The sequence below is a fragment of the Ursus americanus genome, chromosome 25 (assembly GCF_024610735.1).
Source record: "Ursus americanus isolate L20-20 chromosome 25, mUrsAme1.1.p, whole genome shotgun sequence".
Classification (NCBI taxonomy): Eukaryota; Metazoa; Chordata; class Mammalia; order Carnivora; family Ursidae; genus Ursus; species Ursus americanus.
In genome coordinates, this window is record NC_142151.1 from 21,075,725 (window position 1) to 21,364,082 (window position 288,358).

The 288,358-nt window shown below is 40.7% G+C and overlaps 5 protein-coding genes, 1 long non-coding RNA gene and 1 pseudogene across 8 annotated transcripts in view; 2 read left to right on the forward strand and 5 right to left on the reverse strand.

Annotated features, from left to right (window-relative positions):
- Positions 1–10,714: 10,714 nt before the first annotated feature.
- LOC123801687 (cationic amino acid transporter 3 pseudogene) lies at positions 10,715–31,263 on the reverse strand (annotated as a pseudogene). 2 transcript variants are annotated; one of them, XR_015721638.1, is made up of 3 exons: positions 31,119–31,263; positions 26,248–26,296; positions 10,715–15,859 (listed from the first exon to the last, which is right to left on the reverse strand). The product of XR_015721638.1 is annotated as a cationic amino acid transporter 3 pseudogene, transcript variant X2 (transcript). The 2 variants fall into 2 exon arrangements; XR_015721637.1 differs by lacking the exon at positions 26,248–26,296.
- Positions 31,264–55,115: 23,852 nt separating this feature from the next.
- Positions 55,116–102,315, reverse strand: RECQL (RecQ like helicase). Its single transcript, XM_045811849.2, has 15 exons — positions 102,229–102,315; positions 95,199–95,247; positions 88,299–88,496; positions 87,239–87,418; positions 84,825–84,931; positions 77,965–78,163; positions 69,790–69,956; positions 68,887–68,968; positions 67,783–67,931; positions 67,576–67,693; positions 66,863–67,001; positions 65,203–65,294; positions 56,927–57,146; positions 56,484–56,613; positions 55,116–55,963 (listed from the first exon to the last, which is right to left on the reverse strand). Exons 2-15 carry the CDS (start codon positions 95,212–95,214, stop codon positions 55,820–55,822), a joined length of 1,941 nt encoding a protein of 646 aa, XP_045667805.2. The 5' UTR covers positions 95,215–95,247; positions 102,229–102,315; the 3' UTR covers positions 55,116–55,819.
- A 138-nt stretch (positions 102,316–102,453) lies between these two features.
- On the forward strand, positions 102,454–115,713 carry GOLT1B (golgi transport 1B). Its single transcript, XM_045811871.2, has 5 exons — positions 102,454–102,612; positions 108,358–108,449; positions 110,020–110,198; positions 111,330–111,411; positions 113,281–115,713. Exons 1-5 carry the CDS (start codon positions 102,588–102,590, stop codon positions 113,317–113,319), a joined length of 417 nt encoding a protein of 138 aa, XP_045667827.1. The 5' UTR covers positions 102,454–102,587; the 3' UTR covers positions 113,320–115,713.
- Positions 115,714–121,444: 5,731 nt separating this feature from the next.
- On the forward strand, positions 121,445–129,657 carry SPX (spexin hormone). The gene is made up of 6 exons (XM_045811855.2): positions 121,445–121,450; positions 121,859–121,939; positions 122,124–122,181; positions 122,824–122,886; positions 123,874–123,957; positions 128,343–129,657. The coding sequence occupies exons 1-6, from the start codon at positions 121,445–121,447 to the stop codon at positions 128,399–128,401; spliced, it is 351 nt and encodes a 116-aa protein (XP_045667811.1). The 3' UTR covers positions 128,402–129,657.
- A 4,014-nt stretch (positions 129,658–133,671) lies between these two features.
- Positions 133,672–181,001, reverse strand: GYS2 (glycogen synthase 2). The gene is made up of 16 exons (XM_045811848.2): positions 180,539–181,001; positions 171,344–171,525; positions 167,585–167,776; positions 165,041–165,223; positions 158,873–159,017; positions 156,397–156,514; positions 156,093–156,213; positions 153,416–153,522; positions 152,497–152,556; positions 151,304–151,382; positions 150,410–150,523; positions 141,624–141,750; positions 138,687–138,782; positions 137,709–137,872; positions 136,289–136,369; positions 133,672–134,142 (listed from the first exon to the last, which is right to left on the reverse strand). Exons 1-16 carry the CDS (start codon positions 180,657–180,659, stop codon positions 133,921–133,923), a joined length of 2,112 nt encoding a protein of 703 aa, XP_045667804.1. The 5' UTR covers positions 180,660–181,001; the 3' UTR covers positions 133,672–133,920.
- A 17,288-nt stretch (positions 181,002–198,289) lies between these two features.
- LDHB (lactate dehydrogenase B) lies at positions 198,290–220,103 on the reverse strand. The gene is made up of 8 exons (XM_045811827.2): positions 219,970–220,103; positions 216,946–217,080; positions 209,754–209,871; positions 208,351–208,524; positions 206,565–206,738; positions 202,866–202,983; positions 200,592–200,715; positions 198,290–198,658 (listed from the first exon to the last, which is right to left on the reverse strand). The coding sequence occupies exons 2-8, from the start codon at positions 217,072–217,074 to the stop codon at positions 198,491–198,493; spliced, it is 1,005 nt and encodes a 334-aa protein (XP_045667783.1). The 5' UTR covers positions 217,075–217,080; positions 219,970–220,103; the 3' UTR covers positions 198,290–198,490.
- Positions 220,104–287,814: 67,711 nt separating this feature from the next.
- The window catches only part of LOC123801703 (uncharacterized), a 4,908-nt gene continuing 4,364 nt past the window's right edge, over positions 287,815–288,358 (reverse strand). The window contains exon 3 of the long non-coding RNA XR_006782318.2: positions 287,815–288,358. This exon is cut by the window's right edge and continues 839 nt beyond it. This is a non-coding gene — a long non-coding RNA (uncharacterized LOC123801703).

Here is a 288,358-nt window from a genome sequence, read left to right on the forward strand (position 1 = left end):
CTGTCTCCCTGTCTCTCTGTTCCACTGCCCACTGTCTGTGTCTGATGACTCGTGTCTGGGTCTTTGGGCTCTCCAGGTCCTAGGAGCGGAGTCCAGATGTGTGTCTTATCTTTCTCCTCTGCTGCTCTGGGCATGAAATGCTGGGCCTTTCTCTCCCTGTCCCTGTGTCCATATCTCCCCTTCTCTGCCTCACTCCCCAAGTGTCCCAGGAATCCAGGGCTGGGCTGGCACACAGGGCACAGAGGGGACGTGCCTGGCAGTCCTCTGTGTGGAAGGTGGGTGACTGACAGACAACTGCAGCATTCTGCTCCTCCTAGAACATTCTCCATGACCCTAGATGCAGGACGCCTCCCTGCCTGCCATGCTGGCTGGTCAGGCCCTGAGGCTTGGCCCTGACCTTCCCCAGTCCATCCATTGGGAGCCACTGGAATGGGAGGGCACGCCAGGTCCCCTCAGTGAGGTATCTGTGCATCTAGAGCATTCTGTGAGAGGAGAAAGCCAACTAGAGGTGCTTTGCCAGAGGGGCTGTGGGGGTGAGCAGAACAGAAAGCCGGGGAGCTCTGCCCCTGCATCCCGGCCAGCACCGCCCAGCGGCTCCTTGCAGGCCTCACACAGACACAAATGGGGCCACCGGTCCAGGGAGGAGGTGCAGCAGGTCTTCAAGTACAGGAAGGGGACAGAAAATATGTGTCCCTCTTTCATCCCCTCAGGCACCTGTAACCCTTCCTTGCACACAGGAAGCTCTCCATAAAGTCATTGGCTCCTATGTCACCAGCTCTCCCAAAATAAGCCCCTTATTCAGTACAACTCAATACCTTTCAATATTCCTTCCCACCCCCACCCCCACCCTCACTCCCTCACCTCCAGCCCCTCAGTATCTGCCCCCAGGACTGTGTCCCCTGCCAAGCCTTCCCAGCACCCCAGGGATCATGGGACCCCAGCTCAAATCACACTCATCCCAACCCTCCTCTTCCCTCATTACCTGCTGTCTGTCCCTCCTTCTCTCCCCTCTTGCCCCCCACAATGTAACTTTACCCCCTGGGTGTCTCCCCAAGAACAGGCAGTCACTAATGAGCACTGAGCACTAGAAGGGGAGGCCCAGGGCAGCCTGGTGGGGAGGGGATTCCAGAGCTAGAGATAAGGAGTCCTGTCAGCATCTGTCACATATGCCATCTCCTCCAGCATCTCTGTCTCCTGCCTCCTGCCTCCTGCTTCCTACCAGTCCATCTCCTGCAGAGGCTGACGGCCTGAGCTCAGGTGCGAATTCACGGAAGCCTAGACTCCTAACGCCTAGTCTGCTCCAGACCCATTTTCTCCAGGATGTCACTGCCCCGACGTCTTTCTCTGACAACTCCCGACGACCCTGGAAAGCTGAGGTTGAAGATGGAACCCAAGGAGGAAGAGACATTGCTCTCTCTGCTCAATATCTTGATCTTAGCCGCTTGTCTCCACCGCACATCCCCACAAGCACAACTGAACACCTCAGGCAATGGCAAAGAGGGTGAAATCCCCAGAAGACTTTCCCAGTGTTGAGGAGGTCTTGAGTGCCCCCAGAAACCAGGGGCGATGGGGGGAAAGAGGAGGTTGGAGGAGCACAGAACGCTTCTTGTGATACATACAATTTCCACCAGGGGGCGAGGGACTCCACGCCGAGGACATGAGGAGAAGCTGCTCAGAATTAGCCTGCGGAGGGCCGGAGGCCACAAGAGGGCGGCAGAGAATGGCGCCCACTGCAGAGCCAGCCGTGGGCTTGCTTTACCCTCAGTAGCTGGGTCACCCAGGAGGTGAGCACTGAAGAGAGAGAATGAATGCACTGATTCAGTGGAATGGTGACAGCTGGGGGGGGCACAGGTGCAAACTGGTGAGCTGATGCGCTGAGTGCATGCAGACAGGCGTGCCCCAGCCCACCCCTGCCGTACAGCGCCCCCACGTGAACTCCCTGCCATTCCCCAATCCAGGACGCCTTCCTCATAGAACAAGAGGAGAGAAACTTGCCAGCCTTTCAAACACCTTATTGCACCTTTCATCCCACAGGGGAAACCTGAACACACAACCCCCCTTTTCTCTCCCTCTCCCCCTGTGCCTCCTTGTCCACTCAGGTATTTGCAATTCCCCCCAGCCCCTCTGGGCATAGCCCCTACACCTTCCCCAGAATGGAAGAGGCACCAGACAGAACCTCCTCCCTGCAAAGAATGGGACAAAGGCCAATCACCTTGGAGCCTCTCATGGTGCCCATTCTACTATGAACTCCCAAGGTCAAAGCCATCCTGATGGTATTAAATGCATAATGTGGCATACCAGGCAGCAGGGGACAAAAGTATATGGCAGCCAGATGAGAGGGAGACTGACGGGTCAGTCATTGTCTTGTTTCTCCACAGTCAAGCTCCAGGGGACCAGAGCTCACACAGAACATTGCTCTTTAGTTTAACTTCCTCGGGACCGGACGGGGGGTGGGGGGGCGAGCAGTACGTGAGGCAGGGGAGGAATGGCAGCTCAGAGGGAGGGCACAGGGACACGGCCCCCGCCCTCAGCCCACAGAGCCAGGACTCCTGACCAAGATCTCCAATCAGAGACAGGGGAAATAGAGGGGAAGGGGCAGGGAAGATTCGGGGACTCTCAGCCCATCAGAGGAGGGTACTGGACTGGGGGTGGGGGTGGGGGAGGAGGTATCATCCTGAGCACTTCTGAGGAACTGGGGTGTGGGTGCCAGGAAAGAAAAGGTTTCAAAGGGACTCGGGGTAAGACAAGAATGACTCGAGCTGATGGAGACAAAACCCATCCCCATCGTCCCTCCCCGTGGTACCCACTCCACAGAAGAGAATAACGGGGGCCGTGACTGGAGCTCAGCTTCATTTCCCCAGCACCTGTGAATCCTGAAGCCCAAGCAGAGCGCGTTCTCCAGGGTGTGAGCCACTCTGTCCCATCGCCTGCATCTCCAGGGATCCAGTGGGTCAGGGGAGAGGAGGGTGGAGAAGAAACTGAGGCAGAACTGCCCTCCCTCAGATCCTTCCTCACAGGGTCCTTCCTCAGGCCACCTTCCCATCTGCAGTTCTTCTAGCTATAGGGCATGTCCCGCCATTCCCAGTGCTACAGGAAGGACTGCAGTTAGACCAGAGGAGGGACTTTCCACATTAGCATCTTGGCCATAGCCACACACAGGCTGGAGTAGGGAAGGGGAGGGACCTGAGCTTCTCTGAATAGGCCCAAGGAGCTGAGCATGAGACCAGGGCACCTGGGGGAGGCGGGGCAACCCACTGGGAAAGAGGGGGGGCTTTGAAAAATGTGCACCTGTCAGAAGCTGTGGCATCCAAATACACTGCTGAATTGCTTGGGAAGTTCTTCTCTGGTCAGATGTTAGCTCCCCCTGCTTTAGTTTCAGATTGTTTCCCTTTTAGGGCTCTTTTGGGGAGGGAGAATTGGACTAGTGTTTGAGACTTGAGGACAGAGTTTCAATGCTCTCTCCCCTCTAGACTGTACTTGCTACTTGGCTTCCCCCCAGGTTTCTACTCCCCTGTCATTTAGGAATTCAAAGGCTCCCCAAGGAAGCCTCCAGTGTCAGTGAGGCCTGCTCCCCTCCTAAAGCACAACAAGGGGGGCATCCCCCCTTTCCTCTCCCCTCTCAGCCAGAGGACCCCAGCCCTGCAGTTCTTGGGATGGCCACAGGGTGGCAGCCAGTGCACAGCCAGGCCCAGAGCTAGGCCTGGTGGCTCCCCAGAGCCAGGACCCTCTCCTCCACCCACATTTCCCACCTACCCTCCTCACCAGGCAGGACGCCAACCCAAGGTCTGGGGAAAGGCAGAGCTTGCTGAAAGGACTCAGGCTGTGGGGAGAGGTGGGCTGTGTGAGGAGAGAGTGGAGGAAGAAAGGGAGGGGGAGGAGGAGCCTGGGAGAGGAAACAGGTGTGCAGAGACCCAACAAGAAAGCAGGTGGTCAGGATGTGAAGGTCAAGTTGAGAGATCTCAGTGGACTGCCTGCTGCTCCCCACACCAGGCCCAGCATCCCTAGGGCTCCAGGGCAACTGTCTCCAGTTGGACACCTTTATCTCTGCTATTCCAAAACACAGAAAATGGGGAGGGGCTTAGGCAATTCTCCAGTGCAGTCCTCATCCTCCTGGTGCCTGGAGGGGGTCCTGGGAGGGAGGGGAAACCCCAGCCCTGCCTATGGAGGGCACAGCTCCATGTTGGGGAAGGAGATCAGAGGGGGAGCAGGGACAAGGCACACAGCCAGGAAAGAGAAGACAGAAGAACAAGGACAGACTTGCAGGTAGCTTGGCAGTGGTTTAGAAAGATACAAGTTGAGATTCAAAACCAGGATTATTAATCACGGAAGGCTTCCCAGAGGAGGAGAGTGTGGGGCGATTTTGCAAGGGACTGAGAGGCTAGTCTGCAGGGAGAGGAGGAGAGAAGATGTGTCAGACTGAGGGCAGACTGTGAGGCTAGGAGCGGGGTAGGGGCTGAGTACTGGGCTGGCTGCCCAGGTGGAGCTCAGAGACCGGATCCAGGCAGCCTGTGCAGGGAGGGCAGGAAGGACCCGGAACAGGTGTCAGTGGGCGGGAGGCCCTGGAGCCCAGCTGGGAAGACTGGAAAGGAGTCACTGGAGGAGGAGGAGGGGGACAGTACCCCAGTCTAGCTGAGGTAGTCCTCCCCCTCTCCCCATCCCATAAAGCCAAGAGAATAGGAACACAGTCTAGGGGCCTCCAAATGGGGCACAAGAAGGACTCCTGGACCAGGAGTCAGGGGCTCAGTTTTCCACAGGCAGTCATCAGGGAGCAGGGGACACTGAGTGTTCCCATCCCGAGGGCCTCTGGCTCCTGTCTGTAAAGTAGTTTGTAACTGGAGGTCTCTGAGCTCCCTTCTCTGAATCTGCCCTGCTGATCACCGCCCTCCTGCCCAGGAAAGGTCTAACCATCTGTGATGCACCAGGCTTTACCCACATTCTCTCAGTGTCCCAACACTCTGACCCACTGCCCAATCCAGAAAAAAAACTACTTCCATGCTTGGGGGTGGTAGTGCTGGGTTCCAATTTCACAAACTGAGCCTGGAATTATGGGGCACGAAGCACAAAAAGAAAATTTGAGTTAAACTCAATAAGAACTTCCCACCACAATGGGTCTGAAAGCCTCACTCTGTGTGAAATTCAGTAAGAATGCACACAGGGCCACACCAGAGGTCTCCAGGAGACAAGGACTTGTTCTGCACCTGTCTGGGTGGTACTGACTAGAGACAGAGGTTCCCACTGTGACTCTGGTCATCCCAGCCTCAGCAGGTGACACTGATGTGGTTTTGGAATATAGGTGAGGTTCAGTGGGGTGGAATCCGGAGCCGATAACCAAGAAAGAATTCTTGAGACATTTTTGGTAAAGAATGGTGGTTTATTAAAGCACGGAGACAGGACTGTGGGCAGAAAGAGCTGCTGCCCCGGGTTTTGAGGGGTGGCTGACGATATACTGTGGGTTTGGGGGAGATAAGGAAAAAGGGAGGTTTCAAGAGGAGTTTCATATGTTAAAGAAGATTCACAGGATACCAGAGGCTTTGCCATTGTTGAATTGTTTTTTTCCTCTTAGGTAGGCATTAACTTGGAGATAGCATGGGAAAGGTGAGGGAGGATAGAGGGGATGGAGTGGAAGGAAGGGGGGGCAGGAATCTCACCCTATCTCTGTTGCTCACGTGGCCTTCTCAGCTCCCCTCCAGAGTCAGGCCTCAGTCTGAGTGTGTAGTGGCTCTGAGGGTCCTACCCTCACCTTCCTGGGTTATCCAAGGACCCACAAACACCTTACTTTCCCTGCCACAGCCTTGACTGCCTACATCCTCCCAGGCTCTGACTGCTTCTGAACTGCTGTCTGCTTCCCCTCCTCCCAGTGGGATCCTCCTCCAGTCCTCCTTCCAGACAACTGGTCACCCTGAATTTCTCTGAGTTTCCATCTGACATTGCCTATCCTGGTGCCTCCACCCCCCTCCCCTGCCCACCTCCCACTCTGTCCCCTCCCACCATCCTACAACCATCCATGGATGTACAACTATCCATCCTACCCAGCCTGCCTCCCTCCCCTCCTGGCTCACCTCCCCAGGCAACCCCCACCTCCCAGTGGGTTGCCCCTTCCTGTTACCTCCATCTCTCCACCCAGCTGCATCCTACCACTTTCCTTCATTTCTAGTCATTTCTGCATTTCCTTTCACAGCTCTCCCATCCTTCAGAATCTAGGGAGTAGAGCAGGGCTCAGAGCCCAATGAAAGGAAGGACATTTGCCCCCTTCTCTCTCCTCTTTCCCTCTGCCTGCCATCCCCCCTCTCTTCTTGTAGGCAGACCAGGTCAGGTGTTAAGGGGACCTGAAGAGACATTTCCCCATCAGCAGAGTGATGGGCAGAGGTGAGCAGAGGAAGAGGGTGAACCCAGGAAACCTGTAGGCACTTCAGTCCCACCTGGGGAGGCCCCGCCCACCACAGCACATCCCACAGCTCTGCCCCGCCCCACCTCCAAAGGGACCCTTGGCAGCACTGGGACCTCCCAAGGACCTGATACCTGGTCAACCTAAGGCCACTCCGTCTCAGGAGAGGACAGAGGCAAACGGTGACTGTTCCCCATCAGGTCATCCCGCCACCTTGGCTGCAACTCTGTCTGGAGGGAGACTCCCCTCAGCTCCTAGAGCAGGTTTGCAGGACAGAAAGGACCTTGCACAGCCTCTGCATCTTTTCCTTTCCTTTCTTTTTTTTTTTGAAAAATATTTTATTTTATTTTATTTTGATTATTATGATATGCCGGTCACCATACAGTACATCATTAGCTTTTGATGTAGTGTTTTCTCCCTGAAGATCACTGATGTCAGAGCCCAGCAGAGGGCGCATGGTTTAGCGATGACCTTGTGTGTGTGCAGGACAGGACTCACCCCTCCACGTGGAAGCCAAAGATCCCCCCAGAGTCTCACCTCCTTTTCTGCCTGCTTGCTTTACGTGGTCTCCCCTTCCTCTGCCACACCCTGCTGAACGCCAACACTCCAGGGAAGAGGATCTCCCTCTATGGGTCCCTTTTCATGCTCTCCCTCCCTGTGGAAGACCCAGGATTTCTACTTCAGAAAACAAGCAGCGTTGTCTCCTCCCGGGAAGTTCTTCCTCTCCTCTTGCTTCAGTCTTTTTTGCAGCACGAGCTTTGCTTAAACTTGATACAAATCCGAGCTTCACTACTCACTTCGCACAAACGACTTAACCTCTTTGAGCTTTAGTTTCAACTTTCGTAAAATGAGCACAACAATACTCACCTCATACAGCTTTTGTTTGAAATAGGTGATTATGTGTAGTGCCTGGAACAGAGTAGGGGCATGGTGCTCAGCTAATGGAGCTATTACTGTCACCATCATTTGGGGGCCTTGGAGATGTAAAGAAGTAATACATAAAAGAGATGTTCTTCTCCCTTCGGAGGTTTTTAAATCTCATCAATGAGACCAGATAAATATATGGAAAGTGGAAGGACATGGAAACCTGGAACTCTTATTTGACCCCTAACATGGAACTTATTCTCCTAAATCCAAGCCCTGTTTTAAAATTTTACCACATTTCAGTGCCTTAATAAGTTGTTATTTTTCTTGTCATTCATCCTCCCCATACCTCACCGTTGTACGTACACCACAAGTCCACCTAGCCTTTCATTTCAGGAGTTGACTGGAGAATTCTTGGGATAACAAAGATTTTGAGAGTTCATTGTGTACATTTCCCTGTTTCTGGGCAGGAGCCCATCTAAGGCTTTCCACACCCATGTGAGACAGCCATGCACTCTCCTATCTCCCCTGTCACCCTCTGAATTCAGAAAATTCTTCCTCATTTTCAATCTCCATCTGTTTTCCTTCAATATCAGTCTCTATGTTTCAGCCATTCTTATAGGGGATGAGGTACACAAACCCTCAAAAGCCTAAGAAAATTCTCCAATGCCCACCTGGTAACCTCATTCCACTGACTATCAGTCAAGGTCTCTGGAATTATAGGTCTCCTATAGTTTTTTATTAACTCATTTAAAACATCAGAAGAGCCCTTAAAAAGCATTAATTTGGTCCCTACCAGGGTATAACCACTTATTTATTTATCTGGTCTCTCCTGAAAGCATTTGAAAGATGAAAGTAGCCTAATTTCCAGGACAGATAGTTAAAAACTCCTATTTCATCCCCCAACCTCCATAGCACCTCAATTAGTGTCATCACTTTATCACTCATTTGATTAAGGGACAGAACAGCCCTGAGGCTGGGCATGACTAGTATGACCTTCCCAGTCCCTTTCAGGCCATCATATGAAGGAAGGGTAACAGAATTGGCAACAATCCCCACCCACCCAATGCTTGTCCCAGCGGAGCCCCTAAGGACCAGTCCGACTCAAGGGAGGCCATCACAGGGTTGTTTCCCCACAGTAGGCAGAGTGCTAAACCCTGCCACAGTGACTGGCATGGGAGGCCTGGAGAGAGGAGGGCAGTCAGACCCCACACTTATCCCTCTTCCCCAAATTCCACTTCCCCAGCCTAGGCCCCTCTTGTGCTCCCAATTCCAGAGTTTTCAGACCTTCCATAGTGCTCATCTGAGGCCAGACCTCTGTCCTCCATCAGCTAAAGTCAGGGTTTCTCAAACCTGAAAGACCATACAAATCACTTGGGAGCATGTTAAAAATGTAGATTCTGAGTCAGCACATCTGCATGGGGGCGTGAGATTCTGTATTTCTAAGAAGCTCCCAGGTGACACCCTCATTGCTGGCTTACATGACTGTAGAAGTTGCTACAAATGTCTCCCAGGGAGAGTCTATCTGTCCACATCCTTCTATCTGTCATTCATCCAGATGTCAATGAGAATCATATCTCATCCCTTCCTGAAGCAGAAATCTGGTTCCATGGCACAATACACAATACAAACCTGGCACATAAATTCCCTTCAAATGTGAAAACACATCCTTCCCAAGAGTCTCATTCCTTCATGATTCCTAAAGGTCCATGTGCCTAGAATTATGTCCCATTTCTTTTCCAACTTACCTATCTGTCTTCTATTTCCCAAGTTGCTCCCTAGGCATAAACCTCCAGGAAGTGTCTCTTGGCCAATACCTCTCTCTCTGTTTCTACTGAGACCTTTCCTTCCAGAATAATGATGCCTCAATCTATATCCAGGTCTGATGTTCTCCTATTTCAGGCTGTTTTTCTCCCCATGTGGGTTATCAATTCTCTCTCCCCAAAGAAGCATAGATGCTCTCACAAGGTTTCTGTACCAGTCCCTCAAAGAAGCATCTAAAGGAGTAGGTAAGTATATGGGTAATCGGGCCTCTGGCAGGCTTGCCTGAAGCCACCTACATCCTGTTGGGAACATCAGAAATTCAGCAAGTAGCAAAGTAACTGCCCTCCCTCCCTCCCAGGGCAGGCCCCATACCTAAATACAATAGGAAAACTCTGGCCCTCCTATACCAAAGCATAAAACTGACTGCATCAGGAAGGATGCCTGTTGTGCCCACACTAGAGCCAGTCTCATCTTCAGGGATTCCCTGGAATCAGGTGGAGATGGTTGGGTCTTCTACCAATTTCATTCCTTCCAGCCCCTCCCCACACCCCATGAGAAGAGATGGAGCAGGACTAGTGGAGGTCATGTCAGGCATTGTCATGCCCCAGGGCTGCATTGTCCCTCCGGTTCTTTGAATGAACAACACTGTTCTTACTGTTGGATCTAGAGGAAATGTACAACCTGCTCCTTGTCCTGAGCAAGATTCCATGGGGATGGAACAGACAGGACAGTCACCAGAACTCAGGCATAGCTGCGCAGGGCAAAACTACAAGTGCCTGGTCTGGTTCTAGATGCTGGGTACAGATACAGTTCTGGATGGAGAGAAATGCTGTTTGTCAAGGAAGTCTCCAGAAGGTAGTTTTAAACTGGACGTCCATGTACCCCAAGCAGTGCAAAATATTTATGGACCTCTGTCCAAAGCCAAAGACATACCTTGTCATTATGTGTATTATCATCCATTTGTCATTCTGCCTAACATGACTCAGAGCCAATGACTGCTACACAATTTGTTTCTTATTCTCAGTGGCATAACTTGAATTTAATCTTCTGTTGTGCTGTTTTAATCTGACCAAAAAAGTCAGTACGATTTAAGCTTGAGAAAGAGTCAGGTGTGGAAAAAATACTTTAAATATAGATTTACCATAGATTCTTAATATCTTAATACAACCAGCTACTTTACCATCTGCTGTTTTATCTTATAAGAAAATCTGAAAGGTAGACTGTTTTTTACTGCCAGAGGAATCTCTTTCACAGGATAGAAAGGATCATCATCCATATCTGTGCAAAGAATGTGTATTAACGTTTAGTAGCTCATCCAGAAGTTTAAGGTAGTAATAATAACATAAAGAGTGACACCAACGTCTTCTCTTAGCCCTACTGTAAAAGATCACATGTTTTCTATATGGCATAGAAAAACATATTTGTTTCAAATTGAATGAAAAATAAATCCTGTAGTTTTCCACAAAGAAATAAAATAAAATAAAAAATAAAGGAGTAGCACATGCTAGCTTGAAGGAAAAGAGAATTTTCCATACCAAGGAAATGTGTAGGGCTTCATTCAATTTAAGATGAATTTATTAAATGCTCATTATGTGCCTGGACCCCAGCTGGATGCTCTGAGAGTGAACAGGATACACTCCGTACCCATGATCTATAATCGGGGGGCGGGGGGAGAAAATAAAGATAACTGTGGTATGCTATTTTTCAGTTTCGTATTTATTGAGGTACCATTAACGTATAAAATTGTAAGATGTTTAAGGTGTACATAGTGTTAATTTGATAGACATATGATTGTGAAAGGATTCATTATGATTTGACCACTGTGAAAGGACTAACGATGGTATTTTAATATAAATGTGTCATTAAATGAAGGTGAGCGTACAAAGGGCGACTTTGTTTCTCTCACTTCATCTTTACAAATGAGGAGGCTTCAGCTGGGGCTTTGGTTTTCAAAGTGTGTTCCCTGGACCAGCAGCATCAGCATCACATGGGAACTTGGTAGAAGTACAAGTTCTGGGCCCACCCAGACCTCCTGAATTCCAAACACTGGGGACAGGGGCTCAGGGATCTGTTTTCACAAGCCTCCCAGGTGTCATGGCACCCCCTGAAGTCGGAGCACCACTGAGCAGAGTAGTATTCCTGGCCACTCTCCACGGGGCTCTCTCACTGGGACCTTGATTAATGAAGTGAAGACAACACTCTGAGCATACCAGGCTTAGCTTCTTCCAATTTTTTGTTGGTCTCCTTTTTTTGTCCAGAACAAACCTGCTCACTGGATAAATGCCATCCAACCTGCTCATACAGGAGAAAAACTAATAAAAGCACACTCTGTCCTGTGATGGCAGGTGAGGGATGCTCGGCACTACTTGGGATGAGGAGTAAGTCTGTCTAATGTAGTGATACAGGAGTAGTGAGCCAATTAGGCTGCAGATCTATAGCTAATGATTTAATCATCTGTCTCTATGTCATGATTATTAGTTTGTCCAAACATAGGAAGGGGAAATGGGGTGTTATTTATTGGATATCTACAGCTCCAACAATGGGTTGTAGTGAAGAGTGGACAGGATATAGGTTCAGATCCCTGCAGTAGAGAGACCTAGTTAAGAGAATAACAGGACAGAAGAACCAGAGGAAATCCTAGAAAATTTTAAGGAAATGGAATTTGAGAAATGTTCATTGTGACCCCTCCTTTTACAGATAAATAAGCAGGGCATGGAAGGAACCGAGCAGCTTGCTCAAGGTCCCATTGCTAGTTAGTGGTGGAAATAGGAGGAGAACCCAGGACATGTGGCTCTCAGCTGTGCACTTTCTGAACAGGTGGACCAAAGCTGACAACAGTAAAGGACCTTTAAAGTCCAAGAATGCAGATGTCACTAAGAGAAGTGCCAACCCTAGGGATTTTGGTAGTGGGTTCCAAGCCGAAGTGCTTTGTTCTCAGAGGAAAGCTCTGGCTCCCGTCCACCTGTGCATGCTCTCTTGTCCCATCACACAGCCAAGACTCAAGCTCCGCAGCTTGCTTCATTTTCCTGTGTGCTTTTCCTGGTATTGTTCTCTCTGCCTACAATCGCTCCCTGCTACACACATGTGGAAAGATCCTGTCCTTCCTTGGAGAGAGCCAACTCAAATACCATTCCTCTACAAGTACTCTCTGATTTCACTAATCAACCCTCACCTCTGTGCCAGCCACAAATGATCATTCTCCACTCTGAATTCCCACGACACTTTGTTTGTATGTTACTTATGACAACACTTTGTACTTTTTATTACAGCTATGCTTTAACCTTGTGTTAGAATATCAGCTTCTTAAGGGCAGGGACCTTATTTCATCTGTTTTTGGTCTTTTTCTAGTTTCTTTTATTTTTAATTTTTTTTTTACTGAAGTATAATGAACATGCAGTGTTCTTTTATTACTCTCAGGTGCACAATACAATGATTCAACAATTCCACACTCTTCTCAGCACTCATCAAGATTAGTGTACTTGTAATTCCCTTTATTTAAATCATCTATTCCCCTACCTATCTCCCCTTTGGCAACCACCAGTGTGTTCCCTGTATTTAGGAGTCTGGGGTGTTTTTTTGTTTGTCTCTCTTTTTAATTTTTAATTTTTTTAATTCTTAAAATTTACATAAGTTGAAAACGTATGGCATTTGTTTTACTCAGACAGACATATTTTAATTAGCACTAGACACACCCAGTCCATCCATGTTGTTACAAATGTCAGTATTAGAATAGAATACAAGATTCTATTCTTCTTTATGGCTGAGTAATAGTCCATTGTACATACATACATATATACTACATCTTCTTTATCTATTGATCTACCGTTGGATACTAGGGTTGCTTCCATATCCTGGTTATTATAAATAATGCTGCAATAAACAAAGGGGTGCACATATCTTTTCAAATTCATGAAACTAAAATGCTTTTGCACAGGAAAGGAAACCTTCAACAACAACAAAAAAGGCAACCTACTGAATGGGAGAAGATATTTGCAAATGATATATCAATAAGAGGTTAACACTCAAAATACATAAAAAACTTATACAACTTAACACACAAAAAAATGACCCAGTTAAAAAATGGGCGAGGAGCTGAATGGATATTTTTCCAAACGAGACAGAGATGACCAACAGACACATGAAAAGATACTTAGCATCCCTAATCATCAGGGAAATACAAATTAAAACTGCAATCAGATACCACTTTATACCTGTCACAATGGCTAAAATAAAAAAGACAAGAAAAACAAGTATTGGAGAAGATATGGAGAAAAAGGAACCCTTGTGAACTGTTGGTGGGAATGTCAATTGGTGCACTCACTATGGAAAACACTATGGAGATTCCTCAAAAATTTTAAAACAGAACTACCATATGATCCAGTAATTCAGCTATTTTCTTAGGTAATCTCTGCAGCCAATGTGGGGCTCAAACTCACCAGCCTGAGATCAAGAGCGGTGCTCTACTGACTGAGCCAGCTAGGCACTCCCTTCGTTAGTGGATATTTAACCAAAGAAAAGGAAAACACTATTTCAAGTTTCTTTTAATACTAATTTTGCAAAACCCAGTAAGCAGCTATAGGCACAACTGAAAAGTAGAAAGTAAAACAAAAAAAACCCCAAAAACACAAACAACAAAAAAAAGGGAGATAGAGCAAAGACACACCCTTCACTGTACCAAAAATACAGAGCTCTATTACGGTTCCCCCACCAATATCTCATACGAGCTCTAGATTTCTCTGTGCTCAGGAGTAATCCCATTATTGTGCAAGTGACCAGACTGCATTCAGGTTTGATGATGTCATACCAAATATGCAGTGCCACTGCTGAGTTCAAGGTTTACAGTTTGGGCCCTTAAGTGCGGTTTAGTGACCAGGTTTTGCTGGATCCCATAGCTGAAGTAGAGTGTAAACCCAAGCAGCATCCAGACACCAAATCTCAGCCAGGTGGCAGATGTCATCTGCACCATAAGGCAAATATTCACAAAGATGCTCAGGAGTGGGAGGAGAGGCAGAGCAGGGACCTTAAAGGGAAGGGGAGTGGAGCTCTGTGGCTGTCTCCAGATGACCCCAGTGATCCCAGTGATGAGCACCAGGAGTAGCACGACCACTGTGATCGGACCTGGGTCTCCAGAAAGCAGACCTGGCCAGTGGGCCAGCACCAGGCAGAGGAGAGTCAGCAGCAGAGCAAGCAGTGAGGAGCAAATACAGACAATCCTGCCAGAGAGTGGAGTCGGGGTATGGCTGTCTGGAAAAAATAGTCCCCTTAGGGTCAGCTTCTCTGCTGCAGGTCCCTTCTCCTCCTGCACCTGCGCTTTATTTCCCCCATTCTCCTCCTGCAGCGCTTCTTCATTTTCCTCCTTCCTCCTCTTAGGCTGATACCTGATGATGAGAACACAAAAAGCTACCAGGGAATAAGATATCAGGGTCCCAAATGACCTCAGGTCCAGAAGATCAGTGATTCCAAAGAAGAGTACCATTATTGCTGCAATAGTGACAAAGATCACAATGGCTGCGATACGGCCATATGTGTGAGTACGGATCCTGGTAAGGACAGGGAACAGGAGGCGATCCTCTGCCATCATGGATATCACCAAACGTATGGGGAATGTAAAGCTCCAGTAGGCGTAGACAAAAACATTACAAAACATTACAATAACTACAACATAGTAGGCAGGGACCCAGCCAATATGGAGAAATATCTCAGGCAAGGTGCTCCCGGGTCGAAGCTGGTAGTAAGGCACCATGAGCGTAAGTGCTGCAGAGACACCAAAATACACCAAAAAGCAGATGAGCAGTGAAACCACAATGCCCCTGGGGATGGAACGCTGGGGATTGTGCGATTCTTTGACTCTGGTAACAATAATGCTGAAACCTATAAATGCATAGAAACAGGTAGCTGATCCTCGGAGAATCCCCTGGAAGCCAAAAGGCACAAATCCTCCAGAGCCCAGAGGGCCCAAGCGAGACGTGTCATTGAGCCCAGCCTGTACGTAGTCCTCTTCTGTGAGCTTCCAGTTGTGCAGGTCCCCCTTAATGAAGCCAGAGATGATGACAAAACTGAGAACCAAAAGCTTCACCAATGTGAACACTTCGAAAATTCTGAAGAAGCCATGTCGCCCCACGTATTGAACTTCCATGAAGAAAAACAGAAAGAGGACAAAAAAGTAGTTTACATTGTCTGCAAAGAATTGGGGAACTTGCTCTGAGATGCTCTCATGCATGGTCTCAGAGATCCGGTTTGCAAAGAGGATGTCAAAAGCCAAGGACCAGGCTTGGACCACAATGAATCCATCAGCAACAAAGGAAAGGACAAGGTTCCAGCCAGTGATGAAAGCCCAGAGTTCACCTACAGTGACAAAGCTATAAAGATATGCAGAGCCAGGATGGGGAACCCGGACACTAAACTCTGCATAGCACAGCCCAGCCAGCATTGAAGTTAGGCCGGCCACCAAAACGCAGATCACAATGGATGGTCCTGCTTGATTACTGCCCACCTCATTAGCCAGGAAATACACACCAACACCCACTGTGCGGCCCACACCCAGGGCCACTAAGTCCAGAGTGCGCAGTGTTACGCCAGTTTCAAACTCAAACACTTTCTCCAGCGGATGTCTGCGTATGAGCTTTCGACCAAATCTGCGAAGTGCCTGACGCAGCATTCTAGCTGGAATTGGAGACGATGCTAAGGATCAGGGAGCTGTAGCAAGCCCAGGGAGCCAACAGTGTTGCATCTGGTTCATTGAGGCTGGGTTAAGCCAAGTTGGATTGGGACTGCTGAGGTCCATTTCTCAGGCTTCAGAGCTGCCGCTTCATATTTCTTCTAGTAAATGCTATCCTTCCATAGTGCCTAGGGAGACAAGAAATATTTACTGAACAATGGTGGTCAGCCAACCAACTGAAACTGAAAAGTCACATGTACCTTGTTGCAGCCCAAGTATCACACAAACTGACACCAAAAGACATCATACAAAAATCAATGCTGTTTTCCCCCCAGATGAAGTACCAAATACCTCTCAACATCCTGCTTTTCTTTAATTTTATTTTTCAGAAGACTCTATTCCCAGCATGGAACCAAACACAGGGCCCAAACTCACAACCCTGTGATCAAGACCTGAGCCAATATTAAGAGTCAGACTCTCAACTGACTGAGCCACCCAGGCACCCCAACATTCTCCTTTTCTACACACCACATGACATAATCCCTTGGAGTTCATAAATCATGTAGCTTCATGTACTAATTAGGCAGTGAGACACAACAGGGCATGAATGTGTTGTGCACAAATTCATAGGCAGTATGCGTGCACAGTGATTGAGCGTGAGTAATAACACATTAATTCATGGACTAGAGGGCCTTGCTGCAACTACAGACCCATGTTTTATATATCATAAGAGTTTAAAATACAAATATTGGTCTCTCAGTCTTAAAACTCTTAGCCCCAAAATCTGCTACCCAAGGATAGATGTCACTTTGGCTCCCTTTCTCCTCATTCTGCATCATCCATTTAGCTGTACTGATGGCCAAGATCCTATAGTCCATCCTTCCCTTTACCCATTTAGGCCCACAAAGGCACTGTGAACAGAGAGGAGGAGGAGGAGAAGAAAGGGGCTGGGCCTTTGTAACCACCTGTAAGAAGGAGAGGATAGGCTGTCTGGGAAGGAAACACTGGAGAGATGGGGGCACCAGCTAACCCAGGGTCCATGACTGACAAGGAACAGGAGCCAGGAAGGTGGTTTTGTGAATTCTGAAATCCAATACATCTCACCTAAAACATCCAGGCAAAACTCACTATAATTTTAATGTCCTCAATTATATGAGTGTGATGCATAGGGAGAAAAATAGGTCACCTAGCTCAGTAACTCACAACCAAAACAATTCCTTCCTTTCCTCCTCTCTAGTTTCCAGGAGAGAAGGTGAGCTCACTTCTGCAGACAGTCCCCTCACTGGCCACACTGGGCTCTATACACACCTGCACCATCTGTGATGTCAGCTGTTAGGGACCTGGAGATTCTGCCCTGCTCTGTGAGCTTGTAGTAAAACACACACTTGCAAAGCCACATGAATTTTTCACAAGGAGTTATTTTTAACTCAAATTGTTGTTGACTGTTTTCTTAATGATTGAACCCTGCATGTATTTCCTTCTTCCCTCTCCTCCCCAGCTGCTATTCAAATGGCCCCTCCTCAAGGGGAACAAGGCTTTGGATGAACAATTCACAGCAATGCCCAGAAATGAGTAATGGAGAACACCGAGAACAGAGTCATGCAGCCCCCACTCTGCTCTCGCCTCAGCCTTTGGTTTTCAGAGAATTTTAGGAAATGCTGTCAGGAGTTTTTAAAGACAGAAAATGAAGTCAAAATAGAAAAGTCTTCTCTATAGATGATAAAAATGAACCCTTGGGTTATGGGCCAGACCTTCTGTCTATAAAACGATCCTGATTCCTTATTTGCCACTCACCAGTTCCAATGATATGATTTACCAACAAGCAAACCATATAGATAAGGAGGGTCAATTATTAACTTATGGAATCTTTCTACACTATTTGAAGTGTCCCTGACCCATGACCAGGCTTCCAACCCTGGTTTTATTCCTTATGATTCACCTTGTAATGCTAAGGACTCTAATTAGACACCCTCATCCGAGCTGGTGCTAACACGTGGGGGGAGTCCTAGGCTCACTGCATTAGACCAGGCATCAAGAAATGCAAGGCTCAATACAATAATAATGCTAATAAAAATAAAAATAATAATAATATTTTTGTTACAGATGCCTCATTTGGAATAGGCAGTGTTGGGTACTATATAGAGAAGAACAATGATCATTATTATGTCAGACATCCTGGATGTGAGGCCAGGACCTTCCTTGTGACTACATGAATTTGGGTAGTTTGCTTAATCTCTCTAAGCCTCAGTCTCCTCACCCACTAGGAACCTTAGTTGACCTCCCTCACTGGATCAACATGAGAATTCCATAAGAAGATACAAACTATCACACACTGCTGGGGGCAGTGTCACTGGGGCACATTTTAGTGGAATTAAGAATGCTCACATAATTGGGCACTGTAGCTGTTGAATGGGTGAATGTGTCTAAATATACATTCATGGAGCATGATGTGGAAGAGCATTTGTTAAATACACTAACAAGTGCTTCCAGTGATGAGAGGAAATGCGAATACAGATAAGAAAGAAAGGGGAAAATAAAATGCATTGAAAGGGCACCTGAAAGGAAGCAATGGAGCAAACATGCCATGACTGAGGGAGGGACTAACTCCACTCTGCACTGCAGTTTCAACACAGGAATTGCAGGAGGTAATGTTGTGAGAGCACCTGGTATAGACCCTGATAAATGGCAGGCATTCAGCAGACTTAAACTGAAGGGGAACTGGAATACTGTAATCGTCAGGATATGAAGAATACACAGAAGGAATACCTGATAGAAAGAAGGTGAAGAACAGGGAAGTTGGGGCACCCCTCTTACTAATTCCGTCTGAACCCATTTCCCTTTTCCCAATTCCTCTTTTTTTCCTTCAGCTCCTTAAATTGTCTTTGGAGGTTCCTGTAGTTGGCACTAAGGATGCTTGTACCACCTTTCTCTGGGGAACCCTCCCCAGCCACCCCCAACCCAACAAAGACACAAGAGTGGTTCTTCACATTTGTTGAATCACAGACCCCTTGAGGTTGGTCACCTCAAAAAAAATGTCATGCACTCTTCTGATGTCCATCCATGGACCTTGAGCAGGAATTCCAGAGGAGGACCATCTGAATGGTGGGGTCAGAGACTGGTAATGCTTGATAACTTCTGTTTCCCTCAAATGGGTTATACATGGTGGTCCTTGTGCTCTTCCCACTTTTACTGAAAGTGAGGGAAAGCCAGCCTACAGACAAAGTATGAAGATACCAGAGAAGCAACCCAAGGAACAAAACATCTGGGTATTCAATTATTGTATTATATGACTCCAACAGAAGCAGGCTGAGAAAACAAATGAAAACCAAACTTACAGAAGAGAAAGCACACCCATCTCTCAAGGGCTTTGAGAAAGCACACCCATCTTCTCAAGGGAATCCTGAAAGAGCCCACTACAAATCCAGCTTATGACAACACAGAGAAACGCCATCATCAAACACCATGTGCAGAAATGCACTTTCTCTGTGCAATAACTTTGGTTATTCCAATGGTTTCAATTCCCCAGCTGTCAGAGTCCTGCCCTAATTCTCCCCCTACCCTCAGATACATCACCTTCTTCCTAATTCAGCTCCTCACTTCCTGACTTACCCTTCCTGGGATGAGCCTTTGGCCTGGGTAAGTTACCTGCCCTGCCAGGGATGCCCTCCTCTCTCCTTTCTGTCCCTCTTGACCCTGCAGCCTCCCTCAACCCTATTCTACAACCTTTTCCCACCTTGCATCTAGGAAGGCTTTCCTAAGCCATCCTGACTGATCCATTGTCCAACCTTCCTCCCCTCCCCACTAGAACTTACAGCCTATCCTGACGGTCAATTGAAACTAATTTTCCCTCTGTCACCTGGTGTCCTAAGGTCCTTAGTTCCTAAGTTCCTAAAATTGCTTTATAGTCTAAAAGCTTCTGGAGGGCTTGGCCAGGATATACATGCCTCCTCATTCTGGATTCCACACTCCCATCTACAACCCTTACTACACAGGACAAGGATCTGCTCATGATTGTAGCAAGCAAGCAAAAGAGGCAGATAGGACAAAGAAAATGAACATTTAGATGTATTGATTATGATATTTTGAGATTCCTTGAAGAAGATTTGTTTTGTTTTGTTTTTTTGTTTTTTGGAAAGAAAGAAAGGGCCAAACAGAGGTATAAGCAGACTAGAACATGCACCATCATCTATTTTAAGAGCATCCTGAGGACATTTCATAATGAGGGCCCTGGGTCTTTGAATCTCAATTTAATTAGGAAGCAATATCTCCCAAAAGAGGTGTTTCTCAGGGGATGTCCTTAAAGATATGCAGACAGGCCAGGGAACATGAAGTCAGCTTGTATGAATTCCGTAATGCCCTGTCTTCCCCTTCCTTCCCTCTTCCTCTTTGTGTTTCTGTCAGTCTCTGAGCTCTTTCCAAACTCCAGAACTAAAGTTCCACTCCACATTGCCTGGAAGAACTCCTGTCAAGTCCAACAAAAGACTCCCTAAATTGCAGGCTGTTTTGCTCTCCCAGCCAGCCCCACCCACTGTCTTTAGTCTTGAGGTCATTGTGTTCAGTCTGCTGATTCTAAGAAGAATACTGACCTCACTCTGCACCTCTCCTTTTCAAAAAATTTTTCAAGGCAGTAACATCCACTGATTTCCATGGTAGAGAGTTAATGCTCCTGCCAATCAAGAAGTTGGCCTTGTGGTTCCTCCTGCATAACATCAAAGACAGTTTGGATACCAGTTGCTTTGCTACAAGTTTGATAAAGACTTGAGAAGAAAGCTAATGAGGATGTTAGATCATTGTTTTCAACTTCTCACACTTTCAGAGAAGTGGACTTTAAATGCAACATCTCCAGAGATTATATTATTCCTCTCTATCCAAGCACAGCTCCATCTTGGTCCCAAAGCATATAAACTCCCTCTTCCTCCTTAAAATTACAAGACAATGAAGCTCCAGAGCCAATCAAACCAGTGGCTCCGAAACACTCAAATACAAATTATTTTGGATAGCTGGACTCCCCCAGAGTTTCTGAAGTCCTAACTCAAGGAGCCCTGGACTCTGGTAGGGGGCAGTCAGGAATACAAGAGTAGGGGCGCCTGGGTGGCACAGCGGTTAAGCGTCTGCCTTCAGCTCAGGGCGTGATCCCGGTGTTACGGGATCGAGCCCCACATCAGGCTCCTCTGCTATGAGCCTGCTTCTTCCTCTCCCACTCCCCCTGCTTGTGTTCCCTCTCTCGCTGGCTGTCTCTATCTCTGTCAAATAAATAAATAAAATCTTAAAAAAAAAAGGAATACAAGAGTCGAGGGCTGAGTTCAGGGCAAGAGTTTGAAATAGTAGTAAGTGTGATGCGTGTGTAACCAACACTTCCAGAGTGGAAACAGAATATGTAGGAAAAGGTAAACAGAACAAAGCCACCATGAAAACTGGGGCTGAGTTTCATATACAAGGGTAATAAAAATTGTTAGTAAAATCAAATGCAATATGTAATCTTCCCATTTTCTCTCTCTCTTCAGGCTTTCTCTAGAAGTCTGTGTCCAATCATCGTCTGTCATTTATTAATTCAACAAGTAAACTGTTCCCTATGTATTTAGTACTATGGATAAAGCAAAGAAAAACAAAAACATCCCTCCACTCACGTTGCTTACATTCTTGCAGTAGGAAGCAAAAAATAAACAGATTAGTAATAATTGTGTTGTATTTGCAATCAGTGCTACAGAGAAAAGGAAAGCAAGCAAAGATTAGGTGTTGTTATTTAAGATGGGTGGTCCAAGACAGACTCACCTTCACGCTGCTGTACAATTATCATCACCATCCAAATACAGAACTTGTTCATCTTTCTCAGCTGAAACTCTGTACCCATTAAACAGTAGCTCCCCATTCCTTCGTCCCAGCACCCATGTCAACATCATTCTGCTTCTTGTCCCCATGAATTTGCCTAATCTAGTTAGCTCAATTAAGTGAATCATACAATAGTATCTTTTCGTGACAGGCTTATTTCACTTGGCATAATGTCTTCAAGGTTCATCCCTGTTATAGCAGAGGTCAACCTATCCTTCCTCTTAAAGGCTGAGTAATATTCCATTGTGTGTATATCCCACATCTTTGCTTTCTGTTTATCCACTGATGGGCATGCTGGTTGTTTTGCCTATTTGCTGCTATGAATAATGCTGTTATGAATAAGGGCATAAAAATATCTTTTTGAGTGCCTGCTTTCAATTCCGTGGGATATATACCCAGAAGTGGGATTGCTGCATCACATGAAAATTGTATATGTAGTTTTTTGAGAAATCACCTGTTTTCCCACAGCAACTGCCCCATTTTACATTTCCACCAGCAATGCACAAGCGTCCCATTTTCTCCACCTCCTTGCCAACATTCATTATCCTCTGTTTTTTTTAATAGCACCCATTTTTTAAAGGGTGTGAAGTGGCACTTGGCAGGTTTTGAGGAATCACAAGGAGGCCTGTGGGACCAGGACACAGTGAGTGAGGGAGGGGCAGTAGGGGATGAGGTCAAGAGAGCAGAAAGCAGATCCTTCACAAAGGGTCTGAGAGTCACTGTGAGGACTTTGGCTGTTACTCTGGGTGTAATGGAAACCCTAGAGAAACTGAGGGTTTCACATGTTGTATACTGATATTCAAGTTCTTTGAACTAAGTCTTGGGGTCTAAGGAAAGGCCTCCTCCAAAGTTCGAAAACAACGCATGGAGACAGGTTGCAGAGCACTCAGTAGATGTCCAGTGTTTCTGACAACACACCAAGGGCTGAAAAAACTATGTGCCTCCATCTGCCTCCCTCTCTAGATACCAAAGAAGAGATGCCATACAGCCACCGTTGGGACAGTAACATGACGGATTGCTCTCACTGAAGCTGTTCACTCTCTGGATTATTTCCAGGCAGGGCTCCATCACTTAAACATCAAACAAAAGTCATTTTAGTATCATTCACTATTTTAGGTTATTCAGTATTGTGGATAATAAAGTGCTGACATGGAGATAAAGGACACTTTTTCTGGAACCTGGTGAAATTAAGGACTGCAAAGACAAAGGTAGGTAGACTCTCAGCAAGGGGACAGGAACCATGTGAACCAGACACTCACAATGCAGAATTACATAGATGTATCCAGTCCCAAGCCCCAGATGCCCCAGGAAGGACTGTCAGAAACGTCTGAGACGTGCAGAGCTGGAGAGAAACAGCCCCAAAGGGAAGCCTGAAAACACATTTCTGTGAGTCAAAGAATACCTCTCATAACCTCACTTCCCTTGGGTGACAGGAATGAAAGGTGTTACATCCAAATGAGAAGTCCAAGGAGTTATACAGTTTCTCAACAACAAATAATCTGGAGTGAATGGCTGCCCAACCACCAAGTATAAATGTTAGAAAATATGCACGGGTGTGTGTGTGTGTGTGTGTGTGTGTGTGTGTGTGTGTGTGTGGAGGGGGGTGGCGGAGATGGAGGGTAGAGAAGGAGAGAATCATGGGGCTGTCCCTGCTGGGAAAGGAGGAGAGGCAGAAATCAGTTTTCACTATGCCATTCTTAGGATTCAAAGGGGGCTTAGGGGAAGGAAGGATAGTAAAATGTAGAAACCAAAGTAACTAGTTTCTCTCAGCAAGGCAATGGGCCATGTGCTTCTAGGTTTTCTGTGCTGTGTCCCTTTCCAGCTGAAGATTATTTTATTCAATCTCCACTCTCAACATAGTATGATCTCCACCCACTCTAGGGTAAAGAGACACCACAGCTTGCCTCACATCATAGGCCCCATCTCATCTCACTTTTCTGTGGGCTCTTTATAAAGGTCCTGGGTTACATTTAACCTTCAAACATGTATTATAAAAATAGGACTAGAATGTAAGAGGAGGCTGCTCTTTCTCCTGTCCTCAGGTAGAAAAATAATAGACCTGGGGTGCCTGGGTGGCTCAGCCATTGAGCATCTGCCTTCAGCTCAGGTCATGATCCCAGGGACCTGGGATCCAGCCCCACATCGGGCTCCCTGCTCGGTAGGAAGCCTGCTTCTCCCTCTCCCACTCCCCTTGCTTGTGTTCCCTCTCACTGTCTCATCTGTCAAATAAATAAATAAAATCTTTAAAAAAAAAAAGAAAGAAAAGAAAAATAATAGACCTAAGTAGCAGTGAAAGTCTTATGTCATTCATCATTCATTTATTCAATAATTATTAAGCACCATCTAAATGATGTCCTATTGCTTTACCCTATGTACACAACCAAGAGGGAAAAGATATGTCCCTGGGTATATGGCACTAATTGTCTTTAACAATGTTCTTATATAATATTCCAACCCAAAATGTGTAACCTGAATTTAATGATAAAAAACAATCAGTCTAGGTTATTCCTAGGTATCTTATGATTTATGAACATCTGTACTCTGAAAACCTTAGAACACTTATGAAAGAAATTGAAGAAGACACAAAAAAATGGAAAATCATTCCATGCTCATGGATTGGAAGAACAAACATTGTTAAAATGTCTATATCATCCAAAGCAATTTACTCATTTAATGCAATCCCTATCAAATACCACCAGGATTTGTCACAGAGCTAGAACATACACCCTAAAATTTGTATGGAACCGCAAAAGACCTGAATAGCCAAAGCAGTATTGAAAAAGAAAAGCAAAGCTTGAGGCATCACAATTCTGGACTTCAAGCTATATAACAAAGCCATTGTCACCAAGACAGTGTGGTACTGGCACAAAAACAGACACATAGATCAGGGGAACAGACTAGAAAGCCCAGCAATGGACCCATAACTTTATGGTCAAATAATCAACAAAGCAGGAAAGAATATCCAATGGAAAAAAGACAGTCTCTTCAACAAATGGTGTTGGGAATATTGGACAGCAACATGGAGAAGAATGACATTGGACCACTTTTTTACTCCATACACAAAAATAAGGTCAAAATGGAGGAAAAACCTAAATGTGAGACAGAAAACCATCAAAATCCTACAGAAGAACATAGGCAGTAACCTCTGTGACCTCAGGCACAGCAACTTCTTACAGACACATCTCCAGAGTAAAGGGGAAAAAAGCAAAAATGACTTACTGGGACTCCATCAAGGTAAAAATCTCCTGCATAGCAAAGGAAACAATCAACAAAACTAAAAGACCACCTATGGAATGGGAGAAGGTATTTGCAAAGGACATATCTGATAAAGGGTTAGTATCCAAAATCTATAAAGAACATACCAAACTCAACACCCCCAAAATAAATAATCCAGTCAAGAAATGGGCAGAAGACATAAACAGACTGTTTTCCAAAGGAGACATCCAGATGGCTAACAGACACATGAAAAAATGTTCAGCATCACTCGGCATCAGGGAAATGTAAATCAAACCCACAATGAGATACCACTTCACACCTGTCAGAATGGCTAAAATTAACAACACGAAAAAAACAACAGGTGTTGGTCAGGATGTAGAGAAAAGGGAACCCTCTTACACTGTTGGTGGGAATGCAAACTGGTGTGGCCCCTCTGGAGAACAGCATGGAGGTTCCTCAAAAGTTAAAAATAGAACTACCCTTCAATCCAGCAATTGTACTACTAGGCATTTTACCAAAGGATACAAAAATACTGATTCGAAGGGGAATGTGCACCCTGATGTTTATAACAGCATTATTAACAATAGCCACATTATGGACAGAGTCCAAATGTCCATCAACTGATGAATGAATAAAGATGTGGTGTGTATATATATATATATATATATATATATATATATATATATATATAAGGAATATTACTCCAACATTAAAAAGAATGAAATCTTGCCATTTGCAATGATGTGGATGGAACTACACAGTATTATGCTAAGCGAAATAACTCATCACTGAAAGAAAAATACCATATGATTTCACTCATATGTGGAATTTAACAAAGAAAACAGATGAACATAAGGCAAGGGAAGGAAAAATAAACTAAAGATGAAAAGAGAGAGAGAGCCAAACCATAAGAGACTCTTAATGATAGAGAACAAACTGAGGGCTGCTGGAGGGAGGGGGTGGGGGATGAGCTAAATGAATGATGGGTTAATTTTTTTTTAAGATTTTATTTATTTATTTGAGAGAGAGAGCACAAGTCAGGGGATAGGCAGAGGGAGAGAGAAGCAGGCTCCCCGCTGAGCAGGGAGCCCAATGTGGGGCTTGATCCCAGGACCTTGGGATCATGACCTGAGCCAAAGGCAGACACTTAATTGACTGAGCCACCCAGGCACCCCAAGTGATGGGTTTTAATGAGGGCACTTGTGATGAGCACTGGGTGTTACATGTAAGTGATGAATCACTAAATTCTACACCTGAAGCCAATTTTACCATCTGTGTTAACTAATTAGAATATAAATAAAAACGTGAAATAAAAAAAACGATCAGTCTACAAAACAATTTTCTACAGAAAGTTGACTTTCTATAAAACAACTGAACACTGGGTGTTATATGCAACTACTGAATCATGGAACACTACATCAAAAACTAATGATATACCATATGGTGGCTAACTGAACATAATAATAAAAAAGGGAAGAAGAAAAAAATATATAAATACACAATAAATAATTAATTAAATAAAACAACTGACCTATGCAGCTCAAAACTGTCAATGTCAGGAATGGCAGGCTGAGGAATTGCTGCAAATTAAAGGAGAATGAGGATGACAATGAAATGCAGTGCAGAGCCCTGGAGAGCAACTGGATCAGGGAGAAATATTTTGTTATAAAAAATTTAATAATTAGTAAACTTTGAATATGGACCATACTTCATACACACACACACACACACACACACACACACACACACACACACACACATTGGAGAGAGCAAGCCAATGTGCCAAAATATTAACAATTGCTCAATCTCATTGAAAGATAAAGGGATGTTAAAGCTACTATTCTTGCAACTTTCTGTAGGTTTGATATTTGTCAACCTAAAAAGATAGGAGGAAACCAAGGTCCCAGTAGTAAAGTTCATGGTTTCTCCTTCCCTACATGTCCTTTACAAACAAGCATGCCATCACTTTTGGTTGGAACCAAATCCCACCCAGAATGATCTAGCCCCAAATCAGGAACATTAGATCAGAGGAGTAGGTGGGAAGACAGAACTACCTTGGCTTTGGTGTACAACCAAATTTGTCAGCAAGCAAAAATTCATGGAAGAAACTACAACGTTGGCTCATGTTAGTACAGTTATAAAAACCCTATCCTCTTATTCTTGTTTTGTGTGACTAACACAAACTAATACACCAGGGTCCAAGCCTTGAGCTCTAGAGGCATTGGGGAACATGTACAGAGACAAGAGGGAGATAGAAATGGTATCTGGCAAATAGGGGTACCAGGTATATATGCAAGATTTAGGGCTACATGGACAGAGGGGTGAAAGAGAACCCGAATTTGTTGCACTGCAAGTAATGCACAGATGTGATTTCATTTAACCCCATAACAACCCAATGACATAATTATTGTTATTCCACCTCACAGACTGAGAGGTTAGACAACTTTCCCAAGCTCATATACCCAGTTCAAAGAAGGGCTGGAATTTGACCTTGGTTCTTTGTTACTTCAAAGACCATGTTCTTTCTACAGCAGCACCCTACCTCCACAAAGAGTCAAGAGTCTAGGGTATGGCTAATAAAGGAGTATTTGAGCCAGTTCTTCTCTCTGTGACCAGGTCACCCTCTGCCTATGTTTTCCTCTCCTCCCAAATACATAGTGATGGTCCAGCGCTGGAAGTACTGGGACAGTTAAAACTGAAAGCTCCAGGGCTCCTGGGTGGCTCAGTCGTTAAGCATCTGCCTTTGGCTCAGGGCGTGATCCCGGAGTTCTGGGATCGAGCCCCACATCAGGCTCCTCTGCTGGGAGCTTGCTTCTTCCTCTCCCACTCCCCCTGCTTGTCTCTCTCTCACTGGCTGTCTCTGTGTCAAATAAATAAATAAAATCTTTAAAAAAAAAATGAAAGCTCCATCTAAACCATGTCCTGCTAAAATCCAAAGCTAATCTGGGGCCAAAATGTCTCCAGACCATCCTTTGAAATGCCAAGAAAGATTCCAAAGCAACCCCATACTTATTCCAATAGTTCCAGATACAATTTTACAGCTAATTGTAATTCCTGCCCAAAACTTTAGCCCATTTCCTTTTGCTTGGCTTGTAGTGGAAATATAGGATAATAGATCTCTAGATCCGAAATAGATGACACCGTCCTGTGACTAAACATGGGCATTAGTGCTCCCCATTGTGACCCTTCTCTGTGACCTGCACTGAGCACACACCACCTATGAGCAACACACCATTGTTAATATTTATTGATCACTCAGAGAAATAATCACAGAGACCAATGGACATCAGGCTTCATTATAGACCTCTTTGTCTATTTTTGAATCACCTCACTCTATCTTTTAAGTTGTTAACAAATATGGACTTGACATAAGGAATATTGGGCTTTGTGAACATGCTATTAGTATAGGAAAATCTACAGAGAAGATAAAGGATCTCCTTTCTATCTTAGTTTCAAAACAAAGAAAACCTGAAATACGTCCAGAAACAATGGGGTTAACAAAACAGCCTCTCAGGATGCTATTCCAGGATATTATATTAAAGTTTTGAATAAATCTAAGGAATTCCAAATGAAATCATTGGTTTCAGATATTTGCAGATCACCAATCTAGCTCACAATTCAATCCAGCAGACATGAAGTCACATAGACACTTAGCACCTTGTCCATACTACCTCTACCTAGTAGGTTCCTATGGTTTGCAAGTACTGCATATCTGGGCCAGGCTCCTGCCATACCCTTGGTCCACCCTCCTGGTCCATAAAATTGGTAACTCTAACAACAAGATACTCCCACCTCTCACTCAGATTCACCCAGCAGCCATCAGAGAGTGCTGCCCTTCCTTGAAATAGGATAAAGCCCTAAATCAAATTCTTCCTGACCATGACATTGCCCCACATAACTGCAGTGGGAGTACTCTCTACCAAACTTCTGGAAAATGACACTTTCCTCAAGTCTTTAAAAAGACTCTCTCTCTCTCTCTCTCAACCAGACCTATAGTTTCCCACTGTCTATCAAATCCAAACTTCTAAGATTGCATTTCTAAGTCTTTCTTTTCACTGTTTTTACCACTTTCCTACTATTAACCTTTTCTGTGGCTCCTGCTTGAACAAGACAAATCTTTCCCCACACGTACACATCTTGCTGCCCTCACACAGACTGTACCTCCCTGCCTAAAAACACTCTTTCCTAACGCTATTCAACATGACTCCACTTCCAGAAATGGCTTGGTCACAGCTACAGATATGATTAGATCTCTCCATTATGTTCCACTTGCCCCCTGCTCTCCCCTCATTCATGTCCAGTGGCATAACTCAGGGTCTAGAACACTGCACTGGGGGAATCCCAGTTAGGGAAGAGGGTAGGAGTAGTAGGTGGTGAGGTGGAGCCCAGGAGCAGAGCTTCTGCCTGAGGATGCTTCCAGCTTGCCTTTCCCTCCCCACCTGAAGCCTGAGGTACAAAGAGTTAACTGGCCACAGCCAAGCAAGTACCCCCCAGGCTCTACAGCCCAGTGTGGATGTCAGAGATCTGACAAAAGAACCAAGGTCAAAGTCTCTTTTACTACAACAAAGTGAAAGTACAAAGGAAGTAACCCAAGTCAGCTGAGACAAAGTGCACTATCTGTGGCATTTATGATTTGCTCTCTAGACTGGCAGTTGTGAGTGCTCAGAGCCCATGCCTCCTTCTTCCACGTACCTTCCCAATAGACACCTTCAGTAACACATTCGCACAAGATAGCTTAGGAAAAGCCAACTATCTTTCTGGTTATCTTCTTTCATATCTTTAATGTGTCTTCCGTCCTCCCGTGTAAGGACTCAGCTGTCTCTGTCTCTCCATCCTATCTCACAAGACTTGGCGTGGGTCCTCAAAGAGCCCTAGGCAGCTGCTGCAGACCACCACCACCTCCTTTGGAAAGTTAATTGTTTTGTTTTGTTTTGTCTTATTGCAGAAAAGACACCAGATCATCTGAGTTGTATGAAAATTGTATCATGCCTTAAAGTCCTGAGCTCTTCTCCAAATATAGACCCACATGATTCTCCACCATAACCCACCTGCCTCACCCCAGCTCAGACAATGTAATCTACAACCACCAGCCTCTGCCACCACAATCGAAGGGACACTCTTCCTAGCTTTTTCTCATCCTCACTCTGCTTTGTGATTTCTGCAATAATCAAAGAAAAATGGGACAAGGATATACGAAATGAATATCATCCAAAATTTGTATTTATCAATTTGGAATACACTTGGTGAAGAAATTGACCTTTCCACATGATTTTGCTTTAACTAAGGTGAAAATGAATCTGCCTTCTGGAAGCACATAACATGTATCAATTGATAATGGAGAGAAGTAGCCCAAGAACTGCTAGAAGGCAAGAGAAAGACAACCTAGAAATCAACATTTGCCAAATGTAATCAATAAAACAGGTGTCATGCACGGATAAGTGTTGTCTGTGTTTCTGGTGTTGGGGTGCTGCCCATAGTGTACATGGCAGCGGGGAGGTCGGGACGGGAGGTAGAGAGGGTAGAGAACAGTTTAAGGTTCAAAGGGCCTTCAAAATTAAAGAGTTGCAAATGTGTTTTGTGGTAACAGCAAACTGCCTCTTGGTGACTCAGTGTTTTAATGACCAAAAGGCAGCCACACCCCAGAGGACCTTGGTTATCTTTCCTCCTACAGCCTTACCTAGCCTATAATAAATCCTTACCACAACATTTTTTAAATTAGATAGGAAAGGCAGGGAGATACCTTCAGCAGCTATAAAAATAGATACTTAGGTCCTTGAGCCTGGAGGAAGAAGTCCCTCAAATCCTCTATGGTGATGAAGGACCACCTTATCAAACTGGACCTGCTATTCTGCAAAGTGCACACCGATGTCCTCCCTAAGAAGATACGACACAGAGACCTTCAGAATCTCCAGTGAGAAATGAGGCAAAACATGAAGGAGGCAGCAAAAAATCTTCACTCATTCCAGGAACATGTGTAGGCATACTATGTGCTGGGCTCTGTGGGACAGACAAAGATGAAGAAAGCAAGCTCTGCACCAGCTCAGAACGGAAAAGTCATGGAGGGCAGGTCAAAGAGGTGGGAAGAATGTTGGAGGAGAAGCACCAAGGAATAACCTCCCCTGACTCATATTTTGCTCATCAGAGCCGAGAACTTTTCTGGTCTGGAGGAGAATGTGCAGGCTTCCAAATCCCTCTGACCCCAGCAAACCTACCTATCCTTTCCAAACACACAAGGTACTGGTCTACACTCCCCAATCCAAAGCCTAGCTCTGGTGCCATGAAATACCCTCTGCTCAAATCCCCCAAGGCTTCTATAGCCAGTGGCATCCAAGCCCCGCCTTCTTCCTCTCTGGCTCTGTCTTCATTTTCCTGCCAACTCTATAAACAGGAGAAATCACTTACCCATGGGCTTTTTCTGCCTCAGAGGAGAAACACTTAGGAAGAAGGTGCAAGTGAACCAAGGACGAGGGAAGGAGTTTGGCCAACCAGATTCAGGACTTGGAGTGGAGCTCACAGGGTGCCATCAGGGAGTTGAGGCTCTGGGGAGGCAAAGTCCTCATGGAGGAGGGGCCTCAACAGTCTGAGCATTAACAAGGCTGAGCCTCAGGGAGTTGGGGCCAAAGGGCAGAAGGGGCCTGGGAAGGATGTGAAAGTAGGAAGGAGGTGGTTTAGCCGGAATCCTGGAGGAAGGCTAAAGTGGGCAATCAAAGAGTAGTGGGGCCCTGCATGGGAGAGGAGGTGGACTGAGGACTTAAATGGAGCTTTGCTGGGGAATTTGTTGGCAGCAAGATGTGAATTTAGAAGTAAACAAGCTCTCCAGGGTCCTAGGAGTGTAGGAAGTCCTGGCTGGCAGGAGGAGAGTGTGGGGAGTCCAGTGGAGGCCAGCCTGTGATTTGGAGGTCAGTCCCAGATCCAGCTAAAAAGCCCACTCAGCAGTCCTGTAAACAAGGACAGAATTACCTCCCCCCACCCAGGTGCCTCTCCCAGAATCTCCTACAGCTTCCTCTACAACCACCATCCATCCTGGCCCCTCAGCCACATTTCCAATCATGCCAGGAATAAAACTAAAAGGGAACTGTCTTAAGCTTTACCATAAGGGATTTCCTGAGACAGTCACTGGTGTTCATAGCATGTTCTGACTGTATGTGCCTTGGACATTGTGCTGGAGGAAGTAAAGATCCAGTCCCCGCCTACAGAGCTTCCTGCTCTAGACAATCCTAACGTAGCACTTCCAAGACCCTGAAACGGTGACCAAAGGAAGGGGCCTCCTCCTTCCCAGAATGTGAATCTTCAAACACAGGTAAGACTTCTCAGAGCCGGAGAAGGTGGGACCTACTTAGAGACCCAGGGATGAATGTACAAGTGATGGGCCCACAAACCATGGGTCTCAAGGATAAGGGGCATCGCTGCCTCTACTTGATAACGTGGAGATGCCTCTAAAACCTAAATTAGGTTCCTTAGAGACTGGGGTAGAAGTGGAGGGAGGGGAGAGAAGGGTAACGGCGGGTCCCTACAAGGACAGAGTCTATAGTAACTATACTAAAACAGAGCATTGAACTTGGAGCAGAAAGAATTGAATTGCTCCTGATCTCGGGAAGAGCCTCCACCTAGAGAAAGCTATAAATCACACTGACTCTTCCCTAACACATCTCCAGGAGGCATGGACCTAGAACAATAATTGAAGCACCTCCTGTGTTCCAGGCATTATGCTGGATAGTGGATGAGTGGTCCAGCCAAGAGTGCAGAACCAGAATTCCTAGAGGCAAAGGAGACAGGCAGTATTGGAAGGATGGCTGTCATGACAGAACAGTAGGGGAGGGGCGTCTGGGTGTTTGATCTGTGTCTGTTTCAACAGTCCTAGGCTGTCTTCCCTGCCTCCAGCTCGCATTTCCCCAGATGTGCATCTGCTTGAGGGCAAGAAGGGCAGTTGCAGGGAGAAGGTATGCCTATCCTTGCATCTGGTCCCAAGGGCAATCCCTTTCCCTTTCTCCCTGTGCTATTCACTGCCTGCTGGGCAGATGGTGGGAGGCTGGGGGAAGGCCAGGGCCCCCAGTCACCAGGTAATGAAAAGAACTAGCCTAGGCACTTCTTTCCCTAATCCCCACTGGCCAGCTGCTGTGTGCTGGCAGCCTGGAAGCCCTACAGCATCACATTAGACCTGGCCCAGCCCAGCGGGCCAGGGGTGCTGTCTTGAGCCTGGGCATTACAGGACTCATGCTACAAGCCCCTGCTGAGCCCCGGAAACCCTACCCTGGCAGAGGCCCTGTGCCTCATGTTCCCTTGCACACTACTGCCCACCCTACCTGCCCTGTGGAGTCGGCAGCCTCCTGAACTCCTTCTAGTCACTTCAGGGTCACGCCCAGAACCCCCTGCAAGCTGGGGCTGAGCTCCAAACCCCCCATGTTGCCTCAGGGCTGCTCCCAGAGTCCATTCCAGGTGGGCCAGGGCCCCCAGCCATACCTTAGTCCCATAGCGAGCTCCTCCAGGTGGACCTGCTCCAGGTTCCTGCTGCTGCCGAGGAGTCCGCCGCCACTGCCACCGCTGCTGCCCTTGCTGCTGTGCCCCCAGCCTGGCCACCTCCACAGAGGCTCTGAAGCCCCCACTGCTGCCCCTGGCAGTGTCCTTGCCCTCTGTACAGGCCACATCACATCTCTGCTGCCACCATCCCTGCAGCCAGTGCCACTGCATTTGTAGCCACAACCTGGATGGTGGCTATGGCAGGGGTTGCATCTGCCTGGGAGAAGAAGGCAAAGAGCACGGGGCCCAACACCTGGCACCCTGTGCGTCAAGGAGTTCCAGAGCAGCTACAGACTCTGGAGGCAGAGACCATCCACACAGGAGCCAAGGCTGGCCATGTCCCCCCGGTGCTATGGAGATGCCCACTGTGGTACTCCCAAGACTTCTGAGTGTTCCCAGCTTAGCAGCCATCAGGGGACAAAGAGATGGGGTTGCGGGGGGCAGGGAGGCCGCAGGGGCACAGGGGCTGCAGGTGGCAGATGACAGGTGACAGTGACCCCCTTTGGAAAGCACCTGGAAGAAGCATGCTTGTGAGAGGTGCAGCAAGGCCTTCAGCGGCGTCTCCCATCCAAATGACAGGAGCTGTGGCACTGGGATTAGGAGCCCTACCCGTGCCCAGTGTGCCAGCAGTGCACAAGCACAAGGACCCCGTGAGCTACCACATGTGTGCACAGGACAGGAGGGCTCAGTGCACAAGCCCTACAACTGCTCCCACTGTGGCCAGAGCATGTCCCACAGGATCACCTCATCGGTCATGCTCACCGTGCACTCTACAGACAGCCCTTCACATGTGATGTGTGTGGCAGCTTTTGCTCCGAAGGATCCACTGCAGCACACACAGAACTGCAGGAGGACAGGTGCAGGGTCACATGTGTGGCAAGACGCCAAGCGCGGCTGCTATTTCCCACCACGTGCAGGTGCGCTGCCAGGACGACACGGGGTCTGTGAGCTCTGCAGCAGAGGTACCACTGAGCTCTGTCCCAGGACAGCAGTGGTGACAGTGGCCTGGGAGACCTGACCCCACACACACCTGTCCTCCCGGTTCTGCTGCAGCCCCCTGGACAGTGGGCAGGGATGGCAGAGGACAGGAGCGGCCGCTGCCCTCACCCCCTCTCCTCTCTGCACCCCCTGCCCTGCCCTTCCAGATCTGTGAGCCTTCTCCTTGATGCTCCTTGCTCTCCTCCTTCCTCACGCCTCCTGTTATTATCTGCTGCCCCTCCTGGGGACTTAGTACTTTTGTGTCTTACCAGGAGAAGGGAGGGGGGAAGGAGGGGAATCATAGATTCCTTCGCAAAGTGGGGAAAAGGTACGATTGGAGAAGGGGCAGAGCAGGGAAGACAAGGGCACTACCTTCAGAAGGAGGGGATGTTCAGGTTCGGGCTCTAAACATCATCCTACTTAAGATCCCTCAGGGTAAAACAAGTCCAGGGAGCAGAATAAGGAGCCACTAGTGCCAGAGGCAGGACAAGAGATGGAATTTTAAGGCACTACAATAAATGGGGGAACCAGTCACTGCAGGAGTTTCCTGGGAGTTGGCGGACTGGAGCCACAGCGACCCCGTCCCTTGTCTGCCCCCACTCCACCCTTACCTTTTCCTCTCATCCCACTGCTCCCTGAAAGAAGCTGTGGCCCTGGCCATGTCACCTTGTTCCTGTGTTCCCTGCATGTTCCCACCCTTCATCCTTCCTGTTACATGGATGTATTATAATAAATATAAATTACAAAAAAAAGAAGGAAAAGAACTGGCTCAGAGCTGGGGTGCAGAGGATGCAGAGTTGGGGGCATAAGTCTCTCCTGGAGGAGGGGACCTGTAGGGGGACCCAGCAGGTGGGGCCCATCCAGGTGATGTCACAAGGAATGTCTGTACTTTGATGGGGGAGGAAAGGAGGCAGGGGTGTGAGCCAGAGACAGGGAAGAGGCTGAGAGACACAGAGATAAGAGAAGCAGGGAGAGAGCTGGGAGGGAGGGCAGAGAGGGAGCAGGGGTGGGGGAAGCAGCACAGGAGACAGACAGGAAGACATGTGGGGGACACACTGAAAAGCTCACAGGGTGAGACTCAAACAGATGTGATGGGAAGAGAGACTCTCAGACACTGAGGGAGGGACACAGAGATGGGGACAGCCAGAATGGAGAGCTGAGGGCAGACCCAGTCCTAGGAAATCTCAGACCACAGAATATGTGGGGTGAGAAAGACAGACAGACAGGCCCACAGACAGACAGATGTGCTGACAGAGATGAAGGTGAAGGAGGCCAAGATGGAAGGAAGCAGACAGGGCTGCAGGGAGGAGGGGGAGGCAGCAGACAGAGAGAGAGAAGGAGGCAGGTGTGCAGCAGGAGGGGAGCCAGGCCAGGGAGGGGGCTGCATATGGGCTCCAGGAACCTCTTCCCTCTCACCTGACTCCTGCTGAGCCCAGGCCCCTCTCAGGAGCTGCTGCTGCTGGAAGGGCCCAGAAAGCTGAGAGGGTGAGGCTGCTGCCAGGGCTGCCCCAGGCTCCCTCCCAGTGCCCCCCTGGGGCTCCCAGAGGCCCTGTATGGATAAGGACACTGCCTCCCCTCCCCTCCTCTCCCCCCACAGTGCTGCCATCCAAAGGGGCCTGAGCTCAGCCCTAATTTCTCAGAGGTCATGCAGCCTGGCTCAACCTGTGCAGGGGAGTGGGGGCCAAGGAGAAAGAGAAACTGAGGCAGGCAGGCAAGGGAGGCTGACAAGCTCTGGAGAAGGTGCTGGACACACTGGACAGGGATCCCATGGAGGAGAGGGAGGAGAGGTTAAGGCCTGGGACTGGGTCTGCGTTGAGAGCTGAAGAAGCACCAGGCACAGTATGAGCAAAATAACCTACTAGTGACAGTCCATTAACTTGGGGTCAACAGTGTAGACAGGTTCTGAGCAGTCAGGATCAATGCCTTCAAGCAGCTCCTCACTAAAGGGCCCCCACAAATATACATATGAACCCACACAAGGAGACACTGATGCAGAGAATAGCAACACTGGGATCAGTGTCCATGCTGGAATCGAGGTTTTAAGGGACCCGTGATGAAGCGTCCATCCAAGGGTGTGAAGACCTAAGACTTAGCATGGCAGCTGGGCCCTGCTTTTTCCTCCAGGCTTTCTTGATGTTCTGCAAAGATCAGCTCCCCAAGCTCCTCTCAGGACCAGGGGAGACCCTAAGAACATTAACTCAAGCAATCGAAAGGGGACTAGTTCTCCCTGCCCCCTTCCCTGTAGCCACATTTGAAAGTCCCAGAGGCCAGGTGTCTGCTTACAGTTAGACCAAGAAGTCGCTGTAGCAGCAGGAGGGAGGGTGGAGAGGGAACCTTCCAGAGAAGTCTTGAAGAGAAGACCTGGGAGCAAAACCCACCAGATCCATCCCACTCCCGTGGACACGTAGAAGTGTATAAAGTTCAGACTGTCCAGAGCTTACAGTTACTTAAACCAGGAGCTTTGCATTTCTTCTCAATTTCTAACTTTTACACTCCTCCTCCCCCATGGACACACATCTTTTATGAAATGCACTAAACGTGATACTGGAAGTTAGGAACTGTTTCCACTAGAGAGATGGGCTTCATTTCAGCAAAGAAATTTAGAATACACTTTGGAAAGGATTTCCTTAGAGTTAGGGTAGGTAAATGCTAAAACCAGACACACACACCCTCCTACACCAAACAGGAAAAAGAAAACACTCCCTTGACTGGTATTCCATTTCCTGTGAGATGGGCCTCCAGTTGACATGCCCACATCAGGGAACAAAACATATTCTCTCTGAACAAGAAGAAAGTAATTCCCCTCTAACCCTGAGCTGCAGGATAGAGATGACTGTTTCCCTCCCCCGCTGTCATGGCAAAAATTCTGAGGAAGGATGACACAGCCTGGAGGGAAGAGTCCACATCAGAGAGGCCCAGTTTGTTGTCCTGTCCTGGGCCGCCCTCTCCTGCTGAATCGCCAGCTCTCTGCAGCTCTCACTGTCCATTCCTTAGACTCCCACTGTGATCATCACCCAGGGGGAAGGAAAGCATCCCAAGGGAGGAGAAGACAGGGCCCTGATCATTGGAATGTGGGAAGAGAGCCCCACAAGAACAGAAACCCTAAGTAAAATAAAATATATAAGTTAACAGAGTGTCACCCGATCCTCCAGTGCTGAGGGACTCTGGAAGGAGGATGGGAGCAGAGATGGAGAGCAGCAACCAAGAGCAGGGGGAAGGAAATGCACATTGAGAGGCTGGGGTTGCAAAAGGCTGGGAGACAGGAGGCTGGTGTACTCAGCAGGTCTGCAGAGAAGAAGCTGAGAAGACATCAGAGATGAGGGTGAGGATGGAATAAATGCCTGATGCTCTTAGATTTATCAGTCTTGACACCTGTGCATGGTTCTTCTGCATGAATCTCCTTTTCTCCTCAATAACAGGCTACAGAAGCAGGGGTTAGTGCTGCTATTTTACAGATAATGAAACTAAGGCACAGAGATGGTAAGTAACTCCTCTCAAATCACAGAGCGGGTGAGGGGCAGAGCAGAGAATCACATGACTGCATGTGGCCCCCCTCCTTCAGGCTCTGGCCTGGGAAGCAGCCAGGCTGGGGGCCCAGGTGTGGCAGGGAGAAGGTTCTCCCCAGAGGGCCAAAGCCCTGCCTCCTGGGCCCTTCTCAACATGCCCTGCCCAGGAGAGCTTTGCCAAGTTGAGGCCTCAGCTGGGGAGTGGGGAAGGAATACCTTACCCTCTGAAGATGAGAGGCTGAACCACAGCATCTATGGAAGATCCGTGAGCTTTAAACACAGAATTCCCTCCATGGAAGGGGCGGGTGAAGGGGAGAGCTGGAAGAAAGGTCTCAGAGCCTTCAGGCTTCCCATGACCCCTCCCCCCCATCCCAGCCTCCCTCTCCCTCTTTCTGTCTCCTGACCCCCACAGGCCTCCTCCCCACCTGTCCAGTCCCCGGCAGCTGTCTCCCCCCAGCCATGGCTCCCTAGCCTGTGCGGTCCAGGAGCAGTCGTCCTCACAGCCTAGGAGGACACATCAAGGCCGGGAAGTCAGCCTCGCTCCCAGCGTCCTGCCAACCAGCTCAGGGTCACCTCGGAGTTACAACCCTGGACATTTTACACTGTGACCCCACATCCAGCAGACCCTGTGTCCTCCATCCCTCCACCTCCCTCATACATTCCCCAAGACACACACACACACACACACACACACACACACACACACACACAGGACATGCTCACTCGCACACACATATCTCCAGACAACTGTGCACATACACATCATTGCCCAACACATCTCAAGGCTCCCTCTGGTGGCCTCAATTCTAATTCTAGCAACTTCAGAACTCCCAGCCTGGCTGTGAACATCTGCCTCCCACTGCCCCTCCATGCTGGTCCCCAATCCAGCTGTTTATTCCAGGTCAGCACAGCTGGCTCCTGCCTGGTTTTGGTTTGCTCATCCAGCTTCAGAAGCAACAGAGAGACGTTCTTCTCCTCTTGTCCTCCTCCATCCCTGCCCTGCTGGGTTTCTCCTTCTATACCCCCTCATGACTCCCCTCTTCCAGGCAGCCTCCCTGATGAACTCACTGGCTCTGATTCTGAATCTGCCTGGTCCTTTGCACTTGTGGGTCTGTGCTGGGTGAGTGTCACTGGGTTATTGTGCATATGAGTGGGGAGGGGACTGTCCACTCTCCAGGGCAGGACCCCTTGACCAAGTATTTCAGGCAAATGCCAGGCCTCCCCCTCCAGCGCCAGCTGGGGGTGCTCCTGGGAGCACTGCTACCTGGTTTTAACAAACACACAGAAAAATGACACTGGGGCTGCAGCAGCCACCAGGAATGTCCCCTTCTGTCACAGGCTGCAGTGTCTCCTTCACAATGACCTTTAGAGCCACGTAGGAGAAGGCCCATCCTCCACTGTGTCTGCCCACATCACCAGGTTTTCCACTGGGAATACTGCTTCCCAGCTGGGTCCTCACCTTCTTCTCCGGCCTCGGAGGACACTGGGCAATTCTCAACACTTAGACCCGCCCTAAAGGACACCCCTGTGTCCCTGGTGAGGAGGTTCAGAGCTGCCCTGCAGGCTGGGAAGGGACCCCCACAGAGGAGCCAGCATGAGCAGGCCTCCTGCAGGGGCGGCTGTCAGCGCCACTGGGAAGAAGGTGACAGGCAGGGGGACAGGCTCACTGCACTGAACACAGGAGAGAGGGACAAGGTCACCCTGAGAAGCACTCGTGATCACCTCCCCACCTCACAGTAGGCTTGTGTCAGCCCAGCCCAGCTCTCTGGGGAAACAGGTGCCCTGCTTGCCTCCCCTCTGCTCCTGCTCTGTTTCTCCACAGCCCTGCCTCCCCCAACCCCCTCTCCCTCCTGCCCTGAGCGGTGCCCTCCTCCTCCCTGTCCCTGTCTCTCCTGCAACCCTGCCTCCAGCAGTGTCCTTCTCCACCTCTGTCCCTCTCTGTCCTCTGTCCCTTTCTCTGCTCCCTTTCTCACTCTCAGCTTCTCTCCCTCTGATCTCAGTCTGGGCTCTGCCATTTCTTTCCCAGCTCAGTCTGTCTCTGACTTGCATCTTGTTTCTCACCCCCCCTCACTGCTCAGAGCAGGGGCTGCAGAGGGACAGGGTATGGGGTCAGTTTAACACCAAAGATTCTGGCCTTGTGACTAGAGCTCTGAACTGCTGGGTTCCTGCCACACACACTGCCACACACACACACACACACACACACACACACACACACACACACACAGGAGCCTCCCCTCTCACCAGAGCCCCAGGTCCCGAGAGGACAGCAGAGCCCTTGACTCAGAGTCTGTACTCCCCCCACCCCCACCACCTCTACCTGCCCCTTCTCCTTGCCTCCCCTGCTGCCCCCACCTCCTGCTTTCCCTTCTCTGTCTCCCTCCCTCTCTGTGCGCACTTCTCTGGCTGTCTCCTCACCCTGATCCCGTGTCCATGGATGTCTCTTTGGCTCTGGGTCCTTCTGCTGTCTCTGAGTCCATGTGTCTCTACTATCTCTGGCCTCTGGGTGTCTCTCTGTGTCTGTCTTGGATCCTTTGTTCTGCTCTCTGGAGGCTCCTCTCTGTCCTCTGGCCTGTCTTTGGCTCTGTCTCCATATTTGTCTGTTCCACTGCCTACTGTCTGTCTCTGATGACTCTGTGGGTCTTTTGGACTCTGCAGGTCCTAGGACCGGCTCTGTCTTATCTTTCTCCTCTGCTGCTCTGGGCATGAAATGCTGGGCCTTTCTCTCCCTGTCCCTGTGTCCATATCTCCCCTTCTCTGCCTCATTCCCCAACTGTCCCAGGAATCCAGGGCTGGGCTGACACATGGGGCACAGAGGGGACGTGCCTGGCAGACGTCTGTGTGGAAGGTGGGTGACTGACAGACAAATGCAGCATTCTGCTCCTCCTAGAACATTCTCCATGACCCTAGATGCAGGACGCCTCCCTGCCTGCCATGCTGGCTGGTCAGGCCCTGAGGCTTGGTCTTGACCTTCCCCAGTCCACCCATTGGGAGCCACTGGAAAGGGAGGGCACACCAGGTCCCCTCAGTCAGGTATCTGTGCATCTCGAGCGTTCTGTGAGAGGAGGAGGGAAGAGAAGCAGAAAGCCAACTGGAGGTGCTTTGCCAGAGGGGCTGCGGGGGTGAGCAGAACAGAAAGCCGGGGAGCTCTGCCTCTGCATCCTGGCCAGCACCACCCAGCGGCTCCTTGCAGGCCTCACACAGACACAAATGGGGCCACCGGTCCAGGGAGGAGGTGCAGCAGGACTTCAAGTACAGGAAGGGGACAGAAAATATGTGTCCCTCTTTCATCCCCTCAGGCACCTGGAACCCTTCCTTGCACACAGGAAGCTCTCCATAAAGTCATTGGCCCCTGTGTCACCAGCTCTCCCAAAATAAGCCCCTTAATCAGTGGAATTCAATCCCTTTCAATATTCCTTCCCACCCCCACCCCCACCCACACTCCTTCACCCCCAACCCCTCAGTATCTGTCCCCAGGACCTTGTCCTCAGCAAAGCCTTCCTAGCACCCCAGGGGTCATGGGACCCCAGCTCAAATCACACTCATCCCAACCCTCCTCCTCCTTCAATACCTGCTGTCTCTCCCTCTGCCTCTCCCCTCTCTCCCACCCCAGTGCATCCTGGCCCCCTGGGTGCTCCCCAGAGACAGGCAGTCACTAATGAGCACTGAGCACTAGAAGGGGAGGCCCAGGGCAGCCGGATGGGGGAGGGGATTCCAGAGCTAGAGATAAGGAGTCCTGTGAGCATCTGTCACATATGCCATCTCCTCCAGCATCTCTGTCTCCTGCCTCCTGCCTCCTGCCTCCCAGCGGTCCATCTCCTGCAGAGGCTGACGGCCTGAGCTCAGGTGCAAATTCACAGAAGCCTAGACTCCTAACGCCTAGTCTGCTCCAGACCCATTTTCTCCAGGATGTCACTGACCCTGCCATCTTTTTTGACAATTGCAAATGATCCTGGGAACTGAGGTTGTAGGTGGAACCCAAGGAGGAAGAGAGATTCCTCTCTCTGCTCAATATCTTTATCTCAGCCTTTTGTCTCCACCGCACATCCTCAAAGGCAGAACTAAAACCACAGTCAATGGCAAAGAGGGTGAAATCTCAGGAAGAGTTTGCCAGCCTTAAGGAGGTCCTCAGTGCCCCCCAGAAACCAGGGGAGATGGGGGGTGGAATATGGGCTTGGATGATCAAACATCCCTTCTACTGATATAAGCAATTTCCACCAGGGGGGCAAGGAACTCTGCGCTGAGGACTTGCTGCTTCTCAACAGTAACATTTTAAGGGCTCGGCGGCCACAAGAGGGCGGCAGAGAACGGCGCTCCCTGCAGAGCCAGCCCTGAGCCCTGGGACCTGAGACAGGGCCGGGCTGCTCAGGCTGCGGGGCTGTGTCTCTAACAAACACCAGGGAGTTTCCGTTTTCAGGAAACCCCTCCAGTCGCCCTTCCCACTGGCATCCCTTAGTCCCTTCGGCCCCTAAAATGCCATCCCCAATCCAGCCCCCTTCCTTTTCTGGTCCCCAGCCCTGGGGCTGCTGGCACAGAAGGGCCACCTGGCTTTTCCTTTATGGCTGGACAGCAGGTGACATCCCAGCTCCCAGAGCTGATGCCTCACAGGGGCTCCGCTGAGAACTAGAGCTAGAACTGGAACACACGTGCTCTTGATTCCCACTCCAGGGTCTTCCCATGGGTGCTGACTGCGGCTCCTAAAAGCAAAGCACACTTCATGGTCCCAGTGGGAAGCCAGCTCACAGCCCTAGGTTCACACCCCGATGTCACAGCTCCCCCTCCCCCATGTGACCTATGCTACACACAGAACTGGGCACAGAAGACTGTTCACCACGAGCACAGACATGTGGGCCGCACACACCGTGCTGTGCACACCCCCATCCTCAGCACACACCCTCCTCTGCTCCTGAGTCCCACAGCCCTGCCCCCTCCTCCTACTTCCTGAGCTGCCAGAGGACCTTCTTCTCATCCATCATGTGCTCTTTGCCCTGTGTCTCCAGAGGCTCCTCACAGCTGCAGACTGGGAAGCCCTTTCCCTGCTCTAATCTGCTCCCTCCTACCATAGGCCCTGTTTCCAGTACCCCTGGCACCGCCTGGAGTGACAGGGGAACCAGAGAGAAAACTAGAGGTCTCTGAGCTCTCTTCTCTGAATCTGCCCTGCTGATCACTGTCCTCCTGCCCAGGAAAGGTCTGACCATCTGTGATCCACCAGGCTTCACCCACATCCTCTCAGTGTCCCGACAATCTGACCCACGTCCCTATCCAGAAGAAACTACGCCCATGCTGAGGGGAGGGGATGCTGGTCTCTAATTTCACAAACTCAGCCTGGGTTTATAGGGCACAAAGTGCAACCTGAGATTTTGATTTAGACTCAGTAGGAACTTCCCAGCATAAGGGGTGTGAAAGCCTCAGCTTGTATGAAATTCAGTAAGAATGCACACATGACCTCACCAGAGGCCTCCAGGAGACAAGGACTTGTTCTGCACCTGTCTGGGTGGTACTGACTAGGGACAGAGGTTCTCACTGTGACTCTGGTCACCCAGCCTGAGCAGGGACACACAAGGACTTCTGGGGACTCTGAGGCCCTCAGGCAGAATGGATGGAGTCTAGAGTTAGGAACTGCAGACTGGTTCCATCATTCCCAAATCCTGGGGGTGGCGGCGGGGAGAGAGCAGGCCTGAACCCTCCACTGTCTGGTCACGCTCCCACTGTGCCCCCCCCCTTCATGGCCCTCCCTCATCGGAGAGGGCCTCTGAGCTCTTCCAGTGTAGCCGAGTGCAGGCCTCAGGACCCAGTGTCCACCCAGCCTCAGGCTCCGGACCCTGAGGCCACCTCCCTGTGCCTGGCAGGACAGAGACACCCACTGCTCAGGCTCCCATCCCCCACACCCCCAGCTATAACAGCTTTCCTCTCCTGGCCTCCCCCCTCCCCCACCCCATCCACAGACTGCTGGACATGTGCTCAAATCAGACCAAATACACTTTCAGCTAGAAGGCTTCAGGCACCCCCGGGGATAGCACACACACACACAGATGCTCACACTCATACATATGCACAGACACATACCCTCAAAATACACACATATACACACCCATACATCATATTGTCACATGCATGTAACAAACACATACACACTCATACACTTAGACAGGCCTACACACCCAGACTTACACACTCTCACACACTCATCAAACACACTTGTGCACACATACGCACCACTCTATTCCTTTCTTCTAAGGCTCCAGAGCCCAGTCCTCTAAATCCTAGAGATCTAGAATGTGCAGGGGAAAGCAGGGAAACCCACAGGGAACCTGCTTCCGGTTTCCTGGCCCACACTGCAGCTCCCCTGCTCTACCCCCCTTCCTGCCACCAGAGTCTCTGGGACTGTGGCCCACACCGTGGAAGTGCAGCCCTCAGAGATCACTCAGTCCTTCTCACAACGGGCACTTGTGAGCACCTACCTGCCACCCCCCACCCTCACCCCCACCCCCAGGCCTGCAGCTGAGGCAGACGCATAAAAGAGTAAGACCTTCTGCCCAGTATTGGGGGAAGAGCAAGAGGTCAGGAGACAAGGACCTGCAATATGCACCCCAGCTCCACCTGGGCACTGCGGGGGCACGGCTAACGCCCCGCCCCCTCCAGGATCAGAGCCCTGCCCGCACTCCCACGGGGGGGGGGGGTACAGCCACGGTAGGAAACATGCACACGCCCACAGGCTGTGCACGGACATGGAGGGAGAGGAAGAAACACGCCCAAGGGTCCGGTAGGGAGTCTTCATTCACACCATAGCAACCACTGCTGTCCCCTCCTCCTTGCCCAAGCCCAAGCGCACACGAAGGTGCTCCTCCTCCATGAACTACAACCTCGTGCCTCAGTGGTCCTCCCCAAGACACACACACCCCCTTCCACTGTTAAAGGGTGTATGTGGGCAATGGTTTCCCATCTGGAGTGTGTTCTGTGCATATGACTCTCCACCACGTTTGCCTTGGGAACAGAACTGGGGGAAGGCGAGATCTTGCAGAAGCCCTTTGTAACACCTGTGGCAGCCCGCAGCTGAGGCTATCACGGATTGGCAAGAGGCCAGGCTGAGAGCCTCTATCATGTAGTTTGTGCCCAGGGCCAGACTGAGGGGGGAATTAATGGGCTAGGTGCCCAGGGACTCCACCCTCCAAAATGCCACACAATCTGTGAGTGGAAACAGACAGAAAGAGGGACCCAGATAGATAACAACAAGGATATCCTCTGAGATCAGACTAAGCAAATCTCAGGCCCCATCCTGGCCCCTCCACAGCTGCTCCTTCCCGCACAACTGTGACCCAGGCACAGAAGGAAGTCACCCTATACTGAGAAAAGGGATGCCAACCAGTTATTTCTTTTCAAGTAGGACCAGACCAACTTTAAACAGGAACGAAGGGCTTTGGGGACGCAACTAGAAAAGAGGAAAAGGATGATTTTTCAGTTAAGAGAGGGACTGAGATTTGGGGGGAGTCTCCGCATTTTTATGTGTGCCAATTAACATGCAAATGTTATGCATGATGCAGATGAACACCTGTGGTCTTTGCAATTGCAACCTGCTCCTAAAGATATTTACACACACACACACACACACACACACGTTTGGATCCTCTGCTTCTCCAGCACCTGAATTTCTGAACCACCCTTCATTTTCTCTAAGAGCAAGTTTCGAGCTAAGAAAAATGGCCTGAAGGCTTGATGCCCACAATGGTTGGGGTTCAGAGCCATGGGTCAAGAAAGAATTCCTGAGACGTGAAGGTGCGAAAAGGTGGTTTTATTAAAGCACGGGGACAGGACCCATGGGCAGGAAGAGCTGCACCGGGGTCATGAGGAATGGCCAATTATACACTTTCAAGTTGAGAGGGGGTTAGGGATAGAACAAGCCTAAAAGATATTTTGGAAACAAGGGTTCCAGGACCTTGAGAAGGCTAGCTATTTTTTAGGAAAAGGTCATTCATTACTGTTTAGTAAAAATTCAGCCATGAGACCCTTCAGATGTATATCGGTGGGTCATATGGATGGAGAATGATTGCCAACATATATCTTGGGAGGTAGAGATAAAGGAGTTTCTAAAGGAATTTTTATATGTTAAAAATATAGGATATTGGGGGTCAGACTAAGATTGCCTTCTGCCCTTAGCAAAGTATTAACATCCAGGCAGCTGAGTTCCTAGAGGAATGTCACTCTGCCTGTTTCAAGATTTGTCAATGGACTATTAGTAGTAAGGAAATTTAGTTTTCCTTTTGCCTTTGTTTCCCACATCAGGCTGAGCTCCACAGCACCGGAATGGCTTTCTGAAGACCAGGAAGTACTTCAATCCCTCTATGTCCAGAGGTAGAGGGAAACTCTCCCCCATCCCAATCCCACCCAGACCCACCCTGAACCTGCTCCTCCTGCCGAGGTCCTCATCTCAAGGAGGGACTCCTTCCACCTAGACTGGCACCTAGGGTCAGCCGTGACTCGTCCTTCTCCCCGGGTTATGGATGGGACAAGGACTCTATTGCATGCATTAAGTGTCTGAAGTGATGAGTTTTTTAAAAAGCTCAAAGTTGAACTTTTTTAGGGTCACTCTTCCACAGGCATCCACATGACGTCACGAATCAGAATGCCCTGCCTCCTCTCCCTCAGGCCCCCACAGCCTGCCCAGGCTACCTCCTAAATAACTCTGGAGTCTATCCAGTTTGCTTTATTCTCTGGCAGATGAGAGTGAGTTCTCAACAGTAAAACTGACCTGCCTCCTTCCTGTTCTCCCAGGTTCCAGAGTTAAGCCTCTCCCTTCCCTTTGTACTGGGACGTGCCCATGACAGTTTCCCAGATAGAAGTACTTTGAAAGTGCTAGACAGGTGATAGAACTGGTAAGTACATGAAACCGACTACTTACATTGTGACCACAACAAAGCTCTGGGTATTTTGTGATAGTGTAAACATTTTTAAATTTTTGATAGAATATAAAAATAAAGAAAAACTATGAGAATAACTAATACCCTGTTGAAAAGAAAAGACCACTTCCATCACCAATCAGCCTGTGGCCTGAGGCCCCAGCAACGTTTTGGTTGACTGGGCTCCAATCTGTTCTTCAGCCAGGAGATCTTGGATTACGAGTGGCTCACAACGTTGGTGCTCTGTGAGTTCTGATGGCATGAATGAGAGACCAATAGAGGCATGAACATGGGGCAGATGAGGGTCATTCCCTCCAGAGGCATCTTTCTCAGGACAGCTCTATCAACTTCAGAATGGTACCTCAATTCAGTGTTGATAGACAGTGGCTAACCTTGATCTCCAGCCCCTCTGCAGCGAGGTGAGGCCATATAACTGCTCATCACCGATGGAAGATAAACATCTAGGCTGAGGAAGTTGAGAGTGGTTGTGTCCTCTCCACATGCCTCCCGCCTCGGCTGGCAGGGTGACATCTGTATCACGTGAACCACACATTTGCGATGGCAGATCCACAGCTCGAGCAGGTCTGGATTCCTGAGTTACTGACCACAGATCTCAACGTTGCACTATATGATACATAATCTTTATCGTGTGAAGCCACTGTGATCTGAGGGTTGTCCTTTGTAGCTGTTATATACACCCTAAACAATGCACAAATCAAAGTAATGAGACCACGATTGCAAGCCACAGGGCTGGGGGCACTGTAGAACTCAGTCTGTGATGCGTGGGAGGCAGAGAAGAGCACTGGGAAGTCAGAGAATTTTTATTTGAATCTCATCCTGCTGGGTGATGTTGGGCAAGTTATTTAGCACTTCTCAGCGTGGGTTTCTTCAATGAAAAAATTCGTAGTAATATCACTCACTTCGTAGTAATGGTTGTGACAATCAAGAGTCCAAGAATGGAAAAAGGCTTTGAAACCAGGGGCTACAAATGTCATTGGCTATTATTCTAACAGGTGACACATCATGCTTATTAAAAATCTGTTGAATAAATAAATGCGAATGAAGGAATGTGACTAAATGGATGGGAAGTGCTCAGAGCCACATCTTGCTTCCCACTAATAAAGGAAGGACCAGGGTGATCTGAACACCATAAAATGAGAGTCGGCCCATCAGTCTGTGGGGTGAAGTGAGAGCTGCAGGAGCAGGACATTAGTGAGAACCTGAAACCACCTTTCCCTCAGTCCAAAGAACTGAGAGGACAAAAGAAAATGAATAAGGGGCCCTAAAAGAAATCCGAAAGAATCAGACTTTGCCCTAAAATTATGTTAACATTTTTCCTACTGTTATGGACTGAATGTTTGTGTCTTTCCCAGATGAGTAAGTTGAAGCCCTAAAGCACAATGTGATGAGATTTGGAGATGGGCCTTTTGGGAGGCAATCAGGGTTAGATGAGGTCATGAGGGTGGGGCCCACATGATGGAATTGGTGCCCTTACAAGTAGAGACCAGAGATGTGAGGACATGTGAGGACACACTGAGAAATCAGCTGTCTACAAGCTAGGATGAGAGTCCTTATCAAGAACCAAATCAGCCAGTATCTTAATCTTGGACTTCCTTCCCAGGATCCAGAAATATGAAAAATAAATCCCTGTTGTGTGTGCCACCCAGCCTATGACATTTTGTTACGGCACCCTGAGCGGACTAGGACATCTACTTCCCACAGAGGCCACAGTTTAGGAACACTAGCAACAGCCTACAATATCTGACACACCAGCTGCTTCTGCACGTTTGTAAAGCACCCAGCAGAGCGTCCGCACATGCAGACCCTCAGTAAATACTAGCCATTATGATTTTCTGAGAAAACATCCTGTTATATTGGAAAAGATATGGATTTCAGAGAAGATTGTTCCAAGAGACCTTGAGCGAGTTACTCTTAGAATTTACATTTCTTCACCTATAAAACTGGCCAGCACCTTGCATGGTTATTGCTGTGATTCTGTGTGTGAAGGAGCCCTCTCCACATCACAGGCACTCAGCTACTGGTGAGTCCAGGACCAGCATCCACTCAGCATTTATTACACATCAGGCACTGGGCTAGATGAAGCAAGACCAGAGCCAGGGCCTTTACCAAAGAGAAAAAAGACTTTAAATTTCAGGAAGATAGGATTCATTTTGCAGCAGCTCCTTCCACAGCCTCTAGAGAGACTTTCAAAATCATGCCCACCTTCCCCCAGCCTCAGTCAGTAGTTCACCTGTATTCTGAGAACACCAACAGTTCCAAGATCTCACGACATCACTCAGAAAGTATTCTTCAACCCTTGTAACTGTAGCCTCTACCGGTCCTCACAGTATTATTCCCCTTCTTTAAAAAATCATCAGCAACTACCTGTCTATTCCTGCTGGGAATCTAGTCCACACCTTTTAACCTGACATATTGGTTAGGAAAACATTAACTACTATACAACTTGGAGCCCAAAATTTTAGTGTTATAATAAGCAGAAATGGATTTATTGATCAAGTAAAGTCCAAAATACATGTTCTTGATTAGCAGGCAGTTCTCTGCCAAGTGGTGATTCGGGGAACCAGGTTGCTTCCAACCTGTGGCCCTACCATCCTTAACATTTGGCCTTCAAGGTCAGTGTGCTTATGGTCATATGCATCAAACCACAAAGGAAAGAATAGGAAAGATGTCCCTTGGGAGGCATTGGTCAGCTTTGCCACATTAACAAGCAACCCCCAGATCTCAGTGGCCTACAGCAACAAAAGTTCATTTCTGACTTCCATACATGCAGGCTCTAGGCAGGCTGCAACTCTGCTCCATGGGACTTCTCACTCCAGGACCCAGGCAGAAGGAACAGTTCTCCTGTGGAACATGCACCTTCTGATAGCAGAGAAGAAGAACAAGAAAGTGAAAACTCACACATGGACACATGGCAAAAGTCACATCTGTTCACATCCCATTGGCCAACATACGAACCATGGCCAAGTCCCAAGTCAATGGAATGAGATACAAACACTCTTGCAGAAGATCCTTCGGTCACATGGCAATGGGCAGGAAGGAGAAAGTAAGTAATTTCAAACAATACATCAACCTATTACAACTGCTCCCCTCCATCTAGGGTCCATGATAGACTTTACTAATTAATCCCAGCACCCTTTCCTCAGAATCCTTCTCAACACATTTCAGGAAGTCATTGCCAATACTCTGGGTTTGAAACAAAAAGTTGAAATCGATATGCTGTTCTTATGTGACCTCGCAGGTTCCCATAAACATTACAGATTCCCATCTCTGAATCTCTGCTTCAGCCTGGAAGAAGCTCAGCCTTCCTAGACCTTGTCCTGCCAGCCTATCAAATCCAATCCATCCTTAAAAGATCTGTATTTTATGTCCATTCTTTCAACAAGATTCATTGAACACTGAGCATAGTACCTCACAGACATGGTTGCTGAATGAACCAGTTTCATATCACCTGTGTCTAAGGACACAAATGCTCAGTGAACATTTGTCCCTTGATTAATAGCACTATTCCCTAGAACAATGGGAGTTAGTGTCACATGTAAAATGTGGATAAAAAGATTCTATAAAGGTAAAAAGGCCCCAAGAGTGATACACAAAAGAAAGTCACAACCAATACAAACAAAGACTTTACTGTCAACATGGCATCATTAAAATCATATCTCTCAGTACTTAGTGCCAATGTGAATGGTTTGAACTCTCCCATAAATGACACAGGGTTGCAGATTGGATAAAAAGAAATGACCCATCCATTTGCTGTCTACAAGAGACTCATTTCGAACCCAAAGATGCATTCAGACTGAGAGTAAGGGGATGGAGTACCATCTTTCACGCAAATGGACCTCAAAAGAAAGCTGGGGTAGCAATTCTCATATCAGATAGATTGGATTTTAAACTAGAGACTATAGTTAGAGACGCAGAAGGGCACTATATTATTCTTAAAGGAAGTATTCAACAAGTGGATATGACAATTATAAATATATATGCCCCCAACAGGGGAGCAGCAAGATACACAAGCCAACTCTTAACCAGAATAAAGAGACATATAGATAAAAATACATTAATAGTAGGGGACCTCAACACTCCACTATCAGAAATAGACAGAACACCCTGGCAAAAACTAAGCAAAGAATCAAAGGCTTTGAATGCCATACTTGACGAGTTGGACCTCATAGATATATATAGAACACTACACCCCAGAACCAAAGAATACTCATTCTATTCTAATGCCCATGGAACATTCTCAAGAATAGACCATGTTCTGGGACACAAAACAGGTCTCAACCGATACCAAAAGATTGAAATTATCCCCTGCATATTCTCAGACCACAACGCTCTGAAATTGGAACTCAACCACAAGGAAAAATTTGGAAGAAACTCAAACACTTGGAGACTAAGAACCATCCTGCTCAGGAATGACTCGATAAACCAGGAAATCAAAAATCAAATTAAACAATTTATGGAGACCAATGAGAATGAAAATACAACAGTCCAAAACCTATGGGATACTGCAAAGGCAGTCCTAAGGGGGAAATACATAGCCATCCAAGCCTCACTCAAAAGAATAGAAAAATCTAAAATGCAGTTTTTATATTCTCACCTCAAGAAGCTGGAACAGCAACAGAGGGACAGGCCTAATCCACTCACGAGGAAGCAGCTGACCAAAATTAGAGCTGAAATCAATCAATCAGAAACCAGAAGTACAGTAGAGCAGATCAACAGGACTAGAAGCTGGTTCTTTGAGAGAATCAATAAAATTGACAGACCACTGGCAAGACTTATCCAAAAGAAAAGAGAAAGCACCCAAATTATTAAAATTATGAATGAAAAAGGAGAGGTCACGACAAACACCATTGAAATTGGAAGGATTATTAGAAATTTTTATCAACAGCTATATGCCAATAAACTAAGCAATCTGGAAGAGATGGAATCCTTCCTGGAAACCTATAAACTACCAAGATTGAAACAGGAAGAAATTGATTTCTTAAACAGGCCAATTAATTATGAAGAAATTGAGTCAGTGATAAACAACCTTCCAAATAACAAAACTCCAGGCCCGGACGGTTTTCCTGGGGAATTCTACCAAACATTCAAAGAAGAAATAATACCTGTTCTCCTAAAGCTATTTCAAAAAATAGAAACAGAGGAAAGCTACCAAACTCACTCTATGAGGCCAATATTACCTTGATCCCCAAACCAGGCAAAGACCCCCTCAAAAAGGAGAATTACAGACCGATTTCCCTAATGAATATGGACGCCAATATCCTCAACAAGATCCTTGCTAATCGAATTCAACAGTACATTAAAAGGATTATCCATCATGATCAAGTGGGATTCATACCTGGGATGCAAGAGTGGTTCAATATTCACAAATCAATCAGCGTGATACATCATACCAACAACAAAAGACTCAGGAACCATATGATCCTCTCAACTGATGCCGAAAAAGCATTTGACAAAATACAGCATCCTTTCCTGATTAAAACCCTTCAGAGTGTAGGAATAGAGGGTACATTTCTCAATCTCATAAAAGCCATCTATGAAAAGCCTACTGCAAATATTATTCTCAATGGGGAAAAGCTGGAAGCCTTTCCCTTAAGATCAGGAACTCGACAAGGATGCCCACTCTCGCCACTATTATTCAACATAGTACTAGAAGTCCTTGCAACAGCAATCAGACGACAAAAAGGGATCAAAGGTATTCAAATCGGCAAAGAAGAAGTCAAAATGTCTCTCTTTGCAGATGACATGATACTCTATATGGAAAACCCAAAAGAAGCCACTCCCAAACTATTAGAATTTATAGAGCAATTCAGTAACGTGGCGGGATACAAAATCATTGCTCAGAAATCAGTTGCATTTCTATACACGAACAGTGAGACTGAAGAAAGAGAAATTAGGGAATCCATCCCATTTACAATAGCACCAAAAACCATACGTTACCTTGGAATTAACTTAACCAGAGACGTAAAGGACCTATATTCTAGAAACTATAAATCACTCTTGAAAGACATTGAGGAAGACATAAAAAGATGGAAAGATATTCCATGCTCATGGATCGGAAGAATTAACATAGTTAAAATGTCCATGCTACCCAGAGCAATCTACACTTTCAATGCTATCCCGATCAAAATACCGAGGACATTTTTCAAAGAACTGGAACAAATAGTCCTTAAATTTGTATGGAAACAGAAAAGGCCCCGAATCTCCAAGGAACTGTTGAAAAGGAAAAACAAAGCTGGGGGCATCACAATGCCGGATTTCGAACTGTACTACAAAGCTGTGATCACAAAGACAGCATGGTACTGGCACAAAAACAGACACATAGACCAGTGGAACAGAATAGAGAAGCCAGAAATGGACCCTCGGCTCTTTGGGCAACTAATCTTTGACAAACCAGGAAAAAACATCCTGTGGGAAAAAGACAGTCTCTTCAATAAATGGTGCTGGGAAAATTGGACAGCTACATGCAAAAGAATGAAACTTGACCACTATCTCACACCATACACAAAAATAAACTCCAAATGGATGAAAGACCTCGATGTGAGACAAGAATCCATCAAAATTCTAGAGAAGAACATAGGCAGCAACCTCTACGACATCGGCCAAAGCAACCTTTTTCATGATACATCCCCAAAGGCAAGAGAAACTAAAGATAAAATGAACTTATGGGACTTCATCAAGATTAAAAGCTTCTGCACAGCCAAGGAAACAGTCAGAAAAACTAAGAGGCAGCCCACGGAATGGGAGAAGATATTTGCAAATGACACTACAGATAAAGGACTGGTATCCAAGATCTACAAAGAACTTCTCAAACTCAATACACGAGAAACAAATAAACAAATCAAAAAATGGGCAGAAGATATGAACAGACACTTTTCCAATGAAGACATACAAATGGCTAACAGACACATGAAAAAAATGTTCAAAATCATTAGCCATCAGGGAAATTCAAATCAAAACCACACTAAGATACCACCTTACGCCAGTTAGAATGGCAAAAATAGACAAGGCAAGAAACAACAATTGTTGGAGGGGATGTGGAGAAAGGGGATCCCTCCTACATTGTTGGTGGGAATGCAAGTTGGTACAGCCACTCTGGAAAACAGTGTGGAGGTCCCTTAAAAAGTTAAAAATTGAGCTACCCTATGATCCAGCCATTGCACTACTGGGTGTTTACCCCAAAGATACAGACGTAGTAAAGAGAAGAGCCATATGCACCCCAATGTTCATAGCAGCAATGTCCACAATAGCTAAATCGTGGAAGGAGCCGAGATGCCCTTCAACAGATGACTGGATTAAGAAGTTGTGGTCCATATATACAATGGAATATTACTCAGCTATCAGAAAGAACGAGTTCTCAACATTTGCTGCAACATGGACGGCACTGGAGGAGATAATGCTAAGTGAAATAAGTCAAGCAGAGAAAGACAACTATCATATGATTTCTCTCATCTATGGAACTTAAGAACTAGGATAATCGGTAGGGGAAGAAAGGGATAAAGAAAGGGGGGGTAATCAGAAGGGGGAATAAAACATGAGAGACTATGGACTATGAGAAACAAACTGAGGGCCTCAGAGGGGAGGGGGGTGGGGGAATGGGATAGACCGGTGATGGGTAGTAAGGAGGGCACGTATTGCATGGTGCACTGGGTGTTATACGCAACTAATGAATCATCGAGCCTTACATCAGAAACCGGGGATGTACTGTATGGTGACTAACATAATATAATAAAAAATCATTAAAAAAAAAAAAAAGAATGAACCAGGTGCTTTGTCATGCATATGATTTACTCCTCTTTACGTTACTCCGAGGCAAGTCTTCTCTGCATAATTTACTGGTGAGGAGGAACACACATACATAAGGTTTAAGGAGATTACTTTGCTCGTGAAAGATCTAACTCAGTTCCTTATTAAATCTTTAAGTCACGACTCTAGACTAATGTAGTCCAGGTCCTACATATTTAATTCACTAGATACTTTCACTGATCACAGAGATTGTGTGGCAGGGTCATCTGTACAATAAATGCAGTGTCATTCAGATGTTTTCTTTGTGACCCTCTCCACTGACACTTTTAGCTGTAAAATATTGTGAATAGATCTCTGTGCGGGCCATTCTAGAATAACACAGTGTAAGTGCATATCGTGCTTCCTTTTTGGTACTCACTAGAATAACTTCATCATCTCTGTACAGAGGTTGTATTGCTGCGAAAATACAACGCACAGGGCTTAGGTTCAGATCACGAGTTAATGCTGAGACGTACCAAAGGACGAGAATAAAGTCAAAGTCGTCATGCAGATGGGTGAACGATGGGAGCTGCCTTAATTGGTGAAACTGATTTAGAAGAAACATTTGAAAACTTAATTTTAAATCAGATGGCTCTTTCATCATATGGAGAAGATGGGCTAGATCCAAATATTGATTTAGAAGATTATGTAGTTCTTAAAATGCCTTTTTTAATCCAAATGAAGTTCCAAACACACGAAAGTCACAATAAAGTAAATGCACTGATTTAATGAAGTTAAGAATACAGAAGTGATAATGATTTCAGTGGGAAAGTTTCAAAATATAAATAAAATTGCAAAGATCAAATAATTTACAGTTACATTTACATTAGTGGTCAGTTTTCTGCTGGAAAAAAGTAAGGATTTAAGTTACTCCTGATTTGGCCTTGGAGCAGATTTAGCTAGGCTGTTATCTACTTAGCCAACCACTTGGTCTGGTATGCCAGACTCATTCTTTGATTAGGAAATATCAGAGAGGGTTATGGTTTCAAGTAGCTTATTGTTTTGATTTAGAGATATAGTAATAGCTTTCTTGCTATTATCATTTATATTGATACCTTATTCCTTTTACATTTAGATTCTACAGCTCTTATGAGCTGAAATCACTCCCTTTCTGTGATACGCCTAGGTAAAATATTCCATATGATAACACTGCTATCAAAAAGTATGTCAAGGGATAAAGGATTTAAGATAGATATGTGAATTCATTCTTACATGTTTTACAGTAAAATTATTTTTCTTTCATACTGTAAATTTATATAATTCATGATCTTAAATTTTCAAGTCTTCAATACTTCAGAAGTAAGTTCCATATGTATAAAATACTAATAAAATTGTCTTAAACTTTTAACTACAAAATAATAATGTATACATACATAAACTGTCTTCTTGGAAAATTTAGAAACACTCATGCATCATCAATTTTTCTTTTCTTAGTCCCTGTATTCTTAGATTGCTGAAGCATGTTTGCAGACTTCTGGAAGTTACCTGAATTTTTTTCTTCCCTTTTTTTATCACCTCCTTCAGAATGACAAGTTTGAGATGATTCAATCTACAAATAAAAACAAAGCAAACATTCTGGTCAAAACTCAGCTGTTCCATTTTCTTTTCAGATTACTAATCCCACTGGTCCTTCATATGAGCCCTATCCTGAAGGGATACATCAGAGACACAGTGGTACGTGGCCTGCTTTTGCAGGCTTGAGAGTATGTAGTGTGTGAGAGTCACTGGTTCTCGACCTCTGCTGCACAGGCCGACTTCTCAACCAGTGTTGATCCACAACCAATGTTGTGAGGGCAGGGTGCATTGCAAATTAGACAACACTAAAACGGATTCTTCATGTTCTAAAAGGTTGGAAACTCTAGTCTATGTTAAAAGGTAGACTAGTTTAAATTATTAGTTAATATCTCTACAGAAAGCAAAGGTATGTTTTCTCTCTTCCATGCTCAGATTCTAAGAAGAAAACTGCTTATCTCCTCTTGTGTTCCACTGGGCCCAGGACAGTACCCGTTAACAGCATTCCATAAGGTCTAATGTGTTTCTTCAGTATGTAAAAATTAATAGCCAGGTACCCTGAAACAGCTCTGCGCGGGCTTCTTTACTTGCATGGTAATGACATGTGCCTCGTTGTTCAGAAGATTAGCTTTAGGTCCTATTTTCAAATATGAAATGGTAGCATAAGCTGTAAAACTGTAGTCTTCTCTGTGGAAGATAAAAAGGCCAACAATCAGAAAGGTTTTCAGAAATGATAAAAAACTGAAATTTATAAAAAATTAACCATAAATGCAATAATTTTAATACACTAATTGGGAATGAAACTTGCACAAAACAAATACTTTCTGTAAATTGCATTTTTTTTGACATGCAGTGATCAGTTAAAGTTGTAGTGTATTAGGTAAATTTTATATGGCATTTAAAAGTTGTACATGAAACAACTGGAAAACTGGTTCTGTTGCAGTTTTGAGAAACAATCATAAAGACAACACCAAAGGACAAGAAATGGATTTGCATCTACTTAAGATACTGCTGTAGAAGAAGGTGTGCAATCATCTTCTCCAGGTCTTCACGAGGAAGTTTAGGAGGGGCGACACCTGCCACTCTCAATTTTGCTGCACCCTTTCCCATCCAAGAATCAATGAGTTTCAGTGGTGTGAGCTTTTCATTCAGGTCCTCTGCCTGCTTCAGGATCTTGATTAGATCTCTGCAGTGTGCTGCCACATTCTTTCTTTCACATGCTATAATGAGACAGGCAACTGGGATTTAGAAACTACCGCAAGCACAGGCTAGTCGAAGTGGTTTAAGATGAGTCAGCATCAGCCACCCTAAACTGGTTTTTCTGCATTAGAACTAGGCTGTTCCTTAAGTCTATCACTAAACCAAGAGTCTCTGTAAGCCATTATTGAATTTACAGTAATGTAAAGACAATAAGCTGGTTACCAGAAGGCCTCTAGGTGTGCTCTAGGAACCAGAGTGTCTTCCAGACATGACTGAGAGAGATTTATAAGAGAATCAGTCTGTTTTTCATATTTACCTGATCTGTGCTCATTAAACAACATTATGAAAACTATGGCTTCCTCCGTACTCTGATTTAGAGACAGTAATGTCCTGGTCAGATTCCTAATTATTGATTCTAGCACCCTGATTATATACATCAGACTCCTGTTAATGCGGCAGTATAATGCAGTATAATAAACTCATACAAGTTTCTCTAGCTGCAAAGTTATATATAGTGACCTTCACCCAAGACATCAAAATTGGGAGAGAACTGGTTAGTCCAACTCTTCAGGCACAACACACAGGATGAAAAAAGTGAAAATACAGCACCAAAACACTGCTAAATTAGTGTCTGAGTGGTTAGCCATTATCTACATCAGAAATGACTGACCATAATCTCTCCTTTGCATTAAATTTCTCTTCCCAATCAGTGACTAGCCTTTTCTTATAATAGCATTACTATTCAGAATTTAAAATTTCCTTCACTTCTTAAAAATTTAACATGCCCATAATATAGCAATGTAAGATTCATACTTCCACACAGCACTTTTCCTTTTATTTACCTTTACTTTAAAACTTGTGAGTTGTTACTTCTGAATCTAGAAAATGCTATTCACAGCTTGCTTAATCCATTTTGGGGCCTAATATTGCCCCCATGTAGTCCTAGCTATATATATTAGCCTATAAAGTTTAAAGAACGATGAACTAGGGACCGTTCTAGTCCAAGATGGTGACACAGGAAGATGCTGAACTCCCCTCCACGGGCACACATCAAATCTACACCTATTTATAGGCACTTCCTCCTGAAGAAGAACTGAGGGCTGACTGACCAGCTTCTGTACAACAAGACAGACCACCTAGAGAACACTGAGAAAGACTGAGATGTGGGAACAAAGGGTGCCCCCCACCCTCGATGCAGCAAACTGCAGTGCAGAGGATTGTAATGAGGTACCAGAAGCAGATTCATCTACGCTGGGCCACAGAAAATAAAACCCATGGCTTAAAAGAACCACCAGAATATAAAGGAAATAGCCCTTGAACCCTGCTAACTATCTCTGAATTGGAGGGTCCAGTGAGTGCCACAATTTATGTTCCCCCACCACCTTGACAGCATAGATGGGAGCGGGTCCAGGCGCCCTAACCAGCCTACCACCTCAGTGAACTCTGAGCCCCCAACCCACACCAGTCGCAGCTGTCCCACCAAGGCAGCCCCATGGTGGTGCACACCAGGACAGCCCTGGTCAGTGCTCACTACAGCTCCAACTCTCTCACCATGCTGAGGCAGGCACAAAGCACCTCAGAACAATCTAGGCCTGCAACCCTTTGGCTTCAGATAGCTTTCTAGGGAACCCCCCATCTGCCCTGCCTGGTCAACCTGGCTTGCACTCACTTCAGGTGTCCTTCCATGGCACCATCTGTGCAAAGAGCACTATGAATGCCCCAGCCTACACCCTTTCAACTACAGCTGACCTGTCAGGTTGTCCCTTGCACAAAGCACCCAAGGACCTCCCCGGCAAGCAACCTGCCACAGCTCTAGCTGCCCCCACCAGGGCACCTTCTGTGCATGCCAGAATACCCCAATTTACACCCACTTTAATTTCAGCCATCCTGCCAGGGTGCCCTATGCATGGAGAACCCCAGTTCCACCCCTGGCTTGCACCCACTTTAGCATCATCTGTCCTGCCAGGGCACCCTCTGCAAAGAGACTCAGGAATGCCCCAGCCCTCACCCACTTAAATTCTACCCATCCCACCAAGGCAACCTCACTACAGGGTCCCCTGCAACCTCCAGCCCACCCCAGCCACAGCTCCAGCCAGTCAACAAAAATCACCAGGCATATACCATCTACATAAACGGGACAACCACACACTAAGACCATTCCTTCAAGTTTGGGATAAGGAGCAGTTCTGCCTAATTCATGGAAATGAACACAAAGTCAAGCAAAATGGGGAGACAAGGGAATATACTCCAAAAAACAAGACAAAATGTCAAAAAAAGAACTTAATGAAATGGAGATAACAATACGCCTAACAAGGAGTTTAATGTTCTTAAAAATGGTTGCTAGACTAAGAATGAAAAAACTCTGAGAACTTCAACAAAGAACTGGAAAATACAAAGAACCAGAGTTGAAGAATAAACAACTGAAATGAAAAATACATTAGAGGGAATCAACAGTTGATTAATGGATGCAGAACAGATCAATGATCTGGAAGATGGGTAAGGATAGCACCCAAGCTGAACAGCAAAAATAATTTTTAAAAATGAGGATAAGTTAAGGGATCTGTTAGACAATATCAAGTGAGCATTCATATTAGAGGGGTCCCAGAAAGAGAAGAGAGAAAGGGGCAGAAAATTTGAAGAAATAGCTGAAAACTTCCCTAAGGAAGGAAATAGACATCCAGATTCAGGAAGCACACAGAGCACCTTAACAAGATGAACTCAAGAAAGTCCACACCACAACACACAATTAAAATGTCCAAGGTTAAAGATAAAATTGTAAAAGCAAGAGAGAAACAAAAAGTTATGTATAAGAAAAACCACATAAGGCTATCAGCTGATTTTTTGGCAGAAACTGCAGGCCAGAAGAATGTGGTATGATACATTCACAGTGCTGAAAGGAAAAAATCCTGCAATCAAGAGTACCTAGCAAGATTATCACTCAGAATTGAAGAAAAGATAGAGTTCACAAACAAAAGGTAAAGGAGTTCATTACCACTAAACTGGCCTTACAAGAAATACTAAAGGGACTTCATTAAGTGGAAAAGAAAAGGCCATAATTAGATGTAAGGAAATTCTCAATAAAAAGATGTAAAACATGGCAACATATACATAAACCATGGAGGGGGTGTGAAAAAGTTTTTAGAATGTGTTCAAACTTAAGTGACCATCACCTAATATACACTGCTTTATACTTAGAATGTTAATATATGAACCTCATGGTAACCACAAAGACAACACCTGTAATAGGTAAAATAAAGGAAAAAAATACAGTATACAGAATATAGTCAATGGTACTGTAACAGTGTTATGTGGTGACAGATGGTAACTACACTTGTGATGGGCACGGTATAACTTACAGAGTTGCTGAATCACTATGTTGTACGTTTGAAACCAATTAACATTGTGTTAACTCAAATAAAAGAAATAAGGAATTTAAAAAATAGGGGCTCTAGGTTGGCTTGTCAGTGGAAGATACAACTCTTGATCTCAGGATTGTGAGTTTGAGCCCCACATTGGGCATAGAGATTACTTTTTAAAAAATTTTAAAAACAAAACAATAAAAAGGCAAACTTTAAAAAAATGGGGGAAAAAGTAACAATAGAAAGCCAAACAACACCACAGAAAGTCATCAATCACAAAGAAAGCAAGAAAAGAGAACTACAAAAACAACCAGAAAACAATCAACAAAATGGCAATAAGGACACAGCTATCAATAATTACTTTGAATGTAAATGGTCTAAATGTTCCATTCAAAAAACAGAGGGTGCTGGAATGAATTAAAATACAAGACTCAGGGCGCCTGGGTGGCTCAGTCGGTTAAGTGCATGCCTTTGAATCAGGTCATGATCCCAGGGTCCTGGGACTGAGTCCCACATCAGGCTCTCTGCTTATTGGGGAGTCTGCTTCTCCCTCTCCCTCTGCTGCTGCTCTCTGTCAAATAAATAAATAAACTCTTAAAAAAAAAAAAAAAAAAAACAAGACTTAGTATATGCTGCCTAAAAGAGACTGACTTCAGACCTAAAGACACATACAAATTAAAAGTGAAGGGATGGAAAAACATATGCAAAATGGAGGCAAAAAGAAAAGCCAAGTAGCAGTACATATATCAGACAAAATAGACTTTAAAACAAGGACTAGGGCAGTCAAAGGGCATTACATAATGATAAAGGCACAAATCCAACAACAAGACATAAAAAGCGTAAATATCTATGCATCCAACACAGGAGCATGTAAATACATAAAGCAAACATAACCAAAGAGAGAAACTGACAGTAATACAATAATACAGAGGAACGTTAACACACCACTTACATCAATGGATAGATCATCCAGGCAGGTGAACAAGGAAACTGTCTTCGAATGACACATGAGACTAGATGGACATAACAGATATATACAGAACATTCTATCCAAAAAGAGCATATTACACATTCTTTTCAAGTGCACACAGAGCATTCTCTGGGACCTATCACATTAGGGGACAAAATTAAAATAAGCCTCAATAAATTTAAGACTATGGAAATCATACCATGCATCTTTTCCAACTGCAACAATATGAAACCAGAAATCAATCACAGGAAAAAAAACTAGGAAACACACAAACATGTGGAGGCTAAACATGCTGCTACATAACTAATGGGTCAACAGATAAGAAATTTTTAAAAATACATGGAGACAAATGAAAATGAAAACACAACTGTCTAAAATCTTTGGGACATATGTTAACTAGCATTTAAATAAAAATTTGAAACAAAAAAGAAATCTTTGGGACACAGCAAAAGCAGCTTTTTTTGTTGGTTTTTGTTTTGTTTTGTTTTTTTAAGATTCTGTTTATTTGAGAGAGCATGCACAAGTGGGTGGGAGGAGAGGGAGAAGCAGACCCCCCTGAGCAGGGAGCCTGACACAGGGCTCAATTCCAGGACCCAGACATCATGACCTGAGCCGAAGGCTGACGCTTAACCAACTGAACCACCAGGCACCCCAAAAACAGTTTCAAGAGGGAAATTTATTACCAATACAAGACTATCTCAAGACAAGAAAAATCTCCAATAAACAATCTAATATACCTAAAGGAACTAGAAAAAGAACAAAACCCAAGGTAAATAGAAGGAAAGAAATAAGATCAAAGCAGAAAGGAAACAGAGACTAAAGAAAAGATAAAGGAAACTAAAAGTTGGTTCTTTGAAATAATAAAGGAAACGATAAACCTTTACCCAGACACTCATCAAGAAAAAACAAGAGGATCCATATAAAATCAGAAATGAAAGCAAAGTAACAATTAACACCCCAGAAATACAAAGGAATGTCAGAGAATATTATGAAAAATCAGATGCTAACAAACTGGACAACCTAGAAGAAATGGATAAATTGCTAGAGACATGATTCTCTGAAACTGAATCGGGAAAAATCAAAGTCTGAACAGACTAAGTACTAGTAACAATATGGAAGTGATAACCAAAAAACTAGCAACAAAGTCCAAGACCAGATGGGTTCACAGATGAATTCTACCAAACATGTATCCCCTCAAAGTATACCAAGAAACAGAAGAAAGCAAGCTTCCAAATACATTCCATGAGGCCATAATTACCCTGATACCAAACCAAAGACAACACACAAAAAGAAAGCTACAGGCCAATATCACCTATGCACATAGATACAAAATTTCTCAACAAAATATTAGCAAACCACATTCAACAACACATTAAAAGGATCATTCACCAGAATGAAGTGGTATTTATTCCCGGAATACATGGATGGTTCAATATTTGCAAATCAATCAATATGATACTCATTTACAAGAGGTAAAATAAAAACCATGTATCATCTGAATAGATGCAGAAAACACATCTGACAAAATTCAGCATCCGTTCATGATAAAAACTCCAAAAAGTAGGTGTAGAGGGAACATATTTCAACATAATAAAGGCCATACATGAAGAATCTAGAGCTCACATTACATTCAATGGTGAAAAACTGAGAGCATTTTCTCCAAGGTCAGCAGCAAGACAAGGATGTCCACTTTTATTCAACATAGTACTGGAAGTCCTAGCCACAGCAAGAAAAAATAAATAAATCCATATTGGTAAGGAAGAAGTTAAAATATCACTATTTGTAGATGACATTATACTATACATGGAAAACCTTAAAGACTCCATGAAATTATTAGAATAAATTAATTCAGTAAAGTTGCAGGATACAAAATTAATACACAGAAATCAGTTACATTTCTATACACTAATAACGAAGTAGCAGAAAGATAAATTAAAAAGACAATTCCATTTACAATTGCACCAAACATAATAAAATGCCCAGGAATAAACTTAACCAAGGAAGCAAGAGAACCTATACTCTGAAAACTATCAAACACTGATGGAAGAAACTGAAGATTACACAAGCAAATGGAAAGATATTCAATGCTCATGGATTGGAAGAATACTGATAAACTGCCTACTACACAAAGCAATCTACAGATTCAGTGTAATCTCTATCAAAATACACCATTTTTCACAGAACTAGAACAAATAATCTTAAAATTTGTATGGGACCACGAAAGACCTCAAAGAGTCAAAGAAATCTTGAGAAAGAACAAATCTAGTTCAAATCACAGATTTTAAGATATACTACAAACCTGTAATAATCAAAACAATATGGTACTGGCACAAAAACAGACACAGATCAATGAAAAAGAATAGCCCAGAAACAAACCCACCCTTATATATCTGGTTAATCTATGACAAAGGATGGAAGAATATAGAGAAAAAGACACTCTCTTCAATACATGGTGTTGGGAAACCTGGACCACTTTCTTCCCATATACAAAAACAAATTCAAAATGGATTAAAGACCTAAATATAAGACCTGTAACCATAAAATTCCAGAAGAGAACACAGGCAGTAATTTCTCTGACATCGACCATAGCAACATTTTTCTGAATATGTCTTCTTGTGCAAGGGAAACAAAAGCAAAAATAAATTACTGGGACCACAGCAAACCAAAAAGCTTTTGCACAGTGAAGAAAACCATCAAGAAAACTAAAAGATAATCTACTGAATGGGAGAAGATATTTGCAAATGACATATCCAATAAAGGGTTAGTATAAGATATATGAAGAACTTACACAACTCAAAACCAAGGGGAAAAAAAACCCATAATCCAATTAAAAATGGGCAGAAGACCTGAATAGTTTTCCCAAATAAGACCTACAAACAGTCAACAGGCAGACACATGAAAAGATGCTCACCATCACTCATCATTAGGGAAATGCAAATCAAAACCACAGTGAGACATCACCTCACACCTGTCAGAATGGCTAGAATCAAAAACACAAGAAACAAGTGTTGGTGAGGATGTGGTGAAAATGGAACCCTTGTACGCTGTTGGCGGCAATGCAAACTGATGCAGCCACTGTGGAAGACAGTATAGAGGTTCCTCAAAAAGTTAAAAACAGAACTACCACATGATCCAGTAATTCCCCTACCAAGTACTTACCCTCAAGAAACAAAAACACTAATTTGAAAAGGTACATGTACCGCTACGTTTATAGCCATGATATGGTAGCATCCCAAGTGTCCACTGATATGCCATTGTGGTATATATATACAATGCAGTATTACTCAGCCATAAAAAAGAATGAGATCTTGTCATTTGCAACAATAAATGGACAGAAGGTATTATGCTAAGTAAAATGAGTCAAAGACAATACCATAGGTTTTCACATATATGTAGAATCTAAGAAAAAAAAGCAAAGGAATAAACGGAAAGCAGAAACTGACCCACAAATATAGAAAACAAACCAATGTTTGCCAGAGGGGAGGGAGGTGGGGAGATGGGTAAAATGGATGAAGGGGAGTGGGAGTACGGGCTTACAGTTATGGAATGATTAAGTCATGGGGTGAAAGGCACAACACAGGGAATATACAGTCAACAGTACTGTAACAGCATTGCACGGTGACAGATGGTAGCTACACTTGCAGTGGGCAGCACAGTGCAGACTTATGGAATCACTGTGCTGTACCCCTGACACTAATGTAATATTATGTGCCAACTCTACTTCAATTAGAAAAACCATGAACTCACCAATGTCTTTACAACAATTATCACACATTTTGTCGCATGCTTCTGAATTCCACACTTCATCAAAATGTTGAGCTATCAATACACGGCGACACCTGCAAACACATTTAGAGATACAAATTACTAAATGACCTGATAAGTTTTAAAAATCCCTATTTCAAAACACAGAATTATACATTATATTAGTTTCCTAATGCTGTCATAACATTACCACAAGCTCAGTGGCTTAAAACAACACAAATTTATTATCTTAAATTTCTATAGAAGTCTGACATGGGTCTCTCTGGCTTAAAATCAAGGTGTCAGCAGGAATGGATTTCTTCTGGAGGCTCTAAGGGAGAATCTGTTTTCTTGTCCTTTCCAGTTTCTAGAGACTGCATGAATTCTTGGCTCATGCCTCCCTTTCCTCCATCTTCAAAGCCAACGACCTTCCCTGCTTCCTTCCACATTTAAGGACCCTTGTGATTATCCTAGACCCATCCAAACAACCCAGGGTTATTATACCCTAGTCTCTGGGGGCTATTCTCCTACCTACCACATAATTTTTTCTGTATGTATTTTTACCACATAATTTTTTCTGTATGTATTTGATAAATACTTCTTTTAGAAGTTGTCTAAGATTCCCTTTGAGATTCAATACTGTGCAAAAATTAAGAGAATTTTCCTGATAGCAAAGCAGTTTCTTGTATTTTAGCAGTTTCTTGCATTTGACTCTAAACCCCAAAATATGCTTCTTGGGAATCTACTGGATATCTAAGGAAATTTTCATTTTCTTATTTAACTAGATTGTTGCACCACCTATAGGAAAGAAATGACATTTTCTGTCACAGTCCAATCACTGGTTATCAGTTCAAAATTTTAGAGTCCTTTTTAGGATGAGCAATAAGAGTATAAAAATGACTAATACTGAAAAGCCATCAGGGAACTATACGGTCTAACTAAAACCACCCCAAATAGATTTATATTTATTTCTTAAGGAGAAACTTAACCCTGCTCTCAACTATTTCATCAGCCCATCAGCTGGTGAGATGGTACCTGTTACCAAGCTCAGCTCTCAAAATGCCTACCATACATACCTTTTCAAAATTAGTAAAGCATGTAGCTGTATTTCGGAGCCAGAGAGAAAAGGCTTGGACTCATTTGTATCAAAACTTTCAATAAAAGGGGGATGGATGAAATAAGATGAAGGGGATTAAGAGGTACAATCTTCCAGTTATAATATAAAGATGACTGGGGGATGTACTATACAGCAGAGGGAATATAGTCCTTAATATTCTAACAGCTCTGCTGGGTGACAGAGGGTCACTAGACTTACTGTGGTGACCATTTTGTAATATATATGAATACTAATTCACTATGTTGTACATGTGAAACTAATAAATATTATATGTCAATTATTCTTTAATTAAAATCAGCATCTCAATATGCTTGTTTTACTTTAAAAAATAACTCCAATAAAAAAGCGTTTTGGAGGATTATCAGGGAGAGAGAGAATCTCTCTTCTTGAATTAAGGCAGATGCTGAGGGTTCATGTACTGACATTTGCTTTTACAGGTTTGTACTTGATATTCTACAGTGTATTTACTTACTGAGCAAGTACTCAAAGTAATTTCATATAGTGCTTATGTTTAAGTGACAAGTTATAAAAAGGTATGTGGCTTACTTGCTTATGTTTTGACAGTATGACACCATCTCATAAAGCTTCTGTTGTCCTACATTTTCCATCACCACCATTGAACTTATTCTGAATATATCTCCAAAGCCATAATACAAAATACAGTCCGCTTTCATGTCATCTCGACCTGTAGTGTGAGAAATCGATTGCATAATTACTTGAAAATTTCAAAATATGCAAAAATAATATGTATAAAATCAGCTGACAATGCTTCACAGTCTACATATATCACATCTAGAAATTTCAGAGAAATGAAAGTTAATTTTTAATACCTGCCTTCAAATTATAAAAAGAAAAAATGACTAAAGAGACTTATCAACAATCAGCTTTATAACTTAAAAAAATATGTGCATAACCTAGTTACTGAAGTTATAAACTTGAAACCACTAATTAAAAATTCAGAAGGCAAAGATGGACATCAAATTATCTTAGCAAACATAGGAAACAATTCATAACACTCCCATACAAGTAAGATAAGCACTTAAGTACATAAGTACAATTAAGCATAAAACTGCAAAAAAAAAAAAAAAAAAAAAAACCAACTAAAAATTAAAATAAAAAAAACTGCAAAAAGGACTTCATTGTTCTAAAATACTAGCTAATAAAGAAGATTAAAAATACAGAATTGTTAAACATCATCTATAGTATAATTTTTAGAAAAGCTTTGTTAAAAGTTACTTCTGGATAGGAGTTGTACATACCTGCACGTCCACTCTCTTGGTAATAATTTTCAATAGATTTACTCATTGAATGATGGATAACAAACCTCACATCTGGTTTATCAATTCCCATACCAAATGCAACTGTGGCCACTACTACCTAAAATGTTTTAACATTTTATGTTAATTAAATCAAGTTAAAATATTTTTAAATGTTAACTAGGCTTCTATTGAAGATATATACTTAACCTGAATTTCATTGGCTGACCATCTTCGATGAACATTGGTTTTATCTTCTGGTTCCATATTGGCATGGTACGCTCCTGCTTGAATTCCCAGTTTCTGTAAACTAACTGTAACTTGTTCAGAGTCTTTCTGAGAAAAGCAATATATAATTCCTGTAGTAAAATATGTTCAATTGTTAGGTATATAGAATTTTTAACACACATTCAAGATACTAAATTGGGAGAAAAAGATTTAGGAAAGATTCCAAGGTCCTGAACACATAATGACTTTCTCACATAATTCAAGATTTGACCAAGCAGCCTGCTCAAAAGCACAAATAAGCCCTGGGCCACCAGTGCTGGTTCCCATTATCTCTTTTTTCTCTCGAGTATGGTATGAAAAGTTTCATGTGCAAGTGACTGGAGATCACTGCATCGAACACAGCTAACAGGTTTCTCTATTTGCAGGGCTAGCCAGAACTTCTCACGTGCTGACTGACACACCCTGCGAAGCTCCAGGAGGGATAAAGAGCTGCGGCCTTTCCCAAACTTGACCCTGGAGATCCTTTCACCCAGGGCACCATTAGTAGCTCCTGAAAATCTGTAGAACAGCTTGGAAATGCTACTTTTACACAAACTCTGTGCTTCAGTAACACCTGTCTATGCATTAATCCTGGAACATGCAGACAAATACTCTCAACTCCATCTACAGTTAACTCATTCAATATGTACTGTTTATTCCTTAATGTGTCCTTTGCTATTAAGGACTGTATATTATATCCCTTTGGAAAATCACACCTTAACCTTCTGTCTTATACACAGCGGATACTTACTAAACATGTGCTCTTGGTAATTAGCATTATGTCATTAGGTCCACTATTTAAAGCAATTAGGTGCAAATAAACAAAAATAAATCAGTTTTATGACTCTTATAATCTGTCCCATGAGCAAATGACACACCCAGTTTCTAAGATCACCAAGCAAATTAATTTTATCCTACCATTTTCAAGTACCTTCTGCCATGCACTAATATTTTTGGTTGTTAATAATTTATCAGTAGATCAGTGTAATATTAATTACTTCTCAAAAGTTCTCGCTCAGTCTTCAAAGTTGGTTTGTTTTTTATTACCTGATTGCCCTTTGTATCTCCCATTAATGAGCTTTACAATATCCTCGATAAAATCTTCGGTGTTGGAGGGCTTCTGCCGAATCTAAGAAAAAGCTAACTTATTACAAAGTAAATTAATGAGCACCATCCATGTAGCTGTTTACTTAAAACTTTCAGGGTGCCATACTTTTATGGGCACAGTGCTTTTTCTCATTCTTACATTTACCTCCCTGACTCTTCTTGATTCTTGGTTTTGAATTTACCAGGGAAGAAGCAGCAAACTTATAAAGATGGAGATCTTTTTATTTTATGGGTTTTTTTTTGTTTGTTTGTTTTATTTGAGTAGGCTCCATGCCCAGTGTGGGCAAACGAGATCACAAACAAGATCAAGACCTAAGCTGAGATCAAGAGTTGGATACTTAACTGACTGAGCCACCCAGGTGCCCCTATTTTCTGATGTTACTTTTATAAAAACATAAACCCTGGCATAAATAACTTCAGTGAAAACTCAGAAAAATATTATCTATTCTTTTAAAAGGATTGGAAAGAAAGGAAAAAAAAACAGCTATTAAGCTATATAATCTAAATGGAGTATCAGCAAATCTTTAATGGCATATTAATATTGTATTATTTTGTAATAACTTCAAGAAATGTCATTAGGGTCCTTGGTATCAATCTACTCCTTCCCTCCATCCCTGCATAAGAATGTGCATCAATTTCACAAGGCGATGTCTTTTATTTAACCCAACAAAGCAACAGAGATACATGAAGAAAGCATTAATTACTGATCTGCTTATAATCACCTCATGATTTTAAAAACTTTTAAACAGAGTTAACTGTTAGTCATGTAAATAAACACAATGAAAAGGTCACCTCTGCTGCAATCCTTTATGAAAATAATAAACTGACATAGAACTTACAAACCTCATAATAAAGATTCGGCCGATTAAAAGAAGCCGTGAAAGTAAAACACTTTTCCACACACAGTATTTTCTGGGCATCCTTCAGAACATGGCTTGTCGCGGTTGCAGTCAGCCCCATTAGCGCTGTGTTAGGGAACTGCCGCTTCAAGATACCAAGTGCCTTGTAATCTGGAAAAGAGAAAACACCAAGTGACCCACTTTCTACCCTTAAGGAGTAAATGACATCTTACCATTACGCAGTTAAGCAATGGTTGCTGGATTGTCTTTCCCCAGCTCCCAATATCTAATCTGCACTTGGCTGCCTGGCCTTTCTGAGTAGACAGACATTAGGCTACTTCTAACGGGTTCTTCAGAAACACTGTTCTGGCCCGCAGGCGAACTCGCTGTTGAAGAGAGGGAATACTCAAACATTTCCAGTAAGCTGTGCACTGCTCTGCACCCTTTGACCAGCGGCTTCAAGAGGCAGTGGGAGTGGCCATAGCGTGTGAATCTCTTACAACTGACAAGAGATAAAAGAGGCCATCAGCCAAACCCCTTCTACCACCACTATCCCCCAAGTGTGGCAAATTCAGACCAGAAAAGTTTTGGTGAAGGCGCTGGTTTTTATAAAACTTATTTCCGGGAAACCATTCTGGGCTCATATTTGCCGTGAACGTTTCCATCACTAGATGAGTTGTCCTTAAGTACCTGAATTACTTGGAGAAAGTGGAAAGAAACTGTGGTTGAAACTGCTAAATGCAAAGCTAGAGGACTACTATGAAAACAGAGAAGGCTGTGGTTGGGGAATTGTGAAGGTTTCAAGGAGGTAACATTTGAGTTGGGTCTTGAAGGACAAGCAGAAGCTCACTAGGAAGGGTAGAAGAAATCACCAGGCGGAAACACAGCACATACACTGCAAAGACGCCAGCATGAAATGACCCAGCACAGTCAGACAACAGCCAGCAGGTCCATTGAACTAACTCACAGACTGTCCAGCTGGGTGCATCTACTGTCAACTCCAGGAAGCTGGGAACCATGTTCCCTGTATGGCTCCAAGTGAAAGCTAGTCCCAAAGAGGACCTTGTGCAAGGTGGAGCAGGCAGAAGTGAACCAGCTGCCATGACTCTCTGAAGATCTCTCCAGGCAGATGGGATGAAGGACAGCTGCCGAGGCAGCCAGCCAGTTCTAGCCGGTCCTAGTTTTTTTCCACTCTTCCCTCAGCTCTTCTTTCCAACTGTAGGCCTTGCCCATCAACGGGCCCCACTAGATGCTTGGCTGCAGACCCACAGTGCTGACAGCTACTCGGAGGAGAGAGCTTACCAGAGACCTCTCATGAGCTTCCCCTTTGTGGCTCCCTCTGGCACCGGCCATGCCAGCTAGATTCCCCTACAAGCTCCAGCTGATCTGCCACACCAGCGCTTCAGGAAACCAGGGATTTCCTCTGATCCTCCATCCTTCACTTCCCCTGCTCCTCACACCATTCTACAGGGTCTGCTTCCTAACATAAATCCCTGATCACCTGCCATTCATAGTAGCTCTGCTTCCCCACCTGCACCTTGACTGATACCGTTACACTGAAGAGCACAGAAAGGCTTAAGTAAGACTGGGAACAACATGGTCCATTGACTCTAAGGAGCTAGAACTTCATCCTATAGGAAATGAGTCACCATGTAATTTTTAAAGCACACAAGGGATATAAACAGACTCATCTTTGGTGGCAGTGCGAGGTAGGGGCTGGAAGAGGCAAAAGACTAAAGAAAGGGAAAGCAGTTCAAAGATGGCAGCAGCAGAACAGAAACCAATAGAAATATGAAACAAAGCATGACACTGCAGACAGAGCAGAACGAAAAGACTGAAGAGAAGCCCAAGAACTAGAACCCCATAGGTTCTGGTGACTACTGGGATATGGGCCCTGGGGGAGACGGAGTGGGGAGCAGGGGGAGGGAAGGTGAGGGAAAGAGTCCAAGATTCATCCATTTGTGCCAAGCATGTCTCCAAGCACTGAAGATTAAGTGGTGAACAAAACTAGGATGCTATGCAAATGGAAGTACAATTCAAGCAAAGAAACCAGACAAAACAGAGTAAATCCATAAGTATGTTATTATCAGAGAGTAAGGAGGACTCATAGTGGTAAGCCCAGTATAGTAGGAATATAAGGAGGGAGGAAGGAAGAATAGAAAATCAGGTAGAGACAAATGGGACAGACCACATATAGCCCTATAGACCCCAGTTAAGAATATGGAATTTATTCTAAGTACAAAGAAGATCTGCCAGGCAGTTTAGGAAGGGAAGTACAGGGTTTGATTTATATATAGAAAAGACCACTCTGGTTGCTGTGTGGAGAATGAACTATAAAAGGGTAAGACTGGAATCACAGACTAGTGAGGGAGCCATCATAGTAGGCCAGTGGAAAGGAGCCCAAGTGGACCTAAGAGACAGCAGTACAGACAAAGAGAAGTGAACAAACTTCAGATTTGATTCAGAGGTAGAGTTGACAGGACTTGGTGATGGACTGGATCTGCAGAGATAGGATAAACCAAGAGTGATGTCCCACTATTACATTATTTGTTCTCAGCTCCAACTCCACCCTTCTACTGCTCTGCGGCTCTGGAGTGGGGAATCTGCACACTCCATTTCCGCTTTGCCAGCTGGCTGTGGAAGGACAGAGTATGAGGCTGGGGGAGGAAGAAGGGTTTTGCTCCTTCCTTTCTGCTTCCTGTGGGCTTGCTTGTGTTCTTAAGAACATCACCCCAGAAGGCTTCTTCATCCCCGCAGCAGCACTGGGACTTCAAAGGAGCAACTGAATACAGCTGGCTGATTTTCCAAGCTCTGGAGAACCCACTTCATCACAGGTCCCTGCCACCTCTGCCTCCACTAAGAGACACCAGCACCAGAGAGCTGTGCCTCCTCAGAGGTCGGAGTTTCAGCTCCACAAAGACCCTACTCTCAAGCTTATTACTTCCAACCTTATCTTCCTGTTCAGGAACAAGACAAGGATGCCCACTTTCACTACTCTTCTTCAACACTGCTCCTAGCCAGAGAAATTAGGCAAGAAAACTAAAAGGCATCCATATTGGAACAGAATAAAGTAGAACTGTTGCTATTTGCAGATGACATGCAATTACACATAGAAAATAAAATTTGCAGAACACAAAATGAATACACGATCAGTTGTGGGGTTTTTTTTTTTTTAAGATTATTTATTTATTTGACAGAGAGAGAGAGAACAAGCAGGGGGAGCAACAGAGGGCGAGGAAGAAGCAGGCTCTCCACTGAGCAGGGAACCTGATGTGGGGCTCAATCCCAGGACCCTGGGACCATGACCTGAGCAGAAGGTAGATGCTTAACCAACTGAGCCCCCCAGGTGCCCTTGTTGTGTTTCTATATACTAATAACAGACTATTAGAAAGAGAAATTAAGAAAATAATTCCATTTACAGTTGCATCAAGAAGAATAAAATGCCAAGGTATAAATGTAACCAAGGAAGTGTAAGACCTATACACTTGAAAACTGTAAGACACTGATAAAAGAAATTGAAAATAACACAAATAAATGGAAAGATATTTGGTCTATGAACTAGAAGATTTAGCACTATTAAAATATCCATATACCCACAGCAATCAACAGATTCAATGCAATCCCTATCAAGAGTCCAATGGCATTTTTCACAGAACTAGAAACAACAAACCTAAAATTTGTATGGAACCACAAAAGGACCCCAATAGCCAAGGCAATCCTAAGAAAGAACAAAGCTGGAGGCATCGAACTTCCTGATTTCAAACCATGTTACTAAGCTATAGTAACCAAAGCGGTATGGTATTAGCATTAAAACACAAACACGGATCAACAAAACAGAATAAAGAACCCAGAAATAAATCCACACATATACGGTCAATTAATTTATGATGAAGGCATCAAGAATATACAATGGAGAAGCAACAGACTCCTCGATAAATGGTATTGGGAAAACTAAGCCACACGCAAAAGAATGAAATTGGAACCTTATACGATATACAAATCAATTCAAAACGGAATAGTCTTGAATATAACACTTGGAACCATAACACTACCAGAAAAAACATAGGGAATGAGCTCCAGACATAGATCTTGGCAACGATTTACTGGATCTGATGACATCAAAAGCAAAGGCAACAAAAGCGAAAATGTATTAAGTGGGACTATATAAAATGCTTTTGTACAGCAAAGGAAACCATCGACATAATGAAAAAGAAACCTATAAACTAGGAGAAAATCTTTGCAACTATATGATAAAAGGTTAACATAAAAACTATACAAAGAACTCATTTGGCTCAATAGCAAAAAAACCCAAAAAATCTGATTGAAAAATAGGCAGAGGATCTGGATAGACATTTTTCTAGAGAAGACATAGAAATAGCCAACAGGTACGAAAAGGTTTTCAGCATCACTAATCATCAGTGAAAACCTCAGTGAAATACCACTTCACACTTGTTAGAATGGCTATCATCAAAAATACAAGAAATAACAAGTGTGGGAGAAAAGAAAACCCTGGTGCACTGTTGGTAGCCATGTAAATTGGTACAGCCACTATGGAAGACAGTACCATGGGCCACCTGGGTGGCTCAGTTGGTGAAGCATTCAATTCATGATTTCGGCTCAGGCCATGATCTCAGAGTCATGAGAATGAGCCCTGCAATGGCTCCGTGCTCAGCAGGGAGTCTGCTTCTCTCTGCCCCACCCTCCCCTAGTGCAAGCGTGCGTACTCTCTAAAATAAACAAATCCTTATAAAAAGAAAAAAAACCAAAACAGTACAAATGTTGCTCAAAAATTTCAAAATAAAACTACCATATGACCCAACAATTCCACTTCTGGGTATTTATCCAAGGAAACAAAACCACTATCTTGAAGAGATATCTACACCTCTCTGTTCACTGGAGCATTATGCATAATAGCCAACCCATGGAAACAATCTAAACAAGCACTGATACATGAATAAAGAAAATATACATAGACGCACAACGCAATACCATCTGGCCTTAAAAAATAAGGAAATTCTGCTACTTACAACATGGATGAACCCTGAGAGCATTATGCTAAATGATAGAAGTCAGAGAAAGACAAATGCTAATATGATGTCACTTATATGTGGAATCTTTGAGAAAAAAAAAAAACAAAAAAACCCCTCAAAGATACAGAGCATACATTGGTAGTTGCCAGAGGTGAGGGATGGTGGTGGGCAAAATGGGTGAAGGGGGTCAAAAGGTACGAACTTTTAGTTATACAACTATCTTATACAACTAAGACTAATACAAGGTTGCATGTCAATTATATCTCAAAACTTTTTAAAAAATGGGTACACATTTCTAATAAACAATTAGGAATATAAATCTACAGCTGAAGAGTAACGGGACTAGACACGGGAACAACCGTGACAGCTAGCAGCTAATTCGCAGAGGCAACACAAGTGATGGTGACACACAAGCAATGGTTCTCATCCTAAGTGATCAGACCACTGAGGCTGGAAATATAGGGCAAAGGTGAGAAACCTGATATTTTCAGTAGCTACAGATAACAACTCTTTGGAGTAGTCTGATTAACATGGTGGGGTCTCTAGTAGAAAGGACAGTATATATACTGCCTAAGGCATTTAAATCAAAATTTAAAAAAATAACTGTGCCCCAAATAATTCTGAAGGTAGAGAACTGTATCTTCAGGCCATGAGTCCACCATGCCTGGGGAAGTGTAAGAAAAGGCGAAAACAGATCAGAATGATAGGGAACACTAACATTTAGGGTGGCAGCAAAGGAAGGAGAAGGAAGGCAGTGAGAATGGAAAAGAACCACATCAAAGCCTCCGTCACAGTAACCAGTAACCACGGGAGGTGCAAGTGGTGAGGAGAGAGGTGAACACAGGAAATGCTCCTTCTGCTCCTCCTTCAACTCCGGCTCCAGAAGTTAAGCTAAGTGGGAAGAGGAATGCAGATGAGCCCCCTGGATTAAGCTGGGGGCGGGGGGGACAGTCACCTGTGAGCAGAGTGGTGGAGGCAGAAGTGACTCAGTGAATTCAGAAAGGAAGAAAAGTCGGGGTGCCTGGGTGGCTCAGTCGTTAAGCGTCTGCCTTCGGCTCAGGGCGTGATCCCAGGGTCCCGGGATCGAGCCCCGCATTGAGCTCCCTGCTCTGCTTCTTCCTCTCCCACTCCCCCTGCTTTTGTTCCCTCTCTCTCTGTCTCTCTCTTGTCAAATAAATAAATAAAATCTTAAAAAAAAAAAAAAGAATGGAAGAAAGGTGAGAAACTGAGATGGTGAGTTTAGAGGATGAGGCGAAAGGAAGAACAGAAATAGGACAACACCATAAAGGGGTGGGAAAGGTCGAAGGCTATTTCAGTTTCTATCTTTGGTTTTAGGAAATCTTGGGTTCAGAGTGGTGCCTGGGGGGCTCAGCTGAGTGTCTGACTCTTGACAGCTCAGGTCATGATCTCAGGTTGTAAGGTGGAGCCCACTGATGTGCTCCAGGCTCAGGGCGGAGTCTGCTTCCCCCTCTCCCTTTGTTCTCCCCCACACACACTCATTTGCTTCCTCGTTCTCTCCCTCTCTCAAGTTAAATAAATAAAATCTTAAAAAAAAAAAAAAGATGGGGTGCCTGGGTGGCTTAGTTGGTTAAGCATCTGCTTTTGGCTCAGGTCATAATCCTGGGGCCCTGGGATCCCGTCCTACATCAGGTTCTCTGCTCAGTGGACAGCCTGCTTCTCCCTCTGCCCCTCCCCCCCCCCACTTGTGTGCTCTCTTGCGCTTATTCTCTCTCAAATAAATAAATAAATAAATCTTTAAAAATTAATTTAAAAAAAAAAGATGCAGGAGTGAAGACTTTGACAGAGTGAGATCTTAAGAAGGCAAGAAAGGATGAAGTGGGAGGAGTCATGGTAACCCTTATAAGAAATGGTCTCTTTTTGGGGCACCTGGGTAGGCTCAGTCGTTAAACATCTGCCTTCAGCTCAGGTCATGATTCCAGGGTCCTGGGATCGTGCCCCACATTGGGCTCCCTGCTCAGCAGGAAGCCTGCTTCTCCCACTTCCACTTCCCCTGCTTGTGTTGCCTCTCTCGCTGTCTCTCTCTGTCAAATAAATAAAATCTTCAAAAAAAAAAAAAATGGTCTCTTTTATCTTAACAAGAAAAAACAAGATTACTAATGTTTGGAAGGAGAAAGAGGAGACCTCAAACCTCCTGGCACCTATTTCCTGGGGACCAGGAGGCGTCCGCTAAGTAGGAGATAGGACCTAAAGGGAAGTTAAAGGCACAAAAAGCTTGCTGGGAGAAATGCTTACAGGAGACGTAGCAGGAACAAGTAAAAGCACAGCGGAGTCTGATGACAGCTGATCTGGGGTGGAAATGAATGCAGCTGTGCAATTTTTTTCCCGCCAACGTTTAGTACTGAAACAGCAGGAATGGGGGAAGCAGAAGCCGGGAGGGGTCCAGCAGCTCAGTCTGGCACAGAGCCTGAGGCCGGTAAAATGCCAGGCAATCCACGAGAAACAGAAGTGGCAATGGCAGAGTCTGGAAGGAGGAGAGAGTGACTGTCAGGTGGCATCTGGAGCAGTGGACAAATACAAGGAGGGATTAAAGGGGACCCCAGGGGGCCATGTGTGTGAAAGCAGGTTCAAAAAGAAATGCGGTTGAAATCATGAGCAGAAATTTAAATTTCTTAAATTTAAGATGGTTTTGCACAGAACAAGTCTGAGTGATGTGCTTATGAGTGATGTGCTTCTGGCTATGACTGCAGGATTAGGTTGGAGGAGTAAAGAATAAGGTTACTAAAATACCCCACAGCACTGTAACCCTGCAGTAGTAGTTGGGTATAGACCTGGAAGTGGATACCGGAGACCCTGACTGATGACTAAAGAAGACAGCTCTGAAGCAGATACGAATTTCTCAATATATGCAAAGGAGAACCTGGTGTCAGTAAACCATTATGACCAAAGGTGGGAGAGAATCATCTTGCTGAGAGACATGCATTTCACGGGATAAATACAATCAGACTAAGTGCTACCCTGGGGGGAGTAAAGAGAGTGAAGACTCTGCCTCTTGCTCCCCTTATATTAAGGCAAGAGAAAACGAGTAATAACTGGCTGAGGAAATCATTTTACCAGGAATTTCCATCATGTAAGTGAGTAAGAAAATAGTCCCTAGCATCGAGGAGTATTTCTAGATGCATCATACATACCGGGTCTGAAATCATGTCCCCAGTGGCTACAGCAGTGAACTTCATCCACAGCAATCCGGGTAAATCTCTTTGCTTCATAGGCTTTCTCTAGTCTCGACATGAACATTTTGCTTTTTGCGATTTTCTCTGGGGTCACATAAATTAGCTTTAGCTTGGAGCTTTTATTTACCATTTCAGCATGAACCCATTTCACATGCTCCTATTGAAAGCAAAAACAGACACAATGATGGAACTAAGCTAGCAGACAGGGATACTAAGCAGTAAATGAAGATGCTGGTTACTCAAAGCAATAGCCTTGGACTGTTTTAGCAGATGTTGAGTTCATTAAAACTGAGACTACGTCCCAGCACTAAACTTCAGGGCAGCTGTAAATAGCATTTTAGATGTTTACTTGTATCCAAATGCTGATAAAAGAATAATCTCATTTGACAAGAAAACAGAATAAAAAATAAAAATGAAAACACTCTGGGGCACCTGGGTGGCTCAGCCGGGTGGATGTCCGACTCTTGATTTCAGCTTGGGTCATAACCTCAGGGTCATGGGATCAAGCTGGTCGGCTCTGCGTTCAGTACCAAGTCTGCTTGTCCCTCTCTGTCTGCTCCTCCCCTCCACTCCCGCGCTCTCTCTCTCTCTCAAATAAATAAATAAAGCCTTAAAAAAAAATCCCTGACTCTCCAGAACTTCTGGCAGAGTAAGTAGAGAAGCAAGGTTAAGAAAAAAAGTTTCAGTCTATGAACCGCTAGTGAATGCAAACAGAAACTGGACTTGACCTATCATTTCTCTTTTTTTCTCTCCAATTTTTCAAACAGCAGTGACGTGGCATGAACCCCTAATTATCTGCAACTTCTTGCTACTTTCTATTACTATTACTCTCTTTTTCAGGGTTAAGGAAGTACAGTAGTAGAAAATAACATTCTCTAAATTCGTTCTGTTGAATGAGACAGCAGTTCGGACATGAGAATTTAAACAAAACAGAAACAGATGGGAAAAACTAAAGGAACCATAGCTACTTGGAGATATGGCTGACACCAGGTCTGGAAGGAAATATGCAAAATGAGCATGAAGTAACTTCTCATTAAAGCAAGCAAGGAGTCAAAAACTAATGAGGTGAAGAAAAAATATTCAGGAGCCAACCTGAAGAGGCGCTCACTGCCCAAAGACAGAACTATTTCACCATAATAAAGAATAATACAGATTAAGATCTATCAAATATGTTAAATGTCCATAAGTTTTTAATGATACTTAAAAAAAAGACCTTATAGACCACCTTTGGAGAATGCTAGGAAAGCAACTCTTTCTAAGAAATGTTAAAGGGAAAGAATTTTTAATCTGCAAAGAGTTAATAAGGAAAAATTCTTTATAGAAAAAGACTAGCTGATATAAGAAAGAGTGACAGAATGAGAAATCACCACTTTGTAACCCCCTAATTAGAGGCGTTATTTAAGGCAGGCAATAATCATCCATGGCTCTAAACCATTAGATGAAAAGGGGACAGAGAACTTCCTTAACAGAACAGGTAGATATCACCAAACCCACTGACCAAGCTTAACACCACACAAAACAACCAGGTTATAATATACCTCCTGAGTCATCCCATGGGAGATATACTCTTGAAAAGGAAAAGAAAAAGGCCAACTACAGTCAAGCTTTTAAAGCTAACTAAAAAGAACAAATTGCACATCACAAGGAGGTAATCAGAAAACCAAAATGTAGTGAACTACAAGACAAAGACTCTGATTTCTTCAACAAATAATTTAAATTTGCATGGGAAACAAATAAGAAATAAGAGGAACCTACAGAAAAATCAACAAAATATAACATAATCCATCAATCTATTCTGGAACATGATTTTTTTAAAAAAGTAAGATTTGATGAGAATATTTTTACTTGATAATGTTAATGAATCAACACTATTTTTTAGGTGTGATGATGTCATTGTAATTACATCTTTCTCATACATACTGAAGGAGTTACAACTGATTAGAAATTCTTGCTTACCATTTTCTAATAGAAAATATAAAACAGGTCAGCTAATGTTTACTGTAAAGTGCCAGATAGTAAATATTAGGTTTTGTGGGCCATACGATATCTATCACAACTACTCTGCCATTATTGTGTGAAACCATGGTAGACAATAAGTAAATGAACAAGCATGGTTGTGTTCCAATAAAACTTTATGGACACTGACATCTAAATTTCATATAATTTTCACACTTCACAAAGTACTCTCATTCTTTTGATTTTTTTAAACATCCAAAAATATAAAAATCGAGGGGCGCCTGGATGGCTCAGTTGGTTGAGTGTCTGATTCTTGAGTTTCAGCTCAAATCGTGATCTCAGGATTGTGGGATCTAGCCCCATGTCAGGTTCCACGCTCAGTGAGGAGTGTGCTCCCCACCTCCCTTTCCCTCTGCTCCTCCACCTACACATGCGTGCTCTCTCTCTCTGAAATAAATAAATAAATCTTTAAACTATATATATATATTTATATACATACCAAGCAGCAAAGACTAGAAAGGAACAAAGAACACCACCAGAACCACCAACGTTATAGATAACACAATGGCACTAAATTCATATCTTTCAATAATCACTCTGAATGTAAATAGGCTAAATGCTCCAATCAAAAGACACATGGTATCAGAATGCATAAAACAACAAGACCCTTCTATACGCTGCCTACAACAGACTCATTTTAGACCTAAGACACCTGCCTATTTAAAGAGAGGGGATGGAGAACCACCTAACATACTAATGGACATCAAAAGAAAGCCAGAGTAGCCATATTTATATCAGACAAACTAGATTTTAAACCAAAGACTGTAACAAGAGATGATGAAAGGCACTAATATCAGAACTTAGGGTTCTATCCCTCAAGAAGATCTAATAATTATAAATATTTATGGCCCCAACTTGGGAGCACCCAAATATATGAATCAACTAATAAAAAACATAAAGAAATTCATTGACAATAATACAATAATAGTAGAGGACATTAACAGGAATGGACAGATCATCTAAGCAGAAAATCAATAAGGAAACAATGGCTTTGAATGACACACTGGACCAGATGAACTTAACAGATATATTCAGAACACTTCATCCTAAAGCAGCAGAATACACATTCTTTCTGAGTGCACGTGGAACATTCTCCAGAACAGACCACATACTGGGTCAAAATCAGCCCTCAACAAGTACAAAAGGACTAAGATCATACCACGCAGATTTTCATATCACAACGCTATGAAATTTGAAGTCAACAACAAGAAAAAATTTGGAAAGACCACAAATACATGGAAGTTAAAGAACATCCTACTAGAGAATGAATTCTTCAATGGGGAAATTTAAGACATAATTAAAAAGTACATTGAAGCAAATGAAAATGAAAACACAACAGAACAGAGCAACGAAATCAAGAGCTAGTTCTTTGAAAGAATTAATAAAATTGATAACCCCCTAGCCAGACTTACCAAAAAGAAAAGAGAAAGGGATGAAAAATAAAATCACAAATGAAAGAGGAGAGATCAAAATCAACACCACAGAAATACAATTATAAGATAATTTATGAAAAATTATAGGCCAACAAACTGGGCAATCTGGAAGAAATGGACAAATTCCTAGAAACATATAAACTACAAAAGCTGAAACAGGAAGAAACAGAAAACTTGAACAGACCCATAACCAGCAACAAAGTCCAAGGCCAGATGGCTTCCCAAGGGAATTCTACCAGACATTTAAAGAAAAGTTAATACCTATTCTTCGCATATTATTCCAAGAACAGAAATGGAAGGAAAACGTCTAAACTCATTCTACAAGGCCAGTATGACCTTGATTCCAAAACCAAAGACCCCACTAAAAAGGAGAATTACAGACCAATATCCCCGAACAAAGGATGCAAAAATTCTCAACAAGATACTAGCATATTGAATCCAACAGTGCATTAAAAGAATTATTCACCATGATCAAGTGAGATTTATTCTTGGGTTGCAGGGGTGGTTCAATATTCACAAATTAATCAATGTGATACACCACATTAATAGAAGAAAGCATAAGAACCATATGATCCTCTTAATAGATGCAGAAAAAGCATCTGACAAAATATAGCATCCACTCTTGATAAAAATCCTCAACGAAGTAGGAATAGATGGAACATAGATCACTATCAGAAAAGGCCATACAAGAAAGACCCACAGCTAATATCATCCTCAATGGGGAAAAGCTGAGAGCTTTCCCCTACAGTCAGGATCAAGATAAGGATATCCACTCTCAGCATTACTATTTAACATAGTAACAGAAGTCCTAGCCTCAGCAATCAGACAAGAAAAAGAAATAAAAGGCATCCAAATCAGCAAGGAAGAAATCAAACTTTCACTGTGTGCAAATGACATGATATTCTATGTAGAAAACCCAAAAGACTCCACAAAAAATTGCTAGAACTAATACATGAATGCAGCAAAGTCACAGGATATAAAAACAAGGTAGAGAAATCCATTCCATTTCCATACACTAATAATGAAACAAGAGAAAAAGAAATCAAGGAACCAATCCCATTTACAATTGCACCAAAAACCAAAAGATACCTAGAAATAAACCTAACCAAAGAGGTAAAGGATCTGTACACTCAAAACTATATAAGACTCATAAAAGAAATTGAAGAGGACATAAAGAAATGGAAAAACATTCCATGTTCATGGATTGAAAGAAAATTGTTAAAATGTCTATACTACCCAAAGCAATCTACATATTTAATGCAATCCTTACCAAAATACCACCAGCATTTTTCCCAGAGCTAGAACAGTCTTGAAATTTGTATGGAACCACAAAAAACCCCGAATAGCTAACCAACCCTGAAAAAGAAAACCAAAGCTGGAGGCATCATGACTCCAGATTTCAAGTGATATTACAAAGCTGTAGGTCAAGACAGTAAGACACTATGTACTGGCACAAAAAAAGACACATAGATCAATGAAATGGAACCAAAAACCCAGAAATGGACCCACAAATCTATGGTCAACTAATCTTCGAAAGAATAGCCAATGGAGAAAAGACAGTCTCTTCAATAAATGGTGTTAGGAAAACTGGACAGCAACACGCAGAAGAATGAAACTGGGCCACTTCCTTACACCATACACAAAAATAAATTCAAAAGGGATGAAAGACCTAAATGTGAGTAGGAAACCATCAAAATCCTAGAGGAGAACACAGGCAGCAACATCTTTGACATCAGTCATAGCAACTTCTTTCTAGACACATCACCACAGGCAAGGGAAACAAAAGGAAAAATGAACTACTGGGACTTCATCACGATAAAAAAGCTTCTGCACAGCAAAGGAAACAATCAAAAAAACTAAAAGGCAGCCTATGGAATGGGAGATGATATCTGCAAATGATATATCTGATAAAGGGTTAGTATCCAAAATTTATAAAGAACTTACCAAGCTCAACACCCAAAAATCTGGTTAAGAAACGGGCAGTAGACATGAACAGACATTTTTTCAAAGACATCCAGAGGGTTAACAGACACACAGAAGGATGCTCAACATCACTCATCATCAGGGAAATACAAATCAAAACGACGATGAGATACCACTTCACACCTGTCAGATGGCTAACATTAACAACATAAGAAACAACAGGTGTTGGTGAGGATGTAGAGAAAAGGGAACCTTCTTGCACTGTTGGTGGGAATGCAAACTGATGCAACCACTCTGGAAAACAGCATGCAGTTCCCTCAAAAAGTTAAAAACAGAATTACCCTGTAATCTAGCAATTGCACTACTAGGTGTTTACCTAGATTCAAAGGGGTACATGCAACTTGATGTTTATAGCAGCATTATCAAGAATACCCAAACTATGGAAAGAGACCAAATGTCCATTGACTGATGAATGGATAAAGAAAATGTGGGGTCTATGTGTGTATACATATATATATGTATAATGGGATATTACTCAGCCATCAAAAAGAATGAAATCTTGCCATTTGCAAGGATGTGGATGGAGCTAGAGTGTCCTATGCTAAGTGAAATAAGTCAGTCAGAGAAAGACAAATATCATATGATTTCACTCATACGTGGAATTTAAGAAACAAAACAGGGGTGACTGGGTGGCTCAGTTGGTTGAGCGTCTGACTCCTGGTTTCCACTCAGGTCATGATCTCTGGGTTGTGGGACTGAGCCCTGCATCGAGCTCTGTGCTCAGCAAGGTGTCTGAGCATTCTTTCTCTCTCTCTCTCTCTCTCTCTCTCTCTGCCCCACCCCCTGCTTGCATTCACTCTCTCTCTAAAACAAATAAACAAATCTTAAAAAAAAAAAAAAAAAAGAAACAACAGATGAACATATGGGGGGAAGGAGAGGGAAACAAACCATAAGAGACTCTTAACCGTAGAGAACTAATTGAGGGTTGACCAACTGAGGGTTGACGGAGGGAGGTGGGTGGGGGATGGGCTAGATGGGTGATGGCTATTAAGGAGAGCATGTTATGATGAGGACTGGGTGTTATATATAAGTGATGAACCACTGAATTCTACTCCTAAAACCAATATTGCACTGGATGTTAACTAACTAGAATTTAAATAAAAATCTAAAAATAAAAAAAAATTATATATATTATATATATATATAAATTATATTTACATATATAATTTATATATGTGTATATATATATTAAACCATTCTTAGCTCACAGACCATATAAAAATAGGCAGTGGGCTAACACTGGCCCATCAATAGTAGTTTGCAACTCCAGATATAGTTATCACTTAATAATTTTATAACCAACTCAGTTGTAATCAAGGCTCCTACTTCAGTGAAGAGTTTAAATTAAAAAAAAAAAAAGAAAGACAGAGAGCCGCAGAAGCATACCTTAGAACTAGAAGCATTTAACATGGTAGCTGAAATTCCTAATTGTTTTAAAACCATCAACTGGTCCTCCATAAGAGAGATCAATGGGCAAATCACAAGGGTAAAACCTAAAAGAGAAAGTATCTACTTTAAATTTTACACCACCCCCAGAATAAGTTTCGACCACTCATCTGAGGGCATCACAACATCAATATACTACCTATTTTTCACCCTCATTAATAAAAGAGATAGATGTAAATAAATGACCATTAGCCAAATAAGCAAATATAAGATTAGACAGAAATCTCTTCCCTTATTCAACACTATAAAAACAAAAATAGGTATCATTCTGAATTTTTACTTATTTTACCAATCAGTATTGGTCATATTAGCAAAGTATTATAAATCTAGTCAAATACTGTCCAGTTATATGAGGAAAAAGTTATTCCAAAGCTTTCCAAAGAAAACACAGCAACCTGTATAATTACAAATGACAGTGACATGAGTATTCTTCTACTTACTGTACCAGATTAATACATGCCGAGAAATCAGTGAACAGTTTACTGACTGAATGAAATGCTGATAGTATATTCCCTTTCTCTGGTTAGTGAAACTGTACACAGCTGTAAGAGTTATTCTACGTTATTAGACTCACTAACTTATGTCTCTGTAGTTTGTTCCTTAAAATAACCTGAGACAGAGAGCAGACCAATTAAAAAATATACTCAGATTCAGACTTTATCAAGGATTTGCCATCCCAATAGTCTCTCCACTGTATTTTCACATTCTCCTTCATCAGTGGTACCTTCTCATTACGTTTAAACACGGGCAAGTTTCTCTCATCTTTAAAACACCCTGGACATCTAATTTAGGGCCCCCTCTCTTTTTCCCTGCATAACAATTCTTTCCAAAGAATGTCCCATTCACAAGTTCTACTTCCTCAACTCATCTTCCCTCTCTCTCCATTCCCACAGAAGTTCTTTCTCCAAATGTACCCTATTTCAGTGAAAAACTTCACCATTTATTACAGCCTAGAATTTAGACATCATTCTAGACTATCCCTTCTTCTACCACCCCCGCCACCCTGCATCCAACAAAAATAAGTCCTACTGAATCTACCTCCCAATAATTATTTCTAGAATTCCTCTATCTTCTAAAGCACAATTCTAACTAGTCTCTTACTTATATAAAACCCTTCAATGGTTTCGCACTAATCTAAGGAAGTTTTTACAGTATCTTTCAAAATTCTTTCCACAAGTCTTGCCTCTCACTGCCTGCCACACTGAAATTCTTCCAGGTTATTGAATATTCCCTCTTATTTTGGGCTCAGAAATACTCTCCCCGCACGAACACTCTTCCTTACTCCATTTCTTCAACTTAAATGGATCTTTATTAATACAAACTAACTTAATTTCCTATTAAAATCTTCATCACAAAACCTTTATTGCAACTGCTTACAATTACCTATATTTTCTAAACTAGGGTCAATAAACTAAAGACTAGCTGCTTATTTGGGTCACTGAAGTTTTAATGGAACACAAGGACATCCATTAGTTTACATGTTGTCTATGGCAGCTTTTGTGCTACAATCGCAGAGCTCAGTGGCTGCCACGGAGACCATATGGACCACACCTATCCCATTTACTGACTGCCTCTCTAAGGGAAAGTCTGCTGACCCCTGCTCTATACCCTTGCTAGTCTCCAAACAGCAGCGTCAGTATCACCTGGGAGCCTGTTAGACATGCAAGATTTTGGGTCCCACACAAACTAGAATCTGCATGTTAATCACATCACCAGCGATTCTTACACACGTTACAGTTTGAGAAAGCACCACTTTACACCATGAACTCCATGAAAACTAGAACTTTGCCCATTTTGCTCATTACTGTTTTCTCCAGTGCTTAACACCACAGCCGACACTCAATAAAGATCTGGGACTAGAATCCAGGTCCATGGATTTCTTTTCTAATATTTTTCTCCTACATGTTTTTAAATTACGTTTTAAGAACAAGATAAAAGAACTAATTCCACTCCAACTCTTTAACATTCCCTCTTTAAACGAACCCTTTAAAATGTCTATTGGGGCGCCTGGGTGGCGCAGTCGTTAAGCGTCCGCCTTCGGCTCAGGGCGTGATCCCGGCGTTCTGGGATCGAGCCCCACATCAGGCTCCTCCGCTATGAGCCTGCTTCTTCCTCTCCCACTCCCCCTGCTTGTGTTCCCTCTCTCGCTGGCTGTGTCTGTCTCTGTTAAATAAATAAATAAAATCTTTAAAAAAATAAAAAATAAAAATAAGATAAAATGTCTATTAACATAAAGATAAAATAAAAATAAAAATGCACTTGATTTTTACAGAGGTATGATTAGAAAGATGATTTAAAGAACTAAAAGAGAAATGGCATTTCTTCAACTTAAATGGATCTTTATTAATACAAACCATCCGAACATAATGCTGGTAACTGGTAGCATAAGCTCTTTCCACCTCCTGTAGGCATAACAAGAAATACGTCCTTTCCAGACATTGTTACATTAATAGTTTCAAGCTGAAGCAGTCTGAACCTCTGCAGTTTAAAGACAGTTTGCAGAACATCTTTAACTTTACCAGACCAGGGAAAATCTAGACAGAGAAAAATAAGTTAAATATATTAGAACCATCTAGGATTATAAATGAGATACAAACATGAATGGCTGCTTTTATACTAGAGAAAAACAGATAAGAATTTATATAAGACTTTTAATACTATTAACAATTTAACTTTTATACTAACAATTTTGAGATTAGTTTAGCTCATGAAGCTAAGCAAAAACACATTTAATGATATATGATAAGAAACAGTACATCAGAAAAAATGAAAACATTTGCCAGTTGAGAAGTAACCCACACAGAGGAGGAAGGTACTTGACAGGTATTCAAAAAAGTCTGAAAGTTGATCAGGGAATTCATAGTATCATAAAAATCTCAAATATCATCAAGTTAGCAATTATGTAGAATTTTTTATGTAAATATCTTGTTTAGAAGTGAATCCCTGGAAAGCAAGGCCCATAAAAGCACTGTAATTTGAGAGTCACAGTATACCATTACAGTACAATAGCCAGTGATAAACACAATGCTTGGCAAGATCTTGAATCAAGAAAGGTGTGTTCACTAGGGCAGGAAAATGAACTAGACTTTGGCAAGAAGTTTGAATCTATCTTTTTTTCTTAATGGTTTAATTTTTTCTAGTTAAAATTTAGAAAATTTAGTTAAAAAATCTTTTTCCAAGCATTGATTGATGCTGCTAGAACCATATTTGGAAAAAATAATGAAGTCTGAATAATAAAGCTTCATTTAAAAAGAACATGGGTAAGAATGGTTTGCCTACTGGTTTCCCATGCCACTTGAAGAGCGGCCAGTTTCCCCTCTAAGCCGCTGGAAAGCACTGATCCAGGAACAATGATTAAACTCCTGTGTAAAGAAACAAGGAGAAACAAAACCAGCAAAGAAAAACAGAGTAAACCTTCTTTATTCCAAGCACCGGGTGAAGAATCCCATTCACTGCTTTCCCCGGCATCAGAAGCCTCTAAATGCTGCTTTATTCGGTTCGTTAGGATATTCTTTTTCTGAATAAGCTCTTGTTGCCTTTCCAGAAGTTCCTGAATTTGAATGTCTACTGCATGTAGCTCATTGGTTACAGAATCCAATTCTTCAGTTAGACCTATAAGGAAGGGGAAAAAAGATACAATCACTAAATAATTAGTTTTAGGTTTCCCTACTGATTTTTCGATATTCCTCCTCATCAAAATTACAGAAGAGGAGGGTGGTTAAGGGCATGTATGTTGGAGTCACACAGACCTGAGTTAAATCTTAGGTCCTCTTCTTAGCTCAGGCTAAGTACTTAACTGAGCCTCAATTTCCCCATCTGGAAAATGAGGATAGGATCTAGCTTTCACAGTACTGTTTTAAAGAATTAAATGAGATAACATATGGAAAGTTCTTAACATAGTACCTAGCACACAGTTATGCATTTAATAAATGATCATTATTACTTTTATTGTGTTGTGGGACAGTGGTCCAACAATCTAAGTCATTTAAGTAAAGTAACCAGACTTTGAAACAAAAGGAAGGCATTTTAAAGTAATCCCCTAACTACTTAGATATTATTTCACAAGAACACTCATATTTGGGTTCATATGGTGGCATGATAAGGAGTCGGTGATTATGAATAATCTGATGTAACAATTAAAAGAGAAATCAAGTGTGCTACTGGAAATGACATTATAATTCTATCATAACTAATGTATAAAGCAGCCTTAATGTATGATTCTAAGCAATCTGAGTATTAAAGCCAAAGTGAGATTACTTTTGACACCACAATAGAAACTAAAAATTTTTTAAAGATGTCCTTGATGCTTTCTAAAACATCAGCCTGCATTAATCCACCTTGAAGGACTGAAATTTTCATAAGATGAAATCTCATGGTTATGATTTAAAATAGGATGTTACGGAGGCTTTGTATTATACCAACTACCAGAATTGCCTTCCCTGCATGATTCTGGGTTAGGACTCGCCACAGGTGAACTCTGCTTCAGACTTGGAAGGTAGAAATGAAACAGCAGCCAGCTTTACATTCAGATGGTTGGCGTAATGTCAGGTGCTGTTGGGGCTCATTCACCTTCTCGGCAAAGGGCAGAAGCCAATTCCTCCATCTCCTGCTGAATCTCTTTGGCACATCAGGTTGGCCCGCAGCTTCTTCAGCTTCCCGGCATCACTGGCCATGATCTTGTACAATTTTCTATGGCAAGTGCACCAGCTCTTCTGCAGGGCGTGAGCATCCTAGAAGTCAGAGCCTTGGAGGCAATGACTCACCAACACGAGGCCAAGTGAGAGACAGATGGGTTCCAGTTTGTCCTCATTGGTTTCAGCTCTTCTTTATCCTCCCACACTCGCTCTCCATCTTCCTGTCCCTACTGCTGGCACTGCTGACTTCAGGACAAGTAATGGACTGCTTAACCACGTCCCGCAATCATGTAGGAACTAATTCCTATAATAAATCCCTTATATCACTCATAATGATTCAGCTTCTCTGAGTGAACTCCAACCAACACCAAATGTTGTTCCAGAGGAAAAGAAACTTAAAAGTAGGTTCTCTATATTGCTTCTATGCCACCTAGAATAGTCTCTGATTTAAAGATTTAAAGCTATTAATGACTCTTGCCTGCAGTGGTAAAAGGGACAGTGGTATTCCATGGCACGCAGTAGACAAAATTATGTAAATTATAATCTAGACACCAGTAATCAAGTATCTAGACAGCGAAAGCCTCTGGGTAACCAAGTGTTTGCTGTCACAGAACATTTTTGTGAGAATAATGGGGTTGATTGGCTGCTCCTAAATATGCTGAAGAACCTGAGAGAAATGCAGGATCTCCATAAAGGGACCTCAAAGTCTCTATGACTGTCCTCAAAGAACCCCTTATCTCCTGTAGATACCGGGCCGAGATTACTGAACACCAACGTTCTGCAGGTGGCTGAATTACAATGCAAATCAAATTCCCAGCCTCGCACAGACTCTTATGTCAAAGTTAGGGGACTGGTTAAAAAGAAGTGAGACTCTGCGATTGGGAAGGTAAAACATCTGTGCAGATTCCAATGAAGGAGGCAGGGGACCTTAACCCACTAAATTCTGTCAAGTCTCTCTTGCCCTTCCTCCTCTTTCTCAGACAGCTTCCCCCATCTGAATGCCTGTGGTGGTCTTGCCTCGAAAAGGATTGCTAAGCCCCCCTAAGAATCTGCCCTGCCACCTCTCAGTGCTTCAAGACCTAGGAAGCCCCAGAGAATGATGTACAAAAATGTGATGCATAAAAAAACATAAAACACACCAAGAGTTGCATTTGTCAATATATATAAGCATTCCTCATTTTATTGTGCTTTGCTTTACTGCGTTTTTTTTTTTTTTAAGATTTTATTTATTTATTTGACAGAGAGACAGCCAGCGAGAGAGGGAACACAGCAGGGGGAGTGGGAGAGGAAGAAGCAGGCTTTCCAGCAGAGCAGGGAACCCGATGCGGGGCTCGATCCCAGGACTTTGGGATCACGCCCTGAGCCGAAGGCAGACACTTAACCACTGAGCCACCCAGGTGCCCCCACTTTACTGCATTTTAAAGATATTGAACTTCTTAAGAAATTGAAAGTTTGCGGCAACCTGTGTTATGCTTGTCTGTGGGTGCCATTTTTCTAACAGTCTTTGTTCACTTCATGTCTCTATGTCACATTTTGGCAATTTTTTTCAATATCTGAAACATTTTCATTATTATTACAACTTTTATGGTAATCTGTGATCGGTACTCTTTATACTACTATTGTAATTGCTTTGGGGAACCACAAACTACACCTATATAGGACAGCAAACAATAAAAGAGGACCACCAACCAGCCATTCCCCAGTCTTTCCCATGGGTCTACCTATTTCCTTAGACACATCTATACAGAAATCAGGCCAGTTAAGCTACCCTACAATGGCCTCTAACTGTTCAAATGAAGGGAAGAGTTGCCTGTCTCTCATTTTAAATAAAAAACAAGAAGTGATTAAGCTTAGTGAGGAAGCCATGTCAAAAGCCAAGACAGGCTGAAAGCTAGGTCTCTTGAGTCAGTTAGCTGAGTTGTGAATCCAAGGGCAAGGTTCTGGAAGGAAATTAAAAATGCTACTCCAGTGAACACATGAAAGGTAAGAAAGCAAAACAGCCTTAATGCTGACATGGAGAGAGGTTTAGTAGTCTGGATAGAAGATCAAACCAGCCACAACATTCCCCTAAGCCAAAGCCTACTCTGGAGCAAGGCCCTAACTCTCTTCAATTCTATGAAGGCTCCAAAAGTTGAGGAAGGTGCAGAAGAAAAGTATGAAGCTAGGAGAGGTATACACTAAAGGAGGGGATTCAGAGGCTTCAGGAGATGGTAATGCTAGAGGAGATTATCAGGCAGACTGACCATCCACTCTCCTGCTGTCCCCCAGGAAGATCCAGAGGACACTCCCTTCACCAAAACTGAGAAATATATTCATGAGGGGGGTCCCTCTGGCATCCCTGAAGAGCTCTTAGAGGCTGTTCTCTGTGGCTGTAAGCTAGGAATGACAGTGGGGGAAGTACTGCCTTTGAACTAGACTAACTGAATCAATGAGAATGACGGATTCCAAGGTATGGTAGTTAATGGCAGCAATTCAGTTCACGACCAAAGAAAAGGTACATATGGTTACCATAATAGGCAAGAGAGCAGAAGTAGCAATCAGAATAGTCTGAACCGCAGAGAACTCAGATTACTTGATTTAAAAATTCCGAATACAAAGCCCTGATTCTAATAAACATAAGCCTGACTTGAATCACTACAAGTCACAGGCTTCAACCAGTTTCCAGAAATGAGTCAATTTATAGATCCAGAGTTCCTTGAATATAGTAGAGTTTGGAGCGCTTTAAGGAAGGACTCTCTTATACAACTAAAAATTTATGTAGTAAATCTTTACACTAGTGTTCTCCAGAGTAACTTATCAGGGTAATTGTGTACTAGGGAAAGGAAAATAACTTCTCAGAAATTATTGGACATTAACCTGAACTGATAGTTCCCGGACGACTAAAATGCCATGGTGATCTACCAGTCAGAACAGGGACTGGATTTATACAAGTCCCGTAACCAGTGCAGTGTTGCTCAGGTCCATCACACAGTGGGCTCAGGAGGTCTGCTAACCCATTCTGTGGTTATTTCCACAGTTCCAGATTGTATTATTAGAGCCAGGAGTGGCTCTCAGCAACTAACTGAATTCACATATTGGTCCCCTGGCCTATAAGTAAGCACTATTATGGAAAAAAAGACCAAGTGGAAGCCAATATAACTGCCCTTACCTACCAAAACAGTGAACAGCGCTGTTTGTCCCACAGACAGGATTCTTTTTTTTTTTTTTTTAGATTTTATTTATTTATTTATTTATTTGAGAGAGAGAGAGAGAGAGAGACAGCCAGCGAGAGAGGGAACACGGGCAGGGGGAGTGGGAGAGGAAGAAGCAGGCTCCCAGCAGAGGAGCCTGATGTGGGGCTCGATCCCAGGACTCTGGGATCACGCCCTGAGCCGAAGGCAGACGTTTAATGACTGAGCCACCCAGGCGCCCCACCACAGACAGGATTCTTGGGCTGAGGAATTGGGGTAGAAATGGGAGTGGCTCCTTTTACTATTACCTCCTAGTGACCCACTAGTGAAATGTTTGCTTCTCATCCCTGAAACTTTGAACTTTGCTGGTTTAGAGGTCTTAGCAAGGAAGGAAAGCTTCTGCCAGGGGAAAAAGCAATGGCTCCATTTAAATGGAAGTGGACTGCCTCTTGACTACTTTGAGTTTCTTACGCCAGTAAATCAACAGGCAAAGAAGAGGGTTACTGTACTGTCTGGGGTGAGTATTTCTCACTATTCAAGAGAAATAGGATTGTTGTGACACTACTGAAGTAAGGAGGAGTAGGTCTGAAATGTAGGGGATCCTCTAGGGTACCTTCTGGTATTCCCATGTCCCGTGATTAAAGTTAATGGAAAACTCAAAAGCCAAATACAAGCAAACTGCTAAGGCAAGTCCATACATTTGTGGTGAGATGAGGTGCCTGCTGAGCGCAAAGGAATAAGGAATGGGAAATTGAAGAAGATAGTTATAAAAAAACATCTAGTGACCACATGACCAGATGAGAAACAGGACTGTAATTACTATAAGCATTTCTTCCGTATTCTTTTGATGTTGGTGGTAGGTATGTATGTATGCATGTACGTAATTTTAGGTCCCTTTTCCTATTCTCCCAATGTCTAAAATAAAATGTTAATAGTAGCTGACTTCGTATCTCAGGATTTAAGTTAGAGGATTACCAAGATGGATGTGATTGAGCAAGAGGAGGAAGGAGCATCATCCAAAGACGAATAACAAGAATACGTGCCCCCTTTGGGGAGGGGATCGGCTATGTTTTGTTGGGCAGCCAAGATTTGGAGGGCAGAAATGAAACAGTGGGCTTATTTTCCAAATTTAAAAACGTTAGTGTAAGGTCAGGCCTGGTGACCTCACTGGCACAGGGCAGCACTGGGCCCACAACTCTGGCTGCTGCTAGATATCCTTGGGGAAAGAGCAGAGCTTGCAGATCCTCCAGACCCTGTTGGTTCTCCTTCAGCTTCTCTACATCCTCAGCCCAGCAGTATGCAACTCCATGGGCAAGTACACCAGCTCTTTGGCAGGTCTCCTGCATCATTCAAATTGGAGACTTTGAGGCAACGAAACTAATACAAGTTCTGTTAAGAAAAGGATTCATCGTCACAGGCTGCAGTTTGTTTTTGTATTCCTGATTAATGGATAGAATTGGGGAATATGTTGTACTCCTGAAACTAATATAACATATTAATTGTACTTCATTAAAAAATAATAAAAACTCTTTGCAGACTAAAAATATTTGTTGAAAAATAATACATCTATATATTACAGTATTCATTTGAGTAGAAGGATCTGGAGTGATTTATATTTTCTACTATGTGATTTCTTAGGTTCCTATAATTCTATCAAAAAAGTATCACGCCTTGGAACCCTTTTGCATTGCTGGTGGGAATGTAAAATGGAACAGTGAGTATGGAAAATAATATGGCAGTTCCTGAAAAATTAAACACAGAAATACCATGTGATTCAGCAATTCTACTTCTAGGTATATACCCAAAAGAACTGAAAACAGAATCAAACATGTTTGTATCCCAATGTTCATAGCAGCATTATTCACAATTGCCAAAAATGAAACCCAGAAGTCCACTCAAACTGATAAACAAAAGGTGATATATAATACATTATAATATTATTCAGCCTTAAAAAGAAAAATGTTACCAATGGATGAGTCTCATAGATATTATGCTAAGGGAAATAAGCCAGACACAAAAGGACAAAGACTGTATGAGTCCACTTACATGAGGTAGTCAAATTAGTCGAGTAGTCAAATTCATACTAACAGATTATGAACAGTGTTATCAGCAATTGATGGAAAGGCAGTAAGAGGGTGTTACTGTATAGTGGGCACAGAATTTCAGTTTGGAATGATGAAAAAGTTCTGGAGATGGATACTGGTGATGGCTGTACAATAATGTGAATTGTTGCCATTGAATTGTATACTTAAAATTAGTTAAAATGGTAAATTGTGGTACGTATGTCTTACCACAATAAAAAAACAACTCACAAAACATCATTTCAATAATTAGAATTTTTAAAACAAATACTTTTATAATTTATGTTTATTTTTATTAAGACTTTCCTGTTAGAGCAGTTTAAGGTTCACAGCAAAATTGAAAGTACAGAGAAAAACAATATTTTTTCAAAGAACATGCAATTAGAAACAAAACAGAATGTACTATAAAATGTAATCATTTCCACTAACCTGAAATGGATGCCATTCTAAAATTGGAGATCCAAACGTTTTTCTAAAACTGAAAGAAAAATCATAGCAATATTTTTTAAACCATACTAAATTGATAATGCCTAACCAACAATTTTTCACTACTAAGCATGAAAAATGTTACAAAATAAATTATATATTGTAGTGACTTTTATTTTTTTATTTTTTTTAATGTAGGCTCCATACCCAGTGTGGAACCCAACACGGGGCTTGAACTCACAATGCTACGATCAAGACTTGAGCTGAGATCGAATCAGATGCTCAATGGACTGAGCTACCCAGGCGCCCCTATTGTAGTGACTTAAAATAAGGACTACATGGTTATTCCCACATTGATTTTTATGGAGAATTCTCTAGATTTCAGAGAAGTGTCCAAAAATCACATAAATAAGTATAACATCAGTAACACTTAAATATCACATACAAAGTGATTGGCAAAAAAAAGCAAAGATTTAAGGCTAAACAGTGTTAGCACTTAATTACTGTATGATCTTAGCAAAGTTAAACAACCTGTTCCTCTTAGCCTCTTTCCTTATCTGTAAAATTGGGATGATAAAACCTACCTTATAAATAACAGATTCAAATCCCCCACATTAGGAAAATCCATCCACATAAATACTCGGATTAATCATTCAACTTTATTGAATACTTGCTTAAAAAATTACCATTTAGGTTCAACCTTAAAAGAGGAACTGGTTTTCTATAGAGGGATTAGATTTCAGGGCAGAACACGAAAAGGTCAGAAGTGGGGGAAACACACAGTACGCAATTAAGAAACTCTATAAATACCTCCGAATGACTAAAATTTAAAAGCACACATGAGCAAGTGGAAGGAGAGGAGGCTTGAGGGCAGGAACTTCTCACTATATAAGCTGCTTTACAACAATATACCTCTGAGCTTCCTTCCATGTTTTGGTTTGAATGCTCCTGGTTTGCAAACTGTCTTTTTGGTGTGTGCACAATAAACTTTTACTGATTACTACTTCAATGATTCATTGGTTTTACTTCTGTTATTTCTACACTTTTGACAATTTATGGTGTAAAAATGGGATCCAAAGAAGACAACCCCTCCCATAGTCCCCCTCAACTCTGAGGCCCCTACGGTGATGGAACCCATACAATCCACTGAGTTCACTGCTTTCTCAATAACCCTAGAGCCTGAAGGTAAGTCTCTCCTATATCTGAGCTCTGTTCTCTCCATTTTGAGCTGATTTTAATTTGTATACCTACATTTTTTTAAAAGATTTTATTTATTTATTTGTCAGAGAGAGAGAAAGAGAGAGCGCAAGCACAAGCAGGGAGAGCAGCAGGCAGAGGGAGAAGCAGGCTCCCCACTGAGCAAGGAGCCCAATGAGGGACTCAATCCCAAGACCCGGGGATCATGACCTGAGCCGCAGGCAGAGGCTTCAGCAACTGAGCCACCCAGATGCCCCTGCATGCCCAAATTTTATTTGTTGAAGCTTCTTGGTAAATCATCCTATTCTGTTCCAAAGGGAAGAGGGCAGGGAAACACATGGTTGGTTCCCTGTGTTTTAGAACAGCTTTTGGAAAACAGGGTCCCTCATAGTTAACTCTTAGGGAATCTAAAGGCAAAGATGGGTTCCACCTGGTCTATGGACCAGGATTTTGTGCCTTTTTGGAAAATGGGTGCACTTGTGGAACTGTAGTGGCCACTGTAGGGCAACTTTAACTTAGAGAAGCAGATCTTGAGCTATGCCTTTAACAAGAGAGGATTTCAAACCTCTCAGTGACAATGGAATGTATCCTTTGATTGATAAGCAGAAGCTTCTAAAAGACAAAATGACGGCAAAAATAGCTTTAAAAGACCCTTACAGGGGCGCCTAGGTGGCTCAGTCGGTTAAGCGTCTGCCCTCGGCTCAGGTCGTGATTCCAGGGTCCTGCGACTGAGTCCCGTATCCAGGTCCCTGCTCAGCAGAGAGCCTGCTTCTCCCTCTCCCTCTGCTGCTCCCCCTGTTTGTGCTCTCTCTCTCTGTCAAATAAATAAAATCTTTAAAAAAACAAAAACTAAAAAATAAAATGAAAGATCCTTACATCACGCAAACAAAAAAAACTTTACTGAAAAAACAACACTTTGCTATACAAGCAGTAACCTCAACTTAGTCCATCTGCCAGAAACACAATTTGGATCCAACTGTTTTTTTATATACAAGTGAGTTTTGCATTATTATGGCTATCAGCTCATGACCAAATTTTTTTAAACAAAAGCTATGAGATCTGTTTGCATCTATCTGTATGTTTATATAAGTCTATGTATGTACATTATAGATGTGTGATATTTTTCTAATTCTAGATGGTATTGCCACAACTAATGTGTAAGGAGCTCTATTTAATTGGCTTAAAGAAAAATAAGCACTTATAAAGTAAGTATTCTTGAAACCCTCAGAAACATAAAAACTAACCCAAATGTTTTTCAAGTTCACATGACCTAACATAACCTTTGAAAAGTAAAACCTAGTTTAAGTTTGTTGGCTTAATAAAAGCAAGCATGTCTTCAAAATCTGTCAACAAGAAAAATAATTTAGGATTATGGTTAGCGGTTTAATGTCAAGTCCAAGCATAATTGTTAAAAACAAATAATTTAAATAAATGTAAATAAAAGTTTGTACCAAGTTAAACTAAATAATGAATATTCATTGAATACTAAATCATTTCCAAATAAGATAATATACTGAATCATTAAAAACTAAACATAAGTTTACCTACTTTGGGCTTTTCTTCTGTACAGTACTGTAGTATTACTAATATTTTATTTAAGGAAACTAACTTTATTTAAACTTATACTGAAATAAAACTATACATTACTACCAAAAATGGGAAAAGGAAAAACCTGTCACTTGCTAGAAGTAAAACATAACCACACCTATAATTGTAATAAACATAAACCAATGATATTTTTGCCTGTTGGAGTTTGGAGCCTGGGGATTGTTCTTTTTGTTAAAATTAATCATTAGCAGGTACAAGAGAATTACTAAAGACATGCAACCTCAACTAATAATTTTTCCCTGAAGCTAATAAGGATTAAAAGAAAGTTAAAAAGGAAATAATTATTGCTATATGATTCAATATACTTTTTATCACGTCTGGGTGCCAACTAAAATTGACCTCAGCAAATCAGTGTTTTGGAAATGCCATTTAAATCCATTTAAGTTTACTCTCTGAATTGGTTCCTGTCATGGTTATCTATCAGTACTACTACACTGACTCAAATCTACCTGAGAACTCAAATGAACCATTAGAATGAATGGTTTTTACTAAGCACCTCCCTGGTACTACTATGCAAGGTTCTTATTTATGTTTGATTTCTACTTCCATTTGCATCACCTGCTACAAGGTAACCTAAATCTAGTTCTTCATCTTCTAGCAAAACTTTCTGAATAAAGTCAAGCTATGGCAACTATCCTTTCATTTATCAGAAATCACTATATTCTATTGGCACCTGCCAACATTTTTACCCTACCCTGGCTTGCTCATACAGCCTTGAAAGAGTCACTCAGGCTTTAGTAGCCTAGGATTCATCAGAACCACACCAACTTTTGGCTTTTTAAGTTTTTACAGAGAGACAAAAGGAACTATGTCCTTTGCCACATTAAAAACTATACTATAAAAAAATGTATGTCTCTAAAAAGTTTTTATAACTGTGTATTTATAAATTTGCCAGTCCACAATTGCTTACTTCTTGGTTTTTACTAGGAACTAAAATGTATAAGAATTCTAACTAATATATGTAATTAAAGCTACTAGAAATAAAAAGGACAAATGAAAACAACAGTACACTAAAAGCAGTTAAAGAAAATAGAACACGTTTTTTGGACAATATATGAAGAATACGGGTTTTGTTGTTGTTTTGGTAAGGGAAAAGGGAAAGTAATTTTGTCCGAAAGTAAAATGATAATTCCAGAATGAGAAAAGGAAAAAGATGAAATAAAAACTGTATGGATATAAAAAATTGTAGAGGGCGCCTGGGTGGCTCAGTCGGTTGAGCGTCTGCCTTTGGCTCAGGTCGTGATCCCAGGGTTCTGGGATCCAGTACCGCATAGGACTAGTGGGGAGTCTGCTTCTCCTCCCTCTGCCCCTCCCTCCTGCTCATGCTCTCTCTTTGTCTCTCAAATAAATAAATAAATAAATAAATAAATAAATAAATAAATAAAATTTTTAAAGAAAATTGTAGAAGGCTTATGGAAAAGGAATTGAGAAAGGAATTTTATGTGTGGTCTTGCTAAGACTCATGGATTTAAGTTTTTGCAAAACTATTCCTACAAAAGTGCTTCATCTCCAAAGAGATTCATGGAAAAGACTCTGACAAGTAGAGGTTTCTGTTAACTTTAAGATCATAACACTGAACTCGGTAAGAATTTCTAAAACTCTAGTGGAAAACTAATTCATAAAGTTATTAACCCAAGATGAAGCAGAACAAGAATTACAGAAAACTCAATGAAGATAATTATAATTTTTTATGACTTCACTTAAAACACTGATGGTTGTTCAGTGTTTTGTTTTCCAGATATAAAGGCTCGTTTTCTCTTCTCTTTTAAGCTATCTATAGCTTACGATTCAGTAAACCTACTTTTGCAATCAACAGTTGAAACATTTATCTTATTCTCCCTACCTGATCCTGCCAGAATTTAGAAACTCTTATTAAATATTCTTATATTATCTTTCTATTCTATATTCTATATATATTTCTATTCTATATATATATTTCATGATAATATATGTATTTATATAAGCTCAATCTGATCTCCTTGTAATAGGACACAATAGGATAAGTTCTTAGCATGGCTGCTTAGCCCAAAGAGCCTTGAAAAGTTCAATCTAAGATTCTTTTTTTTCTTTTTAAGATTCTTTATGAAAAGTTCCAGCAAAGCAGATTTAAAAGAGCCTATATGATCACTATTTTTGCTGCACTTATGTAAATAATCAGGCCAAATTTATTGAAACTAGTCTCAATCTGCAAATAAATTAGTCTAACTGTAGTTATCTTGATAGAAATGGGATGATTATAGAGAAAAACTGTTTCAGTAATACACCTTTGTGGATATCAGATTCTATTGCTGTTAACTGTCCTTAAGGTTTTATTTTCCACTTATAAACTGGACTGGATCCTGAATTCTAGTTTCCTCCAACATTTGGCTAGAACTCTCCAAACCAACATTTTCAATTTCCTCCCACTCTTCTGACTTGGAATCACTATGAAAACCAAACGGCCCTTTTCACAAAGCCATGCAAGCTAAAGCTGGACAACTGGATATAAACTTCAGAGAAACCACCAAAAGAGCTCATGTGAGGACAATCTGCCCGTGCTCAGCAAGATCAGCAGAGATATTCAAACTGCAAACCAGGAAAATCTGTCAGATTGTCACTCTTGCCCTCACTCCATCTAAAGATAATTCGAGCCCAACATCTAGAAATTTTCTCTATTGGCTTCTCTCCAAACTCAAGACACTGAATTTATAATTTTCTTGAATATTAATCTTTTTCTTTTGTTTCCATAGAAATATCTCTCATTAAATTATGTGACTGTCCATACATCTCACACCATATAGAGGCCGAATTTAGACGGAAATTCACCTGCTACTCTGTCTCCTAAAACAAAACATCCTCACCTTCATCCAGGCCTAAGTCATCACGAAGATGTGATTGTTAATACAACATGTTATGCCTATGTAAATACCTTTTAAAAAATTGAAACCCAGTTGATTTATTTAGTTGGTTAAATGTTGGCACCTGGGAATCTCCTCTGGAAATTTTTCAATCCTTGGTTATTGTTCTCCTTAAATCATATTTACCTCTCTAATGTGCTGCATACTCTCAAGGTTTTTAAAGACCTGTCAGCAGCCACTCACAGGCCAAATGGCATCCATGAGGATCAGACAACTGGATGAAATCAACAATAATCACATAAATGATGAAGATGGTGACTACAGGGCTTGAGCCTGATGACTCAACTAATGGCAACAGCAAAAATGTGATTCTTCAGCCTGGGTACATCAACAGAGGAAACTGAAAATAATACTATACTGGTTGATCAGAATAACCAAAAGGGGATAATCGTTAAAATAAAAAGCAAACCAGTCTTGAAAACTCCCTGAGCAGACAAAACCAGTTTAGTCAAACAAAGCTCAACTGAGCTTATTTTGTGAGACTAACTTGACCCAGATAATTTCCTGTTTATGCCTCCAGAAATCATAAGCAAAACAAACTGTTTCCCAAGGTTGATATGAAGTAACCACTAACCAATTCCCTGTCACTTAAGAAAATGTTAATATTCTAATTACTGTGAAGAAAAAATAATCACTGACTTCTTACTACATAAGTCGCTTTGTAAAAATATACCCAAGAGCCTCATTCCCGTTTTGGCTTTAATGCTCCTGGTTCCACTGTTGTCTCTTTGGTGGGTGCACAATAAACTTTTACTTTTAAATTACGACTTCAGTGATTCTTTGATTTTCCTTCTGCTATTTCTGAACTTTTGACAGCACCCACAATAAATATTTCACGGGGTCACAGCCAGTCATTGATACTGGAGTAAACACCTCTGAGGTACCACAGGCTAAATCAGACACACAACCCCCTCTCCCTGCCACCTGCGTTTAGAAAACAATAGCAATTTAATAATACCCTCCACTACGCTTATGCGTCCTCCGACGGTGGATGCCTATATACAGACTTTGGTAACCAAAGCTTCCTGCATGGAAAAGGCTGGAGATAAAAAGAGAGGGGTAGGCAGTCCGACGTGCCCCTAAAGGACCAAGTTCCATCAGAGATGGGCGAGCATTAACGTCCGTTTCTCTCCTGCCAATATATTGGTGAACGGAAGTGATCCGCGATAGACCGGCCTCACCCTCAGGAAGGAAAAGAAAAAATTAGCCCTTTCAAAGCAGATGTACCCCAGAACCTCTCTCCAAGGGGTTAAAGAACCCCTTCACCCCACCCCAGCCCAGCTGCCTCGCTCTCCGACCTCAAAGTGCTGGCCCTCAGGAGCACTACTTACAGTTTTCAGGCGCTCTCCAATGAAAACTTCCCGCCACCAGTCTTTCCTTTTTCTTCAGCTGCGAGCATCCGCCCTTCCGGTTAGGTCTCCTCAACCAATTGCAAGTAACACACTTCTCTAATTGGTGAAGGGGTGTGGCCACTACGTGCGTCATCGAACAAGACTATGGGTTACTGGTTGATATTGGGTGCGGGCTTAGCCAATGGGAAGCGGTCTGAAGCTGGGGTCGGTGTGGCTGCGTGTTTCCGGAAGACGTGGCGGATCTCCCCTGGGCTGTTTCCCGGCTTCTTTTCTCCCGACTTTGCTTCACGCCCTGGGCGCCCCGAGGTGCTGTAGCCGCTGCCCTCACTACTGCAGCGATGATCTCCTTAACAGACACCCAGAGTAAGTACTCTCCCGGAATCCCCGCCTGGATCCTCGCACACCCGTTGCTCGAGCTCGTCTTCGCCTGCCCGCCCGCCCCTCTGTCCGGGTCAATGAATGAAGCTCGGCGTTGGGGGCGGCGGCCTGCGGGACGGAGCTAGGGATGCGGGACCAGAAGAGCTGCCTTGAGGGGGCGGGAGCTGGATTTGCAGTGGCAGACCCGGCTTGGGAGGAGGGTCAGTGGGATCTGGGGAGACGCCCGATCTGGGGAGGGGGAAGTCTTTGCTGAGTGTCTGTCTTGCACCAGGGTCTCACTGCTCTCACTCCCAGTGAGATGGGCGCTTTGTTCCTGCAGATGGCCACAAGAGAAAGTTTGATGCGCGGTGCCCGTGGGGATGTTGGTGCACACGACAAACTTGGGGTCGTCTACAAGTTACTGGCCGGTTGTTCGGGAGGCGGTATTTTAAGTGTCATCTATTACAGGTTTTGGTTGTGTTTTTGTTTTTTTAAAATATGCTTACACTTAAATATCTTGAGTATTTCGCCTTTTGGCACCTCTGGAAACGACCTTCCAAAGATTCCTTGAAATGATTTCACTTTTCTACCACCTAATGTTTCCATAGTAGTAAAAAGCCACCTTGTGTTCAGTTAAACGATTTCTTTCCTTAATGTTGTATATTGTGCTTTGTGACTTGTTTTATTATTTTAGCATCTCTTTCTGCCTACCACAGAGTTCTCCAAGGCCTAGCTTGTGTCTTAAAGTTAACATTGCTGTTTCCTTTTCTTTCATTTTAAACACTACTACTTCTCCACCTTTTTGTCAGCCTTAATCATTTTAGTATTTACTTGTCTGCCCAACCGTGTAGGTCCTATCTTTTAGTGGTCATGATAGTCTTTTTGTGTCACTTTGCTTTATCCGTTATGATCATTTCTTATTCTGCTTAACTTATTTTGATTTTCAAGATTTTAAGAACTAAACTGTCCATTAAAAATAGAATTTCATTTTAAATGCCCTACTTTAAAGTGGAGTCTTAAGGTTTGGGTTGAAGTCATGGTTGACTTGAACTTCAGAGAACTTACAAGGTCTCCTGTATACACCTTCACCCCAGTCAGGCTCTTCTCCTTCCTGTGGTTGGATGTGTCTGCACCTTGGAGCCACCTGCACTGGCCCAGGAAGAGTGCCCGTTTTGTTCTGTTGGCCTGTTCTGATCAGAAGACACATAAAGTCCTTTTTTTTTTTTTTTTTACTGTTATAACAGAAACTAGCAATTGTATAAAGGCACCTTCTTTCATTTTACCAAGTGCTTTCATATAAATCATTACACTGAATTTTTATAAGAGCCCTATAAGGCAGGGAGAAGTATATCTCTTTTATAAATTAAAAGAGGCTCAAAAGAAATTCAGTGTGTGGTCATAAGGAAAGTGACAGAAAGAAGGCTCGATCTCGGGTCTGCTGGCTCAGAAACCTTTGTGTTCACTATATCCTACTAGCATCTAAGAAAACTGGTTATAAACTTTACTTGAGATCTGTCTTAGAATGATGTGGTTCTTTCATAGCAAGAGTAGATACAGCAGTAGATATTTATCATAGAATTATGCATTGATTTTTTTTTTTTGAGAGAGAGATTGTGTAGGATATTTAGAGTTGCTGCCTTTGTGGTGTTGTGGTGTAGTGTTCTGTTCCTCTTGATTGAAACCCAAACTTAAAATTAGGTTGTCTAAGAAAATTAGAATTGTATACCTAAATTGCTAAAATTTATTTCTAATCCTACTAATTAGAGAAAGTGCTTATCTCTATGCAGCTTTTCTAACTGTGAAGTATTATTACTTCTCCTTTCTGAGTCTGATTATTACATAGATTAAAAGTATGAACTATGAGAAACAAACTGAGGACTTCAGAGGTGAGGTGGGTGGGGGAATGGGATAGACCGGTGATGGGTAGTAAGGAGGGCACGTATTGCATGGTGCACTGGGTGTTATACACAACTAATGAATCATCGAGCCTTACATCGGAAACCGGGGATGTACTGTATGGTGACTAACATAATATAATAAAAAATCATTTAAAAAAAAAAAGTATGAACTATAAATCCTCTGCATAGAGATTTTCTTCTATTGAAGACTTCTTATAGGGACAGGTGCCTGATTTACATTCTTCCACAATCTTGAACAAGGAGATTGGGTTAGAATATGGGCAGAACAGGGAGCATTCTCCTTCATTAAATTGATGAAGAAGATGAAATTATATTCTTCGTTGCTCATTTGCCATTTGTTTTTGGTAGGACAGTGGATTGAAATACAAAATTGTTAGTGAACCAAAAGTTCTTTGGATTTCAAATGGTGTGTGTGTGTGTGTGTTGTGTGTGTGTGTGTGTGTGTGTGTGTGTGTGTGTGTGTTTAACTGCAGAAATTGGCCATCATTCAAGTGATTTGCCAAGATTATTCTGGGATTCTGATTCTGGGAGAGGGTGACCAAGCACTGAACAGAATAAAAAGCAATTCATGATTGTTTTAAGGGGTTCTATAATAGCACTGGCCCCACCTGTTCTCTATAAAAACACAAGATTTATTGAGGGGTACAGAGTTGGGTAGTTCCCATGCTCTAGATCTTTACTTCATTATGTCACGTTGCCTGAAATTCTACCATAATGTTCAGTTGAGTTGTTCAACTTGGTTGATATTCAGTTGAATTCTTTATTATGAAATTTTCTATTTTTTAAAATGCATAGTAGGAAAGAGAAAGCTAATATTAAAATTTTCAACAAGATATCAAAATGCTAACAGTGATTGCTATTGGATTAAGCATCTTTCCTTGTAAAATTTCCACAAAAAGTTTTTTTCATTTTAGACAAATTTTATTAAACTGCTTTTATCAGATTGTTCTTTAAAAGAAAAAAAACTCACATATGTATGCAAGAGGAATGCAGGTTTGATAGTTGCATCAGAGAAAGATAAATTTATTTTACTGGGTATGATTCTGGTGGTGAGCAGGCAGCTCTGTTTAGGGCTTTCTTAACCAGAGGGCTTATGAATGCATAGGCACAGGAAAGATGGGCATTCGGGAGATGAGAAAGGGCACAGTGAGGCCAGTGGGAGACTTCTGGCCCATTTAGACCGAGAAATACTTGGCAACATCATCCCAGTGCCAGTTCTGGCAGATATGTTACAGGCAACTGTCTCCTCCTGGGCTTACACTGGATGAAACAGTACAAGTGTTTTGGTGCCCATTTTACATTTGTAAGCTGCGGAGTCCAAAAACTGAGTTTGAATTCTAGCCTGACTCCCCACAACCACCACTCTTCCTGCCCAACAGCCTGTGCGCCCCCCCTCCCACACACACATACATTTGCTGATTCTGTGAGCAAGGATAAGTTACAAATCTCCAAGTCTGAAATATGGGGCTGGTGCTACTTTTCACCTCACAGTTTGTTAAAGGAATTACAACATATTTGTATAAACATTTCAGTGAATGTGAAACCATATCCAGATACCGTCTTTTTTCACTGCAGTCAATTTTTAATACTTCTACTAACACCTACTTAGTTGTTAGATAACAAACTAATCCTATTAAACTTGAGTCACCTAAAGATGCTTCCCCCCAGAAGTTCAGAATGCTCCAGTGCCCCATGAGTTTCATTTAATCAAACATATTTAACCTGGGGGAAAAAAAATCCTGTAGGAAGCAGTATGATATAATAGTTAAGCACAGGTACTAAGTTCAAATGCTTAACCAGAAGTGTGACTCTAGGCAAACAAAGTTGTTTCTTTAAACCTCAATTTCCTCCATCTCTAAAACGATGTAATCACACCTACCTGGGAGTAGTATGGGAAGAACTAAGTTATTTAAGGTATGTAAAGCACCCCATAATGGCAAATTCTCAGTACATAGTAGGTGTGCTTCCATATAATTTCCTTTCTGATGAACAAACATCTCAAAATTTGGGGGACACCTGGGTGGCCCAGTCCCTTAAGCATCCAACTCTTGATTTCGGCTCAGGTCATGATCTCAGGGTCATGAGATCGAGCCCTACATCGGGCTCCCCACTCAGCTCAGAGCCTGCTTCGGATTCTTTGCCTCTCCCTCTGCCTCTGCCCCTCCTCCTACCTACACTGCCTCCCTCCTCCAATAAATAAAATCTTGAAAAAAAGTCTCAAAATTTTTATGTAATCATTAGGATAATTTATGAAAAGGTAGAAATTAGTCCTATTCAAATCACTCACTGCCAGTGACTAAATCCTAACTACTAAACAGTCATACAATGGAATTTTGCTCGTTTTGCCCATATTTTCTTCTAGGAGATTATGTCTGACGGCTAAACAGTTATTTTGGTCAATTTTCTTAACGGATTTAAGCATGAAAGCATTAGCCTCTCATTTTCATAGGATTCTGTGTCTGTGGAATACACTTATCAGTATATTTATATACCAGTACCTGAATTCTTTTAGACTGTCTTTGGGGAAAAAAAGGTAGTTGGAATGAAAGACAGTAGTTGACTGTAAATTGAGGAGGTGGGGGGGTGTAGAAAAATATATGAAAGAAGTTTTCAATTCATCAGAACGTTTTACAAGGCTCAAAAATTTTTTTAAGTAGCTGTGACCTAGACTTTGGCTTTTTGGAGCCAAGGCCAAAAAGTTAAGTAACAGATCAGAAATCATTAATAGTGTATTTAAAATTGGGTTTCCAAAAATATGGTGGTTTCTGCTCTGTTTCATTATTTCATGCAGATAGTATATGTCTGGGTAAAATAAGGATTGGTAAGTATTTCCTGAAAGCAAAACTAAAATGATCAAAGAGGTGACTTAGTGGCTTATGCTTTTAGCATTACCAGAAAAGGACAACTGTAATCTTAGAAAATTAAGAATCCTCAAAGTAAAAAGATAAGACCAAGAGAACATAAAGGTAATGAAATTGTTAGTTTTATGTAAGGATGAACTTAAACTTCAATGCTTACACTTTGTTCACCATGCACTCAGTACCTAGAAGAGATGCTGGCATTTAGGAGTTGATCAACAGTCCTTTGTTTTTGAATGAAAAGAGTAAAACCCCAGCATATTAATATTAAGTAAAACTGTTCTTTGAAACTTTTGGAGAGCTGATACTAAGCCTTATACACTAAGTGTGTGAATGGATTCATGGTTTAGATAAATTATAGAAGATAAATCTGTATCATCAAGAAGTTAAAAGTGGTGCCTGACCTCCTGAAAATTAACTTTTGAAGAGTCAATGATGTGATTCTCCAGATATTGCCCTTGTGAGAAGCAGTGTATCACGGAGTGAAGTATATTGTGCTGACCTATGGTAGTATTTGCACTGGGTTAAGGAATGAATTTAAGAGGTGAAGGAAGTAACTGTAAATATTGTGCGTATAAATAATAGTCCTAGAATATGAAAGGAGATAAATAGTAAAAGAAAACCCATATATTTATGTCTGATGCCAGAAGGGTTCTTGGGAGGCAAAAAATATATAATCAAATATTTAGAATCCTGATTATCTTTCTCTATCATGTGTATGTTTATGAGAAGTGCTATCTCTCATATAAGGGTTAGAGATTTCCATTTAGATTTTAAATTTTGAAGTTATTTGCTGATGTTAGTTTAATCTATTATGGATCTTAACGAATGTCATAAAGTTAACCTGCAATGTTGGGGACCTATTTTCTTATATCAGCCAAAAGAAAAACTGAAAAATTTTCTTACTTAGCTTATCAGGATCTTAATGTAACTTTTATTTTTCTCTATCCTTAACTATATAACTTTTATTGCAGAAATTGGAATGGGATTAACAGGATTTGGAGTGTTTTTCCTGTTCTTTGGAATGATTCTTTTTTTTGACAAAGCACTACTGGCTATTGGAAATGTGAGTTTTTCAACATATATTTTAACTAAATTCATAAGGTAACTTTAATTACAAATGAATTATTGCCTGCTATTAAATTTGGGGGGAGATAATTCATTGTTACTCATGTAAAGATTCCTATTATCTTCTCTGTTTATATCAGAAATAAAACCTGTTTAGGGCGTTTGGGTGGCTCAGTCTATTAAGCACCTGCCTTCTGCTCAGGTCAAGATCTCAGGTTCCTGGGATAGAACGTGCTACTCCCTCTCACTCTGCCTGCTCCTCCCCCTGCTTGTGCTCTCTCTCTGTCATATAAATAAAATCTTTAAAAAAAAAAAAAAAGTCTGTTTAAATAAAAGGTAAACACTTAAAGAGGTTTTTGAATGACTACTCTGTTGAGTGTTTGATATGTAATATACAATAGATTGAATCAAGGCTACCTTTAGATAGGAGTTCAAAATAGATGACTTGGTAGACCCCATGTCTTGTTAAATTTGTTAATATGTTTGACTTAAAACATGTGACTTGAAACATTTGGTTCAGTAGCATAAGATAAACAGATTTTTAAAAACCATTTAAACCTCTTAATACATCTGTATATTAGCAGTCGACTTGCTGAGAAAGGTGCGTGAATTGTTTATTTGGAATGTGTACTTTGTTGTCCATGTGTGAAGGTTGTGCAAGAGTTCTAGAAATAAATCATAACCCTTTAAGAAGATAACAAAGTTACTGAATAATACTAAATATCTTTGAAGTCTGTACAACCATAGGCTTTTAATTGGAAATTAGAAAATATAAAGGTTAACAAAACTATTCAAAATTGGTATTTTAATTAATATAAATAGCATTGCTGTCTGAGAATATGAAGCTTAACCATTAGGCTCAATCAATACTTGTGTGAAAAATCTTTCATTAAAGAGAGTTATGAAGAAAGGCAAGTATTGGAACTAAAACCTGGGGGAAAAGCAAGCTTTTAATAGATGACCATTTCTTGCTCACTATCTGAAAACATACAAAATATATGTATATTTGAGAACATACGGCTTTATTTTTATTTCTGCTGCCACCAGATATTCTGGGATTAGTAAGACTAGAATCCTCTTCCTGGCTTTGTGTGGTTTCTTCTATTGCTTGGCCATGTCAGTATTCCTCCCACCCATAGGAACTCCTGTAGCCCGTGGCGAAGTGTGCACAACCAGGAGTACTTCCGGGTGACATGTTTATGGGCAGCCTTCCTCTTTTGCCCAGTCACTCCTCTGCTTAACTAAAGCCCTCTCCATCTCGCTTACCTGGGAGGACCACTGCATATGCACATGCCCATTAGTAACATCTCATCTTTCGTTGGTTCTCTTTTTCTCCATTTAATCAAGAAAGAAGAGGATGAGAAGCGTGGAATCCAACTCCAGCTTTCGCATGCTTAGCCCACTCCTTGATTCTGCCTTTTGGCATGCATCATAGTTTCCTCCAGCCAGTTGCCCCTACAAAGAGCCAGATGTGCTGCTTTTTATTATATTTAGCTTTGACCTTGCTTTTCAAATTTATACAGTGTGTTTAACTACTTCTTCTATCTCACATTTTCTTTCTCTTCTAGGTTTTATTTGTGGCCGGCTTGGCTTTTGTCATTGGTTTAGAAAGAACATTCAGATTCTTCTTCCAAAAACATAAAATGAAAGCTACAGGATTTTTCCTGGGTGGAGTATTTGTAGTCCTTATTGGTTGGCCTTTGATAGGCATGATCTTTGAAATTTATGGATTCTTTCTCTTGTTCAGGTAAGGCAATTATTTTATTTTACTTTTTCTCTTTCAATATACCAGTATGTCAAATAAGTAATTATTACAAAAACCCAGATATTTGCATCAGCATGAGTACAAAGATCATAATTTTCTCAAATGGATTTTTGTTTGCATTGAATCTTTTATTGAATCTCTTATTAGATAATTCAGTCAACTATAAAAATGTTTATTAAATGTAGGTGACTGCCAGTAGGTTCATTATCTTATACTTTCAACTCAATAAAATTGGTTTTATTGGGATTTTAAGGCACTTCACTATTTTTAGCAACTAAACAGTAATATGTATATACATACAACATTTTAATACATAGAACCATAGATACTGCATAGTTACTGCCACTTGATGACAGTTCTTTTAGTACATACACATATTAGAAAATTTTGTACTGAGGGGCGCCTGGGTGGCACAGCGGTTAAGCGTCTGCCTTCGGCTCAGGGCGTGGTCCCGGCGTTACGGTATCGAGCCCCACATCAGGCTCCTCCGCTATGAGCCTGCTTCTTCCTCTCCCACTCCCCCTGCTTGTGTTCCCTCTCTCACTGGCTGTCTCTATCTCTGTCAAATAAATAAAATCTTTAAAAAAAAAAGAAAAGAAAAAGGAAAAAAAAGAAAATTTTGTACTGAATACGCTATGATAGATTTTGAACAGTCACTATTTTACAAATGCTAGTTACTAAGTGAATAAACAATAGTATTTTCTGTGAGAAAATACCTTTAAATAAGGTTGGTTTAATTATTCAAGAAATGTATATCCTTTGTCTTCTATCTGCCAAACACTGTATTATGCACAGGAGACATAAAACTAAATTAAGTGTCAAATCTGCTGTAGAGAATCTCTCATTTCTGATACGGAAATAGACTGTAAAGATACCAGCAGGATATAGTAGTAATGTGTTACAGGTGTATAAGCAAAACACTATGGGAGTATAATTAAGAATGAGATCAAATCCCGGAGAGGTAAGAAACATTACCACTGAACGTAACATTTGAAATTTGAAGTCTCTAAGACATTCAGAATTTTAACTGGATCCTTTCTTTTTACTTGGTTAGCAATTGATTTTTGTAATAAATCTGTAAGTTCTGAGAATACTTTTTCTCCTTCTTCCTAGGGGTTTCTTTCCTGTGGTCATTGGCTTTATTAGAAGAGTGCCAGTCCTTGGATCTCTCTTGAATTTACCTGGAATTAGATCAGTAAGTTATCATGTATTAAAAATAAAATGTTTAAACCATCTTTGATGCTCTTTACTTCTAGAAATACAAGTAATTGATACTTGATTAATTGATAAGTTTTTTATTATGACATAAATTGTTACATCATGGTTGTAGATCATAGTTATCATGAATACCAGAGAAAATAATCATTGCTAACTGTAAAAAACCTGAAATTTTGTTTCACTATATCCATTTTTAATATTCTTGATTTTTTTTTTTAAATTAACTCTGATTGTTATGCTATGCTACCTTTCTCTTTGAGAGTTCAAGGCACTTTTCAATTAACTTTTATATGATTTCTAATTTTAGAAGCCATTAGGTAAAAAGGACATCATTATTTCTAATAAATATTTTCTTTCTTAGACTGTATCGCCAAATAGCATGCGTTAAGACAATTAAATCAAGCACAATTATACTGGAAGTCAGATGATAAAATTCTGTTCCCACCTCTCTCCACAATTTGAATGATCTCATAAGATCTGTTCTTCCAAGATGGGCCATCAACTTCCTAAAGTTGTTTACAGACGTTTGTAGATGTTTCTAGAGAGATGATCCATAGCACTTATGGGTTTCTCAGAGAGCTAAAGGATGTCTTACCCACTGAAGAATGGGTTTTGCTGTAAGACAAAAATCTCATTTCCAACCTCAAGTCAATTTTACAGTCAGAATTCTAAATATTTGAAGTTCCCCTTAGAGAGGGAATGTTGTGCTTTCTCTCCACCTAAGTTTATCTTAAAATCCTAATGAATCTATGGAACTTTCAAAGCAGTGACGCACCAATCACCTATTTATAATAATATAAAATGTTGGGATGTGGGCTTATAGGAGGTATGTCCAGATTTCATTTACATTAATCTCCAAACTCATACTGTAGTTAATGTTGTTTTTACTTAGAATGGCTTTTGAATTTACCGAAACTTCTAGTTACACAGTTGTAATCATTATTCACGTCCTTAATTTAAGGATTCTTCAGTATTTGCATAAATGGACACCCAATGCTGTAAATTATGTTTCCTATTATTATTACTTCATTGTAATAAATGGTTCAGTAAAAATGTGAATAGTGAAATGAAAGGAAGGGTTAAATGATTGCTAGATTTTGGTAGTGTTATGACCACCTGGGTTACATAACTTTTAATATCTCCACTAATTATTTTGTTTCAATATTTGCATCACCATCTGGAATGCTGAAGAAGGCCCAGTTGCTTTACATTTGGGGTGGAGTAGCCAAAGTAAATAACCACTTACATTAACGTGTGTTAAAATTTATATTCAGTAACTATAAATTTATGCTTGCCTCATTACATCTATTTTTAATGTCATTGCCACTTTCAGTCTGAAGTCCAGAATACACATTTAAAGTATTTTTAGTCAATAGCTGTTGTTAATTATTGAACTTAATGGAGTTAAATCTGTTTGTTCAAAGACTACATAGGCCCTGAAGAGATCCTCAGTAATGGTCAGTTGAAATATCTTATTGGGTTCATTAATGCATGAATGGCTGACATTTCAGCTTTTTATTTTTTTTATTTTTTTGTTAAGCTAGCAGTGTTAACTTCATTTTATCCAATTGTTTTATTCATTGTGTTGCATTTCTCGTGTTGCACCCTTAAAGTCATATGCATAACATGTCATGCAAAAACAACCTTAGCAAAGAAAATTTTTTATACACATTTACGTGTCAGGAGATTGTGGTGAGTAGTACTGAATTAACCATTGTCAGTCACACCTTAAATTTCCACAAATCTTATAAAGCTGGGTTTTTAAATCAACGTTTAAAATATTGATATAATGTGTTTATAATGCCATGGGCTTTCTCTTAATTACCTGTTTTTCTTCTCCTTGCAGTTTGTAGATAAAGTTGGAGAAAGCAACAATATGGTATAACAACAAGTGAATTGAAGACTCATTTAAAATATTGTATTATTTATAAAATCCTTTGAAGAATATTCAGCACAAAATTAAATTACATGAAATAGCTTGTAATGTTCTTTACAGAAGTTTAAAACGTATAGTCTACAAAGTACCAATAGCAGTTAACAAAGAGGCAATGAGAACAGGCTTCTAATCAAGTGATCTAAGAAGTCAGCAAGCAAACTAAAGGAGATGAATCTATGTTACAATACTTATTGAAACTCTTGAAGGCGATTTTTATTGTTTATCCTCAATGTGCGAAACACAGCCATCCTTGGAGAACTGTGGGGCCTGTTTCTTTTCTTCTTATTTTGAAGGCACAGGAGGACCCGTAGGCATTTGCTTTTTAGAAATATCCACTGGAATGGCAAAAGTATTTCCAGTTGCACTGTGTGTCTGAAAGTGATGCATGAGTTAGATTGGATTATGTCATTTAATGTATTAAAACCAAGGAAAACCCAGTTTTGATGTAAGAATCACTTTTTTTTTGTAAACATATGGTTAAAATAAAACATTTGTGGTTCTTCTGATTCTTAATATTTTAAAGCCAGATGAAAATCTGAACTAGATATTCACTGTCAGAATACGCAAGGGTCATTCATTATAACTAAACACTCCAGAACTACTCATACTTCTTGAGAATCTGACTTAATTATCTGTGTCCTTCGTTACATGTAAGCATCTAACAAAAACCATGAAGTAGTCTGTTACATGCCGTGTTTCATTGAGTAGTCTTATTTACGATACCAAGCAATGCAAACCAAATGGATTTTTCCGTCATGGTGTAGTTTTTCTTTCTTTTTTGTTTTATTTTTTTTATTTGAGTAGTGATTTTATCATTTTGCTTTTCATAAATTAAATAACTTGATAACGTTTACTTCAAGATGTAACAAGGTTAAACTTATATATGTCAAGGGCTTTTCATATAAAGCTGAGTTTTCCTTTTTTTTTAGCTTTTTCCTAACATAAAAATCAATATGCATGATGAATGCTTCATAAGATCACTCTTCGTCTTGAGTTCATGGAGAAAATATCAGAATTCACATGCTAAAGGTAGTTTACTGTAATTAAATGGGCTATAGTTTCTTAACATGACACTAAAAAAATGTGTTTTTTTTTTTCTACCATTGATGCTTGACTGGCAGGAAGAAATAGTGGCCATTTCTTCATTAGTGTTTTCCGAGGTGGCATCTTTTCTGGTAGATGTAAGAACACATTTCAACAGCCATAGTACTATTTATTTTACCACTAATGATTGCACTGTTTACCTTTTTTTTAACAGTTGCAGAGCTTTTTAACGCACAAAATCATAACTGAAATTTGTGATTTTTATTTACAAACATGTCTACAAAATATATCACAGCTTATGTTATTTTTAGTTAAATCTTGATGCACAGAGAACTCCATCCTTGCTTGTCTAAAGAAGGAAAGACTTGGTATATAGTTTAATGGTTCGGTATTGTGGATTACTGTCTTTTGGTACTGGCATTTGACTTATGACATAATCTGTGAAACTAGATGATGTTGACAAAAATGAGACTCCTACCTCAATAGTTCATGGAATAATAAGAGACCTAGTGTTGTGTCTAATGTTCTTCAAAAAAGTAATATCCTCATTTGGAGAGTGTCAAATATATACATATTTTGGGGGTCAACTTATACAAGTTACCCTGTAGGACTCTTATACATATTTTTGACTGATCCATATTATTTTCAGTGGCTAGATAATTCTATCTTTTTAGAACAAGAACTGTATCTGTTAATGTAAGGAACATCTGTATTATTTAACTCCTTTGTAGACATGAATTTCTATCAAAATGTTCTTTGCACTGTAACAGATCTCTTTTTCAAAATCTTACTTCAGAAGCGTTATTAGAAGTTGTGTAAAGGATTTGATAATCTCCCAGTCCTTAGTAAGATTGAGAGGCTGGAGCAGTTTTCAGAGTCCACAGTTAATTTCAAATGTGAGTTCGGGACTACTTGGCAGCATTGTATATTTCTTCTCAGAACCACTGATGAGGCTCTATTTTTAAACATATTAGTCTTCTGACAGAAAGCACTGTACATTATATTGTTTCTTCCTTTCCAAAATTAGCCTTCTGTCTTTGTGACAAAAATACTTTGATTATTGCTGTAACGATGGAGGAAAAGTTCTAATACTACATAGCCTTAAGTGTACCTGGCATTGTTCAAATGAATTTTCTGTAACAGAAACATACTTGCAATGTTTTTCTTTTCCCCTTATAAATTGTAATTTCTGGAATACTGCTGCTTTAAAAAGTCTCACAGTCAGATTATATGATCTAACAATTGAATATTGTAAATACACTTGTCTTACCTCTCAATAAAAGGGTACTTTTCTATTAATTGGTGGTTGTCTTAGCTCGGGCTGCTATAACAAGTTCTGTAGGCTGGGCGGCTTAAACAGACACTTATTTCTCACAGTTGTGGATGCTGGGAAGTCCAAAAAGAAGGTGAGGGTAGATTCAATTATTGGTGAGGACCCTCTTTGTGGCTTGCAGACAACTGCCTTCTTGCTGCATCCTCATATGGCAGAGAGAGCTTCAGTCTCTTCGTTTTATAAGGACACCAATCCCATCATGGGGTGGGGGGTGGGGAGTTCATCTTCAATACCTCATCTAAACCTGATTGCGTCCCCAAAGCCCCACCTCCAAATACCCCTCATATTGGTGGTTAGGGTTTCAACATATGAATTTGGGGAAGATACATACTCAGTCCTTAACCGTGGTCAAATGTATCTTTATAATGAAATTCTAAAAATTAGTTTAGCATTGCACAATAGCTCACCTCATTTTTTTAAATTAGCCTTATACGCAGTTTTCTTTTTTTTTTTTTTAAATGGTCATCACATTTTCCATTTCCAAATTGTTTAAATATAATCATAAATAGGGGCGCCTGGGTGGCACAGCGGTTAAGTGTCTGCCTTCGGCTCAGGGCGTGATCCCGGCGTTATGGGATCGAGCCCCACATCAGGCTCCTCCGCTATGAGCCTGCTTCTTCCTCTCCCACTCCCCCTGCTTGTGTTCCCTCTCTCGCTGGCTGTCTCTATCTCTGTCAAATAAATAAATAAAATCTTAAAAAATATATAGATATATAATTGTAAATAGAAATGGAATTCAGGTTAAAAAGTGGGCAGTGAATTTAGAAATAAGAAATACTGGAGAAATGTTTAAATATTTTTTTCTCAAAATGAAAAGAATTGGCTAACGACATAATAAAAAAATTAATAATAATAATAATGAAAAGAATAATACAATAAGTATTTGTGAAAACCGACTTCAGTGTTTTGATTATAAATTTTGGTAAGGCTAAAAATCACTGGCCATGTCTGTCACTTACAGTACCCAATAAGTATTTGTTGAATCCAATACTTGAACTGGAGGTCTTGACTATTTTCTGGTAAACCAGAAGTCTTAAATCTTTTTAACATATATCTTTCTAAGCTTGTCCTCTGTGCTGAAAGGTTCCAACCTCTCCCCTTCTGCTACCTGTACCCCATGTGGGAGGAGGTAGGACACAGTAGTAGAATGCCCCAAATCCAACGACTGGCACAACAACCTCTACTAGCTCTCAAGACCTAATCAGAAGTTCGCCTCTGTCATATCTTTTTTGACCCACTAGCAAAATAGCTGGGTCATCCTTGTCCTCTCATAGAACTTTCCACTTGTTTGTATTATTTGATTACAGAAAAGAGATTCTCAAGGTTCAAAGCCTTAAGTGAAAGGAAGACAGTAGACGCTGACCAATGAGTGGGGAGTTTTATTTTGGAGAGCAGGCCTTCTCTGCCCCTGGATCTGAGTGGTAGCCCTTTGAGGAAGTGACTTCTGTTTGTGAGACAGCTGGCCTATGGGGCAGACGGGCCCTGGCATAGAATGAAGCCAAAGTAGGAGAATGAATAATGACCTCATTCATATTAAACCAAAATCCTCTATTCAGTCATCAAAGAAGTAATTTGGATCTTTTATTATCATAACAGCCATATTTCGAGGTAACTACCCAAGATAGGAGTATTTTCTATGTGAACACAATAATCACTAACCTTGTTAAAATACAATTGAAACAGTGACCATTATTGTATGAGTGGACCTGGGCACCATCCATCAACTGGAAGAATTCAGATTACATCAGTGATACAGGCAAAATGGGCTCCATTGAATATGCCTTTATAAAAAGGTTTATCTTAATTTGTCCAGTGCCCATTGCCTGGTCATAATGTCAGCAGAACAAAATTCAGTGGTTTTATCCGTCAGGGGCTTTTATCAAATAACTTTTCCTAGCCCATCTCTAAGGTTGGGCTTGTATAAGTCCTAAAATGTTGTGATTTAATAAAATCGTATTAGGAGGCAATGCCATTTTAGACAAACGCGTTCTAGCGTGTTGCTTTTGATAAGACTACAATATTGATAATATGTCAAAACCGTTCTCCTCACTTGTGTGTATTATACTGAAAATGGCAGCTTTGACGTAAAGCATCTGCTTGTGAATTCATCAGCTAAACTTTTATAAACAAACCACATCATACTTTTTTCCTTAAAATTGTAAATTCGAAACACGGTTTTATTGGTGATTCATTTTCCTGTCCCTCTTTCTAAAATGTTTTATGTGGTTTTGACATGGAGAGGGAAATAGGCATTTTACTTGTTTGTTAGGTGACCTAGCAATTGGGTTTCACTTACGAGTTCATTTGAAACAAACACATGTATAATGTTATTTCTTTTATTGCCCTTTTTTTTGGAAGTTGCTATAATCCCTTGAAATTAAATCCTAAAACCCTGAAGTCTGGTATTTAAAGAAATATTAAGATTTTATCCAGTTTTGGTGTTAACCTACTAGTCCTTGGTTTTTATTCTTTCCCTTCCTCTAACATTGTGGGGAACACTGCAGTAACGTTTCGGCTCCTTCTTGCTTGACTTATACTTTAAAGGGAGTAAATATTCCACGACTTTCTCCCTACAGACAACTTTCTGTATTCCATTCTCATTTACTAACCAAACCTCATGTCTTCACAGGCTGGCAAGTCTAAATATCAAGAGCCCAAATCCCAAACTCCTTACACAAGTATTTGCAGACAGATATCATCAGCCCCTCAAACTTCAATCCCGAATCAAATTTATCTGTTCTCGTCCCATACTCCTTGCTATTTCTATGGCAAACTATTCCCCCAGCCACACAGACTCCAAAGTTTCATTTTTACCACTTATAGCCTCTAAAGCTTTACTCCTGAAACTGTTCTAGGATCAGGGGAGTAACATCCATCTGCGTCACCTGGGAGTTTATTAGAAATGCAGAATTTCAGTGTCCCAGTTGGTTAAGTGCCTACCTTAGGCTCAGGTCATGATCCCGGGGTCCTGGGAATGAGTCCTCCTGTCAGGCTTCCTGCTCAGTGGGGAGCCTGCTTCTCCCTCTCTTTCTGCCCCTCCCACCCACTCATGCTCTAGCTGTCTCAAATAAATGAAATCTTAAAAACAAAGAAGAAAAGAAATGCAGAACTTCAGATCTCACCCTACCTGTACTAATCGGAATCTGCATCTTTACAAGGCTCTCAGGTGATTCATATACATATTAATCCCTGAGGAGCACTACTCTAACTTTTGGAGGAAAGGAATTATCTTTCTTATCTACGGTACCTTAGCCTATGGTGGGTACTCAGGTCCCTGTTCAGTATCCGCCTATATATGTAACTGTTTCACCTGAATATTGACATACTTTGTATCCTTTTCCTCTTGCCTTCTACACATTCCTTTTTGCAGTTACCTTCTCTTCAGCAGCATCAGTGTCTCCTTCCTCTGGTCATCTCCATCAGCTTATGTGTTCTGCAAATGGTTTGTTAGTTGTCATCAGCAGAAACCAACAGACCTGATTTGAGCAGGACACTGCAGGTGGTGGGACGTCCCCATCCTGGAATCTGACATGAGCACTCCAGGCAGTGTTGCCACGCAAACTCAAGCCTACTACAACCGCTGCTGCACCAGAAAACGTCTCTCCTGATTCCCACTTTCCTCCATCCTAGCTCCAGATTTCCCATCCGAGTGGGTCTGACTGGCGAAGCCTGTGTCACATGCCCACATCCTACCTGATAGGGAGGCTGAGAAAATGAGTGACATTTTCACCTTCTGCAATAGAAGGAAGGCTCTGCCTCCCATCAAGATTCATAATGCTATAATTCATAATTTAGGGAATGTTAGGAATTCCCTAAAAATGAAAGGGTTCAGATATTACCGAAAGGCCAAAAAATAATAACACACTTCCACCACACTCAAGCATCTACTCTTTAAAAAAATTTTTTTTCCTTTCCCCCTTTTAATGAAATGTAGTGAAGCTAACTTAAAAATGCTGTCCATACTTGTCTTTATTTCCTCAGATCCTATTCACTTTCAACCCACTCCAATCTAGCTTATGTGCTCAGAAACCATCATATTTCCAAATCCAGGGCACACTCCCTGGTGTTCATCTACCATGACCTCTCAGCATCGTTGGATATTCTGTCGGCCTCCACGGCCTCCTGGTTTCCGGGAATTTCTCTTTTCTTTCTGATCACTTCGCCTCAGCTTGCTTTGCTGGTCCTCACTCTGCTCATCTCTGCATGTCTGTTTTCACAGCTCTGTCCCTGCTTCTCTTCTTTAACTCCATTCACTCTCTAAGTGTTCTTGTCCAATCCCAACCCTTTTCCCGCCTTAAAATTCTTACAATTCTTAAATTTGACCATTTCTGCCTTTAGAAAAAGATCTGTAGACTGGTGGCCTCTTTGCTGAGCTCTGTAGAGTTTTGCATTTCCAATGCCTACTTCACACTTCAACTTAGATCCTTAACGTACATTTTAATTTTAATATTCAAATTGAATTCCCCTTTCTAAACTGGCTCCTTACAAAGTCTCCAATTTCAGTAAATGGCTTTATCATACCCGGTGTTTAAGCCAGAAACCCAAGACTCATCCTTGATTTGTTTTTCTTATACAATCATATCCTATTTATCCACATGTTCTAAATTGTCTACTTCCAACATGCATCCCAAATTCATTTACAGCTCTCAATTCCCTGCAAGTCCCACCCAAGTCTAAGCCATCATCATCTTTTGCTTATGACCATGTTTCCATATGAACCATTTCTTCCCCTCTGACCTCATTTCAAAGTATTCTCCCTTATCACCCCATGACCACTCAGCTTGGCCTCATTGGTCTCCCTATTCCTCAAACAAGCCAAGCTCTTTGCCATCCCAAGATTAGGTTTTCTTTCTTCTGCCTGTTACACTAATTCTCACTCTGATTCATCTCATGTCTAACTCTACCTGGTCTTTCCAGAACCCCCTCAATTGCTGCCTTCCCTAAAGTAACCCACCACTTATCACATCACCTTGCTTATTTTTATTTTATAAAGCATTTAAAACATTTTAAAATTACCTTATTTACCTTTTGACTAGTTTACAGAGTTTCTCCCCTAACTAGAAGATAAGCTTGATCACAACAGAGACGGTGTCTTTTTAATGAATGGCTGTGTCCCTTGAACTAGAAGGAAATATCTGATACGCAGTAGGCATTCAATAAATGTTTGTAAAATAATTAAATGGATACAGAAGTGAAGGAGTGATGTCGAATTCCACTGAGATTCCCTAACCTTTTTATTTCTACCCAAAGGTGTCATGTTTAGTAATCAGTGAGAGCTTGATAGCTACCCAAGACAAGTTGGCTTACTTTATTCGTTTACTTTTGATTCAGCCTGGGCTTGTTAATCATTTTCTCTATTACTAATAATAAATCCTTTGTGAGACTAGTGGGAAAGGCAATAAATAAATAAATAAATGCTGATATATTCAGAATATCTTCTGGCTGATGTGGTCAGTATCTAAATAAATGATGTCCACTCATCAATCATTTCTTTACTTCCTGCAAATGAATCTCCCTGGAAAAATTGTCAGATCCTCTCAATCTTGAATACTGACAAGAAGTCCCTATGGACTCCCTAACTCTACTGAAGATCAGGAGGGGTTCTTGACACTGAGATTTAAAAGCCCCACTCTCAGAACAAGATTAGAAAACTGACAGGTAAAGTTAGTTATCGCAGGTTCTGAAAAGGAGCTGAACATGAAGGTAAGTAAAAGTTTTATTTACTCGAGACTTTTAAGCTGTTTATAAAAAGCTTTAGAGCTTTTTACCTATTTTTTAATCTATTTTACCTATATCTTCCTTTTTACCTATTTTACCTATTCTTTAATAAGCATTTTATATGCCTTAAAATATCAGAATCATTTGATTTTGTTACAAAAAATCACTCATTTGGGTGAAGTAATGAAAGTAACATATTTCTAAATATTTTTTTAAAAGAGAACTCTCCTGGGTTAACCAGAAGGTAGCCTCAGGAATCCCCCCTCTCCCACATACTGAGTATTATTAAAACAGAGCACATCGAAAATTAAGAAGTTCATAAATTGTCCAGGTCTTACAGAAATAGAAGATCCTATAGGCACAGAAATTACTTTCTTTGGTCTTTTCTTGTAGGGACTCAGAAGGCTGGTGGCAACAACCTTGGCTCTTTTTCTAGTGTTTTCTTTCTTAGGAAATTCCAGCAGTGCGCCACAGGTAATCAAACGCAAAAACTGGGGCTCCTGGATTTTCTTTCTTTTCCTTCCTTTCCCTTCCTTCCTACCTTCCTTCCTTTTGTTTCTTCTCTTTCTTCTCCCTCCCTCCCTCTCTTCCTTTCTTTTTTCTAACATAGGACTGGGCTACAATGTCTTACTGCTTTTCTCTTCTCTCTGGGTTGTAGGGTCTCTTTGAGCGAAGGAACTGGACTCCTCAATCTATGCTGTATCTGAAGGGTGCACGTATGTTCCAAATACTTTGCTCTTCCTACAGCAATAAAGGAGGATCCTTCGGGGTGCATGAATCTATGGGATAGATGTGTGGGGAAAGAATAATATCGAGTGTGTTCCCTTAAATAATCGAGGTCAGCCTGGTCGCCGTCAAAGAAAAGGGGCGGGGGGGGTTGGCAATGGAAGAGAAAGACTCTCAGATTATTAGAACCTTTCCATTCTGAACTGGAGCATTGCTGGCTCTTGCCGTACTGGAAGACTCCAGAGTAGCCCGGGAAACACCGCAAGGACCCTTGAACCGGACCACTGCTCCAAAACCCATTCGCTGCAGCGGGCAGGGCACGGGCAGGGCACGGGCAGGGCGCGGGCAGGGCGCGGGCAGGGTGCAGCAGGTGCAGGCAGCGCGCGAGCAGGACTCCGCAGGCGCGGGGACAGGGCGCGCGGCAGGGCGCGGCTAGGCGCGGGCAGTGCGCGGGCAGGACGCTTGGTCCAGCCGGAGGTTGCACGCCCAGTGCGGGAAAACTGGCAGTCCAGCCCGGACCCCGGCCGCCGCCGCCCCACCCCTCCCGCCTGGGGACTCGCGGAGCGGAGCACAGGTTAACCGCGCTTGCTGAGCACCCGGCGGGCGCTGAGCCCTGCGTCTCTTCTTTGCAGAGGGGCGTCGCTTCATCTCGGACCAGAGCCGGAAGAAGGACCTCTCCGACCGGCCGCCGCCGGGTGAGTGAGCTAGGAAGGGGAGACCGGTGCGGCGACTCACAGCAGGACCCAGCGGGCAGGGCGCGCTCTGCCCCGCGCCCCACGACAGCGGCTCCCCGCCGGGAGGGATGCAGCTCCGGGGCCGCCCTGAGAGAGAGCCAGCCAGGGCCGAGCTTAAGCTGGCAGCCGCGGCTCCTTGCACTACTGGGCGGCTGAAGCTGGCGCTGAGGCTCCCGAAACCGAACGTGATCTCGGCTGTTCGGACCGCCCTCTGGCCGCGCTCTGTGCAGAGGTCCCGGGGGAGTTATCCAGGGACAGGCCAGGCCTGGGGGTTCACCCTCCAGGAGTAAAGGAGGGGGAGCGAGAACGATGCAACTGCCACTGAAATGTACCTCCCGGTTTATGCCAAGACACTTAAACGGTTTCCTCTTAATGTTTCTGTTGTTATTAAAGCAGTGATTTACCTGGAAACTTCAAATGTACGTCCCCATTACATTACTAGAAAGGGCTATAAAGCAGTTTAAAACCAGAAATTGTTGATAGGTAGGGGCCATTAAGAATAGGGCCAGGGACTGTTAAGTGCCTTACGCGTGGCCAAGAATGTAGATTATTTCAAACAGCTTTGGACGAAATGAGAGGGGAAGTAGCCCAGGCTCCCAGCAATATCCATTACATCTGAATGTTCCTGCCCAGACATTCCATTTTAAGCTCTGAAGGGTGAAATTATTCAGGGTTCTTTACCTTAATCCACCCTCCTTTCGTGAAATTCTCTGTAGTACATAGTTTAAATTCTCTTTCATACCTGTAATATACAATATAACCAAAATAAGTAACATCCGCGGGAAGTGTAACATGTTTCAATTCCTAAAAATCAGTCTTCTGTGTAAGGGGGGCGGGACTTTGCTAAGGGATCAAAAATCTATTTCATAAAGGTTTTTCTATTTATAGCATATCAGAATAAGAATATTTAAATGCTAATAGAATCTGTATATACTTTTGTTTCTCCAGAAAGACGCAGCCCAAATCCCCAACTACTAACCCTTCTGGAGGCAGCAGCTCTGCTCTTGGCTTCCTTGCAGAAACCACAAGAAGGTACAAGTATAGTGACCTCTTTCAGCTGCAGGACAGGGAAGCTTTGATTACGTTTGCAATTCTGTGTTGAATACAACAAAGTTGCCTTTATTCAGATCTTTAAGTATAATTAACAGTTGCCCTCAGCTCCAGAAACTCAGATATGTTTATTATGCAAACACTAGTACATTTCTCATTAAAGCAAGTCCCCAGGAACAAAAACATTTCCTTGATGACCCTGGGGAATTTCATATTAATTTCATAATCCAGAGCCTATTGTAACCTTATTTCACTTAGAACCAAATGACTGAACCAAATGAAATTGCTGAAAATGAAATATTTTTATTCACATATATAGCAATAATATATTGTATATTCTAATAGATATAGGCCAGTTCTGATTCTAAGCCTGTGTAATTTTCATTATACAGCTTCTCCTATACAAAGATTAGGTGTACTTTTCAAATACAGACACTCTGTCCATGTAGCATTTGAAACCACAAGTTGAACTGAGGCATCTTGGTAATAGATAAGCCAGTGCTTTGGAGTATATAACAGACATGGTTCAAATCCTGGTTCTGCTTCTTTACTAGCTGGATGACCCTGAGTCTTAGTATCATTATTGGTAAAATGGAATAATGATACCCATGTTCAGGATTGTTATGAGAGCCAATTGAAACCAAGGTACATAATTTTAATTACTATTAACAATAGAAGTCATCAAAGCATAATAAATAGACCTAGAATTTTCCCTCTCAAAAATTGTAATGATGCCATATTGTGACATGATGTAAATGTTTAAATATTTTAAAAATATACAGCAAGTGGTCTGGTGGTCAAAGCACAGGTTGCTGCTGGCCTAATGCTCTGACACTTATGCTAATGGAGAAGACATGTATATCCTCTGTGCCTAGTATTGGATAGGCCATGCAGGGAGAAGAGAGCAAAAGGTACTTTCTGGCTTCAAGCTTATGGTTTTCTTGTGAAAAAGATACTGATGAGAAGCAAATGCAAGAGAGTGGGATTGGGGGGTCCTCTGAATTCAGAGCAAGGCCGGGGCTGCTGTGGGTGGGTAGAGGGAATTATTAATACTTAATTCAGCAAATATGCACTTATGCCTGCTAGGTGCCGGCTGCTGTGGCAGGCAGAAAAGAAAGATTAAAGGGAAGCAGGAATGAGAACGACCTTTGTAGCAAAGAGATAGGGTGAGGGGCACCTGGGTGGCCCAGGCAGTTAAGTGTCTGCCTTGGGCTCAGGTCATGATCTTGGGGTCCTGGGATCGAGCCCTGGGTGGGGCTCCCTGCTGGGGGGGGGGGAGTCTGCTTCTCCCTCTGCCCCTTCCCCAACTCATGTGTGCGCCCACGCACTCTCTTTCTCTCAGATAAATAAATAAAATCTTAAAAAAAAAAGAGAGAGAGGTGAGCAGTCAGTGGAATAGCAGAACGCAGGAGGAGTGGTTATGTCAGAGCTAGGACGATGATTGCCTGCTACTGTTGCTACTACCTGGAGCTAATAGTTGTTGCGGGCTCACTATAATGCAGGGGGCCAGGCGTTGTTCTCAGCGTGTGATATGCAATAATACATTTAACCCTCATAGTGACCCTGGGAGGTAAGCACATTGTTATCCACACTCCAGGCGAGGAAATAGAAGCACAGGAAGACTAAGTAGCTTGCCCGCTATTACATAGCAGCTACCTACTGGAACTGGGATGAAGAATGAAGGTAATTTACTCTTTGCCTGAGAATCAGTAAGATGCCCTCTGGATTGGCAGCAGAGCAATGACATGGTGAAGGAGGATGGGTCTGATCATGGCACAGAGAGTAACAATAGCTACAATATAGGAAGGTCTGCTGTGTGTCAGATATGAATGTGAATCTTTCTAGCTCAGAATACTGAACCTTCGTGAGGTGTATTTACTTTCCTCAGGGCATTCCGTTAGTAAGAAGCGATGTTAGGATTTTAACTCTGGTCCGTGTGACTCTACGGCTCTCTTCATTATGCCATGCCAGCTCTCAAATGCATTGTGTCCAGGGGGGAAGAGGGCAAGAAGGAGAAGCCAAGGAACGTGACAGGGAACCACAGGAGTGAGGAGTGAGGTGCAGTCAGTCAGTGGGAATCGATGGGGAGGCTCTACTCTGACAGACCCTAGAAGGAAGAATAAATAACATGTGGTAGCTATTCACTGAAGGGATAAAGGGGAATCCAGAGTCGGGCACATTCTTGAAGTGGAGTGTGTGAGAGTTTGAAAGGATGAGGAATGAACATTTCCGCAGGTATAGTTGAGATTCAGTTTGAGATGACAGGGATGGTCCAGCGAGTAAAAGTGTGGAAGTCAGTGGCTCTCAACTATCCATCTATGGGCTGGTTCCATCGGGGTTAACTGGAGAGCTTACTCAAAATACGGATTCCTCAGCCTCGGACCCAGAGATTCTGATTCTGTAAAAGTCAAATGAGGCCTCAGAATCTGTATCCTTGAGAAATTCCCCCAAACGATTCTGATGATTGGTCAGACTTGGGAACAACAGGACATTCAGAGCCTGGTAATAAAGGCTGAAATCACGAAAATGGAAATCTCTTCTAGGCCTCAGATATAGCAGGAGAAAGGCAGATAATAAAGGATTTGCCTTAGACAATGCCTAGAGATGAAGGGACAAGGAGGAAAGTCCTATCAGTGAAGGGACATTTCAAAGAGAAAGCAGCAATGTAAGAGGAGAACCAGAAAAGCAGCCTACCCAGACTAAAGCAGCACATGTTGCAGAATGGTTAGTGAGAGAACAGAAATCAATGGGAAGGGAAGATCATGTTGGCTACGAGGGGTGATTGAACAGCAGTTCACAAGGTTTCCGCTCAGCTCCTGCTCAGGGATGCTACTTGCTACTGCCATCCCCTTCTGAAACCTTGTTGAGAGGGAATTTGGGACAAGAAGAAAGCGAGTACTAGCCAGCATGGCTCTCAGAACTCTTGCAATGAGAAGGTGAGAAATAGCTGATAATGGGTAGAGGATGCTACAGCCAAGGTGATCTTTTCTAAATTTGATATTTGGCACACTTACTGATTGTTGAAATCAGTAGGAGGAGAGCAGTGGCGAAGATAGATTGAAAGAGAAGTTTTAGATTTGGTTGCTGGGAAGATGTGTGGAGCCAGAAAAAAAAAAAAAAAGAAAAAAGGAACGGTGAGCTAGAATGGAAAGGGAGGAGCTAATTTTAAAGAGGAGAAGAAGGATTTTCATTAGCAACTTTAGGGAAGGCTCCACAAAACCAATATTGCACTATATGTTAACTAAAATTTAAATTAAAAAAAAAGAAACTTTAGGGAAGAGTGTGTGATTATAGGTCCCAATTTCAAGTCTTTTTTTAGAAAATAAATGTAATTTTTTAATCATCAAAGTTTCCAGAGTAGCTTGTTTCTGACGATGAAATAAGGAAACAGAATCTTACTAGTTTAAATTGATAGAAAAGTTTTGAATTTCCATATGATATATTCATTACTCGCCACCTTTAATATTTTCATTCTAAAGTCCCTAAGTATTATTTGGTAGGCTCTTCTTTTATATAGTGAGTTTTTATTTTAGTGACCAATGTACAAGGATGTCCTTCTTATTGAGTTTTTTTATCCTTTAAAGAGCAGCCCATCACCTGTCATATTCTAATGTGCTAGCAATTCAGGTTAAAATGTAACTCAGACATTCAAATTATATTGTAACTAACTGAAGGAATGTGGTTTTATCTGAGGATAGTCTGTGAGAAAGTTAGGAGAGGCGTTTTCCTCCGGCGACTCCCTTTCCCTACCTATGGTGGGTTTTAGCTCTTGTACCCATTGTTACAGTCCCAGGAATCTGCTATCATCTGACTCCTTAGCCCCTCTGCCCTGGAAGTGATACCTCATGCTCTAAAGTTTTCCAACACCATCCAGCTAACAAGTGTCCCTCCCTTTTGTCTCACTTCCTCCCCAGGCCTAGTCTAGCTCAGCTAATAAGAGAATATGTGCAAAAGTGTTCCCGTGTCATCTTTCCCAAGTAACATGCACTGTTAACAGGAAACATGGAGGCGGTACCTTGATGCAATTGAATGGTTCTAATGGTGGGTAGGTAAAATATGATGAGACACACTTAGAGCAAGACGTGGCCTTTTCAGATTTCTACCAAACATACCACATTATAGCTTCATTCATTCCGGAGAGTCAGATGTGAAATGTGAGTTCCCCTATGTGTCTTGACATGAGGAGGAAGATTTTTAAACCAAATCAATCAAAGCACACTTGTTTGGATTCTCAGTAGCAAAGTGCAGGAGTTAACATACTTTAGAAAACGAAATGTTTATTTCTTGAAGTTCTCTTCATCTTATCTTTTCACCTTTTAAACCACAGAGAAGTGTGTCTATTTTATGTACTTTTTTTTTTCTTACAGTTGGAGAAGAAAACTTTGATCAAACCAGAGTCCTAGAAGACAGTCTACTAAACTGGTGAAAACAGACCAAATTACATTCAAAAACAGTTGCATTCTTGTTGAAAACATGAACCATGTAAATAAAGCCCTTGGACCCTTTTTGCTTCCACTGCAGTATTAGGAACATGCATAACCAATTTTATTCTTTCCAGAAGCAAAGGTAATGTACGGTTCTTAGCTGGGGACAGCATGGCCTTCTTTCATTGCTTCAGGCCCCGTTTAGGTCACCTTGTGTCTTACTCCCATTCATAATTATAATGCTGGAGACTCTTTAGAGTGTGCTTTCTATTTGTTACAAGTATCCATCTTGATCTGGTGAGTCCTAGTTGTTGACTTTTTCATTCCTTTACCCCTTGCATTGTCATGCACTCAGCAGCAAATCTCCCTCTCCTTTTCTGCCCTTTTCCCATCTCCATGAGGGGTGAGGGGAGAAGCATGGCATGATGGGAAAGAGAAGAGTGTGTCCTCTTAGTAGTTCACCTTGGAGACCTAAATTGTTAAGAAAGGAAGAGGGAAGGAGGTGACTGGGAAGCAGCCCTATGATAAGAACACTTCATTGTAGTTGCTGGGGGGGGCGGGGTTGGGGGACTGTGAGGCTGGTAGAAGGTTCCATAGTGGGGAGCTCCCTTTTGTGCTCTTTGGGGATCTCCCTGAATTCAGGGAGTTACTGGGAAATAAGCAATGGAGACACACTCTGCTCCTGTTTACCTTGTACAGAAGGAACAAACCAGTTTTTCAGAGATAACTCATGTTCCACAGCTAAACAGACTCAAACACTGTACTTACTCTAACTGGCTAGAGCTCTAGGCTTTATTTTACATTAAAACGTTACATAAAGGCACTCTGATGACATCATTACACGGCGATATGCCTCATCTGCTCCTTCTCAAAACTTTCAAAACTATCTGAAAAAATACACACACACACACACACACACATCCACAGTGAGCATATTAACCTATTTGTTTGGAATTACAGTATGATCAACATGTTCATTTTTTGGACCTAATTAGTTGAAAGTTATTATTGATAAATGTCATAAGTGGAAAGTATTGTTAATTCTTACTGTCATCAGTATGTAGCCATTATTCAGTAACTAAAGGATATCTTTATGTGAATGTATTTGTATCTGGGAATTACAATTTCACTGTGTTCTGAAGTCAAAACCCTGCTTATAAGATTTGTCTGTATCTTGTAATTGAATAATGAAACTATATTCAAGTAATTGTAACGTTGATCTCTTCCAAAAATAATATGCTAGCATTAAAAAATTATGTGGTATCATAATAGGCACCTGTCATTTATTATGATTTGACTTTAAGTGGATTTTCTAGATAGTGCATATGTCCAGTTTATTGAGATTTTACTTCTCTGACATAGAGGGGTACATACCGGCTATTTAAATATGCGTATTCCAAGACTATTTTAAAACCCCAACACATGAAATAATTCTTCCCACAACTAAATAGAACAATCTCAAGTCTTTCACACTAAAACAAGAGTTTTTAAAAACTTTCCGGGGTGCCTGGGTGGCACAGCGGTTAGGCGTCTGCCTTCGGCTTGTGGGATTGAGCCCCACGTCAGGCTCCTCCGCTCTGAGCCTGCTTCTTCCTCTCCCACTCCCCTGCTTGTGTTCCCTCTCTCACTGGCTGTCTCTATCTCTGTCTAATAAATAAATAAAATCTTTAAATTAATTAATTAATTAATTAATTAATTAATTAATTAAAACTTTCTAAGTGACCAATAACTATTAAAATAATACAGTATCATATTAGAATATTATATTGTATATAATACCAAGTATTATAGCTGCTTGAATTCCTTGAATGCTGTTCTGCCGTCAATCAGATGTGCTGATTAACATAGTAATTGCAGGGCGCCTGGGTGGCTCAGTCAATTAATCACCTGCCTTTGGCTCGGGTCATGATCCCAGGGTCCTGGGATCCAGCCCCACATCAGGCTCCCTGCTCCTCAGGAAGTCTGCTTCTTCCTCTCCCTCTGCCCCTCCCTCCCCCCACTCATTCTCTCTCTCTCTCTTTCAAAAAAAAAAAAAAAAAAAAAAACTTAAACAAAAAAACCATAGTAGTGCATACAGGCCCCTGCACCCAGCTGCTATAACATTCTGTCTCTCTTGGGACATCTTTGTAATTCTCTTTATTTCTATCTTTTTCAAAATTGAAATGAACAAAAGATGTTTACATTGTCTGGCTTGTATTTTAAAACTGGGAAATACCGCCCTCATGACACACCCAGGTAATTGACTATCACTACCTCAGGCGGGACTTGCAACCCCTTTGAGCACAGCTCCTGCTGCTCTTCCCCTCTTTGGGCAGGAATCCTTCCTCCCCTGTGGCTATCTTGGGCTTCCAGCTTGGGCTCTCAATTACTCTTTGTTTCGCTGGGTTTCCCCAGTGGATGCCTCCTCTCCCCTGACAGCACCATTACGATCCCAAGAGAGGAGAGAAAGGCAGAGGCCCTGGCCTGTTAAAATCAGCCTCCAACTGGCATTTCCCCTTTATCTGGTTACAAGAAATAAAAATCTGTATCCTATGAACCTTGAGTTACATTGTTTGCTTCAGCCTCAGGAGAAAAGGAAGTTGGGAATGTAACCTGTTGGTCCCCTCCTACTGCACTATGAATTCCTTTAGTACGAGTTTATTTCTAGTATGATCTGATCCTTATAACCAGCATGTGAAGCTGGCACTTGTATCCCCCACGTGACCTCACAGAAGTGTATCCTCACCCTTTGGACCTCCCCAAGTACCCTCGACCTGTCCCTCTCCTGAGTCTTCCTTGTGCCCCTGGGAAACTATTAGCAGAGCACTTGTAACATTTTATATTCTCATTAGTACATGGAAAACCAGCTCTGTTCACCCTAACTCTTAACAGGGAAGGCAGGGTGGGACAGTGCATAGAAAAAGTCTTCTGTCGGCTGGTCAGGCACACATTGACTATTTTCTATAGTTCCTGTACTCCAACTTATGCATACATACGTTCTTTAAAAACATCGATTTTTTGTACCTCTATTTCTCCCAATGAGACCGTTCATTTGTGCAGCTACTGTGTACAAGGCACTGTGCTAGAAACAGTCATCTACTAACGATCCTATCTGTTGCTCCTCACCCGGCTTTGTCAGCCTTGGGGAAGGACGAACAAAGGACTGGAGCAAGGGGATGGAGTCCAGCGGCAGCAGCTGTCTGAATGCAGGAGCGAGTGCAGGGTAGAAACATGCCACTCAAAGCCAGGTGAATTTCCATCTGCTCTATCGTTTGTACTCGTTTCTAATCAGAGAACTATTCTTTCATTCAAAAAAAGCACTTGGATTTTAAAGTGTTATATTAAGTAGCTATTTTACTGGGGCTCCTGGCTGGCTTAATCAGAGGAGCATGCAGCCCTTGATCCCAGGGTCATGAGTTTGAGCCCCACGTTTGGTATAGAGAATACTTAAATAAATAAATAAATAAATAAATAAATAAATAAATAAATAAATATTTATATTTCTTAAAAAGCCATTTTACTGAGGAAATGTCATGTTTTCCATAACAGTGAACCAACCAGTTACCAACCAAGGGTATCATCTGAATACACACATTGTGCTACTTTACTAGGAATATATTTTCATGCTTATCGTAACATTGAAACCCCTTTCTATCATGAGATCTTTCTGACACTTTAGCAAGTGAGTATTTATATTATAATACAAATCTATCTCATATTTCTGATTTCCTGTGCAGACTTTCCCAAACAGCTCCACAGATGTTTGGGTTAATTGGCATCCACGGGCATTTTTCAAGGATTAGGTTTTAGGTAATTTATTTCCCTTTTTCCTGAACCTCTAAATGAGGTGAGTTTGCAACCATCTTCCACCGTGGCCTGATTTGTGGCTTATATCCACTTTCATCTACGTTTTGTTAACAATGGGACAGGCAGTAGGAGAGATGGATTAAGATTTTCCACTAGTCTGGAACCATGTCACACATGGTCATTGTTACTCTTCCCTTGTTGCATCAACAATCCGGCACTGAGCCGGCTAAAACTTTTTCTTTTTTTAAAGATCTTACTTTGAAGTAATCTCCACACCCAACGTGAGGCTCGAACTCACAACCCCAAGATCAAGAGTCACATGCTCCACCAACTGAGCCAGCCAGACACCCCAGACTAAAAGTTTTTAAAAACCTCAGCAGACCGAGGCCAACTGATATGCCAACCAAGGTATTGGCTGTGATCTAAGTGTAGCAATACTCAAGTTGTGGAAAAAAAACAATCCAAGAGTGAAGGTGTGTTTTTTGTTTTGTTTTTTGCCTGTTTAGATTTCATTACATTTTTTTTTTTAAGATTTTATTTATTTATTTGACAGAGATAGAGACAGCCAGCGAGAGAGGGAACACAAGCAGGGGGAGTGGGAGAGGAAGAAGCAGGCTCATAGCGGAGGAGCCTGATGTGGGGCTCGATCCCATAACGCCGGGATCACGCCCTGAGCCGAAGGCAGACGCTTAACCGCTGTGCCACCCAGGTGCCCCTAAATTTCATTACATTTAAAACATAAATATGTTAAACCACAATCATTCAACAATGTCTCTTAGCACATCATGGGTGTGTTAGAGACACTGTCCTTATTATAATTAGGTAGACTCTATTTTTTTTTTTTGCTAATTTTTTAAAAGACAGCTTCAAATATAATCCTTTATAAGACACTATTTCATAGCAGGTGTTTTATACAGGTTATCTTATTTAAATGTCTAAAGAATCGTAAATAAGACATCAATGAAAGCTTAATACATTGATATTGATATTAAATTAAATAGTCATATGCTATCATTTGGATTTAACAATTTATCATTTATAGAAGATTGATCAAGTTTTCTAAAAAGCTTTCCTTTTAAAGAATAGAAAAATTGTTACAGTCAGATGGTATAGCTCAGATGGTAATATCTTCCCATCACTAAGTTGAGAAGTGACCTTGTAAACACGTGTTAATATGTATCAGGATCTGGATTTAAGATAGCTTTTTTTCTTATGGATTTTGATTGTGTGCAAAGCTAGATAGAAATTCATGGTTCTGATTCATATGAAACATGAACATAATCACTAAAGACAGAATTATGTAAAATATGTACGTAGTGTGCTTTCAGGGCTCAGATCAGGATCCTTTGCAGGGAAAATGGGAGGCTTGTTTGGTAGATATGGTAGCTGTATAACTACTGAGCACAAGATTATGGTGATAATAATTTAAAAATAAACACTAGCTAATGAAAATTCTTATTGCTTAAATTAACATTTTAAAAACATGTCTGGTCTTCCTCCTTTAATGAACATTCTTCCTCGTGCTTAAATTTACTGGGGAAAAGGAGTAGGGGAATATAACTTGGATTTTATTAGAAATTACCAAATTGCCATTCACTTAATCTCCCCTTCGTAGGCAGAGAATAAATCCCATTGTAACACTTAGAAGAAGAAAATGAAAATTGTAGCATTTTCATTTCTTTAATCATTCTTACTCTGTTCTTACTACATTAACTCTGTTCGACAAGTGTAGAATTCAGTTCTTGTATTCACCATGCAGCTTTTTCTTCCCACGAGGAACACGGCCCGGAGAAAATGGCGACTTGATATTTAACCGATCCCTTTCAGCCTCCTCTTCCTCATTGTACCGCTCATCCTCTTCTTCATCTTCCACATCACTGCTTTGAGGACTAGAGACCTGAGACCCTGAAGGGGAAGGTGGAACTGAGGAAGGCCTGGGGTATTTAAATCCTTCTGTCTGCCAAAGACAAAAATAAGTCACAAACATTATAACGACTTCTTGATTTCTCAATGATGTACACACTTTGCATGGGCATTTGATACAAAACGTAGTTGGATATTTTTTGTGGTCTGTTCAGGGGCTATTATTACCTTTGATTCCTTTTGAATCTGGTACCACCAAGCTCAAGAGAGATTCATTAAATAAATAGCTCTCTTTTCTTATGCACTGCAATGTGCCAGGTGCCCTATGTATGTACATATGTGTATATATAATCTTTTTTAATCCTTGTAACAACACCAATAAATGTGTTCTTCCCATTTATAGAAGAAAATTGAGGGTTAGGCCAGATGACTTGCCCAAGGTCATACAGCATGTAAGTGGTAGAGCAAAGATTTGTACCAGGGCTGTGATCGTTCCCTAGCCTTTAATATCAACTGTCATGTTACATTGCTGATACTGTCAGTCCCTATGTCACTTTGCAGATTTACTCAGCAAAATTATAGAACATGGGCATCCTGGACATGCCATGGACAGCCACCACTAGAAAGAATCCTGGAAGCCAGGCCACTTAGTTGACCCTGCAATTCCACCAGTTACTTTTATTTCAGTACATGAGCAAATGTCCCTAGGTTTTAGCCAAAATGCCCTTGTACCTAAGATTCACTGAGATGACTCATTTGATCAATGAGTGTGAAGTATAACTATGGGTCAGTCACCATAATGCCACCGAGGAAACAAAGAAGAAAAACTGATTCTTGCCCTTCAAGAGAGCACACGTTTGACTGGGGAGGACAACTGTATAAAATAGTTACAGCACTTGTCACTCTGCATTTCAACTACTTGTGTTAGTTATTATCATATCATACTTATACAATCACTTCAAGGTTCAAATATCTTGCCCGAAAGCAATAAAGAAAAAGAAAAAGAAAAGGAGCTGATTCATGCACTTAGGACTTGGCTCATAGTAGGAGCTCAATATATATTAATTGAATCAGTTGAATAAATGGATGAATATAGCTGAATTATTATCAAGTTGAGGGACTGCCTCTAAACAAGTCAAGCAATTAATCCTGTTAAAATTCTGAATATGAAAGTTGGAATTTGTATTTTGAAGGGTTTTCAAAACCCTGTCACTTCTGCATGAGCAAATTTTACCTTGGGCTAACTTTGGAGATCTGTTTCTCTTGACACTTGATATAAATGGAGTATACGTTGTGCAGAATTGATTACGGTAAAAGGGACTCCTGACTGGCAAATTACATCTGAACTCAGAGATTTATAAATACTCAATGAGGAGCTACAGCTTTGGGGAATCCCTGAATTGGAGGACTCTCATACTTGCATATATTTCTCGTGGAGGCCACGGAAGCTGATCTGTGGAGGTTGACATGAGATCTTGGCTCCTGTGGGGCATGAAACTACTAAGCTAGGATAGATCTCATACCTACCGATAAGGGTCTCATCTTTTTGCACCTAAACTTTCGCCTGGTGGGCAGAGGGGCAAAGAAGTGTGGCTTTGGACTGCTGTGTAGACTGCTGTAAGAACTAATCCCACTGAAGAGAATTGTCTGATACTGTCCTACTTCCAGCTGTGTTTCCTACCTTATATCCTTCTAAGTGAATGTGATGACAAGTAGCCTATGCTCATCTCATGAATATAAACGGCGAAGACAGCTTCAGAAGAAGACTCCCTGCTGGGCACTGCTGACTGGTACATAAATACTCATCTAGTCCAATTCTTCCCGTGGTTCCTGAATTCACTCTATGTTACTCTTGCCAAGTAGTCACCCAATATTTAAACATTTCCTTGGATAGCGAATTCACCTGCTGTTAAAGGAGGCCAGTTCATTTTTCAATAACTCAAAAGAATGGGTGTCTAACACAGTGGTTTCAAGCACTAAGGCAGGCAGAGTTTTAATGTGGAAGTGCTTCTCCAATGATAAGAATTACCTGGCTGTCGGCTCATCCTCTACATAAGGAATCAAGGGCTTTGACTTGGTCTGATTTGTCAGTTCCTCTATTCCTTGCTTTAAGGCAACATTATGAAAAAGTGTAAAAGTTTCTGTCCTTAACTAATTCTAAATTAAAAGGAGTTGGTAGGACTTACCATACACAAGAAATTTAGCTTTCAAAATACATACACAATACATAAAATACTTACCGTGGGTGGTGATGTAGGCTCCATATGGAATTTATCTGGAAAAGCTCTGCTTAACGTCAGGTACCTGGCGTGTTGATAATACTATGATAGAAAAACCAGCTCATGGTTAAAAAAATTATATATCTCAAGAACCAAGTTATATAAAATCTTTTCCTCCTAGTTAATAAAACATTTTTAAAGTGGCAGAACCTATTCACCCTAAATTTAAGAATCAGGAAAAAAATGATAGTTTATAGTTTTATTATTTTCCAGTTACTAAGTAAAGAGCTACAAAAAGTTGAAGGGAAAAGCCATAGTGGACTTACTGAAAACTCTGAATTGTGTCCTAAAACACTGGCTTCATGCTACAGACAAGCAGTATGACACGGGGAAAAGGTGGTACCTGAGTAATCAGACAAATTGGACCTAAATCCTGCTTGAGACCTTAGATAAGAAACAGAACTTCTGGGGTGCCTGAGTGGCTCAGTCAGTTGGGCGTCTGCCTTTGGCTCAGGTCATGATCGTTGAGTCCCCAGAATCTGCTTCTCCCTCTGCCCCTCCCCCTGCTTGGTTCTCTCTCTCTCTCTCTCTCTCAAATAAATAAATAAAATCTTTTTTAAAAAAGAAACGTAACTTCTAAGGGCCTTATCATTCTGCTTCCATTGTAAAATGCATACAGTACGATGAATCACCCATGGTTGTGATGAGCACTGGTGTTGTGTGGGGAGGCACTCGGCAAATGGCAGCAGCTATCATTTGTCAGGGAGAGTTTACTGGCATCTAAGCAGATACACGATGTGAAGGCAAAGTCAATTTATTTTTTATTAAATCATCCAGTGCTAAGATAGATAGACATCTGGGTATTTACAAACCTATTGCATGATTGAAAGGAGGCATTTCCTGTACTTGTCATTTGAAAACAATATTATTCCCACTCTCACCATACTTAAGGAATATGGTCACATTATTGCTTAGGGTCAAATAAAATAGAAATGTTTCTTTAGATGTTTTCCTCATATTCATGAACCAATACCTGAAATGCGTCAAGTTAAGTATTGACTATAGAATAACGAGCAAGATCCCAGCTAGATCCTGACAGACTTGCTGTTATAAGCTCAAACTAAATATAAAGATTTGGAGTTAGGACTTTGGCAGGTCATATTAAGTAAAAAAGTACATGAAAACAATGCTTGAGATTTTAACAGTTACATTACAGAGTTGACTTCGCAGATGATGACTAGAAACTATATTTTTATAGTCCAGGGGGATTTTCTTTCTTTTTTTTTTTTAAGTAGGCTCCACACCCAGCACAGATCCCAAAGCAGGGCTTGAACTCATGACCCCAAGATCAACAGTCAGATGCCCAACCGACTGAGTCACCCAGGTGCCCCACTCTAGTGGGATTTTTAAAGTAGTTCTCTTGATCCCAAACTTTACTTACTCTGCCCAAGTATCTCCAATCCAGAAGATCGGAGAGCCTCTCAGTTCGGTTTCTCTGAATAATTCTTTGGCGGCGTGACTGTTTGCAAAATCCATAGAGAAACTGAGTCAGCTGATTGCAGGAATCATCTGGAGAACGGAACCGCCTGTCAACAATGTAAATACCTGAGGAGCACAAAAAACAAAGCACGGGTAAACATAGGGCTGACCTTAGAATGTTTCCTCTCCCATTCCTTAGGTTCAATTACAGACTACCACACGCATTAACTACTCCCTGACTCCCCTACTGCCTCTGTTTTTTCTTTTCCTTTCCAAGGCTGTTTTTCTTCTGTGATCTCCTCCTAATGGTTTACAACTGTTGCCAACATACAGGCAACACCGTGGCTCTTGCTAAAAAAAAAATTGGCAGTAGAAGGATGCCCTGGGTCAGTGATTCTCCCCGGAACTGCTCACTAACCACAATCTCTGGGGCGAGACCTGGGGATCCGTGATTTTTAGGCTCCCTAATGTTCCCACTGTGCACCCCTGGCTGAGAACCACAGCTCTAGCCTGAGGAAAGAGAACCGTGACAAGGAGACCATAGAAGGCCAGGAAATTGGCAACGTGTAGGCAGACAATCCATCCCATCTCACTTTTCTTGCTGCTAGGCAACACGGACACAGAGATGGTGGTATGCAAATTCTTCTGTCATCTTAAACAATTTAAGTGAATTTTGCAAACTTGGCACAGACCTGTAAAATAATGGTGCTGACCAATCTATGTACTCTAAGGCCATAGTTACTGTAACATCAATATATTTAATATTAATAGCATTTTTATTTTTTCTATGAACCACATAATTATATCTACTTTTAATTAAACAAGAAGTATAAACATTAGTCATCAGGATAGCTTTAGAGTTAGGCTCCCTAAAGACCCCGTGCTTTGTTTGGTTAGAGGTCACTTCTCCCTGCATCGGGCGGATGATGAAAAACCTCACCGTAAGCAGTAGGATCAGCCACGTGCTCCTGCATGAAACAGCCAAAGCCGGAAAGGTTGGTTGTCACACTGGGGATACCCATCACAGTGCATTCAGCTGCCAGGGGAAATAGACAAAGGCTTGGCTTCAGACCAGCTCCTATACCCTTTTATGCACAGAGCGGGGGGAAAGCCCAAGTCTGCCTAGTAATAGCGATGTTTCTTTTGTATCAGGCACAGTACTAAGATCTTTACAAGTATTAACTCATTTAATCTTTTCAACAACCATTTAATCTTCTCAACAACAATGAAGTGAGACTGTCATTATCTCTATCATATAGATGAAGAAATTGAGGCACAGAGAGGTTAAATAATTTGCCCAATGTCACAAAGCCAGGAAATGGGATAGAGTTGTGATTGAAGCCAAGTGCCCAGCTCCAGGGCTCCTGTTTGGAACTGCTACTCTACACTGCCTCTCATTCCAGCTGGTTTCATTTTTTGCTCCATTCTAAGCTGTGTCTCTAAGTATGTGGTGAGTTTGTGGGTTTGGGACATGAGCAACTCCTCCCATTGTATTAATCTCTCTTGACACAAATCTCTCCACTTCCCCAAGTGTCCATTGTACCCGTACCCTCCCCAGTCTTCTCTCCCCTTCTAGTCAAAACCTGTTTTTCATAAAATAGTGGATATGTTTCTTTTAAGAAGTATTACCCCTCAAGGATGTCTGCATTTTTAACAAGGAATTTATATTTGATTATGGAATTAATCTTGGTTGGCTAGTGGGGATGGGTTAAAAGAAAGATTTCTCCACTAATCAAGAAGTAATGCAGTTTAGACAGTAGCCTTTTCTTCTGCTCTGCAAGTATTGCCTTGTGGTTTATCTCTAGACAGATGTGGTCTCCTAGTTTTTGGAGGAGGTGGTGGAGGAGAAAATGGGACAGGGATTCTTGACCCATACGAGAATCTGATGAAAACCTGGAACTCCTCCCCAGAAAAATTCTTACTCATACATGCATAAAGAATTTTGCCTACAATTCCATGGAAGTTCGCAGAACTTATTTTTATTAAATACTCATTAACAGACAGGTAATGAAATACCAGGTACTCATAACCTCCACAAATGTTCATTGAATGAATTTAATGGAATAAGTACTTATATTCATTGGATTTTCTCAAAACACAGACTTAAATGAATACTTTCCGGAGTGTGTTAAACTTAGTACCAAATAAAAAGTGATTCTAAAAAATTTAGAATTATCTAATATGCTAACACCAAACTTATACCACCAGGGGTCTTGTTATTGCTGTAACTACAGGTTAGGTGAGGAGTAGCCAACTTCCTTCAAAGCAGAGAATGACTCATTCTCAAACTTTTTTTTCCATCCACTTATCTTTTATAATACTTTTGCTGGTCTTTATCTTAAAACACTAGATGTATCTCCTCTATCATTTTGGGTTAAGTGTATCTTTGTCCTATAAAATGACATTTGGTGGAAAGTCTTCTGTAAGTTATAGAACATTCTCTTTACCCAACACAAAGGATTTCCCACATCCTTCAGTCACTCAGGCTTTGGTTTTGTGCTTCTCTATTTTTGAAACTTCCTTGATAATAAATTATGTTACTTACTAGAAATAATGGGAACAAAAGTCAATAATAAAATGTTAAGTTCATCAGTAAAATATTCATTTTATGTATCGTAAAAAATAGATACCCTGTTACAAACAGTTTAAGATAATATGTGGGTATTTCATAAGTAAGAAGACACCATCTTTATAAAAGTGACAACTGATACCCATAACAATTTTTAGAACTACAAAAGAGATAGCTGGAAGAGTTGGATCAATAGCTTTTCTGTGTCATGTTTCAAGTGGAGATAATATTTTATTTATTTTCCCCAGAAGTTTTAATATTTTTACAGCTGCTGGCAAATTATTCTTGGTGGGACCTAGAATGATAGAATAGGACCTTATGTCAAAAGATGTGCGATTTCATGTTGCTCCTTATGTAGAGATCCTACTTATATAGAATTTTCAATTCTATATTGAAATTCTGGAATCAGAATACAAAGATTAGAAAAATTCTTCCTCTTCATAATTCAGCCATGATCTCCCTAACCTTGACTGCTGCCACCCCTTGGTTGGGCAATAACGACATTGAGATCAGAAAGCAAAATTTATTAATTATGCATAAAAAGGTTTTCTGAACCTTTTCTTTTAAAATTATAAATGAAATTATATTTAAATAAAAAGGAAAATCTCAAATTACTAATATGAGATGGAAAAGTCAGTGTTATATTCTTTCCATTGGCATTTATTTAAAGTATTTGTTTCCTTTTTAATTAGGCATCCAAGTCCAAATGCAAATTGATTGCTCTTGATACCAATGACAAACATGATCATAGGGGACAAAAAAGAAAAATAGGTAGTGCATCTGGGAATCTACCATCGGGAAGGAAAAAAAAAAGGCAGATGAAGAGGTGGAAAGTCTGAATGAAATGATGTCAGGGTCACAATACCTATTACCAAATTGACATTTTATCTTGAAAGTACCTCTTTTTTGGGTGACAAGGGTGTGAGGAACACTTTTCATTGTACACCTTCTTATACTGTTTGTTTCTTTAGCTATGTGACCGTGGTACCCATTAAAAATTAAATACACCCATTAATTTTAAAAAAACATTCTGAAATAAGTTTTAGAGAACACTTTTGCTGGACCATTGTTTCTCATCTTAAACCTACTTGCACTCAATTTCTCCTTTATATGAATAGTTGGGACTGGTAGAGTCCCAACTCAATAATATGTAATCTTCATAACACATTCTTATTCTTTGTAATACAGCATATTATTATAATTTAACCTAGTAGAAATTACATATCAGCTTTGAATATTATATCCATGTGCATAAAATAATAGATCAATAAGTTTTGAAACATTCCACAATCTATACATGCCACATACCCGGAGTATAACCCCACGGTTCATAGTATGATGGAAATACTCCAAGATGACAACCTCGGACAAACTCTTCATAATCCATGGGTAATAAGGGGCTGGTGGAGGATAGAAACTCTGGGTGCAAAATCACCTACAAAAGGAAAATTCTAATGAGAAAAAAAAGAAAAGAAGAAATTAAAGCAAAAAATCTCCCATAGTTCGGTATCTTAATGCTATAGAATCCTTGTGTTCTAGATTCAGGGAGAGAGAGAAGACAAAAAAAAAAGAGAAAGAAATAAGCTTGAGTGCTTTTCTCTCTGTCCCCATTCTGTGTAAGTATCTATTCTGTGGACTAACTTTCTCTCAGATTCCAAGGCCTACATTGGAGGAAAGGGAGTTAATATGACCATTTTTGTTCTCATGCTAAGCTACATCCTTCAACCCAGACTATATTGACAATAAAGGTATCTTTTTAAAGATCTTATTTTTTAAGTAATTTCTACACCCAATGTGGGGCTCAAACTCACAACCCTGAGGTCAAGAGTCACATGCTTGAGGCACCTGGGTGGCTCAGTTGGTTAAGGGTCTGCCTTTGGCTCAGGTCATGATCCCAGGGTCCTGGGATTGAGCCCCACATGGGGCTCCCTGCTCAGTAGGGAGCCTGCTTCTCCCTCTGCCTGCTGCTCCCCCTGCTCGTGCGTGCGCACTCTCTCTCTAATAAATAAACAAATCTTAAAAAAAAAAGAGAGAGTCACGTGGTCTACCAACTGAGCCAACCAGGCATTTCAACAATAAAGTTTTCTAATGGCTGACTGCTGTCTTATTTCTCAATTTGCTCCTACCTGGAGCAGGAAAGAGGGCAGCTGTGTAATAGGCTGCCCTCCGCTGTGCCAGACGCAAGTTAGCCTAGGGAAATGGAACTAAGGGACAGAGATGCACTAGGAATCTCATCTAGATTAGATCAGACTAGAAGCCTTTACTTAAGTCACCATCCTCTCTTACCTGGAGGTAATCACCTCCTATCTCCCTGCTTCTATGCTGCAAGGTCTCTATTCAGCACAACTAGAGTGAACATTTAAAAATTCCAAATCCTTCAGTGGCTTCCCATTTCACTCAGAGTAAAAGCCAAAGTATTTACCACGGCCTTTAAGCAATTGTGTTCTGGTAAATGTTTAAGAATGAAAAACCAAAATATGAGTATATATTTGTACATAAGTTTACCGTACATTTTATTGACATAAAGAATGTATAGCATATAATTTCCAAATAACAAAAAATGTATACACAAAAACCTGCACACAGATGTTTGTATCAGCTTTATTCATAATTGATAAAACTTGGGAGCAATCAAAATAACCCTTACTAGGTGAGTAAATAAATAAACTGTCCAGACAACAGAATATTATTCAATGCTAAGAAGAAATGAGCTATCAAGGCATGAAAAGACATGGAAAAAAATTAAATATACATTACTAAATGAAAAAATCCAATCTGAAAGGCCACACACTATATGATTCCAACTATATGATATTCTGGAAAAGGCAGAACTATAGAGACAGAAAAACGATCAGTGCTTGGATGGGGGCAGGGTTGAACAGGCAGAGCACAGAAGTATTTTAGAGCAGTGGAACTATTCTGTATGATTTTGTAATGATGGATATGTACATGTCATTATACATTTATCAAAAGTCACAGAAGGTAAAACGCCAACAGTGTAACTTAATGTGAACTATACATCTTGATGCATAATAATGTGTCAATGTAGGTTCACCAGTAACAAATATAAGATCCTGGTACTATATGTGGACAGTGGGGGAGGCTGTACATGTGTGTGGGCAGGGGTATGTGGGAACTCTCTGTACTTTCTGCTCAACTTTCCTGTGAACTTAAAACTTTTCTAAAGAATGAAGTCTATTAAAATATATGTAGTACTCTCCTTATTATAAACTCTAGATGGTTAAATGCTCCCAAATGCTTTTGTTGACTTTTGCTAAAATCTTGTTTTCAGAACCAACTTATGGTTTCAACTGAGGACTGAATGTAGTTATGACGTGAATGTTGATCCATTCAGAGATATATGGCAGGATTTCATAGGTTCATCAGTGATGTGACATGAGTGACTTCTTTCCTGAGTTGGATGTTAGCCTTTGAATATCAGCAAAATAGTTACTTGTGTTATTGTGCTGTTCACAATTTTGTGTAATGACTCTAGACACAACCCTTTTAAGTTTAATTTGCATTGTTAATATTTCTCCACCATCTTCTTAAGTCTAGACAATCGATACACAATTAATCAAGCCATGATGTATAGTGTTCACCTATTTTCACTCTCTAGATACTCCCGCTACAGTCGGTTTCAAGCTACCAATGTGATGTCCCTGAACTGGAGATGGGAAAGGCAATAACACACCATCACAGAATATTTCCACCACGTGGGTACAACAGCCGTAAATAACTTCAAGTGCATAGATGATCATAAAATGTAGTAAAGGATTAGGGTGTGATGAGTTTTGAGCATTACCTTTCATTTTAATATGATTGATTTATATTTTAAGTTGATATAATTTAGCTTTAAAAATAGTTATTTTTAACTGGCTCACAAAACTTCTGAGAATTTAGCAACTGGCTCTCGTGCGCTGGTATGAGCCGGTACTGGGACTACACTGCCTGTAATGTTATGCAAAGGCAGAGACAAGAGAGAGAATGGCTGTTATTGGAACACTGTGACTAGAACAGCTACTTAACGGGTCACCTGGATGAACGAAGTCTCCAATTTTTCCTATTTATTAAAGTTTTTCTTGAACCATTATTAGGCAATGTGTCAGTCTCTCCCCATAGTTAAGTAGTTGTTAAAAATAAATAAAATCTGATTTAAAAGCATTGGGATTATATATATATATATATATATATATATATATATATATACACACACATATATAATGTGTATACTATATATAATATAGCATTTATATTGTACGCATATATATAATATATATCATATATATACATAACATACAAAATATATGATACATATATATTTATACTGTATACATTATATACATTATATATCTTAATATATAATATATACATATATATTATTTATATTATATATAATATAATAAAAGAATAAGTGTATATTTTTCCAAAGAGATTACTTTGAAGAAAAACCCTAATTCAGATATATAACAATGACAACAGTTGTATGATACTTTATATATTATAATGTTCTCATATAATACTTCATTTAATCCTAATAACATCATAACATTCTCATAACTCTAATTTTAGAAATTAATTATAAACACTATAAATAAATTATATACATTAGTTATAGCTCAGGAGACCCACAAATGGGAGCTAGGTTAAACTTAAGAAATCAAAGGTAAAATATCCATAACTAGTACCTAAAAATGGTAGTTCATTCAACCATAAGATTTACAAATCGCAAAGTAAAAATAGATCAAATATTTTCCTCCATAAAACATGATTTGAGTTCTTATCATGTGTAAAGTACCACACGAGGAAAAGAGACGAAGACACAGATCCTGTGTCCAGACAATCATGAAATCAGCAGCCCAGTGTATTCCTGGCAGATATCAGCAAACAGGATTCAAATCTCATTGTGCCTGCTTTGGCATTTCCAAGCCTGGGAAAATCTGTACTCTCCAAAGCCCATTTTGGAACATGAAAATATCATGGCTCATTTGTTTTGTTTCCAGCCAAACAGAATGACAGCATAACTAAAATACGAAAACAGCTGCTCTGGGCCCTGAACAGCCAAAGACAGAGGCCCAGGGCGGAGGAAAGGATGTTAGAGGTCAGCCCAAGATTACCAGGAGGATTAAATGAGATCCTGTATACAAAAGGCCCCAGCAAAGCACCTGGCTCACAGCAGACCCTGGATCAGTAGGGAAAAAAACAAATAAAAACCAAAACGTTGTCTAACCACATCTATCCCGTGAGGGAATTAAGATCCCGGGGAGCTGATTTACTTTCACAGAGTGCTGGCACCAGGTCAAGACCCGGAGTCTGCACTGTAGCTTTTTCTCACTACACGCACTGCCGAGGCAGAACTGATGATAAATTCAACTTCAGAATAATCTGCAACGTTTCCTGAGTCAAGTGGTCACGTTCATATAAAGAGCTTGTCAATCCACTCTGAGAGTTAAGAACCACTCGATAGAGTTCTGTAAATATGCAGGTGATCAAATGAGTACTCCCATTAGCGCAGGGCCTGAGTCAGTGTTAAGCGTTTAAAGGATACTAGTCATAAATAAAACACCTAATTCTGAGTTGGCCAAAAATTATCTCAGTGCTTGGAGCGTGTCTTGTTATGAAGGGGCTATTCTTTTATGTCTTGTGCCGTGTTTGCTTTATGATAATAACCAATGAAAGTCTCACACTATTCATGAGTTGATCTATATAAACATAATTTGTATGAGACAAACTCCCTTCTCCATTCACTCTACAGAAGACATGTGCTTTTATATCTCTGTGCCTTTTTATCTACTTCTCCCAGCTCTCTGCATGAGGAACTGTTGTCCGCACGATAAACTCCTGCTCGTCAGTCAAGATCTAGCTAACATGTCATCCTTTTATAAAACATTATCAAATTCTCCAGGCAGAGATAAATCCTCCATTTTCTGCTCTCATCAAATCCTGTTACACCTCTCTTCTAAAAGTTACCGAGCACCCGTGCTATGCTACTTACCGGGCTAAGTACGGGTAAAAGCTGACAGTTCTCGTGCACTCACCACGTGCCACCTACTGTGGCATCAATCACTTATTTAAGCCTCACAACAATTCTGTGAGTGTGGGCCTCTTTTACCCATTTTACAGATGAGAAGACTGAGGTAGATTAAGTATATTTGCAAATTGATTAAGTGGCAGAGATTTAAAGGCAAACAAGGGATCTTGATTGACAGCCCCGACTGCCTCCCCTCTGGAGCAACTGCAGCAGCTGCTCTAGCCTGTAGACCTGGCAGAGATGGGTACTAGTGCCCACTCGTTTCTGCACAACCAGGGGCTCTTTAAATGGGCAACTTTTGTTTGGAAAATCCCTACTCCGACTAACAGGAATCCCTATTAAAATTGTTGCATGCAATTGCTCATAGAATAAGGGATCCGTGTGCCTACCAATGTGAAACTGTTTGGTAGGTGAACGAACCACATGAAAGTAAAACATAAAGGGAAGGCTTAGATATAGGGAAATGATGTATGTGGTAATGCTAATATATTTAAAATAAGTCACAGTAAACCACAATACACACACACACACACACACACACAGGCATCTTTTGTATTAAGAAAGGAAGTATTAGAAAATAATTTGGAATCTGTGTTAGCTATAGATTGATTGTACTGTTGGAAACCTTTTTTTTTTTGGTGCACACAGGAGTGCACGTGCTTCTGTGTGTGTGTATGTGTGCATGTGTGTGTGTGTGTGCGTGCGTTTCCTTCCCCTAGCTGACCAGCCAAGTTAGTGGTCTGCTTTTTCCCTGTATGAATCACTACATAGTGCTGCTAGGTGTGTCTATTTTTCATGCACTTGTTAATTTTTATTAATTCTAGTTTTTGTTAATGACCTTTGACTTTCCTTTTTGTGAAAGAAAGAAAAAGAAAGAAAGAAAGAAAGAAAGAAAGAAAGAAAGAAAGAAAGAAAGAAAGAAAGAAAGAAAGAAAGAAAGGTTGAGAGGTGTTTAGAACTGGGCTGCAGTCTGTGGGTCTTCCCTCCTCATCCTTCCTTCCCCCTCTTTCCACCGTGTCTGATTACCCCTCCCTGCCTGCTTCTGCTTTCAATCTCTATCCTTCACAGGCATTTTCAGCCATAAGTGTTTTCACATCTAATCCTGTTTTGGTGTCTGCTTCTCAGAGAATGAAAACTGAGAAAATTTATATGAGACACAATCACTGTCTCAAAGAACTCACAATCTCACTGGAGGAATAGACATAGATATTTTAGAACTCCAAATAACTCAGTGTGATGATTCCTGTATTTTAGTGATATAAAGCATCTTGAGAATGCAGATAAAGTGATTACTCCGTCTGGAGTAGATGAATGTGTGTTAACGACAAACACAAGGAGGAGATGACTTCTAGGTTGGATCTCAAAGGAGCTGTTAGAATGGCTGAGATAAGGGCACTTCAGAAAGAGAGAATAACATCAGCAAAGACACAGAGGGATAAAGTGTTTAACATACTTAGGAAATAGTGTACTTGTCCATTCCTGAGAAATGGCTTCACTGTTAACCATACCTCACATACACACACAGAGATCAGCAGAGCATAGTTTGTTCAGAGCTCCCAATTTCAAGGGACCTTCCTGACCCAGTCTTTCCAAGAACAAAGGAAGCATAAACCACAGTCATGGCTCCATGCCTCCCTTTCCGTCTATATTTATTGTACATATCATGTGCCAGGCACCCGACAGATCCTCAGAGGAAGAGCTGCAGATTTAAATATAAGTGTGACTAAGTTCTGTAAAACACAAAGCTACAGGAAAATAATAGGCTTTCTTTCCATCACTATTTCCTTTCCAAGAGAAAAAAAAGTTGAGAAGGACCAGTCTAAACTACATGAAAATGAGATCAAATTAGTGCTGACGCACCCTGGAGTGAGGTAAGTTCCTGCAGATCCAACAGTGCTGAAAAATGTAAAGGATGGTGCACCTGGGAGATACGTCCCTGCATTTCCAGGGGAAAATTTGTAGCCTGCCTATTACGGGATGTGTGCTGGGGGTAAAAGTTTTGAAAATGCAGAAACACAAATGAGAACATAAAAGTCACCCATAACTCTATGGCACAGGGAAATATACACATATGTGTGTGTCTATGTACGCACTCATGCATGTGTGTGTGTAGGACATGTTTAAAATGGATGGGATAACACCACATGGGACATTGTATCAACAGCTTGTATCATTTAATTCCGTACTATGAGCGGTTGCTATCTACTATCATGGAAATTTCTCCTACCTTGATTTCTGAGATATTTTTCTCTTCTAATTCTTGCTCATTTCTTTCACTGACTTTTCCTCTTCTAATCTCCTCTTAAATCTTGAGGTTTTCTTGGGTCAACACTTTTTCTCAGCTCATTCAGCCTGGTCTTCCAGCATGGCAGGGTCGTCATTCCTTGGTATCCCCTGCTGCCCCTCCACTGATGGCTCCCTTCATGATAGCCCTATATTTTCTAAGTACCCATGAAACATCTCAACTTGAATAGCTCACATGTAACTCAAACTCGTTCTACCACGACCTGAACTCGATTCTTGATGCAATCCTCAAGCCAACTCTGATAAAGCCTTTCCTTAGGTTTTAGAAAGTATTGACTAAATACTGAAGCCAGAGGCTATCATCCTTGCCTTCTCCCTCTTTTTCCCTCCCAATGACCATTGGCTATGAAGTATGATCTTTTCTATATGCAACCACCTCTTCCACTATTCCGTCCTCTTCAGCACTTCCGGCATGGCCTTTGTAAGGGCTCCTTATCATCTCTCTCCTATCCTGTGGCAGGAGGTCCATAACTTGTCTCCTTCCACCACATCCACTCACGCGTATATCAAAGGCTGAATGCAAGAGGAGGAATGAATTTACAAATAGACTATTTTTTTTTCAAGAGATTTTGCAGAGAAGAATAGAAAAGACCAAAACATCTAAAAACATCAAGAGAAGACCAGGTTAAGGCAAAGTTTCTTTGCTTTGTAATGTGAGAAAATTTAAGAAATATTTGTAGACAGCAAGGGAAGGAGCTAGTAAACCTGCAATACAAGGGAGGTTTAACAGGATAAGTTTCCCAAGAATGGCGGAGGGAATGAGGTCCAAGAGCAATGCTCAGAACCCCAAGGAAAAAAAAGTAAGAATAGGTCAAAATCTATATTATAAAGGAGTTTATACATTGAATTCTCAGGTCATCTGCTAAAGGTGAAAGAAAGAAAAAAAGTGGACCCTTTGAAAAGATTGGTAAAAGCTTGTGACCACCTGATCTTGAATACTGTTGAATGGGGTTGAGTAGAGATAAGGAACTGTCTGTTTACATGTTCACCATGGTGTCCCACACCTACCACTGTGCCTGAACATAGTACTCCCCTCAGGACCCATTAGAGAGGCTACGCTCCACCGTGGCAGAAACCTGGTCTTATTCACACAACTCACACCGTGCTTAATCATTTAGAAACTCAAGCGTCAAAAGAATGAATTGGTCTTAGGAAATTCTATAAAAATATCATTAGCCAAATTCTCTGAAACTGGAAGCTTCTCGTATTATCCTCTTAAAGTTGAACTTTATCAGGAAGAATCAAAGACAATTCATTTTCATCTCAGAGATTCACTAATTAAAGCAATTCTTAGAATATGTTTGTATCATTAAAAATTAGGCAATGTCCCTATTCTTACTGATAATATTGTACGATGTTAAGAATGATACTCAAATAGGGGCGCCTGGGTGGCTCAGTTGTTAAGCGTTTGCCTTCGGCTCAGGGCGTGATCCCAGAGTCCTGGGATCCAGCCCAACATCAGGCTCCTCCGCTGGGAGCCTGCTTCTTCCTCTCCCATTCCCCCTGCCTGTGTTCCCTCTTTCACTGGCTGTCTCTCTCTCTGTCAAATAAATAAAATCTTTAAAAAAAAAAAAAAAGAATGATACTTAGTCATTATATTTTAATTACGCAAGACAGGAAACAGAATTAATTTTTTTTAGAAATATCATTTGAAATAGTTCTGAAAGATGTCAAAACAAATATGGGAGGCTTCTAATAAACTCCAAAAAAGTATATTCTATGTCACGTTGAAGTGCCTTACGTAAACAATTAGTTCTACCTTGACTCTGTCCGTGCGGCTGTTGAAAAGTCCGATCCGTCTAATGGTGCTGAGGATGGGATCAGTGGAGTCATCAATCATGTTGTGAGTGGTCACAGGAGGCAGAGACTGTCGCTGAAGTCATAGAGGAAAGAAAATGTCAATTGCGGAAAGAATTAATAAGCGTGACTAATTTCAACAATAGGTCATTGGCAACATGTCATCCAACCTCTATGCCTTCCGTCTTCTGAGATGACACTAATGATGATGACTAACTTTGTGTGGGTTTCAAGGGAGGATAATGGCTTGAAGAACTTCCTTCGGGTATTATGAACATGTGATACTTGTGTTTCTCACCTGCAACCACTACGTGAAAGGCCTAGACTTCTCGACCGCTCTTGGGACTTATTTGGAATGAAGGTGTCCTAAAATTGAGACTCACAATGAGCTCCTCTTCTGGATCCATCTTGCAGGGCTGTCCCCTGATGGTGCCTGACGCCTCACAGTTGTGACAAGATGTCGGTGCATGCCTGTCTTCCATTTTTGCAATAAGTCCACTCAACTGAGAAACATTCACTGTTTCTCGATTATGACTCAAAATGCTATGCTTTTCAAAAATTTTAGGGACGATTTTGTTGTCTTTGGAATATACACAATTTCTCAAATGGACATATTGTTTCCAAAGAAATTTTTTAAGTGGATACAAGATAAGTTCCATCAAAATTTTTTAAAGAGCCCTGAAAAGCACTCAAAAAGAAAATAAGCAAGTTGTCACTTAGGTAGTTGCTTAAGAAAGTCTTTTCTAGCTCTCAGGTTTATACATTTCCCAAACTAGCCCATTCCAATAAATTAAAATATTGATCTAAATTGATTTTAACAATCTTGGGAAGTGTTGGGCACTCTTTTCTTTATTACCTGAGTTGAAAAGATGGCTCTTTTCATAATTGTTATATCATCTCGATCCAAAATTTTGTCCATGTCAGGAATTTCTCCTCTGTGGGGAAAACAATGTTAATAATAAAAATAAATATAACTGGCACTAATTCAATGCCTCCCTTGTGTCAGACAGTGTTCTAAGCACTTTAAAAATAAATATAAAGCAAACATGGTTTCCTGATGATGCTCATAGACAAATTCCTAAAGCATGAAGAAGTTTGATAAAAGAACAATTTTGATAGCATAAAAGAAAGTTGAATTCACTTTTAAAGCATTAATGTTGACCATCAGGAGGACACTTTCATTATATTTTTCCTAGTCTTGGGTACTATGTTCACAAGTGGCCATAACTGTCCATCTATAATTTGGTATTTTTACTGGTAAAAGGAAATGATGTATGCTTGCCACCATCAGCCAGGAGGCAACACAGCTTTCGCTTCATATTCTAACAAAATCCATATATTTTATATATCTATTATTATTTTTATAATACATTTTGATTTGATTTATTTAGATTTTATTTTATACATTTATATATTTCATTTATTTTATTATATTTGTAAATGTTTATTATTCATTAAGTAAATATAGGTTACTTAACATTACTTAATGTTAATAAATATTTTAATTTAATATATAAGCAAATATATGTATTTAATATATAAAGTCAATATATATTTTGACTTAAAAATCTCACGAAATCTCCCTCAGTTTCACTTTGACATTTTAACTCTTAATGACAGTCCCATTGAATTAGAACCTATTTGCTTACGTGAATATGTTCTCATTTGTACAACCTGTTTAAGAATTTTTAAGAATTTAAGAATTTAAGAATTTGTACAACCTGTTTAAGAATTTTTAAAAAATTTTTTCCAAGTATTATAATTATCTTTGATGTCTAGAATAGCAATTGGCTTCTTCTTCATACTTAAAAATTCAGTGAATATTTAATAAATGTGTAGAGAAGTTGATTAATAATGTCCCTAAACAGGATTCATTCATTCATCAGATGAAGGATAAAACAAAACCTGTCCCCATGATATAATACATATTCAAAGATTACTAATTCCTTTATCTTTGAAACAAAAGAAATTCATGATAGTGTATAAGTTGTTAAATTTGAATAGCAAAGCCCTAAAATATTTGAAGTGTTAAGTGCTCCCAGCTCCTACCTTAACAATGCATCATAGAGTTTCTTCCCAAATTTTTCCTTCACAGAATGTGCTATGTCCCTGTATGAATTGAAAGATTTATAATTTAAACAGTGTCACAATTTAAAATCTTTGTTTGCCATGGCCATGCTGATGTTTTGTCAATGTATCCTTCGCAATTACAGATCTCTTTTGTGGAACCTCTTCTGTTTTTCCTAGTTGCCAATTTAGTTCAAGCCTTCCAGAGCTGAGGCAGCAGAACACCCCTAGCGGCCCACAGAACTTAACATTTTTTTGCTTGATGATTTTCAGGCAAGGGTGGAGGGCAGGGTGGAGCAGTGGATGGAAGCATAGATATAACAAGATGGCGAATTCATTGGTGATTGTTGAAGCTGGGCTATGGGCATGGAGGGGGTCATTATACTAACCTCTTTACTTTGGCATTCATTTTTAAATTTTCACAATAAAATTAAAAATAAATTCAACCCATTTTTAAAGATTTCCATGGAGGTTTTATCCTTCCATGGTGACTCATTCCAAAGTTTTTATAGTAACACAGTTTGATAGGCACTACGTAATCTGACATAGTAGCCTATGAGAAGAGAACCTGGTAGCATTTATGCTATAATAATGTTTTTTTAAAAGATTTTTTATTTATTCATTTGAGAGAGAGAAAGCGAGCAGGCACAGAGGGGAGGGCAGAGAGAGAAGGAGAAGCAGACTGCCTGCTGAGCAGGGGACCCAACGTGGAGGACTGATCCCAGAACCCCAGGATCATGACCTGAGCCGAAGGCAGAAGCTTAACTGACTGAGCCACCCAGGTGCCCCTTGTGCTATAATAATCTTAAAGAAAAAACAGTTTAAGGAGATATATCAGAATTGTGCATGTTAAAAAAATCTCTTGACACTTATTGAGAACATTCACAAGACACGAGATTACCATAGCTGTTTCCGCACTGCCTGGCCTTTCAGCGTTTCCACATTGAAATTATTTGTCTTGGCAGGCATGATGAAAAACACCACCACTGTGACGTCACTTTTATGCACCTTATGAAAGATTAGGAAACACAACAAGTCAGCTACGAAAGGTAAAAGAAAACATCAACAGATGAACCTTAAATTTAAAAAATCGTGTTTTAAATTATCTTCAGATAAAAGGAATACTTATTTATGATTCACAGAGAAATTAAACCCACCTTCCTGCAGCTTAACTCAGAAAAATTTAAATCTTGCTTTCAGTTGAGATCTGTTGATTAACAATTTGAAAATTCATACATAAAATATTTTCCTTAAGCAGCTAAAATATATGGCAATTGCTAGTGATATTACAGTGCTTTTCTGGGGTTAAAAAAAGTCACATGATGGTGAGCTAATGTTGCAAGGCCACAATTAGCTCTTTAAAACTTCACATTGGAAAATCAATGGGGATTTAGTTTTGTTTTACTCTATTTTCTTCTAGTTTCTTCACATTGATTTGCATAAATAGATGAATTACACTTTTCTGTTAAATCTCTTGTTAGAATGCTGCATTTTGTTTTTTTAGTCCTAAAGTGTAGGATCAAGCGCGTGCTCTGGTGCGGCAGGCACTGTGCCGGATGCTTTCAATGCTTAATTTAATCCAAGCCCCATAACACCTGTGCACAACAGATATCCCTCTCTTCATTTTACTAACTGAAAGGGTGGCATGGGTGTTTCAATTGTCTGAGCTCCTATAACAGATTATTGGCAAAGCTAAGATTCAAACTTGTGTTTTTTGATCCTATACTCTGTTTTCTTTTCCTCTTCCCTAGAACGTTCAGAAGGAAATGATATATCCAAACCACTGTGAGAATGAAAGCATAAACTCACTTAAAACCGTGACCATATGAACTTTCACATATTCTGGAAATGACTATCTCCTAAGTGTGGGCACCATATACTTTGTGGCCCCCTCAAAGGTCTGACAGTCTATTAAAATAATCTATGGTAGTCAGAGAATAGGAAACTCACTCCAGGAGTAGTCAATGTGCTATGAAAGAATAAATATGCTATATGAAAAAAAATTTTTTTTTTAAATTTCCAAGTATTATAATTATCTTTGATGTCTAGAATAGCAATTGGCTTCTTCTTCATACTTAAAAATTCAGTGAATATTTAATAAATGTGTAGAGAAGTTGATTAATAATGTCCCTAAACAGGATATACGTTTGATATAACTCTGAGTCCATCTATAAAGTTTGTTGAATAGAGACATACCAGGAAATATGGAATAAGATTATTCCAGCCTATTCTAGAATAATCTATGTGGTCTTCAGTCCTATTTTATAGAGTTGGGTTTTTATTGATGTATTATTGCCTTATTAAGTGGTATCAGTAAATCTTTTAGTATACGTGGTGCGATGCCTGCTCTAAGGCAAAAATAAATCTATGTCCAAGGAAAAAAAATTAACTGGAGAACAGTACAAGCTCAGGAAAGTTTAGGTCGTCTTGGTATCTCAGGAAGATTGACATTCTACACTGGTCTCCTAGGCTTACTGTTATTTATCCTATATTTTTACATGATAGGATTAGAGTATAAGCCAATAACTTTAATCACTAGCTATTACGTGGTACCATTTTGTATAGCGGCTTCTATTGGCACAGGTTTTATCGCTGGCTTAATTGGGAACCTATAGTAAGTCCCACCCTCCTGAGCAAGAACTGATTCCACATGGAAGCAGGAACCTCCTTTCCCCTCCTTCTTTCCATGCGGTGGGACATCTCCTGGTTTCATAGTTCAAGACTCTTAATCTCAGGGAGGAGGCACGGCTGGTGAGTAGGGAGAGGAATAGCTTTCATGTGCGTCTTCCCCGTCGTAGAGAGAGCAACTGCTTGGCTGCCAGCTGTATGGTACAGGTTCCTCTGAAGGCCTTCTTTGGTTGGAGGAGCACAGCCATGTGATGAGCTAGCTAGGTCTAATAGAAGGTTCAGTATCAGGAAGCCTATGGGTGCCATATACCAAGCCACATCTTCTATTACAGTCTTTAACGGTTTCATTATTTTTGTTTCATTTTTTAGATTTTATTTATTTATTGGAGAGAGAGAGAGAGAGAGGGAAGGAGAGAGCGTGGTGAGGTGACGTGAGGTAAAGGGCAGAGGGAGAAGCAGACTCCCTGCTGAGCAGGGAGCCTGATGTGGAGCTCCATGCAGGGCTCTGTCCCAGGAGTCCAGGATCATAACCTGAGCCAAAGGCAGAACCTTAACCGACTGAGCCACCCAGGTGTCCTTCAGTTTTTATGGGTTTTAAAAATGGCGAATCTTGTTCTCCATTTGCTTGATTTCCTCATATTTATCTCTCAATTGATCAACTCTTGGGACAGGGAAAGGAATGTTGTGATGTCATCTTAAAACAGAACACCACAGGTTTGTGGCTCTCTTAAAAAAATACCAGGTAACATAGATAGATACACAAGTGAACAAAGTGGTGATCCCAATATGTAAATTGAAAGGCTGGAGCCATTTTTAGAATAAGGTTGTCATTTTAAGTTTTCACAATCATCTATCTGTTGGAAACTTCTAAGAAGCCAGAAAGTTCTTTACTTCCCACAGAAGGAAGTCCTCCTATAAAAGTATTGCATGGTGTTCTACAGCGTTCTTACCCTCAGCAGAAAATTTAGCCTGGATAAGGCTTCTAGGAAGATGTCCGCTCCTTTGTTCGAAAACTCATATCTCCCAGCAATGAAAAGGAACAAAGTCTTTTCAAGATCAAAGTCCAGATGACTAAAACAAAACAAAACAGTTTCAAATGAAATAAGGCAACAGCAACAAAATGTACAAATGAATTCTGTTAAAGTTCAAAGGGGGCTGGGAAAGATAAACATTTACTATAACAATTTTGTTTTCTCTATGCCATAGGTCCCTAAAACACATGTCTTTTTTTTTTTTTAATAAAGAAAAGCATACCCATAGAAATGACCTCGAACAAAATCTTGGATCCTGGCCTTGTACATGGCATGTAGATTTTGAAACTCATGCACCGCTGAAAATTTCTTAACGTTCAAGCCATTTGGAGTAACTACATCTGGAAAATCAAAAACAAAATCATTACAAAAATCTCCTTTTGAGAGAGGGTACCATTGTAGAAAAATAGTGTGTTTAAATATATAAAATTAGATGACCTTTAACATTTCTGGTTTCTATCATAGAACCGAAAATTCATAAGACATCACAATAAATTCTTGAAATAGGAAATTCAGGGTGTGTGCCCAAAATAACATTAACTAGTACAATGAAACATCTAGTTAGAAGCACTAAGAATGATTATTATAGCTTTCATTATTGATGGCTTACTATTGCTCTGAATGCTCTAAAAGCTTTGCAGTGTAATTCATTTAATCCTCGCAAGAAGCAGTGGAATAGGTGTTCTTATCTGCATTTTCAGAGGCGGAAACTGAGGCCCAGAGTTGTTAAGGAAACTGTCCGAGAACACAAGTGTCAGTAAGAGTAGAAGCAATGCAGTTGGCCTCCACATGTTCTGTCTCTATCCATGTTGTGCACGAAACTACCTCCTAGCATCTTATTTGGCCAAGCATGTGGGAAATGTTCTGTCTATTTGGAAAACTGGAAAGGCAGTCCTTTATTTCTAATTCCCAGAAGATTTTACCCAAGCAGGAAGACATTTTTGGTTTTCCAGAAAAATTAGTCTGTGACAAGAAAGATCGAGACTCCTCAGGGTATAAGATGGAAACTACCTAGTAACTTGAATACATGGGTTGCTGCGAAAACAAATGAAATTTTAAAAAAGAAGCTATGTCAAAAAAATTTAACACATGGCAATGGACATTTTTGCAATGGAGATTTGAGCTAAAATTATAAGGATGCCATCATTTTGAAGGATATTTTACAGTTAACAAGCTACCTTTTGAAATGGTTCCACAAAATCCACCCAGACTTCATGGTCAAGTTCTCATAATTTTAATCACCTAGCACCTTGAAATACCTCCTCCAGACATTCAGCTAGTATCCAGAAGGAAGACAACTAGAGACAAGATCACAGGGATTAAAGAAAGAGGATATATTCATTAAGACTATTTGGTAGCAAATAACAGACCCAGTGCTAACACGGGTAAGTAGGTACTTACACTGACTTACCTATACTAATGAAGAGTTTATTCAAGGGATGCTAGAGTGTCTCATGGCAAAGGTTTCGCTGGGCTTCAGGAATTAGTTTAAACGGTTAGTTTAAATCACTATGGAGAATCTAGAGTTCTCTCAATCTGTACCTGTTTTTCATTGTACTTCATTGTAGTTTAGCCTTCTTTTTAAAAAAAATTTTTAGGGGCACCCGGGTGGCTCAGTCTTTGGGTGTCTACCTTCGGCTCAGGTCATGATCCCAGCATTCTGGGATAGAGCCCCGCATGAGGCTCCCCACTCAGTGGGAAGCCTGCTTCACCCTCTCCCATCCCCCTTCTTATGTTCCCTCTCTCGCTGCCTCTCTCTCTGTCAAATAAATAAATAAAACCTTAAAAAAATTTTTTTTTTAAATTTGAGAGAGAGAGTGTGTGTGTGTGAGAGAGAGAGAGTTGGGGAGGGACACAGGGAGAGAGAGAATTTCAAGCAGACTCCCCGCTAAGCAGGGAACCCCACTGGGAGATCTTAAACCTGAGATCATGACCTGAGGTGAAATCAAGAGTAGGCAACTTAAGGACTGAGCCACCCAGACGCCCCTAGTTTAGCCTTCTTTGCATCCCATGCAACATGAAAGAAAAATGGACACTGCCAACAGCTGCAAAGCCGACACACCTATCAGTCAAGAGTGCATCCATACAGACTCATCTGTTTAGACACTCTCCTGTGTAGGGAGCATTCTGATTGGCTGGTTTATGCGGGCTATCTGCCTCTGGACCAATCAGCTGTAGCCAGGTGATACGGTCATGTTTTATGAACGTGCCTCTTGGCATTGCAACCTCTGGATGGGTCTGGGGATAGTCCCCAGGAAAGTTTTCAAGGTCTTGGGAGGGGTAAAACAATATATTTCTACTAACCAGGACCAAAGAGGTAATATCACAAGATGTAGGACTAGGATAGTTTCACACAAATTCCTGGTATTTTCTGAACTTTTGTTTCCTTAAAATAGGAAAGTTAACTTGCTTACACACACCCGGTCACTGTGACAACCCCAGGGCGTAGGCCCATTTCTAGCCTAGCTCGTTTATTCAACAAGCACAGGTTGAACGCTACTGTGTTCTGGGTATAGCTTAGGGTTGGTGTTACCACAGAACTACTGACATTGAGAATTAAAATATATGTAAAGATTTGCGTGGTAATAGTGAATGGAATTTTTCCTCTATTATTTTATGCTTTTTTGTTTCAAACAAAAGTTTTAGACTCTAACGTCATTTAGGACTGGAAGGTAGGTGACAAACTCAGAGATAATTACCAGGCTTCCTCTTCAGCATATGCTCGGCTTCTATTGCTGTTATTTCGGATACTGTGGTGAACACATGAGCACAGTGGACAGAGGCCCGCTCCATGCAGTACCGGTGGTAAATCTGCCTTTCCCCAGCCTCTTTGTCTATGTTAAACTGTGAAAGAAAGAAAGAAAGAAAGAAAGAAAGAAAGAAAGAAAGAAAGAAAGAAAGAAAGAAAGAAAGAAAGAAAGAGGGAAGGAAAGAAGGAAAGAAAGAAAGAAAGAAAGAAAGAAAGAAAGAAAGAAAGAAAGAAAGAAAAAGAAAGAAAGAAAGAAAGAAAGAAAAGGAAAGAACGAGAAAAAGAACAAGAAAAAGAAAAAAGACATATACATTTGACATACATTTGCTCATACAATTGACCTTTGATCAACATGGGGGCTACGGGCACCGACCCTCTGTGTCAGAAATCTGCATTTAACTTGTGACACCCCCAACACTTAACTACTAATAGCCAACTGTTGACCAGAAGCCTTACCAATGACAAAAACAGTTAGATTAACACACATATTGTACGTGCATTATATACTGTATTTTTACAATAAAGTAAGCTAGAGAAAAGAAAATGCTAGTAAGAAAATCATGAAGAGAAAACACATTTACAGGACTATACTGTATTTATCGAAAAAATCCGGGTATAAATGGACCCACGAAGTTCAAACCCATGTTGTTCAAGGATCAACTGTACTGATCCTTCTACACAAGCAAAACAAAATCACATATTATTCATATCGTTTTTCCTCAATGCTGTGTAAAGTCTTACAATCACAAAAAGTGATGATAGCTTTTTACTAAACCTATTACTAAAATGCACAGCTACTCATGCTTTAAAAAGTATTGTTCACTTCATTTCTGCTTCTAAACTGCTATTTGATCCCTTAAGTAAATATTTCTACTTTGCTATAATTACTTAGAATTCTTAATTTTGGGGTATTTTAATTATATTTACCTCCCTTACATCTTATAAATATTGAGCTATTTCCTTTCTCCATTAACAAAGAAACAAAGCTGACATTACGCTCAATACCAAAAATAAGGATAATTATTATCACCCTTAATTCGCTGAAAAGATATCCAACAAAGAGAAGAGACAAATGCTTTTCCAGGGCTGTATAACTCTCACAACTGTATAATTTCAAGGGGGTATACAGTTACTTTCATTGGACAGTGTGTTAGATTACGCAATCACCCATTATTCTGGGTATCTTAACTTAAACACAAAATTTTAAAAACCAACATGCCAAGCACCAAACAATTAAACAGTTGTGGGCTTTTGCCATTTTGCTTAGTTGCTGAACGTTGTCTCACACAGCTGCAGATGAAGCTAGCAGTGTTTAAGAGAGAAAAGTATGTAAAGTTTCTGGCATTACATTAGCAGGGTGCTCTCCATAATAAAGATTATTAGAAGCTCAACACTATGCATTGGGTTCTCTTCTAAGCACAGATCATATTTAATCCTCATAAACCACTGAGGCTTGTATTTTGTCTTCAATTCATGGAGGGGAAAATTGAAGCTTGTAGAGGTTAGCACATCTGCCCAAGATCACATTCTTATTGTCTTAGCAGAGCCCTGAACTGATCCCAAATTATTCTGACGCCAAGCTTGTGCACTCTCCTGCTTTTATATCCTTTAGACTCCAGCTTGACCAACAAGTCAGTCCCAGTAATTACTGTGCTATATAGAAGAAAGCACTGAAAAAGACTCATGGATGATTCTAAAGATTACAACAAAGAAAGTCCTAGAGCATTCTTTCTTGACTGTAAGATTTGTAGTATTTCTCTGAAAATGTTTGAAGCAGAACTCGATATGACATCCTTGGATCAGCTGAAGTTTTCCTCAAAGCTCTATTTGGCTGGTCTCATTTATTCAAGCAAATCTCTCATTCAACCAACATTTGTTGAATGATTTGTTGTTTCTATGGCCTTCAAAGAGCTTATAAATTAGTGAGAAAAGAGGTTAAAGTTAGGCAGAAATGAGTAAGTGCCTGAGGAAGGTGTAGGATCAGAGTGGGACTGATGCACTCTGGCTGAGAATAGGGAAACGTATCTCATACTATGCAAGTGTTCGTATGGTCAGTATCACCTCCAAAGCATAAGATTTTCAAGGGCAAGGACCATGACTTATTAATCTTTGTACTTTCAAACTCATTGGATGAATAAAATGGCATTTGGACTGGGACATGAAAGTTTAATTTGGGGAAAGATTATGTGGATTGAAAAATGGGCTGCCCTAAAGAACACGTATATTAAGTCACAAAGCATCTGATTTCCTGTTGTGACTGTAGCATTGGAATAAGATAATAAGATGATAGACAAGGCTAGGAAGTTAGCCGTTGTCCTGTATACAATGGAAAGCACTGAAAGGGTTTGTTTGAGCATATGGTAAAGACAACCTATGGTTAGGAAAGGTAACTCTGGAAAAAATATGAAATGTTTCCTATGTTACTGAACTTTTATGAAGATTAAATGAGATAACACATTTAGGAAAGTACCTGGCACAGTAACTTTAGTTATCATTACTACTATTGTTGTTGTTGTTTTTGCAGAGTAATAAAATTTCATATATGGGACAGCATTTAACATCTGGACATTTAGAGATAAGAAAAAGGGATTTCTAAAAGGGGAAAATTAAGTGTGCAGATATTTAAGGGGAGGACAGCAGAGGCCTGGAGAACCTGTGAAAGGTCTCCATGAAGACAGGCTTGTGCCTCTTCCTGGTCCCGTGGGGCCCCTTACCTCCCAGGCCTACCGAATGCATGGCCACATCTGTGGTTTACAGCAACCCTAGGTGTTTATACAGGTTTTCCACTTTCCCACATGTATATGATAGTCTGTTAAAATCTCTGTCTGGGGGTTCCTGGGTGGCTCATCGGTTAACCATCTGCCTTCGGCTCAGGTCACGATCCCAGGGTCCTGGGATTGAGCCCCATCCAGCACCCTGCTCAGTGGGGAGTCTGCTTCCTCTTCTCCCTCTGCCCCTTCCCCCCCTGTTTGTGCACATGCTCTCTCTCTCTCAAATGAATAAATAAAATCTTTAAAAAAAAACTATAAAATTTCTGTCCAGTAATTCCAACATCTAGGACATATTTGGCCCTGGTTATTTTGACAATGGATCTTACTTTCTTATATTTTCATGTGTCTCATTACTTTTTGTTGAATTCAGCACAATGTGTATAAAAGAACAACAAAATGAGGCAAAGTATATATTAGTCAGTAAAGCACAATCCAGTGACAGGGAGGATTGCCCTATGACTGAAGGCGATGAGCTCAGGCGAAGTATATATTAGTCAGTAAAGCACAATCCAGTGACAGGGAGGATTGCCCTATGACTGAAGGTGATGAGCTCAAAACTTGGTCAGACAAAAGAGTTAAAATCCATCAAGTGATTGTCTATGTTTTTTTCTACAGTTTTTTATACTGCTGTTCTTACATTTGCATCCAGGAAATCCTGAGGCTATCAAGGAAAGAGAGGCCAAAGCATAGGAAAATCAATGACCTTTTTGTTTTTTTTTTAAGCAGTATTTATGTAGCCGTCATAGTTGAGGGGAAAATCAATCAATGGCTGGACCCATAGAATGAATTTGGAAATATCTTCTGGGAAGGGTGCCTGGGTGGCTCAGTCTGTCAAGGGTCCAACTCGGTTTCAGCTCAGGTCAGGATCTCAGGGTTGTGGGATCGAGCCCTATGTGGAGTCCCAAGTGGAGCCCTGGTCTGAGACCCTCATTGGGCTCCTTGCTCATCAGGGACTCGGCTTCCCCTCTGCCCCTCCCCCTGCTCGCACTCTCGCACACTCTCTCTCTCTCTCAAATAAATAAATAAATAAATAAAATCTTTAAAAAAATATCTTCTTGGAGAGTCTCAGAAGATTTCATACACTGGTTGAAAGTGGTTGAAATGCTATTTTAGTTAACAAATTTAACTAAAAACTTAAACCAACATCAAAGTCCTGTGAATTGACTATTAACAAAACATGTTTTCAGTTGACAATTAGTATCTGAGTAAAATAGTTCTGCTCTTTCTGTTTTTATAAAAGTTGGGTACTTTTATTCTTGTTCCTGTTCTTCCCCCATGTTTATTTGCCCGAGCCAGAGCCTTACCCCACAGTAGCCAGAGTGTTACCCCCACAATACCCCTCCATTAGCAACTGATTCCGGGTCTTGCATCAAAGACTAAATTATGACTCATTTCTAATGTTGAACTTTTAAAAACTTTTCATGCATATAACTTGTTATTACATAACATCCAGATTCTAAACCTGCTGTGAGCATGGGGTGGGGAGGGGATCTGCTGTAGAAAATTATTATGGGGGCCTTTTCTGTGAAAAATGATGATGAGTTTCACTCAAAATCTAGTTCTTAACTATTCGTGATCTACTAGTCACTCTGCTGGGCGGGATATTTTACTAGAAAGACGGGCTGGGGCTGACGAAGCTCACATATTTTAACCAGTGAAGAGCTTTTTAAGCTGGGGAGATACATTTTGAAGAGAAACTGATATAAATACTGACCTTTTATCCAAAGGATAAGATTGTAATATGTAACTATACACTATAATCCTTTGCTACTTAAAAACAACGAATAATATCTGATGAATTTTATTTGTTGTTTTTATTCATTGTTACTATATAATGGTCTTAGGTATTCTGAAGTAAAATATTTGATGTGCCTCCCCAGTATTTTCTCTTTCACAAAAATCAAAGTCTTCTCTTTTCTGGGAAACAAGGTTGCTGAGCCTATCACAGATCACTTGTTTGCCCTTAGTAGTATACCATTATCATATACCGTTAGAAAATTTCTTTGATCTATTTTCTGAATTCCTCGGTAACTTTATTTATTTATTTTTAAATTATTTGCCTAGGTTTTTTTTTTTTAAGATTTATTTATTTATTCGACAGAGATAGAGACAGCCAGCGAGAGAGGGAACACAAGCAGGGGGAGTGGGAGAGGAAGAAGCAGGCTTATAGCGAAAGAGCCTGATGTGGGGCTCGATCCCAGAACGCCAGGATCACGCCCTGAGCGAAGGCAGACGCCCAACCACTGTACCACCCAGGCGCCCCCCTCGGTAACTTTATTTTAAAGGTACATCTTATGTTTACAATTTGACCTTGAGGGTAGGCTGAGCGTTTTAGAGGAAAGCTCTCTTTAGGACCACACACTGCTTTGCAAACGTTTAAGTTTGTCAGATATAACTTTCCTGCACTCAAAGGGTCTTCAGGATAGTAGGACAGCTTTCCACTATCATTATCTAAGTGTGCATGTATTACACACACACACACACACACACACACACACTCACACACATATTCTGTTTCTAGAATCCTAAAGCTTTTTAAACTGGAAAAGTCTTTAGAAATCAACTTTCCAACTTCCTAATTTTCCTGACAGTAAATGGAACCCTAAAATGCTAAGTTGATTTGATTGGCAATCTAGATACCAAACTGTAAAACACTGACTTTCTGGTACTCAAATGCTTTGTTGATACTGCTGACATGATGATATAAAAGATACACTTTTATTAATCTGATTTAACTGTCAGCAAATAAAAGAAAAAGTCAAAACTGAATGACTTTGGATATAGAGTTGGGCAGTCTTCTCAGATAAGGAAACCCAACTGTTTGGTCACCAAGGACCCACATCCCTGTTTTAAATAGCTGACTTACTCAACCCCCACCCCGACTCCACCCACACCTTTCAGAGTTACGGGAGAAATCTGACCGTTTGTTCGCTTGAAGGAGAGAGGAAGCCCCGTAGCACAAGTTGCATGCCTAGAAGCCTCGGTCTGCAGCTGCCACTCAGGGCTGCGTGTGGACCCAGCGTCCTCACAGGGTCTCCTCAGCTTCAAGATACACAGGAGTCCAACCCCCTTGCACCCACTATGCCTCTTTGGATCTTGGATCCTTTGTTCCAAAGTAGACACGCATCCGGCCTGTCACCACTACGCTCTATTGCACTCTGACAAAGTTAAACTGCGGCAACTCTCTGTCACATCAGGGGAGGCTTTGTTAGGAATATTGATTAGTTAAAAGGGCATTTCTGACATCTGGCTGGCAGATGAAATGTAAAGATCAATACGTCTCATCCTTCAGCTTCAAGGATACGAAAAGAAAGGTGGTGAGGGGGGAAGGTGGGAGGACTATTTACCTTATCAAGATGGTTGTAGAAATCGATGTTTGCCGCACAGAGATACCTCCCAAGCAGTGTGGCGTGAGTGGTAAATATGGTAGCGATGGGAAGTTTCCGAGCTCGAGAAAGGATCAGTCCAGTTCCCGCCTGCCATTCATGGAATTGGGCAATGACATGCTTCCCATCTGCATTATCTGTCACCTACGTCAGAAAAGAAGCATTAGAACAGTTGTTGGTAAAGCTTGATCTTGATCACTGCCCGCAGCTTTAAGGAAAGTTATCGTGCCTATAAATTTTAGCAAAATTTAAAGAGTGCTAAGCATGAAGTATGGGGATTTAGCAAGCAGAATTGTTTTATAGGGTTTAGCTGCACGTTCATAAAGCCCAGATATTTTTATGGCATTATACTCCCTTTCAGGAATGGATCAGATTTATTTTTGTATCTACAGAGGGGCCTCATAGAACAAATGCACAGTAGGCACGCCATAAATATTCATCAGATGGATGAATGAATAATAGCAATAATATCCTTGAAGATATCACTGAGCAGCTGAATCAATGGGGACTACCCATTTACAAGCTTCTTTTGAAATAAACAATACATGGCTTCATGTTTTAAGTCAGTCTTATTTGGATCTCCTGTTCTTTGAAGCCAAAAGCACATTAACTAACATATTATTTTAAGAATATGGAACTGGGCAGAAGGAGGTGAATAACTTGCTCAGAAGCAAATCCTAATTTAGTAACACACTGAGGACCCGGGTCTAATCCTGGTCTAGTTCTAAAACTAGTGTTATATGCAAATAATGAATCATGGAACACTACATCAAAAACTAAGGATATACTGTATGGTGACTAACATAACATAATAAAAAATTATTATTAATAAATAAATAAATAAATAAATAAATAAATAAATAAATAAATAAAACTAGGCAGGGCGTCAGTTTCCTTGCCTTAAAGTTACCTTGTTTCACCCCTACAGAAATTTAATATTTATATTCCACTCCCCTTTTGACTGCCTGTTTCCTCAATGGGGGAGTAGAATTGATCATGCAAAACACGTGCATTCAAGGAAACTGAGCATAGGACTGGGAATTCTAGAGTTCACCCAAGAAGGCAGTTCTCACACTTGGAGGACATCAGCAGCACCTAAGGCTGGTCAAGGGCAGACATCCAGGTCCCATCGCCAGGTAATCTGATTCTGGGCTGGGGACAAGAGTTTGCATGTCTTACAAGTGTGCAGGCGATGCTGCTGCTGGTGGTCCATGGAAATACCACTGACTTAGGTTAGGACCTTTGTAGTTCGAAGTACTTGCTCTTCAAAAGATTCCTCATGGTAATTAACAGGTGCACAGATCGGTGGCAGCCAAGAGGTGACTGCAGAAACACGGCTTGCCCCGGCACCTTGGATTGTTAATGTTTCTATTTACCCTTTGAATCAAAGAAAATGTGTGTTTCTGTAATAGCTTTACTTTAGAGAACACTGGGGTTTTCACTTTCTTGCTTCTCTCCTCTCGGGTGTTCCCTTTAACAGAAAGGATGAGAGCGCACGCGCACACACACACACACACACACACACACACACACACGGGCTGGCCTCAGCTCTGAGGGCCCTGGCTCAAGGAGGCATTTTGCAGAGGAAGAGTTGGTTCCACCAACTGATGCTAAAACAAGACTGCTGATTGTCTAGAAGCCAGATCTCGTCAGCACCCTCGCCCTGTTCTAATTCTGTTGCCAACACAAAGCAATGCAACTGCCCCTTCACCTTCCCCTTCACTTCAAGGCAGCTTTTTGTGGCTATTGGAATACGACTTCATCAGTAAGAAAGGCTGGTTAAGGGGATGCGCTGCCGACATACGGTTCTGAGATTTGTCCTTAGACGACACGCCCACGTTGCTAAGGACGCTCTTCCTTCACCGTCTGGTTTTTAAGTTAGGCATAATCATTTTGAGGTAATGCAAGGAATGCAAAGAAATCCTCCTTTGAGAACTTATGAGAGCGCAGGCTTGGCTCGTTTCACAAGGATTGATATCTAATGCTCTTGGGGCCTTTGAGGTTTGGGGGGGTTGGTTTTTTGGAGGGGGGTATTTCACTGCTACAGATCCTTAGCAACTGCTGAGATCACTTCAGCCTTTAGAAAATAATGAAAATACCTAAAAGCCACTGCAGTTGCCCAAGCACTCACGCGTAAACAAAACCCAATACTTCAAGCTATTTTCTACTCTCATAAGTCTAGAATTTAGGTCCATAGTGCATGATGTATACTGTTTTTTGCTTGTATATATGTTACCATCTATGTAGCAGGCAATATAATTGGTGCTTTGATACACATCATTCTATTTAAATCTGACATGAGGTATGTATTAATAATAAGCTGTTCCAAAGGCTAGTATTTAGTTAGAGGAAGGCTGAACATTTTCTCAGATTCTTTTGAAATGTATTAGGACAATCGTGATGGCATCATCTCATTTAGTGTAATCTAAAAATCATGGGATCATGGCTGAGCACAGAGCACAGTTATGCTGCTCCTCTGTTGTAGGACTATACAATAAGCTGTACCTCTTTTAAGAACCAGGCAGTTAAAGATCCGAATATTAGCATGTCGTTGGCTTCTCGGTCATGATAAGGGATGCCGACGCTGCACGCTTCCCAGAGGTCACCCTTCCACCGGTCCAGATTCCGAGCCGAATAGCCTATGTCAAAGAGCACCACGTAAGGACTCCCCTCTATCAGCCATCTTCCAAAGTGCACCTGCCACATAAAGAACACAGAGCTTTGCAGTAATACCAGACAATGCAAGGAAGAAAACGGCATCTGTGCTTAGGGTATATAAACTGTATTTAGATCTCAACAGCACACTATGCAAGCTATAGAGGAAACCAGTGGTAACACAAAGCATCTGATATTTGAGCCTGAACATGGAATGGGTTTGCCTCCATTCATCTAAACCTCCAAGTTCTTATCCTTCATTAAATTTGGTCATAAAAATGAAGTATCTAGATCATGTAATCTCTTTCCTTTTTTTGAAGATTTTTATTTATTTAGTTATTTATTTATTTATTTATTTATTTATTTATTTATTTGAGAGAGAGAGCATGAGAGAGTAAGAGAGAGTGCGCGCAGGCGGGGGCAGGGAGGGGCAGAGGGAGAGGGAGAAGCAGGCTCCTGGCTGAGCAGGGAGCCTGACGCAGGACTCGGTCCCAGGAACCTGGGATCATGACCTGAGCCAAAGGCAGACACTTAGCCTACTGAGCCACCCAGATTCCCCAATCTTTGTCCTTCTGTTTCTCATTCCCTTCCTGTGACCTTGAGCTCACGGTTTTAGGATTTAGTATCATCATCTATGTTTTTATGATAGACTTGTAAGATAAACTGCTTTGTATCTTTAATTTGTAGTTGGATATAATATCTACAGTGTCACTTATTTTACTTTATGCAACAGGACTTACTATAATATTTCACGCTAGAAAAATTTGTTTCTATAAACAAATGTATATGATTTCTCTCATTCCTCCTATCAAAAAAAAAAAAAAAGTGACACGAAGTATTTCCCAACATGGTTGCTGCCAGGTGTCTTAACTAAATATATTGCCCAAGATACTTTATCTCTTTAATCTAGCAACTCAAAGTCTAATCCTGTTACATTCTTCAAATCGAATTCTTTTATTCCTGTTTTATCATGTACAAGTTTTAATGTATTACCTATATCATTTTTTCCCAATTGTAATTATATAATCACCTGTATATCCAAGTTTCAACTTTTTTTTTTGGCTTTTATTTTTCTATAGTAATTTACTCATTCTTTTGTCTTGACTTTTATTTTAGGTGTATTCTCCAAATACATGTATGCAACTCCATAAATCACTTCAAGCCCTTCTTGGAGGTTGGCAAAAGCTAAGAGCCTCTCGTTGGTATCCAGGCCTCTCTAGTAAACCGAACCTGTCCACATTGTTAAGTTATTGGCCCTGTGACTCTACCCAAAGCTGAATTTGGGGAGCTTGGAAGCCCATTTGATCATCATTCTCTTCCACAGGATTCAGAAATACATGGTGATATCTCTCCCATCCAGCCCTTGCTCAACACTGAAAAACCCCCATTATCTGTCAGTTGTTTCCATTGTAATTAGTATGTATCATGGCACTCTTCCCTTTTCAGACTGAGTTTTCCTTTTCAATTGTTTTCTCTTTAGGACATTCATTGATTTATGAATTCATTCAATGAATAGTTACTGTCTGCATAATATATGACATGATACACTGAGCTGAGATCATAGAGAAGTGTTGACACTAGAGAATGTAAGCTGGTGTGTTTTGACTTCCAGTAAGTTCTTGGCTGTGACATGGAAATATCCTTACATCAGAAATCCATTTAGAACCTTGAGACCAGTCAAACCATTATGCTTTTCACCTCCCTCGTCTTTCATGAGAGCTTTAAGGCAAACCCCTTCCCATGTCTCATTCTTTCATCCCAACAGTACAACATGCATCCCTCTCTCACTTTCCTACGTTCTCTATGCTTCACTCACTGTGACAGATTTCCCTGGTGCCCTCTGGGACCTCAAGTTCCCTTCATTTAAATCTTCTGCATCTTAAGCTTTGCATAGACCTTGTAGACACTGCTACTTACATGGACATCTCAATGAAGGCTTCTCATCTTTTCCCCCCCAGAAACTATATTCCTGGGGTCAGTATGAAGGAAGTTTAGATCTTTTAAAATCACACTGAAACTTATTATTTGTGTATAAAGACATCTTTGAAATTCATGTTATCCAAATATACTGCCTTTCCTTGTCCTATTAATCATCTGGCTACTTTTCCACTTTATTCCGGACAACTTCAAACTCTAAGTTTTTATCCTACACACTTAACCTCATAGTTTTCTGACTTTATTGACTTCAAAGAACTTCATGTCCTTGGCATTCCAGCTACACAAGCTCATGGCTACGTTGTTATCCTTGTCAAAACCCGAATTGTTCCTTCTCTGAAATATTCAGCCTGAGCATTCTATTACTTGACTACAACATCTATACCTCCACTTCTCTCACTGTTTCTCCTAGCATATATAGTCCTTTTTTCCCCATCAAGACCTCCAGTTTCTGGAGCCCTCCATTTCTTCCTACATCATTGCCTCTGGCTTTGCTTCCTTTCCTACCACTTCAGACACAACTGTCCATCAATTCAACCGTTAATTCAGTCGGTCACATAATCATACTTAATTATCCTTTATCTTCATAGAAAAATCTTATTTCCACAACTTCTGTACCCTTTTCTTCACCATTCACTCATTCCTCAACCCACTGCAATCTGATTTAACCCTCTTCTCCCTTGAGCCTGTATTTAGCAAGATTACCACGAATGACCTGAATATTGCTAAACCCAACTGACATTGGTTAAATCTTCCATTGACGTAATCCCTCCTTCATACTTGAAACTCTCTCCTTCCTTGTTTTGACCTATTGCTGTTGTGATGGCAACAGATTAAGCCACAAACCTAGTGGCTTAAAACAACACAAATTTATGATCTTTCAGGTTTGGGATTCAGTAATCTGAAATGGGTCTTTGGGGTTAAAATCAACATGTTGGCAGAGTTGCAGTCCATCTGTAGGCTCTAAGGGAATCTGTTTCCTGGTCTTTTCCAGCTTCCAGAGGTTACCTGCATTCCTTGGCTTGTGGCCTCTTCCTCCATCTTCCAAGCTCATCAGGCCAACTTCTGCTTCCATTGGGACATATTCTTTTGATTCTAATGCTACTGCCTCTCTTTTATAAAGACCCCGTGATTACGTCGGGCCCACCCAGATAATCCAGGCTAATCTTCCCACCTCATGATCCAAATCTACAAAATCCTTCTGTTATATAAGCTAGCGTAGTCATAGGTTCTGAGGATTAGGATTTGCACACCCTTGGTTGTACATTACCAGCTGTGTTTGTACTTGTGCAACCTCCGAGGGTTTTCTTAATGTAGATGTTCTAACGTGTTGACATTCCCAAAGATTTGGCTCAAAACATTTGCTCTTAGTCTATAAACTTCTGCTTAACACTGTTATCAATACCCATAGTGTCAACTACAGTTTAAACACAAATGACTTTCCCCAAAACATCTCTATCCTCTATCTTCTGCTGAGCTCCAAACCTATTATCCTATTAGACATTTCCCAATGGTTTTCAGAAGGTGCCTCAAATGTAACCTATTTACAGTCAAATTCATCGTCTTTCTCTTCCCTAAGTACATAGCTTCTTGTGAGTTCATGTAAATGGTGGTCTGTTCTCCCATAACAGGTTCCTAGTCTTGCTGAGTGAAGTGTCAGTCAGTGTTCCTTACCTGGCAACCATGTTTATTCATTGAGTCCATTGCTCTTCTAACAGCATCATTTACAGGTTCACACTGTTCCACCTGAGTCTTCATATTATGCTCAAAATATGGGCCAATCAGAAAATAATTGTCTCCCCATTCATCTGCTGTGGTTTTGGCCTTCGTCTGAATCACAGTATAGATGCCACCAACTGTTAAAAAGAAAAGGTTCCATTTATCATTCAGGTTAGTATTTCCTTGTAAGTGATGAAAGCATGGAAACGAGTTCTCATTTTTAAGGTAGCATTTAGGATTTATCAAGCACGGGGGTTTATTTAACTTTCTGAAAGAAAATTTTTAAAAGACACTAACAAATAGTTACCATTTGGTTCAAAGCATGCATATTTTAAAGCCTTTTCTGGATGCATTTCATGGAGCAGTAGGTTGGCAGCAGCTGAGAAATTCAAGCATTTCAAGGAAATCTGAAGAGATGATGGAGAATAAAGCAGAACTTGGCTTAAAGCTCTATCTACACTGAAGTGTCAAAGTTGGTTCCAACAGCCACTGTCAGGACACACACCCCCAGCAACTGTAGTTACTTTTTACTTCTTTTTTTTTTTTTTAAGATTTTATTTATTTATTCGACAGGATAGAGACAGCCAGCGAGAGAGGGAACACAAGCAGGGGGAGTGGGAGAGGAAGAAGCAGGCTCATAGTGGAAGAGCCTGATGTGGGGCTCGATCCCATAACGCCGGGATCACGCCCTGAGCCGAAGGCAGACGCTTAACCGCTGTGCCACCCAGGCGCCCCTACTTTTTACTTTTTTTCCTACTCTGCTCCAAGAGGAGTCTAGGGTATGTCCAAGTAACAGCCACTGCTGAAATTATGAGTAAGTCTTTCAAGCTTAAGAGCCACTTACCTTGGAATGTACCCAACAAGTTACCTTTTGACAAGAGAAAAGAGGTGATAGATTTTGAGGGGGGATGCGTGGCCCAATCCTCATGTCAAGCCCAATGGCTTACATACAAATTTTCATGTGCTCTTTCATTGTCCCCTCTGGCATTGCTGCCATGACTATTAAAACAGAGCCAAAAAATATGTACACTCTTGGAAAATATGCACATTTTTGAGTCAGCATGTCTACATCTAGAAAATTGTTCGGGGAAATAAGTGCCAAAAGATTGGTGTATTGGGATGTTTATGGAAATATTATAATGGTGAAAAATCGGGAACTCAAATTGAACTAGTTAACTCAACCTGTCTAAGGCTCAATTAGCCCATCTGTTCAGCGGGGATAAAATATTACTTAGCTTGGGGGCAAAGGGCAGGTTGTAGCAGTAGTGTCAAAGGCTAGGGCTCTGGGTGCCTGGTGGCTCAGTCGATTAAGTGTCTGCCTTGGGCTCAGGCCATGATCCAGGGTCCTGGGATCGAGACCCATGTCAGGCTCCCAGGTCAGCGGGGACCCAGCTTCTCCCTCTCCTCCCTGCTCGTGCTCTCTCTCTGTCTGTGTCTCTCTCAAATAAATAAATAAAATCTTAAAAAAAAAAAAAGACTAGTGCTCATTGAAAAGGTAGTATTTGAGTAAGTACTTAAAAGGGTGAAGAAATCAGGGAAGCAGCTATCATAGAGGAGAACTTTTTGGGCAAAGAGAAGAGTTAGAGGCAAGGCCCTAAGCTGAGAGCACAGCAGGCAAGGGCAGTGTAATAGGCATTCAAAAGGAAAGGCATGAGGTACAGCAACTGGGCAGGAGGAATGGGGAGGACCAAGTGGAAGAAGACTTTCAGTAAACTTAGGCAGGATATCTTGTGCTGGCTCTAAGCAATCATCTTGTATGAGAGTATGAAAGTAGTCTGAATCAATTTCTTGAGTAATACTCTGTCTATGAGCTATAGGTGAGGCAAAAGCTTAAGAAATGCCGTGTGAAATCCCAGAGCTAACACAAATCCGGGCACCAATCTTCAGCTCTATTACCTAGAGTGATTTTATTACTTGTGTATTTTAGAAAAAGGTTCTTATTTTTACTTCAGTTTCTCATAAGTTATTTCAATTCATCAGGATATAGCATCCTATAGCAATTGCATCTCTTAAATTGTTTCAATAATTTAGACTTGAAATGATAAATCTTATCAATAGTCACAATCTATGGCCAAAAGGTAGAATTTGCCATCTGCAAATTTTTCTTTAAGCCTGAACCACTCAAAATATACTTGTAGGTAAATTGTCTTTTGAGAGATGAGACACAAAATGCAAATGTTGGCACTGTGATATAAATACCAACAAGATTCATTAATTCATAAAAGAGTAGAGCTAATATAACTCCCAACATGTAATTATTACATGCAAACAATTTTCACATGAACCTACATAAATTTATTGTCTTTAAGAACTTCATCTCTAAGAAAAGACTTTGTGATGGTAGAAAATCTAGAGAAACTTTAAACTGTCACTTGAGCAAAGAACAATAAGGACATTCAATTACAACTCAGATGGCAGGTGATGAGAACAGCATGGGACACGTGAAGATGATCTATAAACCCAGCACACAGAGACTTCCAGAAAGGACAAGAACAGACACCCAATCAACAATGAATCTGAGGCTACAAAAATTGATGCCAACATCTAGTATGCCTAAATATTTCCCCAAATTCCAGAAAATGTTATGAACTGTCAAAACCATTTGTTGAGAAAACAAATTTAGAGAAAAAATTTGCAAGAACAACCAAAAATTTTTTTCTTTAAAGTGTATGAGTCACATCTTAGCAACACTTTTAAATATATATAAGCTTTATTCACACTCGCTATCCATAAAAAGGCAAAATTTTCAAATAATTTCTTCTGTAGACTTATTTCCTTCACCTTCATCTTATCAAAGGGCTCTGTTATCGGGTTCTGATGGCTCACATTGATTTTTGCTTTATTCACATTTCTATTCTTAAAACTCTTTTATTTGCAGCTATGTATTTTGCCCAGAGATCTTAGGACATCCTTGTTTGTTAGACTATGTGTTTCAAATTCAAATACACTAGGGCAAATGCAAACACATTTTTATTTGCTAAAGGACAAAAAGGAGACGAGAAATTCTTTACTCAAAAAAAAAAAAAGGAATGATTAGATGTGGGAATTGAAATGCAAAATGAAGCACTGTTAGTTAATTTGCTGCTTCTTTTTCCCATTTGAGGCCTTCAACCTGGATAGAAATAGTAGCCTTAGAATGTTCATAAATAAATGGATATGCTCTTTCAGTGTATCAAGACTAAAAACATAAAATTAAAAAAAATAGTCAATTCTATATTGGTTGAGACCTAATGATAAATGAATCATTCCCCCCTAGACTTCGTCAAGTACAGCCTTTCTGTGGAGAGGTCATCTTACCACTGCTTCAAGCTCAAGCTCCACTTTAGCTTCTCTCTGCCCTCCGCATATTTGCATGCCAACTACTTTCCCTTAGCTTTTACTTTGTCCAGATACCACATTTACCCAAAACTCCTCTCCTTGCATGCTAATTATAGGTGATTGTGGTGGCATAGAAATAGGGTCATTCCTATTTTCAAATTTGGAGTATAAGCCAGAGATTCCTGAACACATATTTTTAATGAATTGTTGTTTTACCGGTGTAGGTCATTGAATTTGGACTTACCCTTCACTTTCAAACATGTACTTTGTATTTTATTGATCTATATTTTCCTGAAACAACATGGGAGCTATCTTTCGTGTGAGGGCAAAGTATCAGGCCTTTCATAAGAAAGAAAAGATGAGTCCCATGGCACATGCCATGGAGATTGCTAAAACCCCGAGTTTTCATCAAGGAACACTGCTGATATTGCTAAAATCGGGATTCCAAAGAGATATGGAATGTGGACACCAGCCAAAATAAGGCACAATTTATACACACATATAACATGTTGTATATTATTACACTATATATATATATATATATATATATATATATATTATATACAATAAGGATATACAGTTGACCCTTGAACAATGTGGTGGTTAGAGATGCCAACCCCTCATGCAGTCAAAAATCTAAATACAACTTTTGGGTCCCCCAAAACTTCACTGCTAATAGCCTACTGTTGACCTGAAACCTCACTGATAACTTAAGCAATTAACACATATTTGTATGCTCTATGTATTTTATACTGTCTTCTTACAACAAAACAAGCTAGGAAAGGAAAATGTTATTCAAAAAATCATAAGGTAGAGAAAATACATTTACAGTACTGTATTTATTGAAAACATCTGCATATAAGTGGACCCCTGTGTTTCCAAAATTGTGTTGTTCAAGGATCTACGGTATTTTATATATAAACTGGGAAAATCTTCACTATGTTTTAAATGCTTAAACATTACAGAATTGGGAAGTTATAGGACTTCAGTATACAGAGCCACTAATCTGCCCTCCGGTCTCAAGATACAACTGCAGAACAGAGGTAGTCATTCTACAGTTAAGACATCATTCTCTGAGGCTGCAAAGCTGATAGGAAAGAGGAAATGTTACTGACAACCATGGTCAACAAATGTTTATGTGTCCAAAGCTTTGCTGGGTCTTTGGCTCAAAATAAAGCGTCTGCAGTCTTGGGCAATAAGAGACGATATGCTTAGAGCAAGCCTGTAGCCACCCTTCACCCGGATTGTACCACAATGGTAACTCCAAATGTTCTAGATGAGAGGGGCTCAGACACGGTAATCTGGATGAAGAGGAAGTGAGACTGGGGCTCATCTTGAAGCTACGTGTGTGCCAAGCATGGTTTTTGCATGGATTGTGTTTCACGTGGTGAGGCTCGGGGTGCCACTAACGTGGCCACCGTGTAACACACCACGCAAAGGAACCTCACCCCTACTTGCTGTAACCCTGATCCATATCTTTTTTCCCCTCTCTGCTTTTGCATTTAAAAACAGAATCATGGAATTGCTGAAAGTGAAAGGCAGTATGAAAAGGAATGATCCAACTTCCTCCTTTGATGAATACATTTTATGAAGAAATAATAATAAGCTAACACCTACAGAGCGTTTACTAAATGCCAGGCCCTGTTCTAAGTGATTTACAGTTGGTATTTCTTTTAGTTTTCACAACACCATTATAGGTAGGTGCTATTATTGTCTTTATTTCTAAATAGGGAAACTGAGGCACAGAGAGTCTGTGAGACCAATCCAGTATCACACAGGTAATGATGGAGTTGGGATTCCAATCCAAGAAGTCTGACTCGAGAGTCCACAGGCTGTAGACAGCAAGACCGTAACTGTCTGGAGCAACATACTGATGGAATTTGGAGCATGGTGGGTGGGAGGGACAGAGGAAGGAGAGGAACAGTATCACAGGAAGATCAGTATCTTTAGGTCTTGGGGAAGGTAGAATCCTTTCTATTCTGTCCTAGAGAAAAGCCATTTGGAAAACAATACTTAGCGGAAATAGCTTTTTTATTTTGGCTCTTGGCACTTCTGGTTAGCAAAAAGGAACCCGGGGTTTAGGGAACTCAAGAGCAGCGGTTCTCACATCAGTCATGAAGGCTTTTGGAAATCTGATGAAAGCATTCAGCCCTCGTCTCCAAAAGAGGACTTACACATACCATTTTCAGATACAATTTTAAAGGTTTACAAACTCCTCAAAGCCCACTTTTATCAAGGTCCCACTTCAGAATCCTGCCTCTGAATAGCAGGCTCACAGTTATAATCAGTTTCTACCACACCATTCTGACCGTAGTTTTTGGAGTTCTTCCGTATGCCGTTCTCACCATGTGACCCAGAGCTATGGTGTCCGGTTTGAGGAGGGAGAAAGTAGAAGCACTGTATGTATTATATTACATGCTGGCTTTGGGCTACAATGAATTGTTTTTAATAATTTATTTTATTTTATTTATTTATTTTTTAGAGAGAGAGACAGAGCAGGTAAGAGCATATGTGGTGAGGGGAGGGGCAGAGGGAGAAGGAGAGAGAGAACACCAAGAAGATTCCAGGTCCAGGGCTCAGCCTGATGTGGGGCTAGATCTCACCACACTGAGATCATGACCTGAGCTGAAATCAAGAGTTGGATGCTTAACTAACTGAGCCACCCAGGTGCCCCTGTTTTTAATAAATTTTTTAAAAGAAGCATTCATTTAGAGACTACATTTCAGAATTCTTCACATGTATTAAATAACTATCATTACTTGTGACAGTATTCATCAAAATCTTTTTAATAATCTTAGATATCCTGAACATAATAACTGGTCCATAGTCTACCGTGATTTGGGCAGGTCTGTGCAGAAGGAATGATTGTAGTGAGGCCCGAACAAAGGAAAAAGTGAACCTTTTTGTTTCTAACATTTGGGCAAAACTCTCCATCTTAGGCCATGCCACAGTCTCTAACTTGTCTGTTACTTTCCTGCTATACTCTTGCCCAACTAGTAATAGTGCTTTTTCAAAAACACATCTGACCGCATAACACTTCCCACTATTTAGAACTTCCCATCATTAACCATAAACTTCCCAAACTCCCCCCTGCTCGTCCCTCCCATCTGCTCGAACCCTCCATTCCTTTCCCCTCTCTGAGTTTCCCTCAGATCTTTGAACAGAGTTCACCCTCTCACCTCTACATCTTGGCAAACAGCACTCCCTCACAAAGAACACTGTCCCCTCCTTATCCCTCCTCTTTATCCTTACCCAGTGGCTAGTCATCCTCCAGCTGTCAGCTCAAATGTCTCTTCCTTACAGAGGTGTTTTTGTCTAACCCCTGATTTAGGTAGAAACCTCCTCTCCCCCGCCCCCAACGTACAGTCTCTTTTTTTTTTTAATTCAATTAATCAACATACAGTGTATTATTAGTTTCAGAGGTAGAGTTTAGTGATTCGTCAGTTGCATATAACACCCAGTGCTCATGACATCCCGTGCCCTCCTAATGCCCATCACCCAGTTACCCCATCCTTCCACCCCTCTCCCCTCCAGCAACCTTCAGTTTATTTCCTATGGTTAAGAGTCTCTTATGGGTTCTCAATGTATAGTCTTAGAGCCCCTTGTTCTCTTATTCTTATTGTCATCACATTTGATTATAATTGCACATTCAAAGTCTACCTGCAAGCTTGTAAATTCTGGAAGACTGAGAATCAATTCCATATTGTTAAGCTCTACCTTCTTGATTTCCCATTGCCTGACACCTAATAAACACTTGATGAATTTTTATTGAATAATAAATTAATAGCAATAATAAATGGATAAATGAATAAAAGCAGTAAATGCCAAGGGTAATATGAACAAGTAGAAGGTGTTATGTTGAAGTCTGAGAATTAATATCCAGTAATTTAACTGTGACTCTCTCATTCGTTATATTTTACACATATCTATTTTTCACAGGCAAAATTCCAGCAGAAAGGGATTTTTTTTTTCCTGTCAGAAATCTTTTGCTTTCTTGGATATGGATAGATTTCCTCGCTTGCCACAAAATATCATAAGATAGCTGGATCATAGTACATTAATTTCATTTGTGAAGAAACTTGATATTCAGCTAGTTTAAAGAATGCTTTTCGAAGTCTTAGAAATTTATGGCCTTTGATTGCAAGTCCTTTGTTCTTTCATCTATAGGACAGTTCCTTAGGCAATGATTTTAATTTTTAATTCTAGCATGATAGTAAAAAAGAGAAGTGACCTTGAAGAAGACCTAAATGCTAGTTCCAACCCTTCCATTTGCTTGATCATTTAATGCCCTAGGCATCCATTTCATCTTTGAAATAGAAGAGCTGGATTCTAAGGTGCTTCCTATCACTGCCATGAACTGCAGGGAAGTAAAAGTTCAAAGTAAATTTTTAAAAAATTTTAAAAATTTTAAAAAAGACACTATATATATAGTATCAATGTATTGTCAGGGATGAACACAGCAATTGTCCATTTATATGAAAATTTCTAAACTTAGTAAATCACATTGTGGTTCCCTCTCCACCAAAAAAAATTTTCCATTCCTTTGTATGGGAAGTGAAAGAAAATAGGTTTCAAAGGCAGCGAGGGCTAAAAACAAAATGTATTCATTCCTTCATTCCAAAGAAAAAAATCCATTGAGCATTTTCTGTGCACCAGCCACCATTCTAGGCCCTGAGATCAGCCTGCATAGCACCTGTATGTAAGCAAGCTCCATGGGATAACAGTGCTCGCCAGTGTGTTCCTAACACCGGGAGCCAAAGCTCCATCAATGTTTGCTAAGTGGAAGGAAAAGGAGGAAAGAAGGAAGGAGAAGGACTCTGTTCAGGTGCTAGAACTCATACGGGGTCCTCTGAACTGATTCCTGGTCCTGAAGAATCCTTCCAATTTTTCTACCAACAAGCTATATCCTTGAGTTCCTGCCTACTCTATAGATAAAAACCTTCTTTCAAGTCATAGTCTGGGATTTATGGATAATAAAGATGACTCTATTCCCAGGAACTTTGGGCATATTTAAAAACCCTAGAAAAAGCACATTAGAAACAGCTCTTCATAAAACACTTCATAATAAGGTTTCTGCTCTCTTTGCTTCCACTTCACTAAACTACAGAGAAGAAGACGGCTTTGTTCTCTCACATTCATTCCAGCATTTCTATATAAGCAGGATTGATTTTTGCTTTTGATTTTAAGATTTTATGAATTTTATAAAAAAGATTTTATGAATTTTATGAATGTATACACATGAGAAGTCTGAACACTTAGCATAAGGTGAACATCAGAATAGATTCAAATATAATTCCTCTCAGTTTGAAATACTCTTATTCTTAATAGGAGCCCAACATAATGCCTTCTGAACAGCTACAAAGTTAAAATTTTAATTCCAAGTTACTTGCAAATTATTAGCAATATTATTAAGTATTTCACATAATCTTTAACAGTGCATGGCATTAAAAGTTTTCATTGGTCCTGATCGCATATGGTTCTCCTTCAAGTACCTATGGTTATGCTTTTTTGCTGAGAGAAATCATAAAACCAGAAAAGGAATTATTAGCTTTTTATTCCTGTTTTTTCACAACCTGCATTTCAAATTTTAGCTTACAAGCACATTCCCTGCCAATGACTAATATTTTCAATGTTCTCTCCCTTCAACACACAGCCCCATCTAAGTCATTGTTGCCTGTTGAAATAGACAAGGTTAAATGTAACCAAAACTTATATTCAGTTTCAATACTTTCCTCACTCCCTATCGATTCATTCTCCCTGGAGTCACCGTGAAATCCTAATCTACAGTCTTCAGCAATCTGGCGAATAGCCACCTTCCATGGCAGTACAAACCTTTATTGGTTACTTCCCAAGCAACTTCAAAGAGCAGTAAATCCTCTATGGGAAGTTCTTCAACTTCCCACTGAGGAAGCCCGCTCAGGGATGTCACTGATAGAGATCGGCCTCGGAGCATTCTTTTTCCAGTCCTCTGAAACTTTTTTGAATCCTTTTTTCAATACACTATGATCCCAGGAGCAGTGTGCTGAGAGCTGCACAGGTTCAGGGTAGAAGATCTCAGGCTTGGGGAACTTCTCATAGGTATAAACCAGTCCAATGAGATCTCACGTGCTTCCTTCCCAGAGGACTCTCAGGTTAAGGAAGAATTTCAGCTCCTCTTTACAGTCTTTCTGGGCAGGTCCAGTGAGGACAGTATCTCCAATCAGTACCAACCCGACCAACACAATCACACGTAAAATCCTCGGGTTCGGAGTTTAGGCAAGCACCCCTTTGGATGGTGGAATCCTCGTAGGCTGAGCATGACACAAATCCAGACCTTTAGCCCTTGTCCTTTTGACCAAACTCCTAGACTCATACAATCATCAATGTTTATTTCATCACTTCCAAAGTGATCCAAGATTAGCAATTCCCCTTATTAAGTTTGCAGACCACTTTAGATAACGCGAAGAATTCACTGGGACCGTTTCTATGCTTTAAATCCCTTTAGATTTCCTAAGTATGCTTTTGATTCCTGTTTCTAGAGCATTAAAAAAATTATTCCTAGTTACTATAGTCTATATTTGTCATCTAAATTTTGATGCTAGGCATAGATCTTGGTTCCTCTCCTCTTAATTACTTTTCTTAAAAATTTCCTTATGAAAAAGTATAAATCCCAGTGTGTCTTTGGGTGTAACATACAAAGAATGTAATTTTGACTGATCAGTGATAATTAAAACATAAAAAACTGTTTTCAAAAGTTTAATCAGATCACCTGATGATTGTTTCACTCACTCCCACTCTCATTACTCTGACTTTTTGAAATTCCTGGTCCTCAGTTCTTATTTGGGGTTTTTGCCTCAAGTACCAGTATTCTCAACAACACATCATCTCCTAATGACCCCTCATAGTAGACTTATTCACTCTTTTGATCCTATAATTCCTAACATGAGGACATCCTTTACCAATTCTTTTTAATAGTGAATGCCATTTTCAAAATTGCTCCTTGAGTCAAGAAGGGTGAAATAAATGGAACCATATGAAATATGTACATGGAATATATCTTCATCTATCCATGTTATGAAGGTGAATCTTCTTTCGTGTGTGTGTGTGTGTGTGTGTGTGTGTGTGTGTGTGAGAGAGAGAGAGAGAGAGAGAGAGAGAGAGAGAATGAGAAAGAGAGAAAGACAGTGATTTCTGCAATAAGATTTGGAGAGGAATAAGAAAAATTCTCTGATTTCCATATTCCTGAATATTCTCCTCCAAGATTTGTGCTAAAAACACAAATTGATGAGCTGTGAGTAGAAAAAGAGCAGTCATTCAGACAGAAAGGCAGGTGAAGTTTCTCCAAGATGGGAGAAGGACTCTCTAAAGCCCTGATTTCACACTCACACTAACATTTTATCATTCAGTGAAAACGAGGTGAGAGGACGATTGGGGAAAAAATGAAGGCTTGTATTTGGGTTCCTCGGTAAGTATGCCAGCAGAGGTCACTAGATACATTTAGAAAACTACACATTTGCTTTGACAGTGCGTCATCTTCTTCTAAGTCTTTCGGATATTGAAGGCTTGATTAGCCTGCACCTGCATATCCAGAAGGAGTCGGTTACTGTATTTACGGAACACTTACTATGTGCTGCTGCTTCTGGAAATGGAAGGTATTTTAAGAAACAGTAAACAAGTCCTTGCCTTCATGTGGAAGACATTCATCATGTAAACAAACTATATTATTTCAGGTGCTGCTGTTTCCAAAGAAGAAAAGCGGCGAAGTAAGAGTGCCATTCAGTGGAATGTGTGCCTTAGCTGGGGAGTGCTGGGAAGATCATTCCGAGAAAATGGTATTTGAATTGAGACACAAAGGATGAGTAAGAGGCAACCTTGAAGATCTGCAGGAAAAGGGAATCCTAGCCCCTTGTTTGTTGGTGGGAAGGCAAACTGGTGTAGCCACTATGGAAAACAGCATGGAGGTTCTCCAAAATTTAAAAATAGTACTACAAAGTAACCCAGTAATTCTGCTCCTGGGTATTTAGCTGAAGGAAATGAAAGCACTAACTCAAAAAGACATCCGCATTCCTGTGTTCATTGCGGCATTACTTGCAACGGCCAAGACTAAAGATGTGTTTGCAGGGTTTGGATGTACGTCACATGAACATTCAACTTCCGAAAAGGCAATTATATCTGCTAGACAAAGAGAAAATAGAACAAGACAGAACAATTTAAATAGCTTGCGAGAATCCATGTAATGAGAGAGGATGCCCCAGATGAGAAGGAACTAGGAAACGCAATGTCCTACATTTGGTCTTTACGCAGTCTGAGTATCTCAGTGGCTGAATGTGCCTGAGGTTTGACATACATTGTCCTACTTGTACGATGGCTATAGATCCCCACCTCAGTGAAAATGGCTCCAATATACTCTGTGCGAAAGATGGTAACAACTTGCACTAGAGAAAGAGCAGTGAGATTAGAGAGAAGTGGGTCGTGAGATATGTGTAACAATTGGCACAACTTGGAATTGATGGGGTGTGGAAAAGCAAGATGAGTTCGGTACTTACCAAACAAGGCAGATGGTCACGTAGTGTGCTAAAATAAGAAATATGGAGGGAAGGATGGATTTATTTGAGAGATTAGATAATGACTTCAATTTTAGACATGGTGAGTTTGGGATACCAGCCAGATGCAGAAAGGTAGATATTTCTGCCTGCTCAGAAACTCAGATGAGAAGTCTGGGATGTGGCTGGTAACCGACGCCTCGGGAGTAGTAAGATCTCACGAAGCGGGGGTGCAGAGTGGGTAGGGTAGACTGACCTGAAAGGGTAGGGTCGATTGCTCCAGAAAGTTCAACTTTTATGGTTAAGACTACGATATGGTGCCCTGGGTTTTACTTAGTACGTACAATACTGCACAAAAGGTACAATTATTTCTCAAAAAGGCAGATCTCACATAAAATTGTGAATCTCTATTTTTTCTTAAAAACAAAATCTAAATCCTATTTTCCTACCTTCACGGCAACAATCTGTTGGAACTGGGGAGATCTGTCCTTTTCGCTGCCACCATAGTCACCTTAGCCTCTTGGGGCTACTTCACTCATTTATGCTGTCACAACTCTAGAAACACAGGAATCTGAACTTTTGATTTAATTTTTTTTTCTGTGTACATTTGGAGTGATGATCAGGAAGTGGCCAAAGAAGGAGGAAATAATTATCCTTAAATTAACCTTGTATCTAACTGGAAATTTCCACCCATCATGTCGAAGACAATGAGAGGGATTTTTGACCTCGACAGTTGAGATTATTCCAGAGACAGCGTAAATGGGGTCTTCCCCAGATACCCAGGACTTGTTTTTGGAATAGACCTTTTGCTTTACTGGACCCTCTTCTCTGGTTTTATTTTAAACTCTTCTTTCACTGAATAGAGTATAAAAGATGAAGAGATTCAGAAAAGTAGCTTTAGCCCCTATGAATAAAGAGGTGAAAGAACAAGATTTTGAGCAAGAGAGAAGGCAGAGCTATCTCTCTGGAAAGAGTTAGTCACCCTGAGAAGTTCAATCACATTTTGTGATGTTTTTGTCAATGTACACCCATCCTCCATTTTCCCATTAAATGTTCAATAAAATCAATATGACCATTTTTTTTAAATCAGTTAAGGGGCACCTGAGTGGCTCAGTCAGCTAAGCATCTGCCTTTGGCTCAGGTTATGATCCCAGGGTCCTGCTATCCTGTCCGGCATCAGGTTCCCTGCTCAGCGGAGGGTCTGCTTCTCCCTCTCCCTCTGCCCCTCCCCCCTGCATGTGCGCTCTCTCACAAGTAAATAAATAAAAAATCTTTTTAAAAAATCGGTTAAAAAATTAGAATCTGGAGCAAAGGTGTGTGAAGATGAGAGTGAAAGCTGCCAAGAGCAGAAGCCAAATGCTATATGTTTACCAGGAGGTTGTTTAAAGAGGTAGCATAGTGAAACTGTTAAAAATAAGGGCTTTGGGGTTGGGCTCGTCTCCGTGAGAATTGGACTATTTGCTGGCCTGTAATAGGGTGATAATATTTACCTTGTGAGGATGTTATAAGGGTTAGAGAAGAAAATGTATGCATGTCCCTCCTACAGTGTCTTCCAAATCCTGTTGCTCAAAATGCCAAGACTACAGTGTGGACGCATGAGGGCGACTAATGGCAGCTCAGCTCAAGCTGCTAACCTGCCTCCTGACTGGGTCTCAACTCAGAAGACCATTAACTGGCTGTCATTAAACCCCCTTTCCTCCAACCTCTCCTTAGATGTAGGGACACTGGTGTAGAGGTTAGACTATCAAGTACAGGCTTACTTTTCTGATATTCTCCATCACATTCAGGATGTAAAATAGTGCCAACTATTTTTATATAGTGATTTTATATTATACTATACACAGGTATACTGTGCAGAAGCTTATCAGACATATATATGTAAATTGCCAAATACGACAAGGATAACAAGTCAAATAATGTATGTGGTGGGGTTAAACAATTTTCCTTCCAAAATGCTGGCAAGGAAATAGTTGATTTAGTAATATTTACTTGTTTTTTTTAATATAATGAAAGAAACTCTAATGGTAGAAGGGCCATTGCATTAAATCAATGTTTGTCGGGTTACCATTAATGTTCATCAGATGTCTCCTTGAGATTATGTATTTTTCTATTTTGCCCTATCAACCTCATAAATCTCCATTTTTGTGTGCAGAAGGCATAAACGGTTGTTCTCAGTAAACACAAATCCTGGATGGGATGGTGTCCGAACAAAAGGAAAAGTCATGATAGTCCTAGATATCACCTAGCCCTATTATAAACACGATTCTGTGGGAAAACCAGATTGCAAGATTTAAGATTAGATTATATTCACATTAAAAGTTTTTAAAAAATCATATCTTTCACAAGACCAATTTAGGGTTATTTCTCAAGTGCTCCACTTGGAAGAGAAGTATTACTTTAGGTAGTTGGCAATTCCCCTTGCACTTTGACGAGAAAACGAGTTGTTCTTGTAACACTGACGTGGCTCCCAAGGAATGCCAGTAATAATATGAACAATTTTTTAAAGATTTTATTTATTTATTTATTTATTTATTTATTTATTTATTTATTTATTGAGAGAGAGAGAGAGAGCATGCGGAATGGGGGAGGGCAGAGGAAGAGGGAGAGAGAATCTCAAACAGTCTCCACCCTGAGCATGGAGCCTGACTCGGAGCTGGATCCCACGACCCTGAGATCATAACCTGAGATGAAATCAAAAGTCTGACACCCAACCAGTTGAGCCACCCAAGCACCCCATAATATGAATAAGTTTTAAACATTTCACTGAAGCATAATCTACACAGCAAAAAAAGAAAAAAAAAAAAGATAATTCCATTAGTAATTCCTAGATTCTTCTTTGCAAGGAAGGCTGAAAGCCCTTAGCTAGTTGTAGCTGAGAGAAAGGTCTTCTCATCATTTCTGCATCTTCTTTTGAGATGCCCGAGTTTTACTGATGCTTTCCTTAATGTTCCTTGGCAGACCATCCCATGATAACACTCGACTGGGGATCACTACATCTCAAGAGCCCATTTCTCTCTGCTGCCTCTATAGCCACCATGGTCCATTTATAACCTGTCAACTGCCCTTAGCCTTCTTACTCCTCCTGACTACGCCCCCACACTACCCTGGCTCTTCCTCTTGCCGCAAACACACACAATCCATTTTCCATGCAGCAGCTAAAGTGATCATCTTAATAGGAAACTAGGACCGTGTCCCTCTTCTACTTTAAATGTCTCATCTAATTCCATTGCGCTAGGGTAAATCCACCACCACCAAAACAGCTGCCCTCCCCTCAAGCCTTTCACTCCACCAAAGCAAAAATAAAAGCATCAGTTCATTCTGATTCTGCTTGGCGTTCAAGTAATTTAATATTGGGAAGGACAGATATTGTTATGATGTTGTTTTTCCACCCAGGAATACAAAGTATGTCTGTGTTCAAGCCTTTCCATTGGCATGTTTTACAGCATAAAGTTATTTTATTATAATTTATAATAGTAATTTTATAGTTTTTATGTGAGATTTTACTTTTATTTTACTTTTCTTATTTAATTTATTCATACGTATTTTAAAGACTTTATCATTAGTGTTATGTAAGTGAATAAGATTTTTTCACTTCCATTTTGAATTTTTCTAGTATAAAATAAGCCACTGTTTATATAGTTATCTTTTATCTGCCATTTTAGCCTCTTAACCCTGATAGGTTTTTAATGGTGTTTTAATTTTTAGGTAGGCAATCATCTAAAAGTAGTAATTCTTTCCCAGTATTTATAACTCATTACATTTTTGTTTGGTTACAATAGCTAGAATATACCAAACATTGCCAAATAACAATGACAAGCATCTATAATGTTTTCCTGACTTTAACGACATTATTCTTAGTATTTAATACAGTATTTGACCTCTGAAATACAGTCTTTCTCGTGTTCAGTAAATTTTCTTAATTTTGTCTTTTTTTTACTTTATCAATTCTACTTCTTTTCTTGCATTTGTTAATTTCAGATACAGTTTTATTTTAAAGAATCTCCTAAGTTTTGTTTACCATCGGTCCCCCACACGATAGGCAGACAGGAACCCTGTCTGTGTGTCGTGGTCATTTCTCTATCTCTGCGCCTGGTGAATCACCTGACATATTATAGGCACTCCGGAAATAGCTCCTGAAATCATGGATGAATGAGGGGGTCTCCATAGCTTTCTAACGAGGTTGCTACTAATTCTTTATTGCCCAAGGGACAGTTTCTTACGTAATTTTAATATGTGCGCTCTGTGATATCTGGGCAGCTGCTTGTGATTTTACTCTTTTGGTGTTCAACATTCCTTGGCAAAAATGATGTTCTTTTGTTTTAATTACTTGAAAAAAGTAATTTCCTCGTTGGGGTCTGACTTAAAAAAAAAAAAAAAGGATTCTCCCATTGGGCAAAAGCACGGTCATTTTTTGTAGATTGTTACTAGCTTAGAGCTTAACAATTTCATGCCCCTGAATGATTCATTCTAAACCGGTTTCAGCCAGGTTTGAAGGCAATAGATGCCATTTCTGAGAGTCCTCCTTGACTCCTCCTCTTCTCCATCTACACCCCCATCCCTGGTGTTTGATACCATCAAACATTCCTAGAGAACTTGCAGGTGTCAGCCAATGTGCTAAATTCTTTATGTCTTTTAAGTATTTTGTTCTCATGACAATCCTGGGTGGGCAGTACCAATATGTTTGCCCATTTTAGAGAAATGAAAAATCAAGGCTAAGGTTAATGAACTAGTTTAAAGTCACAGAGCCAACAAGTGTCAGAGCCATGATTCACATCAGGCAGCCCAGCTCTAGAACCACTCCGACCACTGTAGCCTAACCACTGCTTGTTGCTCTGAGTGTTATCGGTGCAGCTTGCAAATATCTCCAGACTTTTCCCGTTCCTCTACTTCTCCATCACCACCACCGAAGCTAAGTTACAATCATCTCATGTAATGGTTTCCAGGATCCACTCTTGCCACTTGAAAACTATAGCCTTTTTGAAAATACAAATCTGATCAAGTCACTCACACTCAAAACACCCAATTGCCTCCAAATTCTTAGGCTAAGTATTCAGATCCTAAATGTGGTTTACAGGATTTTGCAGAATATAGTAAAATGTACTTCTGCAACTTTCTTTTTCTTTCTTTTTTCTTTCTTTTATAACTCTCTCTCTCTCTCTTTTTTTTCCTCTGAGCACCAACCACACTGGCTTTCTTTCAGTTCTTGAATAGGCCATGACTCTTTCCACCTCATAGCCTTTGTACATGCTGTGCTCTCTTCCTGGAATGCTCTGCCTATCTTTCACCATCAGATCCAATGTAACTGTTCCCAAAGGAAGTTTCTGTGGTTCCCGGAATAGGGCAGTTTCCTCTGTTAAAAGTTCTTGTGAGTATCCTGCAATGTTCCTTCATAATTCTTAATGCAGTTTGTAATTATATGTATCTAGTTGTGTGATTATTTGATTCCTGTCTCTCTTACCACTAGGCTTCATGTGTATTGCCTCCCATTCTTTGTTGAGAGCCTGTCACAGCGCCTGGTACATAAACGCTCAATCAGCATTAATGACTAGATTCATGAATGCATATCTGTTTCTGGAAGCACAGGCAGAACTCTTCATATTTAGGCACTTAAAAGCAAGATTAGGCAAGTTTCAGTCATCAAGCATGAGTAAAATGTTGAAATGTCGCAACTGCAAAGATACTGAGGGTTTCTTCTAGGAAAAAGACAGAAGATTTGGAAACGATTAAGTGAAGGATAAAAAGAGGAAGGGAAAGAACAATGTGGAGACACATCCAAGGCCTTCTAACCCAGCCCTACCATGGAAGAAAGTTGAAAGCACTTTTCAGGACCAGGAGCTCTGCCTTCCCAGGGAAAATCCCTCCTTCTGGAAACGGTGGATTTCATTTCTGCGTCAAGCATCTCCATACATATTAGCATCATGGCGGTCAGTTCTCAGGTTAAGGAATTGAGGAAAGGAGGGGAGAGATTTTTTATCTTTTATAAAATATATTTATCTCCGTAAATATCTTTTTTAGACAGTTTAATGAGTACATTATTCTTAAATCCAAAAGCCCTGAAAGATCATAACTATCCAAATAGCCTAAATATTGTTAGCATTCTCTGAAGATTTCGAGATGCTCGGTGATTGCACCACTACAACTTCCTCTAGTGAATATCCCTGTTGCAAGTTGGCTCCTGCCACTGGCTCCTGTCTCATCATCCAACACTCAGAACCAGGAATCCGACGCTCCAGCGACGCCAGGCTGCATTTCAAAGCCGCCACACAGTGCTGTGACCTGCTTCTCTTCCTGTGTTGATACTGTCCCCCCTAACAGGCATAGTCTGTCGGCTGCTCATTCTGCACTTGGCCAACTCTTCTCTTATCCTCTAGGTGTCACTAGACCAATGTTTTCTTAGGCTCCACGTTCCTAGGCTACGGTAGCTACTCCTCCTCACGCTCTTTAATTCGTTGTGCGTGTTCTCTGGCTGCATTTGTCATACTGCATTTTATAACAATTTTCTGTTCGCTTCTATTTCTTCTCAACAAGATGGAATTGTCTTGTTTTCATCTTTGATTCCTAGTCTCTAGCATAATGTTATGTCTGGAGGTTTTGCTTGCTGTGGGCTTTTATGAGGCTTTATTTACTTATGATATACATTTTTTATACAATATTTCGAATGGTTTACCATAATACATACAATAACAAGAAGATAGCACAATTCTGATGCCGGGTTAAAAAAAATAGCAAGGGGAGAGAGAGCGAGGGGATGAGGGGCAGAAGGAGAAGCAGACTCTCCACGGAGCAGGGAGTCCGATTTGGGGCTCGATCAGTGACTCTGGGATCATGAACTGAGCCAAAAGCAGATGCTTAACCTACTGAGCCACCCAGGCACCCTTATTTTTATATTTAAAAGGGTTTTATGTGTCAGGGGTGCCTGAGTGGCTAAGTCAGTTAAGCTTCCAACTCTTGGTTTCCACTCAGGTTATGATCTCCTGGCTGTGGCATTGACCCCTGTAGGGCTCTGGGCTGAGTGTGGGGTTTGCTTCAGATTCTCTTTCTCTCTCCCTCTGCCCCTCCCCCACCTGGCTCGCTTGTGTGTGATCTCTCTCTCTCAAATAAAGCCTTTAAAAAAAAATAAAAATAAAAGGGTTTTATGTGTCTAAATATATTTTTATTATTAAAATTCAAATGACCCTACTATTTATTAAATGGGTTGAGGGGTGCCTGGGTGGCACAGTCGTTAAGCATCTGCCTTTGGCTCAGGGCGTGATCCCTGCATTCTGGGATCCAGCCCCACATCAGGCTTCTCCGCTAGGAGCCTGTTTCTTCCTCTCCCACTCCCCCTACTTGTGTTCCCTCTCTCGCCGGCTGTCTCTCTGTCAAAATAAATAAATAAAATCTTTTAAAAAAAGTAAAATAAAATAAAAAATAAATGGGTTGAGGCATGGAGGAAAGTGTTTAAGTGACATTTAATTTTAAAATGAGGCGTAAATAGGGGCGCCTGGGTGGCTCAGTCAATTAAGCGTCCAACTCTTGATTTTGGCTCAGGTCATAATCTCAGGGTTGTGAGATTCAGCCCTGAGTCGGGCTCCGCACTGGGCGTGTAGCCTGCTTAAGAGTCTCTCTCCCTCTCCTTCTACCCCCGCCTCTAAAAAAATAAATAAATAAAATAAGATGTAAATATATTACTGAGCTTACAATGTGTTCAAAAATAACATACAGAAAAAATGTGTTCTTATGAATCTTTCATAAATATAATATTTAAGTATAAAATAGATCTTTTAATGTAAAAGTATGTTCCATTAACATGCAGTTGAGCTAATTTTCATGAAAAGCCTGCTGTGTCAAGCATTGTGTTAGCATACTTTTCTCTCCCATCCCCCTACACCATTATTAGGCATAGAAACAAAGTGTAATAAATCTTTAAATCTTAAGTGAGCTCATGATGTCTCCTTGCAAAGCCCTTGGCTAATATATATGTGTTATTTTTGTCTACCGTTAAAAATATCCTGTGCATTGTTCTTAGAATTATGTAGCTGATTAGAAAGGACTATTTAAGTTTCGGCATGAATTGAAAGCACCAGCTGCCTTGTGTCAGGTGGGAGTCACAATTTCCAGGCCCTTCTAGTTCCTCATTGCTAAGAGGACTTGCCCGGCAACCGTGAGTGTTTTGTAATGCGAGCGGCAAATACCATGTCACTAGAACAAACAAGAGATAACCTGAGAAGTGAGTTGTCATCACTGTCTGATCTTTTTTCCCCTTGGGAGAAAAATTCCATGTCATTTAAACCTTCAAAACTTCAGGGTTTTCTCTATTTCTTAGAGAAATGGTTTCATCCCAAACCAGATTCAGAATGATCTCATCACCTATGTCTGTTCTCTGATCCCCAGTAATTCAATTTCTTGGTTGTTTTAAAATAAGTTAAATTAAATCTGTCTTCTAGGGATTGTAAGAATTTGTTTTTCCTCTGTATCAGCCAGTTAAATCTATTGGTTTTAACTTTGTAAAGTCTGTCTTCTATTACCTAAGCAAGAAGTAACACAGAGGGGCGCCTGGGTGGCTCAGTCGTTAAGTGTCTGCCTTGGGCTCAGGGAGTGATCCCGGCATTCTGGGATCGAGCCCTGCATCAGGCTCCTCTGCTGGGAGCCTGCTTCTTCCTCTCCCACTCCCCCTGCTTGTGTTCCCTCTCTCGCTGGCTGTCTCTCTGTCAAATAAATAAATAAAATCTTAAAAAAAAAAAAAGAAGTAACACAGATATTTAAAAAGAATGGTGATACTTTCATCATTAGTTCCTATGGGTTTCAAGTCAATAATCTAGAAATAAGGAAACACACATCTCAATGGTAGATTCAGATTACTCAGTGTATATTCAGAAACAACCTGTTCCATGGGTTTGAAAAGGCACACAGAATTTACTTCTTATAATAATGCTTATTATGTGTTACACAATGAAAATATCTTATATAGTGTAACATTTAATAGAATCTAAAACTTTCTCAAGAGAAAATAATGAGATCTTGAGAAAGCTTTATGAAATCTACTTCTGTAAACAACAGTGAATAGCTCTTACAATCTAATGACCTGATTGGCATGGGTTGCTTTACTTTGTGATGTAAGTGAGAACATTAAAAAAAAAAAAATTGTTACTAGAACATTTAGAATGTCTGCAAAAAATGGTCCATAAAATATTAAGTTCTATTCATTATTTTTCCACATTTCAGAGGCTGAGAAAAAAGTGAAACAGAAAGACAGGATTAGGGGTGCCTGGGGGCTCAGTCGGTTAAGCATCCAACTTGATTTTGGCTCAGGTCATGATCTTAGGGTCATGAGATCGAGCCCCATGAGATCGAGCTAGGAGCCTGCTTTAGTTTCTCTCTCTGCCCCTCTACCCCCAACCCCCACTCCTCCACACATGTGTGTGCGTGCATACACTCTCTCTCTCTCAAAAAAGAAAAAAGACAAAATTAATTCATCAGGATTTCTGAAGATTTTAATGTTCTTGCTATTATTTTTTACATTGAAAGCAATTTTTCCCTTTTTTGGTCATTACGGCTTTATTTTTTTATTGAAAGCAACGTTTAACATTTTTTATTTTTAAAATTTTAATAAACAATACGTTCACCTGCTTCGAAAGCCATAAAGTATAAAAATAATATCCTAAAATGCTCCCTTTGTCATGCCCAGCTTCTCACCACTGCCTCTTCCCCAGCTACCACCCATTAGCTCTAAAGATAATTGGCTTTTTCATAGTTACTTAATATACACAATGCTGCCCGGTTAAGCTAAAATAGACATCATGTCATTCTTATGCTAGTATCTTGAATTCATTCCCCAAAATGCAACTTCTAAATGAAAGGCCTTTGCTTTTAAATTTTGATAATTTGCTCAGTTGCCCACCATAAGGGTTATATCAAGTCATGCTCCGTGCACCAATGTACCAGTTCCATTTCTCCCACAGGCATGGGGTTAGCGTGTATTACCAAACACCTGGATTTCTTCTATTAGGTGAAAAATTGTATGTCAGTATACTTTCAGCTTGTGCTTCTTATGAAAGAAGTTGAGAATTTTTTCAAATATTTCATAATAATGTGCTTCCTTTTAAGTGAGATGTCTATTTATATCCCTTTGATTATTTTTCTATGGCATTTAAAAATTCAATTTCTAAGAAGTCCTTATAGGGAGAGTCACCCTCTGCCTGTATTGTGAGTTGATATTTTCCTTCTAGTTTATTGTTACTTTTTGACTTCGCTTATGCTGTTTTTCCAGGCAGGCAGTTCTTTTATTCCTGTGGTTGAATTGAACCAGTCTTTTCTTTAATGACTCCGGATTTGGAGACTTAAAAAGATCCTTCCAAGTTCAGGGTAATAAAGGAATGTACCGTATTTTTTTTACAACTTACGTATTTTTTCTTTTTGCATTTAAATTTTTGATTCACTTAAAAATTGTTCTGCTTTAGGGTGTGAGGCATGTTCAACATTTTTTTTTTCAATCATGCTGTTGGGTTATTCATAATTCTTTCTACTCATCCCAGTCTTCTTTTCTGAATCAACCCCACAAGGTGTCTTTCAGGCCACAAAGATTTACGTTCAGAACTGTCATGGCACTTGGGATTTTACCTCTGTACTGTTGTATTATGATAATAATGTACCTGTGTAAGGTTTTATAATTTATTTTTAAGTTTATTTATTTAAGTAATCTCTACACCCAAGCTGGGGCTCGAACTCACAACCCCGAAATCAAGCATCACATGCTTCTCCAAATAAGCCAGCCAGGCGTCCCAGTTTTATAATTTATAAAGTCATCTTCTACATTTAATCTAATTTTTATCTTTATTCACTACATTTTAAAGTAAAGAATCTGACATTCTGATCACAGGGATTTGGAGAAGGGCTGTGACTCTGCAAGTGTAACGTTTGGACACAGCATAGTTCTGTGTCCGGTACTCAACATACATCTGTCGTAATACTGCTCTTTTAAAGGTCTGATTTTCCGGAAGACATGGACGATGTCTTCTGACGTTCCACAGCAACTAGAAGAGTTATCGATACCAAACAAACACTCAATAAACATCTGCTTGTTGGCTAATTTAGTGTATTATGACTTCCCCTGTGTTAATTCTCGGCTTAATTTGTTCACATAGATCTGTTTGCTCTAAAACTAGATACAGGATTCCTACTTTCCTTTGATCTCTCAGTTTTCTAAAGTAATGACTAATGTTTCTATGTTCAAGTTTCAAAAACAGGAACCAAACCGAACCAGATTCTAGAGTGGAAAATGTATTGGCTTTCCCCTCAGAAGGTCTGCATTTGACCTAAAAAAACCTTCACTAAGGCAGAATCCAGATAAAACTGAAAGCATTTATTACATAGCTACTGGGCGACAGTAATACCAGGCAACAAAATGGGGTCATGGAAAGGATTAGAAATTGTGTGTCAGGATTGGAAGACATTTATTTTTTCACCTAGCACATATTTCCCCCAGTGGAAATATGGTAATCAGAACTTAAATTTCTGCTGGGACCCATCCTCTCCACTTCTCTCAATTAGTGGGCTTTGGCTCTAGAAAAACGAAGTCATTAGTCTATGAAGCACCGTACCTCCCAGGCCTAGGAGGTAGGTTCAGGGATGTGCATTTCATAAATGAAATGCAGTAAGATACAATAATATGAAATGAGATATTTTTCTGGAGTTTCTAGGAAAACAGTGGGTGCAGTTCTCTACTAGGGCTGAATACAAGAGCATCTGAGATTGGAGTTGCTGTAGACAATTCATCACAGAACCTGAGAATCTAAATATACAGAAGAGACAAGAATTAAACAGAGAGTTAGAGAAAGCTTGACAATCCTGGTGACATTTTTTTCTATTCTCAACATAGTCCTGCTTAATGTCAGTTCTACTTCTAGGCTTTTCAGTGAGGTGGACCAACACATTCTCCTTCCTTTTTGTTTTGTTTTAACCAGCTCGAAGGAGTACTAACCAATAGATCCACAAAGTAATTCGGTTGCATTGGGGCAAATCAGATTAGTACTTGGGTCTCGGTTTCTCCTGTGCAAAAGAGCTTGGAATGAGGGTACTTCCTATGTTGAAATTATATGGGATAACATTTCCTTTTTGAGTACACTGTGTCAGTCCCAAACTCCATTGTATTTGCATTTAGGATATTGACCTATGGACTAGTGTATTAACTACTGGGGTGTTACTCTATTCCCAGAGAATGTTAACAGTTTCATTTTCCATGTTTCCTCAGAGAACAAGAAAATAACTAAGGTGCCCCCATTGAATATGGGGGGGCTCAGTTTTTTTCTTGATTTTACAGCACTTTGGCTTATTATTATTATTCGTGTCTATCTCAACTAGACAAAAGGTTATTTGCTAACAGATAATTTGCCTATGGTTGATTGTTCCCAGTAAAGTCTTACAGCGTGTGTCACTGAGAATGAGCTTTGGCTGGCCAGGAGAGACAGCCAAAGGAACAGTGCTAGGAGTCTATGTCCTTCTAATGTAAGAGCAATGAAGAGCTAGTGTAACACCTCCATGAAAACCAAGGATCCAGACTTCTTCCAGCTCTTGGCTCTGGATCCCAACAGTTTTGCTTTTCTGCTCTTGATCCATGACAGTTGACAAATTTGAGATTATAATCTTTCCATTCTCTTGGCATTAAAATGTGTAGTTGTCTGTACAATAGTAAGAATACAGTTATTTTTTTTCTCCACATCCTTATTTGGCAACATAAACAGTTGGCGAACTTAGTTGAGACCCCCTACCTCACCCAGCACGTTTTTATTCCCCATCCTTGACAAAGTAAACTCTACCCCCAATGTGGGGCTGGAACCCCCAGATCAAGAGTCACAGGCTCCACCGACTGAGCCACCCAGGTGCCCCATGAAGTTTAAAAACTTTTCAATTGGTCCCTGAAGTCCAAGCTTGGAAACTACTGGCTTACTGTAAATTCAGCCTTCATATAGAAATTGAAACAATGACTAACCTTTGCAGGAATGCTGGCAATACTGACTCCATCTTTGGCCCTCCATTTTGTTCATGTTTCCTCAATGACCTCTCTTGGAGCTACACATTCCAGGCCCCTTAGAGAATGATATATATACCTCAGAAATGCCCGCCAAGTCCAGAATGGGGGAGGCTTGTTTTGGTTTCCCACGAATCTGTTAGAAATAACAAAGTCTTTCCTCTTCCTGAAGCACAGGTGGTGCCCAAGATCTAATTAAAGGTCAGCTGTCAATTAGGTGCATGTGAACCCTTTGATCTCACTACAATGCTCTTCAGTATATCCCCTTGCTCTGTAGTCAGAGGACCAAGGTCTGGCTTTTGCAGAGAATAGCTATGCAGCTGCCATGCATCCTCCTCCTCTTGCCCCCGTCAGTTACCCTGAATAAAATTTTGAACTATGGAGTCACCTCCCTCGCGTTCTGGCCTCAAAGTAACTCCTCAGTTTAGGGAATAGGGAATACTTGGTCTCTCCCCCACCTTCTAAAACCTCCCTGCTTACATCTAGACGTGATCATTATACCAAGACTGAGTCAATTTGGAAATGGACTGAGAAAGGTACGGTGACACCTGTCTTCGTCTCCCTTACTCTAGTACAGAATAATGCCTTCATAGCATAACATGCCGGAACATTAAAGAATGATATTGGTACTCTATAAACCCTAGATACAAACCTCTAACAGTAACTAACATTTTCTGCAATGTAGCACACTGTGAAGATTAGGGAGGGATTAAGAAGCTGCAATATCCAGGTTGAACCTCAACTCCACTACTTCGTAGCTGTGCGACCTCTATGTACCTGTTTCAGTTTCCTTACTTTCAGAGCAGTGATTTTGCTCCGCGGAGGGACATTTGGCATGTCTGCAGAGGTTTGATACAACTAGGGGGAGGGGTGTGTTTTCGGCATCTAAGGGTCCATGCTAGGGATGCTGCTCGCGTCTTACCACACACAGGAGTCCAGGATCCTTCAGCCCCAAACGCCAATAGCGTCAAGGTTGACAAACACAACCTCTTAAGATAGAGTGATTTAAATGAGCTAATAGTATGTAAAACCTGAACCGGTAAGCACTATCTGTTACTATTACGACTAAGCCTGTGCTAAGAGTTTTGTTTTCTCATTTAATTTACACAGCACTCATCGAAGAGGTACCATTGTTACCCCTGCTCCATAGGTAAGGAATCTGAGGCTTGGGAATGGCCAAGTAGGTAACTTGCCCCCCATCAGTTAATCAGTGATTGAACCTGCACTGAGACCCGGGGTTATCTGACAATTCCCATACTTTCAACCCTACCTAAACTGACCCTTAAATATTATATGTAAGTTGGAAACTCTTTGTTAAAGGGAGTCTGCCTTAACTTTCCCTCTTAACTCCCACATTATGCTGTGTCCCAGTAACCTGGATCTGGATAATTCAGCCCCAACTTTTATTTTTCTTCATTATAAAGAGGAACTAACTCCAACAGTGTTAATTCCAATTGCAGAAAACCTGTTTTAGAGGTTCTTCCTTTTCAAGAATTAAAATGGACTTCCTTGTAAATGCCATCCATCGCCTCCAGTTCTATCTTCAGTTGCAGCCTCAAAACGGAAACCACGGAATTTTTAAGGGAGTGAACTACTCTGTACATTAGAATGAGGGAAACACGTGACTATACAGTTGTTCAAAGCCATGGAATGTATATCACCAAGAGTGAACCCTGACATAAACTATGGACTTTGGATGATAATGTTGTTTCATGGATTTTAACAAATGTACCATCTGGTGGCTGACATTGAAACCATCAGGTGTGGGGGCAAGCGGTGTATGGGGAATCACTGTACCTTCCTTTCAATTGGGTTGTAAACCTAAAATTGCTCTAAAAAAATTACGTCTTTAAAAATAAAAGGGTAATCATATTCTCAGAACAGCAATAACAAAATCATGGCATATGTCGTGACAAAGAATATTTGTGCTATTTGGGGGACAAATATAGAAAACGGAACATAGAATTCAGGGCATTTTACAAGGGGGCAGAATTATTTGAAACAATGACTGAAATCTTTGAGAAGACACTAAAGGAAGAGTCCCAGAAATAGAAGCACACTACAATAGTTAGTTTTATTTGTTCAAGGGCTCATATTGCAAGCATTATGCCAAGCATGGGCTTTGATTCTGTGAGCCCAGATTCACATATTTAGGAAGATAAAAGCAAACTGTGATCCATGTATATGGATGAAAAACTAAAGGCTCACAGTTAATCACACTGTAGTTTTAAATTTCTACAGCCTAGAAGCCAGAAGTCAGAGATCTTTTAGGTCTTTCTGGATGTCCCACAAGGTATCTGCACTTTTCTTGAGCTGGGCAACCTCATCATCCTTCAGCTTCTGGTTGATCACACTGGTCAAGCCCCGAGCATTCAGGATACACGGAAGGCTCAGGAAGACTTCATTCTCAATGCCATACATCCCCTGACAGAACAAGAGAAACAGTTAGTTTAAGAAATGAAATCATAGGGGCGCCTGGGTGGCTCAGTAGGTTAAGAGTCTACCTTTGGCTCAGGTCATGATCCCAGGGTCCTGAGATCAAGCCCCGACTCGGACTCCTTGCTTAGCGGGGAGCCTGCTTCTCTCTCTGCTCCTCCCCACCCCCTCCAGCTAGTGATTTCTCTCAAATAAATAAAATCTTTAAAAAAAAAAAGAAATGAAATCATAGATAAGAATGACCACAGAACCCATGTTTAAATAGAAAGACATGCAGGAAATATAGTAAGCACAAACTCATTCTTTAATTTTCAACACTTACAGGCCCATATTTCCCAAATACTTATATTCTGAATTTGATTTTATACACAGAATATACAAATATACATTATGACAAACTAGAAATTTATAAGAAAGTAGTAAGTTTTTTACTGAACTTATTTACACAACTCTCCCCGCTTAGATATACTTAAATAAAACTAAGTCTCCAAATTAAATTGCATTCCAATGCGTTTTTTAATGGGCTGCTTTTCATGAAATACTAAATTTCAAAAAATTCTTTAGTTTAGGAGGGATTTTCAGGTGGTGGTTGTCCAACAAGTCCAGAATAAGTAGTTGGAAGCCACTAAAGGCAAGATTTCTGTAACATCCAAGAGTTGCTAAAAAATAGTATAATTTCCAAAACACTTTACCAGTTTCTATAAAGTAATTAATTTATTCACAGGGTCACTTTAACCATACAACTAATTGGGTTATTTAATTATATTAAACAAGTTACTTTAATATATTTTTCAAACTTTTTTTAAAAAAGTATATTTATTTTTAGTAATCTCTATAACAAATGTGGGGCTTGAGCTCAGGACCCTGAGATCAAGAGTCACATATTCTTCTGCCTGAGCAAGCCAGGCACCCCTATTTTTTAAACTTTCAATTCCAAAATTTTTGTACATAAACCAAAGTAGAGATAAGTAAATTCTAAATATGCACTCCAAGACTGAGCAGTTATCCAATTTTTGCCATACTTATTTTTTGCTATAGTATTTTTTTTTAAGATTTTATTCATTTATTTGAGAGAGAGAGAGAGAGCACAAGCAGGCAGAGCAGCAGGAAGGAGAGGGAGAAACAGGCTCCCCGCTGAGCAGAGACCTGGACATGGGGCTTGATCCCAGGGTCCTGGGATCATGACCTGAGCCAAAGGCAGACACTTTACTAAGTCACCCAGGCGTCCCATTATAGTATTTAAAATAATGAAACCAAAACACCTGATTACCACATTTTACCATCAAATACTTCTGCATCTTTCTCTTTTGCATGTTTCTTTTAATCTACTCCATTTTCCCCTTACATTTTCACCGCTGCCATTGACTTATGGAAAATCAGTTATCTTATACAATGTTTTAATACAATCTTAATTTTATTGGAAAAAAGAATTTCTACTTGTTTCATAGCTTTTTCTTTTAAAGATTTTATTTGCAAGAGAGCATGCTCATGAGTGGGGCGGGGGGGGGGCAGGGAGCTGAGCAGGGAGCCTGAATGGGGCTTGATCCCAGGACCCCAAGACCATAACCTGAGCTGAAGGCAGACACTTAACTGACTGACCCACCCAGGTGCCCCTGTCTCATAGCTTTTAAATTGAACTAAATTTACTAAGGTTATCAAGTACTGCATCAAAGACAATCTACAGATTAATACCCCAACTTGAAATAAAACTATTAGACTTATACAAATATATACTTTGAAACTGTGTCAAAAAAGACTCAGTTAATATTTCATTTGCCACAGCATACAAGGGAGAAGAGGGAGAAGTTTCCACAGAACTTTGAGATTCAGAAAAAAAAGTAGACTGAGACCATCTTGTCCTTCTTTAAATCTCTTCACAGAATAGAATACTAGAAATTATATTTTTAACGGTTTATCTTACCTTCACCATTGTTGACACTGGATGAATCCTGGATAGATTTTTCAACATGGATTCAATGAGATCAGCCACACTTAATCCAATAGCCCAGTTAGTATATCCTTTTAGCTTGATGACTTCGTAGGCACTAAGGAAAGAAAAAAGTCATAAAAGAGATCACTGAAATCAGACTCAATAGTTACTGAAACTGGACTCTTTGGGTTTGACTTCTGCTCTCTTGTTAAACTGTGTAATCTTCAGCAAGACTTTCTTATCTCAGTGTCCTCTTTTGTAAAATGAGGATAGCAATGGTATCTATAAGTTTGTTAAATGAGTTAACATATATGTAAAACATTTACAATTGGAAACACTACCCAGCAGGCTCTATATGAATGCTGTGATAAATTTAAAATGATTACTGAGGGGCCTCTGGGTGGTGCAGTAGGTTAAGCGTCCAACTCTTGGTTTCAGGTCAGGTCATGATCTCAGGGTCTTGAGATAGAGCCCTGCATTGGGCTCGGAGCTCAATAAGAAGTCTGCTGGAGTTTCTCTCTCTCCCTCTACCCCTTCCCATGCTCATTCTCTCTTTCTAAAATAAATAAGTAAAACTTAAAACAAAATAGCTCACTATATGCATGAATATTATAAAGTCACAGTGGTAAAAATATACTTTTTTCCAACCCATCTTCATATTCATTAACATGAATATTTCCGAAGTTATTAATGAAATCAGGAAACAATGAAAATAAAAGGACGTTCACATTCTAAGGACAAAATATACCTTGATTTTGAGGTCCCACTTAACCCCTGTCACCTAAAATATGGCGACCAACTAGCGTAACAGCAGAGGGAAGACCATACCTTGGCCTGGCAATTTTCTGAACATAAATTTTACACCTTGAAACCCACAAAGGCCATGGTCCCTAAGAGGTAGCAGGAGTAACCAAAATGAGAATTTAGGAAATTGGGATTTAATGCAATCACTAGCTAGAAGACCTTGGACAAATTGCATTACCTGACTGAGTCCTAGTTTTCTCATTTGTAAAATAAAGAGATTAAGTTAATGAAATGCTAAGGACCCTTTCACATTTTTAAACAATCTTTTCCTCCATGCACAAGCCAAATTCCAGGAAAAAAAAAAAACACATTACATTTAAACTAAGCAAAACAATTCCATGTTTGAGAAAGTCTTCAAACAATTCTCTGCAAAAAATAGCAGCTGATGTTTACCGACTGCTCACCAGTGTTGTCTGTGTTTTTACTCAATTTTTATAATAATTCTATTACTATATGACTTTAGAGGGGACAAAACTGAGATTCTACTTAAAAGTTAAACGGCTTCTATAAATGCCAGTGTCATGACTTAAATTCAAGCCCATACTCTTTATTCCACAATGACACCTTATTTAAATAAGCATGAAGGACACAGGATAGAATGGTCAGTAAAGGGGCGCCTGGGTAGCACAGTCGTTAAAGCGTCTGCCTTCGGCTCAGGGCGTGATCCTGGCGTACCGGGATCGAGTCCCACATCAGGCTCCTCCGCTAGGAGCCTGCTTCTTCCTCTCCCACTCCCCCTGCTGTGTTCCCTCTCTCACTGGCTGTCTCTCTGTCACATAAATAAATAAAATCTTTAAAAAAAAAAAAAAAAAAAAGAATGGTCAGTAAAGAGTGAACAGAAAAAGAGAAAAAAGAGGGTGACATCTTTAGTTGGGTGTGGAAAGGTAAAAACAGCATAGCTGTGACACTTTTAGCAATCAATCAGCAGGTACTCATTTTAGGTAATTATGAGACTAAAAAAGTGTCCAGCTTCTAACCTTATTTATGGATAAGAGGCAATTTGAAAGCCCTTCTCACTTGTTAATTCCATGTTTTGCTCCTGTTCCCTATACAACAGGACTTCTCCAGAAAAACATCTGCTTTCCCTACGGGGGACTTACATGGTACGTTTGACCAGTAGAGTTAGTCTTGTCAGCTTCAGAAGAGAACAGCTGCATGTTTACTATATTTTTTTTAAATATTTTATTTATTTATTTGGGAGAGAGTGAGAGAGAATGAGAGAGAGCATGAGTCTGGGGAGAGGGAGAAGCAGGCTCCCCACTGAGCAGGGAACCCAATGTGGGGCTCGATCCCAGGACCCTGAGATCATGACCTGAACCGAAGGCAGACACATAACGGACTGAGCCACCCAGGAGTCCCACATGTTTACTATATTAAGAGCTTACCTGAGCAGGCAGTCATGGAAATTGTTGACAATTTTATCTCGATAAAATTAATCACCTTAAGCCCCCTTCCACTTACCTTTCCACCACCATCTTATGCACTTCCTTCCAATTTTCACTGTCATTGTCTGTTCCCATTTCTGGATTCAATTCCTGAAGAGAAACGCCTGCCACGTTCACTCCACTCCACACAGCCACTGGAGAAAAAAGATAAACATGTCATATTATTTCTGACACTATTTTTAAAAATCTTATTCTTAGTTCCGATTTCACCTCTGAGGCTAGTTACTGAATACCCGCTGGAGTTGCTCCAAAGACAACTGACCCAAGTCTACTTTCCCCTGAAGGCGGACATGTGCTTTCCAACAGCCACAGAGCTGACATTTTAACTGTCAACCATTTTGGAGCAAAACGGAATTGTTGTGTCGTATTTACGGAGAATATGAAAATTCCTTGCCTCCCCCTAGGTTCGTGAAATCACAAGGGCTTCTAGTTCAGGACTACCTTAAACTTTTGATTTGAGAATTTTTAACTTTAGTCCTACTTATTTTTCTTATATAAAACCCTTTCTTCTGGAGTGAATTAAAAAAAAAAATATTCCAGGGTAAGGTCCAAATATACTCCAGTTATCTCTTTTCATGCCCCAAGTCTGGTCTAGCTCTCAAAACAAACTCCACGTAACAACCACAGTGAATTTTTCTGGTGTTAACTGTACCCAACATTTCCTTCCAAGAACGCCTCCAGAGGCACAGCAAAGTGCTCTCTACCATCAACCGTATCTTTTGGAGGGACTGATGCATCCGAACATTCTTACTTATTCTTAACACCTTCTAATCCAGCCAAAAGCATATATTGAAGATGCAGGTATACAGAAATGAGTAAGGGCATGTTCTGTGCTGTGGATGAGTTCAGAATATGCTGGGAGAAACAGGCAAAGGAAACTCAAGCAATAGGATGAACCACCACAGAGGTATGGAGAAAGCATAATAAAACATAAGTTAAGAATCTACTTAAATTAGGGGCAAAGAGCTGTCAGAAAAGGCTACCAAAAAATAGGCATTTGAACTGGACCTTGAAAAATTAGTATGGTCCTCAGGGACCTTTGGAGGAGAGCACCGTAAACTCAGAAAATAGGAGCAAAAGCATGGGGTAACGTCTAGTACGGCTGAAACCAGCTACTATGGGCAAAGCTGGCTGTGGCCACGTAAGACTCCCTTGTAAGTCCACAACTTTTGAGAATTCAGGCTAATTGTTGAGAAAACTAGGGTACTCTCATGGCTTTTGATGAAACTATGAAATCTACATAATCATGCCAGGGTTGAGCATGATTTAATTCTCTTTCATTTCATGTATGCAATACAGGTCAATGTGGAAATAGGGGAAAAGGTGTTTTGGAAAAAAATGACACAGTGATGAGTGAACAGAAGACTGGACAGGAGTCTGAAGACATGATTCTGGTTGTAGTTGTGCCACTAATTAGCTAAGGATCTTGAACAAGCCACTAGCCACTATGCCTACTTTGCCTCACTTTTTTCACTATAATGCAAGCCTTAAATTAGAGGACACATAATATCGCCTTCAGGTCTGTGGTTCTAATAACTGTACAACTGTAATTCACTAGCATTGACTGAACTTTCACTATACACTAGACATTGTGATAGTTTTTTATATAGGACATAAATTCAAACAAATCCTTGGATATTAGGAACTCTTGAATGATATGGTACAATGTGCCTGAAAAAAAAATTTGCATCATTATATGAAAAAGGGCAAATGCAATGGCTGTAAGACCAAAGTCTTATACCATAGCAAACTCTCTACTAAAATCACATTACACACTCTCACTGAATTCAAAAGAATATTGGCATCTAAACCTCTTAGGGAGAAATACCTCCTTGCGTATAGGGCAGATGTGAATTTAGTAAAATGAAGATTATCACTAATATTGAAGTGTTCTGGATAATTAGAGTTTTACACCATTAGCCTATTCAGTGTATTTTTTTTTTTTAAGATTTTATTTATTTATTTGACAGAGAGAGAGATAGCCAGCGAGAGAGGGAACACAAGCAAGGGGAGCGGGAGAGGAAGAAGCAGGCTTCCAGCGGAGGAGCCTGATGCGGGGCTCGATCCCAGAACGCCGGGATCACGCCCTGAGCTGAAGGCAGATGCTTAACGACTGAGCCACCTAGGCGCCCCTATTCAGTGTATTTTAATTTAATAAATAAGCTTAAGAGTTATAAGATACAATCAGAATTGTTCATAAATGTTATTACATAAAATTGGAACAGAAATATTATTTTTTTAAAAATTTCTTTAAAGTTTATTTTTTTAGTAATCTCTACACCCAACATGGGGCTTGAACTCAGGACAAGATCAAGAGGTACATGCTCTTCTGACTGAGCCACCCAGGTGCACGTGGAACAGAAATATTAACTTAAATGAAAAGAGAGACATTAACTTAAATAAATGGTGTTTTAACTGTTTCTTTTTTTTTTTTAAAGATTTTATTTATTTATTAGAGAGGGAGAGTGGGGAGGGTGGAGCAGAGGGAGAGGGAGAAGCAGGCTACCTGCTGAGGACACAGCCCAACCCGGGGCTCCATCCCATAACCCTGAGATCATGACCTGAGCGGAAATGAAGAGTCGGATGGTTCATCAACTGAGCCAGCCAGGGCCCCTTAACTGGTTCAAAGCAAAGCGTTATAAAAGCAACAGAAGTGCAGTATAACTGTAATGTTGGTCTTTTTACGGTGATTAATTTATGTCCAACAATTCCATTTAAATTCCTAAAGAAATTCGAGATATTTACCAAATGGGCTCTTACTACTTAAATGATCTATAGTTACTAATGGTTTATTAACAAACAGATTTCATTTACTTTATTTATTTATTTTTTTTCTTAAGTAGGCTCCATGGCCAATATGGGGCTTTAACTCACAACCCTGAGATCAAGAGTCAGACGGATGCCCTACCAACTGAGCCAGCCAGGTGCCCCCAAATCAGATCTCATATAAAGCAAGATTTATTTTACACTATAGAATAGCAGATATGGTTATGAAAAAACTTTTGTTACCCGAATTTATTCCCACTTCAATAAACATGATGGACATAATACCTATGTGCCCTGGAAAGACCTAGAAGCAGAGATACACCAGGAGCACGAGCACATCTACGTCCAGATCTTGGTTTCTAAACACCATTCCCCTTAGAAGGAAATGGGGCTCACTGGAGAAAGAGGTGTTTCTAGTGCAGGGAAATGGAAAGTATAACACCAATATGGCACAACTTTATTGTTCCAAAGACAAGGGCTCAAAAATGTTGGGACATGTCAAAAAGACACAGGAACAAGTCTGAAGAGCCTGTTACTTGCCAAATCCGGGAAAATTTCTGCATTACAAAGATAGGTAAAAGAACATTTGTGGAATAAATTAAAATTCTGAGTGCATATTGATATAAATAAGCACATCAATGGGGAAGAGAAAGCTCTCTTTTATAGCAGAATACAATAGATATAGAAGAAATGACTGAGTATTGTGTCTGACAGCTATCATAGTAATAATTTATTTAATCAAGAATTATCAATGGATACTAAACTTAGCAGGCAAAAAATTGATGAGGACTATATACATATTTACCTACTATCAAAGTATTCTCCCCCAAATTGCTTATTTGTAATATATGTGAAAATAATACAAAAATAAAATTAAAATTAAAAAAGTTCAGAATGACAAGAATACCATAAATACAAATTAGAATATTATGGGGTTTTTTTCCTTTACCACTTGAGTCGCCATGTTCTCCCAAAATCCATCCGTGGCAGCTGCTGGGATGAATGCCAAGTTTTTCAGCCATAAGATAGCGAAATCTAGCAGAATCCAGATTACACCCACTTCCAATCACACGGTGCTTGGGTAGTCCACTTAGTTTCCAGGTAACATATGTGAGAATATCCACTAAAATGTTCAGAAATAATATATGTGAGTAAATCAAAACTGGTTTCAACTGCTATGTCAATTAGCTTGTGTCCTAGCTTCTTCCTCCCCAACTTTTCCAGTCTGAGATGCAGCCGGAAAGACGTGAATACTTTCAACGTTCAGAGATAATGGAGGTAAGGAGAACCGATTGTCACATAAGTTCCTTCTGATTGTAATGTTCCATGATGGTAACGATTATCATCATAACCCAAAGCCATGGGTTACTCAATTACTGAGGCATACTACTATAAATGTTCCTGGGCACAAGATACTATGCAGTAAGCAACTGTGATAATACAAGAGATTTACATTTTGCAGTATTTAATGAAACGTTAATGAAAGGACCTCTAAGATAGAACCTTCATTGTGGTGTGGCACGCCCTGAGACTTTAAAGAGTAAAACTCGCTGGTCTAGACAGGATCACAGCACTTACAGGCTAACCCATCAAAAGGAGAAAATGCACACGCAAGAAAGGCGAGAGGTTAATCTTGCAGTCTCCACGCTGGTTAAGATATTTTAAGGTCATTTTGGACTGGGTATCATAAACCTCTTCCTTGGCAACTTTGGTTCCATGGGTGTGACTCCCTGGAGAGTTGAGACTTTGAAGCTATACCTGGAAAGTTGTATGATGAGCTAATGACGTGCGTCTCAGGCATGGGACACGGCAACTTCCTATGTGCCAGCTATTTGTCACTCTTGTTCCAAGTCTATCTGTCACTATGTATTTACAAGAAGTTTTATATACAAGACTGAGCTATTTCGTAACCCCCAATCCAGGATTGCAGAGAATACTACTAAAATAATCTGTCTTTGCTGACTTCCAATAAGGGAACCAAACTATAAGGATCCCCCTGGTTCTTACTCACAATCTTCCTCTATGTGAAGCGTCAGAGACAATCAGTTCTACCAGTTTATCAATTATCCACTATGCTCACCAATAACAGTCTGTTTGGTGGCAAATTATAGACAGGCAAGTGTGAAACAGAGTGTGAATTCTGACTGTTTTGGTTAAATAATACAATTCTTTCTAACCAGAAGCTTTAATGTTTATTCTGCAAATGCCGATTTAGCAAAAAAAGCAACTTTTCAGTTATAGTATTTGGCATTAGCATGTTATCTGTCCTTCGATACAGTTATTTCTATCTTTCAAACCGGACTGATTCACGGCTTTTAAACTATTCTCAAATTCAACGCCCCTAGAATACACTTTTTGGCTAACAGAAGATCAAAAGTGCTACAGTGTTTCTTACAAACTGAAGCCACATTTAAATGTTTCATTACACATCCCCGGATAATCTTCCTAGAAAATTAAAAAAGCTTGTAGGCTCTACAACAAACTGATGAAACATACAGTTGCAACTGTTTTTATATATAACTCTTCTCACACTTTTAAGCATTTGGCCCAGGGACTCTGCCATTTGTTTTGCAAACACCACTCTTCTGCGGCCAATAACAGAAGACACAAGAATTGCTTCAGCTAGTAAATCCTAGAATGGATTCTTTAAACGCCGAACAACAAAATAAAACAGACACCCAAAGCATTTAACTTCACAGGAGCAAACCTTAAGATAATTCTTGTTAATAAAATACCTGGGTTGGAAACCACAATTATGATACAATCAGGACTGTACTTGACTATCTGCGGAATAATGAATTTGAAGACATTAACATTCCTCTGCACCAGATTGAGCCGGCTCTCTCCCTCCTGCTGGCGGACTCCGGCAGTCACCACCACGATCTTTGAATTGGCAGTCACAGAGTAATCTTGAAGGAGAGGGGGGAAAAGGTACTTTAAATACAATTCTTCATCAAAATATATCATCTATGGTATGCTCCAGAAACCTAAACATCCATAAGCTTCTAGAACTTGCATAAGCATCACATACTACAAGAACTACTTATGTAAGAACTACGTATCCAAGAATTCCCTGTTAGAAGGTTTTGAAGTACAACACTCTTCTCAAGAGAAATGGCTTCTTCCTTTTTGAGTTACACAGAAATAATCCAACCATAAAACTGGCTCAGAGAATGGACCAAGGAAATAAAGAAGGCCCTAAATTATGTTTCTGGCTAATAAATTCAAAACGCTATTGATTTTAGAATATTCGATTGCTAGTAATTTGACAGTGAGTCCAAAGTCCAGCAGGCACCCCTCCAACTAAAAAAAAAGGACTTGAGGACCCTTCTAGGCTTGTAATGTTAATCCAATCCATGAAGGGGAAGGAAGGCACAGAAGTTTGTTCTTGGCTAGAAACTCATTTCTAATACTCAATATTTTAAGGAAGCCTATTCACTTTTAGCAATTGAGTTTCTCTGAAGAATATTTTTTCCTCAAGGAAATGTGTCACTTCCCAAATATAGACATTACCTGACGTGATCATCAGAATCAATAGCTATGGGTGAGTCACACAGTAAACTGTACTGCTATGTGACTTTTGAATAGTTATTCGTACCTTTTATCAGTGTTACGGGGAAGACCTACAATTCATAGGTTCATTGTGAAATGGGGTAAAATGTGACATTCAAAAATTTCGCAGTACCCAGAATGCGAATAATTCAATGAATAACAGCCGGTAGTAGTAGTAATTATTCTGAGGTCCACATTGCTATCTTTAGACACAGGCCTGCTATGCTGGTAGCATCAGAGCATAAATGGGCCCATCCAGAACAGAGACAGCTAGAACATGAATCTTATTTCGTTTCTTCAAAGCACTCAAATTACTCTGTGCAAATATTTTTGGGGGTCTAAAACACTCCTGCTCTCAGACACATGTAAAAGCATTATGATACAATTTCCTAAAATATTATGTGTCAAATGTGTGGAAGTCATGTGGGAAGTTTATAGGGGTAATACTTGCGTCTGTCCTCAAGGATGAATTGGAGGCAGAAGGAAAGAAAAACCGTGAACCCAGACTCGTCGGGACTGAAGACTAATTTTGTATCAGAACGGGGGCATCTATTATTAGATCACTCTGGGCGTGAAATGTAACTACCTTTATCTGCCACGATTTTAGGTGTCTGAAGAAATAAGCTCCCATGTTGCAGATCCATCATTTCTCCTTTGAGTTTATCTTCCAAAACATCCACAAGGGCAAGTTCGTCAGCCAGAGACTAGAAATACAAGAACAGGGGTTAGTGCCCTACGTTACTCTAGGGCACCTCAGCTCATAACCAACAGAGACCCTTTATTTATTTATTTTTTTAAGTGGTCTCCATGCCCAGGACAGGGCTCGAACTCATGACCCTGACATCAGGACCCGAGCTGAGACCAAGAGTCAGATGCTCAACCGACTGAGCTACCCAGGCACCCCCAAAACGCAGACCCTTTAAATGGCTAAGCACCAAGGGTCTAAAAACGTTGAGAATTTTACCATGGAGTTAGGTGTGCTCTATAAGCAACGGCATGAGAAAGTCTTGAATGAACTATTAATATTTAATACACTGATTTTGCTCAATTTCACCTTCTAGTATTCAACTAGGATTCAATGAGCATGACACAAATCACTTTAAGAGTATGTAGACAAAGATTCCTCATGAAACCAGCAGCTCAACAGTGGTCTCAGGATATACAAGTCTTCCCATTAATGAGTGGCGGTGAAGATTCACCCAGAATCAACCTTGGGCAGCGTCCATCCCTGAAATCACCTCTAGTTTGGAGGGTTTCTCAGAGGGCAGATTGGGTTTAAACCGCCAACAGTTTGAGCACATAGTAGGATTTGAAGCCCCATCTGAAGCCTGAAGTCCTCAGGTTGGACTGAACCAATTCGCATGTCTTGATGGGGGAAAAGGAAGGAGTATCTTATGGATGGTGGGGTCCAGGACTAGCAGATTCTCCTGTGATCAACCCAAGTCTCCGAGCTCTCTTGTTTTCTACTGCAGTTGTCATCCTCTGCCACTCATTCAAAATAGAAGTCTAAATCAACAATTATTTAATCTCGATCTAGAGTAATAATTTTACATATTCTAGAAAATGTCTTATTATGTACCATGTTTTATGTTTGTATGTTCTCTTTATCCCTACCTGAAGAGGGGGATAAAACAAAGCCTCGAGTTCTCCCTTCATCAGTCATGTACAGTGCTCTCTTTAGCAAGTACTTGAACTCTTCTCATAAAAATAAGGGGTGGGGAGTAGGCTGTCAGACTAGATGCATCCAAACCTTTCAGCTTTCAAATTCTGTTATCTTATGGAAACCCATAATTTGCAAAATTTATAAAAAGTACTTACCCCTCTCATTGAAATTATCACTCAGGTCCTTGCCTTTACTGTTTTTAGGGCTATCAGCAAAATAATTAGCTTAATAGGATATTATCAATACTGACACCCACTTAAAAATGAGGATACCTCTCCTAAGGACAGTGTGATCAGCTACATAGGAGAGGAGGGTTGATGGGGAAAGGGTAGGTAATTGGGTTCAGAAGGCACTTTGAAGGAAAAGGTATAGTAGCCTAGGGTGTAACAGGAGGTATCTGGAAGGCACTGACCAGCAGAGGGAGAAGCCAGTAAGAAAACCTGACCCACTTCAGTTTGCCAGCCGAAGCAGATCCCGCTCCCTGTAGGAGCCAAGGGATGAGCACTGTCCAGACCTCGAATCCCAGCGGCTTGCTGGTCTCAAGAAGTGAGTTACAATAGGCTTGCTTGTGAGTTCCTGAGACTCGAGCCTCCAAATGTGCTCGCTCTTCCAAGCAACAGACTGACTTGCAAACTTCTGCAATGACCATTCTGGGAGTTGGGGATTACTTAGCAACTGTTTCCTCATTCCCACACCTAGCAAATACTGGCATGAAGTTTCACAAGTGTTATTTAGAAACATGTTCCGATACTTTTTAAATGGTTTGGTTCCTCTGCAGCCTCTGACAAGATCACACAAACCTTGTGTTTTTTAAACCCTAAATTAGTACATTATAACTTAGCAATAGCCATCATGTTCCATCAAGGTACCCAGCACTAGGAATATCACTTTTATTTTAGTCACATAACATGTGTGCAGCTAAAGTCGGCCTGGCAAAACAGTTTCAGGCTGAAGTGGAAAAGGATGTCACAGGATCTGAGATCCTGTCTTTTGTTTCAGCCAGTGGGTGTGGAGAATTGGCTGACAAGTGCACCCTCAGCTGGCAAGGAAGGAAGAGATCCAACACTTGAAAAAAATAACTGTAGCACTGAATTTAGCTGCATCTGCAGGACTGAATACCCTCCAAGAGTGGAGGCAGGCAACAGAGAAGATGTGTGACTAAGTGTCAGCACCGTTGTTTGACTGAAATAAATCTCCTTCTGTATTCCTACACAGGTTTCCCCCACTATCCTAAAGTAGAATGTTCCCACCAAACCTTTTGTAAGCAGAAATGGCATAAAGCAGAAGTGGCTATTACCATTAATCTATACAGGAAATTTCTGATAATGCTCAGATCCCAATAACCTCTCTTAGGCTTTTCTTTTTTCTTTTTTAAATAGTATTATGTTTTTAATTTCAAATTCCACATGTTCACTGCTGGTATCACAGGAAAGCAAACTAACTTTTTTTTAAAGATTTTATTTATCTGACAGAGAGAGCACAAGCAGGGGGAGCGGGAGAGGGAGAAGCAGGCTCCCCACTGAGCAGGAAGCCCTATGCGGGGCTCAATTCCAGGACCCCGGGGTTATGACCTGAGCCAAAGGCAGATGCTTAACCGACTGAGCCACCCACGTGCCCCTCCCTTAGGCTTCTCCGATACCTTAAGACACATCTTGCTAACAGATACACAAAATAAACTGAGGTAAAGCCCAGATGCTCTCACAGTGCAAAGCTCCTGCAGCCTCATGCCCAGATGCCGAGTGTGCGCAGTTACTTCCTGCGGAAGGAGTCTGGTGGGGCCACTCTCACTGCTTGGGATGTGTGCTGCCTCTACAACAAAATAAACTCTGGCTGCTTTTCGCTTTTTACCCTTTTGAGGTCAAAGGGAAAATACTCTTGGGATTTCTTTTGGTTAGCAAAAATAGCTACTAATGAGGGGTCTCCAGTAAAAGCAAAGTAGCAGAACATGAACTTTCGAAAAGCAGGGAATACCTGTATTGTAAAGCCTGTGAATCCACTTACGCTGTAAACAGCAAGACTTAATTGCTGTCCTTCCTGCTTAAGAACAAGGTCAGGTAGAAGGCAAGAACATCACTGCTGAACCTGACCACTTGTTTGACACACAACAAAAATATCTTTTAATCTAAAGTCCTATGTGGACCAGAGGTGGCCCTATTTGCCTCCTGACCTTCTTAGCCAATGAATTACTGCCACTGACGTCTTAGCATTTGATCGTTGCATTGTTATATTCAAGTGTTTCATCTGCATGAAATTTTGTGGGAGGAAAAGGCATAACTTTTTCCAAATAATGAACTAAATGGACAAGCGCCTTTTATTCAGTGATGTGCGGAATGCCACTTCAATCGTATTATTAAATACCGTTTGGGCCTTTTTCTGGGCTTTCAGTCCATTTTATTAATCTGTCAATTCTTGTGCAAAGACAATTCTTGTACAAAGTACTTCACAATCGGTCTGTAGTCACACTGCTCCAAAGAAACTTCTTAGGCTGTGCCTGTACTGCAAGAACATGGCTAGTTGACCTAAGTGAGGACAGAGACTCAAAGACAGCTGGACACAGAGGCCCAAGGGGGTATGATAACCCCGCATGGAAGCTCTGCAAACCCTGACCACGTGATGAGCCCCCTCTTGACAGCTAAAATGCAGAGCCTGTGGTGGGTAGCAGGGCAGGAGTCATACTTGGCAATAGAAGCCAGGAGAAAGGAAAGGCTATGATCAAAATTTGACAAAATGTAAGAGATTATTAGAAATAGCAGAAGCATTTATTTATGTAACACATACTTATTACTAAGTGTGCCAGACATTCTACTGATTAGGTACATAGTAATGAACAAATTTGGCAAAGTCCCTTTTCTCATGGAATGTCCCAGAAAGGGCACAGGAATTAAGTGAACCATTTCAGATGATTTCTGACAGCGGCAGCGCTACAAAGACCACAAGGCAGGGTGATGTTAAAGTTCCTGGGAAGGACGTTTACTTGGAGGGTCAGCGACTGCCTGCCTACAAAGGCATGATATGAAAGAGGAAGAGGTCAACTCTGACGGTCTAGGGTAGAACATCCCAGGTGAAAGAAAATGTAAGGAAGGGGGTTTTAAGCAGAAATGAGCTAGGTATTTTGAAGGAGGGCAGATGGGAACAATAAAGTCAGAGATGGTAAAGATGGGGCTGGCACTATGGGAATGGCGCCCCCTGGAGTCGTGCACTGCACCGTCTTGCTCTGAGACAGGCAGGGAGACATCCGTGACATCTCAGATTTAATGTACAAATACAGTCTATGTGTCCTGTGAAACCACTGGCAAGTTTAAGCACAGAAGCAACCATTTTTATCAAAGCTTACTACGGTTCATATGAAGGCAATGAGGTTGGGGAGAGTGGGCAAGAGAAGCGAAGGATAAATTGAGTTTTTGTAGTGATGGGACATTGTACTAGGGGCCTCAGCTGCCTTCTCAGGTCTGGTGAAGGTCCAGTCCCCCTCAACCTCTCTGATGCCCCAGCTCGGCTCACTTCCTGGGGAGAAAGCAATGTGTACTCCCTGTAAAGCATACCAGTCCAGCGATGGGCTCCAAGACTGTTACTAGCTCTGTGTGATCTTCACCAAGTGGCTTAACCTTTCTAGTCTGTTTCTTTCCAACAGTAAAATATAGATGACAATATCCCACCAGCTTTTGGGAAGGAGTAAGTGGAGTAATATATAAACCCCCAGCAGAGTAGGGCACTGTTATTTTCTTTCTTCTATGAAACTAACAGGGTTTATAATCCCCAAATATTAATAATAATTTTGAAGCACTTTAATCTTCACCCATTAAAATAAGATTTAAATATTTTTAATTAGTAAAATGGTCTTTGAGCAAGGCAGTCATTCCCTCCCGGCATCTAAATTGGAAGATTCCTACTGCGTTAGCAGCAGGGTCTCTTCTCTCCAGCACTTGAATTGGGCCAAAGTATTACATAACATGAGTACAGCCACAAGTTTATTTACCAAAAACGATTTTAAGTTAACAGTGAAAACCATAGAGGAACTCCTTATAGAATCATGCTAACTCAGATGTACTTTCCTGAAATGTCTGAGATTAGCAGGAGAAAAGAAATATCTTTAGCTAGTATTTCACTAATACCTTGATGTTTTTAACTGCCTAAATACCCGTTTAGAATAAAAAGAAACTGGAGCCAATATAGTTAAGGGTTCAGAGCCTGGGTTCAGAACACAGCTCTACTGGGGCGCCTCGCTGGCTCCGGTGGTAGAGCACACAACGCTCATCTCGGGGTGGAGAGTTCGAGCCCCACACTGGGGGTAGAGTTTACTTTAAAAAAAAAATTAAAAAACAAAAAACAAAAACACAGCTCTACCACTTCAGCTGTGTGACTGTGGGCAGGCTGCTTAATCTCTTTACACCTCAGCCACCTCATCTGAAAATAGGATATGAACACTTCCCACTCCGAGGTTGTTGTTTAAAATGAAGGCTTTTATTAAAACACTTCCACCGTGGTGTACGTTCAATGAATGTTTAAAAAAAAAAAGTAAGCTTATTTTTCATTTTCATTGGCATGAACGTGAGCACTAAATTATGATTCCTTAAATTCCCTGTGATTTGGGAAGCAGCTATTATAAATAAGCACCTAGTCGATCCTAGCTAGAAAAAAAAATGCGGAAGAGTAAAACTTCCATCAGTGTGTACTACATATTTTAGTTGATTTCTCTGATAGCTTCTTCTCAGTAAGGACTTAAAATCTGTTCCTTGAGAATCTGAACTCTGCTAACAGAAACATGCTTGGTGAGGCGTTATTCAGGCGGCCTTCAGATACGGCACAAAGGGGCAGTGTCCTCTACCAAAGGCAAAGCAGCGATTTTTTTTTTTTAGGGGGGGGCAGGGTTCCTACATTTAAGGCAGCCCTCAAAAAGATCAAGGAATCAATTCAGTGAGGTAAATAATAAAGGGCCTCTTTCCTCCAAAGTCCTTGGAGACTAAAAAAAGCTACGGCCTGACCTACATGGGTGTATACAGAAGGCAAGCCGGAAGTCTGTGGAGGTATACAGGGAACAAGTCTGCAGAGTGGAAGGTGCTAACAGCAGGACATCAGGACTGTATCTCCCGAAGCTGAGAACTGTGCTGATTATGCGAGAATTTATGTCCGATTAGGAAACGTACTCGGAAGGACTTAGAAGGTCATTTCCACAACCTTGCAGAGCCCTTGTGCAGATTATTTATTAATTACAGAGGGTAAAGAGACCTTTGCAGTGGAGAAATCCTGCACTCATCACTTCAACCCAGGGAGTCTTGGGCACTATCAGGAATAAGAAAAAGTTGAACGCTGCGTGTCCCCTGATGTGATGCCACTGCCTAGTCATAACCCCACCCCAACATTTAACCTGAACCTAATTACAAGGAAACATCAGACCAACATAAATTGAGGGACATTCTACATCAACTGACTTGCACTCTACAAAAATGTCAATGACGGGAGAGACAAAGAAAGCTGAGTAACAGCTCCAGATTAAAGAAGAATGAAAGGCACACAAGTATATAAAAGATATGATTTTGGATTGGGGTGGAAACAGATATAAGAAACTATGAAACAGTTGGGAGAATTTTAACTCTAAGTATTATATATTAGATAATAGTATTGTATCAATGTTAACTTCCTCAACTATAGTAATTCTATTGTGGTCATATAGCAAGAGTGTTCTCAGTAAATACATGCTTATGTACTTAAACGGTGAAGTGTGATGATGTCTATAATTTATTTAAAATTGTTCAGGAAACGGGGTGCCTGGGTGGCTCGATTGGTTAAGCGTCTGCCTTTGGCTCAGGTCATGATCTCGGGGTGCTGGGATCGAGCCCTGTGTTAGGCTCCCTGCTCAGCAGGGAGTCTGCTTCTGCTTCTCCCTCTACCCTTGCCCCTGCCCCCAGCTTGCATGCTCTTTCTCTCTCTCTTACTCCTGACCGCGCACACGTGCTCTCTAATAAATAAATAAATAAATAAAATCTTTTAAAAAGTAAAATAAAAAAAAATTGTTTAGGAAAGCAAAATCTTTTAAAGATATGATAAAATTCTGAAGTGCCTAAAGAGACTGTATACATAAACTGAAATTATCATGTCTGGTGCTCTTGAAATGTACCTTTCCCAGAATGCTGATGGCACACGCCATACCAACTTGTCCAACACCCACTACAGTGATCTTATTGTTTGGGATGGCTGCCTCTTCTTCTGCAACTGGTGCAATCAGTTTTTCCTTAAGAGTTGCCATTGTGCCCTGTAAGAAAAGAACCAAAACATTATACATACACCCACATATAAAACCCAAATGGGAATAATCCACAAAATGTTACTGTTGCAATTTTGAACTACAGCACAGCTGAAAATGAGCCTAATGATATTCTCCAACACAAAATATATTTTAAAGAACCATGTAACCCACTTAATGGAGAATTTAATTAAAACAAAAACTTCCATGAAGGCATTAGAATTTGGGTTCTTAAGCCTAGGATTCTGTGCTTGTATTTAACAAGTTATAACAATTTTGTCTTGTGGCTCTTCATTTGTTGGCTGAAAGACATGAATATTTACATTTAGATTAGCCCATCTGTTTCCATTCCCCTCATCAAGAACTTATATGTAACTATGCAAACTAAACCAGGGCCCTGTACTAACCCATATTTAAGCTCAGTCTAAAAGAGTTAATAGCCAGTTATGAATATAATTTCTACTACTCATGGTTACCATTATCACTCTTTGAAGATAAGAACCGGTTCTTCTACTTTAAGTCTGACTTAAAACCTGTCACAGTGTACTGGACATACAATGTATACTTCATAAATACAGTGACATGAAAATGGTGATGAATGTTGAAGCAAAATCTTCAGAAATATTACTCTAAATTCCATTTAGTGCCCCTTGGAAGGTAACTGGAAGGTGGGCACGCACTTAATACACTTTCCTTTCAGGGAGTCACATTAGGAGAATATCAGCCTTTGAATCAGTTTCTTTCCAGCCATTAAAAAAAAAAAAAAAAAAAAAAGGAAGAAAAGAGAACCTGTTGGAAACCATTCCATATCGTAACACCATATTTATCTGTGCCATCAGATAATCAGGTGCATTTTCTGGATAACTAAAATGGCAAACATTACTGAAATTGTGAAAGAACCTTCACAATTCCATGGGAATTTAGTACACAAAACATACTGCCCTGTCTTCTAATACAGAGAGGGTACAAGTCAAAATTAGGCCCTTTCTTCCCATGCAAGTATCACTTAGAATTGTCAACCATTATTATTCTAGTTTTCCCTTTACTTTTTATGCTAGACTGTCCCATCCACAGCCACTGTACCTATTTCAAACTGTACCCTGCTTTCTACTCTACTTTTTCTTTCTCATCTGCAGTGGATTAAGTAACAGAAGTTTACTAGTTTAGGAGCTGTATATGTTAAGTAAGAGCTGGGACAGCTTTAAATCGGAATAAAGTACTTGAATTTGGACACAACTGTGTACCAACTGTTTTGTTCTATAGCTATTTTTCCACCAAAAAATACTGCACCCCCCCCATCTGTAGAACTAAATTTAGAGATTACTTTGCAGAGTACATCTGCAGTCTTCTCACCAACGCTAAAGAAAAAAAAAAAAATCGGCAGCCTGGTCTGCCCCCACAAACGGCCTGACAAAGAAAATTCCCACACGTCCTGCATTCTGAGCAGCACTGAAAGGCTGCACCTTCTCTTGCTGAGCAGAGACACAAACTACGTATTTTTTTCTCCATGAAGTCTAGTCGCCAGCTGGTTTAAGATCCTCACAGATAGAATCCAGTAAGCAGTGGAAAACAAAAATCCAGAAATGGTCGCTATATACAGATTAGTGGTTCGCACGGACCTTCTAAAGTAATTTTGGAAACTTCAGAAACCACAGGTAAAGGCTCAGGCCAGTACATATTTTCTTTCAGATCCTGATGGAGAAAAGTGCTTTAAATTTTTTTTTCCATAACAGAAGAAATTAGAAGAAAATGTTTTCTATTATATATGCGGGACTGTGCCACGATCTGAGTGGTGGCTGCAGACGAAAAGACTGGAAAACAAGGCCAAATCTCCGATTCTTGGTCCTTTCCAGCCCCCTTCGGTCCAGCGCCCCCTCCTGGGGGAAGGGAGGGAGACCCCCCGCCTCCCTGCGGATGTGAATCATTAGAAATGAGCCAAAGAACCAGGGCCTGAAGTTCAGGAACAAAGACCCTCTTTGCTGAGTACCTCTCGATTTTTAACCTTTTAAAAAGCCAGGTTTGCCATCTAATTCCTCCGCTAACCAAGTGCCAGCTCTCCCGCTCTCCTCGGCCCCTAACTGCAGCTGGGCCGCTCGCCGCCCACAGGCCATCTTTCTCTGCCAACTCGGGCAGCCGAGAGCAGCAGGTCACAAGGGAGGGCAGCCACCACTATCTCCCAGGAGAAGGTCTCTAGGGAAAATTCCAGACCTTCCTTACTCTCAACATCCAAAGCTGGCCAAGTAAACAAAGCACCCGAAGCATCAAGAGGCCAGAAAAGTACAGGCCTCTATCTCCAAGAAGGCCTGCATCCGTAGCCGGGCGAAAACTGGAGTGCAGGGCCAAACCTGCAGATCATCCTTTACCCGCAGCCCCGCAGAAGCAGGGGCACTTGTCCATTACGGTGGTAGTAGATTCCAAAACCCAGGTTCGAGATCAGACAGCCCTCACATGGTACTTGGTTCCCTCTCGCGCCCCTAGTTCCTCAATTCCTCAAGCACGTGTCCGGGGTCCGGCCAGCAGGCACTGGGGACTGGGGGGGGGGGGTGATGCGGCCGCCATAAACCCATCAAGGACATGCAGAACCCCGGTTTTAGCTGCAAATGCAACAAGTCTCTCCCCTGATACAGCATAGGCTGGAGGCGAGCTCTGTGGCGGTGAGGACAAGGGCTGAGGCTCAGTGGCAGCCCCTTCGCTCCTTCGGTTCCCCGGCGGAGGGCACGGCCTGCCGCCCCAAACCCTAGCGGTGAGTCAAGGCCTGCGTCCGGATGCTCGGGGCTAAAGGCCCCAGAAAGCAGAAGTCCCTCGATCCTTTCCCCAGTGTCGCTACGCAAAGACTCCCCTGCACGTCCCACCCGGGTGTCCGCGAACCCGGATTCAGGGGCCTGGGCGGAAACCTACCAGAGAGAAGCGGCTGTAAGAGTCGCGCGAAGAAGACAATGTTAGCTGCGTGCGTCTCCTCCGGCGCAGGATCTGCAAGGAGAGAGGAGGAGGCGGGGCCCACCCGCTCCGCAGCCTCTTAGTTTCCTCTATTGTGATTGGAAACCCAATCGCCGCCTACCCCTCCCCTCGGCTCGCTCAATCCCCTTCAAGGACAAGAGCTCTAGTGTGCACACGCTCTCTCCCTCCCCACCGGAGGAGGTCACCTTCTGATGGCAAAGGCGGTCTCTGCTCTGCAGCCTCTCAGGGCTTACAGACTTCAACACAGGCCCCGTTATTTCTAAAACTTAACCATCTTTGGCTGTTTCGGACTCTCTTTCTCTCGTTTGGATACATTTAGTTCAAATAGAAATAAATTTTATTTTGCATTCCAGGTCAACCTTAGAGGACCAATGTTCTTAGCCAAGATGTTGGTGGCATGTTACCTTGGCATAGTACTGGTGCTTCTGAATGTTTTGAAAAATAAAACCGAATTTTCAATTTTTACCACCTTGGTTATAAAGTTCATTTGGTACAGTGATTCCGTCCCCCGCCCCCTTAATTCAGCAAACCCCCGTTGATTTCCTACTAGCTGTCTCACAAGATCAGTGAGGCCTAGTGCCTGCCTTCCGAAGTTTGTCTACAAATCTGTATGCTCTCAAGGACAGGCTTTGCCCTCCAGGAGAGATAATGGGGTAAGATGCGTTAGTTCTCTCTGTCAGTCTCTGAGCAACTCCAAGGCTGAAAGTTATCATTCATCCGTGGGCTTTTAACACCCAGCCCAGTGCCTAGTACAATACAGTGTTGGTGAATGAATGATTAAGCAGTGGGAGGCATCTTGAACATTCAGCTTCACTTGGGTTGTGTATGTGTTTGTTTGTTTTAATTAAAATACTTTCAGGAAGAGCAAACACCTTGGATGTGAAAGGAAGTTTTTTTATGTCTGTTTTTATGTCAATGATTCTTCATCCTCTAATTGCTGCTTTCATTTCATTTTTGTGCCAGCCAGGCAGTGAAGGTACAAAGATGAATATAACGCTCTGCCCCCTGAGGTGCTCCCAGTTCAAAAGAAACAAGTACTTTCAATTAGAATACAGTGTGGTAGGTGGTAATAGAGATTTGGGTTAAGTACAATAAAAATTTAAAGACAGAAGCCATTAAGAAAGGGGCGTGTCTAGAGGAATTGAGAAACCTCAAACTTTCCAGGATCATAGTGACCCGTTCCTGGGGACTTGGAGGGACCCTGAAGATACAGTCCAGTTGCAAATTGAAACTCGAATGCTGAGGGAGAGAGGAAGAGTTTGGTGGATAATCTCAAAAGCATTACATTCACCTTGAACCCAAGTTTGAAGCAAGATGCAAGAATCACCCTAGCAAGACCTCTTCCTCACCTACTTTCCAAAAAAATCTGGTGTCCCATAGACTTCTAAGCATTTCCCTATTTTCTCCCCTTCTTGCCATCCCTATTACTGTGTGTCTTTGGGAGGAGAGGATGAGGGACCAAAAAAAATAAGAAGAGGTCTCAATTTTTTTCCTCTACTCTCATTTTCATTCCCTCCTCAGTTACTAATCTGATTGGTCCAAGTGAGTTCTCCAGTATGCAACTCTTAATACCAGGACAGTATATAGTGCCAGTCTCAAATATTTTTGAGAATTGTATACCCTGGCAACTTATTTTTGAAGTGCTACATGTGAAAGCCAATTTTATACATGCAGTGATTCAGACAATATACTCCCCTGATAGGGTTCAGGACATGCTACGCCAACGTATGGCAATTTGACATATTGAATATCTTAAGCCAAAGAAGTTTGACTTAACAGCGAAAGCAAGAAGGTCACTCTGACCTCTCTCCATCCTTGACCTTCTTCCTAAAAGACATAAATCTCCCATGTAAAAGGTAACTTCCCTGTGCCAGGAGGGAGATATTCTTATCACCGGAGATAGGAAATTTGGACCAAGAAATCTGGTTCAACAACTTTGTTAAACTAACCTTTATCTTCCCAGTTACTTCTTCCCCATTTACTACCCTTAGCTCAAACCTCTTTGTCTTGTCAAATTCTTCACAAATTTACTGTTTCTTTGTCTAAAAGGTATCAAACCTTCCTGCTCTGGTTACTTCTTCTGGTCTTCATTCTCTTGTGAAGCTTCCCATGTGTGTGTAAAACGTTTAGTAAAATTTGTGTGCTTTTCTCCTCTTAATCTGCCTCTAACTTTTCAGACCTAGCCAGGGACCCTAACAGGGTTGAAGAAAACTTTTTCTTTCCCTGTGCCCCTTACCGTTCCATTCTTTAAGAAATCATTTTGAAGCTATGTCTCAACTCATTGAAAAATAAGCAAAATTAGGAATCCAAGAAAGGGGGAAATTAAGGCATAAAGCATAGGCAGCATGGTATAATAAGAGATAGATTAGGTCTTCATCTGGTTCTCAGCACAGAATTCCTAAAACCCTTATAATTTCCTAAATGGTGGGAGTATCTTCTATTCATAACGAGCCCTTTCCGGCATTCCTGAGTTTATGCTAATAAGGTGATTTAGTGAGAGGTCCCAAAGTAGCATCAGGTTGGGGCTGGTCTCCAAAAAGACCAGGCGATTAGAGATACAACTTCCAGCTCACCCACCAACCTCTGGGATGGAGATCGGAGACCAAAGCTCTACAAAACCTCTTGAGTAAGAACAGAAGTTCCTGTGCTTTGGGTCCTTTCAGGTCTCGCCCTATGGACCTCTTCATCTGGCTGTTCATCTGTATCTTTCACAATATCCTTTATAATAAACTGATAATCTTGTAAGTGTTTCTCTGAGTTCTGCGAGCCACTCTAGCAAAATTAATCCACCCCAAGAATGGGGTCTTCGGAACTTCTGATTTAAACCTGTCAGTGAGAAGCGCAGGTGGCAGCCTGGACTTGTGATTGTCATCTGAAGTAGGCGGGGGAGGGCAGTCTTGTGAGATGGAGCCCCTAACCTGTGGCATCTGATGCTATTTCTAGGTAGTAGCGTCAGGAATGAGTAGCGTTTGCGGGCCACCTGGTCAGCGACTGTAGAGAAGGGGAGAATTGCCTGGTGGTGTGGATAACAGAGTCAGTGAATGCTAAACTAGTTCATTTAGAGATAAAACTAAATAGTTCCCTGAAATTTGGTTATAATACTGAATGAAAAGTCAAAAAACCATCAAAACAGAAGATTATTTCTTTCAAAAAACATTTATTGAGACATACGTGACAGGCACTGTTTCAGGGATCGAGATGGACAAGATGCCCTGTAATGGAGAGCATATATCGTAGATAATAAACACGTTAATAAAAATGATAGGATAGAGAATGTAAACATATTAGTATACAATTGCTCTCTCTGCACTTTTCCTACCTGCAGGTTTTTGTGAACAGTACTTCTGTGCCGTGATAAAACTTCCCGCAAAGGGTAGGTGCTTTGCTTCTAGAATAAGTTACCCTAAAATGCTGGTCTGGTCTGGTCTGGTCTTTTTTTGTCTTGTCTTTTTTCTTTTCTTCTTTTATTCTTTCTTTCTTTTTTTTTTTTTTACATCTTGTGCCTTTAAAAAAATTATCTCCTGTTATCAGATTATTAGCTCTTTTAAAACTATATCCATGGAATTTTGGGATGGAATAGGAGCTCTGACATAATCTACTCCAAATGAACACCCAGAGTTTGAGTGCCTGACCTCATATTACTCTGTGAGTTAACAATAGAACCAGAACTCGTTTTGATCTTGCTGCTGTGTGCCCGTGGGAATTCTTTTAATTCGTTTTCTGTTTTTGTTGTTCTGTGGTTATAAAACCAGACTAGCTAATCTTATTATAACTGTAAATTCCTTCCTTATTTATCTTTATATCTCCAGGTAATACAGTATCTGACAAGATACTCTTGTCTCTCCCAGAAACATATGAAATGTGGGGCACAATATGAGCAAATAAACTCTATGAGTTAGGATTTTTGAGGGATCCTTTGGTTCATAGATTCATACACCACCCCCCCTTTTTTGCCATTGTTCTTTATTTCCTAATTCTTATGTATGTTGCAGGCAGCTGAGTTTCCTTGAAGCTGAGGTCTGGTGGAGGAGTAGTTACTGAAGTTGCAACCACAATAGCAGTATTTGCTTATAAATGAAGGACTGATGTTGGTAGGTATCTTTAATTACAACAACAGTAACAACAACAACAACACAACAAGGCCTAGGAGAGACACCAATTATTGGTGGGAAAGAAGTGAAGATTTAATGTCTTGGAAAGCAAAATACTTAGATTTAATTGTCTGGGTGTTTACTGGATAATTGTAACTTAGAGTACCGTCTCTGTGTACATATTAGCTATTCCTTTTTAAAGGGGATTAATGATATCCTGAGTTACACTAGGAGTTTCGAAATGACCCACAGTAGAGTGAGGAGGATATGAACTAGTTTGTGCTAAGTGGTATGGGGACCCTAGTGTGCCTGAAAGATAGATGTTTAGAAGTAATGTTCTTGGTAACAAATTCCTGAGCTCAGATCAAAGAATGTACATGGATTTTTTTAAAGATTTTTTTATTTATGAGAGAGAGAAAGAGAGAGCACGTGGGGGCGGGGGGACAGAGGGAGAGGAAGAGAATCTCAAGCAGACTCTTGCTGAGTGTGGATCCCCCAGCGGGGCTCCATCCCATGACCCTGAGATCATGACCTTAGCAGAAACCAAGAGTCCTTCGTTCAACTGACTGAGCCCAGGTGTCCCTGTGCATGGGTTTTTGTTTCTCTTATCCTCGGAGGCTATTTTCTCTGGGTGTCTGAAAAGCAGCAGCGCATAACTCTTGGACTAGCATGTCCCACTGAGGAAAAAAATGTCTTTTTGCTCTCTCCTACTGGAGGGGATGAGCCTTACCTTGGTAAGGGATCAGTCCTCTTTGGGTGATATTGAGGAGAAAATGTTCACATACTACTAATATAGCAGATCAGAGTTCACAATTTTCGTCTGAAGGTGAACTTCAGGCAGGCCAGCTCCAGCAGAGCCAATCAGAAAGCAGAACTCTCCTATCCCTTTTGGTGAGGTGTTTTTGAGGTTGGCGGGGCACTGCTTCTGGCAGCAGAAGTGCCCATCCCCCACACCCTCAGGACATTGCAAAGATCTTCATCTGTGAGGTCCTCTGAGGACCATTGGTATTTCCTATTCCTAGAACTGTGGCCTCTTGTTCTTTCTGGTGCCAAGGGTTTTCTTTAGTAGCTTCAACTACTTCTCTTATTTTACAGACACTAAAGAAGATGAGCTGTTCTTCTGTGCTCTGGCCCTGCACGTTTCAAAATACTTTTTTTTTTTTTAATATTTTGTTAAGTGATCTCTACACCAATGTGGAGCTCAAACTTAACAACCCTGAGATCCGAGGTGCATGCTCTACCACCTGAGCCAGCCAGGCACCTCTCAAAATTCTTACTTTTTATCTTTAGCAAATACAAGATTAAGAATCAAATAGAATGAAAATGCTTACAATAAAATAGTCTCTCCTTTTCTCTCATGCCCAGTCTGGATCCTCAGAGCAACAACCATTTATGTTCCTGACTTCTTGAGTTATATAGCCTAAAGCCCAGGAAAGTGTTATCCCTGAGACTTTTTTTTTTTTTAATTTGTAAGTAGGCTCTATACCCAACATGGGGCTTGAACTCACAACCCTGAGATCAAGAGTCCCATGCTGTACCGACTGAGGGAGCAAGGGGCCCCAGGAATCTGTTTTATATCATAGAAAATGTTTTTGGCCCCTGGGTGGCTCAGTTGGTTAAGTATCTGCTCAGGTCATGATGCCAGGAGCCTGTGGAGCCCTGAACTGGGCTCCCCACTCAGTAGGGAGTCTGCTTCTCCCTCTCCCTCCGCCCCTCCCCCTGCTCGTGCTCACGCTCTCTCTCTCCCTCTCAAATAAATAAATAAAATCTTAAAAAAAAAAAGAGAAACCGTTTCACTTATTGTACTAAGTGCCAAGCACGTAACACGTCAACAGCATGTACGCGCACCGTTACGAAAGAGTAATAACATGTGATGCTTATTTTATCGTATTATTTTGTGTTTTGTCTTTGTATTATTTGTTGTAATACTTGTATTAACTCAACCATCATTTCAAGCCTATAAGGCACCCTTATTATCCTTGTTTTCCAGATGAAGAAACTGTGGCACAGCGGGTTAATTCTCTGCCCAGCTAATAAGCAAACTATTTGAAAATTTGAGGATCTTTCTTAAAAGACAGGTTTATACATGTTTGTTTCCTTTTAAAACATATTACAAGCAGTCAGGAAGGTTACTAAATATTCAGTCGTTCAGAAATATGATTTATTTAACCATTCCCATATTCTGAGACATTATACTTTTTACTAGGACAAATAACATTGCATAAATCTTCTTTTTTTTTTTTAAGATTTATTTATTTATTCGACAGAGATAGAGACAGCCAGCGAGAGAGGGGAACACAAGCAGGGGGAGTGGGAGAGGAAGAAGCAGGCTCATAGCAGAGGAGCCTGATGTGGGGCTCGATCCCATAACTCCGGGATCATGCCCTGAGCCGAAGGCAGACGCTTAACCGCTGTGCCACCCAGGCGCCCCATGCATAAATCTTCTTGTACGAAGTCATCATCTGTATTTTTTATTACTTCCTTAGAATCTCTGAAGGGGAAATGACTGGGCCAAGCCATATAAGCAAATTTCCAGAACTATACCCTTTTATGCTCCCCTAGCCACGTCTGTCTTACTTAATGTTTTATTTTTGCCAGCTTATTAGATGAAAATGGTACTTTGTTCTAAATTTACATGACTTTGATTATTGGTAAAGATATATACCTCATACCTTTTAAATATTTATAGAACACTTGCTTTTTTTTTTTATTTTTATACTTTCCATTATCTGCTCATCTAGTAGTTATTTGTTCTGTTTTTTTACTCAGCAACTATTCACCTTACTTGTGCGGTCAGGGGTTTTCTGTTCTTCTCTCCCCTCTTTCTTCCCCTGGATACATTGTAGCTTCTGGAGAGAAGAACCTGTCTGAAACTAGAGCCAGCCAAGAGAAATAAGAACTGTGTGGAAGGAAAGTAAGAGAGAAACCAGGTGATGGTGTTTGAGGCTCTTCTGGACTTTTTCAGGTAAGGAAATCACTGACCACAGAAAGAAGGGGTCCTCACTGATATGGTTCTTTTGCCCATTTTTAAATCACAGTGTCATTTTTGGTTTCAAAACCAAAATACTGAAAGTATAGGGATTTAAAAAAACTTTTTATTTTGAAATAAACTAAGACTCACAAAAAGTTGCAAAAATTATTTGAAAAGTTGACGTATACCCATCACTCAAGCTTCCTCCAATCATAACACCTTGGCCACTGTACACTATTAAAACCAAGAAATTGACATTAGTGTACTAGTACATATAAACTATGGACCTTGTTCAGGTTTCACCAGTTTTTATATGCATTGGAATGTTGTTGTTGTTGTTGATGTTTTTTAATATGTATATTCTTGGGCCCCTGGGTGTCTCAGTCTGTTAAGTATCTGCCTTCGGCTCAGGTTGTGATCCCAGGGTCCTGGGATCAAGTCCCACATCCGGTTCCCTGCTCTGCGTGGAGCCTGCTTCTCCCTCTCCTTCTGCCTCTCTTTCTCTGTCTCTCATGAATAAATAAATAAAATCTTAAATATATGTATGTGTGTGTATATAGATACTTCTTTAAACATACACTTCTTTTAAATGTATCTATATCGAACAATTTGTGCAATATGCAAAGAATTTTTCTAACTAGAAACTAAATATTATAAATATTTTAAAATATATTGAACACTGTCGGTTTTTAGGCAGTGCCAATGGACTCAGGAATTTCTTTCACTTTTAGAGTAGAAAATGTTGCAAAGAACATATGCCTCAGGCATTTTGGCTGTGGACTTGTGTATTTGTTAGTTATTATGTCCTGCTCATTATTTAAGGCAGGTTAATATGCAATTTCCTGCAGTATTCTTGTGTGCCACAAAAGAATTTGTTTCTATCCACCATCCATCACCAGCGCTGGAAATCAGTTAAGGGGTTTCTGAAAGCCATTTCCCTGCGGCTGTGTTTATCCTTCACTGCAAGTGCTCTTTGGTATTTCCTAAGCAAAAATATGACAAGGAATACCTTTCTTGTCTGCATTTGAAAACAAAACAAAAAAAAGCCCCCTTTTAATATCTCATTTTGTTTTCTCTGATCTTAGCTTATAGGAGAAGAAGAAAACAAAAGGAATAACAATGAGGGACGGCTGGCTGGCTCAGTTGGGAGAGCGTGCCACTCTTGATCTTGGGGTTGTGAGTTCAAGCCCCACGCTGGGGGTGGAGGTTACTAAAAAAAAAATAATAATAATAAAATAAATTTTAAAGAAAGGAACAATGATGAAAAAAACTAATTAAGAAAAATTACAGAAAAACAGAGAGATGAGCCAAAAGCAACTGCTAAATTCCAGAACCTTGATGTTGTTCGTTAAATGAAAATGCGTACCAACTGGGGAGAGGGACATCAGGGAACTAATAACTTCTTGAGACTTGCTGTGTGCTAGATGCTATACTGGTGTTTTAAATGGCCCATTATAACCCTGACAGTATATTCAATAGTGTATTGATGCTATTGACCTTAAGACAACTGCCTAATAGTATTTAATGAAGAAAGGTGACAATCTAATGAAGCAACAGAATCATTTGTAAAGCCAGAGGCAGAAGAAAGCTTCAGTCAATTTCTGGCTAATGAAATGATATTGTTGCAGGGTCAGAACGGAATGGTCAAGAAAGAATTCTTTAGACATTGTATGGTGCAACTTAGTAAGTTTATTTGGGTAGCATGGGGACAGGATCAGTGGATAGAAAGAGCTGCACTTTTTGTTGTGGGAAACTGGTGGTTATCTGCTTAGTGCTCAAGGGGGAGGGCACATACAGGGAGTATTAGATTATAAATGTCTTCTTCCTATTTCTATTCATAAAACTACTTTTGCAAGATTTATCTGGTGCTTATCGTTCAGTTGGATATTAACTATCAGTGATACATGCAGGCTAGTCACGAAACCCTTAAAGAATGCATTAACCGTTACGTAGCTGATCCTTACCAGAATTATGCAGGCTATCGGTCAGCTGTCTGGGCTACAGGTAAACATTTTTCTACTTCTATTCCCCATCAATACCATATTGTCCAGTCATCTCATTTTAATTCCCTTAATTTTATTGTATAAATAGTCTATGATTTTAGGAAGAATTGAAAATATATAGAAATACACAGACTAGGAAGCAAAAGTCCTCAGTTTCCCCATCCCTCTTTCTCCTCCTTACAGGTAATCACCCTTAACAATTTAATATGCATCTCTTCTGCCTCCATATCTTAAAAGGTAGACTGACTCAGCATATTTTGCCTTATAATTTTTCAACTTTACAATCATGCAAACGTGATAAGCATTCAGTAGAAATCATACTTCAAATTTTGAATATTGAGCTTTCCCCATGCTCGCGGTGTGTGCCATGATCTCTCTCATGACGCTGGGCAGTGGCTTACGATCACAAGGGTAAACAACCAATGCATTTAAGAACCATTCTGCACCCGTAAAACCATTCTGTTTTTACTTTCAATAAACTACATGTGATATTCAACACTTTTTTATAAAATAAGTTTGTATTAGATGATTTTGTGCAGCCATAAGCTAACCTGAGCATTCTGAGCACATTTAAGGTGAGACTAAGCTATGATGTTCAGTAGATTAGGTGTATCAAATGCATTTTTGACTTTTGATATTTTAAATTTATAAGGAGTTTATCAGGATGTAACCCCATCATAAGTGAAGGAAAATCTATAGGTGAAATTTTTTTAGTATACAATATGATTCTAATAAATTCCATTCATTTTCAGAAGTAAGTTATTTATTATTTGTAATAATTGTTTTACTTTTAGCAAATTATACTTTGCAGTTTCAAATATTGAAAATCTTAGATCATCAGTGAGGAATAATTCACCATAATCAATTTTTTTCCCTCTTACTTGTTTGGCATTTAATAAAAATTGTTAAAATTCATTGAGTCATTACTGTGTGTTTCTGGTACCTTACTTATATCAACATATATTAACATGTGTAATTCTCATGAGAATACTTTAATCCACGTGTTACGATTTTCCCTATTTGTAAATTGGAGAATTTGAGGCACAGAGAAGTCAAATCAGCTGGCCAAGGCCACAGAGCTGCTAAGTGGTGTGCTAAGCATCAAGCCAGGAGGGTCTGAAATCATCAGTGCTAATCTGCTTGACATAGTCCCACAAGTCAGCTTTTTTATTTTCTCTATGCTTCAGTTTGCAGAGTTTTATATTGTTTTCTAATTCTCCGAAATTTTCTTCTGTAGTTTCTAATCTGCTTTTCAAGTTCAACCAGTGGATTCATATTTTCCTTTACATCTTCTTGAATGTTCCTGCATGTATGTACGTGTGGTGTGTTTGTGTGTGTGAAGTTCAACCATCTGTCATTTCTGTCTTCTGTTTGTATTGACTGATTTTTCCCACTACGTAGAGGTGACAGTTCCCTGCTTCTTCCCATATCTAGCAATTGTTTTAAAGGAAAATTTATTTATTTACTTATTTAAGATTTTATTTATTTATTTGTCAGAGATAGAGAGAGCACACACAGGGGGATTGGCAGGCAGAGCAGACAGAGAGGGAGAAGCAGTCTCCCCACTGAGCAAGGAGCCTCATGTGGGACTCGATCCAAGGACCCTGACTGAGTGGAAGGCAGACGCTTAATGGAATGAGCCACCCAGGTGCCCTATTTTTACTTTTAAATAGATGAATGAATGAAAATTATATGAAAACATGGAAGCCTCAGACCCTCTCGCTGCTCCTGCTTTTTTTCCCCTCTTCTTTCTCATCCGCCTCTCTCTCCTTCCTCTTCATCTTTGTCTTCAACTGTGTCTCTGCCTTCATCTTTGAGGTGTTTTAGCAAGCTTCCCCTACTGCACTCCTGACCTCGCTCTCTAGGCACAGGTTGTGAGCAGGTCTGGCAGTAGATGTTTATAGGGCTCTCAAAATTGTCCCACGCTCAAGTGGATGATTTACATATCAGGGCAACCTGAGATGGATGTCTCCACTTTGAATGTTCCACCAGCGCGAGGAAGAAAGGTCATCTTAGGGCATTCTCTTAGGGTTACAGTTGCACCAAGATGTGGGTCTGTAAAAGGACAGAACAAGAACCTGTATTGTTCATTGTTACATTCCCACATTCCTGGCACACAGCGACCATTCAATAAATATTTGATAGATACAATTTTTTTTCTTTTGTATCTCTCACTGTGCTATTAACACTTTCTTGAATCCCTATCTTTACAGTATCCTTCAGGCCTGGCTTTTCTAGTGTGTATCAGCGTAATTTAAAGTGTCCACAGTGCAAAAGTTGCCCTTACTTTGAGGTTTTAAAATCAATCATTTATTAATTCATCACTGCTAGGGACTGAATGTTTGTGTTCCTCCAAAATTCATATATTGTAACCTAATCCCCATTGTGATGGTATTTGGAGGTGGGGCCCTTGGGAGAGCATGAGCCTGGAGCCCCTCATGAATGGGATCTGTGTTCTTAATAAAATCCCAGAGAGCTCCTTGCCCCTTCTGCCACATGAGGACACAGAGACAAGATGGCAGCCATCTATGAACCAGGACGTGGGCTCTCACTAGAACTGGATCTGCTGGTGTCTTGATCTTGGATTCCCAGCCTTCAAAACTGTGAGAAATAAGTTTCTGTGGTTTATCAGATACCCAGTCTATGGTGTTCTCGTATAGCAACCCAAACTGACTACGATAATCTTTGACTGGTCCTTCTTAAGTTTGGTTATTAGCTCTCCTCACATCCATCCTTAATATTGGTGCTTGCCAGGGTTCAGTTTGGTGTCAGAATCTCACCGCCCTCTACCCATGCTGCTCGGGCTATTAGCATCATGCCGGTGACATCCAACAATCCTTATCTGTGATCTTCATCTCCTGCCCAGACCTCTCTCTGGGACTTGGACCTCTAGTTCCAGCTATCTCCTGGATAGATTAGTCTGGAAACTTTCCAGTCACCTCAGAATCAGCCTGCCTGCGAAGGGCCTCCAGAGTGTGCTGTTCTTTCCTATCAGCAGCTGTCAGAGATTGAGAATATTTTAGCCACGAGCAAATTCTTTCTCTTGAATGTATGTCTTAAAATGTAATGGAAACTATTTTTATACGCCTAGACTATGAATCCTGCTGATGGTGGTTGCTTTTGGGGAGGGAACTGAGTGACTAGGGTGGGGTGGTGAGAAAAGTTACTTCTCACTGTGTATCTTTTGGTAGCTTTTACAATTTTATACCACACGCTTGTACATCTGTTTAGGGAATAATAATGAAAAGCGTGATGAAAGGAATGAGAAATGTTTAGTATAAAAATGCACTTATCACAAACTGACAAACTGACACTGACCCAGAAGGAGCTGCACCATTCCTTTTCAAAGTACGCTTGCTGTGTGTGTGAGAGAGAGAGAGAGACAGGATAATTTATTCATGGGTGCATGCTCTTTTAAAACAAGCCTGTTCAAAGGCAGTGATATTGTTTCAAGTTCTTCCGAAAACAAGTTCAAGGGTGTCTAAACTTTAAATGCTTTCTCATTTATTCAAAAACATTTCTGAGTTCCAGCCACTGTGTTGAGACCCGAGGACACAAAGTTAAATCACTCCCAGTTCCTGGGCTCAAATTGCTGCAAGTCTAGAGGTCAGGAAATGAAGTGCTAATGAGCAGGGGTACTGGCGGCTTCTGGCCTAGTCAGGGAGCAGAGGGTTTAGGCGTGTGGGGAAGGCTTCCTGAAAAATGGAGCTCTGTCCTCACTCCTGAGATTGAGCTGATTAAAAACTTCAACTCAACCTTAGGAGAGGAGAAGGGAGAAGAATGAATCGGGGCAAAGACACTGAGACATGAAATGGCAGAGGGTAAGCTAGGGACCAACAAGTGACTTTGAGTCGTCTGAGCACCAAGTACAAGGTAGCTCAATTATGATTTTATTTTTTATTTTTTTATTTATTTATTTTTTAAAGATTTTATTTATTCATTTGACAGAGATAGAGATAGCCAGCGAGAGAGGGAACACAAGCAGGGTGAGTGGGGGGGGATGAAGCAGGCTCATAGCGGAAGAGCCTGATGTGGGGCTCGATCCCAGAACACCGGGATCACGCCCTGAGCTGAAGACAGACGCTTAACGACTGAGCTACCCAGGTGCCCCTCAATTATGATTTTAGATACAGCATCTTCCTTAACCTAATTCAGGAGCTCAGGCTGTGTGTCTGCATTTGAACGGAGTATCCTCTTTCCTAATGTTCCCTATTTCCTGAAAAGTATTTGGTTTCCTTTTTACACTGCCTAAAATGGTATCCATTGATATAGGGCCTCCTAACATTTTAGGAGACCCATGCAATCTCTGAATTTTTGCATAAAATGGTGTAGCTATGCACCTGTGCATTTTTCTGAGGAAGGAAGGCGGGCCAGGTACCTCATCAGAAGTTTACAAATGGGTCGTTCTCTTTCTTTCTTTGAAAATTTCTCTCTCTCTCTCTCTCTCTCTCACACACACACACACACACACACACACACACACACCCTACTCAAAATGTAAATACTGATTTAGTGATAAGCTTTTAAAATGCAGGTAACTCTGGAAGAGTTGGAAGAGCTCTCAGACACTTACTCCAGCAGTTTCCAAATGTTGGGCAACCGCCGGCAGCGTCTGAGGTAAATTTCCGGTGGCTCCATCTTGGGTGGTTAGGGCTTCCCGGGTACACAGATGGTATGATTTTTTACCTTGTAGCCTCTGCACAAACACAGGTGAACGCTTGACTTTAAAAGCGCTCAGGGTGTACAGCTCCGTGGTTCCACAGAACCCCCGTCGTGTTTACCCAGCCACAGGCCCTCTCAGCTGCCTGGAACTTTCCCAGGCCACTACTCTTTGTCTGGATATGTGTGGGCTGCATAAACCGCCTGTTAGCAAATACTTAAGAGTAAGTAGGTAATCCTAGGGGAAAATTGTACTACATTAATTAGGTCAAAAGTTTACTTCTTTCCTGCCTAGACCACGTTTAGTTTCTTTCAATGCTTTGTTTTAAAAAGCACTTTTTGTTGGTTTGCTTTTTGTTAGTTTGAGAAAAAAGTCACATATTTCTAATGAGAGATTGGATTTTTTTTCCCTTAACATGGTGCACGTACAGGGAAGGAGAAACGAGAAGGTATGTTAGATGGACAAATGCATTATCTGAGAGAGGTCAAGAGCACGGTCATTTCCTAGATTAATTGATTCTTACGTTCTGCCTTTGCTAAGCCAGTGAATCACGTCTGAGCACTTCAAGTTTACTATGATTCTATATGTCCTGAAATGAAACCAGAAGAAAGAAAATAGTACAATAGACAGTTTAATTGTAAAAGATACCTTATTAAAGAAGACTGTAATGGACTTCCAGTATAATGAACCAACACTTTTCCTTCTTTGGTAAAATTTTCCTTTCCTCTTTGCTTTCCTGTACTTACGACACAACCTTTATTATCAATTTAATTTTCTTTTCCCTTCCGAAACACCCCCAAAATGAATAATCATTTCATTGATTATATTGATTTCTGAAATGTATGTTTCTTTCGGTAGAACCTAGTGATTAAGAACTGGGTCTTTGAAATAGGAGACATCATATTATGAGTATCAGTTTTGCTACTAACTGTCTGTGTGGGCTTAAAATGTCATCTCCTCTGCAATAGCCAATTCCCCTTATCTAAAAATTAGGAAAATGAGAGGACATAACTCTTAAGGTTGTTGAGAGAATCACACAAATAAATGGAGATGAAATGCAGTCACTAATTAGTCAAGTTTATCGCGCTCGTGTTTACGCTTCTATGGCAAGTACGCTGCGTGATTTACACATGTTTACATTAGATGTGACTCTGGCGCTAGAAGTCGGGGTAGTGGTGATCGGGGTTGTAAAAGACAGGAGTCTTGATGGAGCCCTGGTTCTGATAATGTTCAGACTGTACATGTAGGTTTTGGCTACACAGGTATGTTTACTTTGTGAGACTTTATCATCGGTTGGGCTGTGACTGGCACACTTTCTGTATTGCAGTCACAAGTTTGCACAAAAAACAGCAACAAAAGAAAAAGGAAGATGTGAATCTTACGCACTTTGATTCAAAGTGCCTTATAAATTTTGCTTTTTGGAGGAGACCTCAATTCTGAAAGGAATGCAAATTCTGAAGATATTTAATATGAGAAATGGAATCGGCCACAGATGACTCTTTGGATATATAAAAATCTCAGAAGAGTTTTTAATGTATATCGAATAAATATTGAATTGAAAAATTGTAGGACAAACATATATAAAATATACGTTGTGGGAAAATATTGGTTTCATAAGTTCTGAGAAAATGCATAGTGAAGACGCAAAACAGGAACATAGAATTAGGAAAGAAATGATGCCTAGAGAAGTTTTTTGAAGCAAGGTACGTACATGGATTGAGAAAGAATGAAGCAAGGTCTTTTTTTTTTTAATAGGAAGAATGCGAGTAGAGTATGGAGGAGGGGACAACAGCAATGTGCACAGAAAGGCAAAGGGCTTGTTAGACTGTATTGAGGGACAGGTATTGCAGATGCGAAATGTTGAAGGTGGAGCAATTTGTAAAAAGGCCTTAAAGGTTAGGGAAATGTGTGATTTCCATTTGTTACTAGGTAAAGCATAAGCATTCTTAATGATTCTTGTGCAATGTCAACAGAACTTGACCCTGTATTTCACACATTGCTTTGGGATTTGAGACACAATACAAAATCATACCCATAGAAATGCCACTTTGTAGTGTCTATACCACTTCTTTTTCTCTTTTTAACTTGAAGTATAATTAACATCCGATGTTATGTTAGTTTCAGTATACTGTATAATGATTCAGCAACTCTCTACAGCACTCAGCTCTCCTTGCTCATCAAGAGAGTTGTGCTCTTAATCCCCTTTACTATTTCATCCATCCCCCCACCCAACTCCCCTCCGTCTGTTTTTGTTTTGTCTGTCTTTTTTCTTTTTTTGTTCATTCATTTTTTTAAAATTCCACATATGACTGAAATTATGTGATATTTGTCTTTCTTTGTCTGGCTTATTTTACTTAGCATTATACCCCCTAGGTCCATGCATGTTGTCACAAATGGAAAGCTCTCATTCTTTGTTATGGCTGAGTACTATTCCTGTGTGAGTGTGTGTGTGTGTGTGTGTGTGTGTACACCACATCGTCTTTATCCATTCCTCTATGGATGGACACTTAGGCTGCCTCCATATCTTGGCTACCATAAATAATGCTGCAATAAATACACAGATGCATACAGCCTTTCAAATTATTGTTCTTGTTTACTTTGGGTAAATTCCCAGTACTTACTAGAATACTTTTTTTGTTGTTTTTGTTTGTTGGACTACAATTGATTATTACTGAGCTATAAAAAAAGAATGAAATCTTGCCATTTGCAGCAACATGGGTGGACCTAGAGGGTATAATGCAAAGTGAAATAAGTGAGTCAGAGAAAATCAAATGCCATACTATTTTACTCGCATGTGGAATTTAAGAAACAAAGCAAATGAACCAACAAAGGAAAAGAAAGACGAAAAACCCCAGACTCTTAAATACAGAGAACAAAATGGTGGTTGCAGAAGGGGGGTATGTGGGGGGATGGGTGAAATGAATGAAAGGGATTAAGTGTACACTTGTGATGAGCCCTGAGTAATGTATAAAACTATTGAATCATTATATTGCACACCTTAAACTAATATAAAACTGTGTGCTTATTATACTTAAATTAAAAAAAATAAATAAACACTGTGTATCATAGCCCATAAAATTCCAGGGATGGAATTGGTATTTGGAACAATTTCAAGCACCTTTCACAGAATTACCAAAGTAAAATTAACTGAATTTACTGTAGTTTATTAAAGCCAGTGTACTTTATCTGCAAGTTCAAAGGTGAACCCCAAATTAAACAATTACCTGGAAATGGTAATGCTTTAGCTTCTGAACCTTTCTAAGGACAAAAAATAACTGGAAATGCAAATATGGGCCAAAGTTTAAAGACTTCTGTATGACGCCCGATCTCTTGCAGCAAGAGCTGCAGTCCTTGTGACCGTCAGGAATGTTTTTAAACACTGCCACCTACTGGAAGTTTGCTTGAAACGCTGAACACAACGTAAATGAGACCCCCCCCCCCACGTTTTCTGTATTTCATTCTGCCAGCATTTATCTCTTTCTATCCTTCCCATCAGATCTATCATGACTGGAAGCTAAGGCAACAGGAATATATAGCAGCAGTGCTGACAATTTGTATTTTTCTGTTAATGTATTTTTTATTTATGACCACTCTTAATAAGCTTAAAATTGTTGATGTTTTTCTTGTCTTCTCGTAAGATGACAGACTGCTAGGAAGATGAGTTTTAGACCGAGACAGATCTGGTTCAACCAGAACTCTGCCACTTGCTACTTTTGTGGTTTTACATATGCTGCTCAGTCCTTCTAAACCTCAGTTTACTCATCTATGAATTGGAACATTCTCAACATTACGGCTAATATATAAAGCACAATTAAATGGTATGCTGATAAAGTGTGGTTATTTATAAAAACTCCGATAATAATAAATATAAGGACAATGGTTTGGAGGTTTAAGTCAGCTTTTATTGAGAAGTTCATTTGGGATCTTAGTCCAGTTTCCTTGGATTTTTTTTTTTTTTTAATAGCTTCTGCAAGGCCAGTGTGCCTGGGAGCATTAATTGGGGAGCACTGCGGAGAAAGTACCGGAGAAGCAGCTACAAAGCAGTTATGATGTGCAAGAAGCCTGTTGTTAATGGTTTTAAAGATCTAAAGGTTGACATTTTTTTCCAGCAACTAGATCCAGGCCGCTAACACAGGCAACATTTTGCTTAGGGCAAAAGGAGGACTTTTCTTCTCCCTATGCCCAAAGCATACTTAACTTCCAACAAGAGAGTTGTATTTTCTGTTCCCTGTTTACGCAAAGGAATGATTAGGTGATGTCTTTAAACACCAACTCCTACCTTCTTCCCCAATCTCAATGACAAAAAACAAAAAACTCCCAACCAATCAACCAACCTGAAAGTACAATATGCATTAAAAATATTTATCCATGTCCTTGTGTATGAGGAATGGATTCTCCCACTTGTTTTTTATGGGGGAGGGGAGCAGAGAGAGAATCTCAAACAGTCTCCAGGCTCGTTCTCACACCCCTGAGATCATAACCTGAGCCAAAATCAAGAATTGGATGCTTAGCCAACGGAGCCACCTAGGCGCCCCTGGAGTCTCAGCTTCTACAAGGGGGGATGTCCACTGTATCAGCAGAGCGAATGTCCTTTAAGCCCATCGGGTTCACTTTTGTAGCTGCCCTCAGGTTCTTAGTTTGTACAATCTAGATCTCATACCACCTTCTGTCAATTAAAATCTCAGCTGATCAGAGGCACTAATGGTGACGGTTTGTCTGAGGCAGGTACAGGCACAAAGAGAAGCCAAAAGCAGAGAGTGGACAAAGGCATAAAGCAACACTAAAGTGTTAGGGCATTTAGGCTTTCGGGAGGTAAGGTCTCTGTTAGCATGTTTGTTATCATAGTTACCGAACAGATCCTACTCCCAGGTATGTTCTGGGAGGCTCAGGACTACAAGGCCAGCCTGACATTGTTTGGTCATCAGCTCTGAATGCAAAAGATCCTTAAATCTCTGTTGGTGTATTCTTACTATTTTTATAGGGGAATCTTCATCTTCATCATTATCTCCCTCCCCTCCCCCTTTAAAGTTCGAAACGGAGTCCAAACACTAGAAACACGCAAAGATCAGAATTGTTCTAAAAAGATGACTTTTATGATCATCTATTTAAGATGCTATACAATTGGAATGATGGAAGGATAGTTTGCTGTGGCATCTGGTTCATTGTGATGGGTGATGTAATGATGGAAGGAGAGTTCGTTCCAGCTTCTGGTTCATGGTGATGGGTGATGGCTGGTGAGAGCAGAGGAGCTTCGTCTGTGGACAGGGTGGGGAAGACGGGGTCTGACCATCAGCATTGTCAGTTCATAGATGTTGAAAAAGAAAATTAGCTAATAAGTTCGTCCATATTAACCACTTGGAGGAAGATAATAAACATGGTTATTTCATCTTCAGGGGAAATGGCATGAGTACTGAAGACAAGGTTTGGACAATTTTGCAGTGTTTAGCAAACAGATTAGTCATGAGGAAGGTCTGGCTTGAATTCATGGAGAAGGAAAAAAAAAATGGAAACGTATGTTAGGAAGAGATGGTGAAAAGCCAAAAACCATGAGTCGGGAGAAAATTAAATGCAGTGTGAAATGACGATTTGTTCTTCGTAATGTCTTTTTCAGAAGGAAAATATATTTTAGCTTGTATTGCTTTTTTGACTGTCCAATTTCTGTAAAATGATTTTTTTGTTGCCATTTAATGGACATTTTGGAGTATATAGTTTCCTCAACTATAAAATGGGATGATAACATCTAGGACCTCACAGAGATGTTGTGAGACTAAATTAGATCAGGTAAGAACCAGCCCTTTGTAAACTGTAAAATCTTTTACTCGGCTTTAAAATCTTCTGTCTGATAAACATAGCCCATAATGGGACACTAAAAAAATAATCATGGTACAGATGACCTAGTGACATTGGTCTACTGCTGAGTCTCCATTTTATTCATATTCCTGAGGGAGGTAACTGTATCAACAGTCTGAATATTTTAAATTACTTTTTCATTTTGATTTCATACAGAGACCTATTGACTTTCTCTCATGAGGTGAAATGGAATACTAGAAATGATTAATCTTTGGTTCTTAGTGTTGCCTGTTCAACAATGTAACAAAATCTAGAACACAGTGAATCCTGATAGAGATGTAGAGCTGTGGTGAGTTGTGAAATGGAAAGACAGGATTTAAAGTTCACTTTCACAAAAGAAAGCAGTAGTCACTTGATCTGAAGGAAGTATCTTTAATACATACATCTTTTCCTTCATATAACTCAGCTCTTGATAATTAAAATAATCAGAAAGTCAGAGCATTCTGGAAAGCAAATATTATGTAAATTAAATTTAAGGTTAGAATTAAAATAAAGCATTTTATGTATCAACACTTAGTCTTCGGTCCATGGCAGTGATGCTGTAAAATGAAACATGAGTGTAATAGTAAAGAAGACCCCTAGGCCATGAATCAGGACAAGACCCCATGTTACAGTCACTGCCTGGGTCTGCTCTAGGCTAGCCCACCTCCCTCGGCCTTGTTTGCTTTATCTGCTAAGCAAGGAGGGGTCACTAAGTCCTCTCTCAGGCAAAGGCCCAGACTAAAACTGAGCAACTCTCTGATGGGTAGTTTCAATGAAATAATGGCAAAATTTTATGATTCTAAACTCTTATTGGTAGTCCTTTAAAAATGCTAGATAACTGCACAGAAAGAGAAGTAAAATTAAAGCTATAGTGACATGGCACTTCTCACACCCTGGCATGTGAAACATAAAGGACTTTGATATTACAGTGTATTGGTGATGGCAAAGGGAACTGGGTGGTCTTATATATTACCGGTAAGAAGGAGATTGGTTCATCTTTTGGAGGGCAAGTTGGCAACCCTAGTGTAAGTGCAAAACATGAGTGTCATTTCAGACCGCACTTCCATTTCTAGTAAGTACAAAGATTGTGCAAAAATTTAGACACAACCAAGCTGTGCATCAATAGAGGACTGTCTTTTATTTTTTTATTTTATTTTATTTTATTTTATTTTATTTTATTTTATTTTATTTTATTTTATTTTAACAGGAGTGTTTAATACAGTTCCCTATAGTGGAATACCATTCAGCATCTGAAAGAACAAGCTAGTTTTACATGAAAACACATGGAAAATCTCACTCAAATGAAGTAAAGCAGTTGATAAACAGCATGCTGCATTTGTGAAACATGGTTATACATGTGTGAATATGCACATGCTTGTGTCCAGGGGAACCAATCAGAACAGGTGTCAGCCACTAGACTAGTAGTATGAATACAAATGCCCGTATCAGCCCTACTTACCCTCTCACTGCATAAATCCCAAAGACACTCAAGCAACCGGTTTCAGTGGTTACCTCTGGGAACCCAGTGGTTCCCAAGGTGACAGAGTGGGGAGGAGACCCACTTTTCTACTATACACTTTTTTTTTTAACCAAGGACATTTATTACCTATTCAAAAAAATAAAATAGTTATCTCATAGAAGAAAAAAATATATAATTATGTGTTTTTGTAACGTAATTTTTTATTTTTATAGTTTTATACTTTAAGCTTTATGATTTTATATTTTAAGTCTCTCTTCTGTTTTAGTGTCTCGATTATTCATTAATTTTAAAAAGATTATTTTTTAAAAAGATATGTTCTGGTATAACATTCATAATCTGATCATTTCACGGTACCTGGCATTGTGCCTTTTTTTTAAGTGGGGCTATTTTTAATAAGTTTCTTTCATTTTGATGCCAGTTTTTGCACAGATAAAGCTTCTCAGCTTCTACAAGCCAACTTGCTTTATATGCCTTAATTTTTATGTATGGAATAAAGCAGACTTAATGGAACTCATTCTTTGATAAGGCCATTTTCTGGTAATATAAATTACCTTTACCCTAGATGAAACCGAAACAGACGATGCGAGCCTTGACTTGTCCGTGTTTGAATTAAAGCGACGACCGTAGTGATGGCAAAGTGGATAGCGGCAGTTTTTTTCAGCTATTTTGTCCTGTTTTTAAGGATTTAATTTTTTTCATTGCCACAATATCACAAATTCTGCGGAGGAAATTCACGTTCTGGCCTCCAGAGAACCTTGTCTCCATCCTTAGTTCTTGTACACTAATCTACAGTCAACTTTGAAATGTGGTTCCCAGAGGTTTGGGGGGAAAGTTGTTGGTGAAAGAAGCTAGGAAAATCCTTTGCCTGTCCTCTCAATGAATATCTCTGGATAACCGACTTCCCAATATATATATAGAGACACCCTGTCTATGCTCAGAAATCATGCCTGTTGGGGCGCCTGGGTGGCACAGCGGTTAAGCGTCTGCCTTCGGCTCAGGGCGTGATCCCGGCGATCTGGGATGGAGCCCCACATCAGGGTCTTCCACTATGAGCCTGCTTCTTCCTCTCCCACTCCCCCTGCTTGTGTTCCCTCTCTCTCTGGCTGTCTCTATCTCTGTCAAATAAATAAATAAATAAATAAATAAATAAATAAATAAATAATCTTAAAAAAAAAAAAAAGAAATCATGCCTGTTGGCTCAGCATCGTGTCCCCTGTGACAAGCCCAGGGCTTGGCAAACAGGAATGTAGATTTTTGGATAAGTGAGATGAAGGGTGTATGGTGTTAACAGCCCCCTGCCTTTTTATAATCTTTTAAAGTTCATTTATTTATCTTTTTAGTAATCTCTACACCCAACGCGGGGCTCAAACTCAAGATCCCAAGATCAAGAGTCTCACGCTCTCCTGACTGAGCCACCCAGGAGCCCCGCCCCCCCTTTGTAAGCAGCACAATGGCGGCCATCACGGACCTCCGAGGCCCTGCCCCCAAGGTTCTCTGACCTAATTCTAGCAGGGGGAATGATTTCCTTGCTCCTCACTTTTCTGAAAGTGCTCTCCCCTCTCATGCCTGGTACATTCTCCTTCCCAGGCACAGATCACACGCGGAGCTATTCTTGGGTTTTGGAACTATCAGCTCTTGCCAAGGTGTGTGGAGCTGCTGCAGAATTATATAACTTCCCGCATTCATCCACCTTCCTGTTGCAATGTGCCCTTTGCCTTATCCTGTTTATTTTAGGGCTGGGTTTCTAGGACAGGCTCTGAACACGAAAGTAGAATTTGTGTTGTGTCCTAACGAAGTAGTCCTTGGGGACTAACAATATCCAAAATTTGCAGTTGTTCTCCCCAATCCCACTTGTTTGTCCTCTTCTGCTTGATTGAAGCGCTCTTGCTTCCTCACCCTTAAGTATCTCAAATATCCCCAACCCTGCAGTCCCCGGTTCTGAAGCCAGCCTCCCCCATCAGTCTACCTCAGCTTAGTTGCCAAGCCATAAAAACCACTGGGGAAGACGGTGCCTATAGAAGACCTCTAAAATTTTGTTAGCGTTATATTCCATTCTCCTTTCCACACCGAATTGAATGAGAAAGAGCTATTACTTATCCATCATCCTGGTGTACCCTGGCTTTAAAGGCACCACCTGCACAGGCCGTCAACCTCGCCCCTGGGCTTGTTAATGCTGATGTTGATGAGGGTGTGGAATATAGGTGAGGTTCAGTGGGGTGGAGCCTGGAGAAGTTTACCAAGAAAGAATTCTTGAGGCGTCTTTGGTGCAAAATAGTGGTTTATTAAAGCACGGGGACAGGACCCATGGGCAGAAAGCGCTGTTGCCCTGGGTTGTGAGGGGTGGCTGATTGTATATTCCGGGGTTGGGGGAGGTAAGGAAAAAGGGAGGTTGAGAAAGTACTTTCATATGTTAAAGAGGACCTACAAGATACCAGAGGTATGCCATTGTCAAGTTAAGGTCGTTTTCCCCCTCTAGCAAGACATTAACATTAAGATAATTGGGAGATTCATGGAAGAATGTCCCACCTATCCCACCCAGGATGGGGTGTGTGTGTGTGGGGGGGGGTTGCAGGGTGTCAGCCTATGCTCTGTCCTCAGCCAGCCTTCTGCTCCCTCATCAATGTCTAGGGTCACTCAGAGGGTGCAAGTATCAGACAGGGTGGGGCTGAGATTTTCTTGTTTGAAACTCAGTTCTGTGGTCAACTGTTGATTTAAGCTGGCCTTGGGATTCAAGATCTCCACAGAACAGAGGGCCTGCAACAGGCTGAGAATACAGAATTGGTAGAAAAAGGACAAATGAAAAATCATTGCTTCCTTTAGCTTCTTGTATCTGTGTTAAAGTCTTTCCTAATTTTGGGGAAATTCACTGCCAATGTTTCTTCAAATATTTCTTCTGCTCCCTTCTCTCTAGACAAAGCGCTTGATGTATTCACAGAAAAGAGGTAAGGTCAGAGTCGCTGGCACAAAATAAGCAAGGAGCAAGTAATGAGATGATGATGAGGTTGTGGGATATCGGTGAGGTTCAGTGGGGTGGAGTCCGGAGCCTAGGACCAAGAAAGAATTCTTAAGACGTCTTTGGTGCAGAATGGTGGTTTATTAAAGCACGGGGATAGGACCCGTGGGCAGAAGGAGCTGCCACCCCGGGTTGTGAGGAGTGGCTGATGATATACTATAGGTTTGGGGGAGGTAAGGAAAAAGGGAGGTTGAGAAAGTACTTTCATATGTTAAAGAGGACCTACGAGATACCGAGGCCTTGATATTGTCAAGTTAAGGTTGTTTACCCTTCTAGTAAGGCATTAACATGAAGATAGTTGGGAACTTCCTGGAGGCTGCAGATTATAAGGACATTTAATTGCATCTACGTTTCCTTCCGGAAGCTAGGTTATTGATAGAAATGCTTCGTTCCTGTAGATCGCTAAAACATTTGTAAACTGAGGGAGACTCAAGTCTTGCAGGATTGTGGTCTCTATAGGTTAACGATTTCTTTATCCTTTAGGGCAGCCAGGAGTGCCTGAGGAATGTCACATACATCCCATGGGGGGCGGGGGGAGGAGTTGCGGGGTGTCAGTTTCCGCTTGGTCCTCAGCTTGCCTTCTGTTCCCTCATTATTGAGACTGAAAAAGTGGGCATGGACAAGGTTATATAAGTCCTTGGTGGCTAGTGGTAAGCATTCAGATTTTATTTTTACTTTTTATTATAGAAAATTTCAAATACATACAAACCTAGAGAGAATTGTGTAACTGTTTCCCATATACTCATCGCCGGTTTCAAACAATGGCCAATTCATGCTCAAACCTTTCCCCTTTATGCCCCCACTTACTTTCCTGCAATATACCAGATCATTTTATAGCAATATCCAGATACATTTTTTATTTATAAATATTTCAGTATTATTGAAAGATAGGAACTTTTAAAAAATTATTTATTTATTTATTCCACAGAGATAGAGACAGCCAGCGAGAGAGGGAACACAAGCAGGGGGAATGGGAGAGGAAGCAGCAGGCTCATAGCAGAGGAGCCTGATGTGGGGCTCGATCCCATAACGCTGGGATCATGCCCTGAGCCGAAGGCAGACGCTTAACCGCTGTGCCACCCAGGCGCCCCGATAGGAACTCTTCTTGACATAACCACAATACTATTATCACACCTGAAATATTAACAAGTATTCCTTAATAGCATCAAGTGTTCTGTCCATGTTCACATTTTCTCCATTGTGTGATTTTATTTCAAAACAACAACAAAAAAAGATTTTTAAGTAAGCTCTATACCCAATGTGGGGCTTGAACGTACAGTCCTGAGATCAAGAGTCACATGCTCTACCAACTGAGCCAGCCAGGTGCCCTTAAAATTTTCTTGTTTTGAAGCACGTTCTACTATGTTTCTGACATCTTTTGTAATCTGCAGAGCTCTGTTACTTTCTTCCTTTTCTAGTAATGTATTTGTTGAAGAGATTAGATTTTGCTGATTGCATCTCTGTGGTATTTTATATATTCCTATAGTTACGGTAAATTCGTAGTTAGATTTAGACTCTTGATGAGATTTGGGTTTAATGTTTCAGGCAAGAATACCTGGTAAGTTTCGTGCACTGACCTCAAGAGGAATCTATTACCAGTTGATTCTCCTTTTGGGAATTTAGAAGTCGTTAATAATCAAGATCTAAATCCATTAACTCATTAGAATTCGCAAAAGAGTGATTTTAGAATATCGCTCTTCCGCCATTCTCCTTTTTAAATTAACTGACATATTTCTATATAAAGAGCCTAAGCCTCACTTAGTTACTCTGACGGATAATTTATCTAGAAAGAGCAAGATAAGGTTCGATTCTTTCCCTTTATTTGCTAGTTTTCAAAATGACTTTCTTCCAGCATCCTCCAAAGATGGCCAATGAGTTTGCTTGTTTGCTTACTCGAGTATCATTTATACTCCAGGAACTATAGCTATTTTACAAGATTGCATTTATTATTCTTATTGGTGTTCTAATTGTCCAATTTTGAGGCTGTGGGAACCTTCTCAAGTTGCCTTATAAGTCCTTTGGAAATGATCTTGGCAATGTTTCTTGCTTTCTGATCCAACAAGGAAGTTCCAGTTTATTTTGTAAATTTCTTGCTCCAGACCTAGAACCAACCATTTCTCCAAGAAGCTCGGGTTCCATCTAGTGGAAAATAATGTTTAGAGACCACAATCTGGGCACTAAGCATACACTTACCATTGTGCTGGTCATTATTTCTAGGTCTTTTCAGAGGACAGAGTTAGAGCATCCTTTAAATAAATTTTTTTTAAGAGTTCAGCTTTAAAAAAAATATTTTTTATTTAGTTCAGTTTTGTTAACATATAATGTATTATTATTTTCAGACGTAGAACTTAGTGATTCATCAGTTGCATAGAACACCCAGGGCTCATTACATCATGTGACCTCCTTAATTCCCATCACCCAGTTACCGCATCCCCCAACCCCCTTCCCTCCAGCACCCTCAGTTTATCCCCTACAGTTAAGTTAGGAGTCTCTTATGGTTTGCCTGCCTCTCTGTTTTTATCTCATTTTATTTTTCCCTCCCTTCCCCTATGTTCATCTGTTTTGTTTCTCAAATTCCAAGAGCTCAGCTTTTGACTGAACAGGTTACAGAAGAGGTTTAGGCAAAAAGACCAAAGCGCGGGTCCTCATGGGACGCCTCTTACTCTCCTTTCTTTGCTTCCACCTTGTTCTCCTCAGCGAGGCAGCCCTGGTGGAAGGAGCCGGACGTCCTGCTGGGGCAGCAGAGCTGCAGGGCAGCTCCACCAGCCCCTTGCTTGCAGATGAGGCTTCTGATGTTCACATTGCCTGGGGGCCTTTGCAGACTGGCCTGGCCAGAAAGGTTCCACATTGACACCCTCTGCTCTAATGAGGACATTGACGTTATCCTCTGTGACCGTCACCTCATTGTCACCTCATGGTTCTGGAGATTGAGGGCTGAGTAGATGCAGGTGCGCCCAAGACAGAGGCCGTGGTACAGGCTAGTGCTGTCACATGGGGTGCTCGTCCCTTTGGAGCCAGAGTGCTAGTTGCTGGAGGAAGTGAGGGACTCCCCCAAAGCCGTCCTAGCTTCCCCAGAAGGGCCGAGGGACCCAGCACTTTAGGGACAGTTGAGGGAAGGCTAAATCCTTTTCTTATAGATAAAATTCATCATGGGTTCACACTGGTATTTTTAGTTACTATTCAAGGAGATGGACTTTAATTTCGTTTCATCAACCTTAAACTTGTATTTCACGTCTCTCACGCTGAAATTCCTGTTTGTCAACGGCACAGATGTACTTTACTCATTTACTTTATCCTCTAGGACACCCTCGACACTCTCGGAATGACAAAATCAGCACTGCCACCAATAATGTAAATTAGTAAAACAAAGTGGTTTTTTTTGTTGCTAGACTATATGCCATTAAAAATGTACAGAAAGATTTGAAAGTTACTTAAACATATTCAGATGACTAATATAGGAATATTTCACGTATGTAATAAATACTTGAATTAAAGAATTCACATAGTTCCCAACACCAGTTAATAGAATAAGCTACATTTAATTTATTTTTTTAAAGTAAACTGTAGGCCAAACTTGATCTCCTGACTCGGAGATCAAGAGTCACATGTTCCACTGACTAAGACAGACAGGTGCCCCGGAATAAGCTGTATTTAAAAAAGATCAGCTTCTATTCCTCTTTTCTTCCACTCTATATTCTATATATATATTTTTAAAGATTTTACTTGTTTCTTTGATAGAGAGCACGAGAGAGCACAAGCCGGGGGAGCGGCAGAAAGAGAGGGAGAAGCAGGCTCCCCGCTGAGCAGGGAACCCCATGTGGGGCTCCATCCCAGGACCCCAGGATCATGACCTGAGCTGAAGGCAGATGCTTAACCGACTGAGCCATCCAGGTGCCCCTGGTATTTTGATATTATAAACAACATTACAATGAATAATTTTGGCAAATGCATTTTTGGTTTTTGTGGTTTTTTTTTTTTTTTTACTTTTTAAAATTTTATTTAAATTCAGGTTCATTAATGTATAGGATATTATTAGTTTCAGGATTTTTTTTGTTTTTGATAGTGTGTCTTTGGTATTCATTTCCAAGAGTTAGGCTGGTTTAAAGGTTAAAGGATTTGGTATTTTTTCTCATCTCAATAGGTGGTCCCTGAGGTGTGTAACCCTTGCCATGCTCATGAGAATGGGATTCTCGAGGCATCAGTTTCATGTCAGTGGGACAGTAGCTTAAGAAATGATATCACCTTTAAATACACACACACATGCGCGTGCACACACACACACACTACATACAACTTTTACAAAATGCCACCCTTTAAACAGTAATTTGGGAATATTTTTGCCATTTCCTAAGATGAGGGATAATTGCTCTTTTCCCTTAAAAAAATATCACTTACTTTTTCAGAAATATAAGAATTCTCTCTCAGTGATTGTCATTCTACTTCCCTGACAAAAACTAGAAAGCAGAAAGTATAAAGTGTAATCAGAATATAATTTCTGGGATTTATGTGGTTTGATAGTTTTTGTGCTGCAACTCCTTTTTATGTTTGTATGTGAGGGAAAAGTCATGGAAAAAGCTGGAGTTGAGAGGAACCGAAGTAATTACTATGACTTACAGGAGATGGACAGGGAGCATGAGAAAACCGGCAAAGCTGCCATTTTCACATTTAGAACTTTCCATATGGTCACTGCCATGATGGGAAACCTAGGAGGATGATGCCCTCTGCTTTTTCCAGTATCTAAAGATGCTCTATCTAGAGCTTCCGTGATTTATAGCCCATATGAAGACCCTTGTCCTATCAGTCTCCAGTAAAGGAGAGCTCCTTCCTTTCCTTTCACGAAAGCATGGCTATTGCTGAAAACAGTTAATCAACAATCTGACTTGAATCTCCAGTGTGTGGAAGGAAGAGAAATAATAAAAACTAACCTTTACTGATTAACATGTGAAAAGCATAATGCTAGTTAAGCTCTTTTATGGGTATTTCACTTCGTTTCAAAAGGCCCTGTAAACATTTCAGAGTTACAATACGGAGGGTCTAATATCAAGCATCTTTTTTAATACCACGCAGTTGGTATGTGGTAGAATGTCGTTTGACTTAAGATTCCACAGTCTTCATCAAGAGACCATACCACTTGCAGTGTGGGCTCTCTGGAGTTACTAAAAGGAAATGCCAGGTATTTTTTCTAATTATTCATGCCCTATTGAGGGAAATGGATCCAACTGCACAGGAAAGTGAACCAGGAATATATATATATGTGTGTGTGTGTGTGTATATTCTGAATACACATATATATACTGTTGTGTATTGTATCAGTTATACAAAGCTGTGTGTGTGCATGCACACTTGTCTGCACGTACAGGGCTCTGTGTAGGTCTGCTAAAGAGTGCTTACAAGGAAAGCATGAGTTGAATCTTTACATTCCACTGAGCTTGCTTCAAAACCTGGTTTTTCCACACACTCCCTGTGTACACTTGCTTAATTATTTACTGCTCTGAGCAAGATTTGTCAACTCTTTTTTTTTTTTTTAAAGATTTTATTTATTTATTCGACAGAGATAGAGACAGCCAGCAAGAGAGGGAACACAAGCAGGGGGAGTGGGAGAGGAAGAAGCAGGCTCATAGCGGAGGAGCCTGATGTGGGGCTCGATCCCATAACGCCGGGATCATGCCCTGAGCCGAAGGCAGACGCTTAACCGCTGTGCCACCCAGGCGCCCCAAGATTTGTCAACTCTTAAATGGGGATAATAATTCCTCAATTTTGTCTGAGGATTTGGAAATAATATATGTAAAAAATGTTTGAAACAGTGCCTGATACCTAAAAAGCAAAATGAAAATTGCAGTGATCAGAACCATGTGTAGCTAATCTTTAAAGCATTTTTAAGGGGGTCAGTTTTGAAGTTTGCAAGGACCCAGGTAGTTGCCTGGGATGGGGTGGAAAGAAAAGAAAATATAAAGACTCGAAGGCAGAAACGAACAAACTATACGTTTATATAATGCAAGTTTGATTTCCCGTATAAAGTTTAACATACTGGGCAGGCAGAGACCACGTTGCTCCGTGTGTGATAGAGGCTTTGAATGTTTAGCCATGGTGACTGCGGAATCACTCTGGAGGCCTACACTGTTCAAACAACAGTATCCTGGATTTCGTCTAATTTATCACATTGATAACTTCCCGGGAAATATAGCGTTAGAACGCAATAGATGTAAACAGGTGTTGAGGTGTCCCCTTTTAAACTACACCCCTTACGTAGTATATCTGTCACCTTTTTAGTTCTCCTGGATTACAAGGGTTTGGGGCAGAGTCTCATGTGGAGGTGAAAGGGATGTAATGATCATTACATCTTTTCTATGGTTCTTAGGCCTGAAAACTCAGAATACCTTTGTGTTCCCAGACATTAAGAAAAATAATGTGAGTTAGAACAGCTAATTCCAACTGGTCTGGGTTAAATAAGTAACATCTACTAATCTTTTGGAATTCAACTTTTTTTTTTTTACATTTTACAGAACAATGCATTTCCCAAACTAATTCTATTTTGACCTCTCGGAAAGTTTTCTCCTGTATTTTTGCATCTTTGCCACCAGATGGCAGCAACAACCCGCTCATGAATATCTTCCCCTTTCCCCTCTCCCTGCTTTTCTCTCTTCCTTCCCTCCTCCACCTCCGTTCCCCTTATCATCATTCTCCCGCTTAATGTTCTTCTAGAAATGAATCAATCAATGGATCTAGGTTAAAAGCAATGGCTAAAAATTCCCACTGTATTTCCTTTGACAAATCAGCATGCTAGAGTCAGTTCCCTAGTCAAAAAAGGGTGGGGAAATGTCCATTGAGGCAAGCAACAGTAAATAACATGATCTTGCGTGGGAGTTGAAAGGCCCTTAAATAATAAGGGCTTCTAGTAAGTAATAAAAGACTATCTTGGATTGTATGTATGAGAAGTGTATATAAAACTGTGAGAGAAAGAGAGATTGAAAGTGAGAGAGGTCTTTTGGGGATGGGTGTAGGCCGTATATAAATGACTTCAGGAATCACCTGTCATAACAAGCCTGTCACACCCAAGGCATGACTCCATTAAGGAGGAGAAAGTGAGGTTATCCAGAGGTGAAGTGGGCCCTTACATGACCCTTGTCTCTTCCACTTAGTCGTCACCTTCTTTATTCAGTTTGCCTAAACATGGCATATTTTCTTTCTCAGATATTTTCCCCAAGAAAAATTTTCTTGTTCAACTATCCTGGATTCATAAGTACATGTTTCAGTTTGGGAAGCAAAATTTGTTGTATAACTTTTCTTTTTTCATTTCTTAAAAATAGTTATAAAAAGATTGAAAGAAAGATAGAAAGAAAGAAACCTTATAATTGTGCTGAACCAAAAGGCTGTTGGATATACCTCTTTAAATTTGTCTTGATGAGACTGTTTTTAAACCAAACATACACACTTCAGAATTTAAGAGGCAGAGGAAAATAGCTTGAAATGAATGGGATTTTTGTCCATTGTGCTTTTAGTGGTGTTTATCTGGACCCTTTTCAATAGCTTGGGATGATTAGTTGGTATGATTTTAGCTGCAGCAGAGAAGAGTAATTTTCAGGGCTTCTTTAGTGACCCAGGATGTGGGTACAGATCATGCAAAACAGGTTTTATCCATGAGATACAATTATCTTTAAAATTACAATCTATAGGTCTGGCTTTGCTATGTGTACTTTCACATACCAGATTCATGGATGTGGGCATGTTTTGTATCCTCATATATAAAGTGGGGATAATAATGCCCACATGGGGATTCGCTGAGATACACAGCCTTGGAAGTGCTAGTATGCACGCAATATTCAACAAAGAAGTGTTCTCTTTCTCTCTTTCTCAACCTACCCCCAGGATAAGAGTTTACCGAGTCTAGCTTACATTGCAAAGAGGCAAAGCTCTTACACATTTGTCGCTCCCAGAAGTTCACTCTGTAAACATTCGCTCCGTGTCTCCCTTTGGTTTGGAATTTTCCTAATGGAAATCTAATGAGGAAAAGAATGTGTTGTTCTTATGCCCATCACAATATTTAAAACATCCGTGGGCATCTGGGTACTCAGCACACCCTCAGCGCCATCAGCCCTGGGCAGAATTTGTGAAATGGGAGGAGGGAGGAATAGAAGCAGACGGGACTAAAGAAATTAAGTTTTTTTCCTTAAGTGAACAAGGAACAATGCTGATAATTAGAATAATTTAGTGAAGATTCAATAAGGTAATTAACAGGTCAGTGCTTTGAAATGTTCTGTTCTGCTAGGGGGTCAGAGGGACTTGAGGGCATACTTTAATATAGGAAGTTTTCTAAAAGCCTATGTCTTTGAGGGCCCTCGAATATCTGTCCCTGCTAAAGAGCTTCAAACTCTATCACATATTTCGGTGAGCTGTGAATCTAGCTTCATTCTGGAATGGCACAGATTTCTAAAGACAGGCATAAGCCTCAGTGCTCCCTACAGTTCCGACACTGGCTGATTGATTCTTTATTTCTGAATAGCTTTCAACTTTATTTTTGAAATAGAGGATAATGTTCCCATGGAATCTTAGCATTTCAAAGAAATAACTTCTGTTTTAAAACTTCGCTTAGGGACATTCGAGGTATTAGGAACTCAAAAACCACATGGCAGTTTGGCAAAACTATGTGCCCAAATTGTATTTGTTCAGTGAAAGCCTTGAGTTGCTTCGTTCTAAAAGGTTGAGTGCTTCATAGCTTCTAGACCTGAATGTGGTGAGGTTGGAAAACTTTCCTTCTGGGGAGTGGTGATTATTTTTTTATCTTCAGCGGTGATACAGGAATTTGCCTTTGTGACAGATCTTCCCTTGTGGCCAAGAGTTTCCAAGGCAGAGATAGGACGGTCGATAACCTGCCCGTTATTCATAGGGAAGCTCTGAAATCCAGCAAAGGAACCAAAAGGCAGTACCCTCAGATTGAGGCATAAGCACTTTGTTTGATCATATAGATTGCATGTACATGTCGAACTTTGTCTTTGTAGAGTTAGAGATTTTTTTCCCCTCAAAATTTATTTAGTTTTTACTATTTATTTATTTATTTATTTATTTTTAAAATAATCTCTACACCCATCGAGGAGCTCAAACTCATGACCTCCAGATCAGGAGTCACGTGTTCTACCAACTGAGCCAGCCAGGCGCCCCTTTGCTCTGTAAATTTAGGCTTAGATTGCCTAAAGCCTGAAAAATCCTGTTTCAGGGAGATGTACAGATGCTCTCTCCACCTCCCCAACACAGGAATTTCTTCCTAGGAGATGGGGAGCTGTGACTGTGTTGTCACTGAGCAATGCAAAGCCTGAGGATCGCTTTGTTTGAGGAGATAACTGGGCTCAGTGGAAAGGACCCAATTACCCAGGACTCATATAAAGGAGATTTACTACCTATGTTTTCTTCCAGTTTTGTTTTCAGGTCTTATGCTCAAGGCTTTAATCCATTCTGAGTTGAATTTTTGTGTATGGTGTAAGGTAGTGGTTCCCTGCTCCCCCCCCCCTTTTTTGCATGTAGCTGTCCAGTTTTCCCAACACCACTTACTGAAGACACTGTCTTTTCTCCATTGTATATTCTTGGCTCCTTCATTATAAATTAATTGACCAAATAAGCATGGATTCTGTTTATTTATACTTAAGCTGTAACCACTCTCTCCTACTTTAAGAATCCTGGTTCTCATGAACACAGCAGATAATAAAATTAAAATTTTCCATATTTGCTCTATTACTTTATTCCATTTTATAAACATTAGTCTTAAAATAATCATACTAAAACCACCATGAGTTAAAATGACTGGGAACCATTGAAGTGTTTTTGTGAATATGTTCTACACATCATATCCAATTTTCTATAACTTCACTACCTTGCTTCAATACAGAGGCATTATACAGTATACTCTCTTCCTTTATTCTTCACTTAGTGTTAGTTCTTCAAGTAACTATATGCTCAATACTTGTCATCAGTCTTCATGTTGGTAATTCTCTACTCACTTTGGTTGTGTAAAGTACCTTTTGTAGTAGATTCCTAAAGAAGAAGAGAGAAAGTGTATTCCTGAGTTCTTGCATATTGATAAAAGTTTGCCTATGTCCTTTATATCTGAAAGTGAATATAAAACCCATGGCTTACATATCCTTTCTTTCAGTATCTTAAATGTTGCTCTATCTTTTTTTCTAGCGTAAAGCATTACTTCAAAAATTTGATGGTACTCTAATTTTCTTTCCCTAGACATTTCCTCTCCCTTTCTCTTTTTTTACATTGATGTTTTCTGTTGGGATAAAATAATCTATACATGTCTAAAGGATGTATGCTAGACAGAACTCTTCTAGCTCCAAGATTCCCTGCCCATCTTGGTGGACGCACCTAGTATAATCCTCTCTCTCACGGACTAAATGTGTTCCCACAAAATTTGTATGTTGAAGTTCTAACTGCTCATGTGATGGTATTTGGAGATGGGAACTTTAGGAGTAATTAGGATAAATTAGATTTAAGGATGGGGCCCTCATGATGGGATTAGTAGCCTTATAAGAAGAGGAAAAGAGAGAGAGACAAAAGGCCAAGGGAGGACATAACAAGCAAGAAACAGCCAGGAGAGAGCTCTCACCAAGAACCAAATCAGTCCGTATCTTGATCTTGAACCTCCCAGCCTCCAGAACTGTGAGAAAATAAATTTCTGTTGCTTAAGCCACCTAGTCTATGGTATTTTGTTATGGTAGCCCAGCTGACTTAGGATACCCTGATTTGAGTAAGGGTGGGACCTGTAAATATCGCTCACGTGACTAGGTTATCTCGAGTAAGATTCTGTCGGAGCAGACTGGAGAGAGGTTCTCCCGCTTGCTTTGATGTAGTAAGCTTCTGTGTTGTGAAAGGGCCACATGGCTGGAAACCGAGGGTAGCCTCCAGGAGCTGAAAGAACCTGTGGTTAATAGGCAGCAAGAAAATGGGGGTGTTAGTCCTACAACGGCAAGATATGAGTCCTGAGACCTGGAGTCTTGTATGAGATCACAGCCCTGGTGACACCTTGATCTCAGCCTGGTGGGATCCTGACCCGGTTAACCCATACTTAGACTCCTGACCCATGGAAATGGTGAGATAATGAATTTGTGTTGTTTTAAGGTACTAGATTTGGGACAATTTGTTATGCAGTAATAGAAAACTAACATAGAGTAGAATATAATAAAATGTGACATACGTGACGATGAGAAACCATAAATAAAATCAAGGTAATGAACACATTCATCATTCCCTTAAATTGCCTATGCACTTTGGTAACCCATCCCTCCATCCCTGTTCCAGCCTGTCCTATTCTCAGGCAAACACTGATCTGCTTTCTGTGACTGTAGATTAGTTTGTATTTTCTAAGCTTTTAAATAAATGGAATCGTACTCTTGTTTGCTGGGCCTGTTTCACTCAGCGTAATCATTTTGAGATTTATCCATGTCATGTTGTCTAACAGTTCATACCATTTTACGGCTGAGTAGTGTTCGGTTTACGTATTTACTACAATTTGTTCATCCATTCAACTGCTAATGCACATTGGGGTTGTTAGCAGTTCTTCACTATTACATGTAAAGACGGCATGAACATTTGTGTATATGATTTTGTTTGGATATATGCTTTTATTTCTTCTGGGTAAATACTTGAGAGTAGAATGCCTTGATCATATGATAGATGTGTGTTTAACTTAAAAAAGTTGTTAGACTTGTTTTCCAAAGTAGTTGCATCACTTTCCATCCATAACAACAGTATATGAACATTCTAGTTACTCCACATCTTTGCCAACACTTGACATGGTCAGTTTAAAAAATTCAAGATATTTTAATAGACATGTCTTGGTATCTCATTGTGGTTTTAATCTCCATGTCCCTAATGGACAGTAGTGTTGAGAATCTTTTTATGTGCCATCTGTATATCTTATTTGGTAAAATGTCTGTTTAAATACTTTGCCCATATTTTAATTGGGTTATTTATATTCTTATTATTGAGTTTTTAGGGTTGTTAATATGTGGAGACAAGTCCTTTATGTGATTTGCAAATATTTTCTCCTAGTCTGTGGCTTTTATTCTCATTCTATCAAGAGGATATTTCAAAGAATAAAAGTTTTTAACTTTGATAAAGTCCGATTTATCAATTTGTTCTATGTATTGTACATTTGTGTCATATATTAGTAAGCTATTGCCTAACTTAAAAGTCACAAAAGCTTTATCCTACATTTTTTTCTAAAAGATTTATAGTTTTGGTTTTTATATTTAGGTCTGTGATCCATTTTGAGTTAATTTTTGTATATGATGCAAAAATAAGATTTAAAAGTTTATTTCTTTTTTTGAATATGGATATCCAATTGTTCCTGTACCTTTTGTATAAAAGACTGTCCTTTCCCTACTAAATCGCCTTTTCAGCTTTGTAAAAAATCAGTTGACCATATTTGTGTGTGCATCTATTTCTGTGTTCCTGATCTATTTGTCTATCTTTCAAATTTTTTCTTTATTTCTTTAATTTTTTTTTCTTAGGCAGAGAGAAAGAGAGAGGAGGGGGAGGGGCAGAGAGAGAAGGAGAGAGAGAGAATCTTAAGCAGGTTCCATGTCCAGCATGGAGCCCAATGCGAAGCTCAATCTCTCGACCCTGAGATCATGACCTGAGCCAAAATCAAGAGTCCCAAGCCCAACCAGCTGAGCCACCCAGGCACCCTGATCTATTTGTCTATCTTTTTTTTTTTTTAACGATTTTATTTATTTATTTGACAGAGATAGAGACAGCCAGCGAGAGAGGGAACACAAGCAGGGGGAGTGGGAGAGGAAGAAGCAGGCTCATAGCGGAAGAGCCTGATGTGGGGCTCGATCCCATAATGCCGGGATCACGCCCTGAGTCGAAGGCAGACGCTTAATGACTGAGCCACCCAGGCGCCCCTATTTGTCTATCTTAACACCAATATAATACTTTCTTGATTATTGTAGCTCTATTTATTTATTTATTAAAAAGATTTTATTTATTTATTAGAGAGAGAGACAGCCAGCGAGAGAGGGAACACAAGCAGGGGGAGTGGGAGAGGAAGAAGCAGGCTCCCAGGGGAGGAGCCTGATGCGGGCCTCGATCCCAGAACGCCAGGATCACTCTCTGAGCCAAAGGCAGACGCTTAATGACTGAGCCACCCAGGCGCCCCTGATTATTATAGCTTTAAATAAGATTTGCAGTCTGGTAGTATAAGTCTTCTAACTTTGTTCTCCTTTCGCTGAGTAGTTTTGTTTATTCTAGAATATTTAGTTCTCATTTAATGATCCTTATACCATTTATTGAATATCTATATTTTCTCCTCTAATATGCAATCTCATTTTCTGCTAATTCAAGTTTATATGTGTGAGATCTGTTTGGGATTTATTATTATTATTATTATTACTCCATTGGCCTGTTTATTTTGCAATGCACCAAGTTAGTCTTAGTTACCACAGCTTTATAATAAGTTTAATTTTCAGGTAGAATGGTTCTATTGGGGCACCTGGGTGGCGCAGTTGTTAGGCGTCTGCCTTTGGCTCAGGGCGTGATCCTGGCATTCTGGGATCGAGCCCCACATCAGGCTCTGCTAGGAGCCTCCTTCTTCCTCTCCCACTCCCCCTGCTTGTGTTCCCTCTCTCGCTGGCTGTCTCTGTCAAATAAATAAAATCTTAAAAAAAAAAAAGAAAAAAAAAGAATGGGTCTATTGACCATGTTCATCTTATTTAAAAGCAGGTTGGCTAGGTTTTTTTTTTTTTTAAAGATTTTATTTATTTATTCGACAGAGATAGAGACAGCCAGCGAGAGAGGGAACACAAGCAGGGGGAGTGGGAGAGGAAGAAGCAGGCTCATAGCGGAGGAGCCTGATGTGGGGCTCGATCCCAGAATGCCGGGATCACGCCCTGAGCCAAAGGCAGACGCTTAACCGCTGTGCCACCCAGGAGCCCCAGGTTGGCTAGTTTTGGCCCATTTCTCTGCCATATAAATTTTAGAATCTTTTTGTCAAGTAACTAAAAAACCACCCAAACACTGGTATTTTTAAGAAAGGTATCAATTCTTCAGATCAGTTTAGTGACATCTACTGTCTTTATCATACTGAGTCTTCTGAATCATTTAGTGTATCTGTCCATTAATTTAGATATTCTCCATCTTTCAGTAAGGATTTACTTATTTTTTTCTCTAATGGGCTGGCTTCTTTTTGTTATATTTATTCCAAGGCACTTGATATCTTTGTTGAAATTAGTAAGATTTCTTTCCCAATTTTAATTTTTCAATTTATATACAGTAAATTTTAATTTTCTTTGGTGCATAGTTATATGAATTTTAACATATGCATAGATTTGTGTAACCATCACCACAGTCATGACACAGAGCCATATCCATTATCCAAAAGCTTCCTTCATGTTACCCTTTGTAGTAAACTAACCCTGTATTCCTGAGTCCTAATTGACCTGTTTTCCTTCCCTACAATTTTGCCTTCTCCAGAATGTCATATAAATGCAATCATAGTACATAATCTTTTGAGATGCGCTTTTTTTCACCTAGCATAATGCATTTGGGTTTCTCCGTGTCATTGTGTGTATCAGTAGTGTGTTCCTTTTTATTACAGAGGAGTAGTTTATTATATAGATGTACAATAGTTTGTTAATACCGTCACTCCTTGAAGGACATTTTGGTTGCTTCCAGTTTGGGGTGATAATGAGTAATGCTATAAGCATAAGTGTACACGTTTTTATCTAAATGTAAGTTTTCATTTCCTTAGTATATATACCTAGGAGTGAGATTGTTGGGTCATAGTGTGTGTATGACTTTATAAGAAATTGCCGAACTGTACTATTTTGTATTCCCAGCTGCAGTGCATAAGTTTCACATCCTCAGCCGCACATGGTATGGCCAATTTTTTTTTAGTTAGCCAATCTAGTAGGTGTGAATAGTATCTTTAAAATTATGTTTTTTGATAGTTGCTGGTGCATATGAATATAATTTGTTTTTTAAAAAACCTTAATTTTAAAACAATTTTTAAAGAATTTTATTCATTCATTTATTTTAGAGAGAGAGGGCAGGGGAGAAGGGGAGGGAGAGAGAGAGAGAGAGAGAGAGAGAGAATCTCAAGCACACTCCATGCTGAGCATGGAGTCTGATGCGGAGCTCAATCTTACGGTCATGAGATCATGACCTGAGCAGAAACCAAGAGTTGGATGCTTAACTGACTGAGTCACCCAGTTGCCCCTTATATATTTTTTTAATTTTTTAAAAAAGATTTTATGTTTTTAAAAAACCTTTGAAGTATAGCATATATACCAAATATGTATTTATTATGACAACTTCATGAATTAAGCACATCCAGTAATCAGCAACCAGATCAAGAAAAAGAACATTACAAGAAACTTAGACGCCTCTTCTATGCCCCCTTCCATTTTTTACCATCCTTCTAAACCAGATTCTGACTTGTAATAGTGTAGATTAATTTTCCTTTTTGTACATCATGCAAATGGAATCAAACTATATGTGATCTTGAGCTCGCTGGTATTTTCTCTTACCCCTTTTGGGATGTAAGACAGAAGGAAGTAATCCAGAGAAGGAACTAACCCAGAAAGCATTATGAGAAATCGCAGTTGATAGCATATTCTTTGAAAACATTTATTAGTAGTAATTGAGTACACACACTGTTTGCATATTGTACACATTCATTAAGATAATGATAGACGTTGTATTACTGAAATGTCAAGGAAAGAAGCAGATTATTTGGACTCAGTATTGCTAATGTTTTCTTTTTTATCTTAATTCCTTTAATCACAATCTTTGCAGACTGTGGTTTATGTTTTATAGTTTATTTGGTTGATTGTGTGCTTTTTACATGTTTTTCCCAATAGAAATGTCTTTCCCCTTTTGGAAATGGTGGAATGGAGGTGCATAACCCCTGTCATCACCAACTGAATGTTCATTACTTCTGTCATTCACGGTCTCCAAGCATCAGCAGCAGAGTCGTTACCCACCATGGAGGTGGTTAAGAGAGATTAGGCAGCTCTTCAATTTTCTGGTAGAGTTTTCCCTCAAGGAAATACCATCATTCTCATTCTTTCATATCACTGTGGTCCTTTGTCATCATGTCAGAAGCCCATGTTTGCTGTTCCATAGTAAGTTCACCACATGTTTTGACTTAATCTAAATTAGATCTTAGGACCTTGTCTTATTAAGTACATACAAGCTTATCTACCTACATAGATACCTAAAACCTTATTATTGATTTTTTTTCTTCAGGAATTGTTGATAAGAGGTCACAACTTTAGCTGACTTCTACTATCTTTAGTAATTCATATTATGTATACCCACACTCTTACATAAGCATTTAACACTTAAAGGCATACCTAGCTTACCATTCGCACAATTTTTTTCCTTCATCTATTCCTTACTTTATGATAGCCTTGGTCAAAACAATTGGTAATTACATTTCAAGAAACCAATATTCATATTTTTAACAACTAAATCTGCTAATGGTGTCTTTATTGGATTGGGGTAATTATACAGTATTCATTTCTATATATCTTGTCACCAAGAACAAAATATTGATAGATCAGAATTCCTTTTATTTATTTTATTTTTATTATTTTTTTAAGATTTTATTTTTAAGTAATCTCTACATACAACGTGGGCGCTCGAACCTATAGCCATGACATCAAGAATCACATGCTCTGGGGCGCCTGGGTGGCACAGCGGTTAAAGCGTCTGCCTTCGGCTCAGGGCGTGATCCTGGTGTTCCGGGATCGAGCCCCACATCAGGCTCCTCCGCTATGAGCCTGCTTCTTCCTCTCCCACTCCCCCTGCTTGTGTTCCCTCTCTCGCTGGCTGTCTCTATCTCTGTCAAATAAATAAATAAAATCTTTAAAAAAAAAAAAAAAAAAAAAAAAAAAAAAAAAAAAAGAATCACATGCTCTATCTACTGAGTCATCCAGGCACCCCTATTAGAATTACTTTTAAATCCCAGCAATCAGACCATGTAATTTAAAAACTAGAGAAAATATTAAAAAGGTAGGAGGAGCTAGGAGATGTGTACGTAATTCTCTATGTACATATAAGGGGTGAGGATCAATTTTAACCTTCAAAATGCTTTAACAAAAAAGTGTTTCTAAGAAGACAGGATATTCTGCTCTGATAGAATCATTACTACTTGCCACGTTGGCCAGCGATCAGGACATGGGATCAGGACAAATGTTGAAATCTGCACCAGCAGGATTGTAAAGTGCTTCAACACGTGGGGTCTGAGCCACATGGCCTGGGTTTGAATCCTGACTACACTGCTTGGCCACTAGCTTTGTGGTCACTGTGCTTTTCTTTTTTTATTTATGAAATTGGAATTGTAATGGTACTTATCTCATGGGCATATTGGGAAGTGTTTACATATATGAAGTGTTAAAAAAGTTCTTGGATCAATAAATACTAACCATTATTATTGAATAAATGAACTAAAACATGAAATGAGTATAACACAGTTCATCTTCTGGATCTCATTTTTGTTATTAACCTGATAATTCACAGCGTTTTACAGCTATGAAGGGCTGTAGAATGATCTATTCCAACCGTCTCAGTCAAACATGAGGAAAGTAAAATTGAGGAAGGGAAAATCATCTGTGCGAAATCATCTAGCTCACTAGTAACAAAGTTAGGATGGTAATTAAATTCTCTTAGTCTGTATTGTTCAAGGGGAATCGAATAGTCTAATTATAACTGGGCTTACAATCAAGAGAAAATACAAATTTAAAATAGAAGGTTAAAAGCCTTAAGGGTAATTCATGTTCCACTAAATAGAACTTTCTCTGTTTCCTATCTTCCTTATTACTCAGGGCATCAAATTAAGCATTTTGGTGTTTGGGGTGCTTTGAAATATTTAGTTTCTTCTTGTATGATTTTTAATTTTTTATTAATACTGTCAGTTCTCAGAAGAACAGATATCAAAGCTTGTTTAAGGAACTTTGTTTTTCTTAGGTCATCTGAGATACTATCTAAATAGTTCCTCAGCTACTTTTGCTTCCTTCAGAAAAATAAATGCTAGCCAAAGACATTCTGACCAGGTAGGTCCAGAGGGCACAAAGTGGACTGAAATATTTTATCTAATGTGATCAGAGTAATCAAGCTGGTTATTTTAGACTTTAAAATATGAATTTATTTGTGCCCATTGAACCTGTGGTTAAACTATTCATGACATATTTTAATGTTGTTTTTTTACAAACGTCACCATCAAAGGCGAAGCAGCTATTCTCAAAAATGACCAAGAAAGAGAAAGAGAAAAAACAAGAAATGATATGCTGCATTATCTTCTAAATAAATTCTTGATTGTATGTGTGTGTGTATGACAGAAGAGAGAGAGAGAGAGAGAGACACCAAGTCCCATTTTCTGGAAAAATGAACTAAGTGTTAAAAATTCAATAAACTTTTATTATTAGTTTATTAAGTGTCAGACCCTTTGTTAGGCATTCACCATATAGCAATAACTAAGACAACATGTCACATAACCAGTAAGTTTCAGGACCAAGATTCAGCTCAGCCCAGCTAACTCCATCGTGAGCTCTCTTAACGACTGCCTCTTAAAAATATTTGTTTATGGGGGCGCCTGGGTGGCACAGCGGTTAAGCGTCTGCCTTCGGCTCAGGGCGTGATCCCGGCGTTATGGGATCGAGCCCCACATCAGGCTCCTCCGCTATGAGCCTGCTTCTTCCTCTCCCACTCCCCCTGCTTGTGTTCCCTCTCTAGCTGGCTGTCTCTATCTCTGTCGAATAAATAAATAAAATCTTTAAAAAAAAAATTTGTTTATGGAAAACCATGATTTATTGTTTTCTCATTAATGGTGAGTGAAAAAAAATGTGTCATTGCTTCTATACCAACATTCAGCATAAAAGTAACAAGCGTTGATATCTTGAGGTTGCATCTTCAACTATACAAAACATCTCAGTGAAATTTTAAAATAATGTTAACATGTGAATTTTTCTACTAAGTTGTTATTTGGCTGTGTTTCAGTTTCCATACTATCTTTTGGTTGGGCAATTCGGCCTACTTATTTTTCATTTTTACGATATTAGATAGATCTTTCTTAGCATTTATTTGGGAAGTACTTAGCCATTCTTAGGCCCAGCTGGGTCCCACCCAGCTCCTTCCTGTTGGAGAAGGTAGAGCAAATTGCTTAAGAACATGGCGCTGCCCTGTTCACAACGAGTTGTGCAATAGAAATACTCGATACTGTTTTCCTCCCTGTGTGTGACGTAATGAATCATTGATGGTGTGACTTGTTACGTATTCTATTAAGCACTAGAGAATAGAACATTCACTCCTTTACAAAAAAAAAAAAAGAGCATGGTGCTGGACTGGACAGCCCTAGGTTCAACTCCTAGCTCTGGTACTTAGCTGTCTCACCTCTGACAAGCGACTTAGTTTCTCTGATGCCTTGAGTTTTTTTGCCTGTAAAAGATTACATATCTTTTACAGATATCATTGACCTCACATTATTATTTACTTATAAATAAAGTACTGTTTACCTCAAGCCTGTCGTTAGATCTCATTCATCAATGTCAGGTATTGTTTCAGTTAAAATAAAGGGGTCAAGCCCGGAGGGGTCTAGCTCTAATGTTGTACAATTCATGGCCCCAGAGACCTTAAGGCTTTTCCCTAGTGGTCTATAGGGTATTCCACTCTTTTTAGACATTTATGAATTTTTATGAATTCAGCTGGAATTTTTATGAATTCAGCTGGAATTTCCTGAATAGTGCTACTGAGCAGCAATCTTTCTGGCCAGATTCGGACTGTCGTTATCCCCCTTTGAAACATGGTCTTCACATTGCAGAGAATGAAACGAAAACCCTGTGAGGTTAAGTATGAGATGCCATTTCCCTAAGATAATTATCAAGGTAGCCAGAGTTCTGATTATGAACCATTCACTCAGTACTCTTCCTGGCACGCTGTATTGCCTCTTTATAAAAAGGTCCAGTGAGAACAAGCCATTGCTTTAGTACACTAAAAACATTTATGGGAGAGGCTCCTATAAATCTCTTCAGTGCGTAACAATGGGATAATAAAACTCAGGATTTGGAACTCACTTTGGTTCTCATCTTCTCTCCAGGCCTTTGTGATTTAGAAAGTCCATATGTTAAAATCTCAGAGAGGCTGATTCAGAGAGACCTCTTTTAATTTGGAGGCTGCTGGTGACCTCTTATTTATTTGTTTCCTCTTATTTTTTTCCAAACTAAGACTTTTCACAGGACTTCATATAATTTTTCCAGCTTTCCTGGTATAAACCATCTGTGGTCATTTTGCAGAGTCTCTTTAGGTCATGGGAAAGTTCTGTCTTTCCTGCATAGCACATATATGAGTCCTGCTCTCCATAGCCACTTTTTAGGAGTGGATAGTTGCATTGTCTCCAAGGAATTTAGATGTAGTCCCCATGCCAAACTTGTTGCCTATCTATAATTGTGAATAATTTTAGAATGCTCCTCCCTTTAAATAACTCATTTGTCAGTTTCAAAGATGAGTACTACCTCTTTCTCAAAGAGACAGGCTATTATAAGATTGCTATTAGAAAATGAAAGTTGTCAAACACTGTGTTTGATATGTTAGTAGTATATTTATGTTGGTTTTCCAGATACTTTGCAACTTTAAAATAACCATCGAAAGGATAGAGAATACAAGATATATTGTCACAGTCAGTCCTGACTGTCTGTTTTCAAGTCTTTACCACTCACCTTTTCTCATTAGACAAATTCCTGTCTTCCTTCCGGACCCACCGCAGGTACTCTTCCTTGAGTTTAGACTCCGCAGTGCCTCTGAATTTCAGAAGACAATGATTCCCTATTTTGATATTTGAATATACCCTGGCACACGTATTTGAATTTACCCTTGCATATGTGTTTGAATTTTCTTTTACATATGAGATTGTATACAGTAAAACTAGACGCTCCTTGAGGACACAGACTAGCTTATATAATTCTAGTCAAGTCCAGACATCATCTGCCTGGCTGCAAATACATGTTACTTTAAATAATAATTTCTAAAAATAGCAATACATACACCTTGTGGATATTCTGGGAAATACCATGATAATAAAGCAAATCTGAAGTAGTCAAAAATTTGCAAGAAATATATTCTTCTATTTTTCTGGGATCTTTTCCTTTGAAAATGTGTGTGTGAACAAACTGTGATTATATTATATATGGTTTTGATACTTGTTTTTTTTTTAATAACCTGTCATGATCTTTTTGCAATGAAATATTATCCAAATGCACAGTCTTGCCAGCCATCATTTATTCAACTATTTACTTACTGTTGGACATTAAATTGTTTCATTAAAAAAATATTTTGGTAAATATCTGTATCTTTCTTCTGGAAAACTTTTACCAACTTATAATTCCAACAAGCTGTCATAGTGCCCTTTCCCTCCATTTTCGCAAGTGTCAGTATTATTGTCCAGGATATATATACATATTTTTAAATTTTAGAGACAAATTTTTATTATTTTAAATTACATTCTTCACTTACTAGGGACATCTATTTCTTTTATTATTATTATTTTTTTAAAGATTTTATTTATTTATGTGACATAGAGACAACCAGCGAGAGAGGGAACACAGCAGGCGAGTGAGAGAGGAAGAAGCAGGCTCCCAGCGGAGGAGCCCGATGTGGGACTCGATCCCGGCACGCTGGTATCACGCCCTGAGCCGAAGGCAGACGCTTTAACGACTGCGCTACCCAGGCGCCCCGGGACATCTATTTCTTATACTTACTAGACACTTAAATGTTTTCTTTTGTGCACTGTCTATTGATTTGTGATTCTTTCTCAATTTAATTTGATATGTGATGTGTTACTCTTAGGCTCATAAGAACTCATTATATATTAGGGACATTATCTGTGTCCATATTTGTTGGATTCGTGTTTATTTTTCCATTTTAGTGTTTACCTTTTAATTCTGAGGTGTGATTTCTTGATAGTTTTTGCAAAAAATTTTAATTTAATAATTTTTTTCTTTGTGAGCTTTCCATATAAAGCATTAAAAATATTTATTTATATTCTCTCCTCACACTGATCTTTCTGTTTTGAAGGTTTAATGTTTAACTTTATAATGTACTTAGAATTATTTGTTTTTTCCCCTTAAATAATTGATCAATTTCCGAGAAGCACTTATTGAATATTTTTTCCTACTTATGATACATTTTCTTATTTATTGTATATTTTAATGCATATTACATATTTTCTTACTGATCACATATGTGTCATATGCCAGTTTCTTATAATTGTGTATTTTGGAGCGCTTAATTCTATTTCATTGATCTATTCATTCTTGTTCTAGCTCCACAGTGTTGATTATTGTAGCTTTATAGTAAATTTTAACAACTTCCTCATATTACTATCTTTTGTGGGTTTTTTGTTTGTTTTTTAGAGAGGAGGGAGGGGGGAGGGGCAGAGGGAGAGGGAGAATCTTAAGCAGACTCCACACCCAGCACAGAGCCCGACTTGGGGCTCCATCTCACGACCCTGAGATCGTGACCTGAGCTGAAATCAAGCTTTGGTCGCTAACAGGCTGAGCCACCCAGGCGCCCCTTCCCTCCCGCTTATTTTCCTATTTTTATCTTTATGAAACATTGGTTTTTCTTGCCTGTTTGATCTTACAGAAATTTAAAATTATTTGCCAAGTTAAAAGTATCTATTTGGGATTTTGCATAGAATTGCACTAAGCCTTAATATTATTTGAGAGACACCAACAGAAAACGTTATAGCATTTAGTATGTTCTTTCAAGTCAGACTAACACTCCTTTCTTGTTGGGAGAGAATTAACTGCCAGGCTGCCCCATAGTCCAAGTGTGAAAGAAGTAGTGTGTTAGCCAGTGATAACTTACATCTGCAAAGAACATTTTATGAAGAGACTTTCCAAAGTAGCTCTCACAACTATTTTACTTATCTGCTACTTTTCCTTAGAACACAGACATGAATTTTCTGTCATCAATACATCTCAAGCAAAAATTTTAATCCCGAGACTTTTTAACACGCTGGTGTTTCCTATAAAGCCAATGTTTATCAAAATATTGAAGTAAATACCTTGAACAACTTTCATACTTGAATGAAGTTTAAAAACTTACCCCTGGAAAATTGCCCTAAAATCTAGTTGTGACACTGTAATATAAACAACAAAAAATAGTTTTCACTCATCTAAACCTTATCTGTCTATTGTTTTTGGGTTTCATTCAGTTTTTCGTTGTCTCAAATGCATGTGTCCTTGTTTCTGGTGGGAATTCTTGCTAAGTGATATGTGTCTTTCTCTTCCTTTGGGATTTGAACTATCCCAGAACCATCTTTTCTCTTTTTATTCCCATAAAGTCTGCTCCTTGGATGACGGTGTCCGTGTTTGGTTTCACAAACATCTGAATAAAATGTGTTTATTTTCCTTTAGAAATATGCATTGTAAACTGAGTGTACTTTTGTTTTTAGAAAAGTACAAGGTGATAATTCAAGGCCTAGAGAGACAGAGAATTTTTATGTCAGAGTAAGTGCAAGAAGAGTAGTCTTATTTTCCAAAGCTTTCTGTGCTAACAGCATCTTGAGATGAGAAAGAAATTTAATTAGTTTGGATAATTTTATCTATTTATTTACTTAGCTTTTTTTTTTTTAAGATTTTATTTATTTATTTGACAGAGATAGAGACAGCCAGCGAGAGAGGGAACACAAGCAGGGGGAGTGGGAGAGGAAGAAGCAGGCTCATAGCGGAGGAGCCTGATGTGGGGCTCGATCCCATAACGCCGGGATCACGCCCTGAGCCGAAGGCAGACGCTTAACCGCTGTGCCACCCAGGCGCCCCTAGTTACTTAGTTTTGATCCACAATTCTGAAGCAAAGATTGCCCATTATCATGGAAGAGGATTTTTCTTAATTCATACTTTATGTTATCAGAACAGTAATCTAATAGCAAATCGAAAGTCTCTGACTCGTGCTGGCAGCAGACTGGTGCCTGGGAGGTGTTGAGCGCAGAGCACTTTGTGTTTTGGGAACTCACTGCAGTCCGAAAACTTCCTGTATTTTCTATGACAATTAAGGAAATAAGAAATCTTGACATCTTCTTAGAACAACGTCTGTTAGGTGCACCAAGAGGATGCTTTTAAAGACATAATTTAGGAACACACGAGAGATCAAATAACTTCAGGAAAGAAACTTTTACTTTAGTTTCAGGACAAGCTATAAAGTTGAAAATTTTGTGAGAGTGAAAAACTAAACTTTGAGTAAATTATAGGCATTGGTACTTTAATCTGAACTTATGTTTAAAAGCAATCACCACCATTAGACAGAGACCATGGACACAGGCCAGTAGGATGGATTGCTGAGTATCATATGCTTTTTATCTACTTTTGAGCTCACAACTTGAGAGTTTCGTGGGGGTGGGATTCTGATGGTATTCGGAGCAATCTGCCACTACAACATCTCTGTAAAGAGCCATACAGATTCTGGGTGTTACATGTAATTGATGAATCACTAAATTCTACTCCTGAAACCAATAGTGCACTCCATGTTAACTAACTGGAATTTAAATAAAAATGTAAAACAAGATAAATAATGACTTTACTTTTACTCTGAGTGAGACAGTAAATCACTGGGAGGTACAAAGTGGAAGAGTGACATGATGTGTCATATATATATATATATATATTTTTTTTTTTAAAGACTATTTATTTATTTATTTATTTGAGAGAGCATTAGCTGGGGAGGGGCAGAGGGAGAAACAGGCTCCCCGCTAAGCGGGGAGCCCAGTGATGGGCTTGATGTCATGCTGGGCTTGATGCGGCAGCTTGATCCCAGGACCTTGAGATCATGATCTGAGCCAAAGGCAGATGCTTAACTGACTGAGCCACCCAGGCACCCCAATGTGTCTTATATTTTAAAAGGAAACTTCCCACTGCAGGTGGAGGGAAAACTGTAGGGGAATGGTGGTGGGAGTAGCGAGTTCATTTGGAATGCTATTTGCAACATCCCAGGTGAGTGACAATGGTGGCTTGGACCAGGATAGTGGTGGTAAAGGTGGTAATAAGCACTTGGGCTCAAGATGCATATTTAGAGCAGCCAACAGGATTAGCTGACAGACTGGATGTGATGTGTGAGAGAAAAACTGCTGCAATTTTTGTTCCAAGCGAGTGAAAGAAATAAAGTGTAATTTACTGAGAGGGGACCCACTAGGGAAATAGCAGGGTGTGTTGGAGGGAATAAAAAACGAGGTTTCTTTCTTTTCTTTTTTCCTTTCCTTTCCTTTTCTTCCCCTCCTTTCCCTTTTCTTTCTTTCTTTTCTCTTCTTCCTTCCTTCCTTCCTTCCTTCCTTCTCTTTCTTTCTTTCTTTCTTTCTTTCTTTCTTTCTTTCTTTCTTTTTTCTTTCTTTCCAGACCTTTTATTTTTAGGTCAACAAATCAGAAATAGAGGTTTACAAAAATGAAAGAAAGAAAAGAAATTTCTTTCAATAGACAATGTGAAGACATTGGAAGCGGTTCCTAGAGCAGCAGGTGATGGTAAACTCATATCTCACTCTGTGGCTTCTAATCAGCTTCAAGACACGTTACCTGCCTCATCTTCCTTCTCTTTCATTTCAGACTAAGGCATCTGCTTCTTCTGCCCTTTCTCTTTATGAGTCCAGGTTCAGCAAGGTAGGCCTCATGAACACTTGCTCACAGCTGCTAAGGGTCTGTTTTTGAACACACAAGTTTCGAGATGGCTTTTAGCATCCAAGTGGTCATATCGAGTAGGCAGGTAGATATCTGAGATGGGTTCAAGGAAGTAGCCTGGGCTGAAGAAAAAAACTGGGGAATCACTTGGGCATAGAGATCATAAATTATGAGATTGAGATGACCTGAGAATAAATATAGAAAGAGAAAAAAAGGTGTAACAATCCAAGGATTCCCAAGTTTCATGTTTGGGATGATGAGGAAGAATCAAAAGAGACTGAGAAGATGCAGCTGGACAGGTAGGAAGGGAACATAAACACTGTGGCGTCCTGGGAGCCAAGTGAAGAAGTTGATTGAAGATGGAAGGAGTGATGCCTTCTCTCAAAGACCTCTGAGGTCAAGATGAAGACTAGGAGTTGACCTTCTGATTTGGAAGTGTGGAGGTCATGTAAGACCATGTAGAGAGTTGTTTCAGTATAGGGACAATAGCCCAGTTGGAGTGGGCTCAAGAGAAAAAAAGGATATTCAGGGAAATGATGTGTCTGTGGAGCAAATGGAGAGTGAGGATGGGTAGTCTTGTGAGAAGATTTTCAGTAAATTCACTCAGAAATGAAGCAGTTATTAGAGGCAGTTAAGGGGTCAAGAGAGGATTTTTTTCTTTCTTTTTAAAGATTTTTATTTTTAAAAAGATTTTATTTATTTATTTGAGAGAGTGAGCAAGTGAGAGACAGAGCATGAGCAAGAGAGAGAGCACAAGCAGGGGGAGGAGGAGAGGGAGAGGGAGAAGCAGACACCCTGCTGAGCAGGGAGCCCAAAATGGGGCTTGATCCCAGGACTCTATCCCAGGACTTGATGCCAGGACTCCCAGATCATGACCTGAGCTGAAGGCAGATGCTTAACTGACTGAGCCACCCCAGCACCCTGATTTTTTTCTTTAAACAGGAATTATTAATGGTAATGATCTCTAAAAAGAGAATATAACCTGACAGAGTTCCTCAAGTGAGAGCAGTAGAATTCCATGTGCATGTGGAAGAGGCGGCCTAAAAGCCCTGGAGGTTCATCCCTAGAACAGGAGGGAAGATCAAGTATAGAAGCATCCAAAAAAGATGGCGTGATAGGTTTTGCGGTAGGCCCACGTGGACCTTCTCTCGTCATTTGAGTCATATTTTTCAACAGAATAAGAATCTAGGTCATCAGCTCGGAGTGAAGACCTAGGAAAATGGTCAGTGAACGAACTAGAGAAATGAATAGAACTGGCTGGCAGCACTGAGGGCCTACTTGAAGTTAATGATCATCATTTTAAAGTGAGACCAGTCAGCAGGGTTGAATTCTTTTTGTGTTTTTGGTTTTTCCTCAGCTCTGTTCTCCTCCTTTAGTACATATGAAAACTAGATACAGAGTGGTATTTAACCAGGTTTGGAATTTTGCCAGAGGACTACTATGGAGAGAAAAATGGTGAGTGTTTGTAAGGGGGTAATAATACTGATAGATTCTAGCATCTAAGCTGGATAGGAAGGGAGTGAGGATATGAGATGAGTAAGGGACAGTGAAGAGGTAGTAGAAAAATTGGAGGTCCAAAGACAGGTGCAAACAAAGTTGAGTACCAAATTGTTGGGGTCGGGGAGAAAAGTAAATGATCTTAAAAGATAGGATGTGGTGGCTGGAGAGAGGTGCACTTGAAACTGAGCTTGGGGAACAGAGCAGTTATTGGTAAAGCACATGGAAAGTATGATTGTGCTGGGGTGAGTTAGGCAGCGGTAAGGACAACCACAATTCAAGGAAGGAGGCAAGAATCTGAAGGGACAAGAGAATGGAGGGATTGTCTACCTGGATAGGAAAACCACCAAGCATTACGGCATAAGTCATTTTGGACTGACCATTGCTAATGTCTTCAGGGAATGAAGGAAGGATCCTGAAGAGCCACAAATAACTGGAATAAAGAGGAAATAATATTGTCCAATGACATGAGCTGAGATTTTCAGAGATCAGCCCAAGAAAAGACGAAAAAATGCGTGGAACGAGGTTCCCAAATTTTGCTGCATATTAGAATCACCTGGGGAGGTTTTAGGACACCTGGATTCCCACATCATAGCCCATGCTAATTAAATCAGAATGTCGGGGGATAGGAACATACCATGAGTACGTATTTCCAGATTCCTAGGTGATTTTGATGTCAGCATAATTTGGCGACCATTGCCAGAGTGGACCCTATATTATATCATTTGGCGAGAATTAAAGTAGGACAAATTGATCTTGGCTGAAAGGCAGATTTTTTTTCTGAAAATATCTCTATTTAAATGGAGAGCAGGAAATGAAAACAACATCGAGAACAATAACAAAAACAGCTGTTGGAAATCAGCCGGAAATGATGAGGTTGTTACGATAAGAAAGTTGACAGTTTGAGAATTGGAGGGGGTGTTTTCGTTTAGATGATTAGCTTTAATATCCATGTGGCCATGTGCCAGGTACTTAACTTTTATCCTCAGCCTCCTCATTTGTACAATGGGATCAGAATATATACCTTTCAACTCTTGACAGAACATGAATATCCTGGCAGGATTCCCTTAATAAATTCCCTTACTAAATTCCTCCATTGAGAACATTTTTGTATCTTCTCCATCAATGCTTAGGTAATATTTCTTTGTTACAGAATTTTTGTGTGCCTTTTTATGCGTATGTGTAATTTATATATATGTTATATAGAATTTGCAATGTATGAGTGTGTGCTCATATGTATGTGTGTATGTATCTATCTATCAAATAAAATCACAAGACAGCAAACACCATGCCCGGTGTGGGCCAGAATTTTGCCAGGCTGAAGCCAGGTTCAGTTCTCTCAAAATCACTGTAAGATAAAAGATGACTGTATCAAGCTCCTCATCTTCTCTTGCCTTGTGGAAGGACTGTAAATAGCACTTCTGGAAATGAGAGAAAGGAAAGAGGTCACCACTTGTCTTCTAGCTTCACTCAGACAAGGTTGTACTGTCAGTGGTTAACATCACAGTGAGTCAGGCATGAGACTACGTTTTAGTTGTATTGCTTTTTACTTAACTTCTCTGAATATTCCTTTAGGGCTATTGAGATAATGCATGTGCCAGTTGCATAAATTGGTAACTGGCCTATAGTGAAGGTGAGCGTATGTTTACTAAATGATCACGATCACTGTTCATCATTTTTAGCCACTTTAATCAAGGGCATTTGCAGTTTTACAAGTCAATGTTACTATTAGAAGAATTCAAAGTCATGGATGAAAAGGACAAAAATTCCTGATGTTAGAAAAATTGGCATTTTGTGGGTTGTGACAATTTTTCTGATACTTTGTTTACATAGGACATAAAGATTGCAAGGACGGGTATTTAATTTCCTCTGATACAGAGGCTGGCAGGAAGCTGAAAAAAACCAAGAAGATGGAGTTCTCCATAAGGGCTTGACGTTACTTAAGACATGAATGCCACCAGGATAGAGACCTATCTAGGGAAATGGATTTTTTTTTTTTTTACGAGCAATGACCTATTGTCCCTTCATACAATTTGCTGAATGTGATCTTTGCTCAAGTTAATCACAGAGAGCCAGTTCTGCAGGATTCCAACAGCAGCCTTCCAGTGGTGAAGAGCCAATGGCAACATACTGCAATACTCGTAGGAAATCCACTGCTTTATGGGTGAAATAGGCTCTCCAAAAGAATCTTTAATAGCATGGTGTTGTTTCACATGAAACAATTAAACTGTCTACATGAGAAAGAGACTTCACTCCAAAGGTCTCTCTGGTGCCTTTCACTTTGATTTTTCTGGCTCTTATAAAACATGTACAAATTCAGTTTGAAATTTTCAAATCTTGTAAAAGGCCCAGAAAATTTCGGATCAGTTAACAAAAACCCAGTTAAGCAGTCCCTTGGCACAATTCTCTAATACTTAACACATTTCTCTGGGCCATAAATTAAACAGGCCCTCATGGGAGTTTAAGTAGCTTATGGTGGCAGAAGTGAGTGGTGGTCTTTGACAAAAGGAGCCAAAGAAGTGACATATTGATCTAAAAAAAGAAATGATTTAATGTCTTCTTTTATTTTCTTCTTCAGTTACCAAAATCTTGTATTCCATTACATTACTCGATATGTACCAATAGTAGCAGCTTTTGGTAGATAACGTGTTGCCATCATCAGAAAGTGATAATACTTGACTGCAAAGGTCTTGTTCTGCTGAGTATATAAATCACAAAGAGCAAGAAGGGATTCTTTTTCTCTGCAGCTGACTGAGAGCTGGTAGGAGCTTCCAACATGGCTTTTAGAGGCAAACTTGGCAACACTGGTCTCCACTTTAATCAGAGAGTATAAATCTTTTTAAAATCTTGTATTTAAGACTCATGCAGAGAGGAGAAATTTAAGTTAAATTTTTGTCTCTATTTTTAAGACCTAAAAACTCCTATCCATGTATCCTTTGCAGTAGTCCAAGTCCTATCATTTCTAACTAACTTATTAATGGTGTGATATTTGGCAAACTACCTTCACTCTGAACATGTTAACCTTTTTGGAGTAACCGTAAAGACAGAATAAAATAATATGGATAAAATGCCTTGAACTGAATAGTTGCTCAATAAATGTTTATGCCTTCTCACTTAGTGTGGGCTTTATGGGATTTACCATGACTAGAAAAGTACAGGCACCTTCCTGAATCAGTTTGCTCTGTTTATGTCACATACAGTCTTTGCATCTCATTTTTGTCCTCAAAAACCTAAAATGAAGGTAGAAAGTGGAGATCTTGTCTTGCTGTCGGTGGGTTATCCCTCTGTATTCCTACTCATTTAATGGTGGGAATCTTTTCTAATCCATTATGTGTGTTGTAGGTTGATGTGCCCGAGAAAACAGACTCTAGGATGGAGATCAGCAGGCAGGAGGGGTTCTTAGGATCAATTCTTGTGAAAGAGAAGGTGAGGAAGCAAGACCGGGTAGAGGAAAAAAATCACGCTTCAAGGTAATCTCGGCAAAAGACTCAGCCAACCCTATGTGAAGTTCTGAAGGACGTGTCACAGCTTCCCTGAGTGGAGTTGAGAGAGAGAGGGACCTTTCTAGTCCCAAGCCAAGCAGTCTTCGGGTATGGGCCATCCTTGAAGAGAACTTGACTTGGAAAGATGACGCCTTGGTTGAGGCAATGGTTTAGGGAAGCTGATGCTAAGAGCTGTCTGGAGGCAGCAATCCCAGCAGGGAGAATAAGTCTTTCATCACAGCAAGAGATCTGAGCATCATCCCACAGTGTTCACTAGTGCCTGGGCCCGTGCCAGGAGGGTTCTCAAAGCCTGGAATGCCTTCAAGAGCAAGCAATGTGACCCTGACAGTTCATGCCATGACTATTCTAAAGGGAGCAGACATGCTTCTTTATTCACACAGGTTTATGCTGACGCAAGCAAGCACAGAAGCTATTTATCCATCTGAGTAATGAATGGTTATACAATAGACAAGATTAAATATTCATTTGTGAAAGGATAAGAGCATTTGGGGATAAGGTACAGCATACTACCTCCAAACAGGTGCCCAGCAAACGTTTGTTGAATGAATCAGTACAAGTGAAGGAGAAGTCGCTGAGGTCATACTGTCATTGAAGGTCACACCGAGGAGTTCATCTAACCCAGGGCAGCTTTGTGGAGGAAGCAGTAGCCACAGAAAAAGAGCTACACTTGGGTATGTTTGGGGATATATATTTGGCATAGAAGTTCAAAATAAGAAATGCACAGGTGTTCAACCTGACTGAGGCTGACTGGATACAGGATGATCTTCCGTAGACTGAAATCACAAAACAAGGGAGGCGGTATGGAGGGACTTGGGGAAGCATGTTGATCATAGATGTTGAGGCATGGATCTGGGTATCAGAGCCCAAGGAAGGCACAGGGGAGGTGGTATGGGGACTCATGTTCGCTCCACATACAGGGCATCATGTAGGACATGCTGGAGGTTGAGATTTGGAGAAGGGGTTGTTTTCATAATGACACAAAATAATGAAGCTAGCTGGGGTTGTAATAGTGAGTGAAGCAGAAGTTATAGGCAGGGATAATTTAGAGAACTTGTCAAGAGGCACAGTTGAGTTTTTTTTTAACTCGGAAAATAATGTACATAGGTTTTCAATTCACTTGGGGTTCTATTTAGTTAGTGCATAGCTATGAAGACTAAGTTTTGAAAAGACGTGTATTCCTTTTTTTTTTTTCCCCCTGACGACACCAGGATAAAAAACTGCAGACCTGGAAAGACCTCTAGAGATTATTTACTTCGGCTCTTCCATTTTGCAAGTGAGAACAGCAAGGTGCAGGCAAATTAATGACGCCGTGCATCGCAGTAGTGGAGTAGTACAAGGGAGAGCCTCTGATTCCCGGGGGATTGTCTTCTCCACAATTCCGGACTGTGGCACTACATTTACAAAAGGATATTAAAAAATCAAACAGCTAAAAATATTTCCTACTAACTCTATGCCGTGATAATATGTACTGAGGCTCCACTCCGGCTTCCAATCAGAACCACTGATGGGCTTTTAAAAATATATAGATTTCAAAGTATATTTTTTTCAAGTCCCACAAGTGGTTTTGTTTCTGCAAAGAAAGGTTTAAAATGTAAATATCCTAACAAACCAAAAAACAAAAGTCATAAATCAAAGATATGGCACCCACAGGAAACGTTGTATCATGCATGTGAAAACCAAATGGAATATGTTTTATATGTATATTTGTGCATTCTCTGAAATCCTTTGCTTGCATGAAGTTATTGGCAGGCATTCTGGCTCTACTAGAGCATTTTACAGACAGACACAGATTGGCTCAGGGCCCTCTGCACTGTCTCTTTAGGAGACTAGGGACAGTGTAAGTTTTATAGCTCCTCCAATGTAAAATATTATACTTATGAAATATTTAAAATAGCATATTTATGCAAAAACACCATATACCGCAAACAACCCAGTTGCTGGTGAATATTTAAAGCTATGTAAGGTTTTCCAATATTTTTATGTTTGGCAGTTACATGAATCCGTGTCCCAGTGGGAGACAGATGGCACATTCAGATCAGCATCATTTGAGGGTAGTTTAAAAATGGGTCTGGGCAGGGTGGAGAGGAACCACAGAGGGAAGTGCAGTCAGCCTGGAGAGGGTCTGCAGAATTACTACTAGTCTTTAACCCAAAGGAATGAGGGGAAGAACTTACTAGAATGGGGAAGAAGAGCATGCAGAAGGCCACTTTGAAAGGAGCGGGGACCTCAGTCAAGGGCCACAATCAATTCAAAGTGATCCCGCAGGGAACGAGGCAGCTCTGACCTCACTGTCCTCTCTCCTTCCAGTCTCCGTCACAGCTCTCCGCTGGCCAGACCCAGCAAGAAGTCAGAGTGCAAGGGAGTAGAGGGGGTGGGGAGTGGATTCGGGGAGCAAAGAGAAGGTCTCCAGCGCTGGAGTTGAGGGGGCGAAGCTGAGGCCTAGGAAAGGTTAGTATCTATTGATGACATCATTCATTTGTTCATCACACATGTCATAAGTATTTACTATGTGCCAGGCACATGTGTCATCAGGACACAAAGATAAATCACACCTTGAAATAAAGGAGCTCACAGGTTTGATGGAGAGAATCGCAAATCAAAGCAAGAATGAAAATTACATGTAAGTGGGGCACCTGGGTGGCACAGCGGTTAAGAGTCTGCCTTTGGCTCAGGGCGTGATCCCGGCGTTATGGGATCGAGCCCCACATCAGGCTCTTCCACTATGAGTCTGCTTCTTTCTCTCTCACTCCCCCTGCTTGTGTTCCCTCTCTCTCTGGCTGTCTCTATCTCTGTCGAATAAATAAATAAAATCTTTAAAAAAAAAAAAGAAAGAAAATTACATGTAAGTGGAAGGTGAAAATCCCATTTTGAAGAAGAATTGCAGCAACTGCTTTTGAAAGGATATTTTTCTCCAAAGATTCCTTAAAGATAACAGGAAATCCATTTCCAGGAAGGACCTTGAATCGGATGAGTGATCTGAGAGAAAAAAACAATATCAGGATGTTGCATCAAGACCTGAGAGCAAGGAGTGAAGTTGATAAAAGTCCAATTAAAGAAGTTCTGAAGCAATATGGATCTTCTTCCACATCTGGGAAGCTTTGCGTGTTTGTGTGTCTAGGGTGGTGGGGCACGTGTACAGGGGCTGGTAGATGGGAGGACAGGAGCAGACAAGTATTTACAAGAAATGTCGATTCTGTGTCAAATGTCATCATGCAGAACTAATTGAGGGAGATTCCTTGTGTACTTGTGTAATTCAGGCACCAGTGGGGCCTTCCCTGACCTCTCTGCCTTTTTTTTTTTTTAAGATTAATTTATTTATTTGAAAGAGAAAGAGAGAGAGAGTGCAAGCATGAGTCGGGAGAGAGGCAGAGGGAGAGAATCTCAAGCAGACTCCCTGCTGAGCATGGAGTCTAGGGCTCCATCTCTGGATCCATTAGATCATGACCTGAGCCAAAACCAAGAGTCGGTTGCTTAACCACTGAGCCACCCAGGTGCTGCTCCTGTCCCCTCTGATTGCACAATTTCTCTCTTCCTCCTGTGTCAACGTGTACCCAGAACTCAAACCCTTCACCAGTTTCTATAATCACAGAGAACTTCGTGGGATAATTATAAAAAATGTCCCACCATCGAACATCATGCTCAACTTCTTTTCCCTTCTTCTTTTCCATTTCTTCTCTCTTTCTTCTTCCAGATTCTTCCCAGGCACTTCAGTTATTCCCTTCTATCATTGTTAATCTAGTAAAAAGCAGTGGTTCCCAAACTTTAGTATGATCACAGTCCCCTAGAGGGCTTGTGAAAACACAGATTGCTGGGGCCTGAGAATTTTAATTTCTACACGTCCCCAGATGCTGCTGATGGTGCTGATCTGGGGACCATGCCTGGAGTCCCGTGGCTTTAAGTTATGACACCACACATGTCGGACAACCATTTTCATCCTGAGGTGATTTCATTTCTCTGTTGATGTCACAAGGATGGGTGTAGTGGACGATTTCAGAAAGAGAGCTCTGGTAACTTTGGGAAACAATGTGTCTTCTCACTAAACTGAACTGAGACCTCTACCCTCGCCGTCCTGAAAATACTGCATCAGGGCATGGTCCTTCTTTAATTGGGACTTCCGTAAAAGCCGAATTACAACAGATTCCTTGATTTAGTTAGTTGCATGAGAATCAAGGGCAGACAGAGATAGGCTGGAGATCATTGTGTGATTTTTTAAAAAATATTTTGTTTATTTGAGAGAGAAAAAGAGCACACGAGAGAGCACGAGCAGGGGGAAGGGCAGAAGGAGAGGGAGAAGCAGGTGCGGGGGCTCAATCCCAGGACCCCAGGATCACAACCTGAGCTGAAGGCAGATGCTTAACCGACTGAGCCACCAGGGCGCCCCCATCGTATGATTTTAACATTAGTCTGTCACTTGATAGCACTAATATTTGATATAACTTATATGTGTACTTTTATTATTTAAAAACATAGACCACTTGAAAGCAAGCCTTGAACATAAAAAGAAAGTGAAATCCACCAAAAACATGTCTCGGTGTTCAAGTTACCCTTTGATTGATTGTAAACATGTTTATCGATTCCTGGTGTATGCAGAGTGCTTCCCTGTCCTGGAAGGAATATAAAATTGAGTGGAGGAAACAAACATAGACACAGAAAACAAAAGAGAATGAACAAATGATAGAAAGGAAACACAATGCATTATATAAAGTAAGGAAATGGCTGACCTCGAAGTACTTAGCTGGGCCTTGCTTCTGTAACTTGTGAACATTTAAAGCTTCTCTTGATGGCAAGTGTTTGGGATACCACACCAGACCACTGCCCCAAGAAGAAACTGGGCTTCACTGGCCTGGGTCAGCTTACAGGTAACGGAGGACCCGGTCAGCAACAGCGAAAATAAATAAGGATTTATTTCCCTTTCATAACAAGTTGTCTGGGAATAGGTAGTCTGATGTGGGTTCAAGAGTTCAATTTCATTGCCAAGATTTGTTTTGTTTTGTTTCGGATTTCCCCCTATGGGTTTAAAGTGGCAGCTGCAAATTCCACTATCCTCTTTTTCACATTGGGAGCAGGAAGAAAAGAGGAAGGAAGATTTGGGTCAAGTGAGTCCCTTGTTTCTTTCTGGGAAAGGTGAGAAACACAACCTTTCCCAGAACCACCAAACAGAATTTAATTTACATGTTACTGGCCATGTGTCACGTGGCCAGCTCTGGCTGCAAAGAACGATGAAAAATATTTAGTTAGATATATTCTAACCCCAAACAAAACCAGGCTTCCATCATGAGGAGAAAGGGAGCCAAATAACAGTGTCTGTCCCAGGGAGGTCTCTTGGGAAGCTGTGCGTAACTGTCAGGCTGATACTACCTGCCTCTTGCCTGATCCTGCTCTCCTACCAGGATTAACACTTGGAGATGTGGAGAATATAGTTAAAATTTCCAGCTCTAGCCTCCTATTGCTTTATGGTTTAATCTTGGGTTATACACTAATAAGCTCTGTGACCTTGAGCAAGTTACTTGCCTTATCTGAGCTTCAATTTTCATAGCTGTAAAATAGGGAGAATAAAGTTAGTACTTTGTTCCCCAGGGTTATTGGTGATTTTATTTTATTTATTTATTTTTAAAGATTTTATTTATTTGTCACAGAGAAAGAGAGCACTAACGGGGCTTGGGGGGCGGGGAGCAGCAGGCAGAGGGAGAGGCAGACTCCTCACTGAGCAAAGATTCCCGATGCCAGACTTGATCCCAGGATGCTGGGATCATGACCTGAGCCCAAGGCAACCGCTTAACCGGCTGAGCCACCCAGGGGTCCCGGTATTGTGATTTTAAATGTGGCATCATGTGTAGCATCCTTCCTTCAGGGCCTGGCTCATAGCGAGTGCTCAATAAATTGGAGACTTAGAGTTTTAGTTGCCAGGATCTGTGTCAAGGAAGCGAAAGCACGAATGGCTCCAGGACGGCTGCAGGAAAGGATCGTGGTAGGATGGGAGAATAAATGATAGGCTAACCCATAGCTCGTTCCGGGCTCTCGAATTATTACAGCTGTATATAGAAGCAAATTCTTTCCAGTCTGCTTTTAGCCTGGCACTGTTCACACTACTAAATTTTATAGACTTGAGTGTTTATGTGCGCCAATGAAAATGAACTGTTTAACTCCGGAACTGCAACTAGAAGTTGAATGCACGATCGCAGCGTGCATGCATGCACTAAATCGCTGGATTCCCCTCAGAGCTGTGTCCTCGCCCTTGCGAAACACAGAAGGTGAGTTGTTAGGTCATCAACAGCTTTCTCCTCCGGATTCAATTCACTGAGCTGACTGTAGAATCTGCTTTATCATTTTGCTGGGTACGAGGAGAAAACAAGTGCTCTATTTGTCCTGGTGGTGGGGAAGACTGCTCTATGCCCACCCCCGTCATAGAACAGCCGTGCCGTTTCTGTGGACTCGGAGAACGATCATGGGAAGCGAGTCAACTGAGTGAGATCCCTATGGCCGAGGTCGGAACTAAGGACTGGCGGGCATGCGGGGCGTCAGAGCTCCTGGGCTCCTAGAGCTGCTGGGATGAGGGCAGTACTGGAGCTCCTCGTGGAGGCCAAGACTTTGGTACCGAAGAGGACTAAGTTAACGCCGTGCCCAGTGGGCAGGACAGGACCGAGGGCTCAGGGGATCCTTCCCACGTCAACCGCACAGCGGCCCCGGCATCTGCTCTCTTCGGCCCTTCGCTGCAGGTCCCCACTATCGGAAGGAAAAGCCAGTGGCTCTCTTTCTCGTGTCACCTCCGCCAACTCATCTTCATCAGTCCAACCCGCTTTTCCCTTTTTTACTGAATACGTACTGTTGAACCCTTGCTGTGTGCCAGACACTGCTCTCGGCTGTGTGAACTTGATGTTTCCTCTTCCCGGAATTCCTGCTCTTCAGCAAGCCACAGAACTTGCTACTTTAAATCTTTCCCCCTTCAAGTCTTTTATTACACCCACAGTGAGGCCTTTTCTGGGCCCAGATCTTTAAAATCATACCCCTCCTCTTCCCTTCCCTATTTTATTTTTCGTAGCCCACGACAAACGTGCTATGAGATTTGCTTATTTGTGTTATTTTTTGTGTTCTCTGAATGGAAGGTAAGCATCAAAAAGGTTTTTGCTTGCCCTGTTTGTTTTAAAATCTATTCTGTTGGGACGCCTGGGTGGTACAGCGGTTAAGCGTCTGCCTTCGGCTCAGGGCGTGATCCCGGTGTTCTGGGATCGAGCCCCGCATCAGGCTCCTCTGCTATGAGCCTGCTTCTTCCTCTCCCACTCCCCCTGCTTGTGTTCCCTCTCTCACCTGGCTGTCTCTATCTCTGTCAAATAAATAAATAAAATCTTAAAAATAAAAATCTATTCTGTTACTATTGCGTCTCATTGCCTAGAACAGTGCCTGCCACATAGTAAATTCCTAATAAGCACTTGTCGAATGAAATAACCAAATACACCCCGGACAAGTCCTTTTGCAATCAGCATTAAACAGTCTGTGCAGGTATTATTTTGTGTATTTTGACTGCGTACACTCTACTTCGACCCTGTCTCGATACTGGATACTTTGGTGGATAGAACCAGGTAAGCAGCACCTTTCATAGAACATGATCTTAACAGGATCTTATTCTAATGGTGTGTATGTATCCATGTTACATTCTCTGAACATACAGATGGGACTTCTTAGTTCCTGCAGTTTCCAAGGTAAATGAGACTTTATCTTAATTGACTTCTACAACTCCTTTTCAAAGCACTAGCCCTTACCCTTATTTCTTATTTCTACTCCCCACTGTTGCAAGGATCTGACGTTCACCTTATCTCACAGCAGGGGCAGATCCACTACAAAGCTAATGAAATGGAAGTTTCTGTAATCCTCAGCAAAGGAAACAGTTGACAAAACCAAAAGGCAACCGGCAGAATTTGCAAATGTCTTATCAGATGAAGAGCTAGTATCCAAAATCTGTAAAGCTTATCAAACTCAACACCCAAGGAATAATCCAATCAAGAAATGGGCAGAGGACATGAACAGACATTTCTCCAAAGAAGACATCCAGATGGCCAACAGACACATGAAAAGATGCTCAATGTCACTTGGCATCAGGGAAATACAAATCAAAATCATGATGAGATATCACCTCACACCTGTCAGAATGGCTAAAATTAACAAGTCAGGAAACAACAAATGTTGGCAAGGATGCAGAGAAATGGGAATTCTCTGCATCTCTTACGCTGTTGGTGGGAATGCAAACTGGTACAGCTACTCTGGAAAGCATATGGAAGCTCCTCAAAAAGTTGAAAATAGAGCTACCCTATGACCCAGCAATTGCAATACTGGGTATTTACCTCAAAGATATAAATGTAGTGATCCCAAGGGGCAACTGCACCCCAATGTTTATAGCAGCAGTGTTCACAATAGCCAAACTTTAGAAAGAGCCCAGGTGTCTGTCAACAGATGAACGGATAAAGAAGATGTGGTATATATACACAATTGAATACTACTCAGTCATCAAAAAAAAAAAAAAAAAAGAAACCTTGCCATTTGCAATGACATGGATGGAACTAGAGAGTATTATGCTAAGTGAAATAACTCAATCAGAGAAAGAGAATTATCATATGCTTTCACTCATCTGTGGAATTTAAGAAACAAAACAGAGGATTAAAGGGGAAGGAAGAGAAAAATGAAACAAGATGAAATCAGAGAGGGAGACAAACCATAAGAGACTCTTAACTCTAGGGAACAAACTGAGGGTTCCTGGGGGGGGGTGGTGGAAGGATGGGGAAACTGGGTGATAGACATTAAAGAGGCCACATGATGTAATGGGCACTGGGTGTTATATAAGACTGATGAATCACTGAACTCTACCTCTGAAACTAATAATATACCATATGTTAATTGAATTTAAATTAAAAAATAAATAAAATTTTGGAGAGAACAAAAAAAGTTTCTGTGATCCTTATGTACCTGGATCCCATGTACATCAAGGTACTTAATTGCATATTAAATATATATTTATATATTGTATTATTGTAATATAGTACATATAATATATATATTATCTTTTTTCAAAGATTTTATTTATTCATTTGAGAGAGTGAGCAAGCGAGAGAGAGAGAGAGAGAGAGAGAAAGAGAGAGAGAGAGAGCATGCACCAGCCAGGGGAGGGGCAGAGAAGCAGACTCCCGCTGAGTAGGGAGCCTACTGTGGGACTTGATCCCAGGACTCTGGCATCATGACCTGAGCCGAAGGTAGGTGCTTAACTGACTGAGCCACTCAGGCACCCTAATTATATATATTATCTTAAAGAGAACCTCAAATTGTATAAGCTTGAAGACCCACAAAACCTGTATTAACTCCTGTTCAACAGCTATGCCTTTTTTATTGAATAACTTCTAAATGAAAGAATTGCCTCTCATGGAGTTCCCTCTAATTCTTATGCTTTATTTTCCACCAAACATAAAACAAATGCTCTAATTTCCTTGGGGTTTCATTGTAGGTAATTTAAAAACATATCTGTCAGCTCTATTTTTCTTTATGTTTTTCTAGCACGATAAACTTGGACAATGTGGAGACTTGATGATTATAGTATTTAAATAAATATGGTATTAGATAATAAGACTCACAGTTATTGTTTACTAAAGATCGCCTATTATTGCATTTTACATATATTAACTGGTTTAATTCTCACGAGAACTGGGCATTTCCTCCATTTAACAGAGGAGGAGACAAAGATCCAGAGATGTTGTATTTTGGTTAAAGCCTAAATACCACCTAATTACCACAGCGGGCTAAAGAAAGAACATTTATGAACTGTATGTTAGCGTAAGTTTCTAATCACAAAGCGGACTATTTGTCAAACTTTTAACATCCTTTGGAAAAGTGACAAGAAAAATATTTGAGGTTTTTGGTTTCCTGGTTTCTTGAGCTGGGGTGACATTTATATCCATATGATTGCATATACAGATTTACTCTAAAAGGAAAAAAGACAAGGAAAATTTAATCTTACTGGCTCACTATTCCTATGCACCAGACAAAGCCAGTGATCATGAAGGCAAGAAGGAATGGAAAGTGGAAATTAGTAAATTTATGCACACAAAAAATTATGCTTAGGAATTATGCTAAGCATACATTTGCTTTTCATAATATCATGGGATAAAATGTTTTATAAATACTGCTGCTAAAAATATGCATTCCCATGATTGTTAAATGTCAAAAATCTGCTTTCAAAAATCAGTCAGGTGGCTAATTCTGGGACTGGACTAATAATATTCATTGACAATCTTTATGATTATTTCTAGTATCTCTTCGTTTTTTTATTGCTTAGAAAATGAATCAACATCAAAATACACACCTGTGAAATATGTACCATTTTCTTAGCTGCTGTGATTTGTGATTTGGTTGTTTGTGTATCTGGCTTAAATTGTGAGTTCAGTGACTGGGATCTTATTCTCTGGATGTCTTGCCTAATGCTAAGCATGCTGTTGGCTCTCAATAATAATAAATTATTTTAGTCGTAGCCCCTAACATTCTTGTCTAGACAGTTTTCCGTGTGGTGCACTTGTTCTCATTCCCATATTTTCATCAATAATAGGATGAATTTTGAGATTTATATGCAGATTAAAAAAAATCACAGCTCCTCTACATAACCAAGTGCGAACCATTCTGGAAACATTTTCAAAAAGCTCTTCGATTTGGAGGATTTCAAGAGTCATTTTTGTATCAACTAGCTTTTCACAAATAAAGTCTTTATGATATAGAAATCTGGGGATAAGCAGTTACTATCTTTCTCTATTGATTCTGTTTAATGATTAATGCCTGGGCTACCTCCACGTAATAAAACTTCTGTTGCTTAAACAAGAATTCAGTTTCATTAAAGGTCAGGCAGTTAGTTTTTTTCTTTTTTTAAAAAATTTTGTTTAGTTTTTAGAGAGAATGAGTCAGGGGGAGGGGCTGAAGGAGAGAGAGAGAGACAACCTCAGGTGGACTCGACGCTGAGCGCAGAGCCCGTCACTGGGCTCGATCCCAGGACCTCAGGTCAAATCATGACCTGAGCCCAAATTAAGAGTCAGACATCTAACCAGCTGAGCCACCCAGGTGCCCCCAGGCCAATTAGTTTTATGCAGTCTTTGGAATTCAGAATTATTGATTCATATTTCCAAAGGCATAAAGCTCTGCTACTAATAACTTCTTTATTCTTCCTATATATTGAAGTATATTTAAGAACAGTGAAATATAAAGATATCATTCATTAACACACAACTATCATTTATATCTGTGACTATCAAACAAGACATGGCAACTTTAAGAGCAACGGGATTATGTGTGCCGTATAAAGTATGTTGCCAATCACTTAAAGATTCCAGAAAATTCTTCTTCCGTCCCAGAAGAAATCAAAATGTTTGTGGTACTCCTTGCTCATTTGGCTCTGGAAGCCGGGTCCTTTAATTCGCTTAGTAAATTATCCTCCTTTTTGAACATGAAAGTCTTGATTTGAACTTCAGCAGAGGGCAAAAAAGATAAACAGCCAAGATAGGTCATGTGAGGATAGTAAACTTGGCTGAATACTCTCTCCTCTTCTGGAATCTAATCAGTATCTGTAGGTGAAAATAACTCTTTTTGGTCATTAAAATGTTTATGAGCTAGCTTCAAGTTTTCTATTTTTCCAACTTCCTGGCATTGTAAATATGCTGTAATTATCTAATAATGTTGTTGTTTTTTTTAAATCAGATATGGATTTTTAAAAAAGACTTATTTGGGCATCACATAAACCTTGGAACTTTCATGATCTTTATCTTCACACGCATATAAACAAATATTGATCCCATACCACAGTCATTTAAAGACTATTGAATTTCAGTCATACGTTTGGCTTGCTGGTTTCCTTCCACATTCCTTTCTTGATGCCAAAAACCCCACTTGGCTCCAGTAATTCCAAATTATTCCAGCAACTTCTTAAGATTGATAAATATTATACTCAAAAACTATAAAGGCCAAGAGGGAGAATAATTAATAAATTATAACTCATTATTAAGAGTGTTTGCTATGCATCAAATCTATTAGTTAAATGGAGCTTTATTTTTTAATATAACATTTTTAAGACTGTTATTTAAAATAAAGGCTTTCTTGGGATTTTTAGCTCCTAGTGAATAAAAAAAGTTGGAATTGTCACTAAAATAAAACACTTGAGATCATAATTAATTTCTAGAGCATGTCTATGTTACCACATTTGATCTTATAACAATCCTGTGAGTGATATTATTTCAATTCCACAGATAGTATATACATATATATATATATATATATATATGTTTTACATATAATATTTTTAAAAGTATGTTTATTGTTTTACTTATTTTTTAAAGTTTTATTTATTTATTTTAGAGAGAGAGAGAGTGTGTGTGCATGCCAGTGGGGAGGGGCAGAGGGAGAGAGAGAATCTCAAGCAGGCTCCCTGCTGAGCACAGAGCCCATCCATGGGCTCCATCCCAGAATCCTGAGATCATGACCTGAGCTGCAGTCAAGAGTTCCACTTAACTGACTGAGCCACCCAGGCACTCCAGAAGTATGTTTACATTTCACAAATTTATCCTTAGAAATCTGGTTTATTAATTCTCTGAATTTGTAAGAGATTCTACAATCTGGTTTTATTAGTTTTGCGACGCTTTCAGCCCTTCTGTTTTCAAATAATGCTTTTCTTTTTCATCTTCTTCAGGGACTCCAAATATAAGTATTGTGATTATGAGATTCTTACTCTATTCTTTATGTCTTTTACCTTCTCTTTTAGGTTTTCTGCCCATTTTTCTCTTCATGCTTCATTATGGATTTATGGTTTTTAACTTCTGGTATCTTTCAGTTCAGTAATTCTCTCCTCTTTCTTACCTGCTGCCATACTGTTTAATTGTGTTAACCATTGAGTTCTAATCTGCTATTATATATGTTGACTTCCAATTCACGGCTACAATTTTTAATCTCATCATTTCCTTGAACCTAATGAGTACTTTTGTTTTATTTTTATTTATTTATTTATTTTTAAAGATTTAATTTATTTATTCGACAGAGATAGAGACAACCAGCGAGAGAGGGAACACAAGCAGGGGGAGTGGGAGAGGAAGAAGTAGGCTCCTAGTGGAAGAGCCTGATGTGGGGCTTGATCCCACAACACCGGGATCACGCCCTGAGCTGAAGGCAGACGCTTAACCGCTGTGCCACCCAGGCGCCCCGAGTACTTTTGTTTTAAAGTACTTCTCTGATAACTCACATACTGGAGCTCTTGTGGGTCTACTTCAGTTGTCTATTGTTTCTGCTGGCTTGTTCATGTCCTCTTGTCTCCTTGTGCATCATCACTTTGTCTTCACCTGCATAGAATTGGTGAATTCTTCCAGGAGAAAAGTAGCCTTAAATTCTAGCTCATATTCCTAAGCCTCATCTTTCCATGGATTTCATCTCATAATTTTTTACTACTTTATTAACTCTCTGATGCTTTCAAGCAGAATTAAAAAATATATTTTGTCAATTTTTTTTATTGTCCTCAGTGAGAAGGTAGTTTTGTTATTTTTTAAAGATTTTATTTATTTATTTATTTATTTATTTATTTATTTATTTAAGAGAGAGCATGAGAGTCGGTGGGGGA

Coding starts and splice junctions, on each gene's coding strand:
- RECQL (XM_045811849.2), bottom strand. Junction 67,694..67,782: donor GGTCAGCCAATGAAATTCAG/GTTAAGTATATA, acceptor AAAACATTTTAG/GTAGTAGTGGCCACAGTTGC. Junction 65,295..66,862: donor TACTGTCAAAACATAAGCAA/GTAAGCCACATA, acceptor ATGTGTTTGCAG/GTGTCGCCGTGTATTGATAG.
- GOLT1B (XM_045811871.2), top strand. CDS start 102,588: ATGATCTCCTTAACAGACACCCAGA. Junction 102,613..108,357: donor CTCCTTAACAGACACCCAGA/GTAAGTACTCTC, acceptor CTTTTATTGCAG/AAATTGGAATGGGATTAACA. Junction 111,412..113,280: donor ATTTACCTGGAATTAGATCA/GTAAGTTATCAT, acceptor TTCTCCTTGCAG/TTTGTAGATAAAGTTGGAGA.
- SPX (XM_045811855.2), top strand. Junction 121,940..122,123: donor ATTCCAGCAGTGCGCCACAG/GTAATCAAACGC, acceptor TCTGGGTTGTAG/GGTCTCTTTGAGCGAAGGAA. Junction 122,182..122,823: donor GCTGTATCTGAAGGGTGCAC/GTATGTTCCAAA, acceptor TCTTCTTTGCAG/AGGGGCGTCGCTTCATCTCG.
- GYS2 (XM_045811848.2), bottom strand. CDS start 180,659: ATGCTCCGAGGCCGATCTCTATCAGTGACATCCCTGAGCGGGCTTCCT. Junction 171,526..180,538: donor TTGGGAAGTAACCAATAAAG/GTTTGTACTGCC, acceptor TCTTTTTAACAG/TTGGTGGCATCTATACTGTG. Junction 136,370..137,708: donor ATTGGAGATACTTGGGCAGA/GTAAGTAAAGTT, acceptor TTTCTATCATAG/TATTATCAACACGCCAGGTA.
- LDHB (XM_045811827.2), bottom strand. CDS start 217,074: ATGGCAACTCTTAAGGAAAAACTGATTGCACCAGTTGCAGAAGAAGAG. Junction 209,872..216,945: donor CCATCAGCATTCTGGGAAAG/GTACATTTCAAG, acceptor TTGTATTTCTAG/TCTCTGGCTGACGAACTTGC. Junction 208,525..209,753: donor TAAAATCGTGGCAGATAAAG/GTAGTTACATTT, acceptor CTCTCCTTCAAG/ATTACTCTGTGACTGCCAAT.